Raw genomic sequence first — 231,054 nt, forward strand, 5'->3', positions numbered from 1 at the left:
TTACACCTCCTAAACTATTAGACCAGCCATCTTTCTGGGAATTTATAGCAGATTAGTCACTGACATAAACTTGCCTGGCTTACAAACCTAACTTTACCAGGCTATTTTAACTTAGGTCACTTAGTCTCTCTGTGTTTACTTTCTCCAATTTAGGCAGATGATAGTTTAATCCATATGAAATTGCTGAATACTGATCATTTAAAATTTATTTTATTTTATTTTTTATTTTTTAGAGAGAGGGGAAGGGAGGGAGAAAGAGAGGGAGAGAAACCTTGATGTGAGAGAGATAAATTGCCCGGTTGCCTGTTGTAGATGCTTGGACGAGGGCTGAACCTGAAATCTAGGTATGTGTCCTGACCTGGAGTGAAACTACAGCCTTTCAGTTTATGGGACAATGCTTCAACTAACTGAGCCACACTAGTCAGGGCGAGGAGGCAAATATTACTCGTAAATTACAACTAATTGTAAAATTCTATTTTGGTTGACATTTTGAAAAAAAGGCACAAATGCAATAGATCTGCAAGTGGTATGTAAAATTGTATTGGGGAATGGCTCAATGCCAAGAGACCAGCAGAAAGACTGGTATTATTGGGTTAGCCAAAAAGTCTGTTTAGTTTTTTCTGTAAAATGAAATATAACATTTTTTATTTTCACTAATAACTTTATTGATTTGCATATTTTTCATATGTAGGCTATCTCCTGCTATTGGCTTGTAGTGCTATAGGCCAGGGGTACTGCTAAACATCTTCCAACGCATAAGACAGCTATATAGTAAAGAATTATTTGGGCAAAATGTCAACAGTACCAAGAAACCTCGCAAACCACTTTTGACATGTTTGATCAGTCACAGCACCTTCTCCATACACTGCACAAATCTTTTTTTGCATTTCAGTTGCATTTTTACCTCTCTTGAAATAATAAAACATAATACACTGAAAATATTGCTTATTTTCTTCCATCTTCAATATCAAAATGGCTACAAAAATTCACTGTTTTGATGAGTTTTTTTAAATGCATGGTGATATCACAGCTGTCACGATACAATCTAACAAAATTATTTGGAGTGAAGTTAAAGACAACTAAGCACTACTAGAACCATTGTACAGAAAAAAACTAAATGAACTTTTTGGCTAATGCAATACTAGATGTAGGTGAGTAAGAACCTGGCCTATGGTGAATGAAGCCTGTGAAGATATATCAGAAAAGAATAATATGTGCCTTTATTTTGTCATAATTAGTATAAAGGAGAAAAATCAGGTTACCATGGTGTGGTTAGGAAAACTGATAAGATTTACTTGGAGCAAGCAAAATAAAAAAAAGAAAAAGATATATCAGAGAAAATTCAGGGAGCCAAAATGTAGCAACTAGCCCTTTAATGTTATTTTTCCATATTGGTAAGAACACAGCTAAATTAATGAAATCCAAGCAGTTTGCCTCTCATTTTGCATATCCAGCTTTTAGGTGTATGTGGTGGGCTGAAGTCACTTTATGGTAATTATCTATTACTCAGCAGACTGAGGAATATAGGATGTATCCAAAGGAGTGATCTGTTTGTTTATATAGACAGTATTCCTGTGAGCGCAAATCAAGTATTAGGTGCTTAATAAATATTTGTTGAATAAATGAATGAGATGAATGAATGAGTCCTATTTCTGATGTTTTGATTTAGAGCTGGGATAAGTGTTGACATATTGGTTGTTCTTTGAAGTCACAGTCATCCAGATTAATCATTTTCACTCAGCCACTGCTATGCTATTGCTATAACTGAAGCCTAGTGGGAGAAAGGAAAGGCTCCAAGCAGACCTATCTTTCCCATCCTCCAACTGTGGCCTCATCTCCCCCCATCCCTTTACACTGTGGAAGGGAAGAGAGAATGCCCTTTCTAAGAAAGCAAGTAGTATGGGCAATCCGAAATGGGTTTTATGCCTGTTAAGGAAAGGGAAGTCAAATCAGTGATTCACAGGCATTACCATACATAGGACTGTTACAGAGCGGGGGTCTCCAAAAATCCCCAGAGCCTGCGGGTTGGGGGTGGTCAGGGAAAGGGAACAGCTTTTAAGATGCCTTTGCATGACTATGACTAGTAGCTAGTGTCTTAGCTATGCAAATGGTTTGGTTTTTCCAAGGCCCCAAGGAGATGGGAGGGGATTTGACTATAAAATAGCGAGGAAAGAGCATACAGAGCCTGAGCAAGGTTCTGTGAATGGCCAGAACTGGTTACCACGCCCACTGTGTCACAGGATGGAGTCAGGGATTTAAAAATAGGCGGCAGACATTTTAGCTAAGAACTCCATGTGGCTTTGAGAAAGGAGAGAGGAGACCCATGTGGTTTGCAAGGAGAGCAGAGGAGTACTCCATGTGGCTTGGAAAGGAAAGGGAAAACTCCATGCGGTTTACAAGGAGGCTGGGAACTCCATGGGGTTCTGCATTAAGAGCTGGAGGGCACTGCAGCACAGGCAAAACCTCCCTAATCAGGCTCAAATGATTGGGAGCTACTGGTAAAACTGAACTGTGTCTGGGAAGTAGGAAGACTCTATCTCTGACTTTTCTAAAACTAGCCTGGTTTGGCAGGGGGAGGCAGAACTATGGTTTGTGGGTGTTTTAGAGAAAATAAGACTTAACGGCAGAAATCTGCAAATAATCTAAATCTACATAACTATTAAATAAACAATTCTTTTTCTTTTCACCAAACTCTGGTATTGAGAGTTATGTTTCTGGCAGTGGGCAATCGGGGCCCTAATAACTGAACAGCCTGTGGGTTCTGTTACTGGACCACAAAATCCCTGGAAAATAAATGGTATGGATAGCATTTATTCAATCATTCAGGAAGTATTATTGAATACCTAACATGTCATTAAAGGACTGTTCTAAGGAATTTAGGTTGGCTTTTCAAGACAGAGATATTCCTTACTTTTAGTACAGAAGACATACAATAAATAAAACTTAAAAATCATTTCAGGACTTCCAGCCAAGGTGGAGGCCTAGACAGACATGCTGCATCTCCCTCCACAACTAAGAAGGAATACAACTACCTCAAAACTAGAGACAACCAGAAGTTCCAGAAAATCAAGCTGCATGGAAGTCCAACAAACAAAGATATAAAGAAATACTCATCCAGACAGGTAGGAGGAGTGGAGCTGGGGTGGAAAGGACGCAATGTGGTGGTGGCAGGAGCGGTGGCAGTGGCAGGCCAGCGGAAAGGGCAGTCACATGTTTTAATAAGTAGGGAGGGTCACCTGGGGAGGGTTCCTAGCTCCTGACCAGACTGCACAGCTCACAGTCCCAGCGCTGGGAAAATCAAGCCTCATTGCTTCTGACTGTGCAAACCAGTAGGAGTTTGGGCGGAGGCAGAAACTGCTGGTCTCTCAGCAGAGTCCGCTTGTTTAAAGGGCGCCCATGGTCCTAAAACATCCACATACCCACCCACTCTGGGAACAATGGCCAGGGCAACAGCTAGAGAGGTGCCAGTCCCATCTGAAAGTGGGAGAAGTGCCTGGAAAAGGGATGACTGCTGAGCAAGCGGCATTGTTCCCTCTCGGACCAGTCCCCCACGTACCGCGCCACAACGTGGTGAAACGGGTCGCCCTCTACTGACAAATACCTAAGGCTTCGCCCCTTACAATGTAAAAGGTGTGACAGTTCTACCTAAGACACAGAAGCAAACAAACACAGGAGCCTATCAAGCTGAGGTGACAGAAAAGTATGGCCCAAAAGAGGGAACGGATCAAGGTTCCAGTGAGAGAACTAAGCGACGAGGAGATAGACAACCTAATAGACACAGAATTCCAAACACTGGTGATAAAGATGCTCACAGACTTGACAGATATGCTTGAGTATGGCAAATGCATAAGAGAAGAAGTGAAAGCTGTGCTAAATGAAACGAACGAAAATCCACACAAAAAAGGGGTTCAGGTCAATGATTTGGAATATAAGGAAGAAAAAAACAGTCAACCAGTGCAGAATGAGGAAGCAAGAATTGAAAATAATGAGAAAAACTTCCCATATTTTGTGAAGGAGATGGACATACAGGTCCGGGAAGCACGGAGGGTCCTGGGTAAGCTGGACCCAGAGGGAACCACACCAAGATGCATCATGATTGAGATGCCAAAGGTGAAAGATAAAGTCAGAGTCCTGACGGCAGTAAGAGAGAGGTGGAGAGTTGCCTACAGGGGGTGCCCATAGGACTATCAGCTGATTTCTCAGAGGACACTGCAGTCAGGAAGGGAGTGGCAAGAAGTATTCAATGTGATGAAAAGCAACCTATAACCAGGATTGGTCTATCCAGCAAGGCTATCATTTAGAATGGAAGGGCAGATGAAGTGCTTCCCAGACAAGGTGAAGCTAAAGGAGTTCATCATCACCAAGCCATTATCATATGAAATGTCAAAGGGACTTACTTAAGAAAAAGAAGATCAAAATTATGAACACTAAAATGACAACAAACTCACAACTATCAACAACGAAATCTAAAGAATAAAAACAAAATCCAAATAGTCAAACCAGAATAGGAACGGAATCATAGGTATGGGGATCATTTGGAGGGTTATCAGCTGGGAGGGGGAGGGGAGAAATGGGGATATGGTGCAGGGATTAAGAAGCATAATAGGTTGGTACAAAATAGACAGGGGGAAGTTAAGAATAATATAGGAAAGTGTGAAGCCAAAGTACTTATATGCACGACCCATGGACATGAACTAAGGGGGGGTGGGATTGCTGGAGGGAAGGGGGATTCTGGGCAGAGGGGATCAAAGGGGAATACAATTGCGATACTGTAACACCATAATCAATAAAATATACTTAAAAGTTATTTCAATGACGATTTAAGGCTTGTGAAGAAAAGGTGATGAAGTGTATGAGAGAGTGGCAATCTTGATAACAATTCCTATAATTTGTTCATTGCTTTGCCCAGGCATTGTGCACTTGAGTTGCACCATTCATAGCCTCATGTGGGAGGACAAGATCTAGGGTTGAGTTACTTCTACCAAGGAAATTGAGCAGATTTTTAATGAGGCCATATAGAGTTCTTTTTCAAAGGGTAGCACTTCGCTCAAAGGTCCTCTGGCTCTTGCATAGGCCTGGCTCACTTTCACAAAGCAGATCGGTCTCATTCTCATAACACCAGACAACTTGACAAAAATTCAGGGCATCAGGCTCCTAAAATTCCAATATTTCACCCTGAGTAGGGCATGGTACCCAGAGACCACCAGGTACAGTAACCAGCCATCTTCTGGATAATCCAACCATGATGTTGAAAATGAGAATTCAATGAAATTCTGGGCTTTGGAGTTATCCAGAACTTTGATTTCCAGCTCTTCCCTGGGAATCAGATTACTGAGAACTAAATGAATTAAAATCCATAAAGCTCTTAGAACAGTGCCTGGCACATAGCAAATGTTCCACAAGTGTTATATATTTGTGTGTGTGTATATTTGACATAAATGTGAGTATGCTGTTATTTCATGCAATTTATTTTAAAATTTAATATTATATTATTTTTCCATAACAGAAAATATAGTACACAGATGTCTGTCTCATCCATATTAAAAGCAACCTAGTATTTTATTATATGAATATAATTTATTTATTCTCTGTATTGTTGACCAGGTAGGTTTTTGTTAGAATAAACAATGTGGCCATAAACATTTTTAGTACTTGCCTCTTTGTACATGCCCAACATTTTTCTTGGATAGATAACTAAACGTAAGTATTACATTTTCGTGTGTACATTTTCTATTGTAATCACCAGCAGTGATTTACACTAAAATCTAAACTGCATTTCCTCCCACAATAAACAAACTAGGTATTAATCTGTTTTTTTCCATTTTTGCCAATGTGATGGGTAATGAATGGTATTTCATTATTTCTTGATTACTAGTAAGATTTTATTGTTTTATGATGTATTGCAATCATACTCTATATAATTTTGCATCCTTTTAAAATTATTATAATATGGTACATACACATTTTACCTATGTTATGCTAAATTATTTTCTAGTCTTTGTTAACACAGACAAGAACATTGCTAATTCTTGTCATATTCTTTGGGCCTTAAAACATGTTTAATCAAGGCAGCTATCAAATATCTATTGACAGTGTGTAATCCCTGAAGACAAACAAGCTTTTAGCAAAGGGTAATTTGACACATTTTACAATGTTCACAAGCCAGATTTCTTCTCCCTTGGTTCCTGTTTCGGTAGCAATGTCAATGATGCATGTTAGATAACATTGCATGAAGCACTGGAGACTGCTGTCCAAGCACTGAGGTGGTGGCTTGCAGTGGGACACAGACCACAGTGTCTCAGCCTAGGAATTCCGTGCTACATTATTTAATAATGTGCTTTGTGGCGAAAATCTTAAATTGGCAATCAGTCCCCAGGTTCCTTCTAGAGTAGCCTTCCTGTACAACAGAGTCTGAAAGTTAAACACTATTATTCTCAGAATCCCTTTCAGCTCTCATTCTAGCACAGATTAGATTACATCAATTCCATGTACTAGTTTTAGATTACAAAGGTAGGAGTACGATGAAGAGCATCTTCCTGTGTCTTCAGCTGTTGAGTTTTGTTGCAGCCATGGTCCAATGACCTATCCCCAACTTTGCAGATGTCAGGCAGTTATGGCCACTTCCTGATTTTTGGATCACAATGATGGCAATAAGCTCCCAAATGCAGCAGATTCAATGGCAACCTCCTGATTGCTCACTGTTCTTACTATGGCACAAGAGCAGCTCTCCTGGAAGGACAGTTAAGCCGTGTCATTCTGGGCGTAATTTCTAGAGGCCCAGTCCAGAGCTCATGTGTCTAACCTTCAATTCTGAAAGCACCTAACCCCCTGTATTAAATACCCTCTGCTTCAAATAGAGTGGTTTCTTTTTTCTGCAAGCAAATCCTGACTGGTACCACTTCTGTCCTTATAACCACATATGAAATGTACTACTACATTGAAAATGTAATATAATCTGTTCATCTCTGACAAACATTACTCTATAATTTTTAAATGTACATCAATAGAAGTGTTTACACATTTGGGCAAAGTGCTGACTATAGTTTGCAATTAAATATACAAAAGAGCACCCACAGTTATGATACACATATTTAAATTTTATTTTTATATAAAAATATTTTAAAGTTCTAGAATATTAAAATAGGGAAAAACTCATAATTCTGATGTGCATTTTTGAGGATTTTAGTTATAGGAATATAAATAAATGGTAGATGACAGCTAGCCACTGAAGCATTGTGGCAGAATGGTTAAGAGAGCAAGACCATTGCATCAGACAACCTTACTGCAAATCCTGGCTCCACCACTTGCCAGCAGCATATTTTTGGGGTAAGTTTTTTATTCTCCTCAAGCCTTGGTTTTCTCATCTATAAAATGAGGGTAATCCTAGCACTGAACTCATACAGTTATTATGTAAATGAGATACCAAATAAAATGTTTAGCATAATATATGGCACAGGTACTCAATAAATGTTGTCATAGGAACAGATATATACAGATATATTAAGTTTTTTGCACAATTTTCTCTGAAAATACAAGATTTTTAGGACTATTAAAACTTTCTGGCAAGAAAACTATACTTACTGCTTTCTAGTTTTAATTAGACCTATATGTTATTTTCATATAATCTATGATATATTGGCTGCTTTCTTCAGAGATTCGTTCAAAATCCCTGAGGAAATACTAGATAATGGAAGAAATTACCTTCAAATGTATTCAAAACTTGCTAATACTTGCTAATTCTGTACAAGTTATATTTAAAATCTGGCTAGTGTTGAGCCAACTTTAGGCTTTCGTTGAATTGCTGGATGCTGTTAGGACCAAATCTAGGCTACAGTCCACAGTGGAACTTGATAACCTAGTCTTTATCTTAACTGTCCCTGATGGTGGCCCCATCCCAAGATGAAAAGGGGTTAAAGTCAGGGTAGCATGTTTACCATTAAATGAAAAATTACCATTGAAAAAAGCAGAAGAGGTTATAAGCCCCCCATTCCCCCCTGTGCTAGAGCTGCTGGGGAGTCAGGAGCCCAGGGCAAGGGCTCAAGTGATAAGTAGTGGAGGGACCTAAGGCAAGCTCGGAACTTTCTCCAGTGTCAGAATCTCATTTGTGAAGAGAAGGAACTGAATTGGATGATGCTATTTCCTAATGACTGGCCCATTTGCCAAAAAGGACTTTTCTAAATAACTGGTAACTGAAAAAAGCAAAGGTTTATTTATCATAAGGGTTGAAATTCAGAGATGAAAGAAGGAACAGTATTGTCCTTATTGGAAGATACAGAGTAGATGGGCAAGTGCTCTGTTGGTTTTCTGCCATCACTGTGAGGTGAACATGCCCTGGCCATCCTGCTGGCCGAAAAGATGAGACACATATGGAACAGATCTGGCGGGACCCAAACTCCAGCTTATGACAAGTCCAGTGGAGCCCAATGCCCAAAAGACCTTAGATGACTTGCACATCACAAGTGAGAATAAATGTTGCTTTACGCCTTTAGGTTGTGGGGCTGTTTATTATTAATCATTTGTAGCAATAGCAAACTGAGATAATGCCCTAGCCACTTTTCCACTGCAGTTTTTTTTTTTTTTCTTGCTGATTTGTAAGAAGTAAGGACATAATTGCCCTGTTAGTCTTATGTCACATACAATTTCCCATCTAGCATTTTTTTTTTAAGTTTCGGTTACTGTGTTTATTGATTTACAGAAGCCTTTTATTTCTTTATGGACAAATCTGACACTCTTTTCCTTTATGGCTTCAGCCTTTGGTATTATGCTTAGAAATAACTTTCCATCTCAAGATTATATATATATATATACATATATATATGTATATATATATATATAAAATAAAGGAAAGGAGTCTTTATTCAAAAGCAGTCATAAGCCTATCAAGTCACAGCTTTAAATACTTAAGCCTATCAGTTAAGGCTACACTCTAACACCCTAGCTTTTCCCCTGTTAGTTTCTATAGGGTTAGTTTACAAACTAAAACAACATAATACACAAAAGCTACACAATTTCAGAAGAATGTCAGGCTTCTGCCTCAGAGCCTGTTTCCTCTAGAACACCCAAAGAATAAACCTGCCACCCTCTGCCAGGCCAGCCTGATCCTAGGCTGTGCCTGGAGTTCTTTCCCATATGAAATACCATCATTTGGGAAACACAGGCAGCTGCAGCATGATCATCCAGGCATCCTTGGGGAAGAAGAATAGCCTGAGAGCCAGCGCCAAAGTCTGAGAGCCAGCTCAGCATCCAGAAAAGCTTCTTTCTTTTTTCCGTTTAGTACTTTTATTATTTCATTTTTTACACTAAAAGACTCTATTTGGAATTTATTTTGATAAAGGATATAAAACAGGTATTATCTAATTTGTATACATACGTAGGTCTGTTTCTAATCTTTCAATTCTCTCACATTGTTCTGTCTTCTATTCCGTGACATGCTATCATATTACTTTATTTTATTTCATTTATCTTAATCTCACAATATGATTATATTGATAAAGTGATGCTATACCATTTGAGGATCATATGCAGGTGTTAAAAGTAGGAAATAAAGAAAGGAAATGATAGTCACAGAATTCAGGAAAGCAGTCACTTCAAAGAGTGGGGGTGGAGTTGTGAATTGGAAGGTGCTCACAGCTGGCTCCTGGGGTGCTGCCAGAGGGCAGTTACACAGGGATTCACCTTATAATAATTTTTAAAATAACACCAATGTTTCACTTACTTTTTCTGTAAAGATGATGTCTCACAATTTAAGAATATTTTTAGAAGCTCTTACTACACTCAGAGTACCTTTCAAGCATGTGTGTAAAGCGGATTTTAAAAATAGCCACAGGGGGGAAAAGATTCCGTGCCGTCAGTGTAAACACTATGCTGGGATGGCCCATGGTTCATGGAAGTGGAAGGTCTGTGAGGGTGTTTGTTCAAACCCTCCAAACCGCCTCTTCCATTGACATTTGGACTCTCAGGTCAAGCCCCAAATGTCCCTCCCGCCCCTTCTTGCTGCTTCTCCCAGTGCCCATTTAGGTAGGCAGTGCCTGAGCCTGGCCCCTGGCACCCCTTCTGCCCAGCCTCCATAGCTTTCTCTGATCTTTCTCCACCGTTCTTACTACCCAATTGAAATGCTGCGAGTATCACCAAGTAGCCACAGTGGAGCTATCATTACCAAGTGTTCCTCACACACAGCTTCTGATCTAGTAAGTCCCCTTATCACCCACTTTCAGGGAGTCCCACTGCTTGTTGGGTAGAGTCCAAACTCCCTGGAGGCCAGCACTCCTGACTGCAGTCTGCCTTTTGCCTCACACGTTTGACTTCCTACACAAGCCTACATTTAGGGTAACTGAACTGTGTGCCTTTCCTCTCTGCACCACCTTTCCAGTCTTCTGACTTGGATTTCCTGCCTCAACATCTCAGACAGCCCAGTTTTCAAGCCCTCTCTCACACAGCTCTCTTCTTCACCTGCACCTCTGTTCTGCCCCACTCCTCTCATGCCCTAACCTTTTCTCCCTTGGATAGGATTAGCTAGCTGTCTTGTCTGATTATCCCCTGACTCTCACCTCTCCAATGTCCTATGTCCTTTGCTGCTCAGTCATTTCCAGGATGGTCTATGACCTCCATAAGATCCAGCAGGGGTTAAAGCCCCCATACCCCTCCAGTCCTGTCTAATGTGTGAACCCTCTGCTCCCACCAGAATCTCCTGTCTCTCTGAAACACTTGGTGGTACCCAGGCCATGCCTTCTGTCCATTCTCTCCCTCCATCCCATCTGCCCTCTCCTTTATTTGCTTGTCCTTTTACACAATGTTACCTCTTCTCCATGAAACCTTTCCTCATTACTGTGGTTAAACTTTCTGTTTCCCATCTCTGAACTTTTGTGACATTTCATTGCTATTGACATTTGTCACAAATGTCCTTAAATTCTCTTTTTTGTATTTGCTTCTCTGGCCAATTTAATTATCGGCTCTTGGAGCTGGTGTGCTATATCTTAGGCTTCCATTTTATATCTCTCATGGTTTTGAGTGTTGTGGCTCAGTGCCATAGGTTACTTGGCGAAGGCATATTGACTGACTTACTACCCTTGTACCTGATTCAATTCCGAGTAAGTAGTGTTCCCTGCTTTAGGCAACTCTACCTTTACCTTCTTCATATCTTACTTTTCTTGGTTTCAAAATGGTGGTGATTTTATTCCATAAAAAAATGGGACAAAGCTAAATTGGACAGGGGCTCTATCTCTATACTTTTCAATGTCAGGTATTTTTTATTATCGCTTAAAATAACTGCTCCTTAATTCTGAGGAAGCCAGTTTCTCTGGGGTGTGGCTACATTCCGCAGCTAACTTGTGGTGAAAATTGATAGGGCTTGGATTCTATTAGATAATTTAGGGAAAAAGAAAACACCCAACACATATTTCAGTAAATCCTACTTCTCCCAGGCCCTCAGAGCAGAGGGCTAAACAAGCTCTGTACCCCCGGGGGAAGCAGCCGGTGCCTTTTCCTTTAGGAGGTAAAGCTGCGGCAGCCCCCAGCCCTGCGCTGCGTGCGCCCATCTCACCGCAGGACGTCCCCGCTCGCGGGACCCACCAGCACTTCGGGCTCCTGACAGCTCACGCTGGCTCCTGACTTCCGCCCCTCACTGTCCCTCGTCTCACGCAGCAGCGCCACCGGGGAACCATGGCAGCCCGCAGAGCTCTCCCGTCTTCCTTTATTGCTCCCTCTACCCATACTCATTTTCCTAATGAAAACCACCCTCCGTGCCCTCTGTCCGGTCACTGCAGAAGCCTCCTCCCGCTGTGGGTGTCCGCGGTGCCGCCACGACGATCCTTCTCTAAACTGCACAGAAACAGGTTTTAAACACAGGCAAACGGGGCTCACGCGCAGTTTAGAAAGAGCACCTTCTGCCTCTGTTTAAAACCTGTTTCTGTTGTCTCCAAACGAGATGACCCTCCTCTCCTGTTGGCCTGGTGACAAACTCATCCTGGGAGACCCTCCGTAGGGGTCTGTACTGGACTATGAGCACCGTGGTTCACTCACTCACTTCTGTATTGCTGGACCCAGCCTGCTGCCCAACACCTAACAGCGGGTGCTCAGTTGTCTGTTGGCTTGACTATGCAAATAAAACATTGCAGGCTGATGATCCGCAGAAAGATGGAATATGCTGTCTTCTCATTTAAGTAAATATCTTGGAGTCCCCAAGCAGCTAGTAGCCACTGCATGATTTCATCCTGACTTGTCCCTCTGTGCCTTTGACAGGGCAGTCCTCCTCCTTTCCTGTGCCACCTACTTCTCGGTAGCCACCCGCTCCACCTCTACTGTCCACGTGTTGTAGTGGAAGGGTCCCTGAGTTTGCAGTAAGAAGACCTAGGAGCTCATTTACCTCTGCCAGCAGCTAGTTGTGCAGCCTTGGACAAGTCAAGTATTTTTTTTTCTCAGCCTCAGGTTATCCTTTTGTAAAATGGCAGGAGTAGTGGGTTAGACTAGAATGAGTGGTTTTAGAAGTTCTCAGGGGTAGAGGTGCAACAGCTGGAATTGGGGCCAGGACCAGCCTTCAACCAGAGAAGCTTTGTCTTGGTGTGTTTTATTTGTTTACACATCTTGGTGATATTTAGTTTGTGCAAAGTGTTCCTCAGTCAAAACTTGTTTGAAAATCCCTGAATTTTAAAATCCCTCTCCTCCTATTATTGCAGGAACCATAGTTCTTCACTTGCTGATAATATTAGGCTTTGCTGGTTTTCTGAAAAGGATTTTATTTTTTAAACTCCTGGGACAATTTCTCCCTTTAGTTTTCTTAAAATTGAAATCTAATCACAGGTTCAACTGGTTCCCCAAACTGACCTGACTTGTACAATCCTGGCTTGTTTGTATTTTTATTGTCTTTCCAACTTTTGCACACAGTTCATGCTGAGATTTGCTAGCTGGTTATAAAACACAGCTCTGCAGTGAGGTCATCTTGGAGATTAGCTTGACACTCAAAGACATCAGAGGCCCAAACTTGTTTTCTGTGAGTTGAGTGGAAAGAAAACCAATGGGCATTGGTAGGATTCATTTTAACACTTAGCATTGAGAAAGCATTTGTTTAAAATAAAATGTGCAAACTAAAATTCAGTGCATTGGAGTATAAAAGGAAAACAAAACAAAACAGGCCTTTGTTGGGTACCTACCATGTGCAAGGTTCTGTGCTGGGGGTGGTGGAGAGGAGTAAAAGCCAAAACTGCACTTTGTTTTGTCTTAGGGCGTCTACAGATCAGAAATCTTCCAAGAAATGATTCAATTAACCTAAAAATTTGAGGTTCATAAATGCTGGTTTCCTACTGAAAGTAAAAAAGAGTCCTTGTGAGCCATTTTGACCTTGTTGGCATACCCTTCAAAGAGGAATTTAGTTCAGACTTGCTGTTCGTGACTTGGCTCTGACTTCTTTGTGGTTTGTACATGAATGGTTAATGGATAGAAGGCACATTACAAATCTGTAATAACTGTTATTTAGTGACTGACTCACTGTTTGTTTTTTAAAATGAAACAAACTCGCCAAAGAAAGCATGGACTTTTGCCTCCATGTCTTCCCACGTGCTGTTCTGCCACTCTGGAACATTCTTCTCCCTGTCTTCACATCTTATTACTATGGTTAACGGATTTTTAAATCTTTGCTTAGAGCATGATGTCCTTTGGGAAGCCCTCCTAAGTCTGGGTTATGAACCCACCTCGTGTTTACCTTTGCTATAGAGAGCACTTGTGTTTTATTGTATTAGTCTGTTTCATCACAACTTATATGTAGGACCTACTGGGTACTAACTGTAAACACACTTAACATATATGAATTCACTTAATCCTCTCATTGCTATGAGGTAGGTACTGTTATCATCACCATTGCATACATGGGGAAACTAAGATACATAAAGTTAAGGGACTTGTCCAGGGTCACATAGCTAGCTGGCATTCAAATCCAAGGAGTCTAGCTCCAGAGTCTATATAATTAAGCATGATGCCTTTCTACTACCAGGACGGTCTTGCTCACAAGAGTATCCCAGGGATCAGCAGTGTGGTTGGCCCTTAGAAAGCATTAAGGCATACTTGTTGCAAGAGTAGAAGATGCATCATCCTCACCGCCAGGAACTTCCTGCATGGGGCCTGGTCACAAGAGAGCTACAACATGAGGTCAGACCGAGAGCTGAGGGCCTGAGTGGGAGGGAGAGATACATGCTATCCAAGAGCTGGGGGCTGATGTGTGGGTTCCACATTCTCTCACAAGAACTGGGGTCTCAGCCAAACAGTGACGCTCTCTCTGGTTGTGTCAGGGCAACCTGGAATGTGTCTTGTTGTGAATCTTCAACTAGTTACCCAAATGACCTTAATTTTAAGAGAAATATTATGCATTTGATTTGTAAAAATCTAAAGAAAACAAAAACAAAATTTTTCTCTCAATGCCAAAGAGTGAAGCAATTAAACTTGCACAGAACCATCTGTACAGTGCAATGCCCAAAGCACGCGTGCACACACACACACACACACACAGAGAGAGAGAAAAGGAGAAACGCTTTCTTTTTGAAAGCATTTTGAGTCTAAAGAGCTTGTGTTGAAGAAGCTGTCATGAACCACTCCAGTCCTCAATGCCCCAGGTCCCGGAGGACAGAGGACAGAATGCCAGCAGAGGCTGGCTGAGGACAGTTGTGAGGGAGGACACATCTCTGCCTGTCCTGCAGCTCTTTCATCCGAGTGCTAGGGGGTGACGTATTTACCAGAGCTGCTAAAATTAATTGGTGTTTTTACAGCACTCATTCATACATGTTTAGGTAGGCTTTAATTTACAGATTCCATACAATGCAGCCAGAATGTGAGAAAACTGTGCCATAACAGTCTGTGCTTGGTCTTGCCCCTGCCTGCTGAACATGCCAGACTCTCTCCCAGCATGTGGGTTCCTGACCCCTTCCCCTCCCCTGGGACCCTGCAAATTCTTCTCCTTTTCCACTGAGCCCTTCCAAGTAACTCCACAGCTCACTCATCCCCCAATTTTTGGAAATACAACATTTGTATTTTATAGTAAAATGGTAAAAGCAGTATAATACCATATGCTTCCACATCAAGTTGTGAGGTTTAAGACACCCTTGCTCCTGCCGATTTCTTTGGCTTGACACTTAACCTCTCTGAGCCTTCGCACTAGTGACAGTTCCTGTGAATGAGATTATTATGAGGATTAATTGAGGAGATATATGTAAATTGGTTGGCACAGTGCCAAGCACGCACCACACCCTCACAGGCCAGTCCCCTACAAAAGGGTCCCAGGAGCTTCCTTTTTTCTCTGGGTCCTTTCTGGTCCTGGCAGAGTCCCAGAAGTGACTCTGGCATTGGAGATGGTCTTTTCACATACCACGCACAGCAGACTAGACACAGGGAAGTTGGACAGCGGCTAAAGCTACTAATCTAGTGTCCTTGTCCCTCATAATGGGGAGGATCCCTTCTGGGCTACAGAATAGAATGTGCTAGAACAGCTTAATCACTGGCTTATTTATTAACCAAGCCAGAGAGAGTTTGGCTGAGGACTCTAAATTACATTGGGACTGTTTGTCTTTATTCACTCTATTGCCTAATTCATCTTGATCCTTTGATTTTACAATAGAGCAAAAATGTTTATTGGCCCAGAGCTGGCAGAGGCACCTGGGAACCCACCTCTCTACTCACCCTGCCAGAGCTCCAACTTCCTGGTACTTAGTCCCCCACAAAGCAGGCTGAGGTGATTTTTCGTGAGATTACACAGCAACTGTTCTAAAGGTCCTGCTATGAGTAAGCAAAAGCTTGCAGGCTCCACATTGGCAACCCGAATTTGGGCAGCCTGATCTCAGGGCCGTGCTGCCAGAGCAGAAACCACGGATCTGAGCCGTGAAGATCCCTGGGTTTTCAGTCTGCCACTGTTGTCAGAAATAGGCCAGTCTCTGCACAGGGATTTTCATTTTAAAAATTCTGAAGTCTCAGCTGTTTATTCCAAAGGAACTGGAACTATGGGGTGGTGAGCAGGTGGCATGGAAAGACCTGAATTCTGGGCTGCGGGATCAGCATTTGGTCCTGACCATGGTTCATGGATAAATTCTTTTAAAAACATAAACCCTGTTGCTCTGTGCTGGACAATTCCAGGGTGTTGACAGTTACTTTCATTTGCTAAGCACTTAACGACTGTGCTCGGGCAGGCCCTGTGTGGTGTGTCTGATGGGTGTTGTTTCATTCACTCCTCATAACAACCTTCAGGGTAGGCGCTGTAGCCCCACTCTACAGGTTCAAAACTGAGATGCAGAGAGGTTGGAAACTGGCGTAAAGTCAAATAATTAGGAAGTGGCAGAATTGACACTGGAACCCAAGTCAAATCAATGCCCAAGCCTGTGCATTTAGTAAAATAGAGGAAAAATGTCCACGAACTCTCCCCTTTCCCCCCAGCTCAGTGAAATCAGCGGGAGTAGATGCACTCCCTTCTTTCTGGTAATGTGGCTGCCCAGCTCGGAGGCCTTGGAAAAGGAGCGTGGATTTGCCTTTGGAGCTGCCTCAGGGAGGGAGGCTTAAGCTGTTGACAGAGCTAGCACCATGGGGCTCTTTATTGCCTGGTCTCGGGAGAAATAAGGTCCGAGCAAAACATGCCCTTCCTTTCAAAGGAAAGGTTCAGTCTAGATTCACTTGTTTGTAAAGAACACCAGCTGCAAAGGCCTTGGTGAGATTTTTGCCCTGTGACCCAGACTGTGAATGTTTGCTACAAACAAGAGTTTGTTTTAGGCGGGAGGATTTGGGTTGGGCTGTATCTAGGGCTGAGGTCAAGGTTGGGTAGAACCCAACTGATGTGCTTTTCAGATTGGTCAACTTCTCTCCTATCTCCCGCCCCAGAATCCCAGCCAGTGCCTGACCCAGCTCTTCACTTCATAGGACCCGGACAGACAGGTCTGAGAGGTGAAGGGATTTTTCCAAAGTCACAGCAGTTTGGAGCAGACTCAAAACTAGACCTCCATGCCCTAGATGGGCTTTCCTTGCCTTCAAGGCCTGGTAATGCAACTCCTCTGCGTTCCTGGTAAACTGACACATTGAGAACTCTGTGTGGGAGGTCTGCAGGGAGGTCTGCAGTCCCAGGGACCTCTGTTGGCATTGAACCCTCTTTTTGTTTTGAAGTTTCTCTTTCAGGAATAGGTGTGTGCAGTTATTTGTTGGTGTTTTGCCACATCCTTCTTTTCCCCACAGAGCTGAAGCCTACCTTGACAGTACTATCACCCTTGCCTGCAAAAGAGCTACCAGTCTGGTGGAGGTCACACACGTGATCAGGTGACCAGGGGTAATGTTCCAGAGGATGACACATTGTGTTCCTGGAGCAAAATTGAAGTTATCTCACCCAGGGAGAACTCTCTGTTGGGGGTAAGGAAGCAGTGGAAATGGAAGAATGAGCCAAGGAGCAGGTGAGGGGTTCCAGGTACAAGAGAGGTGACAGTTCGGGACCACACCTAGCTTGGTACCTGGAGCAAGAGCTGGAAGAGGGGAGAGATGAGGCTGGAGAGGAAGACAGGGTCAGCCAGGTCTTGTGAATCTTGATGAAGATGTTGGACATTTTCATGGGAGCAGCAGGCGGGGTGTGAGACCTCATGTTCATTTCTTGTTTGCGACCTAAGCATGCATGAGAGAGAAACCTGGTAGTGACTGTCCACAAAAGAAGGTGTTTTCTAAGAACTCTGGAGGCAGAATAAGTCAAGATCGCTAGGCCAGGGATTATAACTAGCAAACCAGCTTTGCCCTTGGACATGGTTTGGTTCCAGGCACTGGGGCCAGGGAAGCTGCCGTGCTCCCCACTGCTCTGTGCTTGATTTCCTGCCACAGGTCACAGCACACACCAGATGACATTACTGTGGGCTAGCACACACCAGATGATGTTACTGTGGGCTAGCACTGTTACCGGAACACTGCAGAGAACGGCTCAGTCCTTAAAAGCCAAATATCCTCTCTTGTGTACGTTTTTTCTAAAGGGGACTATCTTCTTGCATGTTACTATTATGAAAGTAATATGTTTCTTGTTAAAAAATAAAAATCCCAGAAGTGTATACAACAAAAAGTAGAATTTCTTGCCTCCTCTCATAATCCCACTTCACTAAGAAAACATTCTTCCAGACTTTGAAAGAAATGCATATATGCCTAGATATTTTCTGTTGCAGTATCCAAGTAAAGACAGGCATTCAGGCCCCTCGAAGTGTCCCTCTGCTCTTTCTGGAAGTCCCCAGGAGGGTGCCTCACATATGTCTGTAAACCAGTCAGTTGGTTTTGGCTGCACAGGACAAGGTCTCTATTCTCTTCTCTCAGGCTTCCCTTGTACCCATTGCTCACAGAAGCCAAACACCAAAGTCCACACCCTGGGTGCTGTCTCCAGATGTCTTCAAAGTTTCCAGTCTTTGGTGGGCAGAGTTGGGATGCAGAGCTTCAGACAGAGGCAGGGAAGGGGCCATCTGCTCACCATGTGCCAACCACCCTGTGTCATTGGGGGCTCCAAGGCTGCTCTGCTTAGATCCTGAATCTCAAGACATCTCTACTGAATGGTCCCATCTGTGTCTGCTGTTCATGCTGCTTGTGGGGACCTCAAGTTCAGTTTGGGGTCCAGTGGAAGGAGAAATGCTCTTCTTTCTCTCATTGTTCTCCTCCCTTTTCTTTGCCTTTGCCCACCCTCACAAAGTCTCTTCTCTCCTGTCCTTTGTCTTCAAACAGTTTATATTCATTTCTAGAAGCTCTTTATATATTATCACTATTAACCTTTTTACTTATCTGTTTTGAAAAATATTTCTATCAGTTTATCTTTAGTATTGTTACTCTTTTGTTCTTAAAATATTTTGAAACTTATTTAGTCAAATCTGCCTAATTTTTCCTTTATGACCTCTCTGTGTTGTCTGTTTTGCTTATAAAAGACTCTTCTTCAAGGAACTAATATAAATGGCCCATGGACATGAACAACAGGGTGGGGATTGATTGACTGTGGGAGAAGGAGGGTGGGCAGGGCAGGGGGGAGCAATGGGTGAAAGTGGGACAATGGTAATAGAACATCAATAAAAAAAGAAATTAGAAAAAAAGACTCTCTGCCCTCAAATTAAAATAATACTCCTTTCTTGTTATGTAAAAGTTGCATATTTAAGTTAAATGCTTTCATCCATCTGGAATTTGTTCTTGTGAATGTTGTTTGGTAAGTGGATGGAATTTCTTTGAAATTTCCCAGAGTTGAGTGTAGAAGCTAAAAACTAAGAGATGTGACAGACAGAGCTACTCAGCTGGCTCTTGGATGCCCTGCTGGGGGTAAGCTTGTTTGCTAAAAACACAGAAGATTATGCTTTTGGCCAGCTTGGGGCCCCCTCTGCTTTGTACTTAATGTAAGTCCAGTTTAAATGCCAGGTTTCTGGAAACTGCAGAAAATGATTTTAAAGTTGATGTGGAAAAATAAACATCTGAAGGAATTGTCAAAGTAATAAAAAATACAGAATCTTAAGAGGGGGATTCACCTAGCAAATATTCAAAGGTAACCGAATAAAGCCCTGCCATCCAAACAGCACTGTGCTGCTATGGGGCATGGAGCAGTGAGACAGACACCGGCGTCTGGAGGCAGGTCTGAGCCAGGTGTCCCTGGGAACTGGGAGCGTCAGGAAAGGTGGCCTTTCGCTTTATGAGGAAGGGCAACCTGGTGACCAACAGTTACATTGTCATAAAATAATCTTAGCTCCTATCTCAGTGAATGAGAAAATAAATTCAAGATGACTTGGAAATCAAAATATAAAGAAAGCAAATAAGAATTATGAACTTAGCAAAGAATATGGAGGATATTTGTATAACTTTGAAGTAAGAAGACTGTTTAAAGCAAGACAGGTTAAGAAGAGAATATAGCTAATTCTCAGATGAAACTACTCTAGTAAGATTACAACTTACCTACATGCAGATGAACTTGGGTTGTAATCTGTTTACTGTGAAGATAAATGAAAGACATAAAATAAGTAAAATTTGTTGACACTGAACTTATTTTACACTAGATTCCAGCAAATTTTTAGCTGATTTTGAGCACTGGTCCCTCAGAGTCTCCTGGGTCCAGGGACAGCGTGCACCCTCCCGACTGCTGCCCTGTGCTCCCGTGTTTTCCCTTCTCCCTTTTGCGAACAATCGGGAATGGGATTGCTGGCTCAGGTGCTTTCCAGCTGGTGTAATTTTACTTCCCACTAGCAATGTGTGAGGCTTCCAGTTTCCCAAAGCTTCACCAACACTTGTTGGCCCTTTTGAGTTGAGCATCTCCCCATCTGTAGTGGTACCTCCCGCTGTTCATCTGCATCCCCTGAGTGCCAGATGGTGGACCATCTTTTCTCGTGATTATTAGCCCCCCACAAGTCCACCTTGCTAAACAGTTTGTTCAAATCCTTTGCGCATTTTAAAAACTTGGCCATTTTTCTCATAATTGAGTTTAGAAAATTCTTTATGCATTCTGGATACCAGTATAGGATTTGTAGCTATTTTGTTTCTGCCTGCGGCTTCTGTTTTCATTTTTCTGAAAGTGACCTTTGAGGGGCAAGTGTTTGTAGTGTTAATGAGGAGCAGCTCAAGCAATGGACCTAATGGCGTCAGCCCTGCTGGCATGACCCCAAGCAGAGTGAGTGTAGAAATGATGCAACACGAACATGCACACCACACCCACTGACACACACATGTACTGTGTCACACACATGCCATGTTCATGTACACACACTTAGGACCATGCCCACACAGAAGCAAAAATCTGTGACTAAGTGGCCCTAGCCCCAAGGTGACCTTGGAACTTGTCCCAGCCCTGAATAACAGGAATGAGGCAGCACGGGGACATCCTTACCTGTGGTAATACTCCTGTTGGAAAGGACTAATTGGGGTCCTCGATGAGACCTTTGACCTCTGTTGTTTGCAGCCCCAGGTCACATAATCAAATGTGCTCATCCTATTTGATACTAAAAAGGAGAAAGAAGAAAAAGGACACTTATGAACCATCTACTATATATACATGACCCATCGCCCCAGGGTGTCAGGGGCTGGGTCCTAATCTAGAATGTGGGGTGCTGCTGGACGCTACTGCTACTCCGGAGCCCATCTGGCCTCAGGCCAGCAGCCAGCAGCTTTTCCTGCTCACCTGAAGTCTGCTGTACACTGACCCCCATCCCTGGAGGGGCCACCCTGCCTGCCCGATGGCCCAGGAAGTAAATATGGACCTATGACTAGTGCTGTGCCCGGTGTGCTTTTTATTAAGCTGAGACACCTGCTCCAGTGTGTGGCAGGGGCAGACACCCTCGGGTTGCTCGCTTAAGTGGGGAAGCTCCACAGAGCAGGACCAGGGGCTGTGTACCCAGCTAATGGCAGGGACCAAGGACAACATTTCTTACCCCTCATTTCTCCTCCAGGAAGGACAAAGCAGAGCCTGCTGGGGGAAGGCTTTCAGATTGGAGCCATGGCCCCCCCGAGGGGGAACAATAGTTTACCTAAAGGTGCGGCTCCCAAATGCTTCACTAGGGAAAGGCCTGGGTGCACAGGTGGGCACCAAGCTGTGTTCTAAAGGTTGTGTGTGGAGGGCGGTAGCCAGCATTGGTACAGGTGGATGGACAGAAGGGTGGCCCAGATGGCTGGATGAGACCTCCTCCCGGGCAGCTGGTGAGGCTGGGACTGTACTGTGCGGCCCAAGCCCTTTGCTTCAATCTCTACACTCAGCTTGCACATCAGGCCACCATGAGCACTTGGCACTCAACCAGGTCTGAGTCAGCCCCTTCACACACAGGTCACCCACAGCAATGATGGCTGAGGGAAAGTTGGTCACATCCCCAAGATGACCTGGCCATTCTCACTCCGTGCCCTTCACTGTGGGTGGGCTGGGCCCCTGGAATGGAAAGGCCACGTTGTAGCTGCCACATCCTCAAATTCTCTGCTTTCACTTTCAGAGGTGATTTTATTTTAGGTACAAGCTAACAACGAGTCCTGAGGGTTTGCAGGAGCTGTTCTGAGAACAGGCTGGAAGGTCCCTTGCAACAGTCCCTGTTGGGAAACAGAAAGTGCAGGGGTTCCCAGCCCAGGACAGGACCCCTCACACCATTAACCTCTCCTCCTGATGGTAGCAGCAGGAGACTGGAGAACGGGGCCCACAGCAGGGTTCCCCCTGCCACAGTCACCTGCTCTTTTCCCTCCAGGGTGTCACAGCAGGGGGGTTCCTAGGGTGGGAAAGTGGACCGACAGGTGTGTTCCAAAGGCAGCCTGAGCCCTGGACAGCCAGGGAACCCATCCTGTGTCCACCATGTAGAACCAGTGGGAGGGGCAGCACTGACTGAGCCTTGAGCTCCCAGGGGTGGGGGATGGGCAGGGCAGGTATGGGCAGGAAGGGCTGGTGAGCCTTCAGTCCTTGCTAGACCATAAAGCAGACAGGAGCTCAGCACGACCACTGAACAAAGACTCAGAGCCCAAACAGGGCTGAGTTATGGGTCAAAAGAGAATGAGGATAATGGGTTATAATCCAGCACATAGGCAAACCCACAATTAGGGGCTGAACTGGGTCCCCAACAGAGGCTGCAACCCTGACCCTCCAGACCTGCGATGCATCTTATTCAGAAACAGGGTCTTTGTGGAAGATCAAGTTAGGATGACATCCTAGGGTGAATCCTTATCATATGCCTGGCATCCTTTTGAGAAGAGATTAGAACAGAGGAAGGACCATATGAAGACACCCAGAAGGAAGTTGTCCTCAAGCCAAGAGACACCTGAGGCCACCAGGGTTGGAACTGAGGAGCAGGTCCTTCCCTGGAGTCTTCAGAGGGAGCATGGCCCTGCCCACACCATGATCTCAGACTTTTGGACCCAGAACAGAGAGAGAATAAACTTTGTTCAAGCCGCCCAAGTCTGTGGTACTTGTTCCAGCAGCAGCCAGGGGAACTCAGACACAGCCCACTGTGATGCTAAGGGGGGAGGGTGGGAGGGGTGCTGGACTCACAGGTCCAGCTTGTGAGGGAGCTGGTGCTGCAAGAGCATCAACAAAACACACAAAACCTCAAGCTGCCCTGAGGCTCACGACTGAGGCACAAAGGGAGACGTCTCCTGGGCACAACAGAGCACAGCCACTCCTGGGGGACCTCAGACCTGCGACCCCATCAGTGGGCCATGGGAGGGCTGACCTGGAAGCTCTGTCAGGGGGACAGGGTCCCCTAGCAAGCACCTGGCAGGAGTTTGGGGTGAGCAAACTTGAGCTGTACATTGTAAAGGCTTTAGCATTTTTTAAAAGTCCTTACTGAACTCAGTCTTCTTTGTTGGACCACACAGATCAACCTTTTTCATCGTTGTAAAAGCTGCAGTGACCCAAGTCTCACCTCCTTCCTGTCTTCACAGCTCTCTGCTCCCCACTTTGAGGCCCCTTCACCACCCCACTGAAGCCAAGCACACTCTCTCTGCACCAACCACAGGTGAGAGACAGACGGTCTTGTGTAAGCATCTGCACTTTATCCAGGACATCGAGATAGTGAGCCTGACAGAGAATAGGGGAGCATGTCGTGTGTGTGTTGGGGTGAGGTGTTGGATACCATGAGAATGGGGAGGTGCATAGAGTGAAGAGTTGGGAGCAGGAGATGACCCCTGGGGTTGATTCAGTGTAGAGGACAGAGGGAGTGTCCCTGGCACAGCAGGTGTCAGGAGCCCGCTCTGTTGGAGGAGTCCTTTCGAAGCCCCTTCCCACTCAGGACAACTGGCAGGTGCTGTCCCAGTAAAAGGATACTCCGCAGGTGATGTACTTCCACATACTAGGCAGCATGGGAATAAAAATGCAATACATCACCAAGGCCAGGATCAGGAACATGGCCCAGGATATCGCCTGGTATTTGTACAGGGGCTTCAACCAGTCATTCACTCCGGACAGGCGAGGGGGCAATGTCCGCTTTGCCCTGCTGGTCGTGGGGTCTGGGAGGACCTGTCTCTGGCTCCTGCCACAGAAGTCCATTTGCAAGACCAAAAAGGGGAGCATGGCAGGCCACGGGCCTCCTTCCCACAGCCTGCTATGGCTGGGGAGACTCCAAGGGCTGGAAGCCACCACCCTGCATCACCTGGATCCACTGTTTGTAGCAGAGGTGGCGGGGCTGGGTTTGGGACTGAAGTGGGCAGAGGACCTGGAGTGGGAAGCCCTGCAGGGTCCAGTCAGGCCACAGCCACGGTGCAGCTGTGGGAAACAGCTCTTGGAGGGTGTGTGGCCCACAGGGCTGAGGAATTGGATGGTGCACCCAACCACCTTGACCCCAGGTGTGGATGACAACCATTCCCTTGTGCCCAGGGGCAGCCTACAGCGATGCCGAAGATGGCTAAGGCCTAGATCAGGAGCACGGCCCAGGCCATAGCCTGGTAGGAGGGGCTGAATAAACAAGTCTGGGCTTGTTTATAAACGTGCATGAACTTATCAGAAGACCTATTAGCTTGAAGTGAAAACCTGGGTCAGCATGAGGCCCTCATCCATGCAAAATCCAAGGTAATGCAGGAAAAGCAAACTGCTGGTGTGATGAGGTCATGCTTTTATTTGATATAAATTCTCCCTCAGAATTCTTCCGGGAAGTTCCCCTTAAGCACTAAATCAGAGACCACGTTTCCAGAGAGTTTGGTGTTACAGTGTTCCCTCACTTATTGCAGTATTACATTCTAGACCCCACTGCGATAGATGAAAATCTGCGAAGTAGGAACCTTACATTTATTTTAGTATTCATATGTATTTTAAGGTTTTATAAACCCTTCCCACACACTTATAAACCATTTCCAGTCCCTTATTAACCTTTCCCTCTCCCTTATTAACCTTTTCCACACTTTTATAAACACTACTTATGTTCTTAAACATATTCTACACCCTTAAACTTACGTAACTTTAACAATATACATATACAGTACCGTAAAATCCTGCAATATAGTAAAAAGTCTGTGATAAATAATTAAATATAATATTTTAAAAAATCCCATGATACAGTGAGGCTGCAATAAGTGAACCATGATATAGAGAGGGACTACTGTATTTCTTCTGCAGGGACAGGAAAGGTCTGTGATTTCTGATCATTTGGGTATCTCCCAGGTAGAGTAGCTGAGAGGGAACTGTGGCCCCTTCTGGCCACTCAGGTGGGCAGGGGCCATGGGGAAATGAAAGGATGTTGTTTTGGAGAGACTGTGGAAGCTTTGAGGATGTGGGAGGTGGGATGAATGGTATTTCACAGATGCTACAAGTGGATTTTAGAAAACTTTGCCATTTTATGCTGTGCAAAGCCCTTCATTGTCCCTTCGGAATAAAATGCACAGAACATATAATTGATATAAATGTATTTATTTGAGAAGAGACGGATATGTTGAAAAATATTCTAAGAGTCACTTTCTTATAAAGTTGTGAATTCCCTTGGGAATTTTCCTAAGAGCAGGTTTTGTGTGCTGACAACTACTTTGGGTTATCCACTCTGGTTCTTGGGGTATGACGGGGACCACAGTGGCCCTGACCTTACTTGGGTTACATGACAATCTCAGGGAGACCTGAGAGAATATCATGTATAAAACAAGACCAATGTGGTGGGCTGTGGGGGAGAATACAGAAAAGTAATATTAGTATAAAAACATGATTCCCACATAAAAACAACATGCAGATAAAAAAGCCAATTAACAGGAAAACAATAGCCAAAAATCAAAGTCCTGTAATCTGGAAAGTGAGATCAAGGAATTATTGCAGCTCTTGGAAGAGAAAGGTAAAGAAATGATAATTAATAGGGGAAATGTAAATGAGGTGGAGAACAAAAGCTGGTGACACAATATTATGTTAGGATTTTCAGAAGAGGCAATGGAGAGGGTGGAGGAGAAGAAACAAAGAAAAAATATAAGGAAAAAGTGTCTGTACCTCAAGCAGATTTAAGACTTTAGACCCAAAGTATGCTCCAAGAGCCAGACAGGAATAGCAGGGGAGAAAAAAAGATTATCTACCACAAATGGATACTTAAAAGTTGTAACTGGTTTCAGATTTATGTAGACTTTAAAACACAGCAATTCTTCAGGTTTTCAGCTTCTTTTGAACTTAAAATAGATGCAGCCAAACCATCACCGAAGTGTGAAAGCCAACAGAAAGATCTTAAAATGTGTGAGACTCAGAGTACACAGAAAAGATTCATGCCATCGAGTCAGAAAATTACCCACAGTGCTGAGCGAATGAATCTACAAGTACGACTGAGTCAAATCTACATGAAAATCAACTCGAAACAACGCCTGATGACAGAGCTATGAGTCTGTGCCACTGTCAGCAAGATGACATGTGCCAAAACAAAGGGCGCCAGGCATGCACTTACTCCCAGATTTTTAGGCAGCGACAAGTCTGAAGCTCTCTTAGGTGTTGCACGGGGCTCTCCCAGGCATTGTGAGGCTCTCCCAAGTGCTGCATCAGGGTCCCCATAGTGTGCCTGGGACTCTGGCAAATGCTGTGCAGTGCTCCCCAAGGCGTCGTGTGGAGCTCTTCCTGGCACTGCTCCGTTTCCTTTTAAAAAAGTGAAGGCTAGTTTGAAAATAAAAAATAATATTCAGCCCAAGTGCCCATCAATAGATGAGTGGATAAAAAATGCGGTGGTACACTTATACAAAGGAATACTGTGGCTAGAACAAATAAGGAACTCTTACCCTTTGCAGCAGCATGGATAGACCTGGAGAACATTATGCTAAGTGAAATAAACCAGTCAGAGAAAGACAAATATCATATGATCTCACTCATATGTGGAATCTAATGAACAAAATAAACTGACAACACCAAAGGCATGTGTACATGGAACAGACTGACAGATCTCAGAGGAGAGGGGGGTGTGGTGGGGGATTGGAAGAAATTAGCCAAAGAACATATATGCATATATGCATAGCTCATGGACACAAACAACAATGTGGTGAAGGTGGAGGGGGTGGAGGCGGGCGCTGGGTGGAGGGGGTTAAAAAGGGGAAAATGGGGGACATCTGTAATAGTCAACAATAAAATAATAGTATTCATAAAATGAGGACTATAGTATAATCCAAAGATGGAATAATTTATAGTCATACATCATGCTTTCCTTTCAATAGTGTTCACAATGTATAGTGTAAAAAAAAAAAAAAAGACTTCTACAGGGCCCTACATCCTGGGTGAGGCAGCCTGCAAAGACTCAGACACTGGCCCCATGTGGTATCCTGTGATGGGCGGCGCTCACTCCAGAGCTCCCCTGTAATGGTCAGATGCATTCTCGCTGCTGAAACCCAGGCATTGCTTTCCAGTTAGGACCTTCCATGCAGCAGAGACAGAGTTCTTCTCTGAAGATCTAGGGCTCTGGACTGCCACTGTCCTGGTGGGACTTGGCAGGGACTTACCTGCTCATTGCACCCCAGCGCCTTGGATCTGCCGGGCCTGTGGCGTGAACAACTGACCTTGCTGAAGAGCTCTTTTCTGCTATGGAACTGGATTTGGAAATAGCACATATCAGACTTCAGAATTTTATTCCACCCAGTTGTCAGTTGACCTGGAAGATTGCAAAAGAGAGCTCCCAAGCTTTTTTCTCAGTGGCAGGTGACACAAGGTGCAACAAACTGTTTCTTACAGTACAGGAGATATTCTGACTTGACCCAGACCATTGGACATACAAAACTTCACTCTCCTGGTAAGATGGCAAGACCCTGAATCACCAAAGGGTTTTTCTTTCAACAACTGGCAAGAACCGATTTCACGGGGATATCTTAGCATTATACACAACATGTAATAGTATGTTTTATGAGTCTGGATAGTAATTTGGAAATGCCACTGGAATTAAGCTTAGAATTCTAGATTTTTTTTTCTTGTGTTCAAGCTACAGATATGTTTCCTTTTCATTTGAACCATTGTTCAGGAAAACTCTGAGGCAAGCAGAGGTGAAGCAAACTACTGTTTAGCATTGAGCCATCTCCATTCTCTGCAAGAGAAAGATCCTTGGGACATGTCACAGAGGAAGTGCTGCTCTAGGGGTCTCTCTTCTCTGCAGTGATTCTCTGATAACAAAGTCTGTGGGTTGTTTTGCATTTATAGCAGCAGCGTAAACAACTTCATATTACAAATGCAGTTTCTACTAAGACATGCATAATGTAAAGCAGACAGATCTGAGCAAATAGAACATTGTTTTAAAATATTGGCATAGATAAAAATGCATTATTCATATCAACTTTTTCTGTTGCTTTGAAACTGGAGATTATTTCCATGGCCAGCTCTAAATAAATATGTGATCTGGTGCCTTAGCGACCATATGTTCATCTGGCTTGATGAGAAAGGTGGTAATCTCGTCTCAGACTCAGTTTCACTTCCTCTTTTCCAGCTCTTCCTGCCTTTTCACTTGCTGTTCTTTACATGTGTATTTCTTGGAGGGAATGTCATACTTCATAAAGTTCTCCTTTGTCTGTGTCCTCCACAGAATCTTCCACCACCAGGACAGGGTTGTGGTCTGGTTTGAGAGATGGACATGAGAATAGATTGTTAGACGCTCTATGTCAAATTGTCTAAAGATCAAGTTTAAAGAGTTTCAGCCAAGATATGGAAACACCCTAAATGTTCTTTGGTGGATAAATGGATAAAGAAAAGTGTTATCTATCTATCTATCTATCTATCTATCTATCTATATCTATCCAATCTATCTATGTGTAAAATGGAATATTATTTTTATTTTTTTTACTTTATAGAGTAAATCACAAGCCATCCATCAAATTAGTACTTATAAGTTAAAAAAATAAAATAAAAAGTACTTCTAAAAGTTGTGCAATGTGATTAAAATTTTATAAAATAAAACATTATTTGTAGAATGCACAGACAAAAAGATTGAAGAGGAAGACTTGAAAGACACAAAATGCCAGCAGTGGCTGCTGGTGTGGGGAGATATACATGCTATTCATTTTTAGAATGGGGACTTTGGCAGTATCCAAATTTTCTACAGTGAATATACATTGATTAGGCAATGGGAAAAATACTAGGTTTTGGTTTGGTTTTAGAGTACAATTTTATCCAGTTAGGCTTTTATGATTCTTGCTAGAAAAGGATAAAAGAAAAATTGTTCTTAAATTTTATTTAAAGTACCATAGTTAGACGGTACTTCAAAGTGAAATTAAAAATGACTTAGATTTTTATAATAGTATTGTCAATCAAATTTCTAAAGAATTAAATTTAGAAATAAAAAGTAGTAGGTTATTTGAAAGGAAATAATCTGTTCACACTAAACTATGAGCCCTGATTATTAAACTAAGAAAACATGTGAGGTATTTCTCAGACTTTGAGAAACTGGCTGTTGATGCACTTCTCCTAAGCTTCCCTTTTCAGACTCATGGAGTGTCTTTTCCACATGAAGCTCCCCTCCCCCAGGAACCCTGGCTCAACATTCTCTGCCCTGGCTACATGGCAGCTGATTACTGCAGGGCTTCTATGAAGGGGTGGAAGGAACTCCCAGTGCTCACCTTGGGGAGGGTGTGGCCAACACCTCTGACTCCTTGATTGGCTTGAATGGACAGTCTGTCTGGGTCACTACTGTGCATAGATGTGAAGCTGTGATGGTCTCCCACCCCCATGTAAAGGCGTATACAGGCATACCTTAGAGAGACTGTGATTTTGTTCCAGGACCGCAATAAAGCAAACATCTCAATAAAGCAAGTCATATAAGTGTTTTGGTTTCCCAGTGCATATAAAAGTTATGTTTACAACATACTGTAGTCTATTAAGTGTACAATAGCATTGTCTAAAATTGATGCATATACCTTAATTTAAATACACTTTATTACTAAAAACTGCTATCATCTGAGCCTTCAGCAAGTTGTAATCTTTTTGCTGGTGGGGGTCTTTCCTTGATGTTGATGGCTGCTGACTGATTGGGTTGGTAACTGCTGAGGGTTGGGGTGACGGTGGAAGTTTCTTAAAATACAACAATAAAGTTTTCTGCCTCCACTGGCTCTTTCATGAATGATTTCTGTGTAGCATACAATTCTGTTTGACAGTGTTTTACCCACAGTAGAACGTTTTTCAAAATTAGTAATCCTCTCATACCTGCTGCTGCTTTATTAACTAAGTTTATTCTAACTTCCTTGCTGTCATTTCAACAATCTTTACAGAATTTTCACCAAGAGTAGATTCCATCTCAAGAATAGAATCTCTTTCGACTTCCAGCCAAGATGGAGGCCTAGACAGACATGCTGCATCTCCCTCCACAACTAAGAAGGAATTCAACTGCCTCAAAACTAGAGACATCCAGAAGTTCCAGAAAATCAAACTGCATGGAAGTCCAACAAACAAAGATATAAAGAAGAAATACTCATCCAGACAAGTAGGAGAGGCAGAGCCGGGGCGGAGAGGACACGATGTGGTGGTGGCAGCGGTGGCAGGCCGGCGGAAAAAGTGGTCTCACGTTTTAAAACGTAGGGAGGGACACCTGGGGAGTGTTCCCAGCTCCTCACCAGACCGAGCAGCTCACTGTGCCACCACTGGGGAAAATCAAACCTCATTGCTTCTGACTGTGCAGACCAGTGGGGGTTGGGGCAGAGGCAGAAACTACTGGTCTCTCAGCAGAGTCCACTTATTTAAATGACCCCCACGGTCCTAGAATGTCTGCAGACCTACCCACTCTGGGAATGACAGCCAGAGCAGCAGCTAGAGGGGCGCCAGTCCCATATGGAAGTGGGAGAAGTGCCTGGAAAAGGGGTGAGTGCTGGGCAAGTGGCATAGTTCCCTCTCAGACCCCTCCCCCACATACAGCACCACAACATGGTGAAATAGGTCACCCTGCACTGATGAATTCCTAAGGCTCTGCCCCTTAAAATGTAACAGGCAGGACTACTCTACCTAAGACACAGAGGCAAACAAACACAGGAGCCTGTCAAGATGAGAAGACAGAGAAGTATGGCCCAAAAGAGGAAATGGACCAAGGTTCCAGTGAGAGAGCTAAGCGATGAGGAGATAGCCAACCTCACAGATGAGAAGTTAGCCAACCTAACAGATATAGAGTTTAAAACATTGGTGATAAAGATGCTCACAGGCTTGACAGATATGCTTAAGTATGGCAAACGCATAAGAGAAGAAGTGAAGGCTATGCTAAGTAAAACGAAGGAAAATCCACAAAAAACCAATGGTGAAGGGAAGAAAACTGGGGTTCAAATCTATGATTTGGGACATAAGGAAGAAAGAAACAGTCAACCAGTACAGAATGAGGAAACAAGAATTGAAAAAAATGAGGAGAGTCTTGGGAACCTTTGGGACAACTTTAAATGTGCCAACATCTGAATCATGGAGGTGCCAGAAGGAGAAAGGAAGAGCAAGAAATTGAAAACTTATGTGAAAAGATAATGGAGGAAAACTTCCCAAGTTTGGTGAAAGAAATAGACATACAAGTTCAGAAAGCACAGAGAGTCCCAGACGAGCTGGACCCAGAGGGGACCACATCAAGACACATCATGATTAAAATGCCAAAGGTAAAAGATAAAGAGAGAATCCTAAAAGCAGCAAGAGAGAAGCGGAGAGGTGCCTGCAAAGGGATGCCTATAAGACTATCAGCTGATTTCTCAAAAGACACTTTTCAGGCAAGAAGGGATTGGCAAGCAGTATTCAATGTGATGAAAAGCAAGGACCTACAACCTAGATTACTCTATCCAGCAAAGCTATCATTTAGAATGGAAGGGTAGATGATGTGCTTCCCAGACAAGATAAAGCTAAAAGAGTTCATTATCACCAAGCCATTATTATATGAAATGTCAAGGGGACTTGTTTAAGAAAAGGAAGATCAAAACTATGAACACTAAAATGACAACAAACTCATGACTATCAACAACTGAATCTAAAAAATAAGAACAAAATCCAACAAAGCAAACCAGAATAGGAACAGAATCATAGGTATGGGGATCATTCAGAGGGTTATCAGCTGGGAGGGGGAAGAGGGAGAAATGGGGAAATGGTGCAGGGATTAAGAAGCATAATCGGTAAATACAAACTAGACAGGAGGAAGTTAAGAATAATACAGAAACGGGTGAAGCCAAAGAACATATATGCATGACCCATGGACATGAATGCTGGAGGGAAGAGGGGTACTGGGCAGAGGGGAGCAAAGGGGAAAAAATTTGAAACTACTGTAACAACATAATCAATAAAATATACTTTAAAAAAAGAACATAGGCAGAGTAGATATAGCATAGTTCTTAAGGGCTCTAGGATTTTCAAAATGGTAAATGAACAATGGCTTCAACTTAAAAGTCACCACTTGCGTTAGTCCCTAACAAAAGTCAGCCTGGTTTTTGATGCTTGGTAGCCAGGCATTGAATTCTCTCTGGCTATAAAAGTCCCAGATGGCATCTTCTTCCAATATAGAGCCTATTTTGCATGCACTGAAAATTTGTTGTATAGTGTAGCCACCTTCATTAGTTATCTTAGCCAAATCTTCTGGATAGTTTACTATATAGCTCTAGCTCTTGCTGCTTTATCTTGCACTTTTATGTTATGGAGATGGCTTCTTTTCTTCAACCTCATGAACCAACCTGCCAGCTTCTGCTTTTCTTCTGATGCTTTCTCACCTCTCTCAGCCTTCACAGAATTGAAGTTGAGGTTTTGCTCTGGATTAGGTTTTGGCTTAAGAGAATGTTGTGGCTGGTTTGATCTTCTATCGAGACCAGTAAAATTTTTCCATATCAGTAATAAGGCTGTTTTGCTTTCTTATCATAAATCTTTGTGTTCACAGGTTAGCACTGTTTATTTTCATCAAGAATGCTTCCTTTGCATGAACAACTTGGCTAACGTTTGGTGCAAGAGGCCTAGCTTTCAGCCTATCGTGGCTTTCAACCTGCTTTTCTCTCTAAGCTTAATCATTTCTAGCTTTTGATTTAAAGTGAGAGACCTGTGACTCTTTCTTTCACTTGAACACATAGAAGCCATTGTCATATTTTTAACTGGTCTGATTTCAACATTGTTGTGTCTCAGGGAACAGGGAGGCTTGAGGGAAAGGAAAAAGACAGGGGACAGTAGATGGAACAGTCAGAACATTTGTCGATTAAGTGTGCAGTCTTACACTGTTGCAGTTTGTGGTGCCCTGAACCAATCAGAATAGTAACCTCAAGATCACTGATTACAGATCACAATAACAAATATAATAATCATGAAAATGTTTGAAATATTGTGTGAATTACTGAAATGTGTAACAGAGACAAAAAGTGAGCAAGTGCTGTTGGAAAAACAGTGCTGATAGACTTGCTGGCTGCAGGTTTTCCTGCAATTTACATATCTGGGAAGCACAATAGATGAATAAAACCAGGTGTGATCTTCTGAGAATGACTCTCAAACCTGGTATCTTAACCACCAGTCTTTCCTTTGTAAGTTTAGTCCAGGCTTCAGAGGTTCAGAGGGTTGTATTCAGGGCTGCGTTTTGCTGTGTGTGTGGGTAAGCTGAAGAATCACTATGGGTCATGAGGACTGAGTTTACCAAGGTCTGCACTATCTCCTAACAGTGTCAGAATTGAGTTGAATTGTTGGACACCAGTTGGTGATGAAAAATTGGAGAACTGATTGTTGTTGGAAAATGACTTACTTCTATTCCTAGGAAAGTGCTGGACACATAGTAGGCACTCAATGAATATTTGCTGAATGAATGAATAAATGGATGGATGCCATCTCTCCTACACAGAAGTGCCAGTAAACTTCTACTTTAAACATCATCTTCTTGGGAAGCCCCACTTCCTTCCTAATGATTTTCTAACAATTCAAGAAATAGTCTTTTTGAGGCCTTTACAAGTGCCAGACACTGAGGTACCATAATTGGTGAAATTAAGGCAGAAGGTATGGAGGATCTTAGGGTGTTAGAGGAGCTCAGAGCTCTTGGTTTCTTGCCCATTCCACCAGGTTAGGTCCCAGTCTTGGGGACAGGAGAGTCCTGGCCTCTCTCAAACTTCAGATGCCAACTGTGAATAGGGTCCCACACTTCTGCCCAGCTGACTACAAAATTGGGGTTTCCACAGTTTTGATAATTTGCTAGAATGACACACAGAACTCAGGAACTTATGATCACAGTTTATTATAAAATATATCAATGTACAGCTAGATAAAGAAGTAGAAAGGATGAGGTCCAGAAAAGTCTCAACAGCTGGAGCTTCTGTCCCAGTGGAATTCAAGTGCCCCATGCTCCCAGCATGTAAATGAGTCCAACAAACTGGAAGCTCCTGAAACCCACTGTTTAGAGTTTTTATATGAGGTTTCATTACAGAGGCATGGTTGATTAAATCATTGACCATTAGTGATTGAACACAATTTTCAGCCCTCCTCTGTTCCCTGGAGGATGAGGATGTGGTTGTAAATTCCAACCCGCTATTCACATGGTTGGTTCTCTGGTGACCAACTCCTATCCTGAAGCTATCAAGGGCCCCATCTCTAATCACCTCATTAGTGTAAACTCACCTGAAGTCAAAAAGAGGTTCGTTATGAATAACAAAAGATAATCCTATTACTCAGGACGTTCCAAGTGTTTTAGGAGCTCTGTGCCAGGAACCAGGTACAAAGACCAAATCTATATTTTTTATTATACCACAATAAGAAATCCACAATAAGCTCTTGTGAAACTTACAGTCTGGTGGGAAAAGACCACAATACAAATTTACATAATGTTATAGATGTTGGAAGGTGATAAGTGCTATGAGAAAATAAAAAGCAGAGCAGAGTAACGGGGATTAGGAGTGCAAGTGGGTACGGGTGGCCAGTGTGTTACAATTTTGAATGTGTTCCAAGTGAAAACTAATTTAGTTTTAGACAAGAACTCAAGTACTGTGGTTAGTGCAAAATAGAATCATTACAAGAAGGTACCTGGATGGCATGTAGTTGAAATAGATTGCCTTGATTCGTTATTCCTTTTCTAATGAGTTAAGTACTATTTTGGTTGGTTAGCATCTGACAACAAGGGTAATGCCAACATTAATTCTGTATCAGGTTCAGAGTTCATTTGAGACAGGATTAAAATAAAGTACTGACTAAAAATCCAGCACAGTAATGTGACATTGCAGACACGTGGTCTGCAGGGTGAGCTGAGGACAAAGAGAACATGAGGCAGGTTCGGGAGAAGTTGCATTGGAGATGGGGTCTATGAGGCTAGCACCAGAGACCTGGAATCACCACATTGATACATTCTTCCCCCTTTCACAAAGCTGGATGTTGACATTTTTGAGACATTGCACTCATTTATTAGTAGGAAAAGCTTCAAGCAAACCCCGAGGCTCATCAAAACACGCACATTCCTCAGATAGCTGTGTTAAACTCTCATTGAAGTTACTGTTACACCAACCATGTAGAGAGACTTAGAACTGAGGGTGTCTTTAGAAGACATTTGGTCATCTGCTTCAAATCCTCATTCTATAGATAAAGGAATTACTCAAAGCCAGTGCAGAGAATTCACAGGAATTGTGTCTCTTGACTTCTTATATGGCATTTCCCCTACCACATTGTGTTGTCTGTACTATAGTCTTGTGCTTAGAATGAAGTTACTATGTATTTTTTGTGAATAGATATTTAGGGGTGACTTTCCTTTTTGCTAAGAATTGTGCCCCTCATAGGGTGAGTCCTAGAAGCTATGTTTCTACCACATAACACTGCTCCCAACATAACTGGTCCCTTGGACCCATTTGATTCATATTCTGAGATATTGGACTGAGTCCTGGAGTTGGGAACTGAGTCATGTAACCTGCTTAAGCTGTAGAAGGAAGGTCTTCAAATTCCCATACTGAGGCCCTAAAAGCTGTCTTGTCCTAGTTCTTAGAGTTCATCCTTCCAATAAAACTCTGCTGACTCAGCTTAGTTTCTGTTATTTGCAATTGAGGAAGTCTTAACCAGGGACTTTAAAAGCTGAGGAGGACAAAGCACATCAGTTGCTTCCAGATTTGAGCTGTAGTTAAGAACTTGATTTAAAAGCCATGGTTCTTTTGCTGTACGCCATTACATCATTACCAAGCAGGCCACGATTATGCCATTAAAACACGAGGGTTCCACGAAGACATAGTTTACCTGGAACTATGAGGAGATCAAGCACTCACCTTGAGGCACTTGTCCTCAGGAGCTTATGTTCTATTGTGTTCTGTTTAAGATGAGTGTTCCAGTGGGCAAGCCCCTTTCAGAAGCAACCTCAATTTATTCATCTGTAAAACAGGAGTAATAATACCTTCATCATAATGTGAGGAAAAACAAATTATATTAACTTGAGATACAGTAAAATTAAAATGAGATGAAAATGAAATAAAATGAGATAACATATGGGTTCAAACCCTACCCTGCCTCTCATTAGCTGTATGAACTTGGCAAATCACTCTATCTCCTGGAGCGTGGGCAGCCTCACATAAAAAGTGGGGGTAAAAATAACTACTCTACAAAATTATTTTGAAAGCTTCTCATATTATAGGAACTTAACAAATGATAGTGTTCCTCCCATTCCTATTATGTCTTTTCACCTCTCCTTGTTTGCCACAGGTGGGGAGAGTCAGAGTTTATAAGCAGAAAAGACAATTTGAGAACAGGAAGGATTAAGTCCAACGCATCTGAAATACAATCTCTGAGAGGAACCAGGTGCACATAGCCTTTGTATGGCTAAGATGAAAGACAACCCAGCTATGTGTGTGCGTGTGTAAATACTAATCTCCCAAAACTCACTTTTGTCGTTCGGTGTCTGAATGTCTGAAAACTAGTTGTGCTGAAAACTAGTCACATGTTTGAGTAGTGTCTCCAAGCTGAGGGCCCTTGGGCAGGTAGAAGTGTGGTAGTGGGGGCCGCCTGACCTTTGGTTCTGGCCTAATGGCCTTGATATAAATATGATAGGAGACATCTTAGGCAAGTAGGCTGCACATGACCAATAAGTAGAGATTTTGCTCTAATTTTTGTTTATACTAGGTTGAAATTCTTGACCATAAAACTGAGAAATAGCTATGTCTTCTGGATAAGGCAGCACACCCAGGTATCTTAGGAATGGCGTGGTGAAAAGGATATGGGAAATGGAGCGGACAGGTCTGGGTGAATCTCTACTACTTACCAGTTGTATGATCTTGAATCTCTCTGACCTCCAGGTAAGTCTTCTTAATTAAAGTTGGGATAATAATACCTAGAATTAAAAGACATGAAATGAATATCATGTATGTGAAAGTGTCTGACATATTATATCCTTACTTTTGACAAAATAGCTATAAAATAACAAAAACAAACCATTTTCCAGACTACTTAAAGGTCTATTTTTATTGAAACAAATTCCTAGATCTTAAAATTCTTTTGAGATTTAAGGTATCTTTATCCCAGATCAGAATGATGGTGACAGTGCCCAACCAGATGGGCCAGTTCCAAGCCCATGTCCCCACATGCCATGGGCAGAAAAAAGACAGTCATCCTAATTGTCCTAAGCTCTTGGCCTCTGCACCAATCCATACAGGTACCAGGATGGGTCTCACTAAGGAAGACCACTTAGCTTCTCATGTTAATGGCTCGTAGTGACTTTATTACTTTAGTTCTTTAGAGTAAAATAGGATCCTCATGGCCATCTCTTCAAGCTTTAATCATGGAATTGAAAGTTGACTCTAAATGATCAACCCTTGAGAAACTCATTAATTATAAAAATTGTTGATACTTATGTTGAAACTTACTCTTCAGTTAATAATATTAGGTTGGTGTTTCTTAGATTCTGTTAGGTATTGATTACATTCTCACCAATGCTATTAGATTACACATACATACAAATAAATGATGTTTAGATGTTTATGGCCTATGTAAAAAAGAAAATTTTACCCTTTACAACAGCATGGATGGATTTGGAGGACATTATGCTAAGGGAAATAAGCCAGTCAGAGAAAGACAAATGTCATATGATTTCATTCATATGTGGAATCTAATGAACAAACTGAACTAACAAACAAAATAGAGACAGACTCATAGATGGAGAGCAGATGACAGCTAGTGGGGGGGTGTTTAGGGGAGTAGGGATTGAGAAAAAAGGAAAAAGAACTCATGAACATGGACAACAGTATAGTGATTGCTGGGGGAAGGGGGTATAAGGGGACTATATGGTAATGGAAAAAAATAAAATAAAGATTAAATTTTTAAAAATGTCTGTGGTCTAGACACTGACTGACAAGTTCACATAGAAAAGCCAAAAATGCTTGAGTTTGGTCCCTGTGCCTGAATTAAATGGAATCATCTCCTAATGGCTATTTAAAGCACCTGAATATGATAATTTTTCCATTTTCTTTAGATCTTCAATGGTGTCAGATAGCCAGATAATTCATGATGGTCAATCCCAGCAAATACCAGTCAGGATTCAGCTGGTGAAGAGGCACTCCCAGTAAGCATAAACCAAAAAAATAATCTGGGGGGCGGCTTGGGAAACAAATGCCCCAGTTTAGAAGCTAGTGGCTGGGTGGGTGCAGAGCTGAGCTGTTAGCGCTTTGATTGGGGGTTGAAAGTGAAGCTCAGCCCACCCATATGGAGGCCTCTTGCTCATTTCAGACCTGCTCATCTGAGTAGCTGCTTGGTATAGGGAGCCAGGACAAAAAAAAAAAAAAAAAAATGTCCAAGACATGGTTCTTGCCCTCTAAGATGGTAGAATATGAAACAGAATGTTACCAACTCTAACATTTTCCAACTTTGGCAGACATGTGACTTTTGCTGTGGAAAGTGCGAGAAGATGGGACAGGTTCTGGCCTCTGGAGGCTCTGGATCCTGAGGTGGCGTGGATGCCGGGCACCGAGGTAGGATGGACCTCACCTAGTCATCCATGCTGCCCGCCTGGGTCTGTTGGCCTGGGTTCCATGCTCAGATTCACCAGGTTACAAGAAGGTAATTTCTGCAGAAATCCAGCTCAAACCATTAGGCATTGCTAAGAAATGGGTGGGCAAGTTTTTGGTTGTAATGTCATTGTTGTAGCCACCACAAAATATGTATTGATGTATTTATCACCACTGGCTGCAAGAAAGTGGGCTACATTATTCAGGATGGGTTCAGTTCCCTGAGATGATGTAATTGGCATTTCAGGGGTAAAGAGCTGATGGGCCTGCACCGAAATTCCCCTTGGGCTTTTGTTAACCAAATGAGCGCAGGCTCTGTCCTGTCAGGAGCTCCTATAGCCCTGGCTAGAACACGTGGGTTTGCTCCAGGCTCCAGGCTCCAGCTCCGAGCGGAGCCTGTGTTCCCTAGAACCCAGAATTCCACCAGTGGGCATGGGGCCCCAGGATTTTCATGTTTTCACAATCAGCACACCTTGTTGACCCGAGTTTTGGGTGACGAAAGGGCCAAAGCAGAATAGTCCAGGATCACTCAGGCATGACCTTCCCAGTGGCCTCTTTTCTCAGGCAATGGTCTGCTTCAGAGCCAGGTCTGAGCTTTGCAGCCCCTGGGCAACAAGACTACTGGGAGATTATCGCAGGATTAGGGGCTTTGCTGAGTGAGCACGTACGGGCTACTTTCTGCCAGAGTGATTTTTCTGAAACAAATCTGATCACACCACCCCTCTGTGACTCCATGTCTCTTACAGCTGGAGTTAGAAAAGTGTGACTCAATCACCCTCTGTGTTAAACTCACCCAGGCAAAGAAGTAGTTATTAAAATATGGGTTTCTGATGTAAACAGGGAATAAACTAACAGTAACAACGGGGAAGGCAGGAGGGAGAGAAGGGGGTAAGAAGGGGAAGGGTCTAGTCAAAGAACATGTATAAATGACACATGGACATGGACAACTGGGTGGGGACTGACTGTGGGAGAAGGGGGGGCAGGGGGCAGGGAAGCAAGAGGGAGAAAAAGTGGGACAACTGTAATGGAAAAACAAACAGACAAAATTTTAGTGGGGGAAAAAATCAAAATATAAAGAATGGAAATGCAAGTTCAGTGAATATTAGAAGGACAAGGATTTTTCTTCACACTGTATATTTTTCTCCCTATCTGATCCCTCCAGAGTTTGGCATTCTAAAAAGTAGGTAATGACATAAGTTTCTTTGCATAAAACTAATAAGACCAGTTGTTAATAGAGGTTTTTTTTTTTTACTAAGACTTTGACTGGAATGTCATGCCTAAAGGAGTCATGCTTGGGCTCCGGTTGTTATCAAAAAGCCCTGAGGAACTGGGATTGACTTTCAAAGGTAATACAAGCTCATGAGATAAAAGGCCTGGTACGTTGATTTGTTGTGTGGTCCACAGCAATCTTTCCAGGGAAGGAATGAGGGTTGTTTTCCTGAAAGATGGCTAGAAGGGACCTTAAGGCACAATGGAAAACCAGAAGGACTTGGAAAAGACAGGTGTTTACAGGCAAGGCTGAATGCCAGGTATGTGGCTCAGCTTCTGTGCCCTGAAGGGCAGACTGAAGGCCACCCTAAATGTTCCTTGCGTAAGCTCCAGCAAAGCAGAACTAAAGATCATAAGTGATCATTTTCTGCTCTTGTTGTGTTTATGCAAATGAACAAGATAAATTAAAAATGGACTTAATGCAGTCCCTTTAATGACAAGGAGGGTAATCTTAGGGAGAAAAATCGTGATTCAAGAAAAATCACAATGCTCGATGGTAGACTATAAAGTAGTGCAGTTAACTGTCTTTAAAATTTCTTTTCACTTAAAATGTGGGTTTCTGGGTCCTCTCCATGGTCTGCTGAATATGAATTTCTGTGTGGAGTGTTCAGGAACGTACTGTTAAAATAAGTTCCTCCACTGATTCTTATGTACCCTCAAGTTTGAGAAGCAAAGTCGTCGTCGGCAGCCGTCCGTCTCGAGAGACGATGGTGTAGCTTCTTAAGAGTCTATCTGCACCGCCGAGAATGGCTGTGCAGTCCAACTTGGGAGTGACACGGTATCTGTCTCCTCCCGTGTTGAATCGACATCTTGTGATGACGCTGGAGTGTCCTCTCCAGTGAAGCTGAAGCTACAGAGCCTGGGCAGGGTGATATGGAGGGTCTGCTGTTGCCCATGCAGCAGACCCCCCCTCTCTTCGCAGCTGAAGGGTCCAAGGGAAAGACGGAGTCAATACAGCTTGGCTTCAGGTGCGCCGCAGGAGTTGCCGGTGTTGACTACAACGTCAAACCGCCTTAGGGACTCCGGCTCCGGATTTTCTGTCGGGGTTTACTCCCTTAGCCTTTCCCCTGAAGAGGTATGCCGCAAGGCAGCGGAGGTTTTTTGGAGTCATAAAGTCCAAATGGCTTAGCCTGGAGTACAAGGCTCACTAGGATGTGAATCTGCCAATCTTCATCTTCTCATCCCCCTGGAAGCACCTGCCCACCTGCGATGCCCCATTTCTAGCCAAACTGATGCACCTCACTCTCATGCTGCTCCCATTACTTAGAACACCCTCCCTCCCATCCCCCCTTTCTTCCATTCTCCTTGTTATTCTTTTATTTTTCTTAACTATTAGCTCAGTCATTGTCTCCTTTGGATGAGGCATGCCTCGTCTACTTACCTGTCAGTGGTATGCACACTGAATCATAACCTTTTGGATAGTTGTGTTTCTCCTCATTGGATGGTGAGCTCCAGGAGAATGGGAATTGCATCTTATTCTTGGTTTCCCAGTGCATACTAGGTTTCCTGGTTCTTCATAGAGGCTCAGAAACAATTGGGAATGAAACAAGTTCTTAATTTAGAAGCACCAGAACCTTAATCTACTTGGGTTGAATACATGTTAACAAAGCCCAAACAGTAGTTGTGGTAGCTGTTTTTAAATTCTGATCTCTTAAGGACAACAAAGAAATTAATAGAGAAGAAATAAATCCAGGCTATGAGATTAACCATGTACACTTTGAGGTTGTAAGGCAAATTGTAATTTGCAACCAATTACAAATGAAGGTACAACTATAGTGTGACTCCCTCCTAAGTGCAAAACCATGCTCATGGGGCTGAAGTTCAATGGTGAGGGTGTTGGATGGGTGAGCTACAGATAAGAGTCGGGGAACCCTGGGGCTGAAACTAAGGCAGAGGTTTTATCCCAGGACCTCCAGGGAAAAAACAGTCAGAGGCCTGATCCAGCACTGGCAGATGGACCAACGGTCGGCACTCTGAAGGTCAAGTAGCCTCGCCAAGTCCTGAAGGCAGCAGTTGAGGTAGGAGCCATGAACCACCATCAAAAGTCAGGAGCTAGACAAATACTGGGCCAAGAACTGTGAAGATTAGAAAAGGCAAATCCAGCACCACCCTACAGGAGCTCTTTGGATGGCATGGCATGTCTCTGTGATGAGGTCTCATAATGAAGGCCTTGTCTTGGATGGTCATCTGAAGGGTAGTTGCCCTGGGGGTGTGTTCATGGGGACATGACACCTACCAAACATGGGCAACTGGGCATGCTGGGCCCCTTGAGAAAATTCTGAACCACCTCTCCTCTCTATCTTTCTTTTAAAAATAAACAATAGAAAGATCTTTCTCACGGTTCTAGAGGCTGGAAGTCTGAGATCAGGGCACCATTGTGGTTGAGTTCTGGGAAGACAGACTGCTGACTTCTTGTGTCCTTACATGGCCAAGAGCTGAGAGAGGAAGCAAGCCCTCTTGTTTCAGCCTCTCTCTCTGACTGTGCTACTGACCATGGCTTTTGTGGTTTTAAAAAGTCACTATCTCTCTTTCTGCTCCGGCCAATTATAAATCACCCCTTTTCATCGACTGCCCCCGAAATTAAGTCAGATCATGAAATAGCAAGCGTGTGAGTTGGCATGTGTGAAACTTTAGTAAAGCCCTAAAGCTGTGAACCTTTTTCCTTTTGCGGTTGTCTCTGGTAGAAGATGCAGGTTCCTGCACACTCATCGCCTGCTTGACCTCTGCGTGCCCTTTTCCTCCTTGGCCTGACAGGAAGCTTCTGCCTGTCCTCCTTGTATTAACTGAGTCTGTTCCCGGATCCCCATGGGGTGTCAGGACCAGGAGGCTTATTCCAAATGTCTTATCACTCATGTTTATTTAGCTTTCTTAATTTTTTTTTTTTTTTGTCTTTTTATTTCAAGTTAGGCCAGTATCTGCCTTTTTTTTTTTTTTTTTTTTACCTCATAAAAGGGTTGAATAAAACAGTGTTTATTCATCAGATTTCCCATTGAACCAGGCTGTTGGGGAGTCTAATCAAGGCAACTGGTCCCTATGTCCCCCAGCCTCTGTCCTGGGCCCTGTGTGTATGACCTTGGGTGTCTGCTCACCTCCAGGGGGTGTATGGCCACCCCAGCACCTCTCTGCACACAGTTTCAGCTTCTTTTCAACCCTCTTCTCCATCTTATGTTGCTGTTCCATTTCCAAGGTGCATTTCTCATTAGTATTTTAAGTGCTGTGATGTATCCATTCCTTTCTTCCAGCTCTTTGGAGGTAATTGTAGAAATACCATGCTTTTGAGAAGAGGGTCTGACAAGTACATACATACATACAGTTTTGCCCTTTGCTTGATACCAGTTTGTTTTTCCACTGTCTTTTTTTTGTTTGTTTGTTTTTCTAACTCCCTTGCTTTTTTCCTTTATTTATTATTTTAAAGATTTAGAGAGAGGGAGAAGGTAGGGAGAAAGAGAGCGATAGATAAACCAATTGGTAGCTTCTCACACATCTCCAGCTGAGGACCTGGCTGCAACCCAGACATGTGTCCTGTTTAGGAATTGAATCAGCAGCCCTTTGGTTTGTAGGCTGTCCTTCAGTCCACTGAGCCACACCAGCCAGGGCATCCACTGTTCTTTTAATTAAGAGGGAGGACATGAATGTGCGCTGAAGGCAGAACTGGGGCAATCAAGACTTGATTCTGACCTTGGCTCTGATATCAAGTCTCCCTCTGGCTTTGGACAAGTTCCTTAAATCTCCTGTTTTTTACTGGCTCTAATGAAGAGTTCAGGCTGTTTCTGGAGACATGCTAAATATTGTTAAAAATGTTAATTACAGAAGGTATCTTCTCAGCTGCACAGCAACATGCTTTGACAAATTTCATGTTCCTTCCTGTAAGGCCCAGGGTCAGACACCCTGTTTTCCCTCTGCCTGAGCGTCTTTAGATAGCTAGCTCATTCTTCACTGAAATAGAAATACCAAGCATGGATATTCATTAATAGTACATTTGCTCTTGAGCAAATTTAAGTGGAACATAGTTTTAAAAGCCAAGGCCTTTTGCCAAAGAAAGATGTGTGTGTGCATGCATGTGTGTGTTCCTGGTGTGGGCTGTGTGTTGTGTTATGTAACACCTGGTCCTTGACACCTGGATGTTATTTGGTGGGTAGCTGGTTGGATTTGGGACTTCACATGTCTTGGGACCTGTTTGTCCCCTTGCTGGGAACTGGATGACTCTTGGGAGTTTCAATCCAGCTGATAAACAATCTCTTTCCCTGGTTCATCTGACTCAGCCAGCTGGTTTTCAGGTCCAGCGATCTTGTTTACGCTTGACTCCTAGGCAGAGTTCCTGTCGGTTAACGAGGAGCCGTCCACTGAGTCCATGGCAGCCCATGCCAGAATTGCAGGAAGGGTTCTGGGTACTCCTGAGGACATCTGGACTTCTATGCAGGGGTTTCCAGACTTTCTCTGTTGAGGAGCTTTAACCACCTAAGGAGCTGTTTGAGTTTATTTGGAGGGAGTGTGTCTGCTTCCACCTTGAATGGATAGCACAATTTACTTTCCCCCTAAGCCAAGCTCCTTCTCTGGACTGGCTCAGGGCCCATTACTGCTAGTGCATAAGGCCTAGGAGCCTGTGACAGCATCAGCCTCTGTCTAGAAGGGCTTATTTTTGGCTATTGGGTGAATCAAAAATGATATCATAGCACTTAAGTCAATCAAGCTAGATGCTATAACCAGAGATGCACTAATTTGGGCCACCTAACGATCTATGGAGAGTGTGATGTATTGCACACACACACACACACACACGCACACACATTCAGGGACCCAGAGTCCTTCTACCTCATGGTTTTGCCATCCTTAGTCCTTGAGCTGTTTGCAAAGTTGAAGTTGGGTTACCACAAAACAAAGTTCCAGTTGGCAGAGCCTGGGAAGGGAGCGAGGAGGGGCACTCCTGCTCTGATGTTGTATATACTACGTCCATTTCATTATCCCCAGCTGAACTTAGTCACAAGACGACAGCACATTACAAAGCTTGAGGAATGCAGTCCCTACCTGGGAACTATGCACCAAGTTATTCCTCTGCTATTGTGGGAGAAGAAGCTGGCAGCCTCCACACATCCTAGCCTCTTAAATCATTCAGATACTTTTTTTTTTAATTTAAAGTGTCATTACACTTTTTTATTATCTTTTATTATCTTTTTTATTGTTTAAACTACAGCTGACAGTCAATATTATATTAGTTTCAAGTGCACAGCACAGTGGTTACCCATTTATATAACTTACAAGGTGTTCCCCTCCCCCATACGTCATGAGATCTGCATTCCAAACGTGCCCTTGGGGCCGGCTTCATGGGTTTGAGGCCTGTCTGTGCAGTTGCACAGGATTCCACACTCAGAAGAGCCTTGCACTTGATTTAATGTTCTGCTATTGCTATCTTGAAATTCTAAATAATTTTTAGCAAGATGTCCACATCCTCATTCTGCACCAGGTTCCCAAAATTATGTAGCTAGTTCAGCCTGCTATTTCCCAAAGTAGCATTTTTATTCCACCCAATTCAGTATTAACTGAAAGTCCATTCTGTAGTAAGTAAGACACCTTAAAGATCCTGTGAGGGATGCGAAGGTAAGATTTGATACCAGGGGCCCTATGATTAAGGGGATGAGAGAAGTGGAATAAGTCGCCATTCGAAAGAGCTGCCCACACACTGCTGTGCATTTTCATAGGCATGAAAGGCAGCCTTTGATGGTTGGTGGTATAAGACATTTGCTCTGGGTAGGATATTTTAAAAATGAACTATTTCAGGCATACAGAAAATACAAAGTGATCTTACAAGTATCTATATACACACCACCTAGTTTTGTCACGTGGAACATATTGCCAAGTTTCTGTCAGATATTTTTAAGGAATTTAAATATCACACACACCATTGAGCCTCCTTTGTGTCTCTCCCTGACCTCGTTCCCCTTCCTCCCCACCTAGAAGCAAGCACTTCCTGAATTCAGTATTCATAATCCCCATGCATGTCATAGTATTTTTTACTGCATATACATGTGTCTATCAATAATCTTTATTGTTTTTACATGCTTTAAATTTTATAAAAATGGCATCATATTTTGCTCATTCATTAATTTAACAAATAATCATTGAGTAGGCCAGGCACTGTTTTCCTCACTAGAGGAGGGGGCTATGCTGACCAACTCCACTGAGCTGGTGTGCCGCAGTCTGTCTCCGCGTGTGTCAGTCACATCTGCCTGACCATGCTGGAGACACTCTCGCCAGCTCCCTAAGGGAGAGTCATGCCACTCCGTAGCAGTGCATGCCCACCAGTTCTCTAGTCGTCTGTGAGGGTGGTCAAGGTTTGTACAGTCACGCTGTGGCTACCTCCATACCACCCACAACCTGGAGGGACCACCTTTACATTTGTTCTCAATTCAAGGACAACACACTATTTCTCCACTACATCTGGCCAAGGCACCAACACTAAATAATGAGATCCGCCAGATGTCCTGGGCTTACGTCAAAATTGCCAACCATTACAAGGCTCTTCTGCTAGGAAGGCTACTATCACTGGTTCTGCTGTCAGTATCAGCCTGGCCCAAAATCTAATCAGTGCCAGGCTTTCCTCTGAGATGGGCATAGAGTGCAGCTAGAACAGGTAGGTTCACTCATAACCCCTCCTGATGTTTGCCATGATCCAATCGTGTAATTTCAGGCTGGTCATTCCAGGTTTTAAATAATTTGTAAGTGTTGAGTTTCTACACAACTTTATCATTTGCTGAGAATTTAAAATCACATTCTCTGTTCAGCTTTTAGTGCTGGGGCCCATATTTAGTTTTGTAAGGTTTTTTTTTTGTGTGTGTGTGTGTTTTTGTTTTGTTTTGGGTGTTTCTTTGCTGATTAATTTTATTTCTATTTGATGAGAAATGTAAGATTGGAATGTTAATATATTTCAGTTTAGTTCTATAATGTCAAAAATTAAAAAATGGATTGGTTAATAATAACAAAAAAAGTAAAGAAATTAAACGAAGATTCCTGCCTGCATGGAGTTTTTAGTCTACAGGGGCAGAAAGATAATAAGCAAGAAAAGTAAGTAAAAACATATAGTATGTTAGATAGTGACAACTGCTAAGAATAGAGGAAAAGTTAGAAAAGGGAGTGTAATAGTAGGACCGGTTTAGGGGACAGTTGAAATTTTAGATTGAGTGGCCAGGGAGGGGCTTGCTATTCCTTCTGCCCTTACATACTTTTGTTAACCATTATGTGTTGAAACCTGTATTTCTAATTCATTCATTTCCATTGCTATGTAACACTTACTGCATGAATAGACCACATTTCATTTTCAATTATGTTGCTCAATACTCAGTTCTTTATCTACTATTTTGCTATCATAAACAAGGCTACAAGGAGCACATTTGAACATGCCCCCATGCTCACATGTACAAAGTTTCTCTCAGAAAGACTAGACCTAGGAGGAGACTTAGCTCCATTAGATGTTGCCAAATGCTGGTCAAATTGTTCATATTCATGTCTAGTGTCTGCAGAAAAGGGCTAACATGAGACCCCTGAAGCTGCTGTCTTCAAAAGGGCCTGTTTACAAGGTTAGCCCTTGGCTGGGTTCTGGGGGTTGGGATTTCTGGAGTATTCTCACTGTTCTTTAACTGATAAGGGGGAGTGCCCTGTGCCTAGACTTGTGCAAACACTGGTTTATGCTTAACATCTGCTTTCTTTCTGAGAGTCTGGAATTTTAGAATGTGCTGGTTAGAATGTACTTATATGACATAATAAGATCTTTAGGTGCTGAATCCTTAATGGGCTTCCTAAGGCAGAAACACCACATATGTGTGGCTGTGTTTTCACTGCTGGAGAACAAATGGACTCTGTGCATGGATCCCCTCAGACTCTGCCATGTCTTTTCCCTTAAAATCTGTCTGTGCAGTCTTTCTGTATTGCTGTGACAAATCTTAGCCATGAGTACAACTATATGCTGAGTCCTGTAACTCTTCCTAGACAATCTCTGACCATGGTAGTGGTCATGGGGACCTCTATCACACACTCTCACCAGTAATGAGCATTCCCCTTGCCCCATGAGCTTGCCTGATTTGGTATTTCTTATAGACTAAATGTTTGTGTGCCCTACCCCCCACAATGTGATGGTATTAGGAGGTGAAGCTTTTGGGAGGTGTTTAGGTCATAAGGGTGGAGCCCTCATGAATGAGATTGATGCCCTTATAAGAAAGAAGAGGCCAGACCAGCTAGCTCATTCTCTTTCTACCTGTGAGAACATAAGGAAACGTCACCAGTCTGAAACCTAGAAGAGGGCTCTCCCCAAAACCAGACTGCGCTGACACCCTGGTTGGTCTCCCACCTCCAGGCTTCAGTTCTGTGAAAAATACATTTGTTGTTTTTTATAAGCCACCAAGTCTGTGGTACTACATGGGTTTAAATGCCAACTACACCACCTACTGTTCAATTTAGTTGAAGTTAACCTCTCTAGGCCTCAGTTCACTCGTCTGTAAAAGGGAGATAACCACATTTCTTGCTTATTAGGTAGTTGTAAGGACTATGTGATTAAACGTGCAGAGTGCCCAAAACAGTGCCTGGCACATAGCTGGTGCTTAGTAAGTGTTAGTAACCAACAGTATTATTTAAGAAAACTTTTCTTGCTCTGGCCGGGTGGCTCAGTTGGTTGGAGCATTGTCCTGTACACCAAAAGGCTGCGAGTTCTATCCCTGGTTAAGACACATACCTAGGTTGTGGATTTGATTCCGGGTCAGAGCACGTAAGGGAGGCAACCAATCGATGTTTCTCTCTCACATCGATGTTTCTCTGTCTCTAAAATCAATAAACATATCCCTGGGTGAGGATTTAAAAAAATTAAAAAGAAAAATTTTCTTATCCCAACATGAAGATAGTATCTTATGTTTTCTTCCTAAATTTTTCAAGTTTGGCTTTCCAAATATAGCCTCCAGCTTCTCTTCCTTTTCTGAACAATTAAGGTCATTAAGTGGGGTAGAACAGGGTAGATGTCCATGTGGGGCTGAACAGGGAGTCTCAGTGACCCTGAGTCGGGTAAAAGAGACTAAGTGAGGTGAGGAGGGCATCTGTGTAGGAAGGCGCACGGAGTCAGACCCCAGTCAGGGTGATGAGGGTGTGTCTGTGGTGGGAATGGCCCAGTAAGTGCTGGGAGTCAGAGCCTAAGCAGGACTAAGAAGGAAGGGCGACTGTCAGAGACCTGGTCGTGCGAGGAGTGATCCATGTGGGGATGAGAGTAGTGGCAGAAATAGGAGATGAGTTACATCCAGGGGGATTGATCAAGTAAGTAATCATGTATGTAAATATATTAGAGAAAGTGAGAGGCCAGCCTGTCAGAGAAGGGAGTTGAAAACATGGAATGGGAGAAAACTAAAGTGACTCCTGTGTTGTTGGATGAGAATTGGAAGTACAGTGTGAACTCATTATTGTCAATACATACATGAATACATAGAGAAATAAATACAGGTAAATGGCTAACTATCTATCTGTCTATCTACCTACATATACCTACATGTAAAGCTCTTACTGTCTACTGAGAGAATCTAGATGTTGGCTTCTCAGTAACATATTCCTTAAAAGAAACCAGGGCTCCTTGGGGAATGGTTGGTTTCAGCTGGGGAAATGACAACATAAACCTGAAATGTCTTGTTCTGCCAGAAAGCAAGGAAGTGCTCAAAGAATGATGTGAAATGTGTTAAAAGGACACAGAAACCAGCTTGATGAATTTCCAGTGTCTAAATCAGGGACAAATTGAGCATTAAAATAATTAATATAGTAAAGAGTTAAATCCGTTGCATAAAATAGGAAATCTTGAATCCTTGCAGATGTAAATACACAAATGATTATATTAAGTGTTTGAAGAGGAATGGCATCATTTACACAATCTCAAAAATACATTACAAAATACTTATTAGTTACAAAGGGAGAAAGAGTGATCTTACAGTGGAGAAGTCTAACAGACATCTCTATAATCAAGTAATCAAAGTTAATGGTATTAGTAATGGGTCAAATAAAAGTTCTGTGCCATCTAATAGGTGCAGACCCAGCTGTCTGATGGCTCACCCCTCTTTTCATCCGTCATGTAGTTTTCCAAGGGCCCTCCTGTGCCATGTGTAGACATGAGCCTGCATGATCAGGGACCGACTTTGACCTAAGAAAGAGGCTCACATAAGCCCCAAAAGCAGGCTTTTAGCGATTTGGGTGGGGAATTCCTGAGATCTGGGTCTGGTGGGCATCTCTCTTTGGTCTTGGGAGTGAAGAAATTGCAGGAGGACCAGCCTGGGGACTGCAGGCAAGGCTAAATGGACAGCAAGTAAATTAATCTTTCTGAGACTTGGTTTTCTTTTTCATTAAAACAATACAGACCAAATAGACACAGGCTTAGTTTTTCTTCACTGAGATATTTTCTAGCTCTACAAGCCTGTGGTTCTATGAATCTGAAACTTTTAGTACCCAAGCTTTTCCAAACTTGGCAACCACCTTAAACAAAATGTGGCAGCAGTTCTGCCCTGTGAGTAGGCTCGAACTACTCATCTCAGGTGACCTACTGAGGCACTGAATTGCCACATTGAGAAAACCAAGCCCAAATAACTGAGGCCCAGGGGCTGAGTCCTTCCGGTGTCTGAAGCAGCTATCCCTGGAGGGTGATGCTGCCATATCTCTAGGGGAAAACCTTCTTTTCTCCAAGATCCCCAACGGCTTGCTGGTGCAGAACTTCCTCCTCATTGGTGGCCCTGGTGAAAGTACCCAGGGGGGCACAGAGACCTTTTCTGCCGGCCCGGAGCATTGCTGGCCTGTTGTCTGCCCCACTTTCCTCTTCCTCTCTTTCCTAAGCCACAGCAGCAGGCACAGTGAAGGTTCTCCATGAGCTTTTTACTCATAGTTAAAGAGATTCTCTTTTTTTAAATCCTCACCTGAGGACATTTTTCATTGCTTTTTAGAGAGAGAAGAAGGGAGAGAAACATGGATGTGAGAGAGAAGCATCAGGTTGCCTCTTGTACACACCTGGACTGAGGATCAAACCCATAACCTTGGCATGTGCCACATCTGGGAATTGAACCCGCAATCTTTTAGTTGCAGGACAATGCTCCAGCTGAGCCACATCGGCCAAGGCAAGATATTCTCTTTTGATTCCAGCTATTCCAAAACCTGGAGTTCACCAGAGAGGAACTAGAAGCTTAGCAAGCCATATTTCTGGACCATCCCCTCAGTGGTCTTATTTCCTGATTTGACTCCATTTTCTCCTCCTCTTCTTTGTGAATCTCCCTTATTAAACCAGATTGGGAGGTCTTTCAATAGACTAACATGTTTTGAGGAAATTTGGGCCAAGCTCCCAACTTAAAAACCCCTCAAACCCAAGCAAACTGCCTCCTCCTCTTCCTCCTCCTCCTCAATTTTTCCCTACTCATGATTTGGACCATGATTTTTTAAAGCATGACATTGCTGAGGCTCACTTGCCCTTTGCTGCTGTCTTTAGCTTTTTGAAGGCATTTTCTTGGACTTACTTCTTTTCTGTATATTTTTTGCTGGATTTTAAAAAATATTTTATTTATTTATTTTTAGAGAGTGGGGAAAGGAGGGAGAAAGAGAGGGAGAGAAACATCAGCGTGTGGTTGCCTCTAGCAAGCCCCCAACTGGGGACCTGGCCTGGAACCCAGGCATGTGCCCTGACTGGGAATCGAACCAGGAACCCTTTGGTTTGCAGGCCATTGCCCAATCCACAGCCAGAGTTGGATTTTTATAGTATTGAATTTGGTAAGTATTTGTTGAGTGTTTTCTGTGTGTCAGGGGCTAGGGGAAATGATTAAAAAAAAAAGACACAGACCTTGCTATTGGAGAGCTGAGGTGGAGACAGCGAAACTGAACTTTTCTCTCCAAGGCAGGGTGAGACATCACCAATACCTGACTCTTTCCAGTCCATGATGTCTCTCTAAAACCCTCATACAACCCACCATATCAAGAATGACAGTGGTCCCCACTCCTTGCTTTGTCTGTGTCTCTGTGATGTTATAGTTGCTAATTTAAATTACAAAATCAGCCAGGATATAATAACATTATGCTGAATATCAACAGCACACTCCTGAGCTTCCCTAAACTCTATTCTAACCCTAGTTATAATGGTTTTGTCATTGGTAGACTTTTTTTTTTAAGTCAAAACAAATTAAGCTCTAAGGCTACCAGTTTTGTAAACTCTACAGTTATTTATAAAGTGGTCAACCAGTAGCTGTGTAGGATTTAAAATTGTGTATTTCCCTGCCTTCCATCTGCCTCTGGAGAAAGACAGGGTCCTCCTTCCTTGGGAAAAATGCCAGCACCTTGTGCTCACTTTCTTCTATGTCTTCTTCTCAGTAACAGGTATTGGGTCTCAGCATCTTTCTCTCCCCCTTCCCTCTCCTGCCCTGCCCCCTGTCCCCTGCCTCCTGGCCCCAGATTCTGGAATATAGCCATGGTATAATGAATGTGCTTTGAGAGGCACCACTCCAAAAAGTGCTCAAACTAGGAAGCCTATCTGTGGAGCGTGGGGAGGAGACTGCCTTGGCAAGGGAGTCCATTTGTTCTTCATGTCCACAAGCCATTTGAAATGGTTTGGCTTAAGACAATTAACTTCTGATTCCTGGTGAACTTTTATATGAACAATGAGATAATCCTGTGAATCACTGCTTGCTATTGTCGCTGCAGAAGGCACACATGTCAGCGCTCTGGAAAGGGCATGGCACTGTATGAATATGGCCTTGGCTTCTTTAGACAGTTACAAAGACATGTTGGATCTCATATCCAATCAAAGATCCACTCTCACCTGTCCTTGCCTCTTCTTCTCCTGTCTAAATTATGCCTTTGAGGTGGGCACTCCAACTAGCTGAGTAAACAGACGAGAGACCTAGATTCAAATAACACTCAATTAACAATGGATAATGTTCACATGCAGTGCCAGCTGGCTGTTTTCCTCTAATCCTATAAAGCAGACTTGACATGAAACATCAAGACTAGTCCATCTACTTCCACCCCAGTGTCTCAGAGTCTTGCCATGACTGGCACTCCTGTGGCAATAGCTCTCACGCAATGACAGGAAGCTGCATGGCACAGGTGATGTCTGAAATGGTACCAGGTGTTGCACACCGCATAGTGTGTGATAAATATGTTTGCATTTTATTTTCTCCTTAAAAATAGAACAGACACACAAACACAGAGAGAAAAGCAGATCTACTAGAATGAGAATGGTATCGTGATCAGAGCTACTGGCAGGATGAACTGAGACTCTACTTCTTGGTCTGGATGAAAAGGGTTTTGCAATCGTTTGGCTCGTCAGTTTCACTATCAGGTGACCCAGGTGAACCGATCAGTGTTGGCTTCCTTCTGGAAAAGCCCCCTGTGGTGTTCTCTGTATGCCCAGCGTGTGTATGTTTCTGCTGCCGAGGCCTTACTTGTGTGGGCTGTTTGGACTGGATGACCCTATGGCAAAGGCTCCTGTACTTCCAGCTGCTCAGAGTTCATTTCCGGCTGCAGCAAATGAACAGTGTGGAAGGAGATCAGTCCTGCAGAAAGAGATCAGACAGACCTTTGTCATCTTAGTTTTCTGAAGAGATGGTGCAATGGCTTTTACATTGTAAAAGTTAAATAGCCCTGGCTGGTGTGGCTCAGTGGATTGAGTGCCAGCCTGTGAACCAAAGGGTTGCCAGTTCAATTCCCAGCCAGGGCACATGCCTGGGTTGCAGGCCAGGTCCCCAGTTGGGGGCGCATGAGAGGCAACCACACACTGATGCTTCTCTCCTTCTCTTTCTTCCTCCCTTCCCTTCTCTCTAAAATAAATAAATAAATATATAAATAAAATAGTTTTTTAAAAAGTGTATGAATTAAAAAAAATAATAAAATAGCTATCAATTAATAGTTGAAAAAAGTTCAGCCCAGAGTACTGTGATTCTGCCAGATCCCCAAGGTTATGGGCTATGCTTATTTGCATGTCTATGAAAAGTTTAGGCTAGATGACCCCTCAGTCTCTCGGGCTCTACAGTGCAGACGTCATGAAGACTCACATGTGTGCTGTGCAAACATGCTTATATCTTAGAGGGAAGCTAGCTATACCCTCTGGGTGGTTTCCAAAGGCCACTATGGTGTTTCTAGGTTTGCTTTTCAGCGCAGGAAAGTTACTAGGCTCTCCGTGTCTTAAAAGCCAAGAAGGTAGGTTTGAAATTAACTGCTATATAGATCACAGACCATCAGCCCCCTTGCCTGGCCTAGAGATGGCTTGGTATTGGCCCTTTAAGAGAGAATATGCAAGGTGGGAGTAGGAAAAGCATGTATTCTGAGTTATAAAAACATTCATAACTGCAAATGGCTTTCAAAGAATAATTTTCTACAGGTGTAAGTAAAGTTCAAGATCTACATATGAGAAAGAGTGGCTGGAAAATCTTAGCAAAACTAACTTTCCCTGGACCAGTGCCTTTACTTAGACATTTCTAGGCCCTCTGGGGAGATGGGGGACAAAGTCAACTTTACCAAGTAGCCATTAGGTCTCTACTAGCCAAAAGGAAGGGGAAAAATTCTTCGTAAGCATGACCTTAGAAAGGAGTGTTTCAATCATTAGCAGTATTCAGTTTTTCTTGCAATTAAGAAGCTGGTGGAAGGAATGAGAATTTTATAGGAAATAAAGTTTTGCACATCTTTGCTAATTGAAAAAGTACTTTGATTTTGTTTGATTTATTCTCCAGGTAAGTCTAGAGAAAACGGCTGAGTTAATTTGTTCCTTCATAATCCCAGGCTTAAATCAGGGCGTCTGGATCCTCGTGCCTCCTGCAGTACTTACTCCAGTCCCCTTCCTCTCTCTCTCTCTCTCTCTCTCTCTCTCTCTCTCTCTCTCTCTCTCTCTCTCTCTCTCTCTCTCTCTTCCTGGAACAGGGATGGGGTTGGGGTGCTCCTTACATGGGGCTGAGGCACCATGCCAGGGCAGGAACCTGGTAGCACCTATCCTATGAGTTATCACAGGCCAGGATACATACCTTCTATTGGTTCTTCCTCCATCACCTTGATAGTTTTATAAAGAACAAAGAGCCCTCTTCCTAAAACAGACAATAATTCTCACTCTAACCAAATGTGTCCACCATTGATATGAAGTGCCAATTGATTCTTTTCCTTTGAAACTCAAACACATGACCAGACATAGATGTCGAGTAGCCCAGCAATCAAGATGTTCTTATATTCTCTCCTATTTCCCTGCTTCTTATTTCCAAAGTCTAAATTCTTTTTGCTGTGAGCAAAACCATGGGGGGAAAACTCTTTTTAAAAATGCTCTCCCACACCATCCGAATGGTTTCCGGATTATAAAAGCACCCCACACCACTACCGACTGAAAAGTCCTTCAGCGCAGAACTGGAGGGGAAGGACAGGTGGGGATAAGGAGAGCAGTGTGGTTGGGAGGGGCTCTCTGCAGGAGGCCTGTTTGTGAAAGTGTGGCGAGTACCTTGGCTTGTTGGCTGGCTCCAGCAGCGCGGGGGTGCAGAGGGAGGTCGTGAGTTTCCGTCTGCTGTTTAGCAAAGTTTACAAAGACCTGAAGGCAAGAAAAGAGCAAGAGTAGGTATATGTTTCCAGAAAAATGGTAGCCTCCACCCACCCACCCTGCTGTCTCTTTTCTGCAGGTAATCCACAGCCCTGCGGGAGTCCTTGTGTCCTGCAGAAGGGGAGGCTGGCCCACCTGAGGAAGCCCGGCCACCAGTGCCCTGGACAGGGCTTCTTAGGATTCTGAGCTAAGACAAAGAAGCTCCTATGGGAGGACTCAAAGGACTTGGGGTCTACAAGGCAAGGCAGATCTCAAGTAGCAGCACCTTCTAAACCTCTGAAGAAGAAACTAAAAACAAAACAGGAGTCTGATCTCATCTCTCCTCTGTTCTTTATTCAATGTGCAGTGTGGCCATAATTCTTGTTCCTTCCTTCTGCTTACGACTGAGAAGAAGATGATAGTGAGCTAGCTCCTCAAAGGATCAATGGAGACCTGCCTAATTCTGCTGCTTTACTGTATAGACTTTAAGGCTATCTATTTAAAACAAACACACAGCAACAACAACCCCTGCTCCCCAAAAAACAACTTAAATGTCCGAATGGATGAATGGATAAATAAAACATGATATATATTACAATAGAAAATTACTCAGCCTTTAAAAGAAGGATATTCTGACATGTGCTACAAACATGGATGAACCTTGAGGACATATATCAAGTAAGTAGAACAGCAGTTAAAAGTGGCTGGGGTGGGGGATTATTGTTTAATGGATATGGAGTTTTAATTTGGGAAGATGAATAATTTTCTGGAGGTGGATGGTAGTGATGGTGATGGTTGTACAATAATATTAATGCACTCAATGCCAGTGAATTGTATACTTGAAATAAGTAATTATGTTATGTATATTTTACCACAATATAAAGTGATCCCATTTTAAAACCTGACACATGATATCCATGTTTATAAAAACTCACCTAATTATACACCTTAAATGGGTGTGTTTTATTGTATGTAAGTTAAGCATCAATAAAGTTGATTTGAAAAAGAAAAAAAAGAGTCATCACCACAAACCAGGAAGGTTAAAGTAAAATCATAGTGTAGTGGAGAGGATGATGTAAAGTCAATGACATTTGCTGATGATTAAAATGGTGTTAAGACAACACTTTTTGACAGATGGATTTTTTTCCCTAATGGACAGATGGACCAGCGTGTTAAAACCCAGACATGTCTGTGGTGTGAAGCCCAGCCCAGGTTGGGTGGTCCAGCTTATTCTCTACACAGCCCTGCTCGGCAATTGGCTCCCTGGGGGACTTGCCTGGTCCAGTGTGGTCTGTGTGACCGAATATTCCTCGATGAGCAGGCTGTCCTTGTGGGAGATGAGCAGCCAGAAGATCCTGGCCAGGGAGGAGGAAGGGACCTGGAACTGGAGCATGTTGTAGTGCCGCTCCCTCTGCACGCTGCCGGGAAAGTTCCCCTGGAAGAACTGTTCCACGGGGTTCAGGTCGGGAAGCAAATCATCCTTTGGGGCTTTGATCTTCATTGTGACGATGTAGCCATCTCCAAACCTAGGGGATACCCATGGCAGCAGGGTACAGGCCCGTTAGTAGTTGGGCCTACGGCAATCCCCAAATAAGGAACAGACTCATTGAAAATATTGAGGATTAAAAGCCACACTATAAACCTCTTGTGCACGTTTAAAACTAGGGGAAAAACCCATGATAGTTCCCGGAGGAACAGTTTGATCCTAGTTTTAAGAGGTCTAAATGTGTGGTGAAATGGGTCACCAGACCTATGTCACGGCTTCCTGTGTTCAACTCCTGGAGGCATGGATGTTCCCTGTGCCTTTGCCTCTCGCATACTTGCTGAAGTCAAAGGTGGTTTTAGCTCCCTGCAGAGATCACAGACCTGCCCATGAAGGCAGGTGGGGCCAGTGCTCACTCAGTGGTGGAAAGGCTGCCTGGCTCTTTAAGAAGCTGGCCAGGACTTCTGGCCAAGATGGAGGCTTAGACGGACACGCTAGGTCTCCCTCTACAACTAGAGAGGAATACAACTACTTCAAAACAAAGGATAACTAGAAATTCCAGAAAATAAAACTACACGGAAGCCCAACATATGAAGTTATAAACCAGCGGTGCCATTTGGGCAGGTAAGAGTTAAAGAGGGCAGCGCTGTTTGCGGTCGCACCTGGAGCGGCGGGCGGCGAAAAATCCCAGCTGCAGTCAAGCCCCTGGCAGTGCGCGACCCCAGCGCTGGGGAGAGCGGCCACCGCATCGCCTTGAACAGTGAGGCCCAGGGGGGCGGGAGGACGGATCCCGGTCTCCTAGCTGAATAACTGTGTGAATCCATCTTGGACCCCCGCCCCCAAAGAAAGCACCACAGGGCTGCGAAATAGGTCGCAGACAGGCGCCGGTCGCTGAATTGTGACGCGTACACAGGCACTGCCCCCTACAGCCGGCCCAAGAAAACAAAACGCATCTGTCAAAATGAGGCAGACAACTATAGAAATCCCGGTGGCACAGCTCACCAGGCAACAGATAGAGAACCTGACAGATGAACAGATAAGAAACCTGTCAGATGCTCAGTTCTGGGCCATTGTTATCAGGTGGCTTACAGAATTCACAAAAGAGCAGGAAAAAGATAAGAAAGAAGCGAAAAACATTCATAACGAAAGGAACAAAACCACATACGAGACAGATGGTGAGGAAAAAAAATCCAGAGTTCATTTCAACAAACTGGAATATGGAGAAGGAACAAGCAGTCAACCAATGCAGAGAGAGGAAATTGGAAGCAACAATGAGAGGATCAGAAACCTCTGGGACAGCTATAAAAGGCCCAACATAAGAATCATTGGTTTGCCAGAGAATGAGGAAGATGAACTAGAACTTGAAAAATTGAGTGAAAATATAATAAAGGAGAACTTCCCAGACTTGGGGAAGGGAATAGACTTGCAGGTCCAGGAAGCAAGGAGAGTTCCCAAGAGACTGGACCCAGGGAGAACCACTCCAAGACACATTATAATCAAAATGTCAAAAATTAAAGATAAAGAGAGAATCTTAAAAGCAGCAAGAGAGAAGAAAAGAATTATGTACAAAGGGGTCCCAATTAGACTATCAGCTGACTTCTCAAGGGAAACCCTACAGGCAAGAAGAGACTGGCAAGAAATATTCAAAGTAATGAAAATCCAAAACCTACAACCACGAATACTCTATCCAGCGAAATTGTCATTCAGAATAGAAGGACAGAGAAAGTGTTTCCAGGACAAAATAAAACTGAAAGAGTTCATTAGATCCAAACCACTGTTATATGAGATGTTAAAGGGACTGGTTTAAAAAACAGAAGCTAGGGAGATGAAACAAAGGCAAACTAAACAGGCAACGAGAGTGGAAAAGGAACTGTGGGTACGGGAAGCATATTGGGGGGAGGTCAACAGGGAGGGGGAGTGGGGAGAGGGAGGGAGATGATATAGGAATTGGGGATCATGGTAGGAGGGAATGGAATAGACGGAGAGAGGTTGGGAGGAACTGTATGCACAACTAATGGACATGGTCTAAAAGGGGGGGACAACTGGAGGGAGGGGGGCCACCGGGTGGAGGGGAGCAGAGGGAAGGGAAATTGGCACAAATGTAATATTTTAATCAATAAAACACATTAAATCTGAAAAAAAAAAAAAAAAGAAGCTGGCCAGGTGGGAGCAAAGTCTTGGAAAGGCAGCACTTCCCCGTGGAAGCTTCCAAAACAAATGGAGCTGCCAGGGCCAGGTGCTTCCCTCCTCCCTTCACCAGGTGAATAAAGAACAGTCCACCACAGAGTGTGTGCAGGGCCAGCTGGCTTCTCTACACGCTTACGTCCCAGTATAACCATGCCAACTACAATTTACTTCAGAGTTCCCTCCCTGATCAAGGGTCACTCCCCTCTACAATAAAATGCCTTTACCTTTCAGCTCTGGAAAACTGTCCCTCCACATGGGGAACAGTTCCCCCGCACCTGCTCTCCATGGAGATATTGAAGAGTGAGAGGGAAAGAAGAAGGGAACAGCTGTGTCTCCAAGGCAGACACAGGAAGTTGCTGGCACAGGTCTGGTGACCTCACATTCAGAAACCCCCTTAGATTTCTGTGCAGTGTCCAAGCTGTAATTGCTCAAGAAATCATGGGTCAAATATCCAAATGCAGCTAATCTACTAGACTTTGCTCTCAATCGTTAACCTGCCCTGAGGCAGGTAAGAATGATGCATACTGTGCAACACGCTCCCATGGGTGCCTCTCGGCAGAGACAAGGTGGGTTATGTGCTGCTCCTTTCACCAACTAGCACAGTGACTTTCCTATTCCAGGCTCTCACAAGCGTTTGTTAAACACATAATGATAACTATAAACCCACCCTTCCGAGTTTATAATGCGTATCAGAATACAAGGGAGCATGGTGTTGTTGTCGTAAAGTTATTTTAACTGATTATAAGGTTTGGAAGAGAAAACCATTATTATTACCACATATTTACAGCAGTTTACAATTTGCAATGAACTGAAGATGACTGGCATTTCTGGTTCATTTTATAATACATGGTCATTTCTCAAACTGAAAAGCATATGATTCCCAGAAAGGAAAACTAACTCTCAGGTTGTTTGGTTTCTTAATCATTCCTAAGTGGGTTGTGAGCTCTTATTAAATAGGTCATCAGTCCTGGATTTGTTGGGATAAGTGGTAGGATAATGAGGCAGGAGTAGTGACCCTCCCTCATCCCAGCCAGGCTCTGCATTTGCCCCAATCAGAATGCTCCATCTGGATTCTCAGGGAGCTTTCAACCTCGAGCACTTAGCCCAAGATACTGAGTTTCTTCCAGCACAATAGTTTTCTCCACTTGCTGCTGCAGAATGAGGCCTGACCACCACCTGCCTCTGCCCACGGGGTGAGGGGGTAACAGGACCCTTCCAAGTGTCAGCAGAGAGCACAGGGCCTGGCTGAAACCCCCACACTCCCCAGGGAGGTGACAAAGGTGCCCTCTGCCACACCATCTCCTTACTTGTACTTGAGGTGCTGAATGGTGCCCAGACACTGAAAGGCGCCCTTCACCATGATGGCCAGCCGGGTACACAGGGCCTCACATTCTTCCATGCTGCGGGGTAGGAGAGAGGAGGTGAGGGGCAGGGTACTCCCACCAGCCTGCCTGCTCCACCCTAGCCCCTGGGAATCGCTTGCCTGTGGGATGTGAGGACCACAGCCCTCCCCTCTCTGATGATGCTCATGATGGTGTTCCACAGCATGCGGCGCGCCTGGGGGTCCATGCCTGTGCTGGGCTCATCCTGTGGGAGGCAGAGGGGGCAGGGGCCTGACTTACTGCACCCTCCGTGACTGACTTCCTCTGAGCATTATCTCTGGCAACGATGCACGAAGTCACTGCCCAGTGGAGTGAGACTCAGGGTACCCAGTGACAGTATGTATGGAAGGCAGGTGGCAACTCAGGAGAGTTAAGACAGATTATGTACACCTCTAGACCCATTTCATCCCAGAAATGGGTTAAAGTTGATTAAGGCAAAGGTAGAATTACCTTAAAAACACACAGGCAAACCAAAAAGATCCCTAAATTTTACAATGTTCACAAGGAGACAAGGATATAGCTTAGGTGACTTTTCTGGCTCCCTCCAAGTCCTGCGACCCATGGACTCATAAACCCCAGACCTTATGAGCACAGGAGTCTTGGCTCCAAGTGAGAGTGCCATGAGCCTTTGATTCTGGCTAATGCTCCTGTCCACTTCAAATCCCACAGAAGACCTCTGGCAGTAGCGATTTCTGAGCAGAGGCCCACATTCCACAAAGGGGCTGAATTTCCCTGCTGTGAGCCATAGGAACTCAGGGTGAGAATATGTTGAGTTCAGTTTCCCCCAAGAGCTGGGTTGAAAGGAGCACTATACGGAATAGTCCAGACAAAAACAGGCTGCCACATTTTCTAAATCTGCTGAGCCAACCAAAGAGATGCATCTCTTGGTTCCAACCCCTGAGCCTGCCTGTCCCCACAGGTCACAGTGCCCCTCACCAGCAGCACCAGCTGTGGGCAGCCGATCAGGGCAATGGCTGTGGAGAGTTTCCGCTTATTGCCCCCACTGTAGGTGCCAACCAGGCGGTCCGCGTAGAGAGATAGGCCCAGGCTCTGAATACTCCAGTTTGCCACCTAGGGAAGAGAAGAGAATCCCAAATGGGAAAGGCAAGCAGACACCCCAGGCCTCCACCAATTCAGAGCCTTGAGCTCCCAGATCTCATACAACCAGGAGGACAGAAGCTCAGCAGAAACAGTGCCACCTGACGGCTCATGTTCTCTGACATATGCTTTGAGGACCAGATGTCTCTCTCCACTCTGCCTTAGATCCCAGCTTGATCAGCTGAGCCCCCGTGAGAAATGGGCTTCAGCCTTACAAAAAGTAGGGCAGGGCTTCTTACCCAGGGTCCTGGACCATGGCTTGCAGAAAAGGAAGAGCCCTAGGGTTTGTTTGAGAAGATGGTGGGCCTTGTTGATTCCACCCCTCCACAGGGTCACACCTGAGGTTTTGTGTATTAATGCATACTTACTGAGCACTCACTATGAACCAGGTTCTGTACTAGGCACTGGAGAATAATGGTAAACATAGCCATTGACCCTGTACTCACAGACAATCAAAATACACAGAATAATGACAGATCATAACAGTGTTTTGAGGGAACTCAACAGGGACCTATGATGAAGAATAACAGGTGTGTGTATGTGTGTGTGCATACAAATGCAAATGAACACACACATGAACACAGGAATAAAACTTGGGAAGTTGTTGGAGATAAATCCCCCGTGCTTCAGCCTTGCACAGTTGTACCTTTTCCCCTAGATCAACATGGCCCTCTCTCTTCTTTCCTTCTGGCATAAGGTTTCCCAGGCTTTTTTACTACCTCTGCTGTCCCAGACCTGGAATTTGTCATTTGTTTGAAGACTCATAGTTTCTTTTAGTGGGCAGTGGTATTAAGTAAGCAAAATTTGGGCACTAAATGTGCTCAGTGCTACTGGGGTATTTTTTCTTCTTAGCCCTTTCAGTTAAACACATACACAAACATACACACATGTGTGCACATACATATACATGCATATGTGCAACACACAGGAACACATTATGCATGCATGCACAAATGCACACATATAAATATTTCATGAGTTTACAGTGATATCTCTAATTCCAATCCATCCCCACAGGGTAATTTCTTGCTTTCTACTTTTCCATATTTGTATGTCCCTCCTTCCACAGTGAGAACTCTGGCTCCCAACAACATTAACACATTTACTTATTTACTTAATCCTATAACACATCTAAATTTTTCAGAACTGCTTTGCCCATGCCACTATAAAAAATAGACTAAAAAGAGCTCAGAATTTGTAGTTTTTTCCATCTGCTCCGTTTAAGACTGAGGATATATTGTCAAGTACTGTGACATCAGTTATTTGTATTAGCTCTTTCCCTCCCTTTCTGCATATAATATTTATTTGAAATATAAAGGAATTAATTTGTTTCAGTTTGCTTTCAGTGTTAGGATTTTCTTTTCCATCCTTATTTAGTTTTATTTTTTGAATGTGTAGAATATTCACATTCTTCCAAAAGTCAAAACTACACAAAAAGATACACTCAGAGAAGTGTCATTCACCCCCATTTCCCTTTCACCCATCTCCCATTTGTCGATGAGGAAATTTATTGCTTTCTGGTTTATCTTTGCTATTTGCAAAGATAAGCAGACTTATGTATGCTTTCTTATATTTCCTGGTGTTTTACATGAAAAGCATCATACATGTTCTTTTTAGCACTTTGCTTTTTTTTTTTTTACTTGAAAATATCTCTTAGAAATAACCCTATATCAGTTCACAAAGATTTAAGGCTTTATTGTACATATGAACTATAAATTATTCAACCAACATCTTATTCCTGAAAGTTAACTTCCAATATTTTGCAACTAAAATGCAATGAATAACTTTGTGCTTATGCATTTTATGCTGTGGGAGGCATACCTTCAGGGTAAATTTCCAGAAGTGGAATTCTGGGTGAAAGGATAAAGACATACATTGTTTTGTGAGATACAAAGGCAGGGATATTTTTGTCTGTTCTGCTCATTGCTATACCCCCACTTTTAGAACAGCACTTGGCACATAGTAGACACTCAGTAAGCATTTGTTGAATGAATGAGTGGATAGCATTCTACAGCTTTCCCATCTCTAAATAACTGCACTCTTATGAAATAGCCTTATGGTTTACCAAATTCCTAAGTAGCCACAACAAACCCTTTTTTACCCTCTCGATTTCTTCTGCTGGAACACCTCGAAGCCGGGCATAAAGGTAAAGATGTTCTCGCCCTGTGAGCAGCTCATCAATTGCATCAAACTGTGGACAGTAGCCCATATTTTGATGGACTTCAGAAATATCAGTTAAAATACTGCAACAAGAAAAAGCAGTTAGCAAGTTTCCTTCAGAGAAGGGTGATCAGAGATCTGGGGCTAGAGGAGCTTCTGACAAGATAAGGAAGCTGCCTCTTCTCCCATTTTGCTTCAGAAATGTCTACAACATTGAGGAATCAAAGCAGGGGCCCTCTGATTAGAAACAGATGAACTTCAGGAGTTCTGAGCTTTGAATCCAGTCATCCTCAGTTTTCCTTTTTAGAATAATTGAATACCTGATACCCAAATTAGCTTTGGTTTTGGATTGGATCACCTCACATATTAGTTTAAAAACAAAGGGAAGATCAGGTTTAAGAAGCTGGACAGTAATTTTTGAACCCTTTCAGACATTTGGGAAGTAGCTAGAGACAATACATACCTTCCAATGAAAGTAAACTTCTCCATTTATTGGCAGAGATACAGTCAATGAAAAAGGAACCAAACAGATCATCTCCCCTCCCCACCAGAGCAAGAGGTTGGTGGAGAGAAGAGATGAAGTGAATTGAGTTCTATCAATTCCCTTTGACTAATTTATTCTCCCCCACTAGAAAATACATTGTCTTGATGAAAAAATAAACTCTCCATAGACTGGTCTAATCTCTGCCCCCTCTCCTTTATAGCTTACTGTCTATGGATGCAATGGGAAGGAACAGAAAAAGGCCATCCACTAAGACAGTCCCACATTATGACAAAAATGACTTCAGGTATGGCTGGGCCAATTAAAACCACCTAGACAAGCAAGGAGTATACTTTGTGAAATTCACAGGAGCTTCTGAACCAGAGAAGCCCAATCCTATGTCTTAAACCTATAGTTTATTTCTAACTTCCATTTTGGTTTTACTTTCTGAGCATCAGACTGTCTCACCTGGACTGTAACTTGATATCTTATCGCAAATCTCATTACACCCTCCTGTCCTCTGCAGCCTACCCCTTAAGACTCCTTCTGCTGCCATTGTGAAGTCATTTGCTTGACTGTAAGCTAAGCCAGATCTGCAGATGAGATAGACCCAGCCATGGTCTCACTCCACCCCTGCCAGTCCTTTTGCTCTGGACCTAATGGGGATGACTGGGGAAGGCCCAGGAACCAGATTCATCCTGTCTGAGCCAGTGAAGCGTGCTCAGGACTCCCCCTGCCCAGTGGGCATGGGACCAGAATGAGGATGGCTCCTAGGTAAGGAGGCCCCAGGGAGGCACAGGCTGGGCAGATAAGAGCAGTGCCTAACTCCACTTACAAACCAGGGCATAGAGCTCCTCTGGGCACATCTAACACGTGTGAACGCTGCTATTCAAGAGGCAGCTGGAAAGAGATGAACAAGCGCGAGCTCCTGTTCTCCATCCTGTGCTCGCAGAGAACCAGTCTGTTTACTCACACCTTATTATAAAGAGCAGAAGACACCCTCCAGAACCCAAAGGTACAGGCCAGGTTTTCCTTTATAAATGTTCCTTGGCCTGACACCAAGCATCAGCACAGAAATAGGCAATACAGATTAAGGCCCCCGAAGGCCCTCGAACCTAACCCCACCTAGAAGCTCAGAGATAAGATGCTTCGCAACAGGGGTTCTCAACCTGGGGCCCAGGGGCTCTGCAGGGCCATAAACATGCTTCAGGGCTCAGTAACTTCCCCAACACTCTTTGCAAAGATATGTGGAGGGAGGTAATGAGGGACAATGGTATATGTTTTTATAGAAAGAAGGTACAAGTGTCATTCAAATGCACAGAGGAGTCCATGATACTAAGAGCAAAAACCAATGACTTTGTACATCCCAGAACTTTCTGAGACTCCATGCAAACAGAGGAATCTCTTAACAATCACAACACCATTCAATTTTCCAGTAGGTGTATATCTTAGAATTTCTGGACCGTGATCACTGGGACATCCACCCCTCTGCACAGAACTCCAGGCTCTCAGAGTCACCCTCAGATACAGGGTCCAATGCTCACCCTCCCTGTGCTAGGACAAGGACATGGCTCAGGACCTATGAGAGATACCCCAAGATAGCACAAGCAGGACACTTACCTCTTGCCTGCTACAGTAGCTTCGCCTGATGTTACTGTGGTGTCCCCAGTGAGCATCTTAAAAGTGGTTGTTTTGCCAGCTCCATTCACTCCCAGGAGGCCAAAGCACTGAGGGGGAACACACAGAATTGGCCTGACCCTAGAGCCCAAGATGGTCTGAAATATCGGGCCCTAGAGCAAAGCGTGTGTGCTTCCATTAGGAGGCCACTCGCTCCATGTGGTGCAGGGCAGCAGAATATGCTACCCCAGATACGCCACTTTGGCATAAGGATGATTTGGATCTGAAGGCAACTAAGAAGAAGCAGATACAAGAAGAGCTTTCTGCCCTTGCCCTATTTGCCTGAAAGCAGGACATAAATTTACAAGGTATTTTTCCCCTCCCCTCTCTACCAAGAAGGAGAGAAGTTGACTGTTGAAGACAACTTTAGACCCTTATCAGCCTGGAGATGACACCAGAGGATCCACATAACAAATATTATTAACTAGCCATTATTTACCATTAGTTCCCCATACATTTGCCTCCCTATATTCTGCTACCCTGGAAACTCAAAAGTCCCTTTCTTCTGCCTTGTTACTTCTCTGACCATGTCTTGTTCCTCCGCTAAAATGCTATGTAAGCCCACATGTATATGTCAAACACATGACAACAAACTTCCCTTTGTTTTTCTCCTGTTAATCTGTCTTTTGTCAGAACAATTTATTGAGCCTGAGTACCTAGGAGGGCAGGAAAGAGGAATTCCCTCCCCTGCAGTGGCTACTGAGCACTAAAACTGCGCCTAGTCCGAATTGATATGAGCTGTAAGTGCAAAACACACTGGAGTTTGAAGACTTAGAACAAAACAAAAGAAAGTAAAATACCTCATAAACAATGTTTCCTATGAATTACATGTAGAAGTGATAACAGTTTAGATATATTGGTAAGATAAGTAATTAAGGTTAATTTCACCTGTTTCTACCTTTTTTGTGTGGCTGCTAAAAATGTTCAAATGACCTAGGGTGACTTGTGTTTTATATTTATTTGGTAGCTCGGCTTTAGAGGGAGAAGCAGCTGATTTCCCAAAGCCCTTTTCTGTGTGACCTGCATTATACGCACCTCTCCAGGACGGACTCCCACACACAGCCTGTCCACCGCTGGGCTGGAGGTGCCTGAATAAACCTGCAAGGTCAGAGAAACTGGACTGAGGCCTGAGAGGGGGTTAGAGCAGGGAAGGCACGAGAGAGCAAAGAATGGTTTAAGCAAAAACTACCATCATGAAGAGGTTCCAGATTAACAAGGGCATTTTGAGAGGTGCTATGAGCCCCAGAAATCTTGAAACTGGCTCTGTGCAAAAACTAACCAGAGAAAGATTAGTGAGGCTTGGTGGTAGTGGCTCTGGCTGAGGCCCTGTGCCAGTACCAAAGATCAATACTAGGGAAAATGCATTGGAATTCTATGTTTTGGGAAGACAAGTTAAATACAAAAATGACAGGCCCACATAAAAGTAGAAAAACAAGTTGCTTGCATAGGCATAGCGCTTATTCTACAGAAGGCAAATTACAACATTGTGCCATCTCTAGGTCCAGTTGGCACCTCCACGCCAACATGCCTACACCTATTTTCTTACCTTGGTTAGTTCACTTAGACTTAAGATATCAGTTTTATTTCCCCCACTAATAATTCTTTGTCTTTCTTCAGCTACATCATCATCTTCATCCATGATGGGCTCCCTAGGGGGCTCGGCAATCCTAGAAGAGGGAGAGGGGACAGGAGTGGGCTGGTGTACAGCATCCGCAGCACTGACCTCTCCCTCCCACCTTCTTCCCATTCCCTCCCTGCTGCTCCAGCCTTGCTTCCTATCCCCTAAGACTTGAATTCTCAAAAGGACTCCCAAGAGGAGAGGCATTAGGCAGAGAGGGCAAGTGCTCAAGCCCAGAGTCAGCCCTGGGTTCTAGCCCTTATTTCATTCAGTTCTCACAACCCTCTAAGTAGGATGGTAGATTTATTTCTAATAACTCTTTTCCCTCTGAATCAAAACCTAAAAATAAGTCCTTCGAATCTTTATGCAAATACATAAAGATTCAGCCAGACTCAGCCAGACATGTTGAAAGGATAAGAAACAAAACAATGTTTGGGAAAGCTTGCTCTGCGGGCCCCGTGATGAGCAGGTCAGTCCCCTGGGCCGAGCCCCACTTGGATCACAGAGGGGCTGCCTCCCGGGAACCTGAGCACCCACGTCAGGATGTAGTAGAGTCTAGGCAACAGCCTGGGGAGGAATCGCTGGGCTAGTCATGATTGGCAGCCACCCCCCCAGAGGGGGGCACTATCACCCCCACCACACATACACACATTGCTCCTGGCTGTACTCATCTCATATCACCCCCATATCGCTCCCTTCCTCCCCTGCCCTGTCCCGACCCTCACATCTTTAATTAGCAGTGGGTCCTCCTTTGTCTATTTTCTGTGAATGTTCATAGCTGTACTTTGAATACTCCTAACCATTATCATCTGCAATGCTATCATCCAATTTAAAATGAGTATCTGTTAATTATAGGAGGGATTAAATATTAGTGACTGAAACTAATAGCATTGTGTTTTAAATATCTTAAAGTTTAGATTCCTCACAAATTCTTTTGTGTTGATTTTATGTGTCTCTTCTTCTTGTGTTATTCAGAGCAAGCCAGCCTTTGAGAATGTAAAAGCGATCATGGTGTAGGGCTCATGAGGAAAAAGATGACTTTATGGATGTAAAGCCATGTCCCGGCATTGACAACCTCAGGGCAGCATCATGGACATACCATCGGGTGAGAAAGAAGTGGTGCTGGATGAGGAGAGTCAGGAGGAAGTACACTACCCCTTCTGCTGCCATGGCAACCAGGTTCTTCCCAATAAGGTCCCACCGGAATGGATTTGAAGAGTTCTCCTCACCTGGGGACAGAAGCCACCAAAAAATGACAGAAGTTAAGTCCACTCGGCCGCCCCAACTACCCCTAAAGACCTAGTTTTCAACACTTGGCTCAGCTGGGCCAAGACTTATGCAAGGAATTAAGCAAAAGCCAAACACAAGTCTCATCTTGGCTCCTCAGGTCAGATTGGGGAAGAACAGAGCCTGTCTTCAATTCCTCCTGTGGCTCCTTAGCCAAGGAAACAGAGGCATCCTGAGCCCTTCTAGGCAGCCGGACAATGCACACCAACAAGGTACCCCACCCCCTTGACCCCCCCACCCAGGCTGCAGGTCTGGGCACAGGAACTCCTGCTTCAGTCTCATAGGGTCCAGGGCCATGCTTGACTGGCCTCGATTGCCACCCACCAAACCGGGCATAGACGTCCGTCACAGCCTGGCTCAGCGCCAGGTCAATGAGGCCCCGGCCAAGGCAGAAGTGGGGGAAGATAATGAGCAACTTCCTCAGCATTGCATTGAATCTGAGCAGTGTCTGAAATACAGAAAATCAGGGCAGTCAGTAATGGGGCCAAGCCCATTTCCCTCCCAGGAAAGGACCAGGAGAAGGACTGTAGACAGAGGGGCCTAGCAGCTAGACTGTCCATAGGAGGGATTGATCACAAAGTAGGAAAGTTGTGAAATATGCACAGGAGGTGCCTCTTGGGGAGCGTCACAGACAGCCCCTTGGGAGCTCACTGCTGGCTGTGAAATTACCCCCAAGCCTTCCAAGGCATTTGTTACCAGGAGATGCAGCCATGGATGGAAATGTGACCCAGGCTCTCTCAGCTGTGGTACAGCTGTGAGCTGTCACCATCACCCAGCTTTGACCAAAGGGGAGAGGGTCCCCGGAGCACATCCCAGGTCTGTTGCTCAGTTCCCACAGGACAGCTCCGGGCTGTGCGCAAGAAGACAGAGACTCTCTCTGGTGTCTGTGTTGAGTTGGGGGGATTTGTTTTTGGGTAATCAGATTGTGCTTGCTGCAGCTTCTGTTAACTCTTGCTATTAGCAGGAAAGAACACCCTTCTTTACAAAGCTCATAAGCCTTTCCAGATTTCCATGGTAAAATTTCTACTCCTCTCTTATAATACTTTCCATATTGCCAGGGTTAATTATTTTCTTATGTGCCTACTTTCTGCCTTAGTGAGTTGTCCCTGCATGGGACACCAAAATATTTTGTGTCCTTCCTAAATTTCTTGTACAACTATTAGTAGACACTTCATTATTTATTAAATGGGCTAATGAAATTCTACTTATCCCAGGCCAGGCTTAAATTGAATTTGCTTCACCAAGAGCTTCTGGACCCCTGCAGCCCAGCTCTTTTGGGCCCACTCTGATCTGTAGCATTTACCTGTCTCACTGCTTTGATGGTCTTTTATATGGAATGTTGTGTCCTGAGGTTTATATCGGTCCCTAACTTGGTGTGCAGGCCATTTCCTGACTGGAAGGGGAGTTCTGGAGGGTAATTTGAGTGGGTCATACTTGTTTACATTGGCACATCCATCACGTGGTATTCACTTCATTGACACCTCTTGACTGAGAAGGGACAGCAGCTACCGGGACCTGGGGAGCCTCCTCTGGGATTCTGGGTATTTCTGCAGCATCTTTCTGAAAACTTATGTGAAAGCAACCAGTTCTTACGCAGTGGAGGAGGTTGCACTCCACACACATTGGCTAAATGAGTGCAGCTGGCAGGACGGAGAATGTTTTGAATTTTTGAAGTTTATTATTTAATTACTCTGAAGCAACACACTCTCTTAAGACTCAGTGGACTGTGAGCCTGTAACAAAAACAGTTCTGAAAAGCAGCATTTTCAGTCTGCCAGGATGCTCTGGCCATTGTGGGGGAGGGTTGGGGAGGCAGTGTTCTCATCCACTTCCCTCTGGGGTCTGACTGTGATATGGCATATGTTTTGTCAGTCATGGGACATAAGGGGAGGGGTTCTTCTTTGCTTTGTGGCCACAGAAAGCCTGACAAGTTTCGGAAAGAGTCACTTTCACGAAGCCATGAAACTCGGTGGCTAGTGCACACTTGCCTTGGGTCCTCCCAGCAGGGCCCAGAAGCAGGAGTGGGGACAAGGGCTGCCGGACAGCAGAGGCGCTGGCTGGTGCCCATCCTTTGAACTGTGGAGATCTCATGAGGGAAGGAAAGGCTACACAGGTCACTGGGGACACAGACACATGGGCGAGACCACCAGCCCTTGGGAAGTTCCCAGGAAAGTCACAGCCAGGGCTCAGACACAGCAGGCTGGGAGGGGAGGGGAGTGTGGAGCAAAGACAGCCCTGCAGCCACTGACATTGTGTTTAGGATTCAGTCTGGCCCATTCTTTCTGGGCAAAGAGAAGTCTGGGGGCTGTGGATGGCACAACTGGACTTCATACGTCATAAAATGACTCATTGAGGACCATAAATTCCTAACCCTGGTCTCAGGATTAATTTTCATGTAGAATAGTATATACTACTCTGTTACAATTTGCATAAAAAGTGAAGGAAGAGCCATGACTGGTGTGGCTCAGTTGGTTAGGTGTCAGCCACAAAGCAAAAGGTTTCCGGTTTGATTCCTGGTTGGGGCACATGCCTGGGTTGCAGGTTCAGTCTTCTGTTGGGGTGTATACAAGAGGCAACTGATTAATGTTTTTCTCTCGCATTGATTTTTCTCTCCCTCTCTTTTTCCCCTTCCTTTCCCTGTCTCTAAAAATTAATTAATTAATTAATTTAAAAAGAAAGTAGAGGAAGAATATATATGTATCTGCTTATATGCCTCCAAAACACATAAGAAACTCAAACGAAAGGTTGCCTCTGGAGAAGGGAGCTAGGTAATTATAAAACAGGAGTAGGAAAGAGACTTTTCATTGTATGTCTTTTTGTTCCTTTAAAAATTTGAAATTATCTGAATGCTCAGAAAATATTAAAGATTAAAATCATGAAAGGTCATTTATAGTTCAAGAATGAGTTCAGAAAACCATGATACTAGAGTACAAACATGAATCAGGAGTTTAAAGAAAGGAAACATGAAAGAAGGAAGCCAGGGAGGGAGGGAGGGAGAGAGGGAGGGAGGGAGGGAGGAGGGAAGGAAGGAAGGAAGGAGCAACATTCATTTATGCACTAAGCTTGTCCAAATGGTGCTTGCCCATGGCTCTAGTTTACCATCACATACTCTCTAGTGTCCTAGTAATCAAACAAGGAACCCAAGAAAGTCATGCTCACCTGGTTATTCTCAAATAATTCCAAGATGAAGGTGATGGCACTGCTGTTGATGCCAATGAACAGATTAGCACAAGACAAGGCCACATAGGCTGTACTGGGGACATCAAACAGGAAGGATGCTGGGTACATCATAGGAATGACTGCCCATCTGTGTGAAATGACACAACTCAGTGGCACAGAATGCCAATTTCCATTCCACCTGCTCTACCCCTAGATGTAATGTATAGCAGTCCCTCTCTGTATTGCGGTTCACTTATTGTGGCCTCACTGTATTGTGGGATTTTTTAAAAATATTATATTTAATTATTTATCGTGGATTTTTCACTATATTGCGGGATTTTGCAGTACTGTATACATATGTTGTTAAAGTTACGTAGGTTTAAGAGTGTAGAATATGTTTAAGAACATAAATAGTGTTTATAAAAGTGTGGAAAAGGTTAATAAGGACTGGGAATGGTTTATAAATGTGTGGGAAGGGTTTATAAAGCCTTAAAATAGATATAAATACTAAAATAAATGTAAGGTTCCTACTTCGCGGATTTTCACCTATCACAGCGGGCAGGGGGTGGTCTAGAACGTAATATTCATGATAAGTGTGGGAATGCTGTATTCCCCTCACACATGAGATGAAATGTTTAAACTTGTGAGAGTCCCAGGAAGACCAAAGAGATACTCCACTCCTCGGTCTTTGTTTCCCATCTTTGAATTGAAATAATAATGCCTTCCCTGACCATCTCATGGGGGTTTTGTGAGGGGAAAATGAGATAGCAACTGTGAATGGACATAAATTACAAAGCTCTGTACAAAGCATAGGAGCACTGTCTACCCTGCAATGCTTTCCATTCTTGTCTGGATTAGCAAAGCTGAGCTGAGATTACAACAGGCTCATTTTCACAGTTCACTGGAGCTGATGCACTGGCCATGCTGGTTTCTGATTCTTCTTATCAATAGAGATAAATGGAGACCATTGCTCTGGTAAAACTACTAGCCCACACAAAAAGGGCCAGATAAGAAAACTGAGGTCTAGATGAGGTGTATTACTTGTTCACAGTATACATGTAGTATGTGGTAGGCCTGGATATAAAGTTGCACACTTTGCTCTATAGTTCCACTGAATTTAATCTCTGTGATATCCTCTGGCCCTGACTAGGGAACAGCTTTTCATCTGGAGTCTTCTACTGTGTGCAGATAAGTCTTGGTCAGTATAGATGAAGACACTGAGATGGATAGATGAGCCACAAGTGAATCAGAATCACAGCTGGGTAAGAAACGGGGGCATGACAGATTCTCAGAGTTTGGTTAGGCCACAGTTTTAACGGAAGAAGGTTCAGGTCATGTGGGGCATCTCCATTGTCCCTGAGCAGACCAGGCCTCCAGAACACCTCCATGCGTGGAGTCAGAAACAGAAGCCAGCCAGGTTTCTGGCCAGGCTGAAGAGCCTGTTGGGGGTTGGAAGCCAACCTTGCCACCAGAAACTGTGGTTTTCTTTCTGGAGACCATGCCCCACCTCTGGCCTCCCTTTTGATGGCATTAGCTAATGGCCCAAACAACTCACCCATACAGCATGAGCAAGGCAACAAGGGCAAGAAGGTTGTTTGGAGAAGTGTAGGCTTTCTTCTGAAACCCGATGAAGATGCCCACCACTAGGGCAGCACTCACAGCATAATTCATCTTAAAGAGAGAAGAGGAGACCACTGTTTCCTGTCTGCCAAAAGAGGACTGGGCCAGCTCTGCCAGCACGTACGGTCTGGGATTCTGACTGTTTGTCTAAATAGTTCTTGGTTAGCAAACATATGTTAAGTTGTCTTTAGCCCTCCTACCCCACCCCAGTCCCCTGTGCAGGGGACCTTCAGCCTATATCTTTTAGAAAAATAAGTTACAAAATTCTACCTCGTCTCTCATTCTCTCTTTCTAATTGGTCATGAAGTCCTATTGATTCTACTAAATATGTCTCCAGAATTCAGAAAAACTTCAGATATGGTCCTTGGCCTCATGAAGCTCAAATAGATGACACCTTTTCATCACTTTTTCCCTTCTTTTTCCTTCCTGTACAATTCAGTGCTAAGGCCATTTAGATGGACAGGGAAAGATGGGCAGCCACGGTGAGGTCAAGGTGGGGAGTCACAGTGGTCCCAAACAGAATGAGAACCTGAGAAGGATGAGAAGGATGTCTCACAGAGGGTGTTGATCTGGCGTAGGGTATCAGAGCCAGAGCAGAATGGAGAGGACCTCCATGTGCAGTTAGCTGGAGCAGGGAGAGGGGGGTATCCACAGGGTGGAGGGGGTAGTGGAAGAGATAGGGGACTTTTTATATATGGGCATATTGCTCAGGTAGCTAAATGAGTTGGGGTGATAGAAACTGGTGTCTCATGCTTGGAGAAGGGAGTTACAAATAAGGAAAGCTGGAAAACCATAATGAGCCTACGGTGTTGGATTGGAACTAGAGGTTTTAGTAAGCCCATAATGTTCAGTGCATAAACAGATAAATATAGATGTAAATGTGTATTAATCTATGTATATACATTAATAGCTCCCCTAGTCCTCTCCACTGAGAAGGTCTGGGACCATTGAGACCCCAGTAGCATAGAACATATCTAGCACCCAGGTTTTGGTTTGGAGGGCCATTTTCCACTGAAAGGAACCAGAGTTCCTTGGGGACACAGTTGATTCCAGGTAGGGCTGGGGGGAAGTAGGATGAACCTGGAACATGTTGCTGTGCCATGGAGCATGGAGGTGCTCAAGGACACAAGTCAAGAGGAGGCAGAAGTCAGCTCAAATGGGCTTCCACTGGCCAAACTGGGGAAAATTTGAGCATCAGGATAAATAATGGTATCCAATTGTAATCCATGGACTAACACAGGAAAGATGAATTCTTATAGTTATAAATAAGTGAATGAATGGGAAATTTCATAACAAACAGGATTTTACACAGCTTTAAAGTACCTCTTCCCAAAATTCTTATTAATTATAAAAGTAAAAAGAGTAACTTTACAGTGGAGAAGCTCAGCAGACACCATCTCAATCATGCGACCAAAGTGATCACCATCAGTAATAGGACAGCTTGAGAGCAGGAGCTACCTGACAGGATGCAGCAAGAGGAACAGAGCATCCCTTTGTGGTGCTGCTGCCATAACCTAAATCTAATTGTGATGAAACATCAGGCAAGTCCAAACTGAAGGACATTCTGCAAAATAACTGGCCTGTGATCACTGAAAATGTCAAGGTCATGTACATCAAAGAAAAACTGATGAAAACTTCTAGGCCGAGGGAGCCTGGAGAGACAGGACAACTAAATTCAATGCATGACACTGAGATACTCAGATCCTTTTCTATAAAACACATAATTCAGGCAACTGACGAAACTTTAGGGGTATGGGGATTAGATGGAGGTGAAGCATGAGTACTGGTTACGTTAGAGGTGCTGGTGTATGCAAGTGTGTGTCTGTGTATGTGTACAAGTGTGTGCACATGTATGAAGGGTTATCTTGTTGGGAAGTTATTCTCAAATGACTCTGAAAAAGTTTTGAACTGTCTTTGCAACATTTCTGTAAGTTTTCTGTTGTTTCAAAATTTAAAAGAAAAAACATGATATATATAAAAAGATAAGACTAAGATATTATATATGTGCTGAGTAAATGATAGAAACATTGAGTGTTTGTTTATTGGTTCAGTAACAGCCCCCACACGTGTTCCCTTTTTGCCACCGGCTAATGAGGGTGCTAAGCTCCAACACTGTAGATCCCAGAGGTTGAATTCCAGCCTAGACTTAATATGCTAGAGCATCAGGAAGCCTGCTAACATCATACCGCCATTTTCTAACCCTTCACTAGGGTATCAACTTTGCTAGTATCACCTCCCCTGCAGACCACTCTGTCCTTCTCTCCACATATCTCTCCTTAGGCTCAGATGTGTCTGTAGCCAGGCACATGTGTGGATCAGTCCCAAGTGTAAATTCTATTCCTCGTCTTTTAAAAAAGTAGAGTGAAAAAACTAGCATGTTAATAACTTTTCAGTGCAGGTGAGCCTAGCTCTTTTCATGTTCAAAGTGTGAGGTTAATGTGGACTTCTGAAAGTGATATTTTTGTTCAAAGTGGGGCTTGTAGAATCTGACCTCCTCCCATGTGTTCACGAGTGCTTTTACATGAAGAGACAGAAAAGAGAGAAAAGAATTTAGTTACTAATGGTAATTTCTGCTTTTGTATTGTTAAGGGATGGCTGCTTAATAAATTAAGATAAAATAAATTTTATCTCTAGGAATCCTAACATTTGCCGTCATTATTAAAAGTCATAGTGGAGGAAGTTGTTTGTGTTTGTCTCCATCATAATGTGTCTTATCCTCATATGAAGAGGGGACTCTCAGAATGTCGAGATAAATAAAATGAAGGATCTCATTACCCAAGACACCCAGAATCTACTGGCTATCACAATGATCTTTACTATATTATAACTAAGTCTTTGCTGCCAATTAATTTTGACCCCGTGGCCTGTCATGAAGTACCTTACCCTGACCCCCTCCCTGCCTCCTCCAATACTGATTGTGAAAAGGGTGGTAGGTAGTCTGCTGTTGATTTGCTAAATAATTTTTATTTTTATTTTCCCTAACGTGGTGGCTAAACTGATACAGCAAAGGCCTGGCTACTTTGAGAGAACAAAATAAGGCCACTGAATAGGGTTGCCAGATTTAGCAAATAAAAATATAGGATGCCTAGTTGAATTTGAATTTCAGATAAACAACAGATAAGTTTTTTAGTATAACTATGTACCATTAAATATTTGGGGGCAAAACACTAAAAATTCATTGTTTTTATCTGAAATTCAAACTTATCTGGGTATCCTCTATTTGTCTGGTGACTGCCACAGGGGAAGTTCCAGCCTTACCCCTTTGGGGGTGGGGCCATATTTAAGAGAGGGTGCGGGGTGAAGGTCTGCTTGATATTACTTCTTCAGCTCCAGATTATTCTCAAGAAGGCCAGCCTCACTCCTGCAGGGCAGTCACTATTGGATGGGTCAGAAGGCCCCCTGAGACAGGGCCCGCGGAGCCCCCACTCAGCAGTCGGTACAGAGCCTTTCATTCTTCCCTTGCTTGCGGCTCCTAGTTCTGTGCCTTCCTAACATGCAACAGACAACAGACACGTAAGGCCCTTGGCACAGTACCTTCCAGCAGTCCTGGCAGTGCAAGAGCCCCGCCCTGCTTGTCCCTTGATCAGAGCAGACACAAGTGCCCACTCCTCAGGCCAGTGCAGGTGAGAGAGGCACCAAGACCTGATACTTACAATGTCCCAAAGAAAGTTGGTCAGCCAGTAGGTGGTAGGGCTCACTCCACTGACAAACTGGAGGTGCTTGGCTTTGTTCACTCTCTCCTGGATCAAATACAGGACAAAGCTGGCTGAGACGAAGGACATGGCGAAAATAACGCAGATAGCAACCACAGCATCCACAGAAGTGGTCAGCCTGCAGCAGGACAGGAGATTCAGGAAGAGAGAGGTGAAGAAGGAGGAGCAGCAGATGCAGGAAAAAACAAAGTCAGGGTTTGGGGAGGTTCACCCAATGCTAGATGACAACCTCCAGAATCCCCTTCCCTAGCTGATGTTTGTCATTTCATTCAATTGTCTTAAATGGGTCAAGGTTAAGTGGATATTTTTGGGTTTTCTGTTCCATGTCAGTGTTGAATATTGTTCCATTTTAATAAGAAAGTCTAGATAAAGTTTCTCTTTATTACATTTTCAAATTATTTATTGATGGTTATAGAAATGGGTTTCTATATTAATGTCATATACTACAATGCTCTTATCAGTTCTAATAATTTGCCTATAGAGTCTCAAATTTTCTAGATAAACAGTCATATGGTGTGTGAAATTTATTTCTTTCATTAAAGAAGTAAATTATCTTGTTAGAACATGAAACACATTATAGCATGGAGAAATGTTCATAACAGTAAATTTAAGGGGATGGGCCAATTATACAGGACTTTTCTCTGTTCACTCTTTCCTGGATCAAGTAGAAGGCATCTGCCTAAGGGGGCAAATGAGGGCTGAACTCCAACCTGAGGTTCACATATAAACCATGACGCCCTGCATGGGACAGTGCCCACCTAGAGAAAGAAGGACCTTTAATTCCCACAAAGGCACCATATGTGCTCATCAGTGTCCTTATGAAATTAGAAATACCATGACCTACATATGGTAAGAATAGAACAAATGACAGAAAGGGAAACGCACAAAATCATATTGAGGAAATAACTTAAACTGTGTAGGATTATAGATAATAAGTTCTTAAAATTCTATATTCTGTAAGCTTTCTTTAATGAACATATACTATTTTATAATCACAAAAGACCTTCTATTTCATAGTTTAGAGTCAAGAGACTTGGCAGGGCTGAGTGAGACTATTGTTCCTCAGGTGAGGGCCCCCGAGGGCATCCAGGGGAAAGCCCCAAGGGGCCAGGGCTCAGCTTTTAGCCGAAGATACTCGGCCTGTTGAAGGCCCAGTGTTCAAGGTGCTCAGTATACTGGGACAGGGAAATGAGGCCCCTACAGCTTATCAGAAGAAGTTTGCCCTAACAAAGGCTACAAACATACTACAAATTGCACAAAATGGATCTTTTTCCTCCTGAAGCTGTGCAGTAAGAGCCTAAGCTTGAGGAAAGCAAGGTTCTGTTGACATCTTCAAAGTCTGGCCATCTGGGGGAAATCACCAGAATCTGAGATAATTACTGCCGGGGAGATTAAAAATTTACTGAACTTTCCCAGTTCCCAGCCATCATTTTACACACTGGAATGCAGAATATTTGTGTAAGCTCCAAGAGCAACTTCTTATGAGAAGCCAACAGGGAACAGAACCAAATACATGCTTATTTTCCAAATAAATGTGAGTAGAAAGAACGGTACACAAAACATTGCAAGTCTTCTTGTTTGTCTGGTTAAACAACCTTGCCACCCAGCCCAGCAGCTCATGCTAGTGAAAATCCTTTTGGGTCTCAAAAGAGAGGAGAGGTTGATAGAAAGCTGTGAGGCTGGGGGCCGTGGCGGCTTACACTGTAATCTCGGAGAGCTGCTGCTTGGTCAGGTTCAGGGGCTGGCTTATGACAGTGATGCCATACTCTTCTGGGTTTCTGTCCTGCTGCAGGCTGACTCGTAAGATGGCGTTGTGGGCCACGTTGAGAAAGCTGACCATGGCATGCCAGCCTTTGTTGTTAAACCACACCTGGAGGGCGGAGAGGGGCTTTGTGAGGCTGTGCCAGACACGTCACCAGAGGCCCTTTGCTAACAACAGCTGTTTCAAGAAAAAATGAGCCTCAGGAAAAGGAATGTGAGGAGGAAGGGTTTGGCAGCTGGAAGACATTCCATGCTAGGTTTCAACAGGAGGTGCGATGGAATTTAATTAATCTGGGAGAATAAAAATAACCAGCTCACATGAATTTTTAGCTCTAGGGCAGATTCTGCAGGGCCAATACCTTAATGTTGTCTTCAGTCTCTAGATGTTTAAGGAAAGCAGACATTTCTTTAGAGGCCTTTCTGGTGACAGGACCCTAGAAAACCATGATGACCAAGCAAGAGGGTTTTTATCTTAGCACTTATGATAATTTCTGTTTCATAATGAATGGCACATTGAAAGTCCTACCCAAATCTTCAGTCTGTTTACATACCCCGCTCACATTCATTATCTGGCCAAGGTCACTTAAAAATTCAACAAGCGCTTCCCCAGCGATGGGGAGAACCAGGAGCTTTCCGCCAATGGAAATTCCTCCGTACCTGACAAGGGAACAAGAAGGCCTCAGGTCAGTGCCACATCCCATGTCTGTGGTGCTCCATGCGTGCCAGTGTTCTCTCAGTTTCTGTAGGGAAATGTGTGCTTTTGGGGGAGTCATCTTTACTAGTGAGCAACATGGCTCCCCTTTACAAACCAACGTTTTTTTCTTTTTTAAATTATATATATATATATATATATATATTTAAGTATATTTTATTGATTATGTTGTTACAGTAGTCCCAATTTTTTCCCCTTTGCTCCCCTCTGCCCAGTAACCCTCTCCCCTCCAGCAATCCCACTCCCCTTAGTTCATGTCCATGGGTCGTGCATATAAGTTCTTTGGCTTCACCCTTTCCTATATTATTCTTAACATCCCCCTGTCTGTTTTGTACCGACCAATTATGCTTCTTAGTTCCTGCACCATTTCCCCATTTCTCCCCCTCCCCCCTCCCAGCTGATACCCTCCAAATGATCCCCATACCTATGATTCTGTTCCTATTCTGGTTTGCTTAGTTGAATTTTGTTTTGTTTTTTTTAGATTCAGTTGTTGATAGTTGTGAGTTTGTTGTCATTTTAGTGTTCATAGTTTTGATCTTCTTTTTCTTAAGTAAGTTCCTTTGACACTTCATATAATAATAGCATGGTGATGATGAGCTTCTTTAGCTTCACATTTTCTGGGACGCACTTCGTCTGCACTTTCATTCCAAATGATAGCTTTGCTGGATAGAGTAATCCCGGTTGCAGGTTGCCTTTCATCACATTGAATACTGCTTGCCAGTCCCTTCCTGCCTGCAAAGTGTCCTCTGAGAAATCAGCTGATAGTCCTATAGGCACCACCCTGTAGGCAACCTCTCCACCTCTCTCTTGCTGCCCCCAGGACTCTGTCTTTATCTTTCACCTTTGGCATCTCAGTCATGATGTGTCCTGGTGTGGTCCCCTCTGGGTCCAGCTCACCCAGGACCCTCCATGCTTCCCAGACCTGTATGTCCATCTCCTTTGCAAAATTTGGGAAGTTTTCCTCCATTTTTTCAATTCTTGCTTTCTTATTCTACACTGGTTGACTGTTTTTTCTTCCTTATGTTCCAAATCATTGATGTGAACCCCGGTTTCCTTCCCCTCACCATTGGTTTTGTGTGGATTTTCCTTCATTTCACTTAACATAGCCTTCCCTTCTTCCCTTATGTGTCTGCCATACCCAAGCATATCTGTCAAGCCTGTGAGCATCTTTATCACCAGTGTTTTAAATTCTGAGTCTCTTAGGTTGTCTATCTCCTCATCTGTTAGGTTGGCTGTCTCCTTGTCGCTTAGTTCTCCCACTGGAACCTTGATCCGTTTCCCTTTTTGGGCCATACTTCTCTGTCTCCTCATCCTGACAGGCTCCTGTGTTTTTTTGCCCCCACATCCCAGGTAGAGCTGTCACTCCTGTTACGTTGTAAGGGGCGGAGCCTTAGGGATTCCTCAATACAGGGCGACCTGTTTCACCACATTGTGGCGCTGTATGTGGGGGAGGGGTTCGAGATGGAACAATGCTGCGAGCCCAGCACTCGCCCATTTTCCAGGCACCTCTTTAACTACTGCACCAGACTGGCTCCCCTCTAGCTACTGTCCTGGCCATTGTTCCCAGAATGGGTGGGTCTGCGGATGTTCTAGGACCATGGGGGCCTTTTAAAGAAGTGGACTCTGCTGAGACCGGCAGTTTCTGCCTCCACCCCAACCCCCACTGGTCTGCATAGTCAGAAGCAATGAGGCTTGACTTTCCCTGGTGCTGGGACCGTGAGTTGCTAGGTCCGATGAGGAGCTAAGAATGCTCCCCAGGTGTCCCTCCTGACTTTTAAAACATGTGACCATGCTTTATGCCGGCCTGCTGCTGCTGCCGCCACACTGCGTCCTCTCTGTCCTGGCTCCGCCCGTCCTATCTGTCTGGATGAGTATTTCTTCTTGATATCTTTGTTTACTAGACTTCCATGCAGTTTGATTTTCTGGAACTTCTGGTTGTTTCTAGTTTTGAGGTCGTTGTATTCCTTCTTAGTTGTGGAGGGAGATGCAGAATGTCTGTCTACACCTCTATCTTGGCCAAAAGTCCCTTTTTAAATTATATTTTTTAGTTTATGCTATTACTGTTGTCCCAGATTTTTCCCCTTTGTCCCCCTCCAGTCAGCCCACCCCAGTCCCTCAGGCAATCCCCACACTGTTTCTATGTCTCTGGGTCCTGTATATAAGTTATTTGGCTGTTCTATTCCCTGTGCTGTACTTTATATCCCCATGACTATTCTGTAACTACCAATATGTACTTCGTAATCCCTCACCTTTTTCACCCATCCTCCAACCCCCTCTCATCTGGCAAGAATCAAAACATTCTCTGAGTCTATGATTCTGCTTCTGTTCTGCTTGTTTATTTTATTTTTTAGATTCATTGTTGGTAGATATGTATTTATCACCATTTTATCGTTCACATTTTAACCAACGTTTAATGCTTCCTCATTGCCTCCAGCTGAGTTCTGCCCTTTCTGAGCTTGGTCTCTGCTTACCTCTCCATCCCCTCCTCCTGCCTTCCCTTGACTGGCATATCCTGACCAAGCCCAATCCCTTCCAGAGCTGCCAACAGGCTGGGTTGCCTCTGCAGGGCTGCAGGGCTGCTGGCTTCCCAGCAATGCCTTTCCCTTTCTGGAGCATCAGGCCAATTCTGACTCCTCTATCATATGTCACCTTCTCCTTGAAGCCTTCCCTGACTCTGCCCCTCTCCCAACAATGATTACTTCTGTACTTTACAGGTACTTTTGACAATCCTGGACTCACCTTAATCTAATCAGGACTAGTCCTGCTGTGCTAGCACTCCCTGCTTCTCAACCCCACCCCTCCCTCGGACAGCCCCTCGCCATCTGCCTTCACTCAAACTCTAGTTCGGTAACTGAGATCCTAGCCTTGGGTCTTTCCTGCTCCTGGCCCATCTTCCACACTGCTCTGGAAGCCTCCGTGACAGTGTTCAAACACCGATCTGGGCATGTCACTCTCTGGCTTAAAACCCTTCAATGGCAGGATAAATGCCAAATTCCTCTACAGAACAAAATTAATTTGCTGGAGTTTATTTCTCAGGGACTCAAATTGCATTCCTCCTGCCTCCAACTTTCTGCTTCAGCTAAGGATCATGCTTCCCTCTAGGGAGCAATTCTAAAAGCTGGATTTCACTTCTATGGTCTAGAATCAAGTCAACATCAGCTCTGCATTCATTCTAGAGGCCCCTTTCTGAGGGAGCCTGGGAGGCCAGGGCACTCTTAGAATATCCCTGGAGGATGCTCCAAACCTCTGGAATCACTCAGGCACGAGGTGAGTGTGGGGCTAGACCAGACTCCCTGGGGCTTAAAAGGGATGCTGCCAAGGAGTGCCAGGGCTTAGGCCCCAAGTCCTCTCAGTAGTATTGCAAACTGTTATATGCTTGGAGCTTTTAGAACCTCTCTTGAGTGAGAATGCTCTGGATCAACTCTTCAAGGGATGTCACTTCCCATCTATGTCCTTCGAGGTGATCTACCACTGGGCATCTTCTGGGTCCAGGGTGTCTCCAGCCACACATCCTTCAGTACATGTCTTGTGACTTCCTGAGCCCATACAGAACGTTCCATCTACGTGGCTTTGAGGTGGGGCTTTTTTTATATGCAAGTATTTTAAATAGATCAAGTTGAGATTTTAATTCCTTATAAAAATAGTTTCTTACCTCTGTTCGTTGACCCAGAATTTGTTCTTTAAGCTGAAAGTGAAACAAATCATACAGTGAATGTCACAAGCATGGCAGTAGTGTTGACGCTCCTTCCCAAACACTCACTGGGGGAGTCTCAGTCTTCAGGGGTATGTCTGCATTTCCTGATAGCCAAGCAATATGGAAACCTCCCAGCCTAGGAGCCCAGCCGGACACACATGCAGAAAAAAAACTGTTATTCTCCACTGCTGGCTCCTCAAGTCACATCCCAAGTGCTGGGCTTCCTGTGTGGCCCTGCTGTCAGGTTATTTGTCAGACCATCTGGAACCAGATAATATGGCAACTATCATACTAGTATGGCGTGAAGCCTGCAGCCCTCCCTTCTTGTATCTGCACAAATAAGGTTCTAATAATCAGCTGCACACTTGGGGCAAGTTCTGACTGACTTCAGCTAATCAGGATGAGATTACAAGATAGAAGATGACAAGGTGCCAGCTGTAGACCTCATAGGTCAGGCCCACGAACTACCATTGTCATCAAGCACAAAACCCAAAATTCCATTTTGCAAACTTGCTGCTGAGATCAAAGTTTGGGATGCTTGTTGTTTATCCCATGCTTGAATAAACTCTACATACTCTGCTTGTATTGTGGGGCTTGTATGGGGTTCTCCATTTTGCTAACTGCTGGCCTGGCACTGCCCTCTTAGCAGCTGTTGTCACCATCTGCGCTGTGTACTAGTTAACCGAGCAAACTTCTTTTTTGTGCATGGCTCTGGTAGGGGAAACAATGGAAACTACTACTAAAGTTAGACAGTTTTACTTTAAAATCCAAGAGCACATAGGTCCTGGATCAGGGCTTCCTATGGTGCTCTCTCAATAGCCTGCTCTTGTCAAGCTGTTAGGGGGCTGTGGAGCCAGTCCCTCCCCAGCTGCAGAGCTGAGGGAAATAGACACTCAGAGAGGAGTTCCCTGGCATGTGCAAGGATAGCACCACAGGTGACAATCTACAGTTGCAGTTAACCCAGCCAACCTGTGGGCTCACTCAGATACTGCACCACTGCCTCCAGCCTATCTTGGTCTATTTCTTTTCCTTTCTGCTTTTTACTTCTTACTTTGCCATCTGGTTTCTTTTTCCTCTACCTTTTCCTCTTTGTTCTTGTTCCTCCCCCCAAACTTTGTTTCTCTTTCTTTATTCTTTAAAATATCAGGCTGCATTATTAGATAAATTCTATGCTTCAAAATTTTACTCTTAATAGTGCACAGGTTAACCTTGAAGACTGCTTAGTCTAAACCAAAACAAACAAACAAACTTAAATTGTGTTTTACTTGCATATGTCTCAATTGCTTTTTCTGTGGATGAGGCCCTCAAATTAGAAAAAAGAAAAGCATTCCACTGCCCTGATTATTGATAAATCATGAGAGTAAGTTATCTTCTGTCTTTAGTTAATAGTTTCCACAGGGAGCCAGGATGAAAAGCATAAAAGGCCCTCTTCTTACCTGCTTCGTATAAGAGCAGGATACGTTTTTACTAAGAAGTCGGAGATGTTCCTGTCTGTAAGGTCTTGTAGAATTTCCATGCTGCGCTGTATTCTCTGAAGCAATGAGACATTAGTGTTCATTATGTTGGAATCAGAGGCTTTACAGTTTGTGGAACTGCTTGTTCTTCACCAGAAGTTCTTTATGAACTCAGCTGCTGGGAAATGAAGCTCCTAAATGAAACATTGACATCTCCCTAGTTCCCACATGAATAAGACGGGAGCCGTCCTCCATTACTCTCTTTTCTCCAATGTGCTGATAGCGCTAGCTCAAAAATAAGTCCCCGATACATCTGCATCTCTCCATTTCCACTACTGCCACCCTGGCCCAAGCCTCTACCTACATTTCACCCGGATTGCTACACAAGCTTCCAAGCTGGTCTCCCTGATTCCACCTTTGGCCCTTCACAATCCACTCTCCACCCAGCAGCCAGACTGACCTTTGCAAATATAAACCAGCTACCCCAGTCACCTTGCTTACCACACTCCAATAAACCTTAGATCACCTCCAAATTCATTACCAAGGCTGACGCAGCCCAGGTGAGCTGGCCCTGCCTGGCTCTCTGAGCTCACCTGATGCCTCTCCTCTTCCTCCACATCCTCCCCACCTATTCTCCCTGTTTCTCAGATGCCCACCGCTCATTCCTAAAGTAGCTTTGCACTTGCCAGTTCCCTGTGCCTGGAGCGCTTGGCCTGGACTCCTTGCAGGGCTAGCGCGTCATCATTCAAGTCTCAGCCCAAATTTTATTCCTCCGAGAGGTCTTTTCTATTTCCTGTCACTCTGTATCATAATATAGTGTGGCGTTATCTTCATGTCTTCATCTCCACATGAAATTTTCTTTCCAATTGACCTGTTTACTTGTTTTTGTCTGTTACAGCCTCACATGATACAAAATCTGTGAGAGTTGGGATTTTCGCTGTCTTGATAGCTGCCATGTCCGCAGCACCCAGAACATATAATTGAAACCAAAGATTTGTGACATGAGTGAAAGAATTCAAACAGTACCTTACAATTTACAAATTACCTTCAAAGTATACTCAGGACTGGAAGCTAGTTCATCAAGATTTTGGAGAATTCAAAAGAGCATAAGTTTGGCCACCAGGTGGCAATATTACTTTAAATTTGGGAATATATAATGTTTTGTTTCTGGTCAGTCATGAACCTTGGGTGTCAACCACAGGTAGCTGAGGGAATTTTTGGTGGCTTTAAAACCACCATCATCACACACCATTCTTCTCATTTTTACACACTTTCTATCTCTTCCTCCCCTTTTTCCATGTTACTGTACTTCCTTCTTCAATTCACTTTCTTCAGTTTCTCTCTCTAATGCTAGTAGAACTAGCATCCGCAGAATGCTAACTGTGCGCCAGACACTGTGTGGAATGCTCTACATACATTATAATATATCCCTCAATCCTCACACCCTCATGAAAGAGGAATTATCACTTTAATTTACAGACTGAGGAAGTGAGGCTCGGAAAGGTTAGCTAACTTGCACCAGGTTGCAGAACTTGCAGGTAGTGGACCTAGGATTTAAACCTACATCTGTCTGGCTCCACAGCCCTCACTCTTTTTGCTCCATCACCCTGCTTCTCAAGCTGAGACTGGCACCCAGGGGAACTAACTCTCCGGGTGCAACGGAGGCTGGAACTGTTGCTGGTGCCTGGCAAGTTTATGATAAATTGTTTTCAGAAACTTCTCTTAAATAAAATACTCATATAATTTTAACTCTATATATTCTAGGAGTCAGGGATGGAGCACTTCCACCTCAGGACCCACCACCACTCAAAGACAATGGAACAGAACGGGTCCCTACGGGAGACTGCGTCCACCATCTAGTTTTCCAGATGAGGGCAATTGACTACCTCTGGACCAAGCCTATGCCCACATCTCTGGCTTAATTCTAGGCTGAATGGGAGTGTGTCTGAGTGGCTGGGTGTGAATGAGAGAGGATAGGAGAGGAGAGGGGAGGGGAAGGGAGGGGAGAGGAGGGAGGGGAGGGGAGGGGAGGAGAAGGGAGGGGAGGAGAGGGGAGGAGAGGAAAAGGGAGGGGAGTGGGGAGGAGAGGGGAGGGGAGGAGAGCAGAGGAGGAGTGGGGAGGAGAGAGGGGAGGAGAACAGGAAAGGAGAGGGGAGGGAAGGGGAGGGGAGGGAAGGGGAGGGGAGTGGAGAGGAGAAGAGGGGAAGGAAGGAGAGGAGAGAGGGAAGGGGAAGGGAGCGGGGAAAGAAATGGAGTTGGGAGGGGAGGGGAATGGGGAGGGGAGGGGAGGGGAGGAGAGGAGGTAGCACCTGAACAGATTGGTGATGTTCAGTTTTGCTCCCAGGAGAGATGTGAATGATAATGAGGAAAGAGAGAAGTGAAATAAATCACAGGAACTAGTTTGTCTGTTTCCAGGACTTCGGCTGTAGGGATCTGTTAAATTTTCCGCCCAAAGATCAAGGACTAACCACTGAAAATAAGTTTCTATAAGCTAGACAGGCAGCTTTGAAGTTAGGATTCACAGGAAAATGAATCTGCACGTAGCTGACCTTGGCCTTCTGTCCCTGCCCTGGCCAAGAACCCAGCATGAGAATTCTCTGTCCTGACGTTAAACACATTAGAGCAGAAAGCAGTTGAGGTGTCCTCAGCAAACCCAACAGAAGTAATGCTTCCTCTTGGGGTGCAGAGGATTAGGACAAACTCCCTGAGTTCCTCTTTTGGGATCCCTGTGGTGGTGACATGGCTGAGTTATGATTCTGGGGAAAATATATTGCTTGAGAATTGTGAAGGCATATGCTTTTAGCATATAAAAAAGAAAGAGAGGATGCTCATAAATAAAGCATCATTTTTAAGCCAGCAACTATGACTGATGCTATGGCAAAATTTAGGTGTCCCTCATTACCCGCTCTGCCCTTCTGCCATGTGCCATACTAATAGACTTCTTTGTTTGGTCCAGGGCCACCCAGAATAAATACTATAGTTCCCAGGTTCCCTTGACTTTCCATTCTGGACAATGATGTATAAGTAAAAGTGGTGTGCGGTAGCGTCTTGAAATCTTCCTAGAAGATAGCATATTTGCACATTTTGTCCTCTCTTTTTATTCATCCCTTCTTCCGTTCTGCTACCTGGAAAGTAAATTCTACCATCTGGGCCAATGAGGTTGAGGCCTGTTTACCATAGAGAAGCAAGTAAAATAGAGTATGGATCTCCTGCATAAACTTTTACATGCGAGAGAAACACAGTGTGTCTTATTTTATCCACTGCTAGTTTAGGGTTTTCATCATTCAGTTGAATGTAAGTCTAAACACCAGAGTTTCCTTAACCACATTATTTCATTGACTTCTCATATAATGCTATGAAATAAGTTGTAGTTACCCCCAATTTGTAAGTGAGGAAATTAAGGCTCAGAGAAGCCAAGTAACCAAACCATGGCTCTCTGATGCCAATGCCTGTGCCCTTGACACTATGCCACACTGCCTCTCTGGGGATCATTCATTCATTGGTAGATCACCAGAGACAGCGACGCAGTACACCACTCTGTGCAGGTGAGCTGGGAGCACTGTTATCAACCCAAGACAAAGTGAGACTTCACCAGTCCCTCTGTCTCTGAAAGCCCCAGGAGAGGTTCACTATGATACAATACCCAAGAGAGAATGCTGCTCAGAGTCAAGGTTGCTAATGTCCCTGCAAAACATAGGTTGTTGATTGTGTGTGTGTGCATGCATGTTAGTTACACAGCACATGGAAAGCTTCTTAATTAAGATTGCTAAAAAGTGTGCAAATACATATGCATTTGAATGGATAGTACAACATTGGTTAAATGTTGCATAACTTGAACACTCACAGGCCCAACAATGAGAGGTTAGTTAAATAAAGTAAATCCAAACAGTGGGATAGTATGCAGGCATTAAAAACAAAGATGCATATTGACACAGGTGTATGTTCATAATATGCTATGAAGTGAAAGTAGCAGGTTTTCAGACAGCATTTTGAATATAATCCAGTTTGACCAGCTAAAAACCAAAAATTATTTATTGGTGGTTATTTCCAAGTGTTAGAATGATTTTTTTTTCTTCTGACTTATCTGTATTTTCTTTTCTTTCTGTTTTTTTATTTAAAAATTATATTTATTTATTTTTAGAGAGTGGGGAAGGGAGGGAGAAAGAGAGGGAGAGAGAAACATCCATGTAGGGTTGCCTCTCGCATGTCCCCCAACTGGAGACCTGGACTGCAAACCCAAGCATATGCCCTGACTGGGAATCGAACCAGCGACCCTTTGGTTCACAGGCTGGTGCTCAGTCCACTGAGCCACATTAGCCAGGGCAGTATTTTCTAATTTCTCTATAATGAACATACATGACTTGTATAATTTTTCAGTGTTTGATGGTATTTTCTTACGAGATTGCATAGAAAGTGGTGAAAAATGAAGCTATTAGTCAGCGACTTTCTCCAAGTGACTGGACAAGGCCCTGTGGGAATCCTGCTGAGAGGACCCAGGGACCCCCATTTATTCCTGCACCCAACTGTCAGTTTAAAATGTTATTTGGCCAGAAATTCAGGGGATACAATATATTTTCCCCAGTCCCTGCTGTTGCAGGCAGATCCAGGGACCCCGGTTCCTGTGGAGGGTTGAGGTACCTGAGGGGGTGGGAGCCCCCCTGCACCCTCGGGGCACTCGGGGAGCATGGTGAGCTTCTCCCTGGTGCTGCATCTGCAGGAAGGTGAGGGCTGGTCCGGTGTCCATTTCTGCCTCTGGAGCAGCTGGGTGACATTCATGGACACAGAGGGAGTCTTCCAGGGGGTTGAGTTGCCACAGGGGTACTCCCTCATGGAAGACAAGAAAATATTTCACAATCAGCTCCAAAGGTGATAAAAGTCCCTAGCAAAGAGAATTAGTGCCCAACCTTCTCCTTTTTAGCCTTTCCTCCTTGTCCTCAGAGACACACTTTCTTCTTACACTCCTGGAGGTTAGTTTTTGCTCAAGAAAAATCAAGTCTAGGTTGTTTTTTTTGTTTGCTTGTTTTTAATCGACTTGGTGTGGGGGTGGTAATAATCTAGTTTGTGGACAGTTTTATCTCTTTTTTCTCTTCTGGTGATTCTAGCTGTTGACAGACAACAAATAAAAGAGTTTGAAATTAGTCTGTTTTGGCCCTTATCAATAATTCTGAAAAAGACTAAATGAGAGAAGCAGTTAAAATGGAACTGTTAGGATTCTTGGTGGATTTCAAAGGCCCTCTAAAACTTCATTCTCTCTACTTAGAGCAATAATTGAAAGTTGACTACATATGTAATTAACGCCATCCTTGGTCCAATTAGACAGTTGACAATCCCCATCTCCCTCCTTTGCCTGTTCAGATATCTTTCAAATAGGTTGTGGGAAGCATAAGTCAATTTGGTATGGAACTTTGATATTGGGAATTATAGGAATAAAGGGCTGTCCAATGATGCAGGGACTTCCTGAGAGGTTGTGAACACCTTGGCATGCAGGTGTTGAAGGAGAAGCTGGGTGAGTGCTGGCCATGGATGGAAGTGTTGTGGAGTACAGAGCAGGATTGAGATGGGGCCTATCCCAACCCTGCCACCTCAGTACCCTATCATCTGGGTTCCCCAGGGCAGCTGTTGGTGTCAGAGCAGGGGTGCACTTACGGAAGCCACTCTTCCTTTAGGCAGCGGTTGCCAAAGCCTGGCTTGTTCAGGAGGATGTCTGCAAGTGCTGCGTGCCGCTCACTGCCTGGCTGGTCCATGCTAGATGATGTGGGAGGGGCTTACTCAAAGGACACATGACTGGGACAGAGGGACAAAGCAGCCAACATGCAACTCAACAGGTGTTTTGCTGAGTGGCTACTACATGCCAGGCATGCGCACAGGGCACAGAAGGCTGTATTGGAGTGGTTATAGGTTTTCTGGGAAGAGGGTAGCCTCCCCAAACATACCCAGGGATCTGATGGCATATCATGTCTGTGCTCCACAAAGATGAAGCTTCAACCACACACCCAACTTTTACTTTCTCTGTCCTTACTCCTGGCTGTCTTGGTTGTCCACTTGGAATCACCTTTTACAAGTGGCAAGTGGCCTAATTTCCTTTCTGATGGCAGCCCTAGGATCCCTACCATGTTGGTGACTATCCTGGGGCGGGTGTTCAGGGCCCCACCAAGCAGCATGTGATCCAGGAGCCCCACACCCCATGGAGGCAAATGATGACCTCTAGGGAGAAGTCTATGTACCTGAAGAAGGTGTACTGCTGCCCATACATCCAGGGGTGAAGGGTCAAAGCAGGATATTCACCAAAAGGAGGGATGATGACAGAAAGCATCAGCGCCAAAAACACAAACGTGGCTGGGAGCACGATCTGTGTAAAAACAAACATGGCAACGTGGGCTGTGGGTTGTGGTGTGCACAAGAAACACAAACACACATGCACATGCAAATACACACTCACACACTCATGCATGTTCATTCTTTTAAACATTTATCCTGCAGCCTCATAACTGGGTCCTGGTGGGAAGTCAGGCTTCTGGGGAACATTATCAGCAGCATGTGCGAAGGCAAGACATGTAGGAGAAGACAGAATATTCTGGTAACCATTGAAGAATGGTTGAAGTAGGCCAACACTGAGCATTGAAGAAGGCCAGTGTTTAGCCAGAGGTAAACCAGAGTTTCTTTTCCTGAATAAAAAGTATACAAAGAAAAAAAAGGGGACAATGACCTTGATATGCAGGGTCATTGCCAAAATGAATAAAAACATGACTTTACCCTTTATCGTAAACATAATAATAATATTAACACACTCACTATTATTCTATTTTCTCTGCTCAGTGAGGTTGAATACTCACAGAGAAGCCTTGTGTTAACCAAGAATTAAAATAAAGTTTGGCAAGGAGGAAAGAAAGCCAACAGAACTTAAAGGGGTGCTCACTGCTGTGTTTGAACCCATGTGCACAGAAAGCCTGGCAGAGAATGGAGAGCCAGGAGAGGGCAGGCAGGCCCTGGCCAGGAGCCACTGAGCCCAGCCAAAGACCCACAGTGATACCTGGGCCAGGAAGTCCTTGTGGCTGCGGATGGAGTGGTGGAATCGCTTGACCAGCAGCGCCTGCACATGCTGCATGAGGAGCCGCGCTCCCGTGTTGAGCTGGCCGCCCTGCTCCCCTCGCTTCCCAGAAGGCTGGCCCTCAGCAGGAGGAGCCGGCTTTGCAGAGCCACTGTTGGAGCTGGAGGCAGTCTGTATGACCTCCTTGCTAGGACCCGAACAGGGGTGTCGCAGGCTGATGGCTTCTCTTTTCTGCTGAGTGCTATCTGAGAATGAATAATTTAGAAAACACACACACAAAGTCTGGATTTCATGTTATTTTTTTCTTATTGCATTAGATATTTTTTCATTTAAATCAGGAACAAAACATCAAGCCGGGTAGGTTAATAAACTTTAAAAAATTCTATTGTTTAGTGTAAATCATTTATAGACAGAATAACCTCAAATCACTTATTCTCTATAGTAGTTAAAAGGAACAAGATAGATCTAAATGCACATCAAGAGATCAAAAACATAACTAAGTAGCAGAACAATATATATAATAAGATCATGTTTATGTTAGAGAGCACATACATATATCATATACAAAGAAACATGACATTTTCAATACATACACACATAACTGCCAAGCTTTGAAGGATCGCCCACCAACTGGTTGACAGAGGTTACCACTACAAGGCACAGCTGAATAAGGGGTTAGGGATGAAGTGGGAAGGATGGTTTTAGCCTATTATTTGAAATTTTAAAGAAAAACTATGTTCATGTAGAACCTGTGTATTTAAAAATGTATAAGGCACAGCTGACTTGGTTCTTTCTAAATTCTTAGAGGCCACTGTGAAGTGGTGGAAACACTAATGAACTAGGAGTTAGGAGACCTGGGTTTGAATCCTGATTCTTACTAGATAAATTTGGATGAGTGGTTCAACCTGTCTGAATTCGAGTTTCTCTTCTGTAAAATAAAAGTGAGAACATTTTACAGGGTTGTTGTAAACGTCAAATGAGCTAATACAAGTGAATGTGTTTTATAAACTATGGCAAATTGTCAGTTATATTGAAGCTATAGTTTTTTGTCATTGTCTAATGATGATTTGAAGAACACGTTGTTAGATATAAATGGAGAGTCTGGGGGACCACTGGTTGGTCCTAGCTGCTTTCTTAATCCTCCTGACATACCCCAGGAAGGGGCAGCTGTAGAGGCCACCTTTCAGTAGCCTTCTCAGACACCTGCAACTCAACAGGCTTGGCTGTGCAGAGGGGAAAGAACTTTCCCAAGTTCATTGACTTCAGGGTGCTGGAGTCCTAGTTCTCCAGTCTCTTCTCTCCTGATTTGGATTCAGATTTTATTTGTTCTGTGGCCAGCCCTCCCTTTGGACACGTGCTGCCTCTCTGCATGTCTATTCCTGGTGCCCCATCCAGCCTGGAGCCCACTTTCCCAGCCAGCACCAAATTCCTAATTAGAATCTCAGTTTGTCCCTGACTTTGCTGTCCTCTAGTGGTACCTGGCTATGAGCCATTCCCTTCAGAAGTGGCATTGACCTTCTTGGTACCAATTCTAGGAAGGTGTGACTCCAACGGACAGCTACTGGTTCCTGTAGACTTTTCAGACTAGATCTGAAAATGTCCTCTAAAACTGAGTCAATCTGAAATAAGTGCTTTTAGTCATCTGAAAAATGGGAGGTAGTGAGAGTTTGGCATCGAGGGTCCTAGATTTGAAAGCTAAACCCAGAAACCAAGACTCAGAATCCTGTGTGACTTTATGCCAGTCATCCAATCTGTATGAGCTCAGTTTCGCCCAGATGGGCTAACTCCTGCCCTACCCGTCTCACAGGACTGTAGCGCAGTTAAATAAAACGATGGATGTTAAATGCTTTCTAAAGTAGAGGGCTATATGAGTTCGATGTAAGAGCCGATTTGTAAATGTTGAGATTAGAATGTTGCTAAATCTTTTTTTAGGAGATTTTATTTATTTATATTTAGAGAGAGGGCAATGGAGAGAGAAAGAGAGGGAGAGAAACATCAGTGTGATTGCCTTTCATGCGCCCCCAACTGAGAACCTGGCCCACAACCCAGGCATGTGCTCTGGCTGAGAACCAAACCGGCCACCCTTTGGTTCACAGGCCGGTGCTCAATCCACTGAGCCACACCAGCTTGAGTTAGTGTTGCTAAATCTTAATCAGAAATGGCATACTCTGTTAAGACCTGGCATGTATTAACTCATTTAATTCCCTCAACAACACTAAAAGGTTGATACTATTATTATTCCTATTTTGCAGATGAGGAAACAAGTACAAAGAAACTAAGTATTTACCTAAAACCACTCAGCAAATTGTGGAGGTCAGGTTTGAGCTCATTCCAGAGGCTACACTTGTAACCTCTATCTTTGATTTTCTGTTTGGAAAATTCCATTCTATGCCCAGGCTGACCAGTCTTCGGATGTGTAATTTATTCTTTTGAGAGGGCCTAATTACTAACTTATTCTCTGCAGATAAAAAGTCCTGACTCTGGAAGCCAGCATAGCTTCTGCTATAAATTAGCATATTTTCATTCTGGTCTTGGTTAATGGAAGTCTTTGACTTTGGCTGAGCTAAGAGAATTCTATTTCTGTATCTGCAAAGCTGAAAAGAAAACATGCGGCCCTGTGATGAACTGCCCCCAATCCCCCCCCCAGAGAATTGCACTTCACTCCTCTGTCTGCCAGGGTGTCCACCTCTTCTGGCCACCACATAAACTACCTGGGTCATGGAGCACATTTGGGCCAGAAATTTTGACCATTGAAAGTTATGGGCACAGCTGATAAATAAACTTCTGGGATCACTTATAAAGCATGATGAAAACCATATTACCTTAAGAACTAGCACCAGAAACCCCAAGGGAGGAAACAGTTTTGGTATAGAGAAAGCACCGTGATGTGCTACACTGTGTAGAAGGAGGTAACCAGTGGCAGGAGCCCAAGACAGCAAAGGAGAATCACTACACAGCTTTGCAAGAGAGAGGAAAACGAGAGAAGAGAGGAGCCAGGGCCAAGGTTTTATCGGTGTGGATGGGTGCCTTTTGTTCTTTGCTCTCTCAGAAGTGGGCTGTGTAGTGTGGCAGGTAACCCCTCTTGCCCATCCACCTCCCCACCCTGACCCTCCACAGCTATGTCTCCTGCACTCATGAATGTTTTGTGAGGCTTGGGGGTTTTGGTAGAAATCATGGAAAGAGCTAGATGGTACCAAGGCTCACATATATATCATAGAACAGAGGACCCCAGAATTTGCAGGAATTATGGTCCCTGCAGTTTCAAATCTCCACAGGGTGCTAAGTGAGGATTCAGAATAATGTTATCTTGGTCTCAAAGGGGCCAGGGGATCCTAGCTGGCATCTGGGTTGTATTTCCTGTCACCAGTATCGCTAAGGACTCTGCAGGCTGTCATTCATGCATACAGGAGCTGATCAGAGGCCTGGTAGAGATAAGAGAAGGAGGTGAGGACGGTGACCCCACAGAAACAGGAGACCCGTGATGGGGTGAGAGGAGCAGGTACAGGGAGGCTACCAGCCTGATTCATCCAGTGTTCCCACCCAGACCTAACTGCATTTGTCCTTTCTTGGTCCTTCAGAAGAACCAAGAATGCAAAATGCCTGTTATTTGGATGTCAGATAAATACTGTGGAGGCATGTTTGCCTGCTTTGATGTTTCATGACTTTGTCCTTCGATTTTCAAGATAGAGTTTAGGGGAGCGGGGGGAGGGAAGGGAAAGCTGCAGACTCAGCACCGTACCAGCGAACAGGGGTCCTGAGTGAGAGTCCTCTGTGACCTTCAGAAATACCTGTCAAAAGGAAAAAAGAGAGAATTTAGTTTAGACATTTCCACTCAGAAAAAATAATGTTTTTTAAAGTTTCATTTATTGATTGTAGACAGAGAGAGGAAGGGAGAGAGAGAAACACCGATTTGTCGTTCCACTTATTCATGCATTCATTTGTTGCTTCTTGTTTGTGCCCTGACCCGGGATTGAACCCTCAACCTTGACATATTAGGATGACACCTAACCAACTGAACTACCCAGCCAGGGCTTAAGACAAGATCACCTTTGTTGGGTATTACTTCATAATGGGAAGAAAATACATTACGACTTTAATCTAAGAACACAGTCTTCCATAAACACAAAGCTGTGTACACATGGTGACCACGATTATGTAAACTGTGTGTGCATATGGACAAAGGCAGGAGGAAGCATGCCAAAAAATAAAGAGAGTTGCTACACTTGGGTGGGGATTTATGGCTTTTTGCATTTACAAAATTTCTCTCTAATGTGAGACATTTGCATGTCTTCTGATATCTGTAATCTCTGCCTTACCTCTTCCAGGGGAGTGTCAGAAATTCCAAAACTACTGAGTCCCAGGTCAGCCAGCGTCTCCTCCAGCTCTCTGAAAAGACTGGCATACGCCCTCTGCTTGAAATTCTTATTCGGAAGAAGGAAGATCAGTTCCTGACCAATGCATTCCACCAGCTTTGCCTCTGGAACATGGTGGTGAATCACATCCATCAGCTCATTCACATCTCCTAGGGCAAGAAAAGAGACTGAGGTCATCTGTTTTCCAGAACCTGGGAGACAGTGAGTTTCCTCACTTTGCTCCTGTTTGAGGAAGGGGCATTCTGTTCCTCAGCAGTGACTTTTAGAGGAGTAATGCCCTTTGATGTCCATTTTTTAGCTTAGTTGGCCTCATGATGGGTACTAAGGGAGAGGGAGGTGGAAAAAGGTGCCCCCCCCCCTTTAACTAGCTCTGCAGCCTTGAGAGGTCATATAATGCCCGTCTGGGCCAATTTCTCCTTTGTTCTATTGGATGTGCTGTCCCTTACAAGTTATATAACTGGGCAGGTCATATTCTAGTATTTTCATCCATGCAAAGAGGAAAATAATGGTATCGACTTAATTGTTATTTGTGAGGATTGGATGAGTTAATTAATATACATAAGAAACTTAGAACAATGTGCTTGGTGAGCAGATGAGTCTTAGTTGCTATTGTTATCATGAACATCAGCTCAAGTAAGAAAGCACTTGTCATTGTTGCTATTTTATTTTATTCCTCACCCAAGGATATGCTTACCAATTTTCAAGAGAAGGGGGAAAGGAGAGAGAGGTGGGGAGAGAAACATTGATGTGAGAGAAGTATTATATGCTCCCTGACTGGGGACTGAACCTACAACCCACGCATGTGCCCTGACCAGGAATCAAACCTGTGACCTTTCAGTTTTGGGGATGATGCTCTGACCAGTTGAGCCATATTGGCCGGGGCTGTTGCTCATCCTTATTTACCACAAGCCTGAGAATTAAGTCAAAGTTGCTTTCATTTTCCTGGTCAAGCCCAAGCTATAGAGGACTTGCCCAAGACACATACCTAGACCTGGTAACTAAGCTGGGTGAGAACTCCCCATCCTAAGTCACACGCCCATGCTGGTCTAACTTTTTGGAGGACTGTGTCAGTTCCCTTAGAATTAATTGCACCTGCCTCCACGAACAAACAAAACTTAATACCCAGCTCACAGCAAATTCAGGAAGGGGTTGAGAAGCTGTGGAGATGGACCAGGGGATGGAACACGGGGTGCATGTGGACATGTCCAGTATCAAGTATTGATCTGCTATCCTCATGTAATTGGAATTGAGGTTTATGCATAGCATGCATTACTTTAAAATTAAAAATCTAATTTTATAAAGTTTAAAGCATTTATCTGAAGAAGCAGTCATCTAGTCCATCATCTTGAGAAGAAGGTCAAAAGTAAATAAATTCGGGAGACTCGGAACCCAGCTCTCTTGCATTTCCACACTCAGTCCTCTCATGTCAGGATACCCAGTGGGCTCTTTTCTCTCTTTGTTTTAGAAATGACCCACATTGAGGGATTTCATGGCTTTCAACCCAAATCCTTCTGCCTTCTGGAAACTTGTTTTATGTTAAATTTGCAAGTTGGACTCAATTGTCTTGAGTTCAGGGATGACTTCATACAGAGGCTGGAGGGCTCCTTGCATGAGGAAGCAGCTCAGCCTAACAGCTCTCTGGAGGTCATGTTCATTGTTCTCATAGGAAGGAAATCCAACCTGAAGCTGCTGGATTCCCAGGAATTGTGTCTCAGCTGTGTGTGTCAGCCTTTCCAGAGGTGGTCCTGCGGGGCAGCAGGGAGGCCTGCGAGTGAGCGTGTGGTGCGTGGGGTGCATGAGGGGAAGCTTCTCACCACGCACAGTATCCCTATTCTCGTAGAAGAAAATAGATCTTTATTTAGAAATCAAGGAATATTTTTAAAAGTCACCCAGGCAGCAGGCTGTCTTTCTAACTTGATTTTGGTGCACCGCAGTAATTAGTACTTATTTTTAAAAATTATCAAATTTTTGACCAAGATTCCTCCTTGGAGGGGACCTCAGAAAACAGGAGAAACCCACACAGAAAAGCTGGCTAGAAACGAACAGACAAATGTCATCCTAAGAGAACTTGTCACATTCACAGCAAGTTCTGTAGTGCAAAGAGAGGGTGAGAGAGTAAATATGATGCAACTCTGGGCATTTTCCCATACAGTTTAAGCTTAGTAAAGAAGTATCGTCTAGTTTTCTTGTTTCATCAGATGTTAATTTATAAATTTCTCAGATTTAGAAAAATAAATTGTGGTAAGTTGGAAACTTTGATTTTTTTCTTTGATAAGCAGATACTTTCCCCCTTTATTAACCTGGGTCAGTCCATAGGTTTAGTTTTGCTCCTATTTGGAGATATGGGGCATGTGAGATTTTGTTTGCAAATATGCTTCAGGGGAGCAATGGGAAGTAGGCATTAATGGAGAAATGGAAAGAGTTGTTGGCAAACACTCTGGGTTCCTAAGATCAGATCTTGTGGGGTAAGTACTTCTGCAATGACAATCTCTCTTCTGCATCACCCTTGAGGTGGGAGCACCTTTTATGTGGTTTAATGCACCCTAATCCAAGGGACAATTGCTGGAAAATTGGTAAATTGAGGAAAGAGTTAGAAGTGTAATAGGGATGTGCAATTTTCCATAGATGTGGCACCTACACAGTGCAATCGGACTCTCAGAAGCTCATTATGAGAGCTGTATGTCACCATGGTGCGACCAGAAGGCTTCACCTGGCACCTTTCGAAGCCCATCTCTCCGGGCACTCAGGCATGTGGCCTGGAGCCAGGGCAGGAGGACCCCAGGAATGGAATCTTGTTTATGGGCAAGGGCATAGAGTGAAAAAGACTGATTCCTCATTAAAGGGAGAGGAACCTTGGGCACATGACTTTTAAAATCCTTTTGGAAGTGGAGGAAGAGAAAGAAGCTCAAAGAAAAAATTAAGCAATTGCATGCCATGGACTTGAGAAGTACACCAAGTATTCTGTTCGCTCCCATTAAAATGCATGACAGCAGAAGACACACCCAACAATACCGAGACACGATCACCAGACAGGAACCAAGATATGGCCTGCCCCAGTCCTTACCGTCCAAAACTTGTTCTGGAGTTATCTCATCTGCATGGGCTGGACACCTGATGGAGAAACCCTTCAATGCACAGCTACAGGTCCCCTACAACAGATGGACATTAGTCACTTCAATAACAGCATCTCCCTGATGCTGTTGTCACCACCATGCCTTATTTCTCACCACCAAGTGTGGCCAATACATTTTTCTTCATGGTTTTAACTATTACTTCATCTGAGCATATTGAAGGTGTGACTATTAGATTTTATCCTGTGACTCAGGCACAGAGAATAAGCAGAACCTCAAAGGATACCTTGGCTTGTCACTATGTGACAGCTGTAGGTCTGACTGTGCAAGACATTCTGCTCCTCTCTCCCCATGGATGCATGCTGGGCTCTGGAAATCTACCCAGGACAGGAAAACCCAGAAGCAGCCAGACACTTAATCTGCAGGGGCCAGAGGTATAAATGATGCTACAATATAGTAAGCATGACAAACTGAAGGTTGTTCATAATACTTTAGCTTGTTTACCTTCACCATATCCTTAGGAAGTAGAATCAGAGCTTATTCGTTTCATTTTATGTGTGCAAAAAAACCCACTGATAACAAGGAATTAAGTCATTTGCCTGGGATGACACAATTTGTCCACCTGCGGCCCAGACCTGAACCTGGGTCTCCTGACATGCTGAGGGGAGTCTCCGCTGGGTGGTATTTTTTTGGCTTTATTAGTCCCAGGTTTTAGTTCCAAAGGAAGCCTTTTCTTAGCTTTTACTTATCAGTGAAATTAGGGTTTAAAATGGGAACATAAATGTTGGAATGAAAAAAGGAAGCTTAAACAACTACTCACCTTAAAACAATATAACCTTGCAAAATAAGACATGACTTGTATGTTGTACCCAACATGTGTGGTTTAGAATTCTGGAGTATAAGAACCTCAGGTCATATATGCATAGCTCATAGACACAGACAGCAGTGTGGTGATGGCCAGAGGGAAGGGGGGCTGGGGGCTGGTGGCTGGGTGGAGGCAGGCAAAGCAGGGGTAGGTAGGAAATGGGGACATCTATAATAATGTCAACAATAAAGACAAAGAAAAAAAAACAACTAATTTTATTTAGGGCAGCATCTCTGTAGGAGGATTCAGATGTCAGTTCATCAAAATCTACACATGGTCTCAGAAACAAAAGAGGACAATTCTGACGGCCAGAGGCTGATTTGGGCAGAAATACCCAGAAGGGCAGCACCATGCTGTGTATTCCTGCTCCTCCAGGACAGGTTCTTTCCCTGGGCAGACACATACCTCACAGCCTGTTCCCCGGCTCTGGGTGTTTTTCATCTTGCGCACCAAGGTTAAGTAAAAGCCAGTGCCAAAGCAGTTCTTCAGGAAGAGTGGGGTGCCCGAGCAGTAGAGCCTTCCCTGGGATATGATGGCAATGCGGTCCCCAAGGAGGTCAGCCTCGTCCATGTGGTGAGTGGACATGATGATGGTTCTGCCTGCAAGGGCAAGGGCCAGGGGACTCACCAGGCAGGCCCGGGCTGGTCTGGATGGGAGAGGATGTACAGCAAGCTCCCCATTACATGGGTTCAGAAACTGGGAGTTAAAGGACAAGCATTCTCAGCAAAGTCCAGAGGACTAGAATAATAATGACAATAGCTAACATTGTATAGCATCCTGCATGTTGTAAAGCACTGTTTATCAGGCTTGACCTGATTCGAACAAATCATCATATATGGGACATATTTATCATTGTCAATCAGTGTCTACTGAGTTTTATATGCATAGTGTCCGGGTCATTAAGCACTGTGTTTATAATCTTTGCAAAGCACATGCAGAAACACATACATTCGTTTTTATTAGCTGAAAATGTCATTTTTTAAAAAAAGGTAATGAGGATACCAGGATGGTGAGCTGACCATGGGATTGAACAATGCCATCATCTTTATGGGCACTCAGCTCTGCTTGCTGTCTCTTCTGCATCTGCACCTGCTGATTGGCAGGTGCTATGATAGAGAAGGAATGTCCCATTTTGACACATTACCACCTGCAGCAGTCTTCTGGAGCACTGAATACTGGGCATGTCACCTTCACACCTGGTCCTGAATGACAATCATGAACAGCTATGGGATGTTTGCAGGTGACTTGGGTCTCCTTGGTCAAAGGGGAAATTCACCTAGAATTGCACCCATTGTTTGAGACAGAAGAATTGAAAGGTTTTCCTAGAATACTGTGGAATGTAGGCTACTCCATTAGTGATTCCCTGCTTATGTATGTAAAACTCTCAGCACACTTCCGCTGGAAGTTGGATTCATCCAAGTCAGTGATAAGGCCCCACTCTGAGTGTAACCGTGGCTGTTACTATCTACTCAGTTGCAAAATTTAAAGGTAGGAGAGAGTAGGGACTTGCAGATGAAGCCTCAGTGAGAGCACAGGGCACTGAGCAATGGCCACTACCTGAGCGATACTTCAGGAGCAGGTCCCAGATGGAGCGTCTTGAGTAGGGGTCCACCCCAGAGGTGGGCTCATCCAGAACAATCACCTTGGCATCTCCCACGAAGGCAATGGCCACGGACAACTTCCTCTGCATGCCACCTGGAGGAATGCAAGGGGGTCACAGGGGCTGTGGAAGATAAGGTGAGGAAAGCCCAGGGCCAGCGGCACAAGGGGGGCACCTTAACTCCAGCAGCGGTTGGACGCTGCCTCCTCAGATGTTTATACAGTATTCACACGAGTGGTGTACAGGCCTCTTTAAATGCAGGAAAGGCAACCTCTAGGCCTCTTAGAGTTAGATCTTTTGAAGGCTGTTCTCACATTTTAGAACATCAGAACAAATAGAACCCAGGCTAGGTTGTTCCACATGGAAAATGAGGCAGAGGAGGATGCTCTTAGATGCTCAGAATAACTTTATAGAGGTGTTCCAATTCTTAGGGGGTCTCCTGTTATCAGCCTAGGTGTGTGTGCGCGCACACACACACACACACACACACACACACACACACGCTATGCACTGGGAAACAGTGGGTATCTGTAGTTCTGTCTTTTTCAACGCCAAGCACCTGACAGATCCTGAGCTTCTTCATTCCTCTTGTGGTGGAGGCCTGTGTCTTCCAGCATGGCCTCCATCTCCAGCTGGGCCTCGTCCCAGGACCTCCCCTTTAGCTGGGCATAGAACAGGATGTGCTCAGCCACTGTGAGGCTATGGGATGGGGCAACGAGAAGGCAACAGGCTCAGCAGTTCCACTTGTAGCAATTTAACTTACAGAAATAGCTAAGGACAGGCACAGAGATTTAGGAATCAGGATGTTTGTCATAGTGTCATTTATAATACCAAAACAAAGCATGCTAAATATATCTAATAAGAGGGGACAGCTTAAATAGTACCTTTATAGAATGGCACAGTAAGTAAACATTAACAAGTATTTTATAGAAAAATATGTAATGACATGAAAAGATGTTCATGATGACTTGAATGAAGAGAAGGAAATCACCTTTTTATTAAAAAAAGGTAGTTTACAAAATTGTATGCAGAGTTTTACTCTCCTATATAATTTTAAAGTATATATGTACATCTATACATGCACAGGAGAAAGTTCTGAACAATTATATGCCGAAGTGTTATCAGTGGTTATCTCTGGGTGGTGAAATTATAGGTCACTTTTATTTTCTCCTTTTAATCTGTATTTTCTTCCTTCCTTTCTTCAATGACTATATATAACTCTTTAGATAAGAAATAAATGTCTTGCCCTGGCTGGTGTGGCTCAGTGGATTGAGAGCCGGCCTGTGAACCAAAGGATCACCAGTTTGATTCCCAGTCAGGGCACATGCCTGGATTGTAGGCCAGGTCCTCAGTTACGGGGCGCAAGAGGCAACCACACATTAATGCTTTTCTCCTTCTCTTTCTTCCTCCCTTCTTCTCGCTCTAAAAATGAAATAAAATCTATTTAAAAAAATAAATAAAAATTTGGGGAAAAAACAACTGAAAAGTCTCCTGCAAAATCCTGGTTTAAGAGGAAGAAGGGAACACGGTCTCCCCTCTTGGTAGAGGGAGGACTTCAGGACTGAACAAGGGGTTCCAGACCAGCCACCCAAGTCACTCTTATGAGGGAGGGACCTCAGTTCCAAGTGCCACAGGGACACCACTCACTGCAAGCAAAACAAAAGACCTTGAACTTAAGGAAACCAAACAAGGGTATTGCCTCCTACCTCCAGAGCTGGCATCCCTGAGCTGGGCTCCTGAGAACATGTGTGTTGGGGGCAGGGTAAGAATAAGACATGGGGAGGGTCTAAATGCCTGTGCTACTTACTGGTGGAACAGGATGTTGTGCTGGGGACACATGCCAAGGCTCTGCCGGACTGCATCCAGGCTGGTTTCGATGTCCTTTCCCCCAATGAGCACAGTCCCTGATGTTGGCGGCAGCAGACCCGTCAGGATGGACCTGCCGAACACTGAAGTCAGTGGCAGAAAGGATGGCCTTCAGCAGTGCATTGGGACAGCAGCCCCACACCAGGGCTGGTGAGACTCTCACAGTGATTTCTGTCCATGGCTCTCAGTTGACTTCAAACCATCCTTAGGTGTGGGGACCAACAGATTCCCATACAGGGCTAAGCACCAATGCGTACATGCAGGCCCAGGTGCTGTGACCACATCTTCCTTCTTCCTCTGCTTCTACTTATTTCTTAGTGCTCCCAGACAGGCACTGATGGGCCGCTGGGATTCCCATCTGCAGAAGAGTCACTTAAAACTGAAGGCCCCTGGTGCCAATAAAAGGTGTTCAATGCAGGAGTCAATGTTTTGCCTGATGCCACCACGACAAAGCACAAAGGAAGGGTCTTAATGAGAAGCCCAGGCAGTCAATATGTATTTATTGATTAACTGACTCAAGCCAAGCATGGCAATTACCACCAACCATATCATCTCTGGATCCAAAACATAAGGAGCCCAATAGCAATGTTAGTCATTTTGGGAAAATGAGAAATAATGACGCCTGCCTCATGAAGTTGTTGTGAGAATTAAATGAGTTAATACCTATAAAGCACTTAGAACAGTGTGAACATAAAGTAAAACTCAAAAATATTATTTTTATTAAAGATTGTGTTTTAACCCCCAGGAAAAGTTGCATTCCAGCCCTGGATGAAGTAATATGTTTGGCTGTGAAAGGCGCTGGGGTCCTGGATGGGAGTCTCTGACCATATCTGTTAGCAACGAGAGAAATCAGAGGGATCCCACGCTGCCCCACCCACCTCTGGCCCCGAGTTCAGATACAATCTCAGCCTATCTGAATTTGTCCTTAGAAGCTGCAGTCCCTGTTAATCAACCACTAGAGGGAAACAGAACCAAATATAATGGCACCAGCCCCACATTCCATTCACCCTGAACCGCCCTCCGAGAACATTCCAGTGCAGGGTGTACACTGCTGTTCCTTCCTGGGGCTCTGAAAGCAGCCAAAGGACTTGAAGACTGTGCATCACACGGGTTCCCTGCTCCTGGAGAGGGCCGCCTCTGCTGCAACTGGGAACCCTTAGCAGATCTTGTACCCCTCAGCAGATGGCACTCAGGTCCCTGAGCAAAGTGAGGCAAGCTTCCTGAGAGGTCTATGGTGAGCCTTCATCTTCCTTGAACTTGGATTTCCAGTTACCAGACTGCTACTCCTCTAGAAACTGCACCCTTTTTACTCTCACCAGAACTACAACCAACCTGCAGAGGCAGGAAAAGGAATGCTCTTTGAAAATAAGTAGAACTCTATAGACGGAGGGTATGTCATAGTGATGAGCATGACTTTCTCACCACCATTGATGATAGTAATGCTGGTGACGTAGGGGTGGGGTGGGGTGGGGTGTAGGCTTGCACTGTCAAAGACAAGAGACAATTGTGGGAGGCCTTGGCTCGTGCTCACACTGAAGCATTAGGACTTGGTGGCCTCAGGAAGTTACTTCAGCTCTCTGGATGTCTACTGCCTTGGCACATAAAGGGGGCAATAAAGCTACTCTACCTCCCTCTCCAATTTCTTGTGAGGATCAAATGAAACAATATATGCCAGCAAGCACTGAATACTGCAGTGAGCTTTACCCATTCCTGGGACACAAATACTGAGCACATTTTTGTCATGAAAATTCAGTGGGAAAGAGCAGTCTGAAGCCAAGAGCAAAAGAATAGAGCCAGAAAATGACAAGACAAATGGCAATCCAGCGTCTTTGCCCAAAGACTCACAATGTGGTGGTTTTCCCTGCTCCATTTTGACCAAGGAACGCAGTGATCTGGTTCTCATAGAAGGTGATGTTGAGATGGTCCACGACTGGCCTGCCATAGGGCTCAAAGGTCTTTACCAGGTTTTTCACACACACCCCAGGAACCAAGCCTGGAAGCTCATGTTCAAAGAAAGAATCTTAGAGAGAAAAAGTGAACATGAGGTAAATATGATGTTTTAATGTACACATCCTCTCAATTCTTACTTCAGACCATGTCTTCTGCCTGTAATTTCACCTGGCCCCATGGCTGTGGCTATGAGCTTTCTAAGGATGACTATAGAATAATAATGGTAATAATAGTACCTAATGTTTGTTGAATAGTTACAATGTGCCAGGCACTCTTTCAAGTGCTTTATATAGAATACCTCATTTCACCCTTTAACAACCCAGTGAGGTACATATTATTATGCCCACAGAGACATCAGGAGTCTGATCAAGGTCACAAAGTTCATGAGTAGCAGGGCTGGGATTTGAACCTGGAGTACACTTACTGTCTATATGGGGAGTTAATCTTAAAATCAATTTTCAATTACAGGACCTATTTACAACAGTCTGTGAGGCATCTTCTCATGGATTTCTGGTGGCTCCTCATCTTCTCAAAACATTGTCCTTCAGACTCTCCCATGTCCTTTCCTGAAGCCGCCATTCTTCTGGTCATCTTGGCTCAAATCTTTGAGGCAACTTTGACTAAGCTGACCTATTGTTCCTCAGAAACTCCAGAGTTTCTCCAGTTAAGTGCATAGGACAGTCCACTTTTCCTCATTACTGTCCTTCAAACTCAACCCCTCTACTTTTCTACTCCATATTCCTCTCCATTGCAGACCCTCATTACCTTGGTGTCTGTCCACCTCTCCCTGGCTTCCAGTCTCTCCTTGCTTTAATTCACCCTATAAGGCACTATTTACTTTGTCATTTTCACATTGTAGTTCTGAGCATTTACTCCCCTGCAGAAAACATTCCAATACTTCTTTTTCTGTGCCTCCTGGCCTCCCCCTATAACTGAGGTGGGACCAGCAGCCTCCAGCCCCTTGATTTCAGCCTTAGAGCTACACCCTGGGAGGAGGGTCTTCCAAGAGGTGCTACTGGCTGCAAGCCACCTCTCTGAGGAGCTGTGGGTCACCTACCTCCACCTGGTAGAATGGCACCTGGGGCGGGCCAGAGGCATGGAGGCCGGGCCCTCTCATGTCACATTGGGCTAAGTCCAGGGGCCAGGCTGCCTTTCTAAACCCAGAGTGAGAACAGCAAGAGCATGCAATGCATATGCTTAGGAAACAGAGAACATTGAGAGAAGGACAGACTGGTTCAGGAGGGAAGGTAAGGGAGGCAAAGGCCAGGGAAACACTTCTGTCCTAGTTCCTCAGTTCCGGAATCATTAGGTACCCTCTGCAGTCAGGAAAGGCTTTCGATGGCTTGAATGAATGGGCTTCTAGATTTATGAAGCACAAGTGAAGGCAGTACCACTACACTCTTCCCCCCTGTGCACAGAAGCGTTTATTTTTGTCTTTCCTTATAGCTCATATCCGCCTTAAGTCCCAGTGACCCAAGTTATTGTTCTTGCTAAATCCTCGGAAATCAGCACATTTGTGCAACTCACTTGGGATTTGCCTAACAAGGGCACAAATGCACCATATATTTGGTATTTGCTTTCTCCAGGAAATAGGCATTCATGTCTGGCCAGACCATTCATTCCTCAAATGTGCAGCTGGACCCTGGAGAAGGGTTTAACCCTTGTCAATAGAGAGAGTCAGTTACATGGGTTCCCTTGCTCCCCAGTTCTGAGGCCCTTCTCCTTGCTTCTGCTTCTTTACTGAGGTTTTTACCATTTATTCCTTCTGGGTGTTCTGGGTCCTCCATTTCCTCTGTTATGGGTTCCGTCTTTTCCAGGGCCCTTTCTTCTCTGGTTGAACACCCTGCAACAACCAGAAGCCACTGTTACTGTCCTGGTGAGAGCTGTGAATCAGTAAGTCAGGAAAGGAAGGGAGAAGGGCAGGGGCTGGGGGAGGGGGCAGAGTTTTCTACCATAACTGGGAAACACAGTTCCCTCAAAAGGCCAATCAGCAATCCTAGAGATCTGCCCTGAGCTCAGCCCTGCCAACCTCTGTGAGGTCTGTGAGGTTCTGAAAGTGGCCAGCGGTGCCCCCCGTGGCCCACATTGTGTCACCTCTGCCAAGCCCAGAGGGAGGTTTGTTTTTTTTCTTCTTTAAACAGGAGTTTCACCTCATTTTCTTAACATTCCAGGAGAGGCCCACAATTTCAGACATTGTGAGTAAAAATATATATGAACAAAACCAGGACTGAATTTGAAGTGGGTTAATTTTCTTTAGCACACCAACAGCACTTCTCACTCCAATCCCAAACATGTCTAAGTCATGGTGAGCCCTGAGTAAAAGTACACTCAAGGTGATATGATGAGCAGCCAGCTTAATTTACAGGTTGAGAAATGGTTTACCAGAGAAATCTACTTTTATGGATATTAAATATTTTGGGATTAACACCAGAGTTGAGGTCCAGGCTTGCATAAATTGTGAAGTAGAGTCTAAACACTCTCTCTCTCACACACACACACACACACACACATACACACATCACATATGCATGTCACACACACACTTTCCCACATTCACACATACTCTAACACAACACACCCACCCTCCCCTACCTTACCCACCCCACCCCCCACACACACAAAGGCATTTTTTTGTAACTTTGTCATTTGGTTTAAAAGGACATCAGGGCATCTTGGAAGGGAAGAGAAGCAGGAGAGAGAGCCAGACAGAGAGGACAGCAGGCGCAGGAGGAAACCACTGTCACTAAGCTTGTAAAGGCTCCAGCCCCAAGGGTACCCACAACATCAGGTTGAGTTTTCATGTGGCAGCCAGCCAGGGCCTCTCTTGTCCACGGCCCTCTGTATACTTGCAGGGTGTGTGGCAGAGGGGCAAGTAATGGGCCTCCGGTACTTCCACTTTTGCTTCCTGAGGGATTTTTATATCTATTGTCCACAATTCCTTTAACAACTTTATTAACTATGATGCTGTGCTAATGTGTAATAAAAGAGCAGGAGGAAATACTCTTCTAACTAGTTTAGTCAATGGAGTGAGTTCCTTGTCAGGAAATGTGGGTCCCAGTTCCAGATTTTGTCCCAAGTGACCAATGGGAACTTGGCCAAGACACTGGATGTCTCTCGGGCTCTATTTCATCTGTGAAAGGAAGGGGTTAGGTGGAGAAGCTCAGCTCTTTTCTGATGCTAGAGAGATTTAGGAATCTATTTTGGTCCAGCCTGTGAGACAGGTGAAAAATATTTGGCTTTTGTTGGCAAAAATATGTAATTCATTTTTGAAGGAGAACATTTGTCTTAAGATTTTTTGTTTTGAGAGGCAGATTATCTCCTGAGATTGTAGAGAAAAAGAAAATACCCACAAATTCTGATAATCATTGAAATTAGAAACATTTCAGGAACACAATCCTGTGTTAAAAATTCCCATTTATAACATTATAGACTTATAAAATTCCCATTTATAACTTAATGGATTATAAATTTATTATAGTAGAAATATAAAAGTTTATAGATAAGACAGACAAACCAACATAATGGAAAAATACTGAGCTGTGGAAGTACTGTTTGTTTGAATTGTTAAAAAAGGAGAAAGAAAGAAAAAACCCACCCAAGCCTTTAAAAGGCCCTAGGCTAATCCCCTAGAGAAAACAAACACCTATATTAGTGCTTACAGGATAAATCCTGGGCCAGGCCCAATAACACAAAGTTAAAAGCAGGTAGATGAGGAACAAACAGATTGGAAAATATTTCCTTTGTTCCCAGAACCTCCCAGCTCTTGGGTCAGAAATTTCACTGCCATCTCATACCTCACTGAACAATCTGTGGTTTTCCCCTCAGGCCTCCTGCACTGTTCAGTAGGAAAGGTAACTTTTATCAAAGAGGCATTCTGGGCAAATGCCCTTCTAGCCCTCTTCCCCAACCACCTCAAAGATCAGTACTACGAAAGCCTGAGAGTATTTGCCTTAAAGATCACAGCTCCGTCCCAGCCTCTGCTTGGGTCCTTACCTTAAAAGAGTGAATGAGTTCATATTTTGAAAAAGTGATGAGCAAAAAAAGCGGAAGGGAAGGCAGCAGAGATGAATGTAAAGGTTCCTTCATGATTCTGAGGACCTCCTTGCTTTAAATTGAGAAGCAGCAAAAGTCATTTGTACCCTGAAGTGATTTGGCCTTTTTCTAGGAAAATTTAATCCACTGGGCACAAGGTGTTCAGGACACAGGGTTTATCAATGCTCAGCCACTCACCCTGGCCCAGCGACTCACAGAAGGTGGGCTCCCAGAGTCTGTGTGGTGGCTGAGCTCCCAGGAGGCAGCAGAGTCAATCAATCAGGAATCACACACGTGATATAAGAACCACTTCTATAACCCACACATATCCCAATCATAGCCAGAAAAGCTAGTTTCAAACATTAAAGTGTTTTTTAAATTTTATGTTTAAATTAAAAATACTCACCTTCACCACCAAGCCAATAGGACTCCTGTAGAAGGAAGTACCAAGGAAGTGGGGTTCCATAGTCCCCTAAAAATAGGTAGGAAAATAAAGACAGAAAATCCAGGTTATCCTGTCTTACCATAGTTCTATAATATCTAGAATTTATCTATCTAAACCTCAAATTGTCACTATAGATATTTACAGTTCATAAGCCATTACACAGCTATCCAAAGACTACTCCTTCCAACATGTTTTAATTTGAAAGGTCATGGTTTTTTTGGTGGAACCAAAAATGGTTGACATTAGTTTTCTAAAAAAAATTTTATTAAAGAATTTAATGTTGTCCTTTTAAATAATTCTCATATAATAATGGTGATAATCACTAACATTTGTTAGATGCTATTTCTGTGTCAGGCATTACTGTAAACATTTTCCATATGTAAAATAATTTAATCCTCAAAATGATCCTAGAAGATAGGTGACATTTTTATGGATAAGGAGGCACAGTGAGTTTGAATAATCTGCCAAGGTCACAGCTAATTAACAGAGGTGTAGGCATGGTAACACTGCTAAACTAATTCTAATATCACTGATTTAACCACCCTACTCTTGGAACCACCTGGGTTTCAAGGAAGAGATTCCCAGATTTCTAGCCCAGTTCTCTTAGCAAGCTTTGCATCCCATAAAATGTTGGTTTTGCGAGAATATTATCTTTGCTTATTTAATAGTTATACCAGGTATTATGGCCACTGCCAGACTGTAAGCTCCTTTAGGGCAGGCCTGGGTCTATTTTTTCAACCATTCTTTTCCCAGAATCTGGTGGTGAAGCTGACACATAGGTGCTGCTCAGTAAATAGTTCTTAAACAAACTTAAGCTTTAGCTTGGCTAAAATAAAGCTCTTGAATTATGCACAAATTTTATTCTCAATCCAACTACTTTTCATTTATTGCCTTCTAATGGCCCAGTGAGATAGAAAAAACTGCAGCTGAGCAAGGTCAAGCGTATTGCTCCAAGTCACTGTTACGGGCTGAATTGTGTAGCACCCCTGCACTCCGCACCAAAAAATGGGATGTTGCGGTCTATGGTAGAATACAAAATATACTTGGTCTTCATTACCAGTTTCTGGCAGAGCTCCTAAAACCCTTGGATTTTCCTGAATGAAAGGAGTGCCTTTTGTTATTCATAATGAATCCAGTTGTCAGCCACACCTGAATTTATGCTAACTAGGTGACTCTGTGGGGTCCCTTAAATAACTTTATGATGGGACACACACACACACACACACACACACATACACACACCCCGTGAAAAATCAAACATGTAAAAAGAGGATGGGAACTTTCAGCCTCACTTCCCATCTCTGGGGAGGGGAGAGGGACTGGAAATGGGGCATCAAAACTTAAACAATAAAATTCATGGAGCTTCCAGGTTGATGGGCACATCAAGGTGCTTGGAGGGTAATGTACCTGGACAGAGGAGGGAAGTTCTACGCACCGCCCCTCCTGTACCTCACCCTATGCACCTTTTCCATTTACCTGTTTCTGCCATGGAGAGAGAATGCGAAAATGAATGGATGAGCCCGTGGGTTACCAAGCAGGAGAGAGAGTGCAAGAACTTTGTTAAGCTGATTATATTATCTTGAGCCTGGGAAGAACCAGGAGCTTTTTCAAAATTACGAATCAACTTTCCAATCCTTCATGTGCTGGTGTTGGATCCTCGCCTTAAACAATTCATTTTCTAGACCTTCTGGAGTTCTTCCCCTTTACAGTCATCATCTCAGTTCCTATTGCACATACCTCATAGTGGAAGCACCTCCCCCTGTGCCATCTTAGCTTTTACTGGTCATGTGCCCAGCAGAGGAATTTCTCCTGCTGTTTTATTCCTTCCCTGGTAATGACAGGTAACAATACTTCCTGCCCACTTTGGAGATTGGGTCCCAAGGACAGAGGATGTAGTGGTCTCATGGGAAGTGTGTAAAACTGTAGCTTCCTAATGAAGCAAGCTTATTATCCAATTCAGCTCCCCAGTTTATTATACTTAATAATGTTTGATTTCCTTTGCTCCCTTCCTTTATTAATATCTAGCCACCTACATTAATGGGAGCAGTCTTGTGGAACTGAACCTATGGGTCTGCAATGATTCTGGGTGGTTACTATCAGAATTGAATTGAATTGTTGAACACCCAGTTAATATTGGAGATTTTTTCGGTGTTGGAAAAATGACACATTTGGTATCAGAAATTGTGTCAGAAAAAAGGACACCAGAGACCTCAGAATCATGGCCTTGTTTGGAAAGAATCATTGCAGGTGTGATTAGTTGAGATTAAGTCACACTGGAGTAGGGTGGGCTCTTAATCCAGTACAACTGGTGTTCTTATAAGAGGATGACCACGTGAAGACAGACATACTCAGAGAGAAAAACATGTGAAGAGGGAGGATTTCAGTGATACATCTGTAATCCAAGGGATGCCAAAGATTGCTGGGGAACCACCAGAAACTAGGAGGAAGCAAGATGTCATTGTTCCCATACATCTTGACTTCAGTCTTCTAGCCTCCAAAACTGTGAAATAATAAATTTTTGTTGTTCTAAGCTACCAGTTTGTGGTACTTTGTTATGACGGCCTTAGAAAACTAATATAGTCAGACAGTTAGGATTCAAACCTCCTGACTCAGTCTAGTGATCTTTTTCCTACTCCAGGCTTGCTGCCTACATATTTCCACCAGCAAATACTGCCCTGAGATGATCTGAGAGCTGTGAGTACATCCCTTCCCAGGGACCAGGCTCATCCTCCCCCTCCCCTGCAACTCTTGGCCACAGCATTGAGAGCCAGCCATGGATGCATAACGTAGCTGCTGGTTGACTTGGAGACCACAGACCACTCAAATGAAGGTGGGACTTCTCTAGCTACTAGGAAAGGTTAATATGAAGGAAAATCTGATTTCTAAAAAGCAAATACAAAAGTGTGCAAATAGCCAACTTCGATTCAGGAGCTGATTTTTCATGATGCAGATTAATCAGATACTTACCCACGCAAAGTAGGGTACTATTCTAGGCACTGAAAAATACAGACCATACATGGGCCTGTTCTCATGGGTCCACTGTATACTGGGAGAGGACAGTACACCAACACATAAAGAAATATCATGTCAGATGGCGATTTAAAAAAAAAAAAGTAGGATAAGCGATGTTAGCACTAAAAGATTATTATTTACACAGGGATAGGTATTTAGATAGTTTCAGTCTGGAAAGATCCCAGTGAGAGGATGACATATGAATGGGGACCTGAACAAAATGAGGAGGCAAGTCTGCAGGTATGATGTGTGTGTGTGTGTGTGTGTGTGTGTGTAGAAACATGTTCCAGGCAGTGAGAACAGCAGATGCAAAGGTTCTGAGAAGAAAGTGAATGCAGTGTATTGAAGAACTGTGAAAAAAGGATGCTGGTGTGGCTGTAGCAAAGAAACATGGGATAATAGGAGAGGAGGAAGATAGATGGAGGCTAATAATGAAAGACCCTTGTAGGCCAGAGTTGGGACATTGGATTTTACTCTGAACAAGAGGAAAAGCCACTGGAGGTTCTTGAACAGAAGGCTGAACTGTCTGACCTAGGTTCTGAAAGGATCCCTGAATACAGTGAGGAGAACTGACTGGTAGGAGATGGCAGTGGAAGGAGGAGGCCTGGACAGGGAAGCTTGTATAGAGGTGGTGACGAGGGATCAGCTTCTGGATCTATTTCTGATGTACAGCCAACAGCATTCACTGAAGAATTTTTGATTCCTGGATTTCAGTCTCACATGCTGGTTTGGAGAGCCAAAATTGAGAGCTTAGAAAGGATGAGGTTTAAACTACAGGAAAGAGGGAGGATTGGGGATCTGAAGAACCCAATTACTTTTCACCTATGAATAGGAACACTTACCTGGCAACACCTGGTCAAGGTACCAGGCAAGCAAGCCATACAGAGCAGCATCAAGGAGCATCATCTTCATGGACATCAGGAAACTAAATTCATCCCCTTCCACGGGACTATTCCCAATATTGCTCCACTGCAGCCCCAGGCCTTGTTCCTCAAAGCGGGCCAGGTACTCAGTGCCAAACCCAAATGCCACAGGAGACAGCAGGCTCTGCAGTGGGACAGAGAGGGCGCACAGGTGAGCAGAGAGTTTTTTACTCAACCCAACAGCACCCAGATACTCACAGGTAGGGAGGAGGACCAAAAGGGGGTCCTCACTGTGTCCACATATAAAGCCACCCTAGGGAGGGGTTAAGGCAGCCTTCCCGCAGGACAACAGTTCTAGAAATGCCTCTCAGGTCTCAGAGATCCCTGCCTTCTACTCACTGGGCCACCTCTCATGTCTTCAGTGAAACCCAGTGGTGTAATGGGGAAGGAAAACACAACACAGCATAACACATTGAAAGACCAAAGGTCCTCGTGTTCACCTACCTACCTTTCCCCCTCCCTTCTACCTTTCTTAATATCACATTTCTTGGTAGAACAAAGGAGCTAACTTAAGCTGCTTTGTGCAAATCCCATTGGAAGGGTCCACAAAGTCATCAGTTTCCTAGGCAGGCTTGAGGGCCACACAGGCAAAGGTTTCATGACCCCCCAAGGTCTGTCAGAGTCCAGAAATACCACAGATAACATCAATTATCTTACCTTTCCCCATATCCAGACTGGGGACACTCATTCTTTTAGGTTCTATTTTAGGAGAGTACTAGTCAACTGACTAGGTAATATGCAGAGAAGGCTGCCTGAAGAGGAAGTTCCCCAGCCACTTCCTCACGGGTGGCCACTGACCTGACAGAAAGCACATAAACACAGGCAGAGGGATAGGCTATTCCCACTTCCTCTGCTCAGAGGCTTCCCCATAGTTTGGAGGACCTAGGGTGGGATTCAGAATCTCTCTCTTCAAAGGGGTTATTTAGCTATATGTTCACAAAAAATTTTTAAAAAATCTCAGCCCAGCCCTGATCCACACAGTTGTCAGAACTATAGCTTCCAGGTAGATCCACACATCCCAGAGTTTAGCTGTGGTCTCAAAATACTGTCTAACCATTATGCCAAGGTCATCCAGCTCTATCCCTAGGCAGAGTCTGAAGAATTTCTTGCTTCTAGCCCATTGTGATCATTTTAGAAAATTGGTGCTACAGCTAAAGAAACCATCATCAAAGTGACAATGGACCCAATCATAGGGGAGAACATATTTGTCAATGATACATTGGACAAGGGTCTAATCTCCAAAATATACAAAAAACTCATACAACACCAGAAAGACAAACAATCCAATTAAAAAATGGGCAAAGGACCTGAATAGACACTTCTCTAAGGAGGACATACAGGTGGCCCATAGACATATAAAAAGATGCTCAACATCACTAGCCATCAGAGAGATGCAAATTAAAACCACAATGAGATATCACTTCACACCTGTCAGAATGGCCACCATTGATAAATCAACAAAAAACAAGTGCAGGTGAAGATGCAGAGAAAAGGGAACCCTAGTGCAATGTTGGTGGGAATGCAGACTGGTGCAGCCACTGTGGAAAACAGTATGGAATTTCCTCAAAAAAAAAAAAAAAAAAAGAAAGAAAGAAAGAAAAAGAAAAAAAAAAAAGGAACTGCCTTTTAACCCAGCAATTCTGCTGCTGGAAATATATCTTAAGAATCCAGAAATACCAATTCAAAAGAACCTATTCACCCCTGTGTTAATAGCAGCACTATTCACAATAGCCAAGTGCTAGAAACAGCCTAAGTGCCCATCTGTAGATGAGTGGATCAAAAAACTGTGGTACATTTACACAATGGAGTACTACACAGCAGAAAGAAAAAAGGAACTTCTACTTTTTGCGACAGCATGGCTGGAATTGGAGAGTATTATGCTAAGTGAAATAAGACAGGTGGCAAAAGACAAATACCATACGATCTCACATAAGAGGAATCTAACGAACAAAATAAACTAATGAGCAAAACAGAACCAGAGGCACAGAAACATGGAAACCAGACTGACAGTGATCAGAGGGAAGGGGGGAGGGCATAATGGTGGAAAGGAGGGGAAGGGACTAGTCAAAGAACACGAATGAATGACCCATGGACACGGACAATGGTGTGGAAATTGACTGTGGAAATGGGGGCTGAGCTGGGCAGACGAGAGCAAAGAGGGAAAAATTGGGACAACTGTAGTAGAATAACAATAAAAAATTTAAAAAAAGAAAATTGGGTAGTATAGCTAGCAGCAATTAGTTTCTTATTTAACATGAGAAATAAAGGGTAGATGCCCTGGCAGCTCTGGAACCAACTAAGTTTGAATTGTGAGAACAACTTAGAGCTTAGATATTTCCCCAGTGAGAAGCAGGTGGTAGTCCTTTCTCCAGTCCACTCACAGTGAACTGGGGGCAGGGAGATTCTGGAGGACAAGGAAAACTGCACACTAAGGGGCCCAGAAGGTCTTTAGCCTGGTGAGAGGGCAGAAATGACCTATTTGAAAATGACTAGAGAAAAGGACAGTGGTGTTTGGGAATCATGAACTATAAGAGGTCTCTCAGGCAAGTCCAATTTCCGGAGACCTCTTCTGGCAAGAGGACCTGACTCGGGACTGGCTCGTTTCTGCACTGTTTCCTGTGAACAGTGGTAGAGCATGATGAAAACCCTTGGAGAGCTGCCCCAGTTGAAGTTCTTTTGGCAAAAAACAAAAACTTAATTCATGAAAGCATCTTTCTGGACAGAACAGTTAGGTGGGTAAGCTCCCTTCCTTCTGAATCTTGTCAAAGACTAGGAGTAGAAAACAGAGTGAAATGGCCTGGCTGTTTCCTCTTATGGATACACAAAGGGACCTATGAGCTGACCTGGTCTTCGTTTGCTTCCCAGGGCAGACTAATCAAGCAGGTTTGGTGAGGAGAAATTGTCAGGTCACTCCCACTTTTACCCCAGTGCCCTTAAACCTTACTGCATCCCTTTAAGCCTAAAGGCAAAGTGGAGCCCTTCAAAGGGTGGGCCAGTCCTCTCAGATGGCTACAGACTCCTCAAGGAATTGTAGCATGTGCCAGTGGTGAGCCCAAGGTCCCTCACCACAGCCATCTTCAGGTCGGTCGTCATCCGGTCTTGCCAGGCAAAGCAGAGGATGTGAGGCAGGTAGAGGGTGAAGTAGATGACCCCACTACAGGCTGCGGCCAGGCTGGCCCTGGAGAAGAAGGTGCTGAGCAGGAAGCATTGCATGATGGTTGCCGTGGAGAAAGCCGACAGGAACAGGAAGAGGATGAACGGATTGCTGTAATGTAGGATCCTTCCATGCTGAAACAGAAGAGGCCCCCTGAGTCAGTAACTTCCACCCACATCCAGGGGCACTGTCCCTCCCAACGGTGATCTCTGTGCAGTGATTCTGGGCCCTTCAGAAGCCCTCTGCCCCTGACGCCTGTTGCTGGTACCTAAATTTCCACATTTAAGACTCAGGTATTGTGTTCCTTAAATCTTATGAATGCTGTTCCCCTAGGAGGGTAACACATTATCAGTACCGACTAATCATTATGTGTTAATTAAGCAAAGCCTGGGTGGAATTTGAATAGAGGAGGAAGATCTGCACAGGGCCACTTGGAGCATCAATAGCTCTGGGACCTACCAAACAGATGAAGAACAAAAGAGGCAGATGGAATTAACCAAGAAACTCATTTTATAGCATATAAAGACAGCAATGCTAATTTTTTTTTTTTTTTAATTAAAAAGAGGGAGATAGGAGACCACCCAAAAAGCTTTTAAATTTTGCATGGGGCTTGGCCTGCTGACTATATAATTTGTACTTGTATACTGAGATTTGCCACTCACATAGGTAAAAATATCAGTAATCCATATAACTTAGAAGTAGATTAATACTTCCATCCATAATATACAAATACATTTCATAGGACTCATGAGTAATACTCAGTATCTTTCATATTAACTAATGATTCAGTCACTTTAGCTATATAGAAAATAGTTCCAAAGTAGCTATTTTTAATAAAGGGGCTGCTGACTAATTACATTATAGAACAAACTGAAATGTTCAAATTGATTAGGCCTTCTTGGTTCTCCTTTGCTATGGCATCCTTTGCACATTAACTCCAAGTACATATAGGTCCCCCTGTTCTTGGGAACATAAAGATACAAATAAAGTTCCTCTCTTGAAGTGATTCTGATTAGTTGGCAGTGGTGCCCAGCAGCACTGGGCTCCTTTCAGGGGAAAGAGAGACCAATTTGCGAGATCTGTAATGGGCATTTGAGAGTTGAGTACAACAAATATGCTACTTATCTGCTGTTGCTACCTTTTCTCCTCCACTCATGCTCTCATGTCAGCTGGGCTTTGATAGAACAAATTTTTCAAAACAGAATAAAACAAATGACACAGAGAGTTAGAAGAGGGCCATGCTTAACTATAACCAAACTTTGAGGAAATCTAAATAAAAATCAAGATTAGGACTCAGAGTTCCTGATTTTGTATCAGAGAGGTCTCCACATCACCCTGGAAAGCTCGCTCCTTTTCCTAAATCTCCTTAATCACACATAGTGCAATAAAGCAAGTTCACAGCTCAACCTGTGGCTTTTGGCTGAAAGAATTTTAAGATGGTTGTTGCTATTCTCTGAGGAATGAAAACCATTTCTTATCTCAGCTCAAAGCAAAGTCCTACAAACTTCTAGGGCTATAGAATTTCTCATTGATTTAAGGCAGAGATGAAATTCATTTGGCTGACCCAACAATTTCATTGGCCTTGGCTTCCTTTAAGGACCACTTTTCTTTTTTGTTCTCAGTAGCTTGAATAACAAGGGAAGACTCCCATTGTACCAGCTTCCAGCTTCTTTCCTGCATAGTTGAGTTGGGAAGGAAGGACAAGGGAAAGATGGGAGTATCATTAAAAGGAAAATCCTATTTTGGTGTGGAAAACTCTGTTTCCGTCATTCCTGGAACAATATTCTGGTTCCCACGAGGCAAAACCCTCCCTTTTGTACAAGAAACTCTTGGTGAACATTCTTTACTTAATATCCTAACAGCTTTGAAGTCCCTGTGCTCATTCTTAGGAAGGCAGAGCTCAATGTCAATTACCAGCAAGCCTATGGCCATTGTACAATGTTGGGCATGTTTACACATTTTGTGTAAGTCAGATGCTTATGCATTTTGAATCCTTTAGTTCTGAGGACACAAATGTCTTGGTAGTGGGGAAAGGAGCAGACTGAAAGATGGAAAAGAACAAAGGAACTCCTAGAGGAAAACAAGGTGCTCAGCTTCTCCTTTCACCTCTGTGGAGCTCTGGGATCCTTTAAAGCCACATCTGGGTTGGGTCATGTTGAGCAGAATGACCTCTGCAGCAGCACTAGTTTTAATAGCTCTCCAGCACAGGGTTTGGCTAAGGCCACAGCTCACTGAATCTCAGGGCAACAATAAAATCAAAACCCCTCAGACCTAGTACATTTTACTGCAAAGAGAAAGGGCAGGATTTAGTTTAAATGGATATGCATTGGTTGGATAGGATATGTAATTGAACATTTCTGAATCAAGTAGTTACTAGGCATGGTCCAGCATGGATGGCGCGCACTTAACCAGAGTCTGTGGGTCAACGCACACATTGCCTGGTGCAAAGGGTCACTGACTATGGTGATGGTGAAGAGGCAGAATAAGGTTGGTGACACTATCAGGAGCTTGCAAAGCCTGAAGTCTGACACTTATACCAAATCTCATCAAATAAATACCAAAACTACCTAAGTTTATGTCTTTTCATTTAACAAGTACAAAAAAATCATCTACTCTGGAGAAACTAAAAATGAAGAGTAGAAGTGTGAAATAATAAATCAGTGTTTTATTTCCAAGTCTACCTTGTGAGGGAGCTACAAGTGTACAGAAGATGGATCTTGGCATGCTATCTGAGGCTATAAAAACTCCTATCATTGAGAAAGGATAGACTCCAAATTCCATCCTTTGAAACAGAGAGGTCTTAAAGATTCTGGAGGCAGCATGGGTGGTAAGACCATGAAGATAATACACAGTCCAGGTCTCTTCTCCTAACACACTGAAAAGGCTCTCTACATTCCCACTCCAGTTGGTGGTTGGGATAGTAATCTCAAGAAAGCACTCCTTGTATTCATTCCTTCTCAAACGGTGAGTTGTTTCCTTCGCCTGTACAAAGCGACTGTAGCTGGATTTGAAAAGTTTTCAAATAAGCCCCTGGGCTAGCCTCTGTGCTCATCAGTTCTCAGTCAACTTGCCAGTGAAGATTCCCCTGGGGCTGATGCCAGGACAGTCAACGTTTAGTCAAGGAAGAGACCCATATTCTCCCTTCATGTCACTTCACAATAAGATCATATACATGGTAGTATAATTATTGGCACTGTGGAAAAGCACAGTGTTTGGAAAGAGAGAACCCTTTGCACATAGAATCAACCTGTGCTGGGCTCTGCTACTGGCAGCTTCTCCAGATAGTCCATGGAAAGGGGCTAGATAATTTTTATAGACTGTGGCTCCTTGGGTAGGAAGTGGGAGCAGGAAAGATGCTATGACACACAGTGGCTTCTCGGGGGAGACTTGGCCAAATGGCTAGGCAGTTACATGTCATGCTATCCTTGGTGGTCAGGTGACTAATCTAGACACAAGTTCATTAACAGGAGGAAACTATTCAAGATATTCTGGGCCTTCTCCATCTGGCTTACCATGATGAATATTGTCAGGAGGACGATGCTCACTGACATGATAGAGAAGCTGTCCAGGAACCAGGTACACCAAATCACTGTGTTGGAGACACCCTGGTTTTTTAAGGTTTCCTTCAGTCTCAGCTCCTTCTCCAAGACGATGCTCTTTACAGTCATGGAAACAGAATAGACCCAGGCCAGCACCATGAAGACAGGGAAACAGCGGTTCAGGATGACCATAAAACTGAAACAAGAGGAGAGAAGCAGAATAGTAGAATTCCCTGCACCTGGTAGAGGTGGAGTAAATGTTTGCTAAATAAATGTGTTGAGAACAAGGCCATGGTAAAGGGAAGGGCAGAAAAATCTCCATTGGGTATCCAAAGGGCTTGAATCTTTTCATACATTGTACTTTTCTCTGAAGGATTACTTTTCTTTAGAGCAAGATATTAGCTTTTTGGTTAGCCCAGATGAATGCTCTATAAGTAAACTGTGTAAATAAAATCATACTATGTATGATACATAGTATATATCTACTTATAAGATCTTGCAGAAAAAGACTGCAGACTTGATGTTGTAGCATGTGACTAGAGTAGACAGATACATGTCAATTGACACTGAAGTCCAAGGACATGGACCACAAAGGGAACTGGTGGTAACGAGATCAATACTTGGGTTCCCCAAGCGGGGAGCACTATCTATCTTGGAGGATCAAATCCCAGTTATGGAGGAAGAGACACAAAATGACTAATCAGTGTGGCACTTTCAGAAGGCCATTGATATATCAATCAGTGATCCAAAGCCACTGACTCCACCAGCCATTAATCTGTGGAGTAAATCTATGGATATCCATTCCAGCTAGCATGGTAGATTTAATAATCTAGAATTACTTTATTGTGAACTTTATACATGATTTTATGTGCTTGATATGCTAGTAAATTCCTTGGATTTGTTATCTATTGAAAATTGTTGGGTGTCACAGGAAGGGCCCAGTTGCAGCATGGGAGGGCTTCACTCAAGATGGCCCTAGGGAGAGAATTGTAAATTCATAAAGCCTGAACTTCCAGAACCTGCCAACAGAGGGCTCTCACACACAGAATGACCAGAATCCTTATCTCTTCACTGTCTACCTAGCTTCCCTGCCCAGCCACTCTGGTTCTGATCCTAAAAGTGGAACTAGGCTTTTGCCCCTGGCTCCACTTTCTATCTCTGACTACTGTCCAAACCCAAACTGACTACAGAACGGCCACTGTTATCTCTTTAGTCTTCTGTAGAGCCAAGGAAGAAGAATGGATTGGACTAGGATGTTGAAAGAGGGTTTCCTGTGCCCATACTGGGCTTTCCTTTACTGTCTTGCCAGCTGGCAATTTGACTCTTCTTTTCTTCAGGCTGTGCATGTCTCTCTCCTCCCTGAACCCCAGAGACACACTTGTACACTATGGTGACCTTATCAGTTTTTTCTAGGAGTTGAATCCCTAAGCCAATCGTAGGTCTCTGCCTCTGTCCTGGGAGCATTTCTGCCCCCATCCACCATGATAAATGAACCCTCCCCCCTCTCTCTGTTTCTCTGTCCCTCTCTTTACCATCCCCCAAATGCACGATCAGAAAAACACCAGGCTATTTGCTTAGCTTGTTACTGGCCAACAAATGTACAGGCCTGGGGATGGGGGTGGGCAGGCAGGGGGGACCTGCGCTCATCCAACACATTCCTCTACCTTTCATTAAGCATACATCATGGGAATGTCAATTAGGGAAAGAGCTGCATTATTCTGAGACTCCTAGGAACCGGACCTGCTTGCAATGCAGAGTCCTTATTTGTTGATTTGGCAATCACTGGGCAAACACCCTGACCAGAACCCTTCCACATACCAAACATAGTATGTAGTGGAAATTTTAAATGCCTTTTTCCCCTCCCTCAACCTCACTTCCCTTGATTTAATTTTCACCTTCCCTTTTCCACCCACAACACCAACTCCTTTCTTCCTGCCACTCCACTTGCCCATCTGGCCCAGCTAGAGCCTGGGAGAAGCAGACGCCTCAGTCAGAGCTCCATTCTCTCCAAGCTGGCCCCAGTCCCCAAGATTTCTCTCCAAAGAGACTGAAGCATGGGGAGCACCCCACCCCACCCAGAAACCCTATTAGCTGTCCAGGAGTGGGACTAGGAGACTGCAACTCACGAGTCATCCACAAAGCACGGGTAAGGCATCTGCTGGAGGTAGATTCCAACCGGAAAGTCATCCTGGGCCTGACTCCTCGTGATGCCCTGTTCAATCATGTCCTGCAGATAGGCAAACCCTCCCCAGATGTATCGGAAATCTTCCACAGGATCCGCTCTGGGACCAGAATCCCAGTACCTAAGGAAGAAAGGAGGCAGGGAGGGACGAAGGCTGGGAATGGGAATGGACGCTCATGCACACATCACAAGCACAAGGTGACTCAGAACTCACTCTGGAAACCTTTTCTGAGCCATCCAAGGCTATTTTTTAGTACATAACTTAAATCTCAGTTAGGACTATCAGGCACAACACGATTTTTAATTGCTTCCACTCAAGGACTCTACTTCTAGTTTTACAAAATTTCTTATTTCCTCTCATTTAACTTTATTGGTTTAGAGACTGAGTCCAGCCTCAATCCTTTACTCTGTACTAAATGTAATTTCTCAGTGACTTTGAAGAGACCCCATTTAAAGAATCTTTATATGAAGATAATTCAGGACCTAGAGGTTTCTTTCTCCAAGTCACACAAAGGTCATCCAGGGAGAAGTGCTGAGTTGAGGGTATGAAGACAGGGCAGCTGAGCTGTCCTGGTCCCAGCACCTGGTTAGTTTAGCTCTTTGATATCAAAGTGTTCCTTTGTCTTTCCAAGTGACTCCTATCCTAGGAGGAGACAGGTGGCCCCTCTCCTTGCCTCATACATCTCTTGGAATGCCCAGGGCCTTCTGAGATTGCCTGAAACATCACCTGTCTTTGATTTTATTGGTTTTCTCCACCACATCTATGTCCATACGGATCTTGTACTTCACGTGGGGTGGTAGGGAGCTGGTCCAGGGATACATGTCAAGGAACACTACACCAGCCCAGAACTTGTTTTCCTCCAGCAGAGACAGGGCTCGTTTTGTGAGCTGATTTTCATCATCGTAGCTTTCAAACTTGTCCAGGATCAAGCACTACAGATAATCACAAAGATTGACAGAGTTTGAGAAACACCAACTGTAAGGACTCAGTTGAAATAAAGGGCAGAGGCTAAGGGCTATTGCCCCCCAGGGGGTGGGTCAAATGCATGGGGACCTATAAACTTACTGTTTGCTTAACTCTGGAGTCTGGTGTCAATTCTTCAATGTGTCTAGATTTAGGAGTGGAAGGGGGTTAGGAAATGCTGACTTGCTTTAAATCCTGAGGTCTGTGCTATCTGGCTGTCCAAGGCTGTCCAAATATGCAAGTTGTCAAAATGACAACAATACTCACAGCTCTCACTCCCCAGCATGGGGAGTCAAGGGAGTGGGGTCACATTGAATACAGGCTGCTTTGAAGATCAGAAAGCCTGCCGATAAAAGAGTTTTAAAGACAGAAACAGTGAACCTTCCTGTCTCTCTGCAAACACATAATGATGGCCAGCTGAGCGAAGAACAAGGAGGAAGAAAAAAAATAAGAGGACAAAATGAGTTCATTAGAAAATCATTTCCAGTCACAATTTTATGACAGGTAATGCTGGTAATGGAAGAATTTCCTAATACACCTTTTTTCTCTCCCTGGAACAGGGGAAAAAAAAAAATCTTACCCCCAAAAGAACAAAACTAAGGATTTCTTTTAATTTGAATATTAGGGGTTGTTTATAAATTTGTTAAAAGTATTTACTTGGATCTGTTTTTATCCTTAACCTCTTTTTCCTATAATACACTAGGGTTATTGTGTTGATGTTTCTCTCTTAGAATATAATTCACAAGAGGTCAGATGGCCTTGTCTTGATTAATTTGTTCGCCGAATACTTACTGAGAGCCTGCAATGTGCCAGAGCCTGCTCAGCTCCAGGGGTACATGAAGGAAAGATAAAATCTCTTCCTGAAGGAAACTCAAGACCCAGTAAGGGAGAGGGTTGGAGTAAACCAACAATCATAATGCAGAATGATCAGGTCCTGATGAAAGCAAGCCCAGGGTAGTCTGGGAGCCCAGTGGAGGGATGTAGCTAAGTCTCCCTGGAGGGCTCTAGGAAGGCTGCCGGAGAAAGAGACTCCTGAGCAGGACGAAGATGAGCAGGAATTAGTCTGTGGGAGGAACGCAGGGGAAAGGTCTACTCAGCACAGGCCACAACATGTGGGGTGTCTGGAGATCGGCAGGAATAGAGCAGTGGCTCCCATCCTTGGCTGTGCCTTAGAGCCACTGAGGAATTTTAAAAAGATGCCCACACTCAGGCTCCGCTTCCAACAATTAAATCAGATTCTCAAGAGGAAGGCCAGGGCATCAGCATTTTGTCAAATTCTCCACAGGTAGTTCCAATGTGCATGGAATTTCATAGATGAACGGAGGTGAGTGGTGAGAGATGAACACTAGGAGGGTGGATGGGGACCAGATCAGGTGCTCTGCTAACCCTATAGTGTGACCAGCTAACAGACGGGTTTCCTGGGACACGAGGTTCTCTAAGCTAAAACCAGGAGTGTTCCAGACAAACCTTAAAATCCCCAAGAAGCCAGGGTAGGGTTTTAAGCAGGGGCATGACACATGGGATCAGATCATGTTTCCAAAAAATCACTGGTGGGGAAAGGGGAAGCAGGAAGAGTGCTTAAAAGGCTGTTGACGTTAAGGCAGGCTTAAAGGAACAATTCATTCTCACAGAGCCTGGGTTACTTGGAATCCTCATTTTACTGAAGAGAAACTGAACACAGGAGACCTGCCAGAGGTCAGACAGCTAGAACGTGGCAGGCCTGGATTTCCTCCCCACTCTCCAACTCCAGGCCCAGACTTCTTTGCTCCACATCAGGAGCCACAGGTATTACTGGGTCCATAGGCCCTCCATGTGCTCATGACTGTCTGGTGAAGTAGGAGAACAGTTATTATTTATCTCCACTTTGCAGCCCAGGAAACTTAGGCTCAAAGAGGCTGGGTAACTTCTCCAAAGTGGTACAGTAGTTATCGCAACAATTAACAGGAGAAATAAAGAATTGAGACATGCGGACTGATCCTAAGGATCTGACCAGAGACCAGAGTTCCTGCTGCTCTGGTAAGAAGCAGGCAAACCCAACTCATTCGCTAAGACCCCCTCACTCCTAAATCCCACCCAGTGCATCAGAGAATGAACCAGAACTCTTCACTGAGGAGCTGAGTTTGAACAAGGTCCTGCAAACCAACCCTCCTTATGCCTTCTGAACTAAACATCCCACCCCAGACTCCACATCCTGGGAGTGGGTCCCCTGTAGTGTTTTTAGTCTTCTAGATAAAAAGAAAGAAAACAAAGGATGGTGTGAGTTTTCCAACTGATACAGGAAAGAGGAATACAGGTACAGGAGAAAGTCTAGAGGGCTAAGCCTTAAGGGAGACCACAATAAGAATATAGTTATTTTGAAATGAAATGGAACTGGTATTTCTGTGAGAAATACTGGTAAGTGTAGGCACACACCATAGAGTTAACGGAAATGGACATTTTTCTTTGGTGAGCTATCCTTTTGCAAACAGGCATCACCCAGCCTAACAATGGCCAGTCCTTAAGTGAGATAAAGGACTTAGGCACCTCATGACATTGAAGGTCCTCAGTAAATGTTCACTTTTTTCTAAGTAAAAATAACATGGGGTTTGCTACTTTATGTCTTTTTTGTGGGGTGAGGGAGATCTAATATGCAGATTTGCATCAGAGCCCAAGGCCAAGCTCCCTTAACAACACTGTGAAGGGGACAGAGAATTGGCAGTCTGCTGCTCGGGCAAGGACATATCAAAGTGGAACTGTTACAGTATATTTTAAAAAATAAATTTAAGTTTCTTTTAGGGAGACCTTGACATTCTACAAAGATGAGTAATAAAATAATCTCATTTTTAAAATCAGTTTGGTGAGTTTATGACTGCATATATAGAATTTTAGAATAGAAATTAGAGTGAGTTTACAATAAATTCCTAAAATGAAAACAAAATTATTTTGGAAGATGGACTTTTTCTTTGTAGTTTCTTTTAGCTGTCACACACACACACACACACACACACACACACACACACACCCCACACACACCACACACAGCACATGACGTTCTACTCATTTACTCACAGCATCACAGGATATCTTGTGATCTGAGGTACTTGATTTACCTGTGAGGAAACTGGCATTGGAGGGGCGAGGGGCAAAGGGCCTTGCCCAAGGTCAATGTAGGTCAGAAGCAAATTCTGAATCCTTGTCTTTATGTCGAGCCTGAGGGTGGTGCTGTTCCCCGCACATTGCTCTTAGGTAAGTCCCACTCTCACCACAAAGTCCAGGCAGCATAATTTCTTAGATGGAAGATCTCTCACCCTAGATAGAAGTGACCAGTAGAACTTTCTAGAATGTGGACATGCTCTAGATTGATGCCCTACCCCATACGGTAGCCAGTAACCACATCTGGCCATTGAGCACTCGAAACATGGCTAGTACATCTGAGGTACTAAATTTTTCACTTTAATTAATTTAGATTAAAAAAGCTGCCTGTGGTCCTGGCTGGGTAACTCTGTTGGTTGGAGTGTTGTCCTCATGCACAGGGGTTGTGGGTTCAATCTCTGGTCAGGGTACATACAAGAAGCAACCGATGAATGCATACATAAGTGGAACAACAAATCAATGCCTCTCTCTCTCTCTGTGCCCCTTTCCCTCCCTTCCTCTAAAATCAATATATAAAACTATTTTTAAAAAGATTTTATTTATTGTTAGAGGGGGAAGGAAGGGAGAAAGAGGGGGAAGGAAGGGAGAAAGAGGGAGAGAAACATTGATGTGTGAGAGAAACATCGATCAGTTGCCCCCACCAGGAACCTGGCCCACAGCCCAGGTGTGTGCCCCTGACCAGGAATCAGACCAGTGACCTTTCAGTTGGCAGGCTGGCATTCAATCCACTGAGCCACACCCGCCATGGCAGTAAATAAAAAATATTTTTAAAAGCCAACTATGGCTCTTGTTACTGCACAGGTCAGCACAGCTTCAGATGCAGTAAGTTCCTTGAGGTCATCTTACTCATTGTGGTCTCTGGAATAGTATTTTCTCATGAGAGGGACTCAATAAATGTTTACTGAATTGAATTGAATTGAATTAAAAAGTCCTGAATGCTGTAAGAAATATATCTTTACTACTGTGTGCTTTGAACATAATCCTGTACACCCAAAATTTATATGGCGAACTAGAAGAAATCAGTGAAAAGTGAATTTTTACTATGATGCTAATGAGAGCTCAACTCTCACTGAAGTGAAAAAAAAACCCAAAAACAAAAAACAATAAAAACAAATGCATGTTCATAATATGACATTCTGAACCAGCTAGTCCATTTTCTTTGAACTCCCCATTCACGTCTTAAAGGGAAATTTAAATGGGAGTAAGCGGCTGATGTTTGCAATGACATTGTTGAGTCCCGTGGTGACGTGGGCTCCATCCTGGCTGTTTTATCAGGCAGCTGATTCAGTCATGTTTCCTGCTGTGTCCCCCTAGATTGGTACCCTGATAGTCTCTGGAAAAACAAAACTTATAAGATTTGCAGACACTCTACCGTGAAACATCTGACCCATTTTCAAAGCTGGAGTATCTTTCTCATCCTGGAAAGTGGTATCATATAGTGTTTAAGAGACAAGTGACTCTGAAGGCCACCTCTATTCTGTTGTGACCTCTGTTTCCTTCTCTATGAGTTGAGATATAGCCTGCCCCAAAACCGTGTTCTAAGGATCACATGACGGTGTTTGTGAAGGGCCAGCCAGTACCTCCTTGTAGGAATAAATGCTGATGCTTATTGAAGGCTTGTTCTGTGCCCCAAGCTGGTCCAACAGCTTTGCTTGTATTAATGTTTTGAATCCACACAACCACCTGAGGAAGTCAGTTATAATGACCCCTCCAGGCTCACTGACGGGGCACAATGAGCCGCAGTGAACATCCTCTGGATAGAGCCTAGTTAACCACATAAACTGTCTCAATAAATACCATTTTTATTCTTGTTTTTGAAAAATATTTTAAAAGTTAACAAAGTCTAGTTGCTTTTAAGGCCCTGCCAGGGTACCTTTCATTCATGACAGCTGTATATCTGGGGAGGAAGGCAGTTATTTTCTTTAAATAATATGTCTGGGAACACAACCAATCCTGAACTGATCACAGCACCTCATCAGGTCAGAACAATGGCGTGGACAGAAGCTAAAGACCCACACCCCATCTGAGCAATGAGGAGGCTGTGGAGGCGGGTCCTAACCCACTGCTGCTCCCTGACCACTCACTGGCCATCAGGTGAAACTCAGACAATGCTACCCATAGGAAGGTCTGATGAAGCTAATCCAGACTATCATTCACACAAATCTTCCTGAAGTCAGGGCTGAGCAATTGAGAAAGCTGTTTTGGACATTAATCAGAAGTCCCTGGGTTGCCCTCTGTGGTATAACTCATGAAATACCCTTGAATTCTTACATGGAGGCCACCTGCCTCTTTCCCTATAGGTATCTGCTCTGGTCCCTGAAGTTAAAATCTTGGCTAATGAGCCTATTTGTGCGAGTAGGTACATGAGCGTATTGGGGAAGCAAAGATTAATGACTAAACCCTTGACCAAGGCCATTAATTTTGACATACATATTTGGTCTGGCCTAATCAGCTTGTGAGCTGAAATACAGTAGGTTCTAATGAGGCTGAGGGCATGTAGTCTATTTATAAAAGCTATTTGGTCCCTGGCTGGTGTGGCTTAGTGGATTGAGCACTGGCCTGCAGGCTGAAAGTTTTTGCCCGTTTGATTCCTGGTCAGGGCGCATGCCTGGGTAGTGGGCCAGGTCCCCAGTTGGGGGCATGTGAGAAAGGCAACTGATGGATGTTTCTCTCCCTCTCTTTCTCCCTCCTTTCCCCTCTCTCTAAAAATAAATAAATAAAATCTTAAAAGCTATTTGGCTCTACACAGACAGAAACTGTGTGATTATGGATGTTAGGGAAGAATGGAGATAGAATAAGAACTGGTCAGTGTAAGGAGCACAAAGTAAAGATAGCACCACTACCGGGGAAAGAATTCAAAGGGCATTGCCAGTGAAGAAAGCGACAGTGTCTTATGGTCTCAGAGGCAGATTCTGGGTGAATCTTGCAACCAGAATTCGGTATCTCAACCCTATAATGTCCTACGATAGCCAAAGGCAGTCCACTAGGAAGAGGAGTTTCCTTGTCTCCTTCAGTTCCCCACCACTGCAGTAAAACCCAGGTGTCAGGGCCACCACTCTTTGAAGTCCACACAAGGCCTATGATTCCGCTGTTTTGTTGCAAGTCCCCAGGAAGCAGAGTTCATCCTTGCGGAAGAGGCCGGAGCTCTCTCCAGGGCAGGCAGCTGTGCTCAGGACCTCTCCAGAATGCTGTCATCTGTTTACCCAGCTAAATCAAACACCACCTTGGAAGGAGAAGCTGCAGGAGCAGCAGGCTTCCTTCTTCAACTGTGACCCCTCCGACTCTAATTCAAACACATTAAGTAATAGATAAGTTACATTATCTATTAAGTGGGAAACATTGTCCAGTGGAAGAAAAGAAAGAAAGAAAATCCTTTTGTTTGAACGTCATAATCAAAAGGGACAGGCACCCTGTGCTGACATATTTTGACTAATTCACCCAGGACATGTGGGGGTGAGTCTTCAGGGATAAGGGAGGCACTGCACCCCCACTTAGAGATTTTGGCTCTATAATCCTGCCTCTTACATCTTTAACTTCCAAACTCAGGCTGAGCACAAAGCAGTTGATGGATGCCAATGGAGGCCTGAAGTGGTCCTGCTGGTGTTAATGTAGATTCCTGGGGTTCCTTTTGAAAAATGCCAGTGGATGTGGGCAAACATCCCAGAATGGATTTCCTGGCAGATCTAGACTGTTATCCTTAAGATTCATGTCCCACCACATGGAAAAAGCCACTGGATAAAATAGCTTTGGGCTGTGAGATTGGTGAAGATAGAGGCCCAAGGCTGTGCCATAAATATTATCCAACACACAGGGCCCCCCCGAACAGACATCTGAAAGACTCACCCACAAAGAGTGAGGAAATGCACCGTGACTGGAAAACAAAGGGACAGGAAATGCACAGCTGTTCAAAAATGTCTGTTTCTAAAACAAATAAATACAATAGTGCAACAAATAAAAAGGCCACGTGGGAGCACAAAGCCTCACACTAGGGCAAAGCCACCAGGTAATGCTTGCTGTTTAGCTGGGTCCAAGGGAAAACAATAAATAACTTGGTTGACAATTGCAGCTCTCATACCTTTTGTGTTTAATCATTCCAACAACTCTACAAGGCGGACATTCCATATTTAAATTATTTAATAATCAATAGAGCTGGTCACTGACCAATCAGAGCATATTCTGGTTCACCCACCTGGGTGAACACCACCGGAACTACAGCCCCAGTTTTACCCTCATTTTTCAGGCGGTGAGACACCAATGTTGCCCAAACTCACAGAGCCCATAAATAAGTGCTAGAGATGACATCCTATCACCTACAGGATGAAGTTGCTCACAGACCAGGCCAGCTAACCTTTCTAGTCCCATCTCTGGATACAACTGCTGCCCCCCATGCCAACCCACTCCCCTGATGTACAGCTACACCCTTACCCAGACTATCTGCTTCACTTGAACTTGTCTTGCAGGTTCTTACCTCTGTACTTTGCTAATGGTCTTCCTTCTGCCTGAAATTGTCTTTCTGCCTTGCTTAGCCAGCAAATTCAATTTTTGAGGCCCCGCTTTAAATGTATTTTGGTTTTAATTTGGCATTAATGAGTGTCTATGCCACTGCAGTTTCAATAAGGTAAACTGGGAAATCAAAAGATAAATAAGCCCTGGCTGAGTGGCTCAGATGGCTGGAGCATTGTCTCATACACCAAAAGTTTTCAGGTTTGATCCCTGGTCAGGGCACAGACCTAGATTGCAGATTCAATCCCTGGTCAGGCATGTAGGAGAGGCAAACAATTGATGTCCTCTCTCTCTCTCTCTCTCTCACTCTCTTTCTCTCTCACTCCCCTTCTCTGGCTCTAAAATCAATAAACATATCCTCACATGAGGATTAAAAATAAAAATAATAAGACAGCCTGGAACCTTAAGGGATTCGGGTTTGTGGGGATGGGGAGGGGTGTGGATGAATCATTATTAACGGCTATGATGGTGCACAGAAGGGCTGAAATTCAGGAGCTGAGTCCTGAAGAGGGGTGTGGGGGTTGAGACGGTAAGGGGTCAGCCACTCAGCATGCAGTCTGTCCCATATAACGTGGAAGAGTCATGAAGGGCCTAGGCCATGATGGACTTCACCATTACAGCAATAAGGGAGCACTGAGTAGCTTTAGCCAGGCGTTCCATGGCAAGTGAGGCTAGGGTTTTAGAAGGATCTCACTGGAGGCAATGTGGGAACTGAATGAAAGGAGCAAGGGACTGGAGGCTCCTGACCAGCTAAAAGAGATGATCCAGGCCTTTGTAAACAGGCCATATGTGAAGAGGGAGAGAAAGAGGGATTTCAGAGATAATTGAGAGGAAGAACTGACAATCCTTGGAGGATTTGTGACATTTTGAACTTGGATTTGTGCAACCTGTTTCTATTCTATCAGACTGAACTATTGTTCTAGCCATTCTTTGAGACACTACTACCGTGATACTATCTACTAACATGCTTGTCTTTCCCCATAGAACTCACGCTCAGGGGTTGACTGTGTTTATTCAGATGTAGGTAGCTCAATAGATGCAAGTATAGAAAAGACTGAATGAGCTCAAATCTTTTTGGTTTTCTACTACAAATCTATTTTGAAGCGGAAAAGACTAATCAAAATAGTGTCTATTATCCTCAATATTATAATATAATTGGTGCCTTCATCCGCATTATATAAATTATTGAAACAATTTTTATTGAGCCCCTTCCTAATGTGCCTCTCATAACAAAAGAGAAAGAACATCCTTATCGGAGTCAGGCAGGTCTGGATTAGAATTCTGGATCCTTGCTTATCTGCTGTGGTATGTTAGCAATGACATTTTTAATTCTATAAAATGACAGGAGTCGTGCCTGCCAGGCAGGTAGTTAAGAGTGGTGCATGAGGCGACATGTAAAATTGCCCCACGTAGTGACTGGCTTGCAGCAGGCTCAAGTACAAGTCCTTTTCCTCCACCCATGACTGCAGGCCCACCTCCTTCCTCAGCCCAGTTCTGTTTCTGAGGGACATGAAACATGAAGCGAGGTCACTGACCATCAACTGCTTATGATCCAGTTTACGGCTCTTGAAGTAACATTGCCCTCATGGTACAGACTTCTGTACCCATCCCACCTCTCCCCAACCTTCACCCTAACCTGCCAATGCACATCTTGGAGTCAGTGAATCAACAGAAGAAAGCAATAGGACAGATATTCCGCAAATATCTATACATTTGACTTTAAAGTCCATTACGTGAGCAGTAGCTTTATCTTCCTAATCCTATTTTTCTTAGGCTAGCTTGAAAAATACACTCCTGAGCACATTCTGGTTGGGTGGTGGTGGCATGTGGCCCACAAGCACGCAAGGTACAGTGGAAAAGGAGTCCAAAAAAGTTCTGCTACTGACAATTCATCAACAAGATAACCACCATATGGATAATAAAGAATTATGCAGATATAGTGACTGTGTTGACAGCAGAGGAAAAAGCAGTTAATGAATACATTTCTCAAGACTTAGGGAAAAGGAGTTGGGACTGTTTAAAGTACAATTTTATGCCTTGGTTAGAGGTATTTTCATATGAAAATTTGGCTGAATTCAGCTTCCTGATGTGGAATTCAAGATCTGAAATTCAAATACACTATGAAATTAAAATACACTGTGAACTCTAAATAGTATTTCATCTGTGCCAGGCCTAACTTTTCCCTAAACAAAGAAATCAAAGGGGAGGGCTGTATATGTTTGTTTTAACTAAAGGGTAATCAGAGTAATACATTATTAATTTCTCTAACTGCGCTTTTCTCCAGAAGAAAAACATATGTGAATAAGACATAAATTATGACTGTAAAAGTAGAAACATACTCTTAAGATATTTACCTATAGGAAGACTCACTTGCCCTCGGTCTCCTTAGATGTGGCGAACAGGGGGATCAGAAGACCTGTAGAAATGACTCTCTCCACATGCTTAGGATATGAGGCTACCCAAATTAGTGGCCCTTTTCCTGGTCCACACTGACCAGGAAGTCTGCCTTTCATTAATTTGTTTTTTCCCTCCACTGAGGGCAGAGCATCAGGGGAAAGATAGAACATGGTTACAGGATGAAAGAGGTCATAGGAGCCCCTACCTGAGGACAAGAAAAGCTTGGGGCCTCTGGGCCATCTGCCACAGAAGAGCCAGAGGGTGCCCAGGGCCATTCTGCTGGGCCTTCAGGAATGGTCTGACATTCCTGATTCTAAGCCAATTCACTAAGGGTATTATGAAGAATAGCTTCACAGTCTCTGGGTAATGTTTACACAAAGTTTGGAATCTGAGAAAAAAGGTACATTCCTTACTTGGTCTGTGGCTCAGGGGTGGACATTCATGTGGTTCATAGCCAGGCTGCCACGCACCACACATTGCTGCTATGCACCCAGCCCTCTCCCATCTCATCCTCGCAGCCACCTGAAACAGACAGTATCCCCCTGCCCCCCGCCCCACCTAACAGATGAGGAACTCGAGGGCAGAGAATTTACACTCATGCCTTCCTGATCAGCGGCGTCCGTGTTCCGAGTGCTCTGCCCATGTCTCTCATTTTGTCAGCAACAACACTATAAGGTCCATTGTGTTATTCTCTGGACATCACAGGTAAGAGAATTAAGCCTTAGAAGGTAAGTGACTTTCTTAGCGTGACTCAGCACATAAGAAGACGAGATCCAGGCCCACTTGTCCTCACTGAATGGTTGAGAATTTTCCATAAGCTGTAGCCTAACGTCAGAGGCAAGTGACGTAGCAAGGTGGCTCCTGGGGAGTGGGACACACTCCAGGTCACTCAGTGGAATGTTCAGTAACTAAGACCTCACCCCAAGCAGAAAGGTAGGGGATTTATCCTTTTAGTTGAAGAGAAAAATCTACTGAATCACTCCTTTCTCCATAATGATAAAAGGCTTAAACATCTTTGTTCTTAGTTCAGTGTCATTGTTCAGTGTCACATCTGACTGCACGTTGACCTAGACTGACATAATTTTCATTTAAAAAATTGTTTTTTGCTTAATTTTCCTTAAGGAATTTTTTTTTTTCTTTCTTTCTTGGAAGTAAGCTTAGAAGCTGGCCCAGGAACTTCTCACAGCCCTTCAGTACAAGTCATATTACCAAAGAGGAAAGCCTCAGTCAAGCTGTAAACAGTCTGTGAAGAAACATACTTGCTACCCTGCCCCGGAGAGACCCTCAGAATGGGAGCCGGGGAGTCTCCAAGGCTCCTCCAGACTTCCCAACACACAAGAACAGCATCAAAATCCAGGACCAATTGCAATGACCAGTTTCTCCCTTACTGCACACATTTCCCCCTCCTACCTTCCTTCAGGTCCTCCCCACATTTCTTTCCTCCTCCTCCCACCACAGGCAAGAAAGATCAGAAACCTCATCATAATCACCTGCTGAGCTTCTGCACCATCAAACCCTCCCTTAGGAACCCCAGTGGGAGGCCACTGACCTCTGGCTACCTGACCTTTGCCTAGGAGCTCTTCAGTAGGCTAATGGGATTGCAAAACCCTCAGGAAGTGTTGGTGTTTGAGGCTGGATGTAATTAGCAGCTCTATAATCCCTAGAGAAGGACCAGAACTGGCTCAGTGGCTGGACGTGACTTTACTACTGCCACCTTCCTTCTCCTAAGCTGTGTTTTCTGTTTGTATTTTGTTTAAAAGTTAATATTTACTTAGTGCTTATTATATGCCAGTAACTGTTCCAGGTGCTTCACATGAATTAACTCAATTCTCATGACAAGTCTGTTAGGCAAGAACTACTAATATCCCAATTTTACAGATGGAAAAATTGAGGCACAACTAGTAGGGATTTGAACTCAAGCAGTCTGGCACCAGAGACTGAATTCTAAAAGCATCTGTTGTGTGTCTGTTCCTACATTAAGCACAAACTACCGAGAAAAATAATAATGCTTCAAGAAAACAAGACCTTTATGTTACCATGCAAATGTCACGTCAAACAAGACAAGACATATTCTTCATTACTGCCCCTTTTGGCTCTCTGAGTGGCACCATGACTGTAGGCAAGAACAAGCACCTTATGAAGGGCATTAAAAGGGAGCCAGGAGAGAAGTGGGTGATCCATTTCCTAAGGAAGATTGGTGTGATGTGAAAGCACCGGCTATGTTCAATGTAAGAAATATTGGAAAAACACTGGTCACGAGAATGCAAGGAACCAAAATCACATCTGATGGTCTCAAGGGTCGTGTTTTTGAAGAGAGCCTAGCTGATCTGCAGAATGATGAAGGTGCATTTAGAAAATTCAGCTAATTACTGAGGATATTCAGAGCAAATGCTGCCTGACTAATTTCCATGGCATGGATCTTACCTGTGACAAAATGTGCTCCCTGGTCAAAAAATGGCAACCTGTGACTGAAGTTCACATTGGTGTGAAGTTCACATCGGTGTCAAGACTACTGATGGATATTTGCTTTGTCATTTCTGTGTTGGCTTTACTAAAAAGCACAACAACCAGAATCAGAAGACTTCTTATGCTCCGCATCTATAGGTCCACCAAATTCAGAAGATGATGGAAATCATGGCCAAAGAGTTGCAGGCAAGGGCCTTGAAAGAAGTGGTCAATAAACTGATTCCAGATAGCACTGGAAAAGACATAGAAAAGCCTTGCCAATCTATTTATCTGCTCCATGATGTCTTTGTTAGAAAAGCCAAAATGCTGAAGAAGCCTGAGTTTGAACTGGGGAAATTCATGGAGCTTCATGGTGAAGGTGACAGTTCTAGAAAAGCTACTGGGGATGAGACAGGTGCTGAAGGAGAACGAGCTGATGGATATGAGCCCCCAGTCCAAGAATGTGTTCAAAATTCAGACATTTAATGGTGACAAATAAAAAAATCCTATTTGTGCTATATGTATTACTGATAGTATCTCACCAAAACATTGTGAAAGCACTGAACCCTATTCTGTGAGACTAAAACAATAGGCTTCTCTCTTCTATCCATGCCCACTTCAAGAGTTCTGCCTATCTTGTAACCACAGTGGTAGGTGGAGGTGAACATAGCCAGGGGCTGACACTTAGCTGGTAGAGGCACCATGAGGAGAGGGCAATGTCAACTGAGTAATTACACAAGGGGATTTGAAGGCCCTACCAATCTAATAGGTGTGCAAATATGCAGATCACCAGACCTCATCCCTGGAAATTCTGAGTCAGTTGACCTGAATGGGTGTCCAAGAATATGTTTTGTAAAAAGCACCCAAGGTCATTCTTGCCTTCTGACAAGTTGGGAATCACTTTGTAACGACCTGAAGTTTGATGCTGTTTCTGTCACAGCTGGCCTATTCTGAAAGTCCCCCTAGGAAGCCTCTTCTGCCCCTTCTGTGGCTCTAGAGGGAAGGTCCCGTGCTCTGGGGAAATTTTGGTGGTAGCAGGGGCAGCAGGGAGTACTCAAAAGCACTGTGGTGACAGATGAAGCCAGGCTTTCTCTCACTGTTTAGTGATCCTCAGGAACCAGGAGTCTCGGGGAGGGTGTCTGCTCTTGGGGGCCCTCACTTTAATTCCCTCTCTTACTGCCCGGAGCATCTTCTACCTTCTAATGGTTCCAGATGACATGAAGCCAGACCTGGCCCTGATCTGGCCCATTGGCAGGTGTGATAAGGCCGTAGATGGAGAGGTTACCTGAGAATCTGAGGTGGAGAATTCAAAAATACCTAGGATGTACTCCCTGACCCTGAGTAACTCTGGTCTTGTCGTTCAGCCAGAGATGGACACATGAACAGGTAACTCAAATCTCACATGGCGAGGGTCTAAGAGAAGTGTGAAGAGAAGGCCAGGGAAACACAGAGAAGTGAATGGCTAAACCAATATGGAAGCAGAAGTGACATATAAGAACCAAGTCTCAAAGAATGAATGAATAGAAGCTAAACAGATGGGAAAGGAAAAGTCATTTCAGGCTTTTCTGCCTTATGTTTCCTCTTTAAGGAAAACACCCTCCTCCACTTTACAGTAATCCTGCTCAACCCATGAGATGCAGATGAAGCTAATTCTGCTTTCCTTTCTCCTGATGGACCCTCCCAAGACCCAGACCCCCATCACAGTACACAATTCCCTGCTCCCCCCCAGGGACTCAGGGACAAGTAGAGCAGCCAGACCAATCAGAGAACTGTATAGTAGTAATGCTTACACTCTGGGAAAGCCACTCCCAATTCCTGCAGAATTTTTGGTGTGAAGATGACCACAGAGGGCTGTTAGTTGCTGACATGTCACTAAAGGAAGAGGACCTGGCCAAGACTGAAGAGGGTGGAGACAAGCTGCAAGGTGAGATGGAAGGACAGGAGAGTCTCATGGTGGCAATCAATTCCTAGATCCCCTGAACTTCCAAGTTACATCAACCAATAGAGAGAGAGAAAGAGAGAGAGAGAGAGAGAGAGAGAGAGAGAGAGAGAGAGAGAGAGAGAGAGAGAGAGAGAGAGAGAGAGAGAGAGAGAGTGTGTCTTTTATTTTATTTGTTTAAGCAAAAAGACCCTAATAAATGGGCAAACAGTATTCATGAAATGGGGACTCAGGAGAGGTCAGGGGACGCCGGCAGGGAGGTGGTGAAAGGACCAGAGCGGAGCTGAAATGTGTGAGTGTGCAGTGGCTGGGGAGGTGCGCTGGGCGGGTTTGGAAGGACTTGTGTTCCTTGGAGACTGAGTCATTAAGGTTTTATGCATGAAAGTGATGCTGGCAGATGTGTGTTTGGAATGCAGATCCGGTGTCAGCATGGACAGCTGCCTGAGTCAAAAGAGACTGGACCCTGGAGTCCAGCAGTCAGAACAGGCTGGTGGGCAGAAGACAAGGCCTCTGGGCCTCAGAGAGCCTGGAAAGCAAGAAGAGTTGAAAGATACTTAGGAGATAGAGTAGACAAAGCTTAATGTGATACTGTGATTTGTAATGAGAAATATGTATTTGGCTTTCATCCCTGTCTCTGGCAAAGAGCTACTGAAACCCTTTGAACTTCCTCTGTGATGAGCATGAGAAAGGTGTCTTTGTTATGTTAATGGTGACTTTTGGAAAGCACCTAAGAAAGGGGGGCTGGTTGCCAGGAAAACCAGGTGATTAGAGGGCTGGACATTTCAGGAGATTGAATTCAATCACTAAAGCCCAGTGATTTAATCAATCACGCCTATGTAATGAAGCCTCCTTAAAAATCCAAAAGGATGCGGTTCTGGGAGCTTCCAGGTTGGTGAACCCAACCCCTCCCTGGGCACCTCTTCCATTTGGCTGACCCTGAGTCGTATCCTTTAATAATAAACCAAGTACCACAGTAAGCAAGTTGTTTATGAGTTCTGTGAGCTGCAGTAGCAGATTAATCGAACCTATGAAGGGGATCGTGGAAACCTCTGATTTATAGCCAGTTGGACAACCTAGATTTGTGATTGGTTTTTAAAGTTGGGGGCAAGGCAGTATTATGGGACTAAGCCCTTAATCCATGGGGTGTGAGAAGAGCTCCAGGTAGACAGTGTCAGAACTGAGTTGAATTATAGGACACCCAGCTGGTATTGGAGAATTGCTTGGTGGTGTAAGAAAAAAATCCTCATCTACTGGAATTGGGTGCAGAATTATCCTTGGTGACTAGACATGATAGAGGCAGTAGAGGGGTTAGAAGAGCAGCATCCTGTCTAACAGCTGTGGGATGGGATCTTCAACTTCTTTAAACCTCTGCCTCTGTAAAATGGGAACCATAATAGTGTATACTTCATGGAGTTGTTGTGAGGATTAAATGAACTAATGTAGGTTTGGACCCGAGAAGAAAGATTCATTCAATAAGAACCCTGAGAAGGAAGTTGTCTGCTGAGGTGGATTCACTATGGACAACTGAGAGCCTAAATTTTATAAGTAATAAGAGCCTAGCAGTCATTTACTGACAGGGTCTTCTCACATACTCTCACAAACCGGGAAGAACCTCAGACTGAACTCGTTGATTTCCCATACTATGACCTGATCTTTAAACTGGCTGAGTCAACTATACTGGTTTCGGCTTTCTATCAGCGGACTATGACCTGCCCTGTCCAATCAGAACAGCTCCATAATGACCAATCAGGACAAATAATGCTGACAAATCAGGACTGTGCGATTGGGGCCAATCAGAAGTGTACAAATTTAAATACCTCATTTACATGAAAGGGACCTAAATGGGAACTTTTGCTAGAAAAGAAAGCCTCCCCTTTGTCTCTGAGCAACACAATTTAGATTGCTACCTGATCTGTATCTCCTGGGCTGCAACTCTTTTTGTGCAAATAAATGCTTTTATAAAAATTTTAAATTATAACCTACAATTAATTTTGGTTTACATATGTGAAAGCACTTAACCAGTGCCTGGCAAAATGTAGCACTCGATAAGTTATAGCTGCTGTGTGGAAGGGGAAAAAGAATGATAATTAAGGGTGACACTAAGATCTCTGGCTTGAGAATATGGAAAAAATGCTGAGGACAGTAATCAGAATAGAACATAGATTTGGTTTTGGACACGTGGAGTCTGATTTGCCTGCAGAACCTGGGGGTGAGCAGTGGGCCCTCAGACCTGAGGTGTGGTAGACACTGGCCAATGGCGGTCACTGACGCAATGGCCGACAGGAGAGGGTGGAGAACAGACACAGACACTTCAGGGGCTGCGATGGAGAAGGGGTCAGGGAGGAGTCACTAAGGTAGCAGGAGATGTGAAGAGGGAACTGCTTTAAGTGTGGATGAGCTGTTAAAGAACAGGATCCCTCTGTCTGGGGGCTGTGGGAATTCTTATTTCTTCAGTAGGGAAAATGAGAGCTGAAACCCAAGACCACTTGACTCGCTGAGAAATCTCTGGCGCCATCCACAGGGCTGTCTTCCAGCGACCCAGTGTGTCCCCTAGGGGGCTTGCTGTTTCTTACCTCCAGGTATTGATTAGCCAGGCGTAGGGCACGATCAGTGATGTTAAATATGTCTTTCCAGTTGAAGCTGGCTGTCTCATCAGCCTGGTTCTCTTGAGGACCCTTAGTGAGGAAGTTCAGCACAGCTTCAGCAGTAACATCTTCACCAAACTGCTTATCCAAAAAGCCTTTTACTGTTGGGTTGGCCAGGGTGTCCTTAGGGAGAAGCAATATAGTCACATGTAGAAAATTCCACAGGATCTTTGGTCTTGTTTGTGGACCATTTCCAATTTTTAATAAATAGGGATAGAGACTCTAAGGCACTCTAAAAAACTAGTGGGTTTTCTTCCATTATCGACATACCTATCTATATCCAATTTACCCTCAATATGCAAGTCTCTAAAATAGAGGGAGGAGGTGGGGAGCGAGGGGGAGGAGAAGTGGTATATAGGAAACTTTCTTTTTCTTATGGCTCTTTTCATTCTCTTTTAGTTATCCCCACTGTACTGAACCTTGTCTCCTGGCTTTGCAAAGTCGGAAATTAGAACCATCTTGGCAATTACAGAGGTGGTGGCTCCTTGAGGAGACCCTTCTTTGACTCTGAGGCCCTCAAGTGAGTTCATAAAAGCAAGAAACTTCAGGAAGCCCCTGGTTTTGTGGCAGTCTTGACACTTCCCCAAAATTGAAGAAAATACATTTCCCACCCAAAGTCAGTGGCTCCACTTGGTGACAGCTTCTGGAGCTAGTGCCTTTGGGCCCTGCTTGTTATATGTTGATCTAACCTCAGTAGTGATCAGCCCTTTACTGGGAAAAGGAAACAAGCGGAACTTTCTTGGCCCTTCTCCTGCCCTCCCCCTGCCATTCATACTCTGATCATGGTCATCTGTGTGCTCTGGTCAAAGAAGTACCAGATCTGGGGCCCCACTTCTTCCCAGGCTTTGACCAACTTCCTAATGCGCTCCAGCTCTTCAAAAGTCGAGTTGGCCTAAAACCAGATAGAGACAGACAAAGAACAAAGAGGAAAAAAAAAAAAGTGAGAGAGAACCTTTGCTTATATCTTTCCTGCTCATGTGAGAAACCTGCCATGTTTAGGGAAGGCTTTTCCAGGCTATGTCTTAATTTTCTCAGTCTACTGAAATTTTCCAGAACAACCTGCTATTTCCCAGGCTCCCAGATTGACAGAATCTAATTTTTTAGTACCTCAGAGGTACATGTGATATATAATAGATGATGTTATTATCTCAAAATCTAACTAAAACTAGATTTGGACTCCCTGTGAGCAAATGCTCTTCTTCCCATCCTCCATACCTTTATTGCAGGTAGCCGGGATTCCCAGAATGTGAGCCCTCCTGTTAGGGCTATAATTCAGGCTCTGGGAAATTGTAGGCTGGGTAGAGAGGGGAGGGCCGGGCAGGGGTGCTAGCCCAAAGCATTTCAATGATGGGGGAGAAACTCGAGCCTACTGAGCAGAAAAACAAACAGGAGCCTCGCTACCAGGAGCGCACAGTCTCTGTCTCCTCTCCCCCGCCCACCCCCTCTCCCCTCTCTCCCCTTCTCTCTCCCTGTCTCTCATCCTTCTGGGTGGTCCAGGGTAGAAGGGACAAGACCAGCTGGGACCTTACGTTCTTCAGTATCCTGCGAGCTGCAGGGGAATCTGGAGTAAAGAGGATTTTTCCCATCAGCAGAGGCTTTGCTGCCCTCCAGGCTATTTTGGTTAGAGGGTTGGACTCCAGGCTCTGGATCATTGCATTACAAAAGGTCGCTGACAGGAGAGAAGGGACAGATTTTATAGAAACCCCTGTTGCTCAGAGCTGAACATGGTCATCAGTATGTCCCAATCATCCATCTTATTAACTTTATGCTGGAGGATTTTTACAAATTACCTAAATTAATAGGCTGTACCTCACCAATAACAAGATCATCATTAGTAAGTAACAAAAATGCCACAGTTCATTTCAATGAGGGCCTTATCTGAGAAACAAAGGAGGGGCTTGTCCTGTGGTTTCTTCTGCTTTAGAAGAAAGAGGCTGAGAAGTCCACTCGTGATTATTACAAGGAACAGGCCATTCTTAGATGAAAGGGACCGGGAGGCCACCCGAGGCCTCCCCTTGGAATCTCAGCTTTTGTCTCCATGATTTTCCTTCAGTTAGCTGCATAACTTCTTGGTGTGTGTAGCTATTTTAGGGCCCAATGACTTTCGGTGCCAGCCTCACTGCTTCTTTAATATTTAACTAGAGGGTCACCCAGTTGCATTTCTTCCCTACCCTACTCTCCTTTACTCCATAAGAGCCAAAAAAAATACTGAAAGGTGGAAAAGAGGACTTGCCAGGGACTTGCCATCGGGAACACAATTCAGTACTATACACAGATTTTCAGTGCATTGTGTTTGTAAAAACATCCCACAGCCGTGTTTACTTGCCAGGGCCCTTCTGACCTGAGCTTGGCCTGCAACTCTGGGCTGCCTCCTCATTTATCTTTCTTCTCTTCCTCTAGAATGTAACCCTAGTTCAATCAGATCAGTGGCAAATGTCCTCTCTGTTCCCTTTCCAAGTGGGTCTCAGTTCTTTCCATGGCTCACATCCAGAACTCGATGCACACCACCCCCTTCCTATAAGGAGAAATGCTTTTCTGGGAGGAGAAGCTCTTGGTCCAAGGCGCCTCAACAAGAGTAAGGGAGAGTCCACCCTGGGACCAGTTTCACCTGAAAGTGTCAACCTTCAGCTTAACTGACACTAGAGCTTGGTTTATACAGAGGACTCAGAAAACTTACTTGTTCTTTTGTCATAAGAATAGGTAGGATCATTCCTTGCGGAGTCAATCCCCAGGAAGGCCTTATAGTTATTGTCTTCATACCAGTTGAAAGAGAACACCCGTGAGCCTCCTCCCTCTGGGTAGCCACACAACAGGTCAGACAGGACATCTGTCAGCTGAGTGAAGGTCTCCGGACCACCAGTCTGCATGAGGGGCCTGGTCACCCATAGCAAGTCTTGAACACTTGGGCGATGGATGAACTGGGGCAGGTCAAAGGTTTCGGGTTATTTTGAGGCAGTCAGAGTCATAATCTACTGTGAAATTAAGTTCCGAAGTATCAGGGAGACCTCCACATATGTATTTGACTTCCTTATTTAGAAGAAAAACATCCATATTCTCAGCAATCATTAACTCTACTGCTACCCACTCAGGGCGTAAGAGGAAACTAAGGGGACATGGTAGGTGGAGGTAGGCAAAAGGGGGACAGGTAGGCAAAGGGAGGGGACAAAAGAAACTAAGATAAGTCTTAAAGAACATCAAAGTGTGAACTCTGACTCATTTTAATATCACTTCTCTCTTCCAGTCTCCTTTACTTGAATTCCTTGGGAATGTGTCAGCGGGGAAATGTAGAAAATACTTCTCTGTAAACTAATTCTTGGGTTCTGTTATTCCACCAAGATGGGGATATTGAAAAAAATTGGGAAATAAAATGATGGAGGAATGGCTCTGTCCTAGAAAGGCAAGGTCTGAGCAAATTTCTCTGTGCAAATAATAGTTTAGAATTTAGTTTCTTATAATTAGAAAATTATCTTCTTATTAGCTTAATTTTACCAATGTGAACTCTTCCTTTTCTTGAAATATGTGGTTTGTGATTTCTTTGTGTGTACATGTGTTTCAAGATCCAAGCAAATATAGAACAGATGAAGTCTCCATACTTGGAAAAACACTTAAAAAAAAAAAATTTCTAAAATCCTGGACCCAACTAAGAAGAGGCTGGTGGTCACTCCTCTCCATATGGGTACTGGTTGCATTATCTGGCCGCATCCTTTGAAGGTAGATCTATAATGCTTAGAACAAAGTGGAGCACTGCTAGAGTAGCCAGGGTCTCAGCTCCCACAATGCCATTTGACTTTGCTTTAAGGAAAAATACAAAGTAAAAAACAATGCTGCTTTTATTCCCCTAACACACATTATTACTCATTTTCAAAGGCACTTGGGAATTTAAAAAAGCACTAGGATTCAATCAAGTGAGACAGAAAACAGTTTTTGTGCTGCAGTAAGTGATGTTTACCTGTCATCCCCTCTCTTTGTCCACATGCCAACACTTGCCTTCTGAAACTACTGAGTGCCATGTAGAATCCACACAGTGAGTCATGCCTATAATCACAGTCTAGGCTTCCGTAATAAAGTCGGAATCTCAAATTGCTTCAACAACAGTAAGTCCTAGGACAGTCTTGTAAGGGGTTATTATTATGTTGCCTATTTAATCCAAGCACCCAGAGATGAAGAGGCTGTTCCAGGGTCAAATGGTCTAGTATCAGTTAATATAAATGGGGCCATCTGCTTCATTCAACCTATCTAGACAAGCAAGAATCCTTCCGGGACTCCCACACAAAATTAAGAGTATTGATATGCTTTGGGAATTTTGTTTTTTTACATTCTCCACCAACTTTAACCCCATTATACTGGTACAAATTTTTAAAATGCTTATAAACAAAAGAATGTCCAGCAGAGACTCCCAGTGCAGCAGGTGGCCATCAACACAATGGGCCCTTCTCTAACTTCCCTGCACAGCACGCTGCCCTCACTTCTCTGCCTAGGTTGAACTTAGCTTTATGAAAACAGATGCCAATCATGCAATTTTCCAGCTTGGCTAAGCCCAAGTGAGCTGAAAGTACTAGAGGGGGGAAAGGTTGGGGGAAAACCACTTCATATTTTACCTCCCCTATAATACTCATCATACTTAAATGTAATTGTTCACATCTCTCTCCCCCATATCTGTTCATCATTATGCCCCCAGAACTTCTTACCTATTGAGTGGAAGATCAGTTTTTACATTAGCAAAGGCTTATGTAACAGATGTTAATTAAAATGTGCACATCTTTCACAAAACCACACACAAACCTAATAGTTTCATTGTGATGAAATGAGTCAATATATTAAGACATTTAGTCCTTCAAGGGCTCTATAAATTGTGCTAACATTACTGTGGAATAGGTTTATGTGGATTTTAAGAGCATGACAGAATAATAAACCACTTTGGTACTGAAAACACTTAGATGCCATTGTGCATCTCCTGATAATTTCTGCCACACCTGAGAAGGTCTCATTGCTAGGTGGGAAACCAGGAGGATGGTTCTCTTACTTCTGCCTTTAACTCGGGAGCATAGATAATTTAGGATATAAACAGGTGCTTTGAAATTGCTAGATGGAAAGATCAAATGTATTTCTCCACGAACAGGTTTGAGGTACAATTAAATTGTTTGACATAATAAATGTAGTAAATTGGTGGAAAGATAATTAAATTATTATGAAGTGTCATCAGGCCACTTACCTCTTGAATTCTTGGTGACATATCAGATAATATTCTTCCCCAGGATCTCAGATTGATACCTTGAGAACTGCTATCTAGGAGTGTAGGAAGCTATAATTAATAGGAAAAAAATATTTTTAAAAACATATAAGTAGTTATACATACACATATAGGCACTATCTGATCCCCCATATGCTTGAAAAAATATTTCCTCCCACTTATTTTTTAAGGCAGGAATGTCATAGGGAGTAATGATATTTTTTTTAAAGATTTTATTTATTTATTTCTAGAGAAAAGGGAAGGGAGGGAGAAAGAGAGGGAGAGAAACATCTATGTGAGAGAACATGGATTAGCTAGCTGCCTCTTGCACACCCCCAACCGGGGACCCAACCAGCAACCCAGGCATGTGCCCTGACTGGGAATCGAACCTTGAATGAGCAACCTTCGGCTTTGTGGGACTAGGCCCAACCAACTGAGCCACACTAGCCAGGGCCTTTCCTCCCTTCTTTCTGATCACAGGACCTCCTTGCAAGACTGCTTTCAGAAACAAACTTCTTTTATCTAATCGAGAAAATCAAAATCTCTCATTCCAAGTCACCCTGCTGAGCTAGTTAATCACAAATAGTTTCCTGGTGACATGAACTAACCAAATGATTCTGATGACTGGTTTAGTGACACCAAACAAGACTCCTGAGGGAAGGGAAACGAAGTGTAAAGGAAGGCGGCCTGCGGTTGTGCCCATCTGTTCCCTTGGGCTTTGTTATGCACTCCCAGGTTTCCTTGTCATTGTTCAAGTCTCTGCTCCCTTTGTATCCATTAAGGCAGGTCTGTGGCTTCCTCTGCTCAACACTAGTCTCTTATGTAAACGATTCAGCCAGTTACATCACCTTTCTTTCAAGTTGCAGCCGGCAGCTTGAAAGAGAAAGAAGTTCCCTGTGACTGCAGTGACAGCAGTTCTGGTGACTCCAGATCCATGTGACAACACAGCTGTTCAAGCCTTTCCCAGAGTGGTGGGGAACGTGGAAGCCCACTCACTGGTTCTAAGTCTCAGGGCCTGTTGGGAACACCTTGTTTTCCAGAAACCAAGTTCAAGTTCTGAATGAGTGACTTCATTCTACATAGCTTCAAAACTGCTTGAATCACTGATCCTGTCTTTCAGGACTGAATTCTACATTTTAAAACAGTGGTTTTCAAACTCAGGTGTGCATTTTGACGAGGCCTGGAGGGGATCTGCATTTTAACAAGCTTGACATGTAATTCTGATTCAAATGCTTGTGACCACAAGCCACAACCTCAGCTTTTTATTTGCCAGTGCGGTTCCCTTAAATGATGGGTGCAGGAATCCAGCAGAGAAGCAGGTGGAGTTAGGCTTGGATCAGCCTTGCCTCTCATTTCTAGTGATTCGTCCTGCTCCCCTTTCTCCCTGCTATATGCGCAAGGGTGCCTTCTCTCTCACCCTGAAACTGAAGAATAGATGCAGGTACACTCGTGGGGCATTTCAGGCTTATTTTCTATAAATGGCTTTGTTATGCATGACAGCTACAAAGCAGGCAGGAGAAGAATTTTCCAGACATAACTTATGAGGGCCAAAGTCACCACTGAGACCATACCAACTGAGAAGTGTCTTTTCTCCTTAACCTTAACACTGGTCCTAGGCATTGGTCTTGCCACGACTTATTTCAAATAGCTTCAGTGTAAGGTGGGAAATGCACTTTAATTCCTGTTTTTCCCACAGGAGGGTGGGGCTGAGGAGAATAGCTGGGAAGAGGCAAGGGAGCAGGTAAAATATGCTTGCCAATGGCAAGTTATCACTAGGTCCTGTCAATTCTTCTTCTTTCTGTATTGAAATCTGTCATCTGTCAGCTCATTCAACTCTGGCACTTGTCTCATCCCCAGTAGCTTTTCCAGAACTGCTACCTTCACCATGAAGTTGATTTTGATCTGAACAAACTAGCTGAAACAATCAGAGGAAAAGTGGAAATGACTGAGAATGAGATACTATTAAGGAATTATTGTTGATTTTGTTTGATGTGATTATAGCATTGTGATTTTGTTTTAAAAGTGTTTTTATCTGTTAGAGATACGTAAGGGGGTATGTAAGGGTGAAGTGGTATGTTGTCTGTGATTTGCTTTGAAGACTTCAGAGAGAAAAAGTGAGGAACAAATAAAGTAAGAACAGTCAAATGCTGATAATAGTTGAAACTGGGTGATGGGTACATTGGAGTTCATTATAATACTGTCTCTATTTTTAAACTTATTTCTACAATACAGTTTTAAGATAAAAACGTTATTTGCATATAAAAATAAATAAATACTAAATACTAAGTAAATCCTCTCTTTCTTTTTTCCTTCCTGTCTAGAAACACCTTTACTCAGGCTCTCTTTGCTTCTCTCCCAGAATACTGTCAGGACAGCCTTCTTGCTGGTCCCTTGCCTCTAGTCTACTCTCTTCTAACGCACCGTCCACTTTGCAGCCTGAGTTACCTAAATGGCCAATCGAATCATGTCACTTCCCTCGCTCAGAAATTTTCCATGACTCCGTACTGCCTCCAGAACAGGTCAATAGCAGCGCTAGACACACATGGCCTCATCGGCTGGTACACCGCTCCTTCTCTAACCTTCTCTCTTGCTTCTCCTTCAAACAGGCTGGGCTCCTACATTCCCTAATGTGCCAGTCTCTTTCTCATGCCACTAGCTCTGTCATTCATTTGTCATCTGTCTCTCTTATTAAGCTCCATGTAGACAGGAACCGTGCTATATATATACATATATACGTATATGTGTGTATGTGTGTGTGTGTGTGTATATATATATATATATATATATATGAAATTTGATGAATGAATGCTCTTATTATAGTGACAAGCAGGCCAACTATAAGTGTTTATACACATAATACTTATTTAGGACAGAGTATGAGGGTTCTCCTGAGAAACATATCCAATATGATGTCTATATTTTATATATTATATATGTATACATTATATATTATACATAGCAGGTCCTTGAATAACATTTCATTCAACACATTTTCATTAATCATTTCATTATAATGCTGATGAAGTGCTATGGAACTTAACTCTTTTTTATATTTGTCTATGGTGAAATTGGTTTTGTTATATGTTGTTTTTCTTAAAGTCACAGAACCTATCAATGATGTTTACTGAGGACTCACTGTGTATTATATATATGTATACACATATGTATTATGTGTGTGTGTTTGTGTATAAAACACTTTATTATAAGGATTGGGTAATACAATTATGGAGGCAGGCAAATCCCAAGATCTGCAGGGTGAGTTGGTAGGCTGGATACCCAGGAAGAGCTAATGATTCAGTTTGAGCCTGAAGGCGGAAAAGAAGTCAATGTCCCTGTTCAAAGGTAGTCAGGCAGGAAGCATTCTCTCTTACTTGCAGGAGGGTCAACTGTTTTGTCCTATTCAGGCCTTCAACTGTTTGGATGAGGCCCACCCACATTAGGGAGGGCAATCTGCTTTGCTCAGTATATTGAGTTAAATGTTAAGACCCATCAAAAGCACCCGCATGGAAACACCCAGAATGACATTTGACCAAATATCTGGAGCCTCCTGAATGACCCACCACAGGACTCTGCTTCAGAGTTACTTACAGCCAGTTGTAGTTTCTAAATGACATAGTTACACATTTTGAAAAATATGTATTTTCTGCTGTGTGCCAGGAGCTGGGGGTACAGTAATGAGCAAAACAAAGTCCTCCCTCTCTGAAGTTTACCTTCTAGACTCTCACTGATGTATCTTCAGCCTTCCCTTCATTATTATCACATATATGTGCTCAAGGTTCTCACAAATGAAAGAAAGAACTTTCTCAGATCTCTCATCCCCCGGTAACTACAGTCTAACTTCTCTCCCCCATTCTGCATTTCCACACTTTCAATTAAAAAAATGCTTTGTTGATTATGCTGTTACAGTTGTCCCAATTTCTTTTCCCTTTGTTCCCCTCTGCCCGGTGACCCCCTTCCCTCCAGTTGTCCTACCCCCTTAGTCCATGCCCATTGGTTGTGTATATAGTTCTTCTCAACATCTTCCTGTCTACTCCACTCCCTCCTACTATGCTTCCTAATTCCTGTACCATCTCCCTCCCTTTCCCCCCTCCCCCCTCCTGCTGACCTCCCCGCACAGTTTTCCCTGTACCTATAATTCTTTTCCCACTCTCGTTGCCTACCTAGTTTGTCTTTGTTTCAGTTCCCTAGCTTCTGTTGTTGGTTGTTGTGATAGTTTTCATTTTAATGTTCATAGTTTTGATCCTCTTTCTCCTAAACAAGTCTCTTTAACATTTCATATAACAGTGGTTTGGATCTGATGAACTCCTTCAGTTTTACTTTGTCCTGGAAGCACTTTCTCTGTCCTTCTATTCTGAATGACAGCTTCGCTGGATAGAGTAATCATGCCTGTAGGTTTTTGATTTTCATTACTTTGAATATTTCTTGCCAGTCCCTTCTTGCCTGCAGGGTCTCTTCTGAGAAATCTGCTGATAGTCTTATTGGGACCCCTTTGTATGTAATTTTCTTCTTCTCTCTTGCTGCTTCTAAGAATCTCTCTTTATCCTTAATTTTTGACATTTTGATTATAATGTGTCTTGGTGTGGTTCTCCCTGGGTCCAGGTTTTTTGGACCTCTCTGTGCTTCCTGGATCTGTAAGTCTATTTCCTTCCCCAAGTTAGAGAAGTTCTGCTTCGTTATTTTTTCACATAATTTTTCAATTTCTAGTTCTTCTTCTTCACCTTCTGGCAACTCTATGATTCAGATGATGGCCTGCTTATAACTGTCCCATAGGTTTCTGAGCCTTTTCTCATCTTCCTCATTTTTCATTTCCTCTTTCTGCACTGGTTGACTGTTTGTTCCTTCCCTATGTTCTGATTTGTTGATTTGATCCCTGGTTTTCTTTCCCTCACCATTAGTTTCGTATGTGTTTTTGTTCATTTCATCAGGACTAGCCTTCATCCTTCCTCATGTTGTTTAAGACCTGCTGTTAGGTCTGTAACCATTCTTATAACCAAAGCTCTGAACTGTGCCTCAGAAAGATTTCTGATCTGCTGAGCCATTAGACTAAATATTTGCTGTTTGGTCAGCTTCATGATTGGGATCTCATCATGATCTGTACCATCCTGACAATTTTGTGTTTACCTTTGCTTTCTGGGTGGGGCTGTCACACCTCCTACGCTATAGGGGGTGGAACTCCATGCACTCGTCACAACCAGGTGACCCTTCTCACCACACTGTGGTGCTTTGTGTGGGGGTGGGGGTCCAAGATGGATCCTGCTGTTCACTCTCCGCTGAGAGACCTGGAGCCTTCTCCGTCCCCACACCCTCTGGCCCTCACAGTCCAAGGCAATGGGGGTCTGCCTTCCCCGGCGTTGGAATCACAAGCTGGTGGTTTGGTCTGTAGCCAGGGGTGCTCCCAGGTGTATCTCGCCTCCCCTTAAATAGGGGTGTCTTTGCTTACCGCCATCCTGCCGCCATTGCTGCTGCTGCTGCTGCCAGCACAGCTTGACCTCTCTGCCCCGGCTTTGCCCCTCCTACCGGTCCAGATGAGCACCACTTCTTTATAACTTCATATGTTGGACTTCCATGTAGCTTTATTTTCTGGAATTTCTGGTTATTTCTGGTTTTGTGGTAGTTGTATTCCTTCTTAGTTGTGAAGGGAGATGGAGCATGTCAGCCTAGCCCTCCATCTTGGCCAGAAGTTTGCATTTCCACACTTCTAAAAACAGCAGTCTACATTCAGGGACTTCACTTTTTCACCAACGTTTCCCTATCTTCCATGTCACCATGCTATTAAGAAGTTTTAACTAGAACCCCCAGTTTCTACCTAGACACTTCAGGTTCTTATCTCTTCAGACCTCTCTGCCTTTCTTGACACTTTTGATTGTGTTCTTTTCCTTCCTTGTCATCCATGTCATTGCTCTCCTCTAGCTTGCTCTGTTCCTTCCCTGTCTTTCCCATGAGCTCTTCTGCCTCCATCTTCCTTCCCCTTCAGTGCTGAGGTTCCCAAGCATCTCCATACCATCTTCCTCTCACTCTGCACACTCTCCCTGGGTAGTCTCATTCCCTTCATCATTTAATATGCTACTTTTTTGCTGATGACTTCCAAGTCGGCATCTCCAAATCAGACCTCTCCCTAGATCTCCAGACTTTTAAACACCCAACTGTCTGCTGGACATTTGCCTAGATCCAACTTGTCCTAAACTGAGCATATCATCTTCTCTTGAACGGACTTCTGTTTCTGTGCAACCTTTCCCAGTTGGTGGCACCACCTTCTGCCCAGTCACCAAAGTTAGAAGCGTGGAAGTCATCACTGATTTTCCCCTATTCTGATTCCACTGTCAAAATCCCCAGCCTGGAGATCTAGAAACTGATGGTGGGGCTGAGTGTGGGGCAGCATGAGACTTCTGGAGTCCAAAGAAGCTGTACAGGAAGATAACAATCAGGTCCTACATGAGGAGAAAGCACCTAAAAGAGGCCAGGAGCCCAGAGGCATAGAAGATAAGGAGCTGTTACATTCATGTTTCCAAAGAGATTGGGCATCAACCAATCAGCGACCTGCTTTATCACTTTTAATTACTTGCCCTTCCTTGTGAGTTTCTTATCTGTTTTCCTCACTTGAAGGTGGGCTAGAGATGATCCATGGCTGTGTTTTGCCTAAGGGGGCATTTTCTCTCCATTCCCTCCCCTTTCTCTCCATTGTGTTTAGGCACACTGGTCTTAAAATTCCATCCTGCATCAAATTCAAAGCACTGAAAAGCATCTGCTCTCTATCCATCCCTATATGTATTGATATTTATCTAGCAATATACACAGACATCTATATATACATTTTAAGGCTCTTGATTTTGTTTTTGAAATTAATTGGCCTTGAGTAATTCACTTAATAAATAATCTGGTATGATTTCTCAGCAATCATAGCAAATAGGACTATAAGTGGGAAAACCTGAACAACAAACCAGTAGTTTCTGAATTTCTAATTTTATGAACACTAAACTTAACAATAAAACTTAATAATATTATCTTCTTTAAACATTAAATTTAATGTTTATTAATTTCAATTCTAAAGTTTTTTATTTTGGATTTTCAGAGCCATAATTTTTTATTTTTTATTTTTATTTTCCTGTGTCTCAAAGATTTTTGTAGGCCTTGCAAAGCTTGAAGCTCTTGGGCACCACACCTATCACTTTAGAGCTTAATAGATTAAATGCCAACCCACCCCATTCCACCCGTATTCATGCTGCCCCTAGTAGCCTGAGCCCACTCATCTGAAGCCACCTCACCTTCTCCAGGTCTCCATTCCCTTGCTACCATGCTCTTCCTGCTGTCCTTCCCCCTAGGTTAGTTAGGTGGCCCTCCTAGCTGCTCCTAGAATTCTCAGTGCATCATTTATCACTTTTATACTTATTTGTAATTATTTTAACTGTATCTGTCCACTATGTTGTAAACTCATTAAGCATAGGAATAGGCTTTATTTTAATTTTTATATCCTTGGGGGATGCTACATAGTAGGTGCTCAATAAATATGCATTGTACTAGGGGACTCCTACGGACCCATGAGGAGGACCGGGAGTTCCCATTCCCTGTTCCCCATTCCCCATTCCCCTTGCTCCCATGGGCCCTTGAGTTGGTCCGGGAGCTGCCTCTCCCATCCTCTCTTTCCCCTTTTCCCCTCTATAAACCCATTGCCTAATCCCACCCCACCCCCCCTGCAAAATTCATTATACTAATTAATGAGTAAATTAACTCCAATCTAGTGAAAAAGAGACAGAGTCTATTGAGGTTTTAGGATCCATGAGATACATGTCTCTACAGGTATGATGGTGACTTATAGGAAGGGAATGAGGTCGGTTCCACTTGGGGACAGGGAAGGTGACACTTGAGCTGATGTTTGAAAGACCAGTTGACAATAGTGAAGGGGAGGGTCAGAAATTCCTGGTGGAGGAACGTGAGGAGAGTCAGCAAGAGAGAATGACTACAGAGATGGTCAGATAAGAAAGAAAAAGACTTGGAATTTGGTTGAGAGGGAACCAAAGGAACAGCTTGAGATGCATTTTTATTTCGATCTTGTTGATAACTTAATAATATTCATCATTCAATTATTTACTGAGCTCCAGCTGAGTGCCTGGTACTATAGCTGCAATTTCTTTGTTATCTCTTTCCAGTGGATGTGGTAAATAATGAGAGTCTTTAACTCATCTCTTTGTTTTAGGCACAACTTACGTATTACAGTGCCTGTTCTCCCACCACCCCTCCCTGGCAGCCCTTCATAAACCTGGTCACCAATTGTCTGAATGATGTTGACTTAAATTATAAAATAACTTTCCCAGGACTCTCCTCTTCCTTTGCTTCCCCTATTATCTATTCAAATTCTCATGGATTGTTCCTGCCAGAAATGGAAGAGAATGTAAGTTTATTTGAGTGGAAATGTGAAAACATTTCTAGAAAAAAGGTCATAGACTAAATGACATTTCTCTCTCTCTCTCTCTCTCTCTCTCTCTCTCTCTCTCTCACACACACACACACACACACACACACACGCACACATCCCCCACTGCTTCCTATGCCAAACAAGTTCTCCTAATTTCCAAAATAACACATAACACTTGCGCGGCACAATGGGGCTCAGCACCACCAACCCAAGTTCAAGGTCCAGTTAGACCTCCTAAGGGAGCTAGGCATACAGATAGGGCTTTGGAAGGGTTATGTCTCTATCATCTCCCATCAGCTGTGGTTGGTCTGAGGGGTCCTTGGGCCTTGATTATATACCTATGAAATGGATGCAGGAAGATTCTGGTTATTTCAGGTGTCTCTTTGGGTTCTCAAAAGACAAGAAACACACCTGTCCTTTTGGACTGTGTAATATTTTTTCTGAAGGCAGAAAAAAGCATATCAGCTACTAAAAAATCTTGTTTGGGCCGTATTTGCTGTTGCTTTGGATCCAGTGGGTTAATTAAACAGATGCCATGTTGCCAGCACACAAATGGAACATTTTATATGTAGAATTTTTTTGTTTTACTTTCTTTGATCCAAAGAGCACCATATGAAAAACAGAACTGATTTCTAAGTTGAGAATCTACCTAACATAGATTAACAGTGTCTTTACAGGGAAGACATGGTTTGTGGGAGCCAGTGGAAGGTTCTGAAGAGAAAGATGAGCTGATGTCTTGAAAGCACCCAGATAGAGGTGAAAAGCAGATGAAGCGGTGGATAGACAGTGTAGCCCCCTGTGTTCAGTGCTGGGCTGCTGCTACAGGAAATACAGATTTATCCAGGAGGGAAGTTGTTGCTAGGTAACTAGGAGACTGTGGATCAAAAGCATGTTTGTTGCAACCTGTCAGTTGTTAAGCATCAGATGAAAAGAGAGGAAGCTGGCTTCAGTGGTGAGGGGGCCACTAGAGGGGACACCCTGAGTACCAGGAAATGCGGCATAAGTGGAGAATTCAGACTAAATCACTCAGAGGTGGGGAGGGGGGTGGAAATGACAAACTGTCTCTAATGGGGGAGGTCACAGAGACATGCTGTCTCCCAGAGTGTCTGAGGAGAGGGTGGGCTCTCGGGTATGTGAACAGACAAGTTATGGGGCTCCCTTTGGCTCAACAGAAACTAGGCCTTTTTCTCTCCATTGTGACTTCAGTTCTGGTATTTGTGGTTGATGAAAACAAAACTAAGTTTGGAATCTAGGGGCAGTCAAAAGGTCACTCCATGAAACAGATTTCTTGCTAGTCTGAGGAGTCTGAGGAAGGAGAACATTGCACCTAAGTGTATGAGGAGGACATTTCTGGGAGTGGAACAATGGGAACAATGGGACCCTCTGCAAAGTGGCTGTATTCTTGTTTTGCTAAGAGCGAAAATGCTTTTTGCTTCAAAGAGCTTTTCCATCTCTTCCCTAATGTGAATGTCACTAGCATCCCATGAATATGTAACATCGGCCTTGTTACATATTTGTCAAATGGGGTGGCTGAGATCCATTTAAATGACAGCAAGTTAGGGGCCAACCCAGAGCCAGGACCCAGTTTCCCAGCCACCAGGAGATCTCTGTGTGTTCCACTGGGTTGCCCACTCTCCAGCCCTCTCACCATTGGGTACCATGCTCAGGGGAGAAGTTGATTACCTCATAAAGAGAGTTAAGGAAGAACCTATGGCTATATCGAGACCCTTTTGAAAAGGACGTATATAAATGGTAGGCAGAAAAGGAGTTCTAATGCCAAAGCTCTTACCCTGGTATCTGGCTTCAGTAGTTCCCTGAGCCCCAACCTGCGGGGTGGTGGTGGTGGTGGTGGTGGTGGTGGTGGTGGTGGTGGTGGTGTGTGTGTATTTCTCTAGAGAAAAGGTTTAGAGCTGTTGTCAGATTTCCAAAGGCAGTCCTAATCTATAAAAAAGTTAAGGACTACTGTTCCTGTAGAGATAAGAAATATAAGGACAAAACCCTTGTTCAAACAGGTTTACCCTGGAGAGAACCTGATGCCTCCTACTCATCGGTGCTCAATCTCTATGTACTGACTAAAGGCCAGGACGCCGGGACCCATCATCCTAAGAGCTGCCTTCACAGGGGCCTGCTCGTGTCCTAAGTGACTTTAGTTTTGACTGTTAGTACTTTTTTCTTTTTAAATTCATAAAAAACAACATCTGATCTGTCATGAAAATAAGCCCTGGCCCACTGTATGCCTGGAGCCCAAATGAAATCAAGTCAGGCCAATGGCCAGCAAGCCTGGGAGGCCTAATGTGCATTTAATGTACGTTGATATTCCTCTCTCCTGTTGCCTTTTTATTTCTTCTTTATTGAAACCTGTTGACCCAGGGGAGATTTTGACTATAATAGACACAGTTTTGTAGATGTAGGCATAAACAAATACTAATGCTATAAATCAAAATATTTGCTGTGGCTTAATAATTTTCAAAGAACCAAAACCCTTTTTTTCTAATTTTGCTTTGTTTTTGCCTAACAGCCATGCTGCCCACCTCTTCAGCCCCAGCTGCTGGCACTGGGCATCATTCCTCTGTCTTCTTCCCTCCCAGACCCTCACACAGAAGTGGGAGAAAGTTGACAGTCCAAAGATTCAGAAATCAGAAGGGAGAGGGAATCATGAAGCTAAATCATTAATGGGACCTCATTGTAAAACCCGGGAGATGTGGGCCTTTTCCAGAGAATTATGACCTAGCAATGCCACCCGAAAATTGAAAGGCATCGTTAAAATTTAGCAAACCCCAGCGAATGATCACAGAGAGCAGAAACCACGGCCAGTTCACACTGGGCAGCAGGCAATCCACCCACACTTATTCCCCATGATTCAGGAATTTAGGGAGCAGAGCCAAGAACAAAGCAGGACATTGAAAGGAGCATGGAGCCTGGACCCCCAAGACGGGGTCCTTTCTTTCCTGGAATGCAATGTCCAGCCACTGCATAGTCAAAGAGACATGGATAAAATGAAGTCAGAAAAATTAAAAAACTGTGACAGAGTAATAGTTGAGGGGAAGGAAAGAAAGCTGAATCATGCCACTCTGGAAGCGATTGCAGAGGGGAAAACCACGGGCCAAAATGCCGGGGAGGCCAGATTTCCTCTATCAACATCCATGGAAAGGGGGAAGGGAGGGAAATCATTTCCCAGCAGTGTGGCAGGTCTTGGCACCCGCCTCAGTTCCCCTGCCGAACTCCCACAAATAAACATCAGAGCAGAAGGGACAGATTTGCTTCTCAGCAAGATTTCAAAGCTGTGCACCAGAGTCAGAGAAAACAGGAAGGATCCAGAGGGAGGAGAAGGAGGAGGAGGGACATGCTTACCCCAGGCCAAATCAGATGGGAAACGTCCCAACCGCTCACCCGAAACTGACACATCATTTTTTATGAGGTGTGAAACGTTTCAGGTAGTGTTGGCAGTCGCGATACTGTGGGCCCAGGTCTGAGCTGCTGGGTTTCAAGCCGGGGGCGGTAAACCCGAAAGACCACAGGTGAAGACAATCTTTCAAGCTGTAAACCCAGGTGAAACCAAGAGGGGATAAATCTTCCTGGAGAAAACCCCTCCACCTGGCTGCTTATTTCTTTCCCAGCCCAGCTGAGTCTCTGGGCATCCAAAGTGCACTCAAGTGTCTCAAGTGTGCGTAGGTGTCTGTATGGGGATGGGTGGGGTGAGGTAAGGCCACGGTCCTGCGTTTGGATTATTTGAAGATGAGAGCACTCACTTCTGACTCCAAGGGGCCGAGGAAAAACACAGCTGGCCCCAGTTGGCGCTCACCCCCAAAGCCCCTCTCCAATTCTCTCAGCTCCCCGGGTTTCAGGGGCTGGAGGTTACGCTCCTCCCCCCGCACCCCCAACTCTCCAGTCCGAACACACCCAGCTCCTCACACAGCGAGGGCAGGTGCCGTCACAGTGGTTTACTGGGATTGTCCCTCTTTCTTTGTTAATGAGCACCGACTTGGCCTTTAATAAAAACCTTATTTATATACTGGCGTACGTGCATATGAGAAACAGCCGGGAAAAGGGACGGCCCAGCACCCCCCCCCCCAACCCAATGGAGCTCAGCGTGGCTGGGAGCCAACCAGCTGCAAAAACAGCCTCATCCCGGAGAGGCCCCCACCCCGGGCCTCCGAGCAGCCCCTGCCTCTCTGATGCCCCTCTCAAAGGGTCGCGGGGTCTGCTTTCAGCTTTTCTGGACCCCCTCAGGGTTGTTTTTCTAAAAATCGCTGTTAGGATGGGTACAGGAGCAATAAAAGTAAAAATCCTATTTTAATGCCTATAATTTCTTTTAGATCTTTTTATTATTATAGTAATTTTTTTTAATGTTTAACCGCTCTGTCCATTTGTCAAATGAAAAAGGACATTTGGAGGGCATCAGACAGTGTTTGTTCTCTTTGCTTGGGGTCCACGTGTCTGTCCTGTCTTAGCCGGATCTTTCCTCATAGAGATGAGCAAAGCAAGAACATGGCCGGTAGGAGTCCCGCAGCCGCTACCCCCACCTCCGTCTGCCCCCTGGTGTCTCCTCTAGGCAGTCTCTGGGCCACTCAATGGCTTTGTAAAGAGGGCGTCAGAGAGGCTGAGTCTCCACAGCACCTTAGTCTTATGGTTGATCAAATGAAAGTGCTTGGAAGCCTTAGCCTTAGAGGCATTTGAGGTACTGTTATTATTATGCTTGCTCTACAGAAATTGAGATGGTGAACTCCTGTGTTTTAGGTCAGTAATTCTGAGCCCTGGCTGAACACTGGAATGATCTGGGAAGCTCTGAATCAGAATCTCAGGGGGCAGGGGCTGAGCACTTGCAGTTTTTAAAAGCTCCTTAGGTGACTCAATGTGCAGCCTGGCTGGAAATCACCGCTCTAGGGCCCGCATGTGGTCAGTGTTGGCGTTTCTGAGCTGTGCTGCTGTGACGCAGCCTGTTTGCTTGTCTTGAGAATTCAATGAGGGCGGGAGGGGCATGCTTGGAGCCTTGGCCTCACAGGCACCCAGTGCGGGTTTGAGTGCGTGGATACGTGTGTATGGACGTGTGAGCAAGCACGTGGGTCCCGTCTCAGGTCAGTGAGGGTGATCGGCCAAAATTCTCCTCTGGTTTCTGAATGCTAGCACTTGCCAAAGCCACATGTAAGGGCAGAGAGACTTTCTGGTCTTTCTTGTCTGATAAATAAATATTCTGAAGCCAGTGGCCTGAGTTTGGGTCCAGTCCCTAATGGAGTTTGCCCCAGGTTGCCCTTTATTCTGCTACTTCTAGAACGGTTCCCCCAGAATTGCTGGTCAATGCCCCACAGGTACACTTATCTCTACCTGCAGCCAAGGTCCTTCAAAGAGAGACACAAGACCCTGCCCCTTTCCTACAGCCCAGAGGATTGCCAGGGGACCTCAACAGCTCTGCACACACAGGTACTGTTCTCCTAGCTGTGCCAGTATTCACTGCCCAGAACAAGGGACTGTTATCGCCTTGCTCTTCGGTCTGATTCCAAAAACGAACCAAGGAGTGTGTCTGAAATTAGCTTCCTTTTTAACTTCAGACAGAGAAATTTAAACCACATGGCTTTTTATTCTCCATGCAGTGTGGGGAGCTGGGAGGCCTTTTCTGGGGCCCCGGGCTCTCAGTGGCGGTAACCTTCATAGGTCCTGACCCCTCTCACCACTCTGGAGGTCTGCCCTGATGAGCTGGAAACATTGTAATGTTCTAACATAAAGTTACACTTTGAAAGGGATAAAGTGTGAACTCTGCCAGAAACTGTGTGGTCTTGTTTTATTTTGTTTAATTTTTAAAAGCTTTCATTTTGCTTTTTAAGAAAATCTGAGAGTGGGTTTTTGGGGACTTGAGAGGAAGCAACCATTAAAAAGGCAAAAAAACATAAATTTCTCAACCAAGTTCTCAGTGACTGACACTCCTCACCACACAGCTCCAGAAATTAAAATGTAGGCACAAGAAAAAAATATTCAATGCTAGAATCATTATATGTGTTCCTTTCTCTGAAGGATTCTAATTTTGAGTGTTTCTTAACGCGTGACCTCCAGTGAGCTCCTGAGGTAATAGGACAGATTCTGAGCCCAGCCCAGATCTCCTGAATTGGTCTCTAGGGGTGGGGATTTGGAACTTGCATATTTTACCAGCTTCCCTGATGATCTTCATACACTCTGAAGTATGAGAACTGCTGCTCTACGTCTCCTTTACATGCGTAATTCCCTCTTATCTGATCCTTCTAGCAAAAGAGGAGATATTATCAGGTCCCAAGATGTGAGTCTGGGATGCAGTTCTGGAATACAGGATTGAGCCAGATCAGGGCTTTCCAAATTTTTGAGACTATTAAATTTTCTCTCTTTTTTTCTACCCAGAAACAGTAACTTTTAGGGTCAAGAGCAGACCCAGAGCGGGGAGCATGAAGCTGTTGTTTATTGAAATGAATTACATGCTTTGCATATATTTTTTACATTTATATTTGCCTGATAGATGAGTGATGAGGCCAGGAAAAGTCGCCTATCTTGTCCATGATCATCTGGCTAGGAAATGGTAGGACAGGGAGTCAAACCAGGCCACCTTCTCCTTTCCATGCTGCTGAGGGTGGTGGAGATGATTTATCCCACTTGTTGGGGCGGACTCAGAGCTGCCACAATCACATACCTCATGGTGACTCTCAGGAGCCTGGGCCAATGCTCTACAAATGCTATCAGTCAATATTCCTTGGCCTTTGGAGCCTGGAACTTCCTCAAGGACTGTCTTGAACACCAGGCTCACACACTTCCTGACTGTCAATTCGTGGGTCTCCAATGGCCTGTGACCAGGCCCTGCTGCCCCAGGAATTATCTTCCAAGGGGCAAGAAGGTAAATACTTCTCTTACCACACGGAAGAGTTTGAAGAAGTCCACATTGGCATAGAATGTGTCTTCCATCCACTGTAGGGTGCCCTGGGAGAGGTAGCACATGGCCTCACGGACTGTCTGTGCCCCTCGGTGCTGGCTGAAGATTATGAAGCGCTCCAGCAGGGCCTCGCTGCAGGCGATGTCCTTCAGCATCAGGTCTGGGACTCCGTGAACAAACTGCAGGGAGGAGAAGCAACACTGGAAGACTGCCTGTGGTAAGAGAACACTGCCCCCAGAGATGTCCCTGTTCTCACCCATAGAACTGGTCATGACATGATTTTGTGTGGCAAGGGGCATCAAGATTTCAGATGAAACTAAAGTTGCTCATCAGCTGACTTTATTTTTGGATTACTGTCTGGGCCCGATGAAACCATGAGGGTCTTTTAAATATGGAGGAAGGAGACAAAAGAAACAATGTGAGAGGAATGCGATGTGAGGAAGACATGATGGGTCACTGCTGGCCTTGGACATGAAAAGAGGCCACCAGCCAAGGGATGTGGCCGGGAAACTGGAAACTTCCAGCCCTGCCCCCAGGAAGGAGTGCAGCCTTGCCAACACCTTGACTTTCAGACTTCTGACCTTCAGGACCATAAGATAATAACTTTGTATTGTTTTAAGCCACTAAGCTTTTGATGATTTGTTAGAGTGGCAACAGGAAACTAATATACTTCCAACCCTCATTTTATCAGTGAGCCATTTAGAACTTGAGGTACCAAGTTCTAGGTGGGGAGCGGCTAAAATGCATTTGGAGTGATGGATGGCAAATGGCCAATCCCCCCTCTCTTTTCTCATCAGATTTAGCAAATAAAAATACTGATGTCCAATTAATTTTGATTTTTAGCTGAACAATAAACAACTTTTAGAACAGTAGGTCGCAAATAGAGTCCAAATGGGCCATACTTATGCTAAAATATTATTTGTTGCTTACCTGAAATTCAAATTAAACTACACATCTTGTATTTTATCTGACGACCCTAACCCCTGGATAGGAAACCTCCTGGAGCTTCTGTAGAGCTCATGGGTAGTGACAGCTGAAGCACAGTCGCCAAGATTGTCTCAATCCTGGCCAGGACATTCAGCCACCCAGCACAGAAACTGTCCTCCTGGAGTCCTGGACCCCTGGCAGAGGAAAACACCTTGAGTACCATAAACAGATTCATGAGCTTCCCAGGTTTCTGCAGTCTTCTAATGGCTTCCAATTCATTACACAGTCCTCTGGGCCGGAGAACAGAGCAGGCCTGGGCTCCGCTACCTGTTGCGTGGAGAGTGTCCAGAGCACAGGTGGAAGCCTGATCCTTAAATGAGGCAGTGGGCATAGATGATGCTGGGGTGCTGTGTACCCCATCAATCCCAGGGGGCTGTCAGTGGGTATGTATTCCAGCAGAGCCTTCCAGTTTTGCCTGCGCTTTACTTCTTAGCCCCAGGAAAAAATCCCTCCTTCAGCCCTAATCTCGGAGGATAGAACATTTTGAGGTGGAGGGAACAAATGAGCTCATTTTGTCCAAACCTCTAATATTCCAGGGGAGAAAAGCAATGGAAAAGAGGTTGGAGGACTTGAGAAGGTTACACAGAAGGCTGGTGGGAAAGCTGGGACACCATAAAAGTCCCCTGCTCATTACGTTACTCAGTCACTCGTTCATTCAGTGCTCATTCACTGAGTTCCCACTCACTTTGATCATCTCTACTGTACAAGTGAGGAAACAGAGGCACAGAGTCATTAATTAGCTGGCTGGAGGTCACACAGTTAACTGTGTGGCCTTGCTGGGATTTGAACCTTCAGCTGTGCTTAACCATCACCTGTTAGCTCTTTGTTGACAAAAAGAGGAGGGTTTATGACAGGTTTCCCTGAAGAGGTGACATTTGAGCTGGGCCTTGAAGCAAGTCTAGAGTTCACAGGGCTAGGGATGGGGTGAAGGACAGACCAGGGAACTGTACCACTGTCATCGTCTAAAAAGTCCCTAGATGGGGGGGTGGGGGGGGGATGTGATTCCCTTCTGAGCTGTGCTCCGACACCAGGCAGAAAGGACCAGGAAGGGTAGCCAGTCCTGATGGAAAAGAACAAAATTCCGTGTTTGTTGAGGATGATTACTTAGAGAGTTGTAAGCCACATGTGGCTATTTAAATTTAAAGTAATTAAACTTAGCCCTGACTGGTGTGGCTTAGTGGGTTGGGAATCGTTCGCAAACCAAAAAGTTGCCATTTTGATTCCTGGTCTAGGCACATGCCTGGGTTGTAGGCCAGGTTCCCGGCTAGGGGTGTGCAAGAGGCAGCTGATCAATGAATGTTTCTCTCCCTCTCTTTCTCCCTCCCTTCCCCTGTCTCTAAAAATAAATAATAAAATCTTTAAAATTAAGTAACATGTCTCTAAAAATAGATAAAATCTTTAAAATTAAATAACATGTGAAGTTCAGTCCCTCAGCTGCACTGGCTCTGTTTCAGGTGCCTACCTGCCACGTGTGGCCAGGGGCTGCTGTACTGGGTAGCACAGAGAAAGAACATTGTCATCGTGGAGGATGGTGCTGTAAAGGAGCTGCTGAGCTGTACAGAGACTGAGACTGAGACAGAGGTGAGGAGGCAGGTGAGAAGCAGGGCGGGCGTGGGACACTGTGGGAGCTGGGTCCCAGGAGTGGCCTCTCCCAGTGCAGGAGCTCTGGGTTCCCTCTCAAGCTCGGGGGTTTGCTGGTCAGGGAAGCATAGGCTGATCAGAGCCAGCAACACTAAACAAAGTCACAACCTGGTGACCTGGGACCCTTCTTCTCCCCTCAGGAGAGGCCTCAGCCCTGATGGCAGCAGTGCAGTCACTAGAGATCCAAATGACACGTCAGTGAGGCACTGGCAAGAAATTTCCCCTCAATTCCTGCTTTATCTCCACCGCCCTTTTATTACCAACTGGAAGTCATCACAGGCATTTCCAGGACTTGAGTTTTATGAGCTAAAGGGAAAGCAGAGGGGAAAATGACCAATCACTGCTGCTGCCACCACCCCCTCGGGTGGGGAGGAGGGAACGCGGAGCAGGGCAGCCAGGCCTGACTTGCCAGGAGCCCACACACCTGGGATGATGGGCCAGGAGTCATAAGGCCCCAAACTAAAGCCTGTCAGAGTCACTGCAGGGTTAGTTATATGTGGATGGCTGATTGGTCTGGGGTGAGGCCTCAGAAGTAGTTTTGCTGACAAGCTCCCAGTCCTTGTGCATACTACTGGCCTGGGACTCTGAAAACCACTGAACTGCAGTGAGAAAGACTGGTTTTGGAATGAGAAAATCTGGATTCTGCTGCAATGTTTAGCTCTATATCCTCATGCAAATCTCTCAGTGGCCAGCCACCTCTTCTTCCCCATCTGTTCGAGCCATCTCAGGATTCATGCGAAGAGCATGTAGCTAACAGCTGTGAAAGTCATGTGTTAGTGGTAAAAATGCTCTGAATAAATATAAGAGTATGGACATGGAAGATCTAGATTTGGGGGTGGGGGTGGCACGATCTGGCCAGGTTCTGCAGGGGGATAGAGGAAGGGGTCTGCCTGGTATGGAGAAGAAACAGGGCAGGAAGTCTGAGGTCTGCTCCACACGCTGCCGTCAGCAGGTCTGTCACCTGGGAGCCATCTCAGCACATCCCAGGCTCCACACGGCTGGCTCGAGGCCTGGAACTCTCCTCACAGTTATTTCCTCAGCCGTCTTCTCTGCACTCAGGATTGCTCAAATACCACCTCCTCAGGAAGGCCTTCCCTGACCACCCCATTTACAACTGCCCCCATCCCACGCTCCCAGTCCTTCTCTGACACCTGGCCCTGCTAGAGTTCCCTCACAGCACCCACCTCAATCTGTGAATGCACGGCTTCCTTTGCTTATTTCATATCGCCTGTAGCCCCCAAGCAAGCTCCCCGAGTTAGGGGCTTGCCCATATTGTTCACACTGTATCCTAGTACCCACAATGACCCTAAATTTTTAATGAATTCATGAATAAACTGCAGTTTCCTCAACTAGAAGAGGAGGTTGAGGTATGTGGCCTCTAAGGATCCTTCCAGTCAGAAAACTCTGAGATGCTGTGTTGCAGGATTTGCACTGTCTCCGAATCCTATGAGGGGAGAGCTTATCAGTGCAAGTAACCCCCAGGTAGTTTTCTGAATATGTGGCATGAATTATGGATTCTGAACATGAAAGCAAGAAGGAGAAAAAAGCCAAGTTGTTCCTTGCTTTTCTCAGGTTTGTGCTCACCCCTCCCTTCCAGGGGCCACGGACCAAGGACATGAACTTACCTGCTCTGGTCGGACCAGGGAGTTGACCAGGAGATGGACAACTGAGTCAGACAGGCCAATGTTTCTCATGAGAAATAGTGTCAGTGTTTCTTCATCTTTTAGGATATCCCGAATTCGTATTCCTCTCCCTGTGTAGGAATGAGAGGAAGATCAGGATGCTGAAGGGGAGGCAGGTGGGGCAAAAAAGAGGAAACATCTAGAATCCATGGGAAACATTTCTAACTCTCTCCTTGGATTCCCGAGGAGCGCCTGGAGGGCGGGGCTCCTGCCAGTCAGCTGTCACCCAACACAGTCACAGAATTAACTACTGAAGCAGCTGGGCAAAATTTAGTGAGGAGGAGGCACAGAAAGTGGACAAAGTTAGCGCAGGGTCTGGTGTGGGCTCATCATCAGATGCTTTGTGGGGCTGGCCTAGGACAACAGCTCTCAATGATAGGAGCAAGGAGCTGGAGCAGGGGAATTTTGTCCCCCTGGGAATATTCGGCACCCTCTGGAGCCATGTTTGGTTGTCACAACTGAGGAGGTGTTAGCAGGTAGAGAACAAGGATGATGCTAAACATCCCACAATGCACAGACCAAACCCCCTCCTCCCACAAAACAAAGGCCTATATCTAGTCCAAGGTTCCAGGAGTGCTAAGGTTGAGAATTGCTAATCAGGGATTGGAGGAGACATGTTCTTGTCTGCAGTGTGGTTGTCATGGGGTAGAGGATCCTTCTTGGCATTTCTGTAATCTCAGTTAAGGGTCGAAGCTCAGGGTATTGACATGGACTAAGAGAAATGGGGCTGTTTTGGTCAAGAAAAACTTCAAGTGAAAAAGAGAGGAAGGCCTGCCCATTGCCTGCGCTTGCTATTTCATGCCCTAATCATCCCAGTCACATTCTTTCTAGCTCCACTCCAAATCTGCTGGAAGCAGAAAAGGTTTTATGGGGAAGCATAAAGGACTCCTAACAGTTTAGGTAACCCTGGGGCAAGTGATTGAACCTCTTCGAGTCTGTACTTTCCACGTCTACCTCTCAGGATTGTTGTGGGGGGTGATGAAAGACAAGGAATGCAAAGTGTTTAGCTCTCAGGCCCGAAAATAGCGAGCACTCAACGAATGCTCATTCCGATTGCATTCATATTATTCTTTCCCCTCTCAGGGAAGTCACGCTCAGGGTGCCCACCTCCTCTGCCTGCTGCCAGGGCCAACACCCAGTCTCAGGCTGGCCACTGTCACAGTCCATGAGGTGCTGGCCAGAGAAGAAGAAGGTTACAGGCCCAGATGTTTGCGAAGTCGTTTCAACATTCTGGGAAGGTCTTTGGGTTGCATGAAAATGCCTATCTATCTCTACATTCCAAATTCTCCAGGAGCCTGGCTGACTGCTTATCTCACTTAGTTCTTTAACCAGATTTAATCATCAAATGCCTGGCTCCTTCCAGAGCTCATCTCCTCCCTCCCCAAATTCTTCTCTCACCAGGAAGCCGAGATGCCAAGGGCCTGAGTATGTGACAGCCATCCCTTCCATTTTCAGGACGTGACTCTCCCCACACAGTGCCTTGTCCAGCCTGCTCATTTCCTCTTCACAGGGGATGAGTCAACCACAGGCCTGGCTATGCAGTGGGGGCAGGGGAACCTGTCCTGAGATTCCACCTCAGTCACCTCTCTCTTCAGGATGGGGGCCCTTTAGAGTCCTGCCCCTGGGGGGCCCAGTATCACTACTCTTTGCATAAGAAAAGCTCAAAAGCTTTAGGGGAGCCTGACACAGGAGGGCGCCTGAGGGAGGAAGAGGGCTCTAAGAGGGGCTTTTCTATTTGATTCTTGCCTTCCCTCCTTTTCCTTCTTTTTAAAAGAGTCTATTTATTTTTAGAGAGAGGAAGGGAGGGATAAAGAGGGGGAGAGGAACATCAATGTGTGGTTGCCTTTCTCATGCCCCCAACTGGGGACCTGGCCTGCAACCCAAGCATGTGTCCTGACTGGGAATTGAACCTGTGACCCTTTGGTTCTGAGGCTGATGCTCAATCCACTGAGCCACACCGGCCAGGGCCCTCCTTTTCAACAAGGTAAGTTCTGTCATCTTCCAAACTCAGGTCCTGCTTCCTCTCTTCCTTGCCCTGTGACAACAGCTCAATTGCTTTTCTCCCAGTCACTTCTTTATGTACAGTGTTATATTACACACGCACACACACAGACCCCTCCTGAAAGTAGGGGGCTATGGATACTTTCATCAATACCCCTCATCATACCTAGCAATGCTGGGCACACAGATGTATGCCCTTGAAGTCACCTGTCCCTGACATCCAGCAGTGGAGCCTGACATGGAATCAGAGCCTCAAGAAATGGAATGGCATGGGCACCCAATAAATACCTGTTGTCTTGCCCCAAAAGTCATGACCCCATTTGATTGTTTATCTGTTTGTTATTCTTTAACTCATTCACCTGACCTTATATAAAAATACTGTGCTGGGGAGAGGGACAGAAGGAGGGAGACAAAGGGCGCTGTGGCCCTAAAGGGAAGGGGCAGGAGCATTCCGGTTCCACACACCTGAGGAGGGGCGGGGACCACCCTGCAGGGAAAGTGTGGGGCCCCACATGTAAGAGGTGGCTGATACCAGACAGAGGTTTCACAGGACTCCCGAGGGAGAAATGTGAACTGGGGGCCTGAGGAAAGAAAAATAAATTTAGTTTAAAATGTGGTTCTGCTTGTTCTCCTCCCCAGGAAGATTAGACGCCAGGGGAGGGGCAGCTGAGGCCCACGAAGCTGAGGGGAGCTGAGGTGGGAGGGAAGCCAGGAGAATGCTTGAGGCTCATGGGAAGAAGGTATTTAGATGATTGAGAGACTGCAGAACTTCCTTGGGGCTGAGAGGGGAGGGGGCGCCGTGTCTGTCTTGAACCATTAATCTTCCCCTGTTGAGAATGCTGTACTACAGGTTTGCTGGAAAGGGAAATGCCCCCTGGTCAACCATCAGCATACTTTCCCAGGTGACTGGGGACCTGACTGGCAAAAGCACACACCAGTGACAGCTGCCACCTTGATTTCAAAGACTTAACGCTCCACTGCAGCTCTGGGCTGAGGATTCAACGTTCACAGGGAGCAATGTCCCCAGGTGACTCTGGGACAGGTTTTGAAATAGTCTGCAGTGCTAATGGTGTACTTCAGTCCCCAGCCCAGAATCCCTTCAGAGATGGCATCCCAAACTTTACTTGGGGATGGTCTCCTGTCTCCTCTCATGGCCACTAAGGCCAGGTGTCCTGCAAAGTCTCTGTTCCCAGCCCCAAAATTCTTTTGGGAGCCTTGGCTGGCCTTCCCTGACCTGGTCTGCCTGACCTCCGAAGCTGCTGTCATTTGGTGATTTCTCCCCCAAAGCCTGAAGGCCTGCAGGAGGAACCACCTGTGTGCCAATTCAAAACACGTCCTGCTTTGGGTATAGGAAGTAGTGGCTTTTTGTTCTCACACACACACTGCAGAGGCCACAGAAAAATTGAGGTTTGAAGTGACTTCCTTTACAGTTCCTCCCAGCCAGACACCAGGTGAGGCTGAAACACAAAATGAAATGTCTGCTGGATGAGCAAGGCATAGTCACTCTAGGGCTTGGACAGCCATTTTCTCTTCAGGTTTAACCTTTGGAAAAAACGTGCTTTCTGGTTGGTGTCCCCCACCCCCACCCCCTTTTTTTTTTCAATTAAAATGCTGGTTGTGCTCCTAGGACTAAATGCTTTTTCCTTCAAGCTCCAGCTAAGTAAATTTTTTCTATTTATAACAGAAAAAGACACAGTGTTTGTAGTTTGGTTTTTACTACATAAAGCATATGCTTTACTGTTTTTGAAATAACTAGAATGTAATGAAATACTCTGAAAATCCCATTTGAACAGGCTCCTGTCCTTTATCGCTCCAATGGGGAGTGAAGGCAGAAGGTGGCTGATGGCCGCAGGATCAGACTCTCCTTAGAGAGCCTTCCCCTCCTGTCTCCCCTTAGTCCTTGAAGCTCCGCCTGCCCTCCACCCTACACAGGCAGTCACTGTTACCTCAGCCCTTTCTCTTCTGCCCTGGAAGCAGGCGAACACTCGGTCAGACCCACCTCCAGCCCCAGGGACTAGCACGGAGCCTGGCTCACCAGGCATTCGCCAACCGTCTGCTGAATGTTGAGTGAGCTGCGCAGCGAGGCACCCAGGACTGATCCCGGCCGTTCCTCCGCCTTTCTTGTTTGGAACCCTGAGTAGGAGCTGTGCTACCTACCCAGCCCCTCCAGTTCCCTAGGTAGACCCTTTGGTCATCCCTGTCATTGTCCAAAGTCATCTTGAGAGGCATCCCCTCCACCCCCGTCCTAGGAGCAGACATCTCCCAGATCCAAACTGCTTTCTTCCCCAGCTCTCAGCCCCACCCCCTGAGCAACCTCCCCTGCACCAGCTGCCTTTTCTCTCCACCCCTGGACTGCAGCGAGCCCCGGGTTTGCTGAGGACCCCTCTCCCTCCCTCCCTGGGAATGGTTCCCGCTGGTGCCCAGGCTGTTGGCGCGTCCAGCCCACTGGGCCGTCTGAAGTGAAGCCTCCTGCAAACACATCAGCTACACATCCACGAGTGCTTTAAAAAATGTCAGAGTGGTTGCCGGGGTTGGGTTTGTTTGTTCTTTTTTTTCCCTCTGGGAGGAGAGATCATTTCTGCTCACTGTTCCTGACCTGCCTGCAGAACCTCGGGGTCCATGTCACCCACCCAGCCTGGCCCTTCATTTCCTTCACCTCCTCATCAGCCAAAGTGTTGCCTCTGCTCCACTTACACCACAGTGGCCACACCTGGGGGCTTGTTCTCGCCTGTCCTGCTGGCCTTTGAAGTCTTGAATTTATGTACTTCATATTTTTACCACACCATCAATCCTTCCATCCTGTTCATTTCCTCAGCTCTTAAACAGGGTCACAAACACCCTGAGACTTCTAGTTCCTTGCCCCGCCCCCTCACCCCCCATTATCTCCTGGCTCATTTCAGCACTTCTGACTTCTTGTCCATCCTTATGCATACTGGACGCAACGTGTGTAGTTCAATCACCACCCTCGACCCCCTTGCCACCCAGACTTTCTATGCACCCGCTCCCAACAAGCACCTGGCTCTGTATCCCCCGACCCTGCACCCTTCTCTGCCTCAGGGCTTGCGATGCTGAACATCACTAGGAGAAATCAAATGATTGTACATATTTATGTCACGATAAACATATGCTCTCTGACCTCTCCGAGTCCTTAACGCTACTTGGCATTGGGACACATGCTCTGGGTTAGCTTGCTCTCTGGGACTCTATGAAAGCTGTCCCATTACCCTGAAAACCCTCTTCCCTGCTTCTAGCACTTAGCCTAGCTGCATACTTCCCAGAGCACTAGCTCTCCTGGCTCGCTCCTGTCTATCCCTGGACTTGCCTGGGGTAAGAACTTGGCCTCCTCCTCAACCTTGTACCTTCTAGGCTGGCGGGAAGAGGAGTCCTCACCAAGGAGAGACTTATGTCCCCTCTAGACCCCATTTCTTCCTGCCTCCTCTAGTATCTTTTTTTTACCAAATCTCCCCACTCTTTGCTGTATCTTCAGGCTCTCTGATATATGAGCCAAGTGAGAGGCAAGTGATGGCTGAGAACACTGAAGCCCATATTACCTGCAGTTTTCTCGGGGTGAGTCCGGAGGGCGTCCATGAGTTGGAATAAGGTGCGAAGTTCTGTCCACACATGGCCAAGGTGCTGGCTCTCTGGTGCATCCATGAGGAGTTCTTGAAAATCATGATACACCCTCGCCAAGCTGGGAGAAAAACAATGCCTCATCAATAGAGACATAGCTGTCATTTTCATAATAATCATACCACCTTGTGCAATTTTAAAAGATACAATCTGCTTGACCTAGCTACTATATTATGTGTCTTTACAATAGTGCCAAGGAAAAAGGAGAATAATATTTTTATATCCTTGTATTGAATACTTATAAGGTAGCAGACAGGGACAGAGAGCAATTTGTGCAGTCTTCCAACTTTGGCAGGGTCAGGTCACCTCTCATCCCCATTCTCTAGGTTTCTCCTGCCCAGAGAAGCTTTAAGCAGGATATTAGTAGCTATCACTAGAGGTTCTTCCCAGCTATCATCCACTTCACTGAGACTTGCCCTTCCAGACATTTATAGGGGGAGGTTCTGACAGCCATACTTAATCCACAGCTTTTCCTTGCATGTGTGCATGCACACTCTGCCAAGGCTGAGAATGAAGCCGGGCCAACCAGATTTGTTCCCAGGAACTTAAAAAATATTCAAGGATGCTCTTCTGATCACCCAAAGCAAGGTGCTATGAACTGAACAGCCAGCACCAGCCTGGGCACTGAGAAGCAGGAGACACTGGTCCATGAAGAGGCAAATGAAGTACATGCCCAGAGAGAGACAAGGAGGCCAGACCTTGCAGGCCCAGACAGCAGACTGCAGCTCTGAATGCTGTCAGTTCTTGCCCCACCCCTCCTGGTACATGACTGTAGCATCTTGGCTTTGTGAGAAGGTCTAGTGTCCAAATCATGTATTTTTCTCTTGGACTTCAATTTCTTTACAGGAATTTCTGTGGCTTGCATGCAAAAAGACTCTTGAATAAGCCAATATTTTACCTATGTCTGTGTGAAACATGGAACCCAGATTTCCTGGTTCAAATGCTGAGTATAAACTAGAGTCTGAAGCCCCCCTTCTCCTTCCCCATCTTCAGTCTAGAGACACTGTCAGTACTGGTCCCACCAAAGCTCCATATAGCTTCACTGAGATGTCTCCAAGTCTCCCCGGATCCCTGTGTAACCCATGGGTCTCTCTAGATGGGTAGGCATTTCTTCTCAGGCACCTGAAGGAGACTCAAGCTGTAAATTAAAGCCTCCAGGCTGTTTTCAGCCATGGGATCCCAGCTAAAATATCACCTCCTGATGATTCGAGAAAGACAGGTGTTCCCTCTTCTAGCTTTCTATAATCCAGGGCTCAGCAGTTACATATTACAGGTTCATGTGCCATGATTTTGTCCCAATTACCCACATCTGCCATGGTAGGGCAAAGGCAGCCACAGTTTTCTCCCAGTGGGAAGGCCACCTCTAAGCGTTAAGCTGATTTACTAAATGTCCTATTTTTTTTTTAAGTTGAAATATAGTTTTGTCCTGGAGGAATTATATCCAGAGGAAAAACTGAAGTAACAAAACACCTCAGTTTCCGTCTGACTTGGTGTTTATACTAGTAGTTGAAGTCTGCTCGACAACAAGCTCTTGTTGGTGACTCTCAGGTATAAGCTTCACAAGCAGCAGTTCAAGTTCAGCCCAGTGGGTGAAACACAGCCCTGTCCTCATCCCTGAGCCTCTGACTATAGGACAGTGGTTCTCAACCTTCCTAATGCCGCGACCCTTTAATACAGTTCCTCATGTTGTGGTGACCCCCAACCATAAAATTATTTATGCTGCTACTTCATAACTGTAATGTTGCTACTGTTACAAATCGTAATGTAAATATCTGATATGCAGGATGTATTTTCATTGTTACAAATTGAACATAATTGAAGCATAGTGATTAATCACAAAAACAATATGTAATTATATATGTGTTTTCTGATGGTCTTAGGTGACCCCTGTGAAAGGGTCATTTGACCCCCAAAGGGGTCGCCACCCACAGGTTGAGAACCGCTGCTATAGGACATGCTCCCATCATGCCCTCCCACTCTGAACAGGAACTCCAAACGAAGGCGTTCTTCCCATGGGATTGGACTTGAAATTCGATCACTGACCTGAAGTCCACAAGGGCCCTGACATCAATGTAATGTTTTGTGTTTGTGCATTCATTTTTCTTGGAAGAGAGACCATCAGTTTTCATCAGTTTCTTGGAAAGGCCTTCAGCCCCACAGGTTAAGAATCACTGCCCTCCCACCACAGCCTCAGATTTTGCCGCCCAAAGGAACTGATGGCATCTGCAATAGAGGATTTGGAATTTGTCCTTTTCTCCCAGGAAGCAAACTTCTTCTAAATCTTATCCAAGTCACTCTTAAAATACTCCCTGACATTTTTCTTAGCCTTTAGATGTCCAAGAATACTTTTCAAAAAATGAAATGCTTCATGAGTTTGCATATCATCCTTGCACATGGGCCATGCTAATCTTCTCTGTTTCGTTTCAATTTTAGTATGTGTGCTGCCCAAACGAGCACTGTCCAAGAATGCTTTTAAAGAAACAGGGATCTGTCAGGGTTGACCAAGGGGACAGTGATTTAAGGCAACAGAAGGAAGACTGAGTTTTTCTTGTTCAGTGACTCCACCCAAGCAGACGGATGGCCTAGGGGCAGTGGACACATCTCAGCAGAGTACTTACTGCTATCAGACTTCAGGTCACATCTTGGAAAATCTAAGGACCAAGAAAACGTGTCCTGTGGTTCTTAGTTTGAAGCTTTCTCCCCAAGTGCCCTGGCAGCTAATAGAATGCTCCAGAAGGAAACGTGCCCTGCTCCTATGAGCTTATGGGTTCAGAAAGCCATGAAAACCTTCATTCAGCATTGCCTGCTCTGTGTGTGTGTGCATGCGTGTCTGTGTATGAAGGAACAGGGGGTGGGCAACTTCCTCCCCGTACAGGTGACAGTGTCAACACTTACATGGAGTTGTTATAGTTTGACACAATTCCAGGAGATTCTCCAGGGGTGGGACTTTTAAAGCAAGGATTGTTCACATTGCAGAAAAGTCCCTGGAGCCATGGCAGAAGTCCTGCTGAGGGCATTGCCTTGTTGGGAAAATGGCCTTTAAGACAAGAAATGAAGACAAGAAGTTAGTCCTCCAGACCCAGTGGGATGAAGGCCCTGCGAGCTGGGGCCTCTGCAGGAAGGGGTCTGCCCCTCTCATGCTTTGCTTCATTCATCAACATTTATGAAGCAAGAACATCTATGTATGCCAGGCCCTGTACTGGGTCCTGAAGACAGGGTCTCTTCTCTCAAGCTCCCAGTATAGTGGGGGACAGACCAATGTCCTAACGGAGGCATAGATGGAAGTGCAGAGGGGGTAACAGAGGGGGAGCACATCATTTTATGGTGGGAGGGGCAAAGGGATATTTGCTCCAGAGGCCCCCACAAGTTGCTGACACTTGAGGAGAAGAGGTTCACCTGTTCCTTCTTATGAGCACTATCCCCAAACAGGCAGGAAGGTTGCAGATTACAGGCTCCTTACAGGAGTGGGGGTGGGGAAAATGGATCATAACTTGGGTCTTAGAACTTAAGAAGAAGAAGGTGAGGAGCAAGAAGAGAGGATTGAGCAGCTTTGTATAACTCCTGAGGTCTCACATCAGCTGCCTAGAGGGAGAAGATGTCACCCTGCCCAGAAACCCGGTGAAGGTTTTCTCAGAGGGACATAGTATAAAAGAGGCACTCACAGGCTTACCTCTGGGGTCCAAAAACAAACAAACCCATTTTATTAAGTATGATTGTTATAACATTCTTTTTTCTTATTTTTCTCTTGCACTGTATATAAAATATTCCTCAGTTGGTCTCCAAAATATTTTAGAGGACTCATCTATACTCTGCTCCCTTTAAATACTAGTAATAGTTTAGGGATAGAAAACAAAAACAAAAATGAAAAGTAATCACAATTCATCAGTAACCACATACAAATATTTGCATAGAATGTGTAAGAATAAAAGATTAATATGGGTAACTGTTTTCTGCCTTGTAGGAATGAGATGATAATAAGCAGATATGATCCTGGCACCCCCAACCCCAAGGCCTTTCTACAAAAGGATGAGACGGTCTACCAAGGCGACCCCTGTTATGCTTACATTCATGGTTGCTGTAGAGTGGGTTGACATTCCTTAACCAGATCAAGACCAGAAATAAAGATAAAGGCCACATGAGTTCCACCACAAAGCGAATCTAGATGAACAAAACAAAAAGAGAAAGACCAGTGATGCTAAGAGATTATAGGAAGCATACCTAGAGAAGACACACTTCATGTCAGCAGCACCTGTGTATGCAATAGGACTTTGGATATTCCTAAAGGACTTCCTTTTTTAATCCCTTCTCTCACACTACCTCTACTATGATACGTTAGACCAGCAAGACTTGGTGTCCATCTGGGCTCCATGTTGCCTCTATTTTAGAAAACTGCATTCGCTCAGGACTTTGATTAAGGGTCATCAAGATGTATGCTTTCCTGCTTCTCGGATGTTGCTGTGCACATGAAGCAGATTCTGATTCAGTAAGGCCCACCAGATCTCACATGCAATGCTGATGCTGCGGGAAGTGAAGACCTCCTTACAAGCTCTCCTGAGGGTAAGAAAACAGAGGCCCTGGGAGGGCAGGTCACATCAGCAGTGACAGCATCGGGACCAAAATCCAGCCTCCTATCTCCAGGGTCAATGCCCTGCTCCTCCCCGATGCCTTGCCTTCTAACACACACTAGACTTTGCGTATGTGATCACTGATCAATGAATGAATGGGCAAGTGGTCCTGTGAATACTGTCACCCATAGCAAAGTCAACAGAAATCTAGGTTTACCAACACTTCTCCTTGAACCATTTCTTGTTGCTTACAGAGATAAAGCAGGGCATACTGCTGTGGGTTTTTACGATACTGGAAGACGTTGCTGATACAAACACATGGTTGACAGTTGGTATTTAAATTTAGGTTTAGTTTAGAGTTTAAGGACTCCTGACTCGACACTCTGAGGCACAGCATATGGGGGGTGTGGCATGTGAACTAGTGTAATAGCTCTTACACCTAATCCCTATTCCAGAGACCTTAGAAAGGGAAGGCATGAGAATTTAAGCAGGTGGCTAAGAATAGACTTAAGTATCTATTTGGGGCAGGTGGTGATTATGCAGTTGTAACTTATTACAAAATGTTTTACTCAAAATATGTCTAGGGAGGATGTTAGAGGAAACACACACAGAGGTATTATGGGAAGAAGAAAGAATAATAGATTCTCCTTATGGCACTCATTTATCAGGGTTCCCCCTACACATTCTCCCACAAGAAAGCAAAACACCAATATTGAACAATTCCCATCCAGTGTTAAAGGGACTGACCCCAAGCACACTTGAAAGCCATTGGAATGTGGCAGTTCCTTCCGGGTATGCAAATCAAGGGAAGAGGGACTGAGCCTCCTCCGCAGTGACCCCATCTCATTGATAATGCTCTGCTCTTACCAGACCAGCACAACCATTCCCACAGCAGCCCACACTTCCCGTCTTAGCCATTGTAGGCCACGGACCCTGATTACTCTTTCAGGTATGTGCACCTCTCACTGGCTATAAGCTTGTTGAGGGCAGGGACCACATCTATCCTCGTCACTACTGGGACTCTAGCACCCAACACAGGGCTGGGTTCACAATAGGCATCCAGTCAATATGGAATGAGTGAACCTTTGTCAAGATTGGTCTAGGAGGTTCCTCCAGGAAAACTGGAGGTGACACAGAGGCTCAGAGTCACCAACAGTTTTCAGATTTAACAAACTGCACTGGTTTCACACCTTCCGTCCCAGGTCCTCCCTGTCACTAAGGTTGGGGAGCAAGTCTGGCAAGAGAGCAATGTGAGTAACAGGTGCAAACGATGAAACCGGAAGTTATTCCTGTTGTCTTTACCAAGAAAATGAGACAACCAGCCTAGATTCTACACATTTGACCCTTACTTAAGACAACTGCCTGAATTCTTGGCTTTCTGTCGAGTAAGTCAGCCTCTTTCCATGGGGCAAGTCTATCTGGGAGGAGTCTGGTGTGTTACACATTGATGCTGATTTGGGAACAGGCAGATCTGGGTTAAGAATCACTTTTGCGCTTGCTTAATATCTGAGTCTCAGTTTTCTCAACTGTGGAATGGAATCATTTTGTCCTACAGCTTACACTGAGGGTTGAGTGTGTGAGTACTGAGGTTTATGCCTGGCTTTGCTCCCTATTAGCTGTATGACATTAGGTAACCCGTTCAACTTCTCAGTGCCTCAGGGTCTCATCGGTAACATGGGGGGTGATGCCAGGACCCACCTCCCAGAGCAGTTGTGAGGGTGAAATGAATTCTGCATGTGAACCCCCTAAAGCAGAATCTGGCCCAAGGTAATGTTCAATAAACACGAACCATTTATTATTGACTCTCACCTCTCACAAGGACAACAGGGACATGGTAGGTGACAGCACTTTGCAGAGGCTGAAGAGCCAGGAGATAGAATTAAAATTGTCTGCAAGCTTAGGCCTCCACTCACATTCATGTTTCTTCCCTTTCTCCCTTCCTGGGTGAGCTCATTTGCCAGTTTGGAAGCCTGGTCTTTCCCGAGAAACTAACCACCAACTGCTTTCTGCTCCATATGTTAAGGGGGCTTGAACGAGGAAAGGGATCAGCCAGCCTGGCCTACCTTTCCCAGGGATAAAATTTCCAGACTCAAGCTCCTGTATCTCACCTCTTCCTGGAATGTCAGTCACACACTCTCTCACCTACTCCCTCCTTCACCCCCTCACTCCCTCATTCCCTCACTCATTCTTGTGTTTTTGAAGTAACTGGTCTTTGCAAGCATTGTGATTTCAAGTCCTCCCATCAGTGGGGGGGCCAGACCAGAATTCTCCATTCCTCCTTCATTCTTTGCCTGGCCCTGGGACAAGTGGGGCTTTGCAGGTGTTCCTCTTCACCTTCACCTTATCTCTGAGTTTAGGCTGCTGTTTTCTGCCTGGGATCCCTGCCCCTCAGTGACCCCTTTCCTTGACCTAGGTCTGCAGTTCTCAGATGGCTGCGTGCTGGAATTTTGCGGGGAGTCTAGGAAGAGGGCCCAGATTATTCCACCAGCACCTCTGATTGTGGGACATCAGTTTGGCTTTTTAGCGCTTCTCAGGCAATTCCAAAGTGCAGCTGAGGCTGAGAAGGACTGGCATAGGTAGTGGCTGGTATTCTCTGAAAAACATATGTGGGAAGGTCCTTGTTATTGTTCTAACTCCCTAAGTGTGAGCGTTTGTTTTGGAGGGGCTGCATTTCACACTTCACTCCCTGCAAAAAGACCACCGGCTATTCGTTTCCTGCCTGGCAGGTCCCCACAACAACCTCTTCTCCCTCCCCCAGAACCATGCTCATCGCCCGCCCTAGCGGCATCCTTGTCCTTGATGCTCTCCTGTGCAGGGCATACCCGAGGGAGAAATTCCACAGCATAATTGAAAGCATGTTTTCAGACCAGCTCTGGCTACCCCCACCCCTTCCCTTTAAATATGCCTGTAGCTTTAATTAAGCCCAGCCAAACTCAGAAGGCGCTCTGGTGGAAAAAATTTTCCCCAAACTGGTATTTCCTTGTTCTCTGTCTTTTTTGCTTCCCTTCCCCCTCTCTTCACCACTCAACCTACATAAGGGAGGAGGGGTCCCAGAGAAGGGCAGAGAGGTCCTCGTAGTTTTAAATCTTGGCTAGTTAGATATTTTTCCCTTCTACTCTGTTTACAATTTAAATGTGGGTAACCAAGTCTGTGTGGTTCTCCCTGCTGCACCCAGGGCGCACGTGGGATTCTGAGCCTGGATGAGTTTGACCCAGGACCTGGGTACACTCGCAGCTGGCTTCCCAGCCTTCCTGCATCTGCCACGTTCTCCTTGCCTAATGCTGGGCCTGGGACCAAAGGCCATAGCTGTACCCAGCACCTAGGTCTGGGGTCCTGGAAATGATAAGCTCCCTACTCTCATGAGTCCTCAGGCCTCCCCCAAATATTCTTCCCTGACCTGGAAGCTGGGACTGGAGGATGTGACCAAGGGGCCCTTAGGCTGTGAGCTCTCAGGGGCTAGAGACAAATCTAATGATTTTTATAAAACCTCCCTGCCAGTGGTTGGCTCTTTGCAAATATGGGTGGATGTGTATTTGTCTCGGGCAGTGCAGAGATCTCTTCTCATTGAATGTACGCATTCTAGGGATGAATTCTCTCAGAAGTCTTCTCTCATCTGGTCCAGTCCCAGTCTCTCCTCTGAGCTCCCAGAGCTCGTTCTCACCTCCCACCCCGGCTTCATTCTGCTCCACTGTTGCTTATGTTATTTTGCTTAGTAATTGTGCCTGGGTCCAAATTCTGTGAGAGCAGGGGCTCTGTCTAACTCACTTAGCCACAGGGGATGCACAGGGTGACTGTATAGCCCAGTTTGCCATGTCCAGTGTTAGTTTATATTTGTTGTCCTGGTGCAATTGTTAGTAGGTTAATAGTGTCCCGTTTCACTTTCATAACTGCCTTGGTTTGGGTGGAAAATTCGTTGGCCACCCTATCTTTGTGTTCTCTATGGCCAGCCTATTGATAGGGCTTAATCCATGGGAGAGTGTGGGGTAACAACCATACCTGCCTGTACTGGAGTCCCAGGTCCCGTCCATCCATCATGAACCTATTCTGAAGCCTCAATGACCTCATTGGTACCCATGGGAACCACAGTGGAGTCTCTTTCATGAAAAAGAGGTGAGGATTGAATGAGGTGACAGTACAGTGCCAGGCACTTAGTAATATTGTACTTGATAAATGTTAACGGAGAAGAAAAAAAGGAAGAAGAAGCACCTGAAGATTTCTATCCTGTGCCCTTAGGGATTGAGAGAGGAGGAATGGGGAGATTTGGTAAGTGTTTTTGCTCTTGCTCATAATAGTAAACACCCAAGCTATGGAAGTTTGAGAGATTAACCTAGGAGCTGAGTTATGGGCTGAGTATGCTGTACTTTTTCTTTTTTCCTTGGAGTCACCCTTTTGTGGAGGTGGAAGCTTCCAGAAGAACCAAAAGCTTAGGGAAGGGCTCCCCATCCCCACCCCCAGAGATACTGAGGGCTGTGGAGGATGCTTCCACCTTTACCCAGACATTCTATAAATTCCTGGAATGTGCTAGCAGTGGGGACATGGGCTGGAGGCACATCAGACAAGAGATTTCAATGGCCAGGCCATCTCAATGGCATCAAAGGAAATGTCAGCCCAGACTAGGTGCATCCTGGGAGGTTCCTCCAGCCAAGGTCCTCAGCCAGGATGGACCCCTCTCACTGGAGAGGAGTTGTTAATGTGCTCCTCTGAGAGGAGTGGAGAGGACAGAGACCCTGAACAGGGGACACCCACCAACACCAGGGAAAGGGAACAGAGACTGCAAGGGGCTCCTAGCCAAATCCTGTCTTTAAAAACAGGGTTCATCTCTGTAACAGCAACATGCTTGCCACTGGAATGGAAGCAGTTAAGGCCAGCAGCCACTGTCCTCTGGTGTATTTTTTGATGGCCACAAAGAGCACAGCAAGAGTAAAATTATGTGAGAATCTTAATTTCTTATGGAAAAGAGAGAGAAGAGGGAAAACAGTTGTATATTGCCTTTTCTTGGAGTTCCATGCACTCTCATGCAGGCAAAGACTATAGACTGGGATTTTCTTGGTTGCCATTGTGTACCTAGCACCTGGCACAGTGCCTGACAATTATTAAGTATTTGTTGATTGAAGGAACAAATGAATGAATTTAAGAATGGGTCTTGTTTAAGTTTTGTCTGTATTCATTTTAGGAGGGAAGCTTCTAGAAGCAAAAGATTGGGTCTCTGACTACTGTGGCCTGGGGCAACATATAACTAAAACACACATTTGAAGAATCACACGGGTTTTGACAAAGGAAAGCAGCATGAGGACAGTGGTGTTTCCCACAGACTAGCAGGTTCTAACTTGGCTTCCCCCTCCGGCCTCCCTAAAGCCTGTCTAAGCCACACACAGAAAAGGACCGTCTGTGCCTATGGTTGGATTGTATCTCTTGCTTCCTTTTGTGTTTGTTATTAAGCAATTGTCCCTCAGTTCAAACCCACCAGTCAGCCAGGGCTCTCTCCTCATGGATCTGAACCTGAGCCCGGGCACAAAGACCCGTTCCTCATAGGTCTGAGTCTCAATTCCACCGACCTCTCTTCTCTGTTTTTAAGCCTCTTTTTTTCTGTCCTCACCCAAGGTTATTTTTTATTGATTTCCGAGAGAGAGAGAGAGAGAGAGAGAGAGAGAGAGAGAGAGAGAGAGAGAGAGAGAGAGAGAGAGAGAGAGAGAGAGAGCAATGTGAAAGAGAAACATCAATCAGTTGCCTCTTGTATATGCTCCGACTGGGAATTGAACTCACAACCTTTTTGGTGTATGGGAAGATGCTCCAACCAACTGACCCACCAGGACAGGGCTGTTTCCAAGTCTTAATTCCACATTTTCTTCTTTGTTCTCTCAGCTGTAACTGTGCCCTGCCGTTGCTATCTCCATGACATCTTGGAGCTCTCTTTTACCCTCTCAGTTACAGGCTTTGTACTTAGCAAACACCTTTTTATAATAAATTCTCTCTGCCTGAGACACTCTAGATGTTCCACAATTGGATCCTTTCTTCTCTCACATTCCTCCAACACCCAGGAAAACCCTGTGCTGCCTGTATAAATCCATTTTGAATCGGGGCTGGGAATAAACCTACTGTCTTCTTCCCCACAGCAGATTTTCTTCCCTGTCCCTCTTCATTGTCTGGCACCTGTCTTTCTAAGCTGAGCCCTGCCAACTCCTTGCCCATCTTCCTCTTTCAGCTCCTTTAGCCATTTTTTAGTCTTTTGACATTGGCATGACTGCAAGCCAGTGGCAAAGTGCATATATGCTTAGAGTTGTAGATTCTCTCTTTACCCCTTTCCAGAAACAACTTAAAAGCCAGGTGGGTGCTCTGATTTCCTGGGGCTCTTGCCTACTTTTCAGGGGATATTTGGTCTAAGCTACTTTTATTGCTTTTTGTCTCAAAACAGACTTCAGGTTCTTCCAGCTAGACTAGAAGTGAGTTCAGGGTGGAATCTGTGTCTTAGGCTTTTAGCCCCTGGTCTAGCCCGGTCCTGTGGCTGCTCACTGAAGGGACTCAAGGAGTGTCTGTGATGGTTGATAACGTGTTGCATCACATTGGATCTAAGACACCATCCATTATAAGATATACTATTATTTTTTTGTACACTACAAAAAAAGCATATATGTCTGGTGAAACTGTCACTTGATTGTGAGCTGCCTCCCAGCTTTGAAAATGTGAAAATGTGAAAAACCAGTGTGCCTTGTAGAATTGATGAAATAACAGTGTTACTGGGCTGGGATGCTCAGAGAATTTTGTTTTCTGTTGAGCCTGTTCTTCAGGACTTAGGTTCTTCCCACTCCCCAGCATGGATGCTCAAAGGTGTATGGACTGGACTCACACGTTTACAAACAAGGGAATGGGGGAGGGATGCGTGGGCAATGGGTTCATAGGCAGGGAGGGCAAAAGAAGACTTGAATGTGACCGTGCTGAGCTGTGGGCGGACAATGTCCCTCTCAGGACAGAGATGCATGTCTTCCTGTGAAGGACATTTGTCTGAGAGGCTCACAGACCAGCCAGATGGTTAACCACTGTGTCGGTGCTAAGCAGCAACCAGCCCATCAACTGCTTATTCTCCCTGCTCCCCGCCCCCGCTTTCCACCTGTTCATCTGCTCCAGCCTCACTTTGAGACCACAGATTGCACCTGTTACCTTTTGCCTTTTCCGCAGGGTCCAGTTCTTCCAAAGCAAAAGCTGTATCTGTCTCACAAAGCCCATGCTGGTGCCCACAGGAGACCAGGTCACTCAGAGTCCTCCGTCTGTGGCCAAGGCTCATGGGAAGAGGTGAACATAAATGTTGCCAGAGCACCTCCTGCTTAGGGTGATATGCCCTTCTCTGGGTGATTAGAGGCTAGTTTCCCCTGTGAAAGCATAATCCCTTTTAATTATATGTAAACCCTTTGTCAAGGAAAGCCAGCTGACATTTTGCTAGCTCCTTTTTAGGAAGAGAAAGAGAAACGTAAAGACACAAGCGACTGAGCACTAAGCCAGTTGAGGTGGGGACATTTCATAGGAAACCAAGACCCTTAGGCTCTTGCCTCCATCAAAGGGGTGCTGGGAATCTCTGACCTTAAAATGTGGGACAAAATCTCTTTGCATAAATGCAGACTGGGCTTTGGCCTTCACAATACCCCGCCCTGAGCCAGAATCCAAGGTTTGAACCCCATCAACCACTTGCCAGATCTGAGATCTCTCTCCCTTTTTTTAAAGCCATTTATCTTGCTCTGCAATGATTTTGGGCCAGCTATTTGGGGGCATCTCTGAGCTTAGAGGATGGTAAAAATTTTTTTTTCACTTGTGCTAAAATTGATCCACAAGTTGTGGCTACCTGGAGCTGTAGTGGAAAAGCCCCTGGCACTGTCCAGGCTCAGTGGGACAGAGCCCATGACTGACCAGCCAGGTCTGACACAGGCCGTGCTTGAGAAGAGGCAGCAGCAAGCCAGCTACTGTCATCCCAGCTTGCAGTGGGGTGTTGCTGGATGGATATGTCCCTCTGGAGTTGCACCTCAACTCCTGAGGGGCACCCCAAATAGAAGACACCCTGCTATTTCATCACTGGGAACTTTTAGTCTCTACTTTCTCAAATCAGAAGTTGCTTCTCTTTGAAAGACTCTAAACCCTTGACCCATTTAGGATGGAGGGAGAGCCATAGAGTAGGAATGGACGTGGGCTTCATGGGGTTGTGATCTGATTGTAGACATGAGTCATGAACTTCAATAAATTAAGCCGCAAGGACATATAGGCTGTGCATGGTGGTGGTCCCAAGAGGAGGAGGATGGGTCCCACTTAGCCAATCAAAAAGGTTTTTTGCAGGTGGTAGCATTAAAGATAGGCTTTGATGAATCACAAAATAACATTTTATGGTACTTTTATCATTTACAAACTGCTTTTGCTTGTATCATCTCATTGTATCCTCCCTACAATTTTGTGAGGCTGATAATCACTTTATTTTATAGATGAGGAGCCTGGAGCCTGGTGGAATTAAATTCTTGGCTCAGGGTCTCACATGACAATGCTGGGTTCCAGTCATTTAAATCCTGCACAAAGAAGGAAGGCAGGAATAGCTTATCCTGCTCAAAGGAACCACGAGAAGTGAAGCATGGCTGGAATGGAGGGTGGGAACGGAATGCTGAAAAAGAGGCCAGAATGGGGAAATAGGGACCAGATTCAAGAATTTATTATTACTGACTTGACTGAGATTTTCTGAACCTATGAAGTGAACTCAGAGTGGCCCACAGGTGTACTGAAGCAAGCCCTGTGCAGAATCATTCAGATCTCATTACATTCTAAAGAGTCTGGGTATTATCATCCAAGAGGCTATGGCAGATTTTAATCCAGTGGCTGCTAGGAGGAGTAAATTCCCCCTGGCGGCAGCATGGGATGGATAGAGGATGCAGAAAGCCTGAGCAAAGGCAGTAATAGGGGGATTGGAGTTATAGAAGGAAGGAGACACAGTGATTTATGGGGAGTGAGTGAGAAAGAAGAGAAAGAAGTCAGCTAGAATGACTGGCCTTTAGGGCTTGGTTGGCTGAATAGTAAGCTGGTGGTGCTCATAACTGAGAAGAGTGCCAGAGGAGGGCCCTGGGGAGAAGGAGGAAGGAGGAGAGAAGATGGGTGTGCATTTGATATACTGACTTTGAGGTTCCTATGATGATAACTGAGTGGAGATATTCAGTGGAAGTTCTGGGATGGAGGCACAGATTCTGGAATGATCAGCAGATGGATTAAGCCCTGGGAATGATTAGGCAGATTCTCCAAAGATGATGAACTTGGAGAATATGTGGGGTCTCTGTCGGGGACCTACAGCTGGTGCTGGAATATGCCTCCTTCCAAATTACTGAAGGAAAGAAAGTTGTACCCAGCAGATATCAGCTGTGTAAATTGTGTTCTATCACAGTTTTTAAAATAATCCACTTTTCATTGAGTTACAAAAGAAAAACTTAAACTATGAGCACTTTGTTATAATTTAATGAATGATACTCCAATAGCATTATTCCCATCTAACCAATGTTTTGCCTGAACAAATGTTTGCTGACATTGACACTCTTTTTTATTGTGGTAAAATATACATAAAATTTACCATTTTAACTATTTTAAGTGTATAGTTCAGTAGCATTAAGTACATTCATTCACATTGTTGTCCAACCATCACCACTATCCATTACCAGAACTTCGTCATCTTGCAAAACTGAAAATATACACCCATTGAACAATAACTCTCCATTTTCTCCTCCCTCTGTCATTGGCAACCACCATTCTACTTTCTGCCTCTATGAATTAAACTACCCTAGATAGCCACATAAATCAAATGTGCTATTTGTTCTTTGGCATCTAGCTGATTCAATTAGCATAATCCCATAAACCTCAAGGTTCATCCATGTTGTAACATGTGTCAGAATGTTTTTCCTTTTCAAGGCCAAATAATAATTCCTCATGTGTATATATCACATTTTGTTAATCCATTCGTGATCCATAGTCATTTGGGCTGTTTTTACCTTCTTGCTATTATTGATAATGCTGCTATGAACGTGGGTGTACAAATATCTGTTCAAGTCTCTGCTTTCAGTTCTTTGGGATACATACCCAGAAGTGGAATTGTTGGATCAAATGGTAATTCTTCTTCTTTTAATCCTCACCCTGAGGATATATTTATTGATTTCAGAAAGAGAGGAAGGGGGAAAGAGAGAGAGAGAGAAACATTAATGTGAGAGACCATCGATTGGTTCCTCCCTGTGCACACCCTGCCTGACCAGGACTAAACCTGCAACCCAGGCATGTGCGCTGACTGGAATCCAACCTGTGCCCTTTCAGTTTATGGTATGATGCTCCAACTAAGCCACAACAGCCAGGGCTCAAATGGTAATTTTATATTTAATTTTTTTAGGGACTGTTATACTGTTTTTCATAACAACAATACCATTTCACATTCCTATCTGCAGTGCACAAGGTTTCCAATTTCTCCACATCCTCACTGACACTTACAGTTTTCTGGTTTTTGTTTTGTTTTATAATAGGTATCCTAATGGGTGTAAAGTGGTATTTCACTGTAATTTTGATTTATATTTCCCTAATGATTAGTGATGTTGAAGACACTTTAAATATTATAGCTCAATTAAAGTTTGAATTTTTTCTCATAGGTAACTACAGTTGTTTAAAAATTATGTCAAAATAAAAGCCTATATTCAGAATTCCGGCCAAGATGGAGGCATAGACAGACATGCTGCATCTCCCTCCACAACCAAGAAGGAATACAACCACCTCAAAACTAGTAACAACCAGAAGTTCCAGAAAATCAAACTGCATGGAAGTCCAGCAAACAAAGATATAAAGAAGAAATACTCATCCAGACAGGTAGGAGGGATGGAGCCTGGGCAGAGAGGATGCGGTGTGGTGGCAGCAGTGGTGGGCCAGCAGAAAGTGCAGTCCAACGTTTTAAAAAGTCAGGAGAGACACCTGGGGAGCATTCCAAGATCCTCACTGGACCCAGCAGCTCACATCCCAGCACCAGGGGAAATCAAACCTCATTGCTTCTGACTGTGCAGACCAGTGGGGGTTGGGGTAGAGACAGAAACTGCCAATCTCAGCACAGTCTGCTTGTTTAAAGGGCCCCCACGGTCCTAGAATGCCCGCAGACCCACTCACTCTGGGAACGATGGCCAGGACAGCAGCTAGAGGGAAGCCAGTCCCTACAGAAGTGGGAGAGGTGCCTGGAAAAGGGGCGAGTGCTGGGCAGGGGGCATTGTTCCCTCTTGGACCCCTCCCCCACATACAGTGGCACAACGTGGTGAAACAGGTCACCCTGCACTGATGAATCCCTAAGGCTGCACCCCTTACAACATAATAGGAACAACAGCTCTACCTGGGACATGGAGGCAGACAAACACAGGAGCCTGTCAGAATGAGGAGACAGAGAAGTGTGGCCCAAAAGGGGAAATGGATCAAGGTTCCAGTGGGAGAACTAAGCGACAAGGAGATAGCCAACCTAAGAGACTCAGAATTTAAAACACTGGTGATAAAGATGCTCACGGGCTTGAGAGATATGCTTGAGTACAGCAAACGCATAAGAGAAGAAGTGAAGGCTATGCTAAGTGAAACGAAGGAAAGTCCACACAAAACCAATGGTGAAGGGAAGAGACCAGGGTTCAAGTCAATGATTTGGAACATAAGGAAGAAAAAACAGTTAACCAGTGCAGAATGAGGAAGCAAGAATTGACAAAAATGAGGAAAACTTCCCAAATTTTTTGAAGGAGATGGACATATAGGTCTGGGAAGCACGGAGGGTCCCGGGTGAGCTGGATCCAGAGGGGACCACAGCAGGACACATCATGATTGAGATGCCAAAGGTGAAAGATAAAGACAGAATCTGGGGGCAGCAAGAGAGAAGTGGAGAGTTGCCTACAGGGGGTTGCCTATAGACTATCAGCTGATTTTTCAGAGGACACTTTGCAGGCAGGAAGGGACTGGCAAGCAGTATACAATGTGATGAAAAGCAGCCTACAACCAGGACTACTCTATCCAGCAAAGCTATCATTTGGAATGGAAGGGCAGATGAAGTGCTTCCCAGACAAGGCGAAGCTAAAGGAGCTCATCATCACCAAGCCATTATTATATGAAATGTCAAAGGGACTTACTTAAGAAAAAGAAGATCAAAACTATGAACACTAAAATGACAACAAACTCACAACTATCAACAATTGAATCTAAAAAATAAAAACAAAATCCAACAAAGCAAACCAGAATAGGAACAGAATCCTAGGTATGAGGATCATTTGGATGGTTATCAGCTGGGAGGGGGGATGGGGAGAATTGGGGAAATGGTGCAGGGACTAAGAAGCATAATCAGTTGATATGAAACAGATAGGGAGATGTTAAGAATAGTATAGGAAAAGTGAAGCCAAAGAACTTACATGCACGACCCATGGACATGAACTAAGGGGGGTGGGATTGCTGGAGGGAAGGGGGTACTGGGCAGAGGGGGGCAAAGGGGAAAAAATTAGAACTACTGTAACAACATAATCAATAAAATAGACTTAAAAAAAAGCCTATGTTCACAGTTATCACAAATATTTCTGAGAATATTCCATTAGCCAAGAATTGTGCTGATAACTGCATATTTTATACCCATGGTTATCACCAAGAACATTAATTCAGCAATTTTCAGCCACTGTGCTGCAAGAATTTTTAAAACATGCAATACCTGACTATTTAGTCAGGGGTACTGACCTCTTTTCCCTTAGATTGTCAAATAAAAACAAAAAGTAAAACAGCCAACACAGCAACAGCTATCAGTGTGACTGAATCAAAATTATTCCTATTTTTTTGTTAGATCAGCAAAATATATACTTTTTGGTGTGCCACAGAATTTTAGTAATTAGTCTCTGTGTGCCATGAGATTAAAAAATTTGAAAATTGCTCCACTAATTGATTGGGGAAAATCTGAAATTGATGTAAATGTAGAGAATGCAGTGGTTTCAGGCTAGACCCCTACACATGGATTGAACATTGTGAAGTTAAGTGAGGAACCATTTAACTTATAGTTATCTTCATAAGTACAAAGAAGTCAAGACAAACGGTGATGTTTTTAAGATTTTGTCTCTCCTATTTCTGAGGCTTGAAATGCGGTGTTATCAAGGAAGAGACACTTTGTTACTTGTACTAGTTATTCTGCCAGCAAAAATTCAGTAGTGGAAAAAATATATAGTTAAAAAATTCTATTTGGATAAAAGCTCTGGCAAATGTATAAGTTAAATGAGTTAGAATAACTATAATTTTGGACTATAGATAAATTTGATAAGAAAGTAATACCAATAGATAGTCATCAGTTCACTTGCAACTAGCTGAGGAAAATAGAATATCCCCCACACATCACTGAACATTTTATATTTCTTTGAAAACAGTGATGGTAGATGAGGTACGAAGTATTATGAATCTATGTAATAAGCATAAAGATAGTTCTGAGTCATCATAACTAAGATAAAGGAAAAATATCTTGATTTCTAAATTTAAGTTTATTCCTACAAATTTAAAACTAAAGCATTGGGTAATTAAATATGCAACTCTTTCAATCATCATGAGTAACATAAGTATCTCCTCTGTTTATTCAATAATATTTGATAAGGTAATAGGGCAATAAATGAATAAACATTTGTTCATGAAAGCTACTCATTAAAAAAAAATCCAAGGTCGGGTAGAAGCCACTAACAGGTCCTCTGTCTGGCTCACAAAGGTTTGTTCTTCTCTGAGGGTGACCCCAATGTCAAGGGAAGATCTACAGTAGACTTGTAAATACTGTGGGTCCCTGCATCCTGGCCACAGCTGATTGGTAATATCCATGATCTTAGCTGGGCCAGTAAGAAACTATTCATAGAACTTTTGACCATGGACCTGACAAAAAGATAAGTATCGTTACAGAAGCTCAGAAGCTGTAAGAAATTAGAGGCCATGCCAAATCACTAGATTCAGTTTGTAGTCCATACAGAGGTACCCAGGAGAAGAGTGGAATTTGGGCTGAAATCTTGTTTGCTTTTGCTGCCCAAACCTTGGGCCCTGGCATAGGGCTGCATCCAAGAAAATGAGGTGCTTTTTTATTTTCACAAAGGTGCCTTCTACTTACCAAACTCTGTAACTGTGAGACTGCCTTTACCCAGGGGAGTGCCTTTTCTAATTTGCACAAAACACCACGCAGGCTAGCTGAGGTCCTGCGGCTGTGCACCCACCAGGGGAAGAAATCTGATCTGCAGTGACAGGGAATGAAGGGAATGCACAGACAGAGACAGAGGCAGACAGCAGAAGTCCTTGCTGCAGCTGTGCCCCTGTGTCCAGCTGTCCTTGGGACACAGCTGCTCCCCTGATTTTCTTTCAGGCAATTTAGATGTAAGAAACCCCAATCCTTCCAATAAATCCCCAGTTGCCTAACTTAGCTCAAGTTTGGCTTCTATTAATTGCAGCAAAAAGACTCCTGACTAATGTGAGTTATATTGATCAAAGAGAGGATATCGCCTGAACCAACTGATAGAGGCAAAAAATTAATTATTTGCAGCCTATTGGAATGTATCTGAATAAAATTCCTGGGTGGGTACATAATTGCAATATTAACATAAGCAGAAAACTGAGGAGAGCTGCAGCAAAGTTTAATGAAGAGCTATATGGTCGTATCTTTTAAGAATATTTAAAAAAAACCCTCCAAAATATTCGGTATTGTCAATTCCTGTATCTAGTAGGAAAAGGTTGACATTTTAAAAACACACTAAGCAGTATGAAGGCATCACAAGTAGGACAAAGTGTAACATGTTCAAAGCATACACCAGTCATTGTGTATATTAGCTGGGAGTGAAGCACTTTTATAATTCATCAAAATGTTAAAAATTATATCAACTTATTCTTCAAATACTTTGGTGACCAATGAATGAAGCGGGATATTTCTATCTGTCTCTAGTTTTGAGCTAACTTTTTTGTTTAAAATTTATCATTAACTAAATGTTACAAGAATTCTTTGTAAAGAGCCTCAAAGTGAAACTGTAAACACATTTTTTCTTTGTTTTGTAAAAGTAGAAGGAATACCACATAGTTTATCATCAGAAAGAAATGATGAATATTGCAAAACCATTTGGCACAAAGTAGAAGGAATTTCTCTAGAAAAATAATCTCTAAAAGTATCATATTTAAAAATATCTTTGGATGGGAAAAAACTAGGAATCATGAGAATTTGGGTAGTGCATTTTTTCCTACCTCCTTAGGATGATATAAAATTAATGTCTATTGCTATGAATTACTAACCACGTTACTAGATTAAATTAACATTTTTTTCTGAGAATGATGATACCAAAATAAAAATAACTTCTGAATTACGTAAAGCAGTATCAGAATACATAAAAATTTATTTTCCAACTTTATACAAATATAATCTCAGGTTGTTGCTTTTCTCTAAAATAGCTACAGCTGAATTTCATCCTTTAATTAATCTTGACTCTTCCTTGACTTGGTATCATTAGTGAGTGAGCCTTGTGGCTTGGAGCTATTGCATATTGCTTTGACTTGACCAGTCACTGCAGCAAGAATGGCATGCCCATTTTCTTTTTGCCCTAACAGGAACATTTCCTCAGTGCCATAAAAGAGGTCCGGGCCCCATCACTCATTGTGATGCAGTAGAAATTGATGACCAAACTAATAGAACTTAAGCATTCAGTGGTTTTATGGAATTATTGGCCCCATACACCAAGAAATAAGTTATATTTTATTAACATAACCTCTCTTATGAGAATCTTGCACATTAGCTGGCACTAATTTAATCTTCCCTGCAAGAAATTTGGAATTCAGGTTGCTGTTATTATTGGGTTAATGTGCAGATATTGAATTTTAGCTTATGAAAATAGTACTATTTGAAAAAATGTTCATCTGAAACATTTCCATGAGTTTAATTTTGTTCTTTAAAACCCATTTTTTTAAACTTTTTATTTATTTGAAAGAGAGAGAGAGAGAGAGAGAGAGAGAGAAGGAAGGAGAGAGAGAGAGAAAGAGAGAGAGAGAGAGAGAGGAACATTACTTTGTTGTTCCACTTATTTATGCATTCATTGGCTGATTTGTATATATGCCATGACCAGGCTCGAACCTGCCACCTTGGCATCTCAGGATGACACTCTAATCAAGTGAGTTACCCAGCCAGGGCCTCCAGGACCTTCATGCTTGCTTAGTGAGAGGAGACACTGCTCTCATGTCTAAGCAATCTTTGCCCATCTATCTCCCAAATATCCTAGAGCTGCCCTGGGGGACTATGTAGAGAGAGAGGTCTAGGATGAAAATCAGAGAGCTCACCACTTAAAAAGCAGACACGAGTGTTTTATCAAACCACACCTTCTAATAGCAAAATCTGGAAACTCACCAAATGTTCATAACAGAAAGATGGATAAATGAATTGTGGTGTATTCTCTCAGTCAAAGCTCATACAGCAATGAGCATGAACAAACTATTCCTACAAAAATATGGTTAATTCTTCACCCACAGTGCTGAGCCAAAGAAGCCCCACACAAAGCATTTGTAGTCCACATTTACCTAAAGTTTAAACACAGGCAACACTCATTTCTTATATTCAAAGTCAGGATGATGGTTACTCTTTGCGGGGACATGGTGGCTGGAATGGGGTGTAAAGGTGTTTCTGAGAGTGCTGGAAACAGCCTGTCTTTTGATCTGGGTGCTGGTTACTTGAGTCTGTTCAGTTTGTGAAAATTATCAGCCTGTGAATATATGATTTGTACACTTCTCTGTTCATATGTTATACTTCAACAATAATCATTTTTTTAGAAGCAGGTGAAGAAAAAGAACACAGTATAAGAGCCTGATCAGGATGAGCTAGAGATGATGGGGAAAAGTTTGGAAAGAGGGGTGCTGTGGAAGTCACAGAAAGGGGATGTTTCAAGAAAAAGGAATCAGTACTCAGTACCAAATGGCTTAAGAAAGGCAAGTAGGACAAAGACCAAAAGTGGTCCATTGGACTTGATGACTGACCTCTGAGAGAACAGTTTTAATGGGAGGTAGATACCAGACAGCAGAGGGTTGATGAGCGAGACAGGAAGAATACAGCTGCTCTTTTAAGTATCTTGACTGTGCTGGGAAAGAGAATGACGAAGACAGTAGCTAGAGGGAACATCCGGTCAAGCAGGTCTTCATTTCCCTGAAGACAGGAGAGATTTGAACATATTAATATGTAGGAAAGAGCCAGTTGAAAGAAAGATCCTGAAGTTCGTGAGGAATGATTGATGAGGTCCCAAGGAAGGGGAGGAGGTGGAATTAGCCTCCGGCGGGGGAAGGGGCCCTTTGCATTCCACAGACACTGGGGGGCAGGGGTGGGGGTAGGGGTGTGCAGGTGCAGATTCATTTAGGAAGCAAGGCCAAGAGTCGAGGGTGCACATCCTAGCAGCATCTATCTTAAATAGGGCATCAGAAACATGAGATTAAGTGAGAGAATGTAAATTATAAATTGGTAACAAATGCAAATTTATAGTCTCAGTTTGCCTTTGCTCTTCTTTGATCCTTTGTTAATTAAGCAAAGTACATGTCTAGTAAGCCATCTAAAATGGGAGGGTAATTTATATTTAGTGTGTATAGATCTTAGGGGCCAAATTATTCCTACACAATTCCTCTCCCACCACACACACATGCATACACTCACTATTATATTCATCTAATTAGTTGGCAAATTATAGGTAGTCTTGTTATTCAATTCAGATTGACAGTTTAAACAAATAATCAGCAACAACAAAAATGTTTTCTGGAATTCTATTCCCAGTTACAGTTATTTCTGATTTGGGAGAACTGGATTCTTTCAAAAGTCTACCGTCCCTGGGAAAACAGGGTCTAGCTTTTAGGTACCATCCTTCACCTTAACCTACACTGCAGCCCACCAGGCCCCTTCTCAGTTTCCCTAAACTCTTCTCTCTCCTGGACACCCAGCCCCAGTCATACCACTGGAGCTGGTCCAACTTTTTTCTCCTTCTTCAGCATGGAGCATCTACTGTACCCTGACCTTCATCAAAGCCTTTTGGAGAAATTATTCACCTGGAAATTAAAGATCTGGAAATGTATCCATGTATATTTGGAATGTGTTCCTGGACTTTGGGAAATTGGGGAGGGGTAGCCTACACACCCGAGTATGAAGAACTCTATTCTAGCAGAATAAAACTAAATCAAGCTCTTACCAAAAGTGAGGAGGCAGGTTGCTATTCCAAGCACATTTTACACACACACTTCAAAAGCTGTTTAGAGTTTTGCTGACTTGACATTCAGAAAACCCACCAGAGCTCAGGGATTTTACATTTTCTGGGTGTTAAGTGCAAAAGATTGGCCAGATAACAGAGTTTCAGGGGATGCCGAGGAGTGTTTCATAGCAGACCATTAGTCTGAGCTGTTATCGCATGAGCCGCAGCAGGGTTTTGAGCTGCTAGCTATGCACAGTCTAACACCTGAGTCACCCCACTCTCCAGCCAGACCTGGTGAGCTTGGCTTCAAGGCTCAGACATTCCAAAGAGCTCTGGTGAAGTCAAGCAACCAAGCAAAGAACTTGAAAAAGAGGGAAAGAGACGTTCTGGTGCCAAAAATAATTTATGAGAATCAAAGACCTAGAGTAATTCAGAACAAGTTCTTTTGGTGATTCTTTTAATCAGATAAATAACAGCAGTGATTTGAGTATGTGTGTGGAAGGTGTGTGCCTCCTTACAATGCTAGGGAAGACTTGGAGCCTGCCCTCCGAAATTTGTAGTAAGGAGGTTGACAAGTGAAATCCCCATCGACCTGGGTAGTGCATATCTGCTTACCTTTCAACAACAGGTGCCACCTCGCAACAAGCAAGTGATGAAGAGGAATTCACTTCCAATTTACCCGCCAAGTGGGCAAAACCAAAAATGATATCAGTTCTTGACATTACTCGGCCCCACCTTTTCTGGCGCATGCCCGATCATGGTGCAGTGGCAACGTAAGTTCCAAGCGAAGAGGCCGGTCAAGAGGAAGGCAGTTGCAGAGGCCTCGGAGCAGAACAGGGGCCCAAAGAAGGGAAGTCGTGTTATCGCTCCCAAGAAAGCGCGCACTGTGAAGCAACAAAAACCCAAGAAGAACTTGGAGGTTGGGATCCGGAAGAAGATTGAACGTGATGAAAGCCAGCATCAGCCTGCCCAAGAAGCTGGCACTGCTGAAGGCCCCTGCCAAGAAGTAGTCAGCCTCTTCCTCCTACACCAAGACAAGACACTTTCCTAAGGATCCAGCACCAGCCTCCATGCTCAGACCCCTGCAGTTGACTCCGTGGGCAGTACAGTAGACAGAATGAGCCCTTCTCCCCAGAGCCTTGGGTTGCCGCTTGATTTTCGGGCAGGGGGTGGCCTGGCCTGTGGGCAGGTGATCAGCACATCTGTAGTGCATGGATCAGCTTCCCAGGATTCCGAGAACTCAGCAATGGCCCTGGGGACATGTTCACCAACTTTCTGTGAGCCTCCTGCCCTACATATCCTGTGTCCACTGGTTTAACCCAGAGCAATAAACCTGGCTTTGTCATTCCTCCTGCAGTCACATGTTCCTGTAAACAGGCCTGTGCTGGGACTGTAGGCCAGGTACACTGACCCAGTCAACCCCAGCAATTTCTGCACACCAGCTACGTGCTCAATGAAGGGCCATTGGACTTCTGCATGTCCATCCTGGGAGCTGGAGAGAGTCTTTACCTCCCTCCAACCTAAAGTGACTCACCAACCTCCTTACTCACCTGCACACCCACTCCAGACACCCCCAGTTCACCTCCTTTGCCTGGCACAAGCCCGGAGACATAGGGAATCTTTTTCCATCTATAGGATGGATGTTGACACTATCTGGTAGGGTCATGGTGCCAATTCAACCAGAATGTACTTATTAACTGTTTAAAGCCACCCTGATCTATAAAAAAGTCAAAATGTATTATGCCTATGGCCCAGGCATTGTTGTAGTGCTTTCTGTACATCACTCCATCCCAGGTTGGGTCATGCTGTTAACACATTCTAGATCTAGTACTTGAACCCACCACTGGCTGAGTCCCAGGATGCACTCTCAGCTGATCATCTGCTGCCTCTATTCCCACACCAAGATTCTTGCCTGTTCCATCCTGAGTTTCCCCTTCCCTGAATCTTCACTTGAGTCTGCTAGACTGGAAATGCCTACAGAGTCACCCAGGAGCTCCGACTTGGTGACTGCCTTTCCCTCCCTCTGTTGGAGGTGAGAGGTCACTGAGCAGTGACCAGTCTGGGCCCGGGGAAACTTCAAAATGGAAAGTCTTCAAAATTGGGCTCTGCTGCCACAACTCCCAGTCTTTGAGATGTAGATTAGAATTTTTGTGTGTATGAAATTGCTCTCCCTGCTTCTGTGTGTGTGAGTGTGCTTAAAACTCACCCATAAAATTGACATTTAAAATACACAATTTGAAAAGGGACTCATGGATATGGACCACAGCGTGGTGATTGCTGGAGGGAGGAGGTATAAGGGGACTAAGTGGTGATGAAAAAAAATACAATAAAGATTACATTAAAAAATAAATAAAAAGTAAATAAATAAAAACATAAAATTTTGTGGGAAAAAAATGATGTCAGTTCTTCAGTTACTGTTTGATCTTAAGCATGGGGAAAACAGGAACATGGAAACCACTCAGGCAGCATTCGATGAGGTGGTAGAAGGGGTGTGGGAAAATATCCCACATGGCTGTTGTGTGCTCAGCCACACAAAGAAAGCTTGTGGTTGGTTGTCAGATTCCTTCAGCTAAATTGGTCAAAGGGACAAAAACCTCTCTTGGGTGAGGGAGATCTGTTTCTTCACACAGCTCCGCATCACCCCCTTCCTTCATGACTCCTAGAACCCTGGACATCTGTCTGCCTGCTCCTGTCTTTACACCCTCTGGGGCACAGGAGGTTCTAGTGGGAAAGAGGCCCAGGTGCTTAGCTACAAATGCTGGGTCAGCCCTCATCCATGCCCCGAACTCCTCTCTGCCTCAACCCCAGTGGCAATGTTGCTCGGCCATTTTAGCAGCACACAGATCACCTTGAGAGCACTGGGGTCCAAGCAGTCCCCCTTAGCAGTCCTCTGGGATCCCCCATGAATGGAGCGCAAGCAGCTTCCATCCCCATTGCTTAACCAAATTCCGATTCTCTTTACTTCTTAATAAAATTAACTTACTCTAAGCATGCTGTTTCTCAATATCAATCAATGAAGATTTGAGTGAGTAGTGTGGAAAATCAGGGTCTTTGAAACCAGACAGAACTGGGTTATTATCTCATATCTGCCCCTCAGCTGTGTGACTGTTGGTAACTCTCTAAACCTCTCCATGTTTTAAACACGAGATGTGGCTACTAAAATAATGAGAAAATGTCTGCATTAAACCAAGGGCTCCTCAAGAAAATACCTATAGGTTTTTGTTTGTTTGTTTTCTAAATAAATGATACATTATTTTTCTCTCAACATCTATTTAAGTCCTGGCTGGTGTGGCTCAGTGAAGTGAGCACTGGCCTGTGAACCAAAGGGTTGCTGGTTCGATTCCCAGTCAGGACACATGACTGGATTGCAGCCCCGGTACCCAATTGGGCTCACGCGAGAGGCAACCACACATTCATATTTTCTTCCCTCTCTTCCTCCCTCCCTTGTCCTCTCTCTAAAAAATAAAATATTTTTTAAAAAATCTATTTGAGTTTGTTAGGTTATGTTTGGAGACAGACCAGACATGGTCTATCCAAGTACCTTAGTACAGAAGACTGATGCTTTTTAAAGAGGTCATATCAGGTCAATACTGGCTTCTCTACACTGGAGAGAAGCCATTGTAAGTGAAAACCCTGTCATCAAAGACAATACCAACCTTGTACTAAAATAGTTATCACTGGTTTTCAACCTTTAGCAGCTAAATGGCAGCTAGAGAATGGCAAACACTAGGGGTCTAAACTGAGGCATGAACTCCAGCCAAGGACAGAATCCCAGCAGGGCTGCTGCAAACCTTATCCAGAGCACTTTGGCTTTTCCTCTGAAAGACGTTGGATCAGGACTTTAAGATACCAAAAGTAAGGTCTTGCTTTTCAAACTAGAGGCTCATGCCCTGTGTAGAGGGTGTGTCCATTGTTTGCATCCGCTGTGTAATGCAGGCTAAAAAGCATATTTCTTAGAGAAGGAATAAAACTCAAGCTGAGTGCATTCAACCAGAGTGGGGGAGGTGGGTCATGGGCTGAGCTTTGGGGAGGATGTTAACAGACCTCTTTGCTGTTACTATTACTGTTGTCGAAGCTATGAAGAGATCACTAGAGATCAATCAGAGATAGCCCTGAGAAGCTCCTCTGAGATAAGTCTGTTTTCAAACAGAGTAAGCTTTTGCCAGTGCTTCCTAAGATCACTTCCTTTCTCCTTTTACCATGCTTGGCCAGACCCATGCGACACCTGTACTTCATTATATTTAATTGATTTTAAATTGGCTCACCTTTTATACTTAGCTGAGTCTTTAAGAATAATCTGGGCAATCACAGTTTTTATGTCATATTTTAGAGCCCAGCACTATTAAAGTATATTGTTCATAAACCTCTTAAAACAATCTTGTGTCCCACCAGTAGGCACAGCATTCTTAGAAAGGCACTTCTTTAGATGGTCAAATATATCATGAAAGGAGTGACTATTACAGGCACAAGATAATGTTTTGTTTTGTTTTTTCTATATTACTTACCAAACATTCTCCCAACCCCTTTTTGGTTAAAGAAACTCTTAAATATATAAAAATGCTTTCATATACCCCATCTCACTGGATCATTGCAACTCCCTGTAAGGTGGGCTGGATAAATACAACCTCCATTTATAGAGAAAATTGAGGCTTGGAGTTTAAATTATTTACTCAAGAACACATAGCTAGTCCCCGTTAAGGCAGGAATAAGAACCTAAGCTTTCTGAAACTTTGTCAGTCAGTTACATCCCCCTTCTCCTTCTTAGCAAGTTTGTGGTTGACACGGGCCAGGTCTGTGTATGTGTGTTTTAGCTACTCTCATCTTCATGTACTATTTTCAAAGACAGACACTTAAGTCAAGGTTACCTTGTCACAGAGACAAGATTCCTGTTCCAGTTCAATGGGAAATAATGCAGCTTTCATGCTCATCAAGATTTTGGTGGTTAAGGACACATACTTTAGAGACAGACACCCTTGATTTTGAAACTCTATTCCACTATTTATTGGGTGTGTGATGCTGAGAAAGTTTTTAAAAACTTAATTTGGTCAATTCCATCACCTGTAAAGTAGGAATAACACCAGCTGCACAGAGTTGTTGCTAGCATTTGTTGGAAACCCCTGTGTCACAGGGCCATGGTTAACCGAGATAATATGAAGGGTTTATCACTGTGCTCAGTCTAAAGGGAGCATAAGGTGATGGCTAGTGTTACTTTGATAAGAAATGTCTACTGTTGATGCATTTGCTTTGTAACACTTTGAAATTAATGATAACATGATTAAACTTTTAAAATGTAGATCCAGGACTTCTGGTCAAGATGGAGGCATAAGTAGACATATTTCACCTCCTTGTGCAACCATAAGAAGGATCACAACTAACCTCAAAACAAAAAACAACCAGAACTGCCAGAAAATCAAACTGTATGGAAGTATGACAACCAAGGATTTAAGGAAGCCATATTCACCCAGACAGGTAGGCAGAGTGAAGACAGGGAGCTGGGGCAGAGAGGACATGGTATTGTGGGGTCAAGGCAGCAGTAGTAGCCAGTGGAAAGGGAAGTCCCACATTCATGTGTGGTGGATAAAAATTGGGAGGGATATTTTATTTTATTTTATTTATTTATTTTTTTTTAAATTAAACATGAATTCTTTTTCTTTTATTTATTTATTTTTAGGGTGGGGAGGGAGGGAGAAAGAGAGGAAGAGAAACATCGATGTGTGGTTGCGTTTCGTGCGCCCCCAGCTGGGGTCCCGGCCCACAACCCAGGCATGTGCCCTGACTGGGAGTTGAACCAGCAACCCTTTGGTTTGCAGGCTGGTGCTCAATCCACTGAGCCACACCAGCCAGGGCAGGAGGGATATTTTAGAAGCAAGGGATCCCAACCCCAGGCCAGACCATGCAGCACAGGGCTCCAGTGCTGAGAAAATAAAGCCTCATAACTTCTGGCTGTAAAAACCAGTGGTGTTGGGGCAGCAGAATAAACTGCCAGCCTCTCAAGAGAGTCCATTTAAAGGACTTGCATGGTCCTAGAATGTACGCAAACTCATCCACTCTGGGAACCACCACCAGGGCAACAGCTAGAGGGATGCCAGTCCCATATGGGGAAAGTGCTGAGCAAGCCTCCAGCAGCCACATACAGAGCCACAAAGTGGTGAAGCAGGCTGTCTTGCCCTGGCAAGTACCTAAGGCTCCACCCCAAACAACATAATAGGTGCGCTAAGAAAGGGAGTCAAAGCAGTTCTACCTAATACACAGAAACAAACACAGGGAGGCTGCCAAACTGAGGAAACAGAGAATTATGGTCCAAATGAAAGAACAGTACAAAACTCCAGAAAAAGAACTAAGTGAAATGAAGATAGCCAACCTGTCAGATGTAGAGTTCAAAACAGTGATGATAAGAATACTCAGAGAACTCATTGAGTACAGTAAAAGCATAACGGAAAAATGAAGGCTACACTAAGTGAAATTTTAAAAATCCACAATTGTTCAAATCAACAATTTGGAACATAAGGAAGAAATAAACATTCAAGCAGAACAGAATAAAGAAACAAGAATTAAAAACAAACGAGGAGGGGATAAGAAGACTTTGGGACATCTCCAAAAGCACCAACATCTGAATCATAGGGGTGCCAGAGAAGAAGAGGAAGAGCAAGAAATTGAAAACTTATTTGAAAAAATAATAAAAGAAAACTTCCCTAATTTGGCGAAGGAAATGGACATACAAGTCCAGGAAGCACAGAGTCCCAAACAAGTTGGGCACAAAGAGGACCACACCAAGACACATTATAATTAAAACCCAAAGGTTAAAGATAAAGAGAGAATCTTAAAAGCAGCAAGAGAAAAGAGAGTTACGTACAAAGAAATTCCCATAAGACCATCAGCTTATTTCTCAAAAGAAACTTTGCAGGCAAGAAGGGGCTGGCAAGAAGTATTCAAAGTAATGAAAAGCAAGGACTTACAACCAAGATTACTCTATCCAGCAAAGCTATCATTTAGTATTGAAGGGCTGATAATGTGCTTCCAGACAAGGTAAAGCTAAAGGAGTTCATCATCACCAAGCCATTATTATACAAAATGTTAAAGGGATTTATTAAGAAAAAGAAGAAGATCAAAACTATGAATATTAAAATGACAACAAACTCACAACTATCAACAGCTGAATCTCAAAACCAAAAACAAAGTAAGCAAACCAGAACAGGAACAGAATCATAGGTATGGAGATCATATGGAGGGTTATCAGCAGGGCAGGGGAAGAGGGAAAATGGAGGAAAAGGTACAGGGACTAAGAAGCACAATTCGTAGGTACAAAATGGACAGGGGGATGTTAAGAGTAGTAAATGGAGAAGCCAAAGAACTTATATGCATGACCCACGGACATGAGCTAAGATGGTGGGCATTGCTGGAGGGAAAGGGGAAACCAGGAAGAAGGGGACAAAGGGGGAAAAGTTGGGACAACTGCAATAGCATAATCAATAAAATATACTTAATAATATGTGGGTCCATCATCATACATATAAAAAGATGCCTGTGGTAATAAAAGTCCATTCAAACATTTACTCATTCTCGCAAATGCATTAACAGTACACTTCCCTCTTGCCTCATTTTGTGACCCAGTAGCCACCATCATCTCTCTCCAAATACTTTTAGCGCAGCAAAGGTACTTCACATTTTTATAGGGCTTAGAATGTACATCAGCTCGGGTATACTAACTCAAGTTAACCATCCTTCGCAACTGCCCTCTGATGCCGATATTATTCTCATTTCACAGATGAGGAAACAGTCTCAGAAAGGATGACCTGCCAAGGTCACAGTGTGTAAACAGAAAAATTGGGATGGAAACATAGGCCTTCTCACTTTTTCCCATCACACGAGTATGACAAAGCAGGAAATAAATACACGGTTGACACTTCCTTTGACTTATGTCTCCTCTTCCTGGCTCTTAGTGTCACAGCTTCTGTAAACAGCTAGCGAGTGCATCGCTGAGCTTGGGGAAGCCTCCCCCTTGTGATTGGCACCAATGCAATTAGCGGCTGTTAACCCTCCATCTCTACTGCCACTGGTCAGTCGTGGTCTTATCCTTTTCATTTCAATAGGGAAGCCAGGCAGCTGAAATTGAGCATTTTCTAAAACGGAAAAGTGAGTCATTTGTTTTTCGCAGAATCCATTCTAACCTCCTACTGTGATGATAGATGGCAAACAGCTCAGAAACCTTTTGGTGACTCAGCCCCGTATTGGCCATTTGTCTGGGGTTCCAATTCAGTTTCAGGATACTGACTTCCTATTTCCTCCCCATTTCAGAAATCATCACAATAGGCTCTAATTACCACTGTGAGCATCCAAAGGGAGGAAATGGTGGGTTGATTTTACACACTGTTATGCCCTTTCAATCTTGAAGGCGAGACCTTTGATGGAGAGGCTGCAGGTAAATGTGTCACCCAACCATTTTTCTAAAACAGTGGTTCTCAACCTTCCTAATGCCGCAACCCTTTAATACAGTTCCTCATGTTGTGGTGACCCCCAACCATAAAATTATTTTTGTTGCTACTTCATAACTGTAATTTTGCTACTGTTATGAATCGTAATGTAAATATCTGATATGCAGGATGTATTTTCATTGTTACAAATTCAACATAATTAAAGTATAATGATTAATCACAGAAACAATATGTAATTATATATGTGTTTTCCGATGGTCTTAGGCGACCCCTGTAAAAGGGTCGTTTGACCCCCAAAGGGGTCGCCATCCACAGGTTGAGAACCGCTGTTCTAAAAGGTAAAAAAATTCCCATCAAAAGGGTTCTGAGCCTCAGACTTCACTCACACTTCTAAGAAAAAGTAAGAGAAAGCAAAAACAGACAACACTGGAGAGAGGAGGGAAAAGACTAGGGAAGTAAAAGGGACAGAAGGTATGGTACTGACCTCAAGTCCCTCTCGGGGCACCTTAGCCCAAAGTCCGGAAAGTCCAGTGCTTCTGAATCAGTTGGGAAGAGTCGCTAGTGTTCCCTTTCCTCTCCCCTCTTCTCCCACAAAGGTCTCACAGCTGAGTCACCATTTTAACTGAACGCCTTTACAACGTTAAGTGTATACTAACCGCTTCCCACTATAGAGAACTGTTACTGTGTCATGTTACTTCATAGTATTCTCTCTTGATTAGATTATGAATTCTATCTGAAGTTGTTTTAGTGGAGTCTGTATTCTATTTTCATTCAAATTAAAGGGGAGGATTTGTAAAACACTCCCAAAAGTTTTGATAAAACACTTGATTCACTGGGTTTGAAAACACTGGCTCCAAGACTGAATTTCAACCAGGAATAAATGCCTCCAAAGGTAATATAAGTTCTTTAGTGTACAAATACATTTGTTTAAAAACAGGTTTAATAAAATCAGCACCATACACACTTAGCACGGGAAATTTGCACAATGGCCCGGGTTGGTAAGCACTTGCATAGATTCCCTTTGGCTACTGATCATGAAACAAAGAAAGTACAACCCAGAGTTTCTTTCTGCAGGTGTCATACCCACTGCGTCAGAATCAACCTGGAGTGGTTGTTAAACACGCAGATTCCTGGGCTCAGCGGCCAAGCTACTTAATCAAGATCTCTGGGGGTGAGGCCCAGGAATCTGTGTGCTTAATAAGCTTTCCAGGTGACTGTGATGCACCTTCCATTGGAGAAGCACCCCAGAGATTAGAAAGACAGGCTGGTATCCATGAGGGTGTCAGGATTTGCGATCAGGCTCTGTCATTCAAGTTCAGTTAATTCTCACAGCTTTCAGATTATTACAAACCAATCACTGTTGTAGAAACCACCAGGAGTGGAACTGGTTTATGCTAAGAAAATCACTGACTTCCATTATTACATCACCCATAAATCTTTGCAAATTTTAACTTATTGAATCATATAACTCAGGTTTGGGATCTTTTATGTGAAAATTATTGAATGCATGTTTACTTATTTATTTTTAATTCAAGGCAAAGGACTCCATAAATCAAAAGAATGTTTTATGACAATAGAGGGGGTATTGTTTGTGCAATCCTAGATTGCTAGCAACCAGAATCTCCTTACCAATTTTTTTTAAATTACTAAAGAGGTTGGACCTGTCCAGGTGAAACCAATAATTTGTTGGGCTCATATGACAACTGCAAACAAGGACAGCATTTTATTTAATTAGAATCATCGGACTTGCAATGACTGTCAATGACCCCTTAAGTACAGCTCAATCTCAATACAGTTCACTAATATGTAAACAGTTTTTGAGGGTTGTCTATGTGCCAGGCAATTTTTCTGGGTACTATGGATAGAATTAGGTGTAATTTTATAAAGAGTGCCTATCAACTTTTCTCAACTTTCAGCCATGCATCTGAATTACCTGCAAAGCTTTTTAAAAATATTGAATGTGCCCTGGCCTGGTAGCTCAGTTGGTTAGAGCACTGTTCTGATATCTCAAGGTTGTGGGTTCCATTCCCAGTTAGGGCACATGTAAGAATCAACCAATATACACATAAATAAGTGGAACAACTGATTGATGTTTCTCTCTCTGTGTTTGTCTCTCTGTCTCTCTTAAAAAAGTAAATTCAGCCCTGGTTGGTGTTGCTCAGTGGATTGACACTCATCCCTGCAAACCAAAGGGATGCCGGTTCTATTCCTGGCCAGGTCCCCAGTTGGGGGCACATGAGAGGCAACCACACATTGATGTTTCTCTCCCTCTCTTTCTCCCTCCCTAAGTAAATAAAATCTTTAAAAAAATTAATTAAAATGTTTTAAAAATTATTGAAATATGGGTCCATCCTACATCTACTGAATTGAAACCTTTAGGGGCAACATTTACACAACTGAATATACAAACCTCCCCAGGTGGTCTTAACATAGAGCCAAGGGTCACATAGTGTTAAAAATTCTACCTTTTGGGAATTTCTAGTTTACACTAGATAATATTGCTGTAAATGCATTTGTCATAGGACATATAGTAAGAACACATTTTTGACAAAACAGAATAGCAACAGAAAACAACAGACCCGGCATAGAAACAAATATATAGACAAGGATAAATGCAAAGCTGACAGAGATCAGGCAAAGCACAGAGATATTTCTGGGCAGATTCTATGGCAATTGGCTATAAAGAGAGGAGAAATAGACTGCATGTGCTTTTTTTTTTTTTTTTTTGAATTTCAAATTAAAAGCTTATAGTCAGAAAAACTGGCTATTGTTTAAAAGGCAATGCTTTAAGTTTTTTATAATTCTGATGTGTTTGAAGTTGTGTAAAAATTATACAAAGAAAGTATCTAGAGTGTATACAATTTGTATTAAAATTATATGAACTCTAATTTTTATTTTAGGGTAAAGCTACAAACAACTAAGCTGTACATAAAAACTATGTAATCCAGGAAAAATAAAAGACTAAACCAATATGTTGTGACCATGTATGAACATATATACATGCATGTTTAAATGAATTCCAGGCAGTCGTATATAAAGTAAAAAGAAATCAAAGGCTCGCAGTCTGGCTAATGAGAGGTTCTCAGAAGGGCATTCTGTGGAATGTATTTCTCTTGGCAGTTGCTCTAGTGGACTCAATTAAATTCTAAGCAGATTTCTTTAATCCTTAGCTCTAACTGGGTCAGCCTCATCTGATTTTAAGTATTATTACAGGAGACATGTGTACAATGACTATTGAAATAGCTGTAACAACCTTGCCTGAAAAGTTGCTTTTTCTTTGAAAATGCTCAAAGACCCAATTCACATAAACTGAGAAGTCTCAGGTAGGACCACCACTGTTACAGGGGAGGGGACAAACTGAGGTGACCCTCAGGTGACAAACATGCCAAAAATTCCACCAAGTTTTTTTTTTTTTTTCTTTAATAGGCTGCTTAAGAAAAATGCTTAATTCGCTTACCATATTCTTTATATTGGTTCAGAAAGATTCTGTTGGGTACTTTGAGGACATGGACTTAAAGAGTTTTCAGAGTTGAAAAAAAGAAAATATATTGCTTTTAAATCAGAAAATCTAAATAAGGGTCAGTTGTGTAGCTACCCTTTATCCTTTTAATGATCAACAGGTGGGAGAGTGACACTGTTTCAAGATAGCTGTTAGGTGCTATTCACTGATGTAGGCGCCTTTCAAGTACCCTATCATCTCATTAATTTCTCTTACTGTTCGGAGTTTGTCAGGATTCTCCTTGAGGTTTTATGTTTACAATGATATTTATCTACAAATAGTGATCATTTTATCTCATCCAAGCTTTTTACCTCTGCATTCTTTCTCTTGCTTCATTGTATTGATTGATATTTCTTCTGCAATGTTAACTAGTAGTTGGATAGCAGTAGTGATAGGCATTATTGCTATGTTTCTTCATATCACGTTTCTGGTGTTGTTCGTCCATTAAGCATGATGCAGATGTTTTAGGTTGCCATCCACGCCATCCCCAGGTAAAATTACGTTAATAGATGTTCATGTTCCAGGACCATCTGTGCATACCTGGAAGAAACTCCAATTTACAAATGTAAGAGGCTCTATACTGGCTGGGGCGATGGAAGCCATAGTACCATCTGTCAAGTATCTGAACTAAGGAAGAGAGGACCTTAATTCTGCTTGCTTTTGAGATCCCTAGATTGAAAATTTATCACAGGAAACATGCTTTCCCCACCTCTGTATTTATAAAATATTCATTGCCCAAATATACACTATAAGAAATATTTAAAATGCCCTTCCATCTCTGAGTCATAAAGCCAGATTACCTAGAGGAGTTCTCCAACCCCTTAGACACTGTTTCTCAAACGCCCGCACAGTACACCAGCCACGAGGACTTCTGGTAGTCAGTGGGCTTATGAACTCCACACTATTGCCCTTTTGCGTCAGTTAGATCTCTGCCCATTTGTGATTTCCACAATAAAAATAGCTTCTTTTCTTGTTTCATGGCCTTCAGAAGCTTTCATGTGTCTACATGCTGAGGATTAGCAATAAAATGAGAAACCAGAGATCCTGAAGGCAGGATTTCCCAGCTCATCTCAGAGTAGGCAATGCAGGCTGGGGTTGGGAGTCGGGACAAGTGTTGGGGAATGGGAATGGGAGACTAGGCAAGAAGGAAGGAGTGACAGCAAAGAATGACATTCCCATTGAGGTTTGCCAGTGACAGGAAACAGAAATGTCAACTGAATAGGTAATTCCATTATATCCTCCAGTTTGGTTGTCTTAACGTGGTAAAAGACATGTGGAACTATTTTAAAGGGCATAAACACTAACACCTATTATTTAATAGTAAAATTAAGAGCACTGACTTTGTAATCTGACAATTCTATGTCTGAGTCCTGGCTCTGATAATTACTGGTTGTGTGACCTTGGGCAAGTATCTTTTTTTCTTTTTCTTTTTTTTAGAGGTTTATTTTATACTCATTCAAGAGAGAGGGGCCAGGGATTGAACCCAAAACCTAGTTATGTGCCCTGGCCAGGAATCGAACTGGTGACCTTTCAGTGTATGTATGGGATGATACTCCAACCATTTGGGCCACCCCAGCCAGGGATTGGGCAAGTGTTTTAATCAAGACTTAGTTTCCTGGTTTGTGAAACAGGGATAATACACCACCCTATTTCTTAAGCTCATGTGGATGAAACAAGAGAATGTGTGTAGAGCGCCTAGTGTGGCTCATAAATATTGCATACCATGATTTTCTTTCTGGGTTTCCAAAAATAATACAATTCTTTTATATTTTACACAGCGAGGACTGAAAACAAGGCTCCAAGGCAAAGAGAATGAGCTATTCATTTCTCTCTTTGGTTCTTAGTGCTATTTATTTATTTAGTTATTTATTATTGATTTTGAGAGAGAGAGAGGAACACCCATTTGTTGTTTTATTTATTTACACATTCATTGGTTGATACTTGTATGTGTTCTTACTGGGAATTGAACCCACAATGTTGGTGTATTGGGATGGCACTCTAACCAACTAAGCTACCCAGCCAGGGCTTTCTTAGTTCATTTAGAACTTTCCATAAAAAAAAAAAAAAAAAAAAAGTACGTTATCTCACAGCCAAAGAAATACGATTCAAAATGTTGAAAACCAAGAGTATAGTTCACAGACATGAATAAAGTCTGAGACCGTGATTTTAGAGGAGCCATGAGTCCTTAAAATAGGTTGCAAAAATTGAGTTTATGTGTACATTCAGCAGCTCTAACAAAGCCATACTAAACATGTACTACAGATAAGTTTAAATGCACATACTAACGTGGACATTTAGGTTATTTTGGCCTGTCTTATTTTCCATTTTAGATGCATTAGTCAAAACCCAGAAGAGGGAATTCCTGCACATAAAACAAACACTTATTGGAATAGCAAGAGAAATATTTAGCTCACAGTCTGACTCATTCATCAGATCCAGGGGTCAGTAAGCTTTTTTCTGTAAAGGGACAGATAGTAAATATTTTAGGCTTTGCAGGCTGTAGGGTCTTTGTCCCAACTACTCAACTCTGACATTATAGCAGGAAGGCAGGCACAGACACTATGCAAATGACTGGGATGACTATGTTCCAATGCAACCTATTTACAAAAACAAGTGGTGGGTCAGATGTGGTATGTGGGTCATGACTTGCTGCCCCATTCGCTAAACCATATATCAAACTCTAAATAGTGTGACGTCCTCAATTATTCAGACACAAATTTAGTCTTATCTCTGTACTAGTTACTTAACAATTTGTGCACTATTCACATATGAAGATATATAAGTATATATTATATGTACTTACAAATAATTAACATATATACTTATGTATAATTGATATATTATATATAAGTTTTTAAACATTTTATGTAATTGTGAAAGCTTAAGACTGTATTGTATTTATTTTATACCCATATTTCAGTTGTTGACAGTTTTATTATGTGTCATTTTACAATTAGAAAATACACTTAAGTTGGTCATTGAATTGTGAGATTCAAAGAAGTCATATTTTTAGAATATGTTTTTAAAATACTAACAGTTCAAAAACAGAGATCCAAGATGGCAGAGGAGTAAGTGGAAGCTACACTAACCTCCTCCCAGGACCAGTCTGGACTTACAACTTAGTTGTGGAGAAATCATCTGGAATAACCAACTGAACACTAGCTGGAAAGAAGTCTTATAAACATGGAGAGACAGAAAAGGCTGCTTCATCACAATGTGATTGGTAGGAAGTGCAGAGGTGCAAAAGGGCTGGCTGGGCTCCCACCGGTGGCAGCTGAAGGGACTGAGAAACAGCTCAGCAGCTGGGAGTTCCCCCTGAGATGGGCAGGGTATCAACCCCCAGCTGGGCTTCCCAGCCTACAGCAACAGAGTAGAAAGTAAAATAGCATCCAGCTATGAAAAGCGAAAAGCCACAGGGTTTTTTGCTGACCAGAAAGAAACAGCTGGAGAAAAAGAACTTTTAAGTGCATCACATATGAAAAGCTTTTGGCACCCACTTACCCTGGGCTCAAGCAGAGGGAGGGCAGAGAGGACTAGGGATGCTTGAGGAGAATTTGGGGCAATGGCTTGGAGGAGAGAACTGAGGGAGCAGCTGACCAGGTCCCAGTGCTGACTCATCCCCAGTACTGCAAGCAGACCATTCCCCTTCAAGTGGCATCAGCCTGAGGGGAAGCAAAAGCCCTGCCCACAGAAATTAATCTAAACCTCACCCTCGGTGCTTAAGCCTGATGGCTGATCACAGATTGATTAGGTTAACAGCTAAAGGAGACAGACCAAGGCAGTAGATCTCTGGTAGTCTCCAACAGGCTGCCTAGGCCCAGACTGGTACAGGATCTGACGCCACCAGGGGCAGACCCAGGAAGTGCAGATCATTCTAAGAAGCACCAACAAACAATAGGAGCCACAAAAATGGGGAGACAGAGAAACAACCCCCCATCAAAAGGAAAGGAGAAATCCCCAGAAATAGAGGGAAGCAAACTATCAGACATGGAATTCAAAACATGGATTATAGAGAAGTTCAATGAGATCAGTGAGCTCCAAGAAAACGACAAAGAACTCCAGGGAAACTACAAGGAATTTACTGAGAATTACACCAGCATGAAAAAGGACATAGAAGCTATCAATAAGAGCCAGGAGGAAATGAAGAATACAACTTCTGAATTGAAGAACACAGTAGAAGAAACTAAAAGCAGTCTAAAGGAAGCAGAAGATTGGATCAGTGAGCTGGAGGACAATGTAGGAAAAAAATCCCAGACAGTGCAACAAAATGAAAAAAGACTGAAAAAGAATGAAAAGGTTCTAAGACAGCTGCAGGACAGCACAAAATATAATAATATCCATATCACAGGAATTCCAGAAGGAGAAGAAGAGGAGCAAGGGATAGAAAACCTGCTTGAAAAACTAATGACAGAAAACTTCCCCAACTTGATGAGAGAAAGTCACGCAAGTCCAGGAAGCACAGAGGGTCCCAATGAATATGAACCCCAACAGGCCCACTGCAAGACACATCATAATTAAAATGGCAACATTGAAAGACAAAGAGAGAATCCTAAAAGCAGCAAGAGAGAAACAGCTAATAACACACAAGGGAGCTCCAATAAGGCTATCATCACATTTCATAACAGAAACACTACAAGCCAGAAGGGAATGGCAAAAAATATTCCAAGCAATGAAAAACAAAGGCCTACAACCAAGACTACTCTATCCAGCAAGGTTCTCATTCAAAACGGAAGGTGAAATAAGAAGTTCCCCAGACAAAAGGAGACTAAAAGAATACATCTCCACCAAACCGGCATTGCAAGAGATGCTAGAGGGTCTACTTTAAGAAGATGAAGAAACAAAGAGAGATAGAGAGGAATGCAAGTACAAAGGGGGAAAATGACAATGAATAAGTACATATCGATAATAACATTAAAGGTAAATGGATTAAATGCACCAATCAAAAGACATAGGATAGCTGAATGAATTAGAAAGCATGACCCACATATATGCTGTCTACAAGAAACACACCTTAGAACAAAAGATCTACATAGACTGAAAGTGAAGTGATGGAAAAAAATATTTCAAGCAAATGGACATGAAAAAAAAGCTGGGATAGCAATACTCATATCAGACAAAACAGATTTCACAGCAAAGGCCATAAAAAGAGACAAAGAAGGACATTTTATAATACTTAAGGGAAAAATCCATCATGAAGATATAACCCTTGTAAACATACATGCACCCAACATAGGAGCACCCAACTATATAAAGAAAATTTTGAAAGACTTCAGGAAGGATATAGATAGCAACACACTCATAGTAGGGGACCTTAACACCCCATTGTCAACAATGGGCAGATCTTCTAAGCAAAGAAACACCAAGGATATTGAGGCATTGAACAACACTCTAGATCAAATGGACTTAGTTGATATCTATAGAACTTTTCATCCCAAAGAAGCAAAATATACATTCTTTTCAAGTGCACATGGGACATTTTCAAAGATAGACGACATGGTAGGACACGAAACAAGCCTCAACAAATTCAAGAAAATTGAAATTATATCAAGCATTTTCTCAGATCACAATGCCTTGAAACTGGAAATCAACCTCAAGGAAAAAACTCAAAAACATTCAGACTTATGGACAATGAATAACATGCTATTAAATAATGAATGGGTTAACAATGACATCAAGGAAGAAATCAAGAAGTTTCTGGAAAATAATGATAATGAACACACAACAGCCCAAAACCTATGGGACACAGTGAAAGCAGTCCTGAGAGGAAAGTTCATAGCAACACAGGCCTACCTAAAAAGGATAGAAGAATCTCTAATAAAAAATCTAACCCTACAGCTACAAGAACTAGAGAAACAACAACAAACAAAGCCCAGTGTGAGTAGAAGGAAGGAAATCATCAAGATCAGAGCAGAATTAAATGACATAGAGACTAAATAAACAATTCAAAAGATCAATAAAACCAAGAGCTGGTTCTTTGGAAAGATAAACAAAACTAACAAGCCTTTAACCAGGCTCATCAAGAAAAAAAGAGAGAGGACCCAAATAAATATAATCAGAAATGAAAAAGGAGAAATCACAACTGATACCACAGTAATGCAAAGGATTGTAAGAAATTATTACGAACAACTGTATCACAAGAAATGTGACACCTAAATGAAATGGAAAAATTTCTGAAAACATATAATCTTCCAAAACTGAATCAAGAAGGAGCAGAAAGCCTGAACCAATAACAACTAGTGTAATTGAAGCAGTAATCAAAAAACTCCCAGCACACAAAAGCCCGGGACTGGATGGCTTTGCAGGTGAATTTTACAAAACATTTAGGAAAGAACTAACTCCTATCCTTCTCAGACTATTTTAAAAAATCCAAGAAGAAGAAAGACTCCCAAACTCTTTCTATGAAGCCAGTATTACTCTAATTCCAAAACCAGGTCAAGACACAACAAAGAAAGAAACTACAGGCCAATATAACTGATGAACATAGATGCTAAAATCCTCAATAAAATATTGGCGAACCGGATCCAGCAACACATTAGAAAGATCATACACCATGATCAAGTGGGATTCATCCCAGGGATGCAAGATGGTTTAATATTCACAAATCGGTAAACATAATACACCACATAAACAAAATGAAACACAAAAACCACATGATCATATCAAGAGATGTTGAAAACATTTGATAAGGTACAACACCCATTTATGATGAAAAACTCAGGAAAATGGGAAAAGAGGGAGCATACCTCAACATAATAAAGGCCATATATGAGAAATCTGAAGCCAACATCATACTCAATGGGCAAAAACTGAAAGCATTTCACCTGAGGTCAGTAACAAGACAAGGATGTCCACTCTCCTCACTCCTATTCAACATAGTCTTGGAAGTCCTAGCCACCGCAATCAGACAAGAAAGAGAAATAAAAGGCATCCAAATTGGAAAAGAGGAAGTAAAACTGTCATTATTTGCAGATGACATGGTAGTGTACAGAGAAAATCCTGTAGACTCCACAAAAAAACTACACTACCTAATAAGTGAATTTGGCAAAATAGCAGGGTACAAAGTCAATATTCAGAAATCTAAGGCATTTCTGTACATCAACAATAAAATATCAGAGAGAGAAATTAGAAAAAAAAATCCCATTTACTATAGCAACAAGAAAAATAAAGTACCTAGGAATAAACTTAACCAAGGAGGTAAAAGACCTGACTCAGAAAACTACATAACACTGAAGAAAGAAATTGAGGAAGATACTAATAAATGGAAGCATATACCATGTTCATGGATGGGAAGAATCAACACCATTAAAATGTCCATACTACCCACAGCAATTTATAGATTCAATGCAATCCCTATTAAAATACCAGCGACGTATTTCACAGACCTAGAACAAATACTTCAAAATTTATATGGAACCAAAAAAGAGCCCGAATAGCCACAGCAATCTTGAGGAAGAAGAACACAGTAGGAGGAATCACAATACATGATGTCAAACTATACTACAAGGTCATGGTAATCAAAACAGTCTGGTACTGGCATAAAAACAGACATACAGATCAATGGAACAGAATAGAGAGCCCAGAAATAAACCCAGCTCTATATAGTCAACTAATATTTGACAAAGGGGGAAGGAACATAAAATGAAGTGAAAAGAGCCTCTTCAACAAATGGTTTTGGGAGAACTGAACAGGGGCATACAAAAAAATGAAACTAGACTACCAACTTACACCATACACCAGATAAACTCAAGATGGATCAAAGACTTAAATGTAAGCCATGACACCATAGAAGTCCTAAAGAAAGACATAGGCAGAAAAATTTCAGATATCCCACATAGCAATATTCTCACCAATACATCTCCTAAGACAAGGGAAATAAAGGGAAGAATAAACAAATTGGACTATAGAAAACTAAAGAGTTTCTGCTCAGCAAAAGAAAACATCAGCAAGATGAAAAGGAAACCAACCATATGCAAAAATATATTTGCCAGTGATACCTCAGACAAGGGATTGACTCCGAAATATATAAAAAACTTGTATGACTCAACACCAAGAAGACAGACAACCCAATTAGAAAATGGGCAAAGGACCTGAACAAACACTTCTCCAAAGAGGACATACAGAGGGTCCAAAGGCATATGAAAAAATGCTCAACATCACTAGCCATCAGAGAGATGCAAATAAAAACCACAATGAGATACCTCACACCAGTCAGAATGGCCATCATCAACAAATCAACAAACAACAAGTGCTGGCGAGGATGCAGAGAAAAGGGAACCCTAGTGCACTGTTGGTGGAAATGCAGACTGGTGCAGCCACTATGGAAAACGGTGTGGAATTTCCTCAAAAAACTAAAAATGGAACTGCCTTTTGAACCAGCAATTCCATTGCTAGGATTATATCTGAAGAATTCTGAAACCCCAATTCAAAAGAACCTATGCCCCCCTATGTTCATAGTAGCACTATTTATAATAGCCAAATGCTGGAAACAACCTAAGTGCCCACCTGTAGATGAGTGGATCAAAAAACTGTGGTACATTTACACAATGGAGTACTGTGTAGCAGAAAGAAGGAACTTCTACCATTTGCAACAACATGGATAGAACTAGAGAGAATTATGCTTAGTGATATAAACCAGGCAATGAAAGAAAATACCTTATGATATCACCTAATATAGAAGACTAATGAACAACACAAACAAGCGAGCAAAATTGAACCAGAGGGCATAAGCCTATGATCTCATTACCTGAGTGATTGTCTAATACAACAAGGATACCAGCCTGTTAAACCAAGCACGCCATTGCCTGGGGACAGCCAACTGACCTGGAGTCTGCACGATCCTTCCCCATGTGGGAAGGCCACCATCCCCTCTACACCCCGACTCTTAATAGGGATTTCTGGACCCAAGGGTAGGTAGGACGACAACCATGTCCAGCTTGAAGCAGCTAGAGGAGCATGAGACCGTCTCCCATTGTCCTTTATAAGATTATAAAGGGCCTTAAGTCTGAGAGGAAGGAATTGTTATTTTTTATTGTTATAAAAATTAATTAATTAATTAATTAATTAATTAATTAAAAAAATGATATAGGAAAGGGTGAAGCAAGGAACTTATATGCACAACCCATGTACATGAACTAAGGGGGGTGGAGTTACTGGGGGAAAAGGGGTACTGGTTGGAAGGGATCCAAGGGGAAAAAAATTGGAACTGTTGTAACAACATAATCAATAAAATATACTTTAAAAAAATGTTGTTAAAACAACCATACTACTCAAAGTAATTTAAAAAAATACTCATAGTTCATCCCTCTTTTAATATTTGTTTTGTTGTATGTACACTTTGATCTTTTTAAGTTTATTTTTAATTATAGTTGACTTACAATATTATATTAGTTTTGGGTACACAACATAGTGATCCAGAATTGATATACCCTACAAATTGATCATCACAGTGGTCTATTAACCCCCCATCACCACATAGTTATTATGATACTATTGGCTCTGTAATCTCTGCTGTACTTTACATTCCCGTGACTTATTTTATAACTGGCAGTTTGTAGCTGATAATCCCCCTCTCCTTTGCCTCGCAGGTACCCACCTACTATTCCCTCTGGCAATCATCAGTTTGTTCTCTGTATCTATGAGTTTGTTTCATTTAGTTTGTTCAGTTTTTTTAGATTCCATATATAAGTGAATACACTTTTGATTTTTAAAATCTATAATCCAGTTCTGAGCTTTTTTCACCATTACAGAGAATATTTAAATTGTCAGCATTGAATTTGATGGGAAATTTAAAAGTTAAATATGCCTAAGACCAAGTGATGAAAGACAAACTGTCAATCAATGTGTTTTAAAATCCAAGCAATGACATGTAACTAAACCACACGAACAGGCTTAAGTGTATGTTTGTGCAGTCCTGATGATTTCACTGGTAAAAACTAAAACACTGACTACTACAGAAAAATATTAAAAAATGAAGTTCTCAACTGTCATTTTGAACATAAAAGTAACTTATGTTTGTTTAACAGAGGACAAGTGTTATAAAAAATTTCTTGTCCTCTCACAACTACATAATTTATACTGGAGAGGTGTTTTATTTTGTTTTGTTTTGTTTTGTTTGTTTTGTTTATTAAACATGCAGTCATAAAATTATTTCTAAAAGTAAGCACTTAGTTCCATCCTATAAAGTAAAACTGCTTATTGAATATGTCTATCAGCTTGCTGACTGTACTTTATTGAAAACAGATTAAAAGACACCATTTTACAGCAGCAAAGAAATCAGTGGAATTTTAAAATCAGCATGTAGTGTTCACAAGTTTCAAAACACAAAATGTATGATATGTATACTGTTCAGAAGTCACCTGGAGGCTCACTGAATGTCACTGCATGCTTGGGCTGCAATGAACTGAAGCAGTTCAAGAATTTGAAGCTGAGCAAGATCTAGATAGTTACTGATATTTTTTTGTTTGTTTGTTTGTTTTTGTATAGAACATCTTGGTCCAAGGCCAGAAACCAGATTTTTTTTTTAAGGAATTAATGTTAATTAATTTTTTACAAATTAAACTTCAACGGCATTTAATTATTAGCCAAGTTTGACTGAATTCATAGATGTATAACCTTACAAATCAATAGGCAGCTCACTAAAGTTTGTTCAGTGAGAGAGAGATGCAAAGTGCTTGGAAGAGCACCTGATCATGATCAACATTTCTTGTGTTGTAATTTGCACCACATCATGAACAGAACCACCACAAGCGTAGAAGTCAGACTGGCCTAGCTTCATATCCCGAGAGAAGTAAATTACTTAACCTCCCTTGCCTAGTCTCACCATGGGCGAAAAGGCGATATTCCAGAGTCTATAGAACACTTCCAAACTTGTCTTAATTTACATTTCCTGTTTCTGCCATGTGAAAGAGCCTATTTATAGGCAGACTTACAGGTCTAGTCAGGTTTTAGAGGAAGCTGATTAGGGCGTTTTCAGACATATTTCTTGTTAAGAGAGGAATGATGTTTTGAGGTCTTGGTCTTCAAGCAGGTGTAAAATGTCATAGGGAAAATTAAGCTATATCAAAATCAAACTTGTGTGTCACTTGATAAAAAAGCTTAAGCTGACACACTCTCAGAACAATAGAGAAATTATATAATTTTATTAAACAAGTTATTCTTACACTTAAAAATATATAGGCATGAAACTTCTGGTGAAGATGAAGTAGACAGACACACTGCATCTCTCTCCACAACTAAGAAGGAATATAACTACCTAAAAACTAGAAACAACCAGAAGTTCCAGAAAATCAAACTGCATAGAAGTCCAGCAAACAAAGATATAAAGAAGAAATACTCATCCAGACAGGTGGGAGGTGTGGAACCTGGGCAGAGAGGACTCGGTGTAGTGGTGGTAGGCCAGTGGTGAGCACAGTCACACATTTTAAAAAGTCAGGAGGCACACCTGGGGAGTGTTCCCAGGTCCACACCGGACCTCGCAGCCCAAGGTCCCAGCGCTGGGGAAAATTGAGCCTCATTGCTTCTGACTGTGCAGACCAGGCAGGGGTGGGGTGGAGGCAGAAACTGCCGGTCTCTCAGCAGCGTCCACTTGTTTAAAGGGCCCCCATGGTCCTAGAATGTCCACAGACCCACCCACTCTGGGAATGATGGCGAGGACAGCAGCTAGAGGGGCATCAGTCTGGTGTGGAAGTGGGAGAGGTGCCTGGAAAAGGGGCGAGTGCTGAGCAAGCAGCATTGTTCCCTCTCGGACCCCTCCCCCACATACAGCGCCACAACGTGGTGAAACAGGTCACCCTGTACTGATGAATCCCTAATGCTCCTCTCCTTACAATATAACAGGAGCGACAGCTCTACCTGGGACACAGAGGCAAACAAACACAGGAGTCTGTCAGAATGAGGAGACAGAAGTATGGCCCAAAAGGGGCAATGGATCAAGGTTCCAGTGGGAGTACTAAGCAACAAGGAGAGAGCCAACCTAACAGATGAGGAGATAGACAACCTAATAGACACAGAATTCAAAACACTGGTGATAAAGATGCTCACAGGTTTGACAGATATGCTTGAGTACGGCAAATGCATAAGAGAAGAAGTGAAGGCTATGCTAAGTGAAACGAATGAAAATCCACACAAAACCAATGGTGAAGGGAAGAAAATCAGGATTCAAATAAATGATTTGGAACATAAGGAAGAAAAATAACAGTCAACCAGTGCAGAATGAGGAAACAAGAATTGACAAAAATGAGGAAAACTTCCCAAATTTTTTGAAGGAGATGGACATACAGGTCCGGGAAGCACGGAGGATCCTGGGTGAGCTGGACCAAGAGGGGACCACACCAGGACTCATCATGGTTGAAATGCCAAAGGTCAAAGATAAAGACAGAGTCGGCAGCAAGAGAAAGGTGGAGAGTTGCCTACAAGGGGGTGCCTATAGGACTATCAGCTGATTTCTCAGAGGACACTTTGCAGGCAGGAAGGGACTGGCAAGCAGTATTCAATATTATGAAAAGGAAACTACAACCAAGATTACTCTATCCAGCAAAGTTATCATTTGGAATGGAAGGGCAGATGAAGTGCTTCCCAGACAAGGTAGGCTGAAGAAGTTCATCATCACCAAGTCATTACATTATTATATGAAATGTCAAAGGGACTTACTTAAGAAAAAGAAGATCAAAACTATGAACACTAAAATGACAACAAACTCACAACTATCAACAACTGAATCTAAAAAATAAAAACAAAATCCAACTAAGCAAACCAGAATAGGACAGAATCATAGGTAAGAGGATCATTTGGAGGGTTATCAGCTGGGAGTGGGGAGGGGGAGGAATGGGACTAAGAAGCATAATCGGTTGGTACAAAATAGACAGGGGGTTGTTAAGAATAATATAGGAAAGGGTGAAGCCAAAGAACTTATATGTACAACCCATGGACATGAACTAAGGGGGGGTGGTATTGCTGGAGAGAAGGGGGGAACTGGGCAGAGGGGAGCAAAGGGGAAAAAATTGGAACTATGGTAACAACATAATCAATAAAATATACTTAAAAAAATACATAGGCATTAGTGAATATTTCTTTCTGCTTAGCAAAAATTGTTACCTACTCAATAGAAGTATTTATCCCTAAGTAACATTAAAAGATTAAAGGTACACTTTGAATAAAATTATATATGTATGTGTGTGTTAAAATTAATGTAATAAACAACTACAAAACACACATTTTTTTTTAATTGCTTCTGTAAATTTTTTTAAATGAAAATTTCAGCAACTATTTCCATAAGACAAATTCATAGAAGTGAAATTGCTGGATCAAAGGGTTGTCACAATTACATTGTCACATTATAAATGTCACATTTACATTGGTAAATTGGCCTCAGAAAAGTTACATCAATTTACACGCCAACCAAATACAGGTGTGGCCTGAATCCTAAGGCTTCTGCTAATCCAATCTGCTTTTCAAGTACACTCAACCCACAATGACAGCATATTATACAAAATGCCTTAAATTTCCTTCATCTCTGGTCAACTAATGAATGGACTATAACATTCATCCTGTCTAACTAATACTAATAGTGGATAAATTCACTTGTATTTTCAATGTATATAATTGTATCATCTGCAAATGTATGACTTTTATTCCTTCCTTTTTTCCCTCATTTAAAAAATTTTATTGTTGTTCAATTACAGTTGTCCCAATTTTTCTTATTTCTCCTTTTTCAAATATCTTTATGCCTTTTGTTTCTTTTTCTTGCCTTATTTATGGCTACCACCCCTAGCATAATGTTAAACAGAAGCAGTGATTGTATGTATCCTTGTGATGTTCCTGATCTCAGAAACAACACTTCAGTATTTTACCACAATGTCTCTGCGGTAGACTGCATCTCCATCAGTTTAGGGAAGTTCTATCCATAGAGTACCAAGAGGTTCTTTGTTAGTTTGTTTTAAATCAAGAATGGCTGCTGAATTTCATCAAACCATTTTTTTCAACTTGCATCTTATTGAGATAACTATATTTTTCTTCTTTTTTTGAAGATTTTAATTATTTATTTATTTACTTATTTAATGTTTAGAGAGAGGGGAAGGGAGGGAGAAAGAGAGGGAAAGAAACATCGATGTGAGGAAGAAACATTGATTGGTTGCTTCTCCTATGCACATGCACCCCAACTAGGGACTGAACTGCAACCTGGGCATATGCCCTGATGGGAAATGGAACCGTCGACATTTTGCTTTGCAGGACAACACTCCAACCAACTGAGCCACAGTGGTCAGGGCTAGTCTCCTCCTTTTAAAAATGTGGTAAATTTATTTTTCAAATATTAAACCACATTTGCATACATGGTGAACTAACCTCACCTGATAGTGATTCACTATCCTTTTTGCATGGTACAAGTTTCTTTTCTATATTGTGATGTCCTTGTCTGGTTTTGGTATCAAGCTTAGGATGAACTCAGATTGTTTGGAATTATTCCCTTTTTTTATATACTGGAGGAATATGTATAAAGTTGGGGTAATTTCTTCCTTAAATGTTTGCAAGAATTCACTGGTAAGGTCTTACTTTTCTTTGTGGAAAGACTTTTAATAACTGATTCAATTTCCACAAATAGACGGAGACTCTCCATTTTTCCTATTTATTTTGTCAGTTTAATTTTTGAGGAATTTGTCCTCATTTGGTTGTTCATTATATCACAACCTTTTAATGTTTATGGACTCCCTAATACTCTCTTTTTAATTCTAAATTTTATTTTTCCCTTTTATTGATTTCTTATTGCCAGTTTATCAGTTTTCTTAATCTTTTCAAAAAACCAATTTTTAGCTTTATTGTTTTGCTTTGTTTTCTATTTCACTGATATCTATACAGTTTATTGTTTTCTTCTTTCTACATTTTTTGGATTTGATTTACTATTCTTGAATCTTGAAATAAAGTTAAATTGATATTAACCTTTTGAATTTTATAGTAAATGTAGATTATAAATTTTGATTTAAGCATTTTAGCTGCAGCCCACTTTTGATATGGCATGTCTTCATCATTCAATTTAAAATATTTTCTTTTTTCTTTTAGGGAGATGGAAATGCTTTAATCTTTTTAAAAATATATATCCTTTATTAGATTATGCTGTTCCAGTTGTCCCAATTTCTTTTCCCTTTGTACCCTCCACCCAGTGACCACCCTCCTCCGGTAGTCCCCCCACCCTTAGTCCATGTCCATTGGTTGTGCATACAGTTCTTCTCAACATCTTCCTGTCTACTCCACTCCCTCCTACTATGCTTCTTAATTCCTGTACCATCTCCCTCCCTTTCCCCACCTTCCCCCACCGCTGACCTCCCCCCAAAATGTTCCCCATACCTGTAATTCTTTTCCCACTCTCCTTGCCTACTTAGTTTGCCTTTGTTTTGGTTCTTTAGCTTCTGTTGTTGGTGGTTGTGATACAGTTTTCATTTTAATGTTCATAGTTTTGATCCTCTTTCCCTAAACAAGTCCCTTTAACATTTCATATAACAGTGGTTTGGATCTGATGAACTCCTTCAGTTTTACTTTGTCTTGAAAGTACTTTCTCTGCCCTTCTATTCTGAATGACAGCTTCGCTGGATAGAGTATTCATGCCTGTAGGTTTTTGATTTTCATTATTTTGGATATTTCTTGCCTGCAGAGTTTCTTTTGAGAAATCTGCTGATAGTTTTATTGGGATCCCTTTGTATGTAATTTTCTTCTTCTCTCTTGCTGCTTCTAAGATTCTCTCTTTATCCTTAATTTTTCACATTTTGATTATAATGTGTCTTGGTGTGGTTCTCCCTGGGTCCAGGTTTTTTGGAACTCTCTGTGCTTCCTGGACCTGAAAGTCTATTTCCTTCCCCAAGTTAGGGAAGTTCTGCTTCATTATTTTTTCACATAATTTTTCAATTTCTTGTTCTTCTTCACCTCTGGCAACCCTATTATTTGGATGTTGTCCTGCTTATTGCTGTCCCATAGGTTTCTGAGCCTCTCCTCATTTTCCTCACTTTTCGTTTTCTCTCTCTGCACCAGTTGACTGTTTGTTCCTTCCCTATGTTCCAATTTGTTGATTTGATCCCTGGTTTTCTTTCCCTCACCACTTGTTTTGTATGTGTTTTCATTAATTTCAGCAGGACTAGCCTTCATTCCTTCCCCGTATTGTTTAAGATGTGCTGTCAGGTCTGTAAGCATTCTTATAACCAAAGCTCTGAACTGTGCCTCAGAAAGATTTCCTATCCGCTGATCCATTAGATTAGATATTTGCTGGCTGATCAGCTGTGTCACTGGGATCTCTATCACGATCTGTGCCATCCTGACAGTTTTGTGTTTACCTTTGCTTTCTGGGTGGGGCTGTCACACCTCCTACCGCTAGAGGGGGTGGAGCCCCATGTACTCATCACTTCCGGGCAACCCTTCTCACCATGATGTGGCATTTTCTGTGGGGGCAGGGGTCCAAGATGGATTCTTACTGTTTACTTTCTGCTGAGAGACCAGTAGCTTCTTCCTCCATCCCCACCCCCTCCGGCCTTCACAGTCCGAGGCAATGGGGATCTGCCTTCCCCAGCATTGGAATCGCAAGCTGACAGGTCTGGTCTGCAGCCAGGGGTACTCCTTAGGTGTTTCTCGCCTCTTTTAAATATTGGTGTCTCTGCTTACCGCCATCCCACCGCTGTCGCTGCAGGTGCCGCCGCCAGCACAGCTTGACCTCTCCGCCCTGGCTTCGCCCCTCCTACCCATCTGGACGAGCACCACTTCTTTATAACCTGATATGTTGGACTTCCATGTAGCTTTATGTTCTGGAATTTCTGATTACTTCTGGTTTTGCGGTAGATGTATTCCTTCTTAGTTGTGGAGGGAGGCGGAGAGTGTCAGTCTAGACCTCCATCTTCGGAAAAATCTCAATTTAAAATATTTTCTAATGTCTGTTGTTATTTCTTCTTTGGTCCATGGATTATTTAGACATACATTCTATTTCGTTTCTATATACTTGAGGACTTCCTCTTTATCTTCTGTTACAGATTTCTAGCATAATTTTCCTGAGGTCAGATAGCATATTTTGAATTATTTTAATTCTCTGAAATATTTTGAAGCTTTCTTTATGGTCTGGTTATTATAATTTTTGTTAAGTTTTAAATATGAGCTTAAGTGAAATATAAATTGTCATCACTGACTGTTTTCTGTATGTAAATTAGGTCATTTGTTAACTGTGTTATTCCAATCTGTATTTTTACTACTTTTTTGTCTGTTCGGAGCATCTTAAAGTAATGCTTAAGACTGTGAATTTGTCCATTTTTCCTTTTAGTTGTCTAGTTTGCCTTGTACATTTGAAACAACGTTCCTGATAATTGTGAAAGCTTCCTTATAGATTGACTTTACCATTACAGAACATCCCCCTTTATCTCTAGTAATGCCTCTTGACGTAAAATCAGTTTTATCTGATATTAGTATAGCTACATCAGATTTTTTCATTAGTAGTTGTGTAGTTTAGCTTTTTCCATCCTTGTAGTTTGTGTGACTTTGTGAGAAATGCTCACAATAAAAACTGGGACACAGGACTTGAGCAGTAACTGAGGCAGTTGTTTATTCACAGGTCTGCAGCTCTGGACACAGCCTAAAAGCCAAATCGAGGTGCGTGCTGAAAAGATGGAGCTGGGTGCTTTTATCCTAACGCAGGAAAAGCCTGACCCCACTCCCCTCTCCCCCTCCTTCTCATTACCTGTTTCTCCATGCTGGATACTCTGGAGTTACAATCTAATGCGATTATCTAAATTAACTGAAGGTGAAAATTAACTGAGCAGGACTTGGTTATATGTCTATCTCCAGCTTTTCTTTGAAATTTCCCTAACTTGTTTGCTGGGGCTGTCTGGCTACATTTTTCCATTTTCCCTGAATCTGGTGATGGCTATCTCTCCCCCTTTTGATCTGAGGATGCCCCTTTTCTGATTTGTAAATATGCTAATACTGTTAACTCTGGCTCAGAGACCCTCTAATTACATTTGCCCTTTGTTGCTAATAATTTTCTACTGGTTTGGGAGTCACTATTTCCTTTCTTACAACTTTATTTAAGATGTGTCTCTTGAACACAGGATGTAGATAAGTTTGTTTTCTTCCTTAGTGTAACAACATTAGTTTATTACTCTGAGTATTTAGTCCATTTTCACCTTATATAACTAATGATTTAGGTGATTTTATATCTACTATTCAACTATTTATTTTCTATTTGACCCACTGTTTCATTTTTTCCTTCTGCTTGGCTTTCATATTATCAAATATTTAATTTCCCCTCCTTTTAACTGATCATTCCTTTTGATATTACCACACATATCTTAAATATTTGTCACTTCCTTGATATTGTTAGAACTTTATAATACTTCCATTCTTTTTGCCTCTTCCATTATTGTGGTTATGTATTTTAACTCCACATAAATTTCATATTCCACATTACTAGTAGTGTTTTAGAACAGTCAATATTCTTTATACTCACCTTTCTGGAGGTGTTCATTTCAGTATTTCCATCTGGCATAATTTTCCTTCTGCCTAAAGACCCATCTACAGGCCTGCTTGTGACTAATTCTTTTTCGTTTGTCAAAAACCTCTACAGTACACCCTAGTTTCTGAAGGGTATTTTTACTTTTTATAGAATTTCAGGTTGACAATTTCCCCTCCAGCATTTCAAAGATGTTTTCTGAGTAATGTGCTGACATTAATAACAGTGACAAAATGAAAACACTGAAATTGTTTAGCGCAATGATTTTAGTATTTCTAGCACCTTAGAAACATCTTAGTCACAATTCAAGGTCACAGAATCAGGATCAGAGCTTGAAAGGCATTCACAGATTATCTGGCCCAACTTCCTCACTAATGACAATCCTTGTAGATAGTTGTTTAGCTTTTGTCTTGAAAACTTTTTTAGTTTTGGGAACTCAGCAAATCACAAAGTAATGCATTTGATTGGAAAACAGATCTAATCATAAATTCCTTCCTTAGACAGTACTAACACAAAAACTGCCTCCATTTAACTCAGCCATGGGACTTCATTTGGCCTAAACTTGAATCTTCGCTTTTCACTTACGGTAACAGAAGAAAGCTATTAAGTCCATGGCTTCCAAGTTAAGCATCCCTTTCTCTACCCTGTGGACTCCACCCTCAACCTCCACCACATTCACGAGTCACTAATCCCTATTATGTTTCTAAAGATAAATTGGAATTTAGGTCGTCACCCCCCAGACAGTGGCTTAATTTAGGGCTCGTTTCCCACCTGGATTACCAAGTATTTTCCTAATTAGGAGCAGAAGCTAAGAGAGCTCATGCAAACCCTATCCTCTCTATGCTAAAATCTTCGACAGCTCTCCATGACAGCATTGTTTTGAGAGAGCGAAGAGGGGTAAACGTGTTGATACCTGCTCTGGTGTTCTCTCATTAATAACAAAATTTAACCTACAAAACCAGCTGTGACTCAAAAAACCTTTGGCAACTTTAGATGCAACAGTTATAACTAAATGAATAAGCAATACACAAACACTAAAAATGACCTTCAAGTTGGGATATGATAACCTTAAAGTTCATTATCCTAACAACTAGAAAGGAAAAATATAGCCTAAATATATAAGATTTATGACAGCTTCTGTCTTAAAAAAAAAAAAAAAGATGCAATAATTTAGGAAGGCAGAATTTATAAACAGAATTTTAGACAAAATTTATAATAAAGACATTATGTTCAAGTCTTATTCTTCTTTCTTATTAGCTATACAGTTTATAGTAAGTTATTTAACCTCTTTGAAGTCTATTTGCTTGTCTGATAAAGATAGTTAAGAAAACCTGATTAGGTGAAGATTAAGTTAGATGACAACCACAAAGCAAGTTTGTTTAAAACAAAAGTAAAGGAAATAAAAGGTAAAATTAAGTTTTCAATGCAGCATTGTTCCATAGTGACAATAAAACTGGAAGCAACCTAAATGTCTATCAACAGTGGGATGAGTAATAAATTATAGTATATTTGCCACAGGAATGCTTCACCGGGTTTTTTTGTTTTGTTTTGTTTTTTTGTTTGTTTTAAGGCAAAAGGAAAAATGTTTGCAGCTACAAACATCTACATGGATTAATCTCAAAAACATGTTGAAGGTAAGAAGCAAACCATAAAAGAATCAATGATCTCACTTGTAAAATGTTTATAAAACAGGCAAAATTAAGTAATACATAGGTAGCAAATTTTTTAAAAAGCAAGGAAATGATTAACATAAAATTCAAGACAGTGGTTACAGCTGGTGCAGGGTAGGGGGGCATGTAATCAGGGAGGGTGCTCTGATGGCTTAACATTCTATTTTAAGGGGGTTGGGGGCAAATGGGAGGTTGTTCTATAATTCTTTAAATGGTAATATACATGTACACACTTCTGAATTTATGATTTAAAACGAAAATCACTTAAAACTCTCACTGAGCCCTGGCTGGTGTGGCTCAGTGGATTGGGTGCTGACCTGCAAACCAAAGGGTCACAGGTTCAATTCCTGGTCAAGGCACATACCTGGGTTGCAGGCCAGATTCCTAGTTGGGGTCATGTGGGGGGCAACCACACAGTGATGTTTCTCTCCCTCTCTTTCTCCCTCCCTTCCCCTCTCTCTAGAAATAAATAAATAAAATCTTATAAAACAAAACTTTGACTGAATCTGATTATTAAATATGTATTTGCACTTGTAGATGGAGAACTCATAGATTCACTGCTTTCTCCTGAATTGAATCACAACACATTCTGATTTGACTGGCAATTGTCTAGATGAACTCTTAAAACTTTGAAGAAAATATTTGGATACTAGAAAGTTTTGATTTCACTGGAAATAGATCTCAAAAAGCAAATTTCTGATGTAAGGTGAAATGTGATATAATTAATTTAGCAGACCACAAGTATTATATGCCAGGCTCTGTGCTGCAATTGTAAATAAGATCTTAGTGCACTTGGGTCTATGTCCTGATTTTTATATTTCTTTCTGGACCACGTTCATTTATTAATCAGCACTCTCCAGATAATAAAAAGCTCACTGGTTGCACCATCTTTTCAATTCTTTCAACACTATAAGAAAGACTTAAAATATCCTGTTACAAGTGTACAGGACCGTATCCAGAAACCCGAGACAGATTTTCATGTTGTTTATTTAAAAGCCAACAACACACCCAAATAGAACTTGTCTCAGAAACATGGACAATTAGTCTCTTTCATTCTATTTCCTGAAAATTATGCTTATTTTATATATGCAGAGTAATTAAACTGGCTGATTGTAAAGACATTAAAAAACAGCATGTGTAATATGGTTTAGCTATTATGGGAAGTACTAACACTATTTTAAAATTATTTGTGAGTATTAGAGCTGAGTCAAAAAAGGGATAGCAGATCATAATTTAAACTTTCTATAATTTCATAAACATATACACCTACATTTAAACATTTCTTATAAACATGTATAACCATTTATTTTTAAACTTTTCCAAATAAATTCAATAAACAAATACTTAACAGGTGCTTATTATCGGAAGATCATGAAAGTATTCCTTCTCTCCCCTTCCTGTTAGGGTGGAGGATTCAACCAAGGTGACCAGGGCCTAGGACCCAAATGGCATGGTCAGGATTGACAGCACTGGGGTCAAGGATCCAGCTGGCCTTGTCCTCATTAGGGTTTTAGCTGGCACATTAGGGATCCGTGTGGTCAGGACCAGAGCAGCAATAGTTGAGGACTTATCTGGCATAATTAGTTAGGTGGCACTGTAGGGAGGTTGAAACATGAAGGATGAGTAAGCAAATAATATATTTAGGATGATGGGAGCCAGGTTTCTCACTGAGAGAAAGGAGTTACAAATATGTAAAGATTAGATTAAATCCTGAAGTACTGAACTAGAATTGAAGGTATCAATGTGAACTCAAGGTTTTCAATGTATATGTGCATACAGAAATATGTATATATGTAGGACTGTATTCACATACACATGTATTTCTTTGATCTGTCCACCAACAGGGCTTAAAACCAATGACTTTCCAGTAGCAACGAGCACTGCTCAGCTCTTGTTTTCCATATACTCTTTTCCTTTTAAAGGAACCAGGGCTCTTTGGAAAAATGGCTGGGCAGGGGAAGGTAAAGATAAGCTTGGGATACCTTCATGTGTCAAAAAATAAGGAAGAGCTCAATAACTCAAAAGGACATTGAAGTGAGCCTGAAGAGAGTCCCAAAGACCAAATCTGGCAAAAGTTCAGTATCAAAGTAAATGACAGTTATATATTATAACTTACTGAATAAAGTAGAAATCCGTGAATCTGTACTCATATAAATGGATAAATGAACAAATGGAGAAGGTATTACTCTTAGAGTAGATTATCAGACAAAGCATAAGCAACCATTTGACAACCAGAGCAGTAATAATTGATTCAAGCAAGAAGTGTTAATGGACTCAAACTAACTGGTGACAATTTGATAAGGAACAGAACATTTACATAGTATCAAAGAATTTCCTCATGAAAATTTTTTAAAGTATACTTTCTTGATTATGCTGTTACAGTTGTCCCAATTTCTTTTCCCTTTGCTCCCCTCTACCCAGTACCTCACTTCCCTCCAACAAACCCATCCCCTTTTAGTTCATGTCCATGGGTCATGCATGTAAGTTCATTGGCTTCACCTGTTCTTATATTATTCTTAACTTCCTCCTGTCTATTTTGTACCTACTGGTTATGCTTCTTAATCCCTGCACCATTTCTTCCCCTTCCCCCTCCCAGCTGATAACCCTCCAAATGATCCCCATAACTATGATTCTGTTTCTAATCTGGTTGTTTGCTTAGATTGTTTTTGTTATTTTTTTAGGTTCTGTTGTTGATAGAGTTTGATGTCATCTTAATGTTCGTAGTTTTGATCCTCTTTTTCTTAAATAAGTTCCTTTAACATTTCATATAATAAGGCCTTGGTGATGATAAACTCCTTTAGCTTTACCTTGTCTGGGAAGCACTTTTTATCTGCCCTTCCATCCTAAATGATAGCTTTGCTGGATAAAGTAATCTTGGTTATAGGTCCTTGCTTTTCATCATTTTGAAAACTTCTTGCCAGTCCCTTCTTGCCTGCAAAGTTTCTTTTGAGAAATCAGCTGAGAGTCTTATAGAAACTCCTTTGTAGGTAACTCCTTTCTTAATGCTTTTAAGATTCTGTTTATCTTTAACCTTTGGCATTTTCATTATGATGTGTCTTGGTGTGGTCCTCTTTGGGTCTAGCTTGTTTGGGACTCTCTGTACTTCCTGGACTTGTATGTCTATTTCCTTCACCAAATTTGGGAAGTTTCTCTTCATTATTTTTTCACATAACCTTTCAATTTCTTGCTCTTCTTCTTCTGGCACTTCCATGATTCGGACGTTGGCATGTTTAAAGTTGTCCCAGAGGTTCCTAAGCCTCTCCTCATTTCTTTCAGTTCTTGTTTCTTCATTCTGTTCTGGTTGACTGTTTATTTCTCCCTTGTTCCAAATAATCGATTTGAACCCCGGTTTCCTCCCCTTAACCATTGATTTCGTGTCGATTTTCCTTTGTTTCACTTAGCATAGCCTTCACTTCTTCCCTTCTGTGTTTGCTGTACTCAAGCATATCTCTAGCTGTTGCTCTGGCCGTGGTTTCTAGAGTGTGTGGGTCTGCAGATGTAGGAGCCTGGGGGCCCTCCAAAAAAACAGACTCTGTTGAGAGACTGGCAGTTTCTTCCTCCACCCCAACCTCCACTGGTTTTCACAGTTAGAAGCAATGTGGCTTTATTTTCCCTGGCGCTGGAACCATGAGCTGCATGGTCTGGTCTGGTGCCGGGATTGCTCCTTAGGAGTCCCTCCTTACTTTTTAAAATGTGGTACTGTGCTTTCTACCAGCCTGTCACTGCCCACCACCACTACCACCACCTCTGCCACCACACCTGTTCCTCTCCACCCCTCTTACCTGTCTGGATGAGTATTTCTTCTTTATATCTTTGTTTGTTGGACTTCCATGAAGCTTGATTTTCTGGAACTTATGGTTGTCTCCAGTTCTGAGGTAGTTGTATTCCTTCTTAGTTGTGGAGGGAGATGCAGGTGTCTACCTATGCCTCCATCTTGGCCGGAAGTATGAAGTTCTTTTTAACTTTACCATGGAGAAACATGACAGATACTATCCTAACCACGAGATTGAAGTTAACACTATCAGTAGTGGGACAACTTGATATTGTGTACCTCATGTTATGATACAGTGAGGATACATCATTTCTGTGATATTTCCTAAATCTAATCATGAGGAAACATTAGATAAACCCAAACTGAGGAACATACTATACAATACCTGGCCTATACTCTTCTAAAGTGTCAAAGTCATGAAATAAAAGACTGAAAAAACTGTTCCAGATTGAAGGAGACAAGCGAGAGAACAGCTAAATGCACCATACGATCCTGCCTGGGATGCTGGAACAGAGAGAAACATTAGCGGGACAATTAGTCAATTTGAATGTTGTCTGTGGATTAGAGGTCATATGCCAACGTTAACCTCTTGACTCTAATGGTCACACTATGGTATGGTTACACAGGAGTATCTTGTTTTAAGGAAATATCACTAAAAGTGTTTAGGGGTAATGGGGCATCATGTCAGCAACTTACTTTCAGATGGTTCAAAAATTGCATTGGATGGGACTACATTGAAATCTATAAATAAATGTAAGCTAAATGAACATCTTTACAATGTTGAATCTTCCAATCCATGTACATCATGGAACATTCTATTTACTTAAGAACTCCTTAAATGCCTCTTGATATAGTCTAAAATTTTCTCCA

The 231,054-nt window shown here is 43.4% G+C and overlaps 1 protein-coding gene, 1 long non-coding RNA gene, 1 other non-coding gene and 2 pseudogenes across 3 annotated transcripts; 3 read left to right on the plus strand and 2 right to left on the minus strand.

Annotated features, from left to right (window-relative positions):
* The first annotated feature begins 23,346 nt into the window (after positions 1 to 23,346).
* Positions 23,347 to 38,665, plus strand: LOC150015308 (uncharacterized). Its single transcript, XR_016509983.1, has 3 exons — positions 23,347 to 23,417; positions 38,211 to 38,300; positions 38,610 to 38,665. It is a non-coding gene; the product is annotated as an uncharacterized LOC150015308 (long non-coding RNA).
* Positions 38,666 to 53,140: 14,475 nt separating this feature from the next.
* ABCA4 (ATP binding cassette subfamily A member 4) lies at positions 53,141 to 183,369 on the minus strand. The gene is made up of 50 exons (XM_090269755.1): positions 183,304 to 183,369; positions 175,648 to 175,741; positions 174,479 to 174,620; positions 171,505 to 171,644; positions 165,896 to 166,023; positions 161,624 to 161,821; positions 146,329 to 146,418; positions 143,794 to 144,034; positions 142,646 to 142,785; positions 141,892 to 142,008; positions 141,045 to 141,239; positions 123,819 to 124,024; positions 123,036 to 123,212; positions 120,883 to 121,105; positions 117,283 to 117,504; positions 114,136 to 114,340; positions 110,243 to 110,308; positions 107,558 to 107,647; positions 105,700 to 105,874; positions 103,796 to 103,927; positions 102,548 to 102,687; positions 101,946 to 102,083; positions 100,794 to 100,987; positions 99,517 to 99,601; positions 96,396 to 96,601; positions 95,819 to 95,867; positions 92,062 to 92,324; positions 91,256 to 91,380; positions 90,678 to 90,776; positions 89,670 to 89,856; positions 85,014 to 85,108; positions 83,536 to 83,568; positions 79,723 to 79,828; positions 79,531 to 79,605; positions 79,111 to 79,280; positions 77,351 to 77,528; positions 73,633 to 73,748; positions 72,078 to 72,225; positions 69,244 to 69,367; positions 68,732 to 68,861; positions 67,561 to 67,681; positions 67,050 to 67,112; positions 65,958 to 66,064; positions 63,798 to 63,939; positions 61,535 to 61,669; positions 60,700 to 60,803; positions 60,524 to 60,616; positions 56,823 to 57,072; positions 55,472 to 55,558; positions 53,141 to 53,549 (listed from the first exon to the last, which is right to left on the minus strand). The coding sequence occupies exons 1-50, from the start codon at positions 183,367 to 183,369 to the stop codon at positions 53,544 to 53,546; spliced, it is 6,816 nt and encodes a 2,271-aa protein (XP_090125881.1). The 3' UTR covers positions 53,141 to 53,543.
* On the plus strand, positions 136,197 to 137,018 carry LOC150015310 (small ribosomal subunit protein eS1 pseudogene; annotated as a pseudogene).
* Positions 173,934 to 174,040, minus strand: LOC150015311 (U6 spliceosomal RNA). The gene has a single exon (XR_016510142.1). It is a non-coding gene; the product is annotated as a U6 spliceosomal RNA (small nuclear RNA).
* An 11,700-nt stretch (positions 183,370 to 195,069) lies between the features above and the next one.
* On the plus strand, positions 195,070 to 195,429 carry LOC150015312 (leydig cell tumor 10 kDa protein homolog pseudogene; annotated as a pseudogene).
* Positions 195,430 to 231,054: the final 35,625 nt, after the last annotated feature.

This window comes from Furipterus horrens, unplaced genomic scaffold (assembly GCF_987537825.1).
Source record: "Furipterus horrens unplaced genomic scaffold, mFurHor1.1.pri manual_scaffold_3, whole genome shotgun sequence".
NCBI classification, from domain to species: Eukaryota; Metazoa; Chordata; class Mammalia; order Chiroptera; family Furipteridae; genus Furipterus; species Furipterus horrens.

Coding starts and splice junctions, on each gene's coding strand:
- ABCA4 (XM_090269755.1), bottom strand. CDS start 183,369: ATGGGCTTTGTGAGACAGATACAGCTTTTGCTTTGGAAGAACTGGACC. Junction 142,009..142,645: donor CTCGCAGGATACTGAAGAAC/GTAAGGTCCCAG, acceptor ATCTGGTTTTAG/GCCAACTCGACTTTTGAAGA. Junction 102,688..103,795: donor CACAACATCCTGTTCCACCA/GTAAGTAGCACA, acceptor CCCATCCCATAG/CCTCACAGTGGCTGAGCACA.